The sequence below is a fragment of the Pipistrellus kuhlii genome, unplaced genomic scaffold (assembly GCF_014108245.1).
Source record: "Pipistrellus kuhlii isolate mPipKuh1 unplaced genomic scaffold, mPipKuh1.p scaffold_m20_p_7, whole genome shotgun sequence".
NCBI classification, from domain to species: domain Eukaryota; kingdom Metazoa; phylum Chordata; class Mammalia; order Chiroptera; family Vespertilionidae; genus Pipistrellus; species Pipistrellus kuhlii.
Window position 1 is genome coordinate 45,943,297 of NW_023425573.1, and position 215,787 is coordinate 46,159,083.

The 215,787-nt window shown below is 36.3% G+C and overlaps 3 protein-coding genes and 1 long non-coding RNA gene across 7 annotated transcripts; 3 read left to right on the forward strand and 1 right to left on the reverse strand.

The window, feature by feature from the left end:
- The first annotated feature begins 33,208 nt into the window (after positions 1–33,208).
- Positions 33,209–110,072, forward strand: LOC118709755 (potassium voltage-gated channel subfamily H member 7). The gene is made up of 11 exons (XM_045575493.1): positions 33,209–33,220; positions 41,992–42,417; positions 53,345–53,744; positions 59,788–59,987; positions 77,033–77,285; positions 79,956–80,161; positions 83,045–83,144; positions 91,588–91,851; positions 96,813–96,981; positions 106,991–107,183; positions 109,806–110,072. The coding sequence occupies exons 1-11, from the start codon at positions 33,209–33,211 to the stop codon at positions 110,070–110,072; spliced, it is 2,490 nt and encodes an 829-aa protein (XP_045431449.1).
- A 12,406-nt stretch (positions 110,073–122,478) lies between these two features.
- On the forward strand, positions 122,479–123,142 carry LOC123651634. The gene is made up of 2 exons (XR_006740478.1): positions 122,479–122,617; positions 122,827–123,142. It is a non-coding gene; the product is annotated as an uncharacterized LOC123651634 (long non-coding RNA).
- GCA (grancalcin) lies at positions 123,092–142,307 on the reverse strand. Of its 2 annotated transcripts, XM_036422021.2 has the most exons (8): positions 142,150–142,304; positions 136,225–136,371; positions 133,226–133,295; positions 129,707–129,750; positions 129,251–129,398; positions 124,485–124,598; positions 124,113–124,171; positions 123,092–123,489 (listed from the first exon to the last, which is right to left on the reverse strand). In XM_036422021.2, the coding sequence occupies exons 1-8, from the start codon at positions 142,174–142,176 to the stop codon at positions 123,463–123,465; spliced, it is 636 nt and encodes a 211-aa protein (XP_036277914.1). In that variant the 5' UTR covers positions 142,177–142,304; the 3' UTR covers positions 123,092–123,462. The 2 variants fall into 2 exon arrangements, with proteins under 2 accessions (XP_036277914.1, XP_036277915.1); XM_036422022.2 differs by lacking the exon at positions 124,113–124,171 and having other exon boundaries at positions 142,150–142,307.
- Positions 142,308–160,026: 17,719 nt separating this feature from the next.
- Positions 160,027–214,405, forward strand: IFIH1 (interferon induced with helicase C domain 1). 3 transcript variants are annotated; one of them, XM_036421678.2, is made up of 16 exons: positions 160,031–160,891; positions 168,322–168,481; positions 173,450–173,596; positions 187,956–188,060; positions 194,158–194,375; positions 198,959–199,169; positions 199,804–200,021; positions 201,444–201,560; positions 204,045–204,168; positions 204,706–204,978; positions 205,575–205,834; positions 208,195–208,344; positions 209,969–210,130; positions 213,053–213,243; positions 213,700–213,793; positions 213,895–214,405. In XM_036421678.2, the coding sequence occupies exons 1-16, from the start codon at positions 160,436–160,438 to the stop codon at positions 214,072–214,074; spliced, it is 3,066 nt and encodes a 1,021-aa protein (XP_036277571.1). In that variant the 5' UTR covers positions 160,031–160,435; the 3' UTR covers positions 214,075–214,405. The 3 variants fall into 3 exon arrangements, with proteins under 3 accessions (XP_036277573.1, XP_036277572.1, XP_036277571.1); XM_036421680.2 differs by lacking the exon at positions 209,969–210,130 and having other exon boundaries at positions 160,027–160,891; XM_036421679.2 differs by lacking the exon at positions 173,450–173,596 and having other exon boundaries at positions 160,030–160,891.
- The last annotated feature ends 1,382 nt before the right edge of the window (positions 214,406–215,787 follow it).

The window sequence follows — 215,787 nt, forward strand, 5'->3', positions numbered from 1 at the left end:
TCTTTCATCCCTACATTGCTAGGGCCTAGTAGGACAACTGGCAGAAAGGGTTCATGAAATATTGAAGGAAGGAAGGAAGGAAGGAAGGAAGGAAGGAAGGAAGGAAGGAAGGAAGGAAGGAAGGAAGGAAGGGAGGGAGGGAGGGAGGGAGGGAGGGAGGGAGGGAGGGAGGGAGGGAGGGAGGGAAGGAGGGAGGAAGGAAGGGAGGGAATGAAGGAGGGGAGAGAAGGAAGAAGGGATAGAGAAAGGAGGGGGGAAGGAAGTTGGCCAAGTGAATAAGGGAAGGGATGGTAATCACAGGTGTTCCAACTCAGTCTCAGGTGGGAATGTATGCACAGGTGACCAGGGTCCCTCAGCCAAAGGATTGGACTTATACAGGTTGCCCACACTATTTAACTAAAATTGACTGAGCATAAACTAAACACAGAAACAAGAGTTAGAATGCATGAATCTCAAGGTTTATTTACCAGAGTCCTGGTGGTTTCCAGAAGCCTAGGCAGGTCAGCTGGAGATCCGCGCTGACAGACACACACACTGGACAGGAACACGTTGCTGCAGCGTCTCGGTCAGGAATGAGGCCTCAGAGGTTCGGTTCACAGGCAGAGTGACAGTTCCCTCAGGCAGAGTCTCACGCAGTATTTCAAACAGGAAGAAGGGAGTGGAGAGAACACGTCAGGTGGAGGCCCCCTTCGTGGTCTCTGACCAGTGCCTCTAGGTCCCTTCTTTTATGGCCATTTCTGGGTATTCTCTTGTTCCTTCTGGGTGCAACCAATGGGTCTTCAGTTTGTCTTAATCGGGCGCTCTCCAGGTACTTTTTGCTTCGCTTTTTAACTTTCCAGATAAACACTTGTTAGGGCGTTCACACAGTTAGGTTCAAAGTCACTCTTAAGTTTTACAAAATGGATTCAATTTACACTAAATGGAGTTGCTTATACTAAGTCTTTAAACACATTTCAAATAATTTTTTTTCACTTAAAATAAAATCAGAATAAGATCAGAAATCCAATTTATACTTAAACTATAAATCACTCATAAAAGTAAATGCTGCCGAAGCCGGTTTGGCTCAGTGGTAGAGCGTCCATCTGCCAACTGAAAGGTCCCAGGTTCGATTCCGGTCAAGGGCATGTATGTTGGTTGTGGGCACATCCCCGGTAGGGGGTGTGCAAAAGGCAGCTGGTCAATGTTTATCTCTCATCGACGTTTCTAGCTCTCTATCTCTCTCCTTTCCTCTCTGTAAAAAATCAACAATACATATTTAAAAAAAAAAAAAAGTAAATGCTTTCACTTCTATTTTAAATCACACAAATAATTATTCTCACACTGTTTTAAGTCCTTAAAATATAAATCAAACATCACACTAATATAACAACAGGAAAACAGCAAGAACAAAGTTCTAGAGGCACAAAAGTCCATGTGTCTTATGAGAACAAGTGGTTTCCTGGGCCAGGGAGAGACTAGTCTGGAAAGGGGCTTGTCACACGCAGGTCAGGAAGCTGCTGAAACTGTCCCCTCTACATGGTTCTTGACCACCTTTTTCACATAAGTGCCTTGGGGGTCTGGGTAAAATACAGTAGATTCCACCACAAGCATTCTTTTACAGTCTCATACTTTCTTCTTAAGTCCATGTGACTTTTTACTTAGTTTCATGACATTTTAACATTTTAAAAACATGTTTTAAATGACATCGCTGAAGGAATCAGAGGCCCACAAAAAGACCCCACAGTTTTCCTACAGCTTCTCTTACTTCACCCAAATTGTGGAGTGCCCCTCTCCACAACCTCCAGATTATCCAGATTGGATAAGTATGACGTAGGCAAAAACAAAAAAACAAAAAACAACCTTTGAAGACACTGGAAGATTGGAATTGGATTTTGTTTTATAAAGGATCCCTTTCTTTTAACACTATGAAAGATACGGTGATAGCAAAGTGATTCTGGAGACAGATAGAACACTTAAGTGGCTGGCTATGTTCTGGCCAGAAATAATGAGGGACTGGAAAAAGGATGAGAAAAGAAACTAGAAAAAAAAAATGATCAATAGAAACATTCATCTTTTTCTTAGTGACCCCAGTAGCTCTTAACAATTGGAAGTAACAAAGCTTCCAATTGTCCACAGTCATACCCAACAAGATAGACATCAACTACTGAGAAATTCCTCCTGCAGACACAGCCTCTGGAAATGTCCTGTAAGCACTTGGAAGCAGGGTGATCCTATCACTGTTTTCTCATTTAGTGTTTGTGAAGATTCCTGATCATGACTCTCTCTGGAATTCCCATATTCACAACATCATTATCTCCTACTCACTAAAAATAACTTGTAATAACCCAAGACTTTATTATTTCCTTTGTTAGGCCTGTGTGGAAATTCTCCTTGCCTAGATATTCACAATGTATTTGCTATGGGCAGCTAGCAGTATTTTCTTTATCTAATGTTCTTATTTGTTTTATTTCCTTAGTGCATTTATGGTAATTAGTCAATGCTGTAACACAATGACAGTAATAGAGACCAACTGAAACCACCTTAAGCAAAAAATAAATGGAGGAGGTACAGTTTTTTGGATTATATAATCTAAATGCAGGGGCATATCTGCTTTGGGGCATGGCTATACTCTTTGTTTAAACAGCTGATGATATTCTTTCCCCCTACCTCCCACCCATGGTCTCCATCAGCCATGCTTTCTTCTGTGTTGACTTCACTAGCCCTCTGTTTGAAGCAAGGCCCTCAGACTCTCCTGTAAAAGATCAATAAAACATATTTTAAAAAATAGTACCAATAATCAATGGATTATAAAGGACTCGGAGAAACACCATGCAAAACATCTACACTAATAAAAGAGAAATATGCAAATTGACTATCATTTTGCAACCCACCAGCCAATCAGGAGTGAGTATATAAAGTAACCCAACAAAGTTGTCAGTGACCCCACCCCCCAGCCACTCCAGGCCTCTGGGCAGCATGCATGCAAACACAGAGCAGCTGAGCAGGGTGGGATGCCTGCTATGAGAGGGATGGTGGGAGGCGGAGGGAGCTACAGGAGCTGTGCTTCAGCTAAAGTGAAGAATGAAGGCTGGAGCAAAGACATGAGGTGGTGGCCAGAGCGTAGGCCTGGGTCCCGGGTGCCAGAGGAAAACTGGTGCTGGCAGGCAGGGGAACGAATCTTCATGCAATGGGCTTCTAATACATAACAATAGCATTTATAAGAGCTAATATAAAAATACTACAAATCATATTATAAAACTAAATGTAATTTGAGGTGTTTTTTTAAGGCTCTGTACTAGTCAAATTATGACCAAATAGTTCTATCTTTTTATTTATTTCTTAAAGAGAAATACCTGGAAATTTAAAAAGAAACCTATATCAGAATCATTAGAAAATAATATATCAAGGGACCTAAATGAACAGGAGATTTTAATCTGGAGGAGAGATGATGGGAATGAGATTTACCACAAGTATAGTTTTCCTATAACATCATAAAGGAGTGTACTCAACAAAATTAGTTTTGAGAGTAATCACAAAGAGACTTAGGTTATAAGAAAGAATCTTCTGAATGAATAAAAAGCCATAAAATCTTAAAATCTTTAAAGAACTTTAAGGCCAAAATAGATTTCCATTATTTTGTAATCATTTATGCATATTATTCTCATAAAAATAGAATTATAATAGATTTAATAATAGCTGACATTGATTGAGCATTTACTATGTGCCAGGCTCTATCCTAAGTTTGATAAATTATCAATTTTAATTCACATAACAGTCCTATGAGTTGGTACTATTATTATCATCTCCATTTTGCAGAAGGGGAATCTTGCTTAGAGAGAGGAAGCAACTTATTCAGGTTACCTAGTTAATGGTAGAGTAGCCTTCAAATAGGTTATCTGACTCCAAACATTAAGTTCTTAATCTCTAAAGGACACCCTCTCTGTGATTCAGTTGTTTCCCTATTTTTCCACTAAATATAATAAGCATGGCATTTGGGTATACCTGTAACATTTGACAGCATGGTAAAATGTCATAATCTGAAAGTTTAGGAGTAATTAATTAGAAAAGCAAGTCTACAGATAAATAGGAAGAGAATCTCCAACTCGCCAAAAAGCTAAATTTAGCCCTCCCTAAAGGGGGAGATTCATTTCAGCATTAGCTCTTGTTTAAGGGTATATGCCATTTTCCTATTGCTGATTTTAGATTAGGATGAAGAGCTTTTGTTTTTTATTGTGACATGTGACTCGGTAGCAAGAAAGGAAAAATTACACTGACTACTGGCATAAAGATGAGTTTAAAGATTATGGTTTCTTACTTCCCACTGATCTTTGACCATTGCAATATGCTCATGTAATTCAATGGCTCTCAAGTTATATTAATTTTGACAAAATTGCAGAACAATGTTTATAATTCAGTACTTTGTCAGAAACAGAGATGATTTATAATAGACAGCACTGTTTAAAATTATAAATGTTTGCAATTTTTGTATAGCAATTCTACCCCAATAAAGCTTTAAAAAAATGTATTAATTATTGTTACCAGACCACTTCTGCAACAGTGGCTAGCCCTGCCCGAGCATGGTCTGGGACTGTTGCATGTCCAATTTCTTAACTCATGCAGGTGAAAGTAAGAGTAAGTTTATTAAAGCTTGGAACAGTGATGCAAAGGAAGAGCCCCAGAGACAGATTAGGGGGTAAGTCCAGGATGAGCTGCTACTGCCCACTGCTCCCCTGGGTGCAAGCCTTGTTGGACCCTTAAAGCTTAGGCTAGAAGCACATTTCATGTGTCCGGAAAGGGGGCACAGGTGTGCCCAAAGAAGATCACATAATGGCATTCTTTGTTCTGAAAGGTTTATCTATTTTCTATAGGTGGAAATTTTAGGGGAGGTCCCAGGGTAGGATTTCAACAGACTATTCATTAGATCCCCAGGTGTGTTGTTTAATATGCCTCTGTATCAGAATGACTATATGGAGGGATCAAGACTCATTCTTTGGTTAGTTGCACCTCTATCTTGGATTAGTCTGGCTGTAATTGTATTTTTAATCTATCTCCCTGATTAAGGCAATTTAAACCACCTGCTGTTAGATATCTTTGTTTAAGGAGGATAGATTTAGAGGACTTGCTCTTAGGTATCTTTGGTTAGGGAGAACAGAGTCTTGAGATTTATCAGCGGACTGTTAATTGCAGAGCTGTTTGGCCCTTTGTTCAATCATTTGTCTCAGTTTCTTCATTCCACTTGCCAGGGATTATTGACCTGCATCACTATCTCAGGCATAATATTGAGAATAGTATAACATTTTTTAATGCTTTCTGTAGTTTCAAATTGGGTAAACTTCATCATAAATTGTCTTCAATGATATTGGTAAAAATTCCTTCCCGTTCTGCCACTGTTGTTCAGCGGTGAGAGTGTCTGCCTGTGCATCAAAGGATCAAGGATTTGATTCCCAGTTGAGGGCATATACATGGGCTGCAGGTTTGATCTCTGGCTCCAATGAGGGTGTGTGAGGAACGCAATCAATTCATTTCTCTCTCTCACACACATGGATGATTCTCTCTCTCTTCCTCTCTGTTCTTCTCTTCTGAATATCAATTAAAAAAACATATGGAAAAACAAATGTCTTCCAGATACAACTACAAATTAAAAGTGGTTTTATATAGAGCAATATTTTTCAACAATAATATCATTGTAACTCTGACTCCTATTCAGATTCTGATACCAACTGGATGTCCTACAACTGAATTCCAACACCGATTAAGGGTTCAGTCCCACAAGACTGCCCCCCACTTCAGACACCCATTGCAAGTCCAGGTGGTCACCTGAGCTGCTGGCCTGGTGTCTATAAGTTGGAGGTTGCCATGACCCCATCCTTGGGTTCAATTAATTTGCTAAAACAATTCACAACTCAGGAATCCTGTTTACTAACTAGATAGCCAATTTATTACAAAGGATAGTAATCAACAGCCAGATGAAGAGATTCCTTGCGCTTCTGTCTCCATGTTCAGGCCTGGAATGATAGCCTGTGAAAATGTTCTGGAAACTCTACCAATGCAGTCCTTTTGTTTGTTTGATTTTTCTTATGGTGGCTTCCTTACCTAGACATGATTGAGTAGCTCATTGTCCATTTTGATGTCTTTAACCTCCAACCCTTGTAGGTAAAAGAGTGGAACTGAAAATTGCAACCCTCTAATATCTTAGTTGGTTCCTCTGCTGACCAGCCCTAATCCTTTTATGATTTAGGGGTTTTGCAAAAGTTGCCTCATTAACATAACAAAAGACACTTTAATCTCTCACACAACTTAGAAATTTCAAAGATTTAAGTGTCCTGATTCTGTTTTGAAAAAAGGAAACTTAGACCAAATATATATTTCTTAAAATGAATCACATCAGTCATGAATTTAAAATTACACTTAATTAAAAAGTCTCTGTTTTTCAATGGTTAATTTTTATAAAATCTCATTGATTCTCACTCTTGAAATTACAAAATAACAAAATTCACAATACTACTCCAGTATGATTTAAATAAACTTTATTTGTTGTCTGAATTAGATATCAAGTAAACTTCAATGAACTATAAGATCATTTTGAACTTCCAAAAATAGCAGTAATTACAAAATTCCAAAATAAATTTGAAATGCAAAACAAATTCAAGGATGCCTCTAAACACTTTTAATTTAATATGGCTTCAGTTTTATATTCATTGTCTTACTGCTATTTACAGAATACCATAAAATTGGTTTAGCAAAACAGAAATCACTATCCAATGTTTTCCCTATATTCTGAATTTGGTCTATATCCATTCATAACATTCATACAAAGTGAAATGGAAAGCAATATAAATAGATGATGCAAGTACAAATAAAGCACATTCATCGAAATAATTACCAGTTCAATTTCAATGTGAGTATCAAGGTAAGAAACACTTAAACCTGTAGAGAATTTTTGTGAGTTAAACTGACCACAATTTCTGGCAAACAAAATCTCAAAAGATTGAGAAAATTTTCCAGAGAATGGCAGTTTTGCACCTTATTTTATACAGTGGAATCAAAGGAGGGAGGGTGGGGAGTGTAAGAAGTTACCTGAAATCCACTGGTGATAGATTAGGGAGGTGGGAGGAAGCAAAGTGGAAAAATCTCTGGGATTGGATAAAAAGTAAAAGGAATAGACACGTACTGCTTTTACATGGGTGGACACAGGATAGTTAACAATTAACAATTACTAGAATAACAAAAATAAGGTGTGATCTCCTGCTCTGGTGGGAGATTGTGCCCTAATAGGTCTCTGAAAGGAAATTACCTGTCATTCCAAAGGTATGTTGTCTTAGATGCAAAAAGCACAATAGACAGTCTTAGTTAAGGTAAAGACTGACCTCTTTTTAGAAAAGATACTAGCCTAGGACATGACTACCCACCATCAATCTCTTTTAGTTAGGAAGTTTTAATTTCAGACCATCCTATGTGGTTACTTACGTATCTGAGTTTGTAAGGCCAGCATTCAGGCCTTCCCTGAGCTTGTCAAGTTTAGTTTGTGGCCCCTCTTTTGTCCATATACTAAATATAAGTCAAAGTGTTGTCAATGTAAGAAACTTTGAAACCTGTAGAGAATTTTTATAACAGTTTAGTTGAGCCAAATTGACACAACATATGCTGGGAAGCAAGATCTCAAATGCTCCAGAGAATAACAGTTTTGCAGTTTCTTTTATACATTTTAAATTAATGAGGGACTGAAAGGAAAATTACATGGAGGGCAGAGGAAGCAACTTGAGGATGGAATTAAGGATAGATACAAATATGTGTTCTCTTGTTGAGTGGAAAGGGGCATTGCAAAGGTGTGCTAACCTAGAGGCACAGAAACAACAAACAGAGCTTACTAAAGAAGTTATATGCCTGGGGCTTGACTACCCACCAGTTAGGAATTTATGATCAGATCACCCTGTGAAGTTACTTTCTGTAGAACCCCAGTGTTATGTGCAATGGTGATGCAAAAATGTTTAAGACAAGGTTTTTGCCCTTCAAAGGGCCTTTGATTGAATACAAATCTTTGATCTTCAAGATTCTTTTTCTCTGGGTAAATAAATATATCCTATAATTTTTTCAATAATAAAGAATCCTATACAATAAAAGCCTACTATACAAATCGACCGAACTGTGGAACCACTGGTAGCTATGATGCTCACTGACCACCAGGGGGTAGACGCTCAATTCAGGAGCTGCCCCCTGGTGGTCAGTGTGTTCCCACAGGAGGAGTGCTGCTCAGCCAGAAGCTGGGCTCATAGCTGGTGAGCGCAGCAGCAATGGCAGGAGCCTCTCTGCCTCCACTACAGGACTGCAAGAGGGATGTCTGACCTTAGGTCTGATTCCCTGGGGCAATGGTTAGCAAACTGTGGCTCTTGAGCCACATGCGGCTCTTTGTCCCTTTGAGTGTGGCTCTTCCACAAAATACCACCTGTGGGCATGCACATACAGTGCGATTGAAATTTCATGGCCCATGCGCAGAAGTCAGTTTTCAGCTCTCAAAAGAAATTTCAATCGTTATACTGTTGATATTTGTCTCTGTTGACTAATGAGTTTGCAGACCACTGCCCTGGGAGAGCAAACCTAAGCCAGCAGGTAGACACCACCTAAGGGCTCCTAGATCTGCCTGAGGGACCCTCCCACCAGTGCACGAATCTCATGCCCTGGGACTCTAGTATATAGTAAGTAACTATAGACATTTAAGTATTAATTGTTTAATTCCAGAATGATGTATGCTATATACATATTAAATATAAAATAAGGATGTTCATTATTTTGAATAGGAAAGTAATTTAAAAAAGAAAGGAGTTATTTTCTATTTTATTAAATATTATATGCATATCAAAACTGTCACTTGTTGACATATATTCTAAATTAAAATAAAATTTTAATCAATTTAAAACACCTTAATTAGCTCACAAGTAATACTTATCTATTCTCTAGGTGATGAAAGTATCCATATGAATCTCTGATAGTCACTAAGAGCCATCACTTGTAGGTGAAGCATGTATGTGTAATTGCTTTTATAAAGAACCTGTTTAGTTTTGTACATTCATCACACATTTTTAAATAAAGGGAGGAAAAATATTGCCTCCTTTAAAAGTTCTGTCAGACAAAGAAACAAGTTGAAAATAGATGCTTGAAGTAAAATATGAGTGGTCAGACGAGATAGATAAAAATAATTTAGTTTAGCATACATTATAATTGTCTGGTTGCTATGGCACTGGCCTTACAGGAAGATTGCAGATCTGTGTTCTAAGATGATTCAGTTTTTATCTCCCCATTAGTATGAGCCTTGGGTAAAAGTCAGACTCAGGACCAGAAAGAACCTACTGGCGAGAGAGTTCCTTTGCTCATTTGCTCTCATGGCATAGGGGTTGGGACAAATGTAGTTCAATGTGGGTTGTCTAATGAGAGTGGGCAGTAGCAATAAATTTTCCATGATTGACAGGATGAAAAGTAGGTAAAAGATCTTTGTATCAGATGTGAAAATCCAGAGTGCACATGTCATTTTCACACACCCAAGTGGCACAAGATCTTGTAATGTTAAGTGACTGAACTATTCCTTGAACTGAATTCAATCATGGATATTATTTATAATGAAATCTATAAAACCCAATTGCTTTTTAAAAGTTTATTTAAAAGCAGTTAATCTTCATAGAATTTTAAAATTTCAAAGAAACTTTAAATATCATCCTCTCTCTTTCTCTCTTCTCTCTTCCTTCCTCCCTCCCTCCATTCCCTGGAAATTCAAATACGTTTCCATGGAAGAGCCTGAGAACTTTGAACTTTTAACAATCTCCGTTGCATTTGCAACCTTTCTTTCCACATTATTAATATCAGGCAAATTTGAGAAACATGGATGTTTTTATTCTGCAGCTAAAGAAGCTGAAAAGAGAACCCAGTAGAGACTGAGGCTTCACATTTCTTCCGTTGGTATTGTACATTGTATTGTTTTCTATAGATTTCTTAATGAGTTCATTGGTCCAGTTATATATTATTTTGATGTTTTAGTTATATTTTTGTTTTTAAAAAAGACATAGTTCTTGTTTATGCAAATCATACTGGATAACAGGCTCACCTTCATCAGGGAGCTACTGCCATATTGGATTCAAGAAGCAATCTCCCTCAGAGAAACAAGCTCCAATGAGGGGAGTGCGTAGGCTGGAGTGCTCTAGAATTGGCTTCTCATAAGTGTTTCCTAGAAGAAAAGTTTTCTTTGGCAAATAATGCCTACTCTCCCCAGAAATTAACATGGTGAATTAGCACCTTAAAAGTTCTGAGAAGTGCTAAATTAAACATATCTACAAAACAGCTTTACCCATTATTTCTCAAACATATTTTATGACAAAAACTGTTCTTAATTATGTGTTTATATTTAGTGCCCATTCTTATCCGGAGCAATTCATATTTGAGGGGAGATTATTTAGGTAATATTCTTTAGGGAATAATGTTTTTTCACAGGTGACTGTGAGTACTGAATATTCAATTCAAATATGGATGTGTGAGAAATTTTAAAACTTTTTGAAGAAAGAAGGTTGGGATAGGCATGAGGTATGATTGGTGAAAAGGGGGTGGTACTTAGTAATATAGGAGCTGAAAACTTTAACTTTCTTCATTGTTAAATGAAGTAAAATATGAGTGGTCAGACGAGATAGATAAAAATAATTTAGTTTAGCATACATTATAATTGTCTGGTTGCTATGGCACTGGCCTTACAGGAAGATTGCAGATCTGTGTTCTTTGGATGGTCTAATAATTAAAATGACATAAGACTGAATAACAGGCGAAAAACATAAGACTGAATAACAGGCGAAAAACAAAGATTGTGTATAGGAGCCCCAAATCATAAGATCCAAAGATAGTTAGGAAGTTGAGGCTTTTGTGTCATCCTGAATTAAGGAGAAGGAGTAGGTGTCTGCACTTAAAATCAGGAAAAAAAAGGGGGAAAAAAGTTCAAAGGAAGACACAGAGTAAATGGTAAGTAAATGTTTGCCTTGCTATGTAGATAAGCCATTCTAATGAAAAGTCATCTTTGGTACTATCTGTCTCCTGGCACGAGTTCTCTATCTAAATTGTTTTAGGCATTTAAGGGGAAGATAAAGAGCCCTTACTGAGTCTGTGAGAGCTTGATGGTCTTCAGCTCCAAATAATCCACATGCCAAAGTGATATATTTTGGAGTCACATATTCTGCTTTCCCTCAATGGGAAGTACATTTTTCCTTATTATTTTCATAAAGTCTAGTAGGGTTTATTTTCTAACTGTACCCCATATAGAACTGGCTCAGAGAAGGTGAAGAAAATACCATCTTACATTTCCTTTTTCTCTCTTTTAAATGCCATCTATATCTCCTTTTATGTTTCAAATATAGCTGTCACAAACACACCTGGTATTTAGAATAGAGCCTAGTCCTTTAGAATCACTTAGGAAAACATGTGGGATGCAGGGTCATGGAGAAGAGAATTAAAAAGTGTCTAAATCTCTCTTCTGAGAATACCATAGCTAAAGCTGCCTTTCTGTTGTATTTTAGTGGTTAAAGAGTTGAGAGTGGAGAACTCTTTTTCTGCCCTGGTCCCAATGTCCTGAGAACAGTGGTACTAGAAGGTGGGGACAGATGAGGAAGCATGCAGTGTGAGGCGAACCAGGTTACAAAGACATGCTGATTTTTATACTCTTGTGTCCTCTATTTCCTCTTGGTCTCTCAGTTTTCCTTTTCAGACGTGGCAGAAACTATGGAAAATGGTCTACAGCCAGCTCTAGTTCCTGGTGCCTGTTGATCTTTCTCACCTTTGAAGTGAAGTATCAAGCTGACAAATCCCCAAACCATTATTAGGAACACAGTCTTAATTTTCAGGTCATGGTGACAACACTGGGTGAAATTGATTGAAATCAAAAAGCGGGGGGAGAATGTAATAGAGAGATACATTCTAGTGCTGCTTTTTGTTTGACTGGCAGCAGTCAGTTGAGCTTAACAATCCTGTTTAAGGTGATAAGCTGTCATTTGTAAATTATGCCCATAGCTATATCCATTATTCATGGGTTGGGATCAGAAATTAGTGTGATTTCAGGCCCCTAAATTTTCCTACCTGCAGGCACCGGAATTACTTCCAAAACGGCCTACTCTACTGCCTCTCATTTATTTTCTACCATTGTTATATTCTACCACTCACTTAGTGTTTCGAGTGAAGAAAGACTTCTCTTTTCTCTTTCCTATATTTCCTTCCATAGAAATGAATGAATAAGTCCTAATGAAAGGGGTGCTTATAATTCTAGTAAATGGAAAAGTGCAAACATAAGATTTCTGTATAAAGTTAAAAATAAAGTATTTTCCAAGGAATAACTATCACTGCCTACTCTAGACAACCTATTACTTGAAAAGCTAAAGCATTCACCTCCTGGATATTAAAACAGAGAGGGATGATTATCATATTTTTACATTTTAGAATCACTTAATATTATCCTATATAATAAAAGGGTAATATGCAAATTGACCCTAATAGCATCAATAATTAAGATGACTCGTCTCTATGGCGTGCACTGACCACCAGGGGGCAGACACCCAACACAGGAGCTGCCCCCTCGTGGTCAGTGCACTCCCACAGGGGGAGCCCAGCCCAGCCACAAACCAGGCTGACACCTGCAAGTGCAGTGGCAGTGGCAGTGGCTGGAGCCTTTCCCACCTCCTAGGCAGTGCTAAGGATATCTGACTGTGGCTTAGACCCACTCCCCTCCATCAGTCAGACATCTCCCAAGGGCTTCCAGACTGCCAGAGGGATATCTGACTGTTTAGGCCCAGTCCCTGAAGAGTGGGCCTAAGCTGGCAGGTAGACATCCCCCGAGGACTCCCAGGATGCCAGAAAGATGTCTGACTGATAGCTTAGGCCCGATCCCCTGGGAGGTAGGCCTAAGCCAGCAGGTAGACATCCCTCAAGGGATCCTGGACTGCCAGAGGGCATAGGCCTGGTTGAGGGATCCCCCAAGTACTCGAATTTTTGTGCACTAAGCCTCTAATTTATATAATAAATAACCATAACCCCTCAACTTTGACTTCTGATTAGTCATATTAAGATCCTAAATATATTTCTTACACATTCCCTTCACATTTGCCTACAATTTGAAGCCGAACTCCTCCTTTAGAATCACAAAGGTGGAGCGGAGAAAACATCAGTGCAGAGTGAAGTTGAAGGAACCTCGCCTTGGAGGCAGTTTTGTTCCACCCTCAACCTTCAAGACATTCTCTTCTTTTTATTAGTTACTAAAAAACACACAACAGCCGAAACTGGTTTGGCTCAGTGGCTAGAGCGTCCACCTGCAGACTCAAGGGTCCCAGGTTTGATTCCGGTCAAGGGCATGTACATTGGTTGAGGGCACAACCCTAGTAGGGAGTGAGCAGAAGGCAGCTGGTCGATGTCTCTCTCTCATCGATGTTTCTAACTCTATATCTCTCTCCCTTCCTCTCTGTAAAAAAAATCAATAAAATATATTTCTTTTTAAAAAGTACACAACAGCTGAAACCGGTTTGGCTCAATGGATAGAGTGTTGGCTTGGGGACTGAAAGGTCCCGGGTTTGATTCCAGTCAAGGGCATGTACCTTGGTTGCTGGCATATCCCCAGTAGGGAGTGTGCAAGAGGCAGCTAATCGATGACTCTCTCTCATCGATGTTTCTAACTCTCTATCTCTCTCCCTTCCTTTCTGTACAAAATCAATAAAATATATTTTTTAAAAATAAAAAATAAAAATAAAAAGCACACAACAGAGATAAAGATTGTTTTAGTTCCCGTTTAATTTCCACATAGTTATCATCTCTGGCCTATCCAATGGACAAGAAAATAATTATCATATATTGTATGGCTAGATTAGTGTTCATCCTAATAGCAATAAATTTTTTAAATAATGTAAGTGAGAAATACTTTAATGTTATTTCAGAGAAAAACTCATTTATCAAATAAAAGAATATCTTAATGCAATTATTCCAATAGTTTTGAAATTTGAGCTCCTTAAACTACTAGGTGCTGATAAACAGGATGGGGCTTAAGAGGGTGGAGTATTGAGACTTACACACTACCCCCAGATTCAGTCAGACCAGCTACATTCTGAGTGGTTTAATTTATTGCCTTTTTCTTAAGTTTATGTGTGTGTGTGTGTGTGTGTGTGTGTGTGTGTGTATGTGGTATGTTCTGACAAACTTGAAAGAGTCGGGCACTCTAAATAAACAACTTTGGTCTAGTTCTGCTACTTATTTTGTGCTTTCATTTATGAAAACTGCTTGGATTTCATTGATTCTGGTAATCAAGTCTTTGTTTTTGTAGATACTTTGCAGTGAAGTGAACTATCCAAAATTCCATAAATTATTGACTGTACACCTACAACTAGAACTCTCATTTCTGAGTGTGGAGTCTAGGGCTCTTTCGGCTTGGCACTCCCACTTGGGAGCAGAGCCATTTTAATCCCTGTATCACCAGAAGTGAGTTTTCTTAACTAGTTACAACCAAGTAATCAAATAGGCTACTTTTTGAAGATGAATATTCTACAATCTGCCTCAAGAATAGGACAGACAATTAACTTCCTGGGGAAACAAACAATTATTTTTCTTATTACAGTCACAAAAATTTAGGTTATTTCTTATTTGTTCTGAGAAGATTCTCAGAAATAAGAATCTGATGCTACTTTTGTGCCAAGAGGTTTAAATGTAGAAGTGATATTAATTGTCAAGAAGAGACACAATATACAAGGACAAAGCAACAAAGAAAACAATGAACTTCTGTTCCTTAAGAAATTATTGCTCTTGGAAAAATAGGATTCCTAAATGTTCTCAAGAACAATAATTCCACATTGCAGATCCCTTTTTCATTGCAAGTAAATTTGAAATCCAAACAGCAAAATAAAAAATTACATGCCTAGGGGAATATCTGAAACTTACCTTGGCCAGCATAGCTCCTTGTCCATAATATTTAAAGAGGTTATATTATAAAATGTTTCACTTATTGGCTTTAAGGTAAGAGTTTTAAAAATATATTCTATGTATTTAACACTCATACATTTTTGTTTCCCATCCATATGTACTGCTAAATTAGAATTTTTAAATTTCAAGAATGAAATTTGAGAACTTATTAAAATCAGTAATATAATTTATTTTTTTTTCTGCTTTCTATTTTTATTTCCATAGCTTATGAAGAGTTAATTCCTTGATAATAGAAGTTCTTCCAGATCCTCAACCCTTGAGAATAAAGTCAGAACCCAATTACTGGTGCTAACAGTGCCAGGAATTTTTGGTTGCAACATGTGAAAATTAACCTGCTAATAATTGGGATATGATTATATTCAGTTGGCACTTGAAATTCACTTTGTGTTCCAGCAAACTTTAAGAACAGGCTTTAAAGGTTGCAGGGAAACATTTATTTTTAGAATAGTTATCCCACAGAGGAAGGAGAGATTCTTGATTAATCTATAGAGGTTAGGAGACCCTGCTTCTGCAACATTTGCTATTTCCCCAGCTTCTGTAGTTGCAAAGGCAGCAGACATTCTTTTCTCTTGCTTTGGCTCAATGCGTAACTTGGGCGAATTGCCACACCAGGGTTATGCTTCAACCAATGAGCCCCATATAGCTATTTAAAAGTATCAGCATTGTTTGAAATAGTTATTCCCAACCCTTTCTTACAGAGAAAACTGTGTTTTTTAATGGGCTAATTCCTTTCTTGTACTATCATCTACATACACTCACTTTAATATGTCCTTCAGAGTCAACTTTACCCATATTCCTGGAAAACAAATACACATACAAACACACTGCAGAAGACATTTGAGTATTTCCTCCCTCGACCCCTTCTTTCACTATGAGTGCTTTCCCCCTTCCTTGGCACTTGTATACTCACTCCTTGCCAGTTGTACTGTCTCTAACAGTCTCCTTAGAGCTCTACTTGTCCTGCTTATAACAAGACCTGAGGTTTGTTGTCTGTGATTCCTAGACTTACAGTAGTGCCATTCTTTTCTCTATATGTTGAACTCCCCCATTTCTGAAATCCATATTATCTCTAGTTAAATTTGTCAGGCATCCAAGCTTGCATTGGCCTCTTCCATGCTTAAACTCTCAGGCACTTAGTCTGTCTCCACACAGCTAAACAATTAATTTCTATGTTGTATCTCTTGTTAGATGGACATATGACAGGTAGGTAGGTCGTTTATGTAGTTAGGGACATAGACACATAATTAGATACATAGATGATAAATATTTCTGTGTATGTGTGGATGTATAATGAATTTTTTCATCTTCTTAACTAGAAAGCTTTGAGAAATAGGATTATAATATATTTGAAAAATATGCTCCAAGGAAACTAGCACAGTCCTCACTCATCAGATTGTAATTGGGCTAAAGAAAATGCCATTTTATCTGGTACATTCCTAGTACTCACAGGAGAAGATCCTAACTTCTTGTTATACTTTGATAGGAAGAAATAAGGCCCTCAATGACCCATTCATTTAAAGTTATTTCTAGGTGCCAGGTAGGTCAAATAAAACTCATGAAAATTCAGTATACTCTGCCTTTTATATATTCTGTTCTTGTTCTCTCTTCTTTTTTCTTTTCTTTTTTTTTTACCAATAAGGAAAGAGGCAAGAAGTGATGGGGGACATTGTAACAGATAGAGAAATTTAGGGAGGACCAGCCTATGCTCTGATACTATTTACTTCTAAATGGAGATCAGAGCATGTCACCTGGATTCTAATTTCAGGCCTTATCACTCAATACTGTCAATGTTCTTGTCTACATTGATTGAAGGATATGAGTAGGGACAATACCTTCCTTGTTGTAGGTACTCACAAAGTGTGTTAAGTATGAGGCAAAACAAATGATCCTCTCATTCTCCAAATATGTATAGAGTCCCAACTCTGAACAGGACACTGTGCTAGAAAAGCCTGTTGCAATAGTAACACATTGCTACCACCTGAGTGCACAAAGGCAGAAAGATTAACAGAACCCATAAAAAGATGTGATAAAAATTGTACTATCACTAGAGATCACTAAGGGTGATCTCTCAGCAGAGAAGAGGCATCTGACCCAGCCTGGAGGAAGCCGTGCCTATGTTGAAGCATGAAGGAAGAGAAATGGTAGAAAATGCTAACCAGCTAGAGACATAGGCAGTTGAGGATAGATGGCACACACAAACATTAACGCAGAGATTTTCAAGCCTAGTGAATAGGGAAGGCTAAGTTCCAGAGGTTACTGAGGGAAGACATCCAATAGACTAACCAAATGTTTAAAGTAATACACAAAAATGCAATTCGAGTCTGTTTAAAAAGACACTCCCTCCATTGTTCTCATTGCAATAAAGATCCAGGTTTTCTGAATGTTACTAGTTTAATGAGAGTTTCATATAAACCTGCTGGAATAAACTGGAATTTTTGTTCTCCTTGGGATGGAGAAACTCATTGCCTCAAGAGGATATTTTATTGATGAAACCATATTGGGAGGAAGAAAAGGGATAGCAGGTCTTTTTGTCCTCCAAAAACTTCCTGCCAGTTAACTTTCCTCAGGTACCACACAACTCCATTGTCATAATCCTCCTCCTCTCTTCATCTTTGGAGGGAGTTAGGGGATCAATAAAATAGACTCCTCTTTAAAAAAAAATTTTTTTTTATTGATTTTAGAGAGGATGGGAAAGGGAGAGAGAAGTATAGAAACATCTATGATTAAAGAGAATTACTGATTTGCTGCCTCCTTCATGCTCCCCTACTTGGGATTGATCCTGCAACCAAAGCACGTGCCCTTGACTGAAATAGAACATGGGACCTTTAGTCTACAGGCCGAGGCTCTATCCACTGAGCCAAATCAGCTAGAGCAAAATAGGCTCCTCTTGAAGAAAGCACATTGGTAGTGAGGTATATTTATGAATGTGTTGGGATTCCTGTGCTTACTGTAGATGGACCCACTTTCATTGTAGTGAAAAATAATGAAAATAAGAAAAATGCATCCACCACAGGTGTCTATTTAAAATAATAGCACTTCCACCAAGCCAGCATAGCTCAGTGGTTGAGCATCCACCTATGAACCAGCCAAGATGGTTTGATTCTCGGTTGGGTTGCAGGTTCGATCCCCAGTGTGGGACATTCAGGAGGTAGCCAATAAACGATTCCCTTTCATCATTGATGTTTCATTCTCTCTCTCCTTCTCTCTTTCTCTCTGAAATCAATAAAATATATTAAAAATAAAATAATACCGTTTCCATATCCCTACATTTTTAAACAACAGAATTCTTATATTAACTAATCAGAACTTTGTTTTTTCATGGCTTGATGTAACACCTGTCTTTAGAGATTTTCTTTTCTCTTGCAAGTTTGTGAAATAGCTTTATTAAATCCTTGGGAAATTATGGTCTCCTTGGCAAAATCATTCTTCATGGAATATCAGGTTTCATTTGCAGTGTCTTCAAATAAAATCTCAGATGACATTGTCATGAAGTGTAAATTAAAATAAATTCCATCCCTCTGTCTTGAGAATCAGCCTGCACTTATTTCTATTCTAAGAAAGACAGAAAGGCATTAGTAAGAATCCTATCAAGACCTCTCCGAAGGTATCCTCAGATAGTAAAAATATTTTCCTTCAGCTCTTCAGATCTTATTCTTGCCTATATTTCAGTAATCACAATGCATTCAGAGCTTCTTAATGTTGTATCTTGAGTTTAATGTAGATGGACCCACTTTCATTGTAGTGAAAAATAATGAAAATAAGAAATCTATAATCAGGAGGCATCATTTATGGTTTACCTATGACACAAAAGACCCTTTCTACTTGTCATGCATTGTACCATGCATGAGCATTGTACCATGAAGCTTTTTCTTGGATGTTTGGGATGACTAACATATTTTAAGTTACGTTATAATATATGACATAATTTAAAGTATACTAAAGTGCTATGTATAACGAATAACACACATGGGCCAGACGATATTTGCATTTAGAAATCAGGTAAAGGTATACTTGCATGGACAGGGGAAACTTCATGGGAGAGGACTTGTTCTGAGTCTTGAATGATGCAGAGCATTTAAGATAATGGAGAGGGTGCTGTAGACACAAGGATGAAACTGAGCCATGGCCCAGCAGTGAAACTGAGAAGGGAGTAACAAGAACAATGCTGCTAGTCTCATAAAAGTTGTCCTCAGGACCTCACATGTTTTCCATTCAATCCTTCTGAGTTTCCTTACGCGACTGCCCCTTGAGAGCTTATGTACCCTATGAGTAAATATGTTTCATTTCTAGTCTATAAATATTGAACAAGTAGCAAAATATGTATCATTGCTTGATTTACTCTTCAATTGTGAAAGCTAGTTGCTTATCCAGTTGAGTTCTGAGTTGTGCTTTGGGAACTGATTATTAGCTCTCATGAATAAAAACATATGCTTTTTCAAAATCTACAAAAATACATAAAGTTCATAAGTCTTCTGTTTTCTTTTCTTTCTTTTTTTTCATAAGCCTTCTGTTTTCACCAGAAAGCCAAACTCTGATAGTCTATAACATAAATTAAAACATTTGATTGATGATAAAGGTGTCCTTTTAGCTAATAAATAATTATTATTAGTTTTAAAAGATAAATATCTTATATTCAGTTTATCAATAATGATGAGATATAAACTCAATATAGTGAATGACCTTTTATATAATTTAAAAGAGGACGTTTAGATTTTCATGTTCCCCATTCCTGTTAGAGGAAGGCAACATTTTCCAGTAATTGAGCCTTTTCCACCTACCTAAATTTAGAATACAGTATCTCTCCTCCCTGGTGATTTCTGTGAGCAGATTTGAAGCTTTCAAAATAAAAATTCCCTACATGTTTTATTTGTATCGGTTCTGCTTCTTTCTCAAAAGCACCAGGAAAGCCCAGGGAGCTACAATGATTAATGACCTGTTCTAGAGTTTAACCTGCTCTATAAAATGGGCTGCATTCCAGAGCATAAAATAAACTCTAAGTAGGTCAGGCGCTTCAACTGCCAGAGGGCCTACCTTACACCAAAGGCAAGCAAGTTGGAAATTAAATTAGCACCAGAAATTGCTGGTACTCATGATTCTGTGGCTTCATATTGGACTGAAAGATGGGGAATTATACTGTGTAATGAAGCCTTGAAAACCTAATTCATCTAGACTTATGCAATTTTGAATGAACCAGAAGATGGCCTGGTTCAAAACAGTTTTGTGCATTCCCTAAAATAGTTTTTTTGTTTTGTTTTTTGGGTTTTTTTTTGTTTTTGTTTGTTTGTTTGTTTTTTGTTTTGTTTTTTGTGGGGTGGAGGAGAAATTTTGCAAAATGAAGTAAGGCAATATTTAGCCTATGACAGCAGAAACCAAAATATGCTCAAAAGTTACTTTAGAGACAGACCAAAGAGTCACAGAATGAATGTACCAATTACAAATACTTTTTATTAAACTTAAAAAGTTTGTAACAAATAAATAACTTAAATCTACAACACTCAGGTAATACATGATGTCCTGTGATCTTAAGGAGGTCACAGTTGCTTGTTCACAATCTGTTGGCCCGTGATTATCTCTAATAGTCTATAAACTTTAACCCACTTGGGAAAACTTCTGAAGCTCTCAAAGCTGTGAAGAACAACTAAGTGGGAAAACATGGGGTACTAATGGGAGATGATGATAGTTTTTAACAAGAAAAATCTGAATTCCTAGTTCTAGGGAAATACTTGGAGCCCCAAGGCAGTCACTCCAGGTGTGTGAGCCCTGCCTGTCTCTAGTCTCACCTCTGTGTGCTACCAGCATACCTAAACCACTTCAGCTTAAATTCCATTTCCTCAAGAATGCCTTCCTTAACCACCCGCAACACCATAGACTATGTTATATTCACCCAGTTTTACGCTCTCATAGTACCTTTCTTTTATATATACAAAATGACTGCAATTGTAATTACATTTTTATTTGTGTAGTCATTTGTGTTATGCTGGACTTCTCCCCTCTTGTAGGTAAACTCGTTAAAAACAGGAGTAGTGCCTTTTTTGTTTCTCATGATTTTCCTAGTGTCTGATTCATTGTTGATGCTCAGTAAATGTCAGATGGCCGGATGGATGGATGGATGGATGGATGGATGGACGGATGGGTGGATGGATGGGTGGATGGATGGATGGATGGATGGATATCTATTTTTCTTAGGAAAAATAGGCCTGCATTTGAGGAGGCACAATGGAGCTGAAATTGAACGAGCAATAAGAGAATCCATGCCCACTATATGCCTATGAGTTAAGAACTGACATTGGGCTTTGCAATGGGGAAAGATTTTCTATTTTATTATAAATGACACCACTCAGAATGAGAAACTAAGTGGTTTCAAAGCCAGAACTCCTTAACGGTTTACAGACAAGATGTTTTATAGGACAAAAATCATGAGTGATCATGACTAAGGGGTTTAAGGCCAGGGGGGCTGTGTTGGTCAGTTCTTATGCAAGCTTCCATAATCTGATTTTTTCATCTCCCGGTGGCATCCTGTCCAGGTCTATGTGACTATGGCCAGATGGCCTCAAACAGGAAGAAAGATCTGTAAGACATTTTAGGATTATGAGTCAGTGACATTTTCTTAAGAGCAAAAAGTAAAGAACAGAGCTATCCATTTTATGCTTAACTGGCTACATTCTTCTCTGACCTTATTAAGCAGAGTATACCTTTTGAAACTTGCTTATAGCAAGGCCTGCAGGCCCCATGTGGGACAGGACTACATTCTTCTCCTTAGCTGTGACAGTTAAGAAGGGATAATCTAATAATCTTAACTAAAAGCTAAATTTTAATAGGTCTAGACTGCTATGATTTGTTGTTGGTTTCAGAACCAGATTTTTAACAAGCCCTGTCCTAAATCTATTATGGTATTTGGCTTTTAAGAGCTGAACAATATATTATCCAATAATATAAAAAGACTGAAAATAAGGAAGCATGAACACAAAATGTTTTGTTGTAGAGTTTATAGTATTTTTGCTTCATATTTTCATCAGTATTATTCCCTGTGAAGACAAAAATGACAGACTGGTTTTTCTTTAGGGCCTGCCAACTGCAAAAAAATAAATAAATAACAGAATTAAAACTTTATCCATTTAAATTCTTTCTTCTCTAAAGCCTACAGGGAAGACTCATTGACTTTTTTTCTCTCACGTCTCTTTGTTGAGAAAGATAGAACTGGAAGTGGAAAAAGAGCCAAAGGTATAAAAACGTGATTGGTGTGTGACTGGTGCGGCTGCCAGCCCTCTGTCTTGCAAAGCTTCTGTTTTGTCTTTGCCTCTTGCTCACCCTGCTCCTTTACTCCCCAAAGGCACATTAACCTCTGAACACTCGTGGTGCCTGCAGGGTCTCAGTCTCCCACTGAGTGAGTCCAAGCGAGGAGGTGAGAGCTCCCAATCCCAAGAAATGTCATGGCAGGAAAAACTACAAAATGTCAGGAATGATCCTGAGCTTCTAAGCTTTCAAGACACTGCCCTTAATTGTTACCAAGGCCCGGGCAAGAAAGTCACATTCACCTTTCAATCTTCCTTTTCACTGCAGTTAGAAAATTGTTCTTTAAAAGTAGTTTTAATAGGTGCTAGTAAGTGACAAGGTTTAGGTGGCTAGCCTAAACCTTAGATGTCCTGTTTCTTAGCTCCCAAAGCAAATGAAACATTACATGATGCTCAGGGGTACATCTTCTGCTCCTGACCAATGGGCATTTTTATTGTTACCAATTGCAAATGTGGGACTTAATTATATGCATAATCTCTTTCAACATCTGAGAAGCTCTGTTTCTGCAAGAGGTAAGCACAGGCAAGTGTTTTTCTGAAGCTTCAATTTTGCAAATAGTCTCTGGAAAAGTATTCTTTCTTCAACTCATAAGCAATACAGGATGTTATCTACCATTATCATTTACTACAGGGAATGGATAGCTAACCCCTGTTTCATTGTTTATCTCAAGATTACTTAAAGATGATATGAAATGCATTAGTAAAATATACTAATGAACCTATAGTTTTAAAGAGACAGACCAAATGATATATAGCTTAGCGAAATGGAAGTAATTTAAAATGAAGTGTTAAGAAAACCGTTCATTAGTTTAAGATTCATAACCTTCATTTTAAATATATATTACATTAAAGACCAAAAAAATGCTATAAAAATCACATCATTTCAGCATCTGTCTTCATCACAAGGTTAATGATAGTTTCAAGATAATGAGTTTTTCTGAATTACTGAAAGTGTATTAAGGTGCTTTGAGGTGATCTTATTTGAGAGCAATCTGAGCAAATATTAATATTTAGATACAGCCTCTGGTATATAATGAATATGTTCTGTAATCTTTACACAACAGAAGTTTGGTCTGTGTGTAAATTTCCAGTGTAATTTTGACCAGAAACACTATTTCAGCAGGTTGCATTGAGAAAGCTAAGGCTTGACAGATTGAATTTCATTAATGGGCGCCAGACTCCTTTAATGAGATGCCAAGCTTCAGGGGCTTCATCCAAGTTCGTAATGTTCTGGCCCAGGCTCGACAATTTGCTTGCTGAAGGCAAGGCACACACTGCTTCCACAAGAGGGTCTTCTCCAGCAGCCGTTTTCTGGGTTAATGTATTCTAGACTGAATTCTCTCATGCCCTGGATGCTGCCCAGGGAATCTGAGTGTTCACACAAACTAACAAACATCCACCAGACAAACACCAGCAATGCCCAGCTGGCTCTTTGTCCCCCGCGGGAAATGTTCTCCGTCAGAGCCTGGTAATTGTTCTGTGCAGCTGCTGCAGTTTCAAGGCTGCCAGCTCATCTGAGCCTACTGTATGCACACAGCCCCTGACTCAGGAGCTGAGCAAGTACACCTCAGGGGTGGGGATGGGAGCCTTCTCCTTCTTTTAAATTTGCCTTCTCCTTTGTCAGCTATTTAGGGGAGAATACATAGTGAGAGGCAGATGTTTAAGCGTTGTAAATATCCCACATATGTGAAATTCAGCTATGGGTGTGCATCACAATCTCATCTGTGTCAAAAAGCATTCGCTGTATACTCAACAGTCACTTACTTGGCTATACTGTACGTGATGCAATAGCAACTCTGTGAAAACACATGTGGTTTCCTCTCTGCACCCAGTTGGTGGATAAAGAGCTGGCTCGATATCCAGAGTAAGGGGCAATCTGGGTGCAGACTGGGAATGTAAGTTCCGTTACCTTCCTCAGGCCACATTAGTGGCAATGAGGGTTCACTATCAGTCTTCCAAAATGATACTAAAGTTACCAAAAATATATTTTGTGAGAAACATGGCAAGAACAGATCATTATAAGGCAATTAGAATTTGTCAGGGCTTCCCTGTCAATTAGAGGTACTAATATCCTCCCAGAAAAAAAGCCTCCTATGTAGTGTTCTGCACACAAATGACATCATTAGACAGTGTCAACCTGCCACATATATGCCAAGCGTCTCCAGGGGTTTGTAATATATATGATGATTAGGGTGATAGTTCCTGACATGTTAGTTTTCTGTTGTTAAGTAAGAAATTACTCCAAATCTTAGTGACAGTAGACAACAAGCATTTCTCCTTTCACAGTTTCTGTGGGTCAGGAATCAAGGGGAGTCTTAGCTAGGTGGTTCCCCTTCAAGGTCTTTCTCAAGGCTGCAGTGAGGTGATGGCCATGGCTGCAGTCACCTCCAGGCGAGGTTAGGGAGGGATTAGCTTCCAAGTTCACTCAAGGGGCCGTGCTGGCTTCTGAGCCTCGGAGTGGCAGCAGTCCAAGGGAGAGGGAGGGTGCGCAAGCAAGACTGAAACCACAGTCTTTGTGTAACGGAAAACTGTGGGTGACTTCCCATCACATCTGCCATACTCTAGCCATTAGAAGCAAGTCAGTAAACCCACTCTACACTCAAGGGGGAGGGATTACACCGGAACACTGAACTCCAGGGACACTGAAATCCAGGAGGCAGAAACCACTGGGGGCCATAGCAGAGGCTGCCTTCCACAATCTTTGTTCAAACCTCAGTGTCTCTGAAAAATTATAGCAACCACCTCTAGTTAGTCTCAGAGCTTGATTTTGTCTTCTCCAATCAAACAACACTTGCTATGTCAAAGTGGTCTTTAAAAAATAAAAATCTGATTATTTTGTTTAACAACTGCTAGTTGACTTCAGGAGAACGTTTAAGCTTCTTAATATGACATACAAGACCCTTTACATATAGGGTATAAAGGCAATATTAAATGGTCTTTAAGGTCATGGGCTCTAAAGACAGGCTGCCTGGGTTCAAATCCTGGCTCCAAGATTTATTGGGTTTAAGCCGGAAAATTGTTAAATTGATGGGGAATTTATTAACCTCACAAAACTTCAGTTTCCTCATTGAAACTTGAAACAATAATAATTCCTACTTTATAGGATTGTTGTGATAATTAAAGGAGATAATCCTTGTACAGCTTGTGGCATGCTCTCTAGCACATGGTGAGACCTCAGTAAGGGGAGGTTGTTATTATAACTTCCTCAATTTCTCTGGAGCCATTTCACAACATATAGTGCAACTATTACAGTGCAAAGGCAATTTTGACCTCTTACAGGATGGTCTCCTTCACCTGAACAGCCTTTCCCTATTCATCTTTCTCTGAAGAACTTATATTTATGCTTAAATACTCAATTCAGAGAGTTTAGTTTTCATCCAAGAAATCTTCACACACACACACACACTCACACACACACACACACACACCCCACAATTCTGGGTCAGGTACCCTTATTATACTCCCCTAGCTCACACGCCTAACTCTATTATCAGACGTATTACACTGCTGTATTATCAGGGTCTATTTATTGCTCTATGGCCCTATTAAAGTGTGAGTGCCTCGAGAGAAAGATGAATGTGTTTCTGCATGTAGGGAGTCTTGCTCAGTGTCTGGCACATAGTAGGTGCCCCAAACAAGTGGGTAGGATGATTTAAAGAATGAATGATTTGATAGATTTCTGATGCAGTCTCTTTTCCTCTCCATTTCTTGATACTTCTCACCCTCATTACTGATCCCTTCACCCCAAGCTCCTGGTTTCGTAAGATTATTTTAAGTGTGGCTTTGAGGGGACTGCCACCCAGATAAGAGTTGTTTAGATCAATGAACATGCTTTTCTTCACTTGCCGTTCTTAAGATACAATTTAGATAAGAGTCAATCTTGCTTTCCCTGGCTTCCCATTATTTGGGATTTTTGAAGTTTACAACTTCTTAACAACTGTATTTCTTCATAAACCAAACTTCTCAGCCAGGCATTTAAAATTGCATACAAACTGCTCACCTCAGACCTCTTCATCCACACCCTCTCCACATATCCTGCTTCTTTTGCCCACTCTAAAAACCATACACACACAACAAACACATACGCACCTATTAAATGCACACACAAATACACACATCCACAGACACACAAGTATATACACAGGAGACTAACTGCTTTGAATTAAATTTAGATTCCCAAGGCTCCTCTGGACTCAGATGGTTGAGGGCAGAAATCAGCCTTTTGATAGTAGTTCTCATACATAAAAAAGCTTGAAGATCTTGTCCCTCAGGATGATCTTGATGAATGTTTCCATGCTTTACTAGTGTTGTGGACTCCCTGGAAAGCATCTTATTTCTAACTAGGGGGAGGAGGGGACCTCAGTTAATGGTTAAGATTTACTCAAACAACACTCTTGTCAAGCAATCCCACGCAGTAGTTGACGGATCCTGCTCACCTGACCCTTGACACATCATATGTAAATGATTAATTTATATGTTCATTCTCCAGGTCAGTTCAAAAGCAACTGAGTGTAAGGACCACCTCTGCAGCACTTCTGCTATTGGATCTAAGTTGGTCATTGCTCAGTCAGTGTTGCCTGAAATTTTAGCTATTACATTGAAATATGTTTTTGCTTTCATATGTGTTATCTTATATGAGTCAATAAGACTTGATTATTTTTCAATATAAAATAAAATACAGCAGTATTTAGTCATCACATGCCACCTTAATTTTTAAAATATAATAAAGAAAAAATATCTTGCCCAAGATATATAATAGTACAGGTAAATTAATAATCTTGCATAATTTGGAATAGCTAGCTGCAAACTATATAATAAATACATATTAATTGTGTTGGTTTAATAGCTTTATATTCCTTAACACAAAGGCATAAGGTCAGATTGTGTTGGTATTTTACATTTTGGTGTCCAATTATTTTAGTGCTTTAAGATTTCTGCTGATTTTTTTCCTCTAATTTAAATTTGGAGGGTATCTGCAGCCAGTAATCAGACTCTTCCAATTAAGATAAACAGGTGCTAAAATTCATAACCGAACACATTTAAATGGGGTCACTGCTGAGCCCACCACTGCCAGGTGGTTTACTCCAAGGTGGAGAGGACAAAGGGGTGTGAACAACAAAATACCTAAGTAACTAACAGAATTAGCTCCTGGCACTTAAATGTACAAGCTCACCAGCTGATCGAGCACGGTGTATTAGATATAGATATGATAACATATTGATTTCACAAGTTTTGGTGAAAGAATCACTTCCAACTTTTCTGTGACATGATGGCTTCTGCTGACTAACTTCTTCCCCGAAGACAGGCAACTTACCTAGCTTGCCAGCCCTCAGTCAGCTTGGGAGGCTTTTTTTTTCTTATTCTTTTTTAATATCTTGTGAATTCCCAGAAGAAAGCCTCCCACTGTCATAGAAAGGAACTAAAATCCATGCTGAAGTCAAACAGAATTACTTGAAAATGACATGCTGCTCAGGATAATTCACCTCCTTCTCTCAAGAGCAGACAGAAGCAAAGGTGATAAAATAATGCATCTCGTCATTTGTCAGCGATCATTTCTGCTTTCAAGATCATTCGCTATTACTCCGGATGACATTTAATATATTAAGACCACCTCTCCTCACAACGACTTATTTATAACATTAGCATCCAATTAACTTTTTCCAAAATTTACTGTTAATGCAATAGTCGAGCATTTTACCTGAATTACAAACACTTAAAGCCCATTATGAGTTCTCAAAATGAAGGAGGAACCCGACCTAGTTACAGTAAAGTACAATAATACCATTAAAGATGGCAGCCTGAATGCTGCTAGCTCACTAGAGAATTAGACATTCTTGATCTACAACATGTATAGTGAGTTATAGAAATGGTTTTTTTGTCTTCTGAGTTTCTTTCATGGTACAGTATAGTGTCTCTCTCTTGCCATTTTCAGTCTTCTAGCCAATATACCAACATAGATATTTGTGTGTGTATGTGTGTGTGTGTGAATACAGATATTCAGATATTATATTTATACACTCACTTGTATCACACTTATAAGCTTAACCTCTAATCATTGAGCTGATGGTGACAAGGATGTAGATGTAGTCAATTAAACAAAGACAAGATAGCACACTAATGAGATGTTAGGTTTGATTCTGTGCAATGCTGTGCTAATTCTGATTACCTTCAGAGGTTTAGTTCAAAGAAAACCTGTATAAAAAGAAAGTCTTAAAGATGGATTTGAAAAATAGTTGAATGGTAGACAATCATCTTGGAAAATAGGTGCCTCCTCTAGATCTACAGCTACTTAAAAATTCAAAGGGAAAAAGATAAAAATTGGATAAGGATATCCATGACTGCATGGCAGGATGCCCATTTACATGATACTTTGTGGATTTTTTAATAAATGTATAATATTAATACAAACAGTTAACTATGGTCAGGTCCAACTTATACTATTAACAAGAATGCAGTACATATTATTACTCAGCATGACTCACTGAATTCTTACTGTATAGAGTAGTATCCTTGTGACCAAAATGAATGAGGCAGAATTGACTCTAGAACAGTTGGACTACATACAAAATATACATGGGCAGAAATCTCAGTGCTCAGTGGTCTGCCACCATCAAGTCCTGCACTACCATGGCAAATGCCTATCACATGAGTATATAGGATACATCCTTATGCTTTAAAAAAAAATTAAATTTATATATTGGAAACTTTCCTTTTCACATTAGAGCTTGTTTATGATAACACCAATGTAATAACCATCCTTGACTAACAGAGTAATTTACAGTAAAAAAAAAAAAAAGTTCAGTAAAAATCAGAAATTTAGAGTATGTTAAGGCTGGGAGGGATTTTAGAGATAGCTTAACTCAACCTGTGTATTTTATAATTGAGATAATCAGTGTGGCAATATTTGAAAACCCTGGTCTTCAGAGCAGTGCTTGCTGATAACACAATTTGAACTGCCCACAACAAATTAAGAAAGGAGAAACAGCATAATAAGATTTCATAAAGTTGAACTTATTTAAAATGGCTGCTTTTTATTTTAAGAGTTTGCCTTTCTGATTTTTTATATTAACATACCTTTAGGAAATTGTTGGAGAGTGGGAAGTTTTGAGCATGCTTCCAGAGAGGCCATGGACTATGTCCCAGATAGAGTTGTCAGTGCTGACACCAGGCCAGGCCTTGAGATAGGGTCTCATGGCCCCTTCCCAGCACGTAGGCCTTCTTTCACAGAACACGATCAGCATTCTGAAGAACAGGATGACCCTGTGAACAATATGGTCGTCAATGGCATGACTCTGACGTTGCTTGGGAAAAACTGTTTTGTCTAGGGTTGCTTGCTCTGTAAGAACAGGATGTGGTTAATGTGCTTAAAAGTGGTCCTACACAAAGGGTCGCTACTGCGTGGAGAATGGCAGAGCAGTCGCCCGGATAGTTGCTCACCGGACCAGCTAATAAAGGCTCTTTGCTTATGCATTGGACTCTGCTCCCTGGTGATCCTTAAGGATCTTGAAATCTGGGCATAACAGAAATAATGGTGGTAGAGAAAGATGACTGCTTTTCATAACATTCCTAATGTGGGGAATACCGCAAAATATCCCGCTTCTTTTTAGTTTTACCAAACTCTAAAATCCAAGAGTTGGGAGACCACTGATTTAGAAACCAATAGAGAATGGATTTCAGTGGCTGCTCTATGTATGAAAGGCTTAAACAATGTGCCAATGAGGCAAATTAATAAGAAGGGTTAGTTATGAAATTAGTATGCTAGACAGTGTTTCTGTTTACCATGTAAAATTGGATGAAAAATCTGAAAGGAAATAATACATGTATTTTGCTATTTATATGTATCTCTGACAAGAGTAAATATAACAGTTTTTAACTGTTTTTTAAAAAATTTGCATATTTTTCTATCAATAAGATGTAAAAGATGCAAATATAAAGAAGTTAAGAAGATTGAAGTGTGGTCATAATCATATTATTACTCATTAATTAGGCTAGAGGTTTTCATGGGGAGGCATAAACTGGCTTGATTTTTATTTGTTCTGTGTCACTTGGATCATAGTTTTTGTTTCAGATAAGTGCTATTCATGTCCTCCCCCTGGGAAACATGAATAGGAATAAAAAATCTTAATTATTCCCCCCCCCAAAAAAAAAATTCTAATAAGATAAAAAACATAATGGAATGCAGGACAATTTAGAATTAAGAATAATTGCCTCCTAGGAAGTTACCCCTGAAAGGTGATGAGCAAAAATAGGAAGCTAATGAATCTTTGATACAAAATTATGTTTCTATATCAAGTCTTCTGAATAATTGAGAATGCCATATTTTTGTTCATTTACTTCAGATGATTCATATGCCCATTGTTTTAAAGTTACTTAAAAGAGCAAAGATGATTTTCTTCAATGCACTACTCAGATTTTTTCAGCATGACTAAAAGGTAGGCTGTGATTGATAGTTGGTTATCAAAGAAAGTTATCTCAGTGATACTTCTAGCCATTGTTTAGGTATAAATCTTTTTTGACTATGATGGAATCAGTGTCAGATTTAATTCCAAGACTCATCATGGGTTATAATAGAATATTTGGGTTGTTTTCTCTCTTAAAAGAATAGATAATAAATAATAATTAAAATTAATTTGTGAATATTTTCAGTAATTTTTAAATATAGAGTGTTTTTCTTAATATTTTATTGTTGCTGCTGTTTATTTTGATTTTATTATTTGAACATGAAAGAGACATATAGTTGTTTAGTAATCAACTTGCCCATGCCATACATAACGGTTATTTTTGAGTCGTAACAAGACATTTTTCTTAGGATCTTATGAATTTTTAAAAAACAATATAAATTATCATGTGATTAACCTCCTTCTTCTCATGGATTTTTGACTACTTGGGTGGCATGTTAGTTGTCCAATAGAAAATATATATTGAGTACTTATTCTGTGGGCAGCAACTGGACATGGCATGGTTTTAGGTGCAAAAATAGAGCAAACATGTTAAGACCACCAGGCAGTTTAGAATCTAGTGAACAACTCTGCACCCTAAGTTATAATTTCTCCTTGCAGAAGTTTAGTTCTGTTAAACATTTTTATTTTGGAAGAATGGGAAGAAGGAATGGAGGAAGGAGGGGGAAAAAGAAGGAAGAAAAGAGACAAAATAGGTTATTTAACACCTGACTCTATTGAAGACATCTTGTTTTACTTCTTATGGTTTTATTGAATTGACCGATAGACATCCTGGCAATTTTCTACTTATTGCTATTCTGGGTACCAAATGAAGCTTGACCGACCACCAAAAAGAACAAGTCCAGGAGGAAAAAGATGGCCTTCCAATGAAGTTTTTACTAAAGGAAATTACTTAAATGGGTTCCTACTATTAATATTACTATCAGATTTTACAGACTATTAACTGATCATTAATCCTAAAATATGGTCAAACCAAGACTCATAAACTACAAATTTGGTAAGAATGTCATACACTTTCTGATGCTACTTGTAAACTAAATGTACTCAAATAAAAGACATTTCTCAGTTTGAAATATAGCAGGAAAGAGAAACTGTTCTTAAAACCAAGTTATTTAAAAGCAAAGCACAGACTCAACTACTAGCACATCATTCGCCCTGTAAATACTCAGGAAGGAAAGTTTATCAGTAATGGAGAAGCAGTTCCTCTGTGCTTCAGTCAGTTAAGATGCCATCTCTGACTTTACTGTAACTTTGAGCACATTTCCAAAATGCCACCCCCATTACTTTATGCTTCATTCTCTCTCTAAATACCTCTTCTTCTTACTCTTTTGCATTTCTCTCTCTCTCTCTCTCTCTCTCTCTCTCTCTCTCTCTCTCTCTCTCTCTCTCTCTAATTATAAATGTGTTTGTGGTTCTAAGGGATTCAGAAAAATGTATACCCTAAGGCAAGGTTTTTACCTCATTGTAGGTCATAGGTGACTGAGAATCCATAACTGGCATGAACATATATTCTCTGACAAATAAATATAGTACACATCTTCAATTATTTTAGATGATTTCAAGAAGTTAATAAAAGCCCACCCATATATCCCAGAATAAAACACCATGGTAGATAATTATGTTTGCTCACATACATATACACACATTTACATTTCCCCATCATCCTGGAATTTTCATGGAGAGTGTTGCCTATGTCTGCCCTTAAGACACAATAATCCTTGATGTTTAGAAGATGCAAACATAGTAAAATCACACTAATTTATTGTAATCAAGCAAACAATGTGTGCTACATAAAATGATGAAATTGCATAACCTCAAATATCATATATATATAATTTAATTTCTACAGGATCCTTGGAAACTATACTCATATTTAAAAGTGGACAGGAACTCCATAAATACTTACTGAATTCATTTTGAAGAAATGCCATTTCATTACTTGCAGGAAAATTGAGAAATTCATGCATTCTCTGAAGATATTCAAAAGTAATTTCCTCCAACCACTCATCAGATTGACAGTTATTTTTTATGATAGCCATTCCGATCCAATTAACTAACTGTTCCCTAGTTCCAGGACCACATGCTTTGATGAATAAATACATTATTTTTTGCTTAAAGTGGGTCTTTGCAAAGTGTTGGAGAGCTTTTAAAAAAATGGTTGATTTCTTAAATCACTACTTGACAAATAACCCACGAGCCAACATAGCATAACTAAGATGTTCATAATCAAAGAAAAACTTTTATCTTACCAGCAAAACCAAGAGCCATAATTATGTCTTCTGCTATCTTTTCATTGTATGATTGACTTAATCCAAAGGTCACATCAGAGAAATGGGTTCCGTCAATAATTATAATTGACATTCAGTGTTATTTGTAATTTAATTTTGAGTTGGTGAAGTTAAATGTGTCTAAAATTATAATAGTAGTATTCACTTATGGAGTATTTAGGAAGACAGGGGTTCTCTATAAACTTTATACATGTGTGATCACACCTGCTACACGATGGCTTATGAGGTAGATATTGCTGTCCTCATGTTGCTGCTAAGGAGTCTGATGCTCAGGGAGATTTTTTTGAATGACTACGTCAGAGCTGGGATATGTAACAGGGCCATCTATGCCTACAGTCTAGCCTACACAGCGATATTTGACAGATTATGTATTTCTAATTAGTGGGAATGTTCTTTATTTTGGGCACCCATCATGGCCATCTAACATTTCTGTTTTGTTCTTCCTATGTCCTACATCTGTGTGTCCATCCCAACAAGTAGTATTGAGACTCTTGACAAGAAGTGATTTAAGTAGACGGGAAGAGTGGGGGTAGATTAATCTTGGAGAGATTAACCAGTGAACTCATATATATGTATTCATGACCCATAGACACAGATAATAGGGTGGTAAAGGCTTAATGGGGTGAGAGGAAGAGGGCAATGGAGGAAAAAAAGGGACATATGTAATTCTTTCAACAATAAAGATTTATAAGAAATGAAGTGATTCTGCATAATTCTCTTTATTCACTATTTTGACTTAAGTGATTAGAATTTTGTTAAAAATATTTTTATCACTGTGAAAGGTTTTACACAAAGACTTATAAAATGTATTATTTTTTGCCAAAGCCGGTTTGGCTCAGTGGATAGAGAGTCGGCCTGGGAACTGAAAGGTCCCAGGTTTCATTCCAGTCAAGGGCATGTACCTTGGTTGTGGGCACATCTCCAGTAGGAAGTGTGCATGAGGCAGCTGATCAATGTTTCTCTCTCATTGATGTTTCTAGCTTTCTATCCTTTTCCCTTCCTCTTTGCAAAAAGTCAATAAAATATATATTTTAAAATGTATTATTTTTCTGGAAATAACATGTGCAGTGAGAAAACGTAGGCTTTGTCCCCATAATGAAATGAATTGAAACTGAGAGGCTTAAAAAACAGAAGTTTATTCTCTCAACACTCTGGAGGATAAACGTGTGAAATCAAGCCATTAGTTGGGGCATATTTCTGTGAAGCTTATAGAGGAAAGCTGGTGTCCTGCCTTCCTCTGAGCTTCTGTGTGCTGGCAGTCTTGGTGTTCTTTGACTGACAGCACATCACTCCTACCTCTGTCTCCATTGTTATGTGGCCTTCTTCCTGTGTGTCTGTCTCTGTCTCTTCTGCTCTTTGTATAGGGCCTTCTTCAATCCATTGAGTATAACCTACCTCATCTTAAGTTGAGGTAGGTTACATCTGCAAAGATCTATTTTTCAAATAAGGTGACATTCACAGGTACTAGGAGTTAGAATAGAGCATAACTTTCGGCGGGGGACACAATTCAACCTACAGCTAGCACTTACATTGTAAACATGTAATATTTAAATGAGATAATGCCCATCAAGTCTTCAGTAAATAATAAGTATTCAATAAGGTTAGGGAATTTTACTTTGACCATACTATAGTTGTCTCTGAGACCTCAGGTAAATTACTTGTCCTCTCTGAGTCAGTTTCCTCATCTATAAAAATATAGATAATAATGATTATCTCAAAGAGCAGCTGAGAGAATTGAATGTCAGAATTTAACACTAGATCTGGTGACTAACATAAAGAGAGTCAGTATCACCAATCTTATTTCTCCAAGTTAAAGCATTGATGAGCTAAGAAGGCATGTGCCCTGACCAGGAATTGAACCATGACTTCTTGGTCCAATCATAACAAGAGTTTAATTTTCTAATATGTATGTATTTTAAGTAATTTGTAAATATTATAAATGTTTAAGATATGATCTAACCTATTTCTCTTATACTGAGTCACAGATATATTAAGAAAACAGCATTTTTAAATTAATATATATAACACATACAAAACACTAAACCTGACATTTAACTGGACCTGTTTGACTCATATATTTGCAAAATGAGCAATCATTCCAACTTATTAAACATCCATGCATACACAGATGTGCACACACACAAGTGATTAAGTATCTACTTTAATTGAAGCCTTAGAAAGTTATTGTAAAACAGAATGCTGCAGTGATTCTACAATCTAATTTTAAGATTTTATTTATTAAAAATCTTCCTATGTGACAGATTTGATTTATTATGTGAATACTTTTCATCTTTTAATTTAAATATCTGGGTAATCATCAGTGGGGCTGCCCGTTGCAATAATTGCTTAGGCTTTGCTATATTTCTCAAGTCATCTGCTGAAAAGCCAGGGGATTCTAAATTTGTCCAGATGCTATATATTTTACCTGATTCATTTTGTTACACACTGCTCTTCCCAATAGTTAACAGCTAGCTCAGTAGTCGGCAGACTCATTAGTCAACAGAGCCAAATATCAACAGTACAATGATTGAAATTTCTTTTCAGAGCCAAATGTTTTAAACTTAAACTTCTAACCCCCCTTCTTCAAAATAGACTCACCCAGGCCGTGGTATTTTGTGGAAGAGCAAAACTCAAGGGGTCAAAGAGCCCCATGTGGCTCGAGAGCTGCAGTTTGCCCATCACGGTGCTACCCTATTGGGTAACTGTGAGTCCTGAGTAAAGGATAAATAACAGATGAGCAGTCTACCAATACCTCAGAATGGCTTAACAGCTGCCAGAAGTACCATGTAATCTTTTGGAAGACTTAATCATTCCCTATTGCACTTTTCTGAAGAGAAGAGTAGTTATTAATACTGTTGTTCCCACAAAATTTTCACAGTAGATCTTTATTGAATAAATAGTGTTGTTTCATATATAGATTTTTATTGTATGTAACACTTAGCAGTTAGAGGTTAAACAAATAGCAGTGTGCTAGCAACTAGGAAAACTGTATTTGGTAAAGAGAACAATATTTTAGATTGTATTAAACTATATTTAATTGGTGGTTTCAGGAAAGAGAAAATATAAGTGTTTTTCTGGAGACCATAGAGTTCCCCCTTTTTTAATACAGTGAGGCTTTAAACCCTTTTCCTCCCTTCCTCCCTCTTTCCTTCCTTCCTTCCTTCCTTCCTTCCTTCCTTCCTTCCTTCCTTCCTTCCTTCCTTCCTTTCTTTCTCTTTCTTTCTTTCTTTCTTTCTTTCTTTCTTTCTTTCTTTCTTTCTTTCTTCCTTCCTTCCTTCCTTCCTTCCTTCCTTCCTTCCTTCCTTCCTTCCTTCCTTCCTCTCTCTCTCTCTCTCTCTCTCTCTCTCTCTCTCTCTCTCTCTCTCTCTCTTTCTTTCTTTCTTTCTTTCTTTCTTTTTTTCTTTCTTGAAAAGTCTTATTGCCCAGATAGTATGGCTCAGTGATTGAGTGTCAACCCATGAACCAAGAGGTCACTGGTTTAATTCCTGGTCAGGGCAAATGCCTAGGTTGTAGGCTCAAAGCCCAATAAGGGCCATACAGGGGACAGCTGAGCAATTAATGAGTCTTATAGATATTTCTATCCCTCTCCTTTCCTCTTTCTCTCTAAAAATCAATAAGACATATATTAAAAAAGAAAAGCCTTATCAAAGTTTAATTAATCATATTTTGTCTTTCTAAAGTATCTTATTTCCCAAATGTATAGAAGTTGGCTCTCTTAAGAAAAGTTAATAGACTGTGTAGCTTCCTTTTACTTTTTAATCATGGACCCCTTAAGATCTTACTCATGTTTTTAAAGCAAATATTTACTTATCTAATATTTCTAACAATACTCCAAAGTCTTTTTTGATTAATTTAAACTTACTTGGGACTTATGACTTATATATTTTTCCTTATTTCCAAAGAAGTATAAGTTGACATTATAAAATATATATTTATTTGGAACATTAAAATGGAAATAGAACTATTAAAACAACATAAAATAATTGTGCTAGAATTCCAAACTCATAGTTTTCTGCAAGAAAGCAAAAAGAAACTGCAATTAATGAAATAACTCTTTCATTACCAGTTTTTAAAATGAGAAAGATGAAAACTGATTCCTCAAGAGAACTCAATTACTTCTTAGAAATAAATAATAAAAATAATAGATAATGCAAATATTTACAAAAATGATATTACAATATATACATTGCATTCAGTTGTTTTATGGGGGAAATGCAAAAAACATACCTCCTATATCAAACTACAATGAAAGCTTCAAGTTTGAATATGAGAACACTGTTTCTCAATAAGAGGTCTAACCTTATGAGTTTCTGAAAAGTGTCTGTATTTTAACCTAACTTGATGAACAACATAGCCAAGTATTCTCGGAGGGATGAGCATCTGCAGGTTTAGCCTGTCCAATTACTTTCTTGTACTGTGATTTGCCCAACACGATGGAAATTTGAAGGCAAACATTTGGAGGGTGGGCAAAGTTGGGATTGTGTATAGTCTGTGTTGTTGAATAAGGTCAGCATCTTATGGATTAGATGTGCAGAGAGCAAAGTACCCGTTCTTCTGTATAAACAAAAATTCAAAGTTGCCTGATACAGAACCAACAATTCAATTTTGATAGATGCAAACTTCTATGATGTTTGTAGACCTATTTCTTTATTTTTCATTAAAAAAAATTACTTTCTCAAACATCTTAACACCTTTCTGGCTGAGATTCTAGTTTTTTTTAACTTCTTATTATGAAAATGTTTAAACATATAGTGTAACTAGAGATAACAATATATACCCATCACCCAGTTTCAATAAAATCAACATATAGTTGATATTGTTGCATACAAACAAACTCTCTCTCCCTGTTATCTTCCCCCATTCTGGGTGATAGTGAAGAAAGCCCCAATATTATATAATTTCATTAATAAGTATCTCCCTTGAACCCCTAAAAGGCAAGGACTATTTAAAAAAAAAAAAAAAACATGACCATGATATCATCATACCTAAGAACAATAATTGTCAATAATTCCTTTGGTAGCTTATCTCTAAGGTGGCCACAATTGAATTCTCTTTCCTATGTATGTCATTTCCTGTCAAGAGGTAAAGTCTATCCTCCCACGCTACTGAATCTTGGATAGCCTGTGACTACTTTGGCCAGTAAATTATGGCAGAAGTGATGCTGTGCCAATTCCAGAACTTGACCTTAAGAAGACTGGATATTTCCGCATGTCTCTCAGGAGTACTGAGCATCTACATAAGACATCATACTATCCTACTAAAGAGATCATATGGAGAGATTCTATTTGCCCCATATATTATGCAAAGAGAATATAGAACTTCTTTCTACTTCTGGAAAATCTTAAAAATTACTGAACGTTGGTGAAAAGCTAAAACAATATAATAATCTTCTGAATCAATAAGATAATCACTTAATAACAGAGTACTGCCATCTGACCTGGCTTCAGTGTCTAGGACTATTTTTGGTTTTACAATGAGGCTGCATGACACTAAACTTTAGTGACTAAAGCATGCTGTATAATTGGCTGGTAAAAGTCATGAAAGAATTGAATAATATATTGATATAAAAATGGCATGGCCTTTCAGATATCGGAAGAATTTGTACCTTAACTTTTAATACAAATAATTTTGCTACAATTGCATTTTCAAAACATGTTCCATTGTTGTATATGCCAAATTTCAATGGTTTTGTATTAATAGATACATTTGAATATTGCCAATGAACTTCTTTTCTGAACCTAGTTCCAAAAATAATCAAATTAGATAATTACTTAATGTAGAATCCAATAATGCTCCAAAACAAAATTAAACTTCAAATAAACAAAAAACTTTGGTACAGTATCAGATAACACCATTAAAATTGGCTTTGAACACCTATTAGAAATAAAATTTGAATTAAGAATTAGATTAGATTACCCTATAATGATAATACAATTTTTGAATTTTGTAATATTTTGATAACATGCTAATACAAAAAGGCATTGAGGGATAGAACAGAGAAAAATAGCCCACCTATTAGAACAAACCACACATAATAGTCAAGAAGCAATCAGGTATATCAAATGTTAAATTAGTGATGATAGTTTTGCAAATTTTTTTTATAATTTACTTGTTTATTTTTTGGTCATTGTATTCATTTTCTAGAGTTGCTCTAGTAAAATATCACAAAGTGGCTTAAAACAATGCAAGTTATTCTGAGGGCTGGGAGTCCAAAATCACAGTTCCTCTGGAGGCTCTGAGAAAGAATCTGTGCCATGTTTTTCTCGCAGGTTTTGACGGCTGCCGTCAGTCCTTGGTGGTCCTTGGCTCGCAGCTCTCTCTGCCTCCATTGTCACACGGCTGTGTCTCTGCAGCCACATTTCCCTCTTTGTGTGAGGACACCAGTTATTTCATCAAGTCCCACTCCAGTCCACCATGACTTTATATTACTTGATTACACCTCCAAAAACCATATTTTCAAGTAAAGTCACATTCACAGGTACCAGATATTAGGATTTCAGCATGTCTTTTGGGGATACACAATTCAATCCAAAACAGTCATATTAAGAGGTTTTAACCTAGTTTTATCTTGGTATATATTTACCTAACATTATCAATTCAAATATTATGCATCATCATTGGGGTTCTACAGTAAGTTTATTAATCTTAAAAGGATCTATATTTCATTCAAGTGTGAGAATCCCTGACCTAAATGAGAAAGTCCGAGATTACTACATGTCGCATTACATCTTCTACAGCCTGTCCCTGTCCCTATTCACTGCCCTCTCTACCACTATTTCCTCGCATTTTATTCATCAACATTATAAATCAGCTTAACCCACAACACATCATTTCATACCTACCTGCCTTCATTCTTTTAACACTCTACATGGAATATTATTTCCTTTCCAATTTTTGCATATGTACAATGGAAAGAGTTCCATCCACAGTTTTGCTTCTCATGGAAAGCTCTAAGGTTTTATATGTATGTAGTATAACTTCTGCTAAAACAAATATTTAGACTGCCCCCTATGGGAGGTTCCTATCACAAGCAGGTCACTAAAGCAAGGAGCAAGCTCAGACATATATTCCTATCTTTAAAAAATGACATTTTTTGGTTCTTTTTTAATAACTTGATACTTTTTTATGAGAGAAATTTGTTAATTTAGCAATTTGGGAAGATCTCAACAGCTGTCTTGCCAGAGGACACTGTGTGCATAGAGAAATCTAATGAGAGAAGGAACTGGGAAGACAGAATGGGTCCATATTTTAGATGACTTTGAGAGCCAAAATAAGGTTTTGAATTTTACTTTCTATATTCTGAGTAGTCCCTGATTTTTGAGAGAAAGACATTATATAATACCATAAGAGATGACCCATTCTTTCCAGACCAAATATCTTACACTGGTTTTCTGTACTAAGCATAACAGGATCATGTTCTATCAATCTGCACTTACGAATTGATAGATTAACCATCATTCCTATTTGGATTTTGGAAGTCAGATATCACTAGAACTATTGATATAGATTTAGATCTTGGATTCTGATGATTTTTAGTGTTTAATAAATAGTGAAATCACTTTATTTTACAGATTTCTCTTTTAGTAATAATTAATTCCTGTCACTTTTTACAATAGCTTAAATTAAGTCCCTGTTTCCTCCATATACAATTTTATTCTGGACTGAAAAAAAAATGGTTAAGTTCTTTATTATTTTTTTCAAAGCTAGTTAAATCACTTTAGCTATTATCTAAAGAGCTTTGCTTATTTTAACTGAAGTCTTTCTGTTATATTTAAAAGTCATGTTGTATCTCATGTGAGGTTGTTATTTAACTTCTCAAGTTTTTTTTTTTCATTTAAATAGAACAGTAACTTATATGTGGGTGGGGATGTAAGAAGTATGACAATAAAAATAAAATTGCAAGTTGCAATTTGTCTGAGATAGTTTATTATTATAGTTTAGTTAAAACCTACATGGATAGAATTACTAAGAACAAAGAAATAACACTCTCTGACTAATGGGATTTCCTGAGGCCCATGTTGCAAAGCTGATGATTTATTAGCTGTGTTTAGAAGAATCTAGTCTGAAAAATTTTAGTGAGATTCATTTTGAAATAAAGCTACTACACCTATGTGGGCTATCCATAAGGTAAAATTATAACCCACCACTCCTTTAAAAAATGACTCTATGTACCATTTGTGGATCCATCAAAATGTTAAATTCTTAAAAACCCATGTATTTATATTTTCTGAGTAATTAAGTAACTTTTTCTCTACCTTTGTTCCTCAATTTTGGGTTAAAATCACAAACACATGAACATTTCAACTGGGTAAAGTCATGAGTTTTAAGTTTAACTCATTTTTTTTCAGATAACCTAAAACTCTAAAAAAAAAAAAAAAAAAAAAAAAAAAAAAAAAAGGACTGTTTTAATCTACTCTGTGCCTGATTAGGTTGAATAAATCTTAGAGTTTGAGCACTGCCTGGGATGTAAGAATATTGCAACATTTCCAGGTTATTCATCTAATCATCTCCTTGCACAATTCTCTCTTCCCAATTCTCTAAATGTGATAAAGAAGTTCAGGTGTAAGTATATATGGACCCAAGTAGCCTGCTTCTATTCATTGCAGCCAATTCTTTCTTAGGTTTGAAAACTGAATTACTGACGTACCAAACTGATTTCATGATTTTCTAAAAAAAAAAAACAAAAAACAAAAAAACACACAGAAACCTATGTGTTTTTATTTCTGACTAGTAGTGCGTTCCAAAGGAATTGTAAGTAACCAGTACTTGTTATCTCATTATTTTTCAGTGAAAATAATATTTATCAAAATACCAATGAGGTTTCTGAAGTCAGGGATTTGCACTGGCTTCTTCAACTATGCACTTTACAATGTATGAATTCCATTACGGGAATCCTTTCTAATAGATTTTGCTGTTTAATTACTTAATATTTGCATAGGTTTGGAGGTTGAATAATGGCACTTTTATGTAGTGTCTGTTTTTCTTTTCTATATTCAGGTTCTTTCCTTAGGAGCAGACGTCCTGCCGGAATACAAACTGCAGACGCCGCGCATCAACAAGTTTACAATATTGCACTACAGTCCTTTCAAGGCCGTCTGGGACTGGCTGATCCTGCTGCTGGTCATATACACTGCAATATTCACCCCCTATTCGGCAGCCTTTCTCCTCAACGACAGGGAGGAGCAGAAACGGCGAGAATGTGGCTACTCTTGCAGCCCTTTGAACGTGGTAGACTTGATTGTGGATATTATGTTCATCATAGATATTCTAATAAACTTCAGAACTACATACGTAAATCAGAATGAAGAAGTGGTAAGTGATCCCGCCAAAATAGCCATCCACTACTTCAAAGGCTGGTTCCTGATCGACATGGTTGCAGCGATTCCTTTCGACTTGCTAATTTTTGGATCTGGCTCTGATGAGGTAAGAGCAGCTGAAGCATCTTATTTTTAGAAAGATTGCAAGGATAAAAATGAATCTATTTTTTAACTGCAAAAATAAAAAATAAAATAAAATGACTAGGTGCTTTACAATCTTCCCATATCTCACAGTTAAAATTCATTTTCAATTGAAAATGCTATAAAATGATATGGAACTATCTTGCCATTGCAAATAATTCAGAATTATTTCTATTTTTACTAAGAGATACTAAAGATTGTTTACTTTTAACCAAAAAAAATAAACAATAAAACAGTGTTTCATAGTACCTAGCACATTCCCAGGGTATAAAATCACTACATGTTAATCTATGGGTATAAAACTGTCACAGGTGAAGATGTCTCTTTCTTTGCTCAAAATTGTGGTTTGAGAGAGCAGAGGCTTACCTGTTTGTGTTCAAATTATGTGGAAGAGGCATCTTCTGAAATGTCTTGTTCCAAAGCTTCCTCTTTAATAATATCTAGGTTGGAAAATACTTCTTGTGTTCCCAATATCTTGGAAAGCTGGAAACTATATGGAAAACTGGCATGTGTATGTATAGTACATTTTCTGAATACAGAGTTCATAACTTTAGTCCGATTCTCAAGTAGGTTCATTCATTCTGTAAGCATCTACTGAGAACCTACTATGTGCCAAGTTTATAGGAAAGAGTGAGACAAGGACCACGCTGTCTGGGAGCTTGCAGTCTACAGCGGGAGAGCAGCAGATGAATTGAATAAGTACCATCTGAGAAATGCTTTTATAGTGCTGTGACCATGGAAAGGGGAGTTCCTGATTACTGATGGAAGTTTTACATGTAGAAAGGGTAGGAAGATCATGCTAGTTAGAGGAAAAGCCCATCAGAGGCATGGAGCTATAATTTATTGGTTCCCCAGCCATATCAGACCCAATATAATAAATATTTTTAATCCCCCCTTTTATTGTCCTTTACAATAAAAGGCTAATGTGCAAATTGACCAAGTGGTGGAATGACTGGTCACTATGATACACATTGACCACCAGGGGGTACACACTCAACACAGAGGCTGCCCCCTGGTGGCCAGTGTGCTCCCATAGGGGGAGCCCTGCTCAGCCAGAAGCGGGGCTTACAGCTGGCGAGTGCAGCAACAGTGGTGGGAGCCTTTCCTGCCTCCCCGCAGGCAGACATCCCCCGAGGAGCCCCAGACTGAGAGAGGGCGCAGGCCAGGCTGCGGGACCACCCCTCCCAGTGCACAAATGTTTGTACCAGGCCTCTAGTCATTAAATAAAAGTCACAGGTAATATAATTTTTAACATACAATTTTACAAATGTAATATATCATTTTTATCCTTAATAAAAAGGAGAAATAAAATAAATGTTTCTAATAAAATATCTAGTTAAATATATAAATGCTTCAGGCATGTCTATATTAAATGATGTAATGAAGTTACCAGATGCTGTAACCTCGTTATAATGAGGAAGTCCATATTTAAACAATAAATTTAATATCTTTATATTTGCATTTTAATATAAGGGTTGAATATGTGTGTGTGTGTTTATATATGTATATATATGTTCATTTTAACATTTATACACACCTAAAAATACTGTGACTGTGATAACTACAAATGTAGTTATATGTATACACTTATGCATATACTACAGGCCCAGTACACAAATTGTTGCATAGGTGGGGTCTGGCTGGCCTGCCCCAATTGGGGCTGATTGGGCCAGGCTGGCTGGGGGGCAGGGTTCAGGGCAGTTGGCAGGCCGGCCCTGCCCCTGGTCATACTCAGGTAAAATTCCCATTCAAGGGGACAATTTGCATATTACCCTTTTATTATATAGGATATATATTTATACTGATAAATATGTATAAATTAGTATAAATGTGTATCCTGATATAAACATGCTACATAGCACACAGAACACAAATACCACAAGACCTGTTGCAATTGAAGATATAATTTTCTAAAGCATTGAGCAACTCTTAGTAAAAGTCCAAACTAAACAAATTAATCACCTCTCAATTTACATGGTGGCTAAATTCCTGGAAAATGTAATGAATGTTAAAATGGGCAAAACTGAATTTATTTTTATATGTGAAACCTAGCTTCAAGGCTCAGTAGCTATAAAATTGTTTTTAGCTTATACAAATGACTATGGGCATTGAAAAGTTATGTAGAACACATTTTTGTTGTTATTGGAGACTGCTTTAGCCATTATAGGACTTTTGCCTACCTTACTCTACTGGAAGTAAAGGACAATTCAAGGTAAGAGTGTCAAATGCTGTAAATTCATAAAGCATGATGAGGACTGGAAAAAAGTCAATGATGAAAAGAATTATTGATTTTGTTGTGTTTTTACTCCTAAGATGTTTGTGAGATGACAAGAAAGAGCTATATGGTGCAGAATGACTTTGGTGAGGGGATAATTTGGATGGGAAGATTAGGAAAGACCTCTGAGAGAAAGTGCCATTTTAGTTGAGATTTAACAAGAAGCAGCAAGCTTCATGAAACCATATGCAGAGCATTTTAAGCAAAAGAAAACACTAGTGAAAATAGCCTCCCTGGGGAACAGTCTTGGCTGGAAGAAACCAGAAAGAAGGCAGTGGCAGCCAGGCTGGACCACAGTGAGAGGAGATGGGCTAAGATGTGAGGATTCAGAGACAGGGGCCACATCACATGCAACCTGGAGTCTGTGTTTATTCTGCCTGCAATGAAACCTTTGGCATGGGAATGACATGATCTACTGGATATTTTGAAACACCTCATGGCTAATGTATGCAGACAATTTAGTCCGAGTAGAAATAGGGAAGTCACTTTAGAAGTTTTGCAATAATTCAGGAGGAATAAACAACTATGGCTTGGACTATATGGTGGCAATACAGGTGGAGTGAAAAGTAGGTACATTTGGAATATATCATATTAGAGGAGAGCTTGTTGATGGATTAAATATTCTTGGAGGATTAGAGAAAAGCAGAATTGCCTGACTGGCCTGGCTCATTGGTTGAACAATGACCTAGGAACCAGGAGGTCATGATTTGATTCTCAGTCAGAGCACATATCTGGATTGTGAGCCCGATCCCCAGTATGGGGAGTGCAGGAGGGAGCCAATCAATGATTCTCTTCCTATTGATGTTTCTATTTCTTTCTCCTTCTCCCTTCCTCTTTGAAATCAAATATATATATTTGTTGTTTAAAAAAAGATAAAAGCATAATTAATGATCACTCAAAGATTTTGTTGTTCCTTCTTGTTTGAAAATGTTGGGGAGGGAACTTAAGCAACTTTTATAGATTGTTGCACATTTATCCAAATGGGAGAAATCTGGGGAGAAGAAGGTGGTTTATGGGGATAGAAATTTCATTCAGGCCATGCCTGTTAGTCATCCCGTACAGATTACAGGTAGGCAAGTCAGGCGAAAGATGAGTGAGTATAAGAAAAAGAAATGAGATTCATTAGATTATAAATCAGATGCAATCATGACAAAGGTTTGTTTGGATCAGAGCTTCTACAGCAGGACAGTGCACCAGTTTCTACATGAATCTTAGAGAAGTATGGAGATTCATATCTGGCTCGTCTGAAGCAAAGCCTTGCTGCTGGCATTTTAAAAAGTTGTAGGAATAATTCTGCTGCCAGATGTATGAGATCCAGAGGCCTATCTGGAATAAAGGGGAAGCCCAGGAAAGAGCTTTTGTGTGGTCACAGAATATTTCTACAAATAAAAAGATAAATAAACAAGTTAAAGTGATTTTCAACTAAATGTAAGAACATTCATGATTTCTTTTCTTCCTTAATATTTGTATTGATTTTTGGAGAGAGGAAGGAAGGAGAGAGAAATATCTATGTAAAAACAAAACTTTGATTGGCTAATTGGCTGCCTCCTGCATGCCCCTACTGGGGACTGAACCCACAACCCGGACATGTGGCCTAACTTGGAATTCAACCAGCAGCCATTCAATGCACAGCATGTCGCCCAACCAACTGAGCTACTCTGGCCAGGCCTATTTATGATTTCTTAATTGCTTAGTTTTAACTGAATTATTAATATGTTTCCATGAGTCACAGCATCATGAGTGATCTTAGAGAAAATAATTTTCTTAATGTCAATTGAACATGAAAGTCTTCCTTCTAATTTCCCAGCCCATACAGTTTTGCTCAGTGGTTGTGTCAACCAATGAACCAGGAAGTTTCAGTTCATTCCAGGCCAGGTCACGTGCCTGGTTTTTGGGCTCCATCCCCAGTAGGGGCATAAAGGAGACAGCTAACAGATGATTCTCTTCATTGATGTTTCTATTTCCCTCTCCCTCTCTCTTCTTCTCTTTGAAATAAACAACAAATTAATTAATTTATCTAAATTGTAAGTTACTGTTGCATTTAGTTTTATTTACACTCAACTCAGGAGAAGAAAAAATTATTTGAATTTTGGATTTATCTATATTTTATCTATAAAACATGTTAGCAATGGTAACATCTTTTATAGGTAAGCTTGGCATATACATACAAAGGATAGCTTTGCATATATATTTTTACTAAAATAGATGTATGAGCAGAATTATTTATTTTCTTCAAAATATCATATTAATTTTTTTTTTAGTTTAAGTAAATGCAAATGACCTATAAATAATTAGAGGATCTTCTATAATGTTAAAAAATAGGTTGTAGAAAATGATACCAGCAATAAGTAGGCCTATGTCATTAATATTTCCTGGATGTTAGTGTCATACAGACAGACCAAGGAAATGGTTCCTTATTTCTTAATATTTGCATCATCAAACATCATGCTATCCATAGCAAATTGCTTTCATATTATTGATGCAAAAGAGCAATATTATTGGATCAGCCTCCTGGCAGCCAACTTTTCATTATCTGCCTCAAATTTCCCCATATTTTGCTTAGCTGTGGCAAGTCTTACTTTCAGAACCTAGAGCGTTCTGTTTATATAAATGCTTCATTAACCTCTTCCACCCCTGAAATAGTATTCTTTTGATTAATTAGTTGCTTTGTTGGCCTCTTTACTTTCACATTTAACACTTACTCTTCATGAATTGTGAATGCAGGCAAGACCTTTAAAACCTAAGTTACTAAAGTGCTCTCTGAGGGAAAGTTGTAATCAGAAAGCGGAGCTTCTGCTCACATTGATGTGTTTACTTCATTAATCTGATAGATGAATCATGGAATGGATATAAAGAAAAACTTAGCAGGCATCTGATTATCTTGTCAGTATTCTATCTGAACTGACCTCACCATTAGTCCTCATTAGTTTGTTGAATGTGAATTTATAAAATATCAGCCATACTTGTGTTTAAATTTTAAAAAAACAAAGCACATTTTGGAAATGTGATTTCAAATATATGCCTATACATAAAGTTATTGTGTCTCTCTCTTTAGCTAGTTATTGGGGTGTTATAACAGAAGTTTCCCATGGCTTGTATGTGAAGCAAAAATTGTGACATGATAAGTAAGAGATGCAAAATTTCCAATGGAATAATTTTTGAACTAAGGAGATATAGGAACATCCCATAAAAAAGATTTTTTATTTTGCATTAAGTTAATCATCTAGTCATTATTTACGTGTGATCTACTGTGATCTATTGACTACAATTTGCTAGAGATAGCATAAAGGTACAATTTTTGGTAACATCTTTCTCAGACCAAGTAAAATTTCCATTTTAAAAATGTAACATCCATGATTGTTTATTTATTGTAACATTTACATAGAATTTAGAATCATTTGATGCCCAGTTTTCTGTGTTCCTATAACTAAAGAAAAAGTGAGTATAATTGCAGAAAAATAAAATGTTAATTATAAAACAAAATAAAAATAAAAGGTTTAAACAGTAAAGGTTGTACAATATTGGGACAAGTTTCCCAGGAAGGTTTAAGTTCATCTTCTCTTTAAAAGCCACAGTTGGTGGAGAAATGTGTGAGGTTTGGTATGAATTAAGAAAGGATAAGTTAGGTCAGTGGTAGGTTTGCCACTCTGTTGAATAATGAATTTGCTGAACACTGAGTTAGTTTATTCCTTCAATGTTTCTTGCACACTCAAAATGTAGCTCTTTGATTGTATTAGTGAGTGTGTTCTTAGAAATATTAAAATATTGTGACTCAAGATGAACAACAGACTAGAAACTAGTTTCAAAATTATTAAGTTATATTGGTAAGTAATTCATTAAATGCTGTTTACAAGTACAAGAGCTAAAAGGTAATTGAAATAAAATATAAAGCAAAAATGTAAGTGTACAGTTATGAAATTTATTTCTCACTCTTCTTATTCTTCCTCTTGTATCAAAATATTTCTTGACAAGCAAGACAGACTAATGGATTAAGTAGAAAGTTTCAGTGACAACTCAGTTTATCAACCCTATAGATGAAACCAAAGGTCACTTACTTATATTTCCTCACTTATAAAAGAATAATTCTTTCCACTTACCATAAACACTGGTTTTAGAGAGTAAACCTCTGAAATAAAGTATTTTAAATGTAAGAGTCTTAAAAATGTTTACTAAAAAGACAGTAGAACCATTTTTCAAAATAATTTTGAAAAACATTTGAGCATAAGATTTTCTCTTACAGTTCAGGTTTTCTCAGTTTAACTGTAGCCACATTTAATCTTGAGTGGATAGTTGTTGAATATTGATCAGAAATATCCTATTCTATTTCAGGCCTTGAAAATGAATTCCACTACATTAAGAGAGAATATTGCCTGATATATTGTAAAATGTCTAATAAAAGTAATCACATAATCTTCTTGAATCTAGGTCTAGTACCTAACATAATTGCAAGGATATAATTGTTTAGAGTATACTTTGTTAAAATAAAATTTAGTTGAGAAAGTCATACTTAATAAAGAAAACTAACTTCCAACTCAATATAATAAAGTATCTAGGACTTTAATAAATTATGAATATAGGTACATTTTTAAAAAATTGAAATTGGATTATATTTATCAGTGCCTCTCTCCTCTCCCCTTAAAATTTAAATAAGTGAATTTCCAGGGGAAGAGGCATTTTACATTTTAAAAAATATATATGAGAAAACACATTAAAATAAAATCCTTAAATAAATAGCCTTTTTTATTATTGCATTAAAAGGAAAAAGAATTTGAAATATCATTGAATCAGAGTAAAGGAGTTGAGTTCAGAGATGGCGTGGATATTGATGAGGTGGAGCCTTGACTTGCTGTAGTTCATGGGCAGGTCAGGAAACAGTACCTTGCTTCAATCCCCTGCAAAATGGCTCAGCTCTTTCTATAGCTTACTTATTATCATTATGTCTTTATATATTATAATAACAATACTTACCTCTGGTGAGCTTTAATGATTTTTTAATCTCTACCAAAAGTAACAATGAATGCAATATTTTTTATAATATCCAATGAAAAGCTCAAGAACTATCATCTAAGAGAAAGTCCATTATCTCTATAATTTTTGAAATTATTATAATTGATTTAAGGATGATTTCATGTCTATTTTTAAAAATTGAGAAAACCCACAAAGACAGCTTCCCATAATGTGTCTGAATAGTACATAAAATTAGATATGCTGTGATATAGCCATACATCCTGAAAACACTCCACTCAGCCAAATTCTGATGTCAACACAATTAAATTGTAAGATAGTTGTTGATCCCATTTTTCACTTGCAGGTAATACAAGGTAGTCCATTGTACTTTAGTCCAATGGAGGCAAACAATCTCCTACAAATCATCAAGAGGATTTTGACTATTATTTAGTCTATTCTCCCTGAGATTTTGATTCAATTACTTCTTTCTGTTGTGCAACCTGGGACAAAACTTCCCTTAAATCTATAAAGAGATATTTAAGCAACAAGAAGAAAGGAATTATTGCAATATTGTGTTATCTACAAGATGTGCTATCTACAATTGTAGCTAAGAAAGAATGCCCAGGTGTATTAGTGCATCTTGATAACAATAGAAAGAGGGTCAAGTCATTTGTCATGTTGTCAGACTAACATACAGTTATGCTTGGGTACATAGCTTTGACTCTGAAGCCAATATTCACTTATGAAATTGGGTTGAGACTCATTGTGTACCCTATTTCTTAAGCTTTTTTGTTCCCAAAAGATGTCTCTTGGATGTTATTATATAAGATATATTTATTTATCTGGTTAGAAAACGTACTGTCATTTAGGTTTTATGTCATTGTAATATAATTCTGGAAGAAACACCAGAGGTTTCTTTGGGAAGAGAACAAAAAGGAGGTGGGTGGCATGCCAACAGATTTCATTCCCTTTTTCCTCACCTCATAACATCATTTTCCCCTACTCTACCACCTTTGCAGCCTGAAGAGTCAGTTCTTGTTATCACATTATGATCTAGTTAAAACAGCTACTTTCTTTAGAAGTATCTCACTTCAGTAATCAAATATGCAGAGAATTTTCATTATATTTCATTTACTTTGGGGTTCAAAGAGAAATTTTGTTCTGAGGACAAGAAATTTTGAATAACAATCCTCAGATATTACTGATTTTTCAATAGAAGGAAATAGATAACTGGGCTAAGATAAAAAATAAACATGTAAACTTAAGCTGTGAAGTATAGGAATGGTGACACATTGAACCAGAGTGATTCATATTATCAGAGTCTGAGCAGACAGTGCAACTGGATGAAGTTCTTGTCTTTAAAATCCCTGCCATACCTTAGGTGGTTTGGCTCAGGGGATATAGCATTGGCCCTCGGATTGAAGGCTTCTGGGTTTGATTCCAGTAAAGGGCACAGACCTAGTACCCCAGTTGCAGGCTCAATCCCCAGAGCAGGTGGGGGCACAGGCAGAAGGCAATCAATCATTGTGTCTCTCACATATTGATGTTTCTCTCTGTGTGTCTCTCCCTCTCCCTACCACTCTCTCTAAAAATCAATGGAAATCAATCCTCAGCCAATGATTAACAAAAAATAAATATATAATATAATATAAGAATATAATATAATATAATATAATATAATATAATATAATATAATCTCCATCATTTCCTGGGGAACCTGCAAAGCCAATGTTAAAACACCTCCACTTAGGATTCCAGATATCTGGATAATGCATTTTGTAAGTGTATAAACTCTATCAACTCATTTTATAATAAAAGTTCCTGCTAACTGATGAGAACAAAATGCCTGACTGTTCAAATAAGAACACGAAGAGTTACCATTTATTGGGTATTTTCTACATTCCTATAAGATAGGCATTATTATGCCCATAACATTGAAAATTGATGCTTAGAGATTAAATAAGTAGCTTGTCCTAGGTGACAACACTGGTATAGAAACAGAATTCAAACAGTCTTAGCACATAAACGCTAAGCTAAAATGCTGATAATACAAATAGTAGAAAGTCGACTCTCCTCCAAAGGAACTATTTAATACTAACTTAAATTCTCTGTTTATTTACTGTGATGAGATATATTTTTAAATTTGTAAAAGACAAAAAAAAAAAAAAAAAAAAAAAAAAAAAACACAACTATTTTCTGTATTGCACCTGGAAAAAAAAAAAGAACCCACCATTGAAAACAGGGAAGACTCCCCTCTCCACACATTCCAAAATAAGCTAAGTCTGGAGTCCAAATGTCATCATCACATCTCAGCTACACAAGCTCCTCTCACCTGTAGAAGGTGTCAGCACTCAATTAAAGGAGGATAAGGACACATATATAATACCTTAATCAATAAAGAAATTTAAAAAAAGTTAAAAAAAGAATTCAGAGAAATCTCCCCTTCCCTTGTGACCATTATGACTAAGGGGGTTTGGGGGATAATTGCAACAATTATAGTATTTTAATGAAAACATTTCTTGATATTTAGTGCCCTTTTTCCATCAAGTCAATGTGAATAGATATAGGATGATACTTATGTCATGAACTATTTCTCTAATTAAAATATATGTTCTTAACTCAGTTGAATGCACTTCGTGAAATAAATACCAACAATGAACAGATAAAATGACTAAATAATTGATTGGTAAACACCATGTAGCTATGGAATAATTATATGCACTGTGAAATATGTAGTACTTATAGCTGACATTATTTAGGAAACCCAAAAAATAAACTTGTAATTTGTGTTCATCAGATTTCAAGTCCAAACAACCAGTTAAGTATCATGTTATTATATAGAAGTGTCCTATCATTAGATACGTGGTCAATAATAATCATGTCATTAGTTACACATATTACACCACAAAGCAAAATGCACAATATTGTTGGGAGATCAAGAAACAATTTACCAACTTAACATATTTAAGAAGGAAAAATGCATTTAAATCTAGTATCTAGTGCGTCATGCAATCATCCAAAAGGTTTCCCAGATTATCTGCTTTACTAGCTCCTTCTCTTTGTGCAGATCTTTCTTAATTCCAAGGAAAGCTCCTCGGAAAGGCCCTCTGTTATAAACTAGTCCCCATTCCAACCCAGGCCCCCAAACGACTTCTGTCATATCACTCTGTCTCGTTTTCATCATGGCACTTCTCATCTCTGAAATGATTTTACTGTTTATTTACATCCCCAATAGATAGTGAACTTGTCTCTCTTTATTAAAGAAGACATTGTGTCTGCCAAATAACTGTCTCTTCTTAGAAAAGTGACCATGTATGTTTTTTTGTGTGTTTTTTTCAATACTACACTTCCAGTGTGTGGCACCTGCTAGGCACACCAGTAACACCCTGGGATGTTTGTTGGTGAAGGAATGATTTACCCATGATGGTTAGAGCATAAAGTAAGATAGATAAATTATTGGTCCCAGAGTTTTTGCATGCCAAGATACTAAATTAGTGCAATGCATATTTTCAGAATATTTTACAACGTGGGTAAGAAAATATTTAATTCAAATATACAGTTATCGTTGATGCCACCATGTTGTTTTAACCTGTTCCTGCTACTTAGCTTCACAGGAACATACCTTGAACCTCTATCAACTGTTTCTGACCACACACATTTACCTCCACAGACAACAACACTGATTGGCCTTCTGAAGACAGCTCGACTCCTCCGTCTTGTGCGAGTGGCTCGGAAGCTTGACCGCTACTCAGAATACGGCGCTGCTGTTCTGATGCTCTTAATGTGCATATTTGCCCTGATTGCTCACTGGCTGGCTTGCATTTGGTATGCGATTGGGAACGTAGAAAGGCCCTACCTGACTGACAAAATCGGATGGTTGGACTCCTTAGGACAACAAATTGGAAAACGTTACAATGACAGTGACTCAAGTTCTGGGCCATCCATTAAAGACAAATACGTCACCGCACTTTATTTTACCTTCAGCAGTTTAACCAGTGTAGGATTCGGGAATGTGTCACCTAACACCAATTCGGAAAAAATCTTTTCAATTTGTGTCATGTTGATTGGCTGTAAGTAGACTTCTCTTTTGTTATCTATTAGGACAAAATAATATCACAAAATTGATATCACCAGAACATTTAGAGTAAGGCAAATATATATATATATATTTATCACCAGAACATTTAGAGTAAGGCAAATATATATATATATATATATATATATATATATATATATATATATATATATATATATATATAAATTGTAGAAGTAATGGGGTTGCATATTTAGGTATCATAGTGTATTTGTCTTTGAAGGGAAGCAACCAAAGGTTTTCAAGACTTCAGGAAAACATGAGCATAAAACTGAAGTCAAACGAGTCTTGGGATTCAGCAATTGAGACTTGCAGTTCACCTTTACTGCTGTAAAAGAGTGTCTGTTCCTAATTTATTACCAATAGTTATCTTCTGTTTCCAGCTGAGGCAGGTTTGAATTGGAAAGATGAGCTTACATTATATTACTAGATGTCCTAATTAGATATAGAAATATATATCACTAATTTACAAGTATATATGATCACTAATAATGCAAGTTAATCTCTTACATATGAATATGTACAAGTTAATCTCTTACATATGAATATATATATATATATATATATATATATATATATCCCCATTATTGCCTATAAATCCCTTTCCCTGTAACACTATGTCAAGGCCTAACTGATTGACCTTTACCTTGTAATTGAGTAATAACATGAGCATTACTTATAAGGAGCATTCTTTGGAATAAGAAGAAAAAAAGTTTGTATTGAACTAAAGATGTTTTAATAGTAGTATATATATTATTTAAATCTCACCTTGGAACCACTAAAGATAGCCTTGCTGATACCAGGAAGCAATTGGCAAATTGATGAATGTATAAACTTAAAAATAGCATCATCCGTAGATTGAATACAAATTTGAAAATTGACTCAAAGAGTTTATTTTTTACATTTTTAGGGGCTTGTACATGGAATTATAAATCTCTCTTAACAAGTAATCTTGTAGCTATGGCTGGTGTTGCTAAGTGATTAGAGTGTTGGCCCACACATTGAAGGGTCACGGGTTTGATTCCTGGTCAAGGCACGTACCTGGGTTGCAGATTCAATACCCAGTCTCAGTCGGGATGCTTGTGGGAGGCCACCAATCATTATTTCCAGAGAGTTTATTTTTAATTGTTCGATATTTACTAAGGAAATGCGTTTAGATAAAACTTAGGTATGAAATTTAATGATTCATCAGTTTATTGTCCATGTTATTTAAAATTTACTTCATATATATATATATACATATATATATACATATATATATGTGTATATATATATATATATATATGTCTTGCTGGGTTTTTTTTATAGTAACATTTGAATAAACAAAATCATTATATTTAAGTAACTTTTAAAATATTCTTCAAATTCAGACTCAATCATGGATGTAAACACAGAAGTAGCACTGTATCCAGAAGGAAATGGAAATGGGCCTACAGGAGAAAATAGAAAAATTCTCTTAGCGAAAACAGTCCCAATATGATTATAACTGCTAGCAAATATAATACTTTTAGTAGTTGTGAATTTTAGTGACATAGATAGCAAGCAAGCAAAAGAAAATGTGTTTTTTATTATTTAAAAACCTATGTAAAAAAAAAATATATATATATATATAAATTTAAACTTTTTAAAAAAGAAAACAAAATCTGTATCTTGAAACTTAGAATTTATAAGAAAGAATTTTATAAATGCACTGAAGTTTAACTTATTCACCACTTAGAAACCCTTACCACCTGTGAAAACAAGTGCAATGCATAGTACAGTTTATCAGTACTTTATTTCAAGTTTTTTTAAAAATCAACTTTTTACTTGCTCTATAGCTAATCTTTAATTCCTAAACCAGGGGATTTTTGGCAGTTTTAATTCTTTTTTATTTCCTTTCTGCTTTTCTTTTTTATTTCTTTACTCTTTCTTCTTTTTAAAATGTGACATTAGGTTATTTTATTGATTCTTTAGGAATGTGTCTCCTGCAAGTGAATTTATTATTTTTAAAAAAGAAAAAACATTATAGTTAATTGGGTAGAGTATGAGACATCCCACTTCCTACATGATATCCTTTATTTGGATAACAAATCAGTTTTGCAAATTTTAATCAAAATGAGATTATATAAAACTTAATGTCACACAGGAAAAATGTGTAAATATTCCTGAAGAACTTTATGACTTGTTAAGTCATAAATAAAGGAAAAAAATGAAATTAAGGCTTGAAACTTAACAATAGTAAAAATGTCACTGATATTTGCTAGCCACCAAATAAGTGTAAATGTAAGTTATGCTCATGTATTTACATATAGGTATGCTAATATACAAATTTACTCTTTATTCAACTATCATAAATACAATAAAAGACATTTAACTTTAAAACACATAAACCAGTAAACTAAGGCAAATGTGTATCATCTATGATCTATTTAACAAACATCTTGGAAGAATTCCTTGTGTTTATAGCATGGAAAACATGTCATTGGATTTCTTCTTTTAGCCATGGTGGAATAACTAGAATACCCCGATATCTTTTTTTAAAGGGCATAAAACAAAACAAAATATGCAGGTCAACTGTTTTTTATACATTGGCAATAAAATAGTAGGGGATCTGATCCCTCAAAGAAGGAAAACAAACAAGATGGGCCTCCTGTTATCCTCAGCTTTCAGTCTGGAGGCACTTTCTGCAGTGAAAGGTGCCTTACTGAGCTAAGAACACAGGATAAGAAGTTGTGGAGGCAGGTGCTAGTATTGCAAGACAGAAAAGAGCCAGCTATGGCATAGAAAATCTCCAGATAGGTCTGCCCTTGAGTCTACTGATGAATACAAAGTCAGAAATGCATGAAGTAAAATTCCTCCAATACTGACAAATAGATTTTAAAAGCCCTGTAAGCTGAACAATTCCCACCAGCAGAGTAGAAAACCCTAAATCTCAGAAAACTATTGCCATAGGACTAGAGCCTGTCTACCTAACAAAGCCTAAAATACTAGCCTCAAAAGGAGCAAGCTGATCTATGAGCAATTTCACTGCCTGCAAGAACAACATCCACCATTTCTAAAGATGGCAAAGAATATAAAGCAATGAACAGTGTTAAATTTGAAATGCCTATCATTCATTAAAAAATAAATAGATATGCTAAGAAATAAGAAATGTAACCCATAAGCAGGAGAAAAAAACATTTTTTTAAAAAACTATAGCTAGAGTTAACAGAGATGATAGGCATAGCAGACAATACCAAATCTTTGAACAAATGTTGGACTTCCAAAAAATGGACAGGAAGTCGAATTTTTTTTTTTTTTTTAGAAATGGCTGAGGTTTTTCTAAAATTGATTAAAAAAAAACCTATAAATCATAGCTCCAAGAAGTTCAGTAAATCCCAAACAGGTAAACACACACACACACACACACACACACACAATGCATTATAATAAAAATACTGAAAACTAATGATAAAGAGGTAAAAAAAAAAATCTTAAAAACAGAGGTGAAATTCTCATGCATTGCTGGAGGAAGTGTAACATAACAATTTTAGGAAATAGATTGGCCATTTCTTATAAAGTCAAACATGCCATGTAACTCAGCTATTCCATTTTTAGATTTTAAAAGGGAAATTAAAATGCTTACCCAAAGATTTGTATAAAAATGTTCATGGCACTTTCATTCATTATAACCAAAAAACTAGAAACAGTGAATTTTTTTTTAGCAACAGAGGAGAGAAACTGTGGTATAGCCATACAATACAAATCTGCTCAGTGATAAAAATAATAATAATAATAATAATTTATTGATACACTTGACACAAAATTAATTTCAAAGTCATAATGTTGAGCAAAAGAAGTCAGGCACAAATGAACATGTATATTTTGAGTCTATTTATATGAAATTCCAGAAAATGAAAACTAAAATTTAATGATACAAAGACCCTCAGTGGTTTTCTAGGGTCTGAAATGAGTAAGCAGATAGCTAAGGGACACAGGAAATATTTTGGGGTAGTAAAAATGTGTTATATATTGATTTTGTTTACAGGAGTGTGTACATTTGTCAAAACTAACTGAACGTTACATTTAAAACAGGTTCATTTTATTATATGTAAATTACACATCAATAAAATGTTTAAGTTACAATTTTTTAAGTTTGTGTAATTTGTAGAAAATCAAGTGTATTTGTTCTATCAACATGTTTCACTAATACCTAAATAGCCAACTAAATTCATTAGTGTGGTTAGCATATCTGATTTGGAGTATAGTATGCTGAAGAAATGTTTAAGATAAATGTATATTATCTATAATATCTAAACCTAAAGCAAATAATTTTGATGAAATAATATCTCCCTATTATGGAAAGCTAAATAAAATAGTGAGTTAGGAAAGAAATGCCTGAAAATATTACTTCAAGGTGCTTTTGACAAATATTTTATTGCCAGTTAAAGGGCATTACCTTAATAATGTATACATAATATAGTCAATTTGTGCTTCTCTCTTGTTGACAGTCTTTAGATTTATTTCCTTCCTTAAAAAAATAGTATGTCTCTATTACAATCTGAGAAGCCATCAATATAGAATATCTTAGGAACAATATAGGTCATTCATATATTCAATGTACTTATAATCTAGATTTTGCCATCTTGTCAAGGAGTGGAAATACCTGTTTATGACCCAAACTAATGTTTTGGTTCATTCTTGTGGCAATATAGATTTAAAACCACAGTATTTATTAAATACGAAATAAGAATGTTTGCCCTGGCTCTTAAGTAATTATGTGGTTCAGGTAAAATAACTAGCATTGATGATGTGCCCTTTGATTAAATCAAGTGAATTTAATTTGTACTATTTCCTGAGCACATGATAGGTACTATGGAGACATAACAGCATGCATAAATATTTCCAAAACTACAATTAGGAAGAGTAAAATATATTTTTCACATGAATCTCCTTGGATCACAGGAATCAGTTTCAGGCAAGTATTGTTAACTCCCTTCCTAATCAACTATTCATTTATTAAAGTTAGCCTCATGTATTTTTTTCTGTGGAAGATACAATCTGAACAGTTTGTCTGCCTTACTGAGACATACTGTCTTTCACACATCCCAATTCACTACAGATGGCCCCAACTTTCATCCTTTTAAATATATAAAAACAAAGGGTCACTGCTTTCTCTGGGACATTCTCTTAGTAGGGACACCTGTGGCAAACAGGGACCATATTCACCAAGAGACAAAGGTGGAAAAGAAAGCCAATTATTAAGGAAAGCCACTTTAAAACGCCTTGAACTTGGCCAAAATCTACTTTTAAAATGGTTACATGATTGATAGAGATAGTGTTCTATAAAAAGTGTTGTGGGGGGAGGGAAATGTGTTTATTGAATATAGTTGAATTAAACATTTTAAAAATGTTTATTTTTCTCACCTGCTTGGTATATTGTAGTTCCAAAGCCTTAAACATATGTAACCTTCTCTCTAAAGCTCTGACACATCCAAAGATAAAGGTAGAGACCATTTGTCATGATTTGATTTTCTGAGGAGTATGGAACTTTTTAGGATTATTAGAAACGGAATGACAATATAATGATAAAGAGAAGATGACTTAAAAGCCTCCTGTTACCTTGTAAAGATTTAGCTCAGGATGCACTGAAAAGGTTGTTCTACCTAAGTGCAATACTTAGAGTATCATAGCAGTTCACTTCTTCACTTAGACAAAAAACAGTGATTTAGTCTACTTTTCTCTACAAACAAAATATTTATTCTAAATGGATTTTATCTCTAATCAGCACTCCAGCTTACAGGTTGGTATTGTAAACAACCTGAGTTTTAACTTTAATTTAGAATCCATCAGGAATTTAGAGACTTTTCCTGTCCAGTATCATCAAAATTATAAAATTTGAAGCTGCATTGGCTTGACCATTTTTTTTCCTCCAAGGGCCAATGGAAAATCCTCATAACTGAATTGAGATAAATAAAAATTAACATACTTGAGACTCTGACAAGATATAATATTTCCAAAATCCAATCTTCCCCCATAACTTTATTTTTTATTCAATCCAGCACTAATGTATGCAAGCATTTTCGGGAATGTATCTGCAATTATCCAAAGACTATACTCGGGAACTGCCAGGTACCACATGCAGATGCTACGAGTAAAAGAGTTCATTCGCTTTCACCAAATTCCCAATCCTCTGAGGCAACGGCTTGAAGAATATTTCCAACATGCATGGACTTACACCAACGGCATTGACATGAATATGGTATGTATTTCTGTTTCCAAAACGAAAGAACCATAGGCATTTTAGCTACAGCCAAAATGGAAAAGCTAGTCTCACCAGCTTTGAACCTCTTGCTTTTGTTTTTCTCTCTCAGATGTTTATTTTCTCCCCTGGAGATAACCTCTCATTCTCAATTCATGGCATTGCATGGTGCTATATTCTAGTTATACTGTGTGGCAAAGGCATTATAACATGATGCAAACTGATATAACTATGTGTAGTAGAGTCTCCACTTCTGTTTAAAGAGAGCCTTGCTAAGCTTGGTCTTTCACCACATGGCCTACCTACCAGTACCCCCGAAAATAGTTGGACCCATTTGCATTAAGATTATATACAAGTAAACAGTAATAACTATGATGGCCCAAAACAGAAATTCAAGGTTAACACTCTTCCAAAAAAATTAGGTCATTTTGAGAATTGTGGAAGAGATTAGGAAGCTTAAGTATGTCTTAAACACTTTAGGATAGGAAATCTCATGTTTATGGTATGGGAATTTTTTTCTATATTTAAAAAAATTAACTATGTGCCCCTTTACTATATTTGATTTAATGCATATTTCCTTTCAAAGGGAAAGTATAAATTTCTTCATTACTTTTAAGCTAATTCAACATCAGCAATCACTTTTAACAATCATTTATTCCTCTGACAATGGCCCCAAATCAACACAATTAGTGTTAACATAATTGTGGTCCATCAAGCTCTTTTTCATATTAGGAAAATTGGGTACATTTATTTGACCTAGCTGTTTGGCTTATAGAAACTGATTCCTCAAAATTAATTATGTAACAGGTCCAAATTCGATAGCATATCATAGACCTATTTTTTAAAAGATTAAAAATATTGTGCATTTCATATAGCTACTCCTCCACTGGACAAGGACCTGCTTCTAAAAATATTCAGAAAATAAAACTCCTTACATATAATGACATCAACAGTATAATACAATTTTTGTATAATTGTACCTATATAATTTAGATTGATATCTTTTAATTTGACTTGTAAATATTCTAACAAAAAAAAAAGCGGATTCAAAATTACCAATCCAGATAGAGAAATTATTGCAAATATTGCCCAATTTGAAAGGCATATTTACACATGAATAAACTTATCTCAGTATGTGAGATTTATCTGACCGAGAAGTAAGGACATGCCATAATAAAAAGTTAATTTGAAGAGCCAATCAGTTAGCACATTTTGTGCAAAATCATAACCAAACTTCATTTCCAGGTATCTCAGTGTTCTTTGTGAAAATTTATTTGATAAATTGATCTTACTAGGGTAACACTTTAGTCTCACAAGAAAACACCTATAAATTGATCACTTTTATATATTATTATTTTACAAAGATATCATCATCTGGAACTATTGGGGTTTCTCTAACGCTGGGTTGGCTGAAGCAGTGCCAAGAATTTTTTTACCAACACACGTACCACTCAATTTTGTTGTTTTATATGCCAGATTATTTCAATAACAGTAATAAAACAGCTATTTATTGTACCTCCCCTCTCCATATAACTAGTTTTGTGGCCATATTTTGTGATAAAGTCTATTTTGTGACATCTTATTTACCTTTCATTGTTTGACTCTATTACCTATAAATATGGTTTATATACCACTTGCTTATTTACAATGTACTTATGAAAGATTTATCTCTTTCCTGTCTGCTTCACACCTTAATACATGGAATCACAACACCCACCGGTAAGAACAGGAGGTATTTATATCCAATTTAATTCTCGTGTAAACTGTGGAGAACACCCTTGCTATCTGTCAGGTTTAGAGCTTGTTAAGTGGTTTCCAGTGTTAGTTCTGATCTTTTTTTGCATGATGTAGCGGAGGATAGACAAAGCAAGCAATTGGGAAAGATAACCTGGGAGAGGCCAAGTGCAGAATAGAAACCCTTAATTTTAACAATGACTTGACCTCCAATGATATTTATATACACTTACCCCTTCTCCACAAAAAGCCACTTACCTGCCCCTTCCTCCACTCCGGTAAAGGTTATGGGTATACGGTTTGCATTAGTTAATTGTCATAAAGAAAATGTCATTCTTTTTTCATCATCCTCTATTTTCATAATGTAGGTATTTTTCTTCCCTCTCATCTGCATGCCTGTGTTACATGATCCTGAAGTGTGTGAGCTCTAAACCATGTGCTATTGAGTCTTGCATGTGGTTTTGAGAGCTTGACTTTGCACGAACTTCTTGTTTGTATAGAGTGTCTACATTTCTCATCGTGTGACTGAAAAGTGAGTAAAAAAAATCAAAGTGTAAGATAAGTGAAAACTCAGCAAATGGAAGATACTTGTTAATTAAGCAGGCTGTGCAAAACAAAGTTGATTAGAGAAAAATAACTGTAATCTTAGACTATTGTGAGGGAAAAAAAAAATATATACCTCCAAAAACACTGTTAAAATGCCTGTGTCTTGTCAGTTAATTATTTACTAAAGCATAATATAATAATTTAAAGTTATATAAACGTATGTATTGTGATACATAAAAGTACATCAAACTGTTGTATCCTTCACCAGCACTCCATCTTATTTCACTTAAGTATAACCTCAAATATAATTTCTCATGAAACATTTCAGGTCATTTTTGCTTTTCAGCTAAATGCGGTACAAGATGCCAAGTCATACTTGTATAAATTGACCTATTAAAGTTATTTTTCATAACCTAAAACATTTGACTCCTTAATAGATCACAAAAACATAGGAAAGAATTAACCTAAAGTGTGCAGTCACATTCTTATTTCCTGCATCTTTGTTTATTTTGGGAAACAGCAATTGCCAGAATGTTCCAGGTCCAAAAGCATTCAGGAGCACTTTCAAGCCCTTTTAGTTGAACCAAATGGTTCAGAGTGCAAAAGGAAGAGTGTCGGGCTAGTGAAACTGGTGAAAGGAAGGTGTTCTTTTGCATCTGATGTCAGGCTTAGGAATAGTAAAAATCACTTCCAAAATGTTTTTAGATCAATTCTGGAAAATCCTTTCCCTTTAACTCCCAGAAATGTGACTAATGAAGAAGGAGATATTTTCTTGGCATAAAACGAAAGGCATCTCAAGAAATTTCGCCAAATCAAGTAACTCAATCTGCAACTTTCTGGCATTATCTAACATAGCTTTTAGTTAATTACAAACAGCTAAAAATCACTTTCCATGTCAGAGTAGAATCAAGTTTCCTCATATCACACACAAGAACTGGAATGCCTATAGGAATGACCCTATCATGGTCTATACATCATTCTGGATTGTGAGAAATAATCAATTATGGCAGAAATTACTCCATAATTTAAAATTACATTGACATGAAAGAAAATCTTTGTGAATACTTAATGTCAAATTCTATTTTACCTAACAATGCCCCATCGATATGCCACTAATCTTGAACAAGTCACTTAATCTCTCTGCAATTTCATTAAACTTGTCATTTTCAAATATTTTTTAAAGCACCAGAACTCAAATATGCAAAATATACAAAAACAGTTATTTCAGCTTGAGGATGGAGATTCTAACCTATCTGCTGCCCCTCTCTCACTGCCTGTGGTGGACCTTAGTCTCCCTTACAGAACATCTGCTTCGTATTATTCAAAACCCCCTGGACTAAATGAGTGGTAGAATAGTTGATGGCAGAGCACCAAAGGGCGTCATTTCAGGTAAAGACAAGGTCAGAAATAAAAGCACATATGTGGGAGTGTTCAAGGTAGAATTAAGGGAAGTACTCCAGAAACAACTTTATTTTATGAAAAATAACAATTTAGTTGGGTTTTGCTCTTTCTTTTTGTTTGACCTTGATATTAATGGAGACAATTTTGAGCAACAGATGTACAAGGCGTTGGAATAAGAATCTAGGAAGAGAGATAAATTCTTCAGCAAGGCAGATAGGCAAGGCTTCTGAAAGGCTGGCAGGAGGAAAAGAGAAAGGGTGAAGGCCTTGGCTTTGAGAAGTAAAGGAGAAAACTCCAAGTCCCTTATACTACATGGCCCAGTCTTCTTGGTCTAGCAAAGATTAAACTAATTCCTCAAAAAAGTGGTGGTATATGATAGGGGCTAAGTTGTAGAAGGAAGGATATTTAGGAATTTTAGTCAACCAAGTTGACTAAAAATGGGTAGAACCACATATGAGAATGTAAGTGAGAAAGAATATACTTATCATGGGCCCAACAAAGCCAATCAAAATGGAAAAGAATATATTGAATAATTGCAGGTTGTTTCATATAAATCCTTATTTCTTTAAACTGATGTAATTTCTTAGGATCATGTTAATGAAATTTGATTTCCTTTCCAGCTCTCCTGTTATCTGTCAGATTAGCCTCTGCTAACTACTAACCTTAACTAATTACTGCTGACTACTACTACTACTTACTACCTACTACTAACTACTAGCTACTAACATCTTCTATCTGCATTCACATTCTAACCCTACAATTTCAAAAACTTCTCAATGTTTTTTTAAATGACTTCACCTGTGCCAGACTTTCCCATTCACTCACGGACTGTTTCAGTAGACCACAGTGAAATGTAATGACAAGTGTTTTCAGTTAGGTTCGATTCAGCAACTCAAAATCCCATCAAAAATATAAATCAAGATTTACCAAATAACATGGCTTATTTTCACCACATTGCTTTTAATTTCATGTTACCTTTTCTAATGATTCTTTATATCTTTAAGTTGATAAATATAGTCAATAAAAAAGCTTTAACTGACTAGTCATAGAGCTGTAAATAAAAAGACAAAAAATAGGGTATTCTCATATTTGACTACTCCACCACAGAGCCCTTTTGTAAGAATTCTTCAGAAAATAAAATCACTCACTTCTAAAGACATCAATAGCATAATAGAAGTTTGTTATAGGTAAGCCTGTACAATGTAATTGATACCTTTTGTTTAACCAGTAATATTCTAACAAAAAAGCATAGGTTCAAAATTAGCAGTCAAGTTGAAGAAAGCATTGCAAAATATTGCCTAAGTTGAAAGAAACATGCCTATTCCCTGCACTAAGGCCTAAATGGCCCAATAGGTAAATTCATTTAGAAAGGGGCATGGAGACTGTCGAAAACCTACATTTAAGTGATAAAGACCCTCAGTGACATGTTTTAATTAAAAAATAATAATACAGGTCTAGTTATCATTTAGGAGTTGAATTAAAATAATAATTGTCTACAATGCTTTAAAAGATGTTTCCATCTTCATGCTGATTAGGCAATGGGCATTGTCTAGCTCTGCAGAAATTGGATAGGTAGTAAAATTTTGCACCATCAAGATATCTGCTATTGACATACACACTTGCCTACTGTAGCCAGCCCGCGAACAGCAGGTGCTTAGGAAGGTCAAGCTCACACACTTTCTATTTTTCGCGGAGGCTGTTTGCCCTAAAGTCTCAAAAATACCGCAGAGAACCATACTTGCCATCTGGAGCCTCCTGACATGAACAACATCAAGCGTAAGACAGGCATCTGGTATTTTCAGGTCACATATGATATGTGTTCAGCCAAATGATGATGGTCACTTCATCCTGGTCTCTAGTCATTATCAAGAAAGACTTAATTACAGCTGGCACCATGCTGCTTCTTTAGAGGTTCCCAAGCTAAGGGAAGTAATGACAGCATGGCTGGAGTTTTAAACAAGGAAAACAGTCATTGCAGGAACACCAAGCTGAGGCAATGAACACACTTTTGAGCTTCAGTTTCTCCACTTAGTGTTCCTCTTAGGAAGGTGGAAATGATGTCTCAAAGCATAGTACTCTTTTATAACTTTCTAAAATAATGGTTCTATTTGATCAGGACTCTAGAGTGCAATTCCTTTTGCTGAAGAGTGTGACATGTTTTCAAACACTGTCTTTGTAGTGATAAGAACACAGGATGAATTTAAACTCAATTCAGCTTTAGAACACTCAATATTCAACACAGGTTTAGCCAATAAAAATGTAGAGAGGGAGACATCAGAGTTCAGTTTTAAATGAATCCTTGGAAATATTACTTTTAAGTCCATTTTAGTTCTATAATATTATAAGAATTCAATATTTATCAAAGCTTATGGAATCAAAGCATCTGCAATTTCTCTAAAATAAAACTTTAATATTTTCTTTCATGGGAGAATTGTCTGAGACATTCACAGTGGTCTTGGAATTTCCAACATGTCAGATTGTAAAATCATTTTTTAAGGGTAAAAATAAGCACAGTGGTTCATCTAATCCTATAGACCATATAGCCTTAGGCAAAGTACTCAAGAAAATACAGATATTTATTTGTTTCTCTTGGTTTAGATATTGCATTGCTATCCATGGGGATGAGTGTGGATGGAAAAAATATACAGTCATTGCCACTTTCATGTCAAATATTCCTAAATGACTTATTTTCATTTGTATCTTTGGCTCCTATTAGTCAGATGGCTCTTTCAGTTCACTAGATCCTCCTAAATAATTTTAAATGGTAATAGCTGATTTTTAAACATGTTTTTATTTATTTTAGAGAGAGAGAGGATGGGAGAAGGATAGAAAAATAGAAATCGTGCACACCCTTACTGGGGATCAATCCTGAAACCCCAGGCATGTGCCCTGCCCAGGAATCAAACTTGGTTCCCAGGTCAACGCTCAACCACTGAACCACACTGGCTGGTCAGTAATAGCTGATTTTAAAGCAAATAGCTTTACCATTAAGACTAATACTTATGAATATCATTGCTTTTCTACAATAAATATTATTTTTTCATATATTCTTGAAGCTTTGTTTATATTGACGAATAAATTATTTTATATTTTATTATTTGCACCTATTTTAAAATGATATTGATCTATCATTACATGCTCTTTAAATGTTAAAAACCATCTGTAAAACCATGTGGTATTGGTGATTTTACATCAGACTAGTGGTCCGGTGCATGAATTTGAGCACGGGTGGAGTCCCCGGGGGTTGTGGGGAGGCAGAACGCAATTGGCCCTCCAAGTGGGCGATGGGACACCCTTGCCAGCCCGGGATCTGGATCCTTCCTGCTGACATTCATGCTGGTTGCTGGGAGCCACCTGGCAGCCTCTTTCATATTGTTTCTTCCTTGCGGAGCATCTAGGGAGTGGAAGATGCCTCGGTGTTGATGCTGACTTCTAAGAGGCGGGCAGCACTGTCAGGATATGCTGGGGGTGCTGGTTCATTGGTGCCTGGCCCGTTCTTCTGAGATGAGATGTGCAGGGATATTGAGGGAGTGAGTGGCTGCCCCTGGGTTGATGGGCCACTGGGATGGGTTAGTTAGCTGAGCAGCACTCCCACTGTGGGAGCGCAATGACCACCAGGGAGCATCTCGTGCATTGAATGTCTGACCCCTGGTGGTCAGTGCACATCATAGTGATCTGTGGTTACTGTCCTTCGGGTCGTCATTTGATTACTTAGGCTTTTATATATATAGACTAGAGGCCCAATGCACAAAATTCTTGCAAGGGATTCAGCCCCTGGAGCCACTATCTCTGTCTTGAGCCCCACCATCACAACTTAGTCCAGAAGGTCATCCAGTAGGATGACCAGTCTAATTAGCATAGTATGATTTTATTATTATAGATAGCATGATTCCTATAATTTTGTTCTTTCTCAAGATTGCTATGGTTATTTGGGGTCTTTTGTGGTTCCATATACATTTTAGTGAATAGTTATTCTACTTTTATGAAATATGCTATTGGTATTTTGATAGGAATTGCATTGCATCTATAGATTGCTTTGGACATTTTCACAATGTTAAGTCTTCCTATCCATGAGCATAGTGTACACTTCCATTTGTTTAAATCTTTGTCAATTTCTTTCTTCAGAGCTTTACAATTTTTTGAGTATTAGTCTTTTACTTCCTTGGTTAAATCTATTCCTAGGTTTGTTTGTTTGTTTTTTATGCAGTTGTAAATGGTATTTTTTTCTTAGTTTCCTTTCACCCTGGTGGTTTTAATTTAGACCTTTAATTACCATTCCAATCCTAGTATGGTAATTATATATTCTATTCCTTCCTTAATAAACATTGACAATTTATATTTTGCCAATAATTCACCCATCTCATCTAGGCTTTCAAAGTTCTTATAAAATTGCATATAGAATTCTCTTGAAGCTCAATTTTTTCAATACTGCTTTCTCCTTCCCAAACTTGTACATTTTTGTTCTCTCTTCTTTCCTTTAGCAGATCTTTGAAATATTTCTGTATATTATTGTGTGTGGAGTTTTTTTTTTCAAGGAACTTGCTTTTGGATTAATTTATTACTATTCTTTTCATTTTTAGCATTTGCCTTCCTTAATCCCCTTTGTTTCTTTGGACTGTTCTATTATTTTTAACATCTATATTAAGATCTTCTCTTATTTTGGATTTTCTCTGTAATAATGAAGACATTAAAACTATACATTTTCTTTTCTAATGCAAGTTTTCTCAGGGTCCATGGTTTTTGATATAAAATATTCTCCTTTCATTGCTTTTAAATTATTTCTTATTTAATCCAAAGGCTATCATAGAATGTTATCCTTAAGTTTCATGTACTTCTAACTTTCTGGTCACTTTGAAATAATCTATTCTTATTTTTGGATTATAATCAGAGTTAATGGGCTATGTAACATTTCTACTCTTATAAATGTTTAGGCACCCACACCTAGTGAAGAAGCAAGCTGTGGTTGCATTTTAAAAAGTGATGACCATTATAAAGTTTTTCCAAAGCTTTATTTTCATGGCAGGAGGTGGAGGGATCTGCTATCTTTCTTTACCCATATTTTATTATTTTTTGCACAATAAAATTGAATTCTATAATTCCACTAACAAGTACAGCTGTCATAAATAGATTTTGAAACACACACAGCTGCTTTAAAACTGAGTTGGTAGAAGTAGAAATGGGAGGGGACACAACAGTGTCTGGAATGCTCAGAGTGCCGGGTAACGAGAAATAATACATTTTATACAGAAGGGAGATCTGATAGATGGAGGAAGAAAACTATTTTGAGAACTTCTGCTGTTTTGCAAAATGTTATATAATTGCTGATACAACCATAACATTCTCTAGAAAACAATTGCATTATAGACTAGGCCTAATCTTTTGGGGGAACAAATACTGTTACTGGTACAAAATGAAAATGGCATGTGTGGTACATTTCTATTCTTTGTTACTTATTAATAAAGCCAATAAATAAAATGAATGGGAAATAGTTTGCCTCTCATTCTACTGGGAGCAACTTTGGAAATCCAGTCTGATAGGCAGCTAAGGCACAATAGTGGAAGAAATCCTAGAATAAGTTAGGAGACTTAGTTCTTTCAGAAATAAAAACATTTCATGCATTTATATTTTAGCTTCCATATATGAAAAGGAGGCTACTTGCCACTCTGTAGTCTTTATATAAAGTTGATAAATGAATCAAAAGAGTTTATATATGAGCAATTTTTCTAAAACATAAAAGTAGATTCAAGTTTAAATTTGTGTATCAAGTACAAGGTGGTACTTAAATCATTTTATTCATTACTTTGCAAATGGCACCTCCCTGTTTTCTGTTCCTTAACTTTGGGAGCAAGCTTAGGTCATCCACAATTAATATATTTTAGAAGAAGCATTTGCAAAGCATCCCATAGACCCCACTATAATCATATCTGTTTTCATTTTCCCACACTTGCTCTCTCAAGCAATTAGAGGCTGAGGGGAAAGTCCTGAAATTGTTTCTCAAGATTCAGATCTCTCCTGTTACCTTTAGACATTCTAGTGGGTTTCAAGGGTTCCCCTGATACCACTTTTCAAAAAGTGTGGTGCACCTTCGTAATCAGGCTTTCCCTGAAATAGCAGAAGGGTACAGAGTCTGGGTAACAAGGATGTGTATGTATTAAAAGCAGTAAGCCCTCTCTCCCTACACATTCCAACTCATTCTTGGCCCTCACTTAATTTGGGTCAAGTTAAAGCTTACAAGTCCCTTTAAAAGCAAAGAAAAATCCCACAGTGATGCTGTTAAATGGGGGCGGGGGCAGGAGCTGTGGGAGAGATAAGGCGAAGAAGCAGGAGGGAGGACTCTTTCATTGTTTAGAAACCTTTAATTTGTACCAAAACTGGTTCAGGATTTATATTATTCTCGATGTACATATGGCAAGTTTTTCTTCTGATTATCTGTTTTCCCCCCTAACTCATGCAACTATATAATAAACATTGCAAACTTACATGAAAAAAAAAAACTAGTTAATTCCCTCAAGGCTTATAAATGTCCTCAGTCGTGGATTCCATAATTATCTGCTTTGCCAACAAGCTGGCCATTTATGAATTCTTCATACAAAAAAGCTTCTTTCTTTACATCAGTTCCAGGAAGATAAAATAAAAAAGTAGATGGCAAAAACAATTTGAGCCTTAGATCAGGGTTCTTTATATTTATATTTTTAAAACTACTAAAATAATCACCTAGCATCATCAGTGCTTAAACATGAAATATTAAACTTGTAATCACCAAGGAAATATGAAAGACATGTGTTTTCTATTCCTTAATAGTAAATCATAACCACAGAAATAATATGACCTGGGATGACCCCAAAATTATAGATCCCATTAAGGAAGGGCATTATCTTCTAGAAACAACAAAAATAATGGTTTAGTATTTTATAAGTTCTTAAGATTATTAAATGCTGAATGCCCACATAGTAGACAATGATTCCACAAGGATTAGAAAATACCATAAAATATTAAGGCTGTAGACTTCATATTTTATATGAAGAGACTGAGGAGTTAACATATTACTTCCAAAATCTATTTGACAATTATGCTTAAAGTTTAATGCTTCATAGGGAGTATTAATTTGTGTTCTGATTCATCTTTATTTGTCAGCATTTATGTGTATTTAATGGCCCAGAGAATTTTTCCAGAAAATTTTCTAATGTTAGTTATCACAATTATCAAAGCTGTTTATATGATTAATTTGCTGTTTGGAAGAACCATTTGCCACACTCAGATCATCTTTCTCAATATGCCTTCTCAGTCTGCCTTTAGAATGTTCCCCTGTATAGCTCCACTATGTAAAACAAATCCAAAGACACTCATTACTACATAGATTATCTTTCTAGCACTATCTGGATAAGAGATATCTATTAGGTAACTCTCAGAATATATATATATATATATATATATATATATATATATATATATATATATATATATAAAATACAATGTTTAAAATACTATGATAGGAGGCTAGAGAGAGTCTTGGCAAAAACTCAATTGTTGAATCTCTTCCAACAGGTCTTAGGAAGTATAAGCCCCATAGGGAGACTGCAGTCCTGGTGAAGAAACAGCCTTTATTGAATCCTGTGTTTTAAATTTGAGGCAGGAATAATAAAGATCATTGTCAATATACAGGGTTGATGAACAGAGATTTGCTAGTATTCACATAGAAAATAATACGATAATTAATAAGTAACAATATAAGAATAAACTCTGTTTTGCATAACCACAATTGTAAACTTATGTTTGCCTCACCCTGCATATATTTAAATTTAAGGACTTAATTATTAAAAAGCTAATAAGAGAGGAGACCGGTTTGGCTCAATGGATAGAGCGTCGGACTGCGGACTGAAGGGTCCTGGGTTCGATTCCGGTCAAGGGCATGTACCTTGGTTGCGGGCACATTCCCAGCAGGGGTGTGCAAGAGGCAACTGATCAATGATTCTTTCTCATTGATGATCCCTCTCTCTTCCTCTCTGTAAAAAATCAATAAAATATATATATTTTTAAAAGTTAATAAGACTAATGTCATGTTGATGAGCACACATATATCAGATTAGAAGGTGAAGGCTCACATTAACTTCAGCATCCATTCACTACTACATTGTATATTCATGCTAAGTTTAGAGAAAATTTTAATTCACATACTGCATAATAACAAATATTAACAATCTTGTATGCTTACTTCATTAGATGCATGTTACATATGTACATTTGAGGGAAGATTAACATACCTTAAATACTTCTGAATTCATGTTTGATCATGTTTGCTTCTTGCTTGTTATGGAATAGCTAATTACTTCCATTTTGGCTTTCTGTGTAATTTCTGTAAAGAATTTTATTTTGTTGTAATGTTATCTTGCTTTATAATTGTTGGGCAATTCTTATTTGGATGTTCTTAAACTTTGGGTCCTAAGCTATGGAGTTGATTTAACAATCACAGAAAACATTTTATACTCACTTAAAAGAAAAAAATGTATCACTAATCTTACATAATTTGAGTATCTAAAGAGTTTCATCTACATAAGTTTAAGTAAAGAGAAATTAACCTTGCATTTATAAAATATTAAAGTGACTTATAGCATAATAAAGATTTTTACCAAGCTGGAAAAAAAGTCTGAAACTCCAGGGAGTTTTAAAAATCTGCCCACATAACAGTTACCTTGAGGATTCATTTAAATACTCATTAGTATTAAACCTTGCATTATAAATATCTAAATTTAGCAGGAAAAGATGAGTGTAGGAACTTCTGGTTAAACCTATTAATTTTTTTTTTAATCTGGGAATTTAAAGAAAGGCTTGAGAGTAGGTATATTTTTAGGACATGTTTTATTTATTACTGTCTTCCATGTCTAGCATAGTGCCTGGTATCCTATCTAATAAAGAGAGAATATGCTAATTGACCCTCATGCCATCACAAAGATGGCAGCACCCACAGCCAATAAGGAGGGAATATGCTAACTGACTACTCCTCCCTCAAATATGGTGGCACCCACAGTCACAAGACAGCAGTGCTCAGTCCCCTCAGCCCCCCAGCTGCCCAGGGCCACCCAAAACACAAGACACAGATGACGGCTGCCCTGCTGCCTGAGGCTCAGGTAACCAGGACAGGGCCTAGGCTTGCACTGTCTTGCCAGCAATAGCAGCAGAGGTGTGATGGGGGCATCACCTTCCCCTGATCGCCAGGTCACCTCCCACCCCTGAGGGTTCCCAGACTGTGAGAGGGGGCAGGCAAGGCTCAGGGATCTCCCTCCAGTGCATGAATTTTCATGCACCGGGCCTCTAGTATAATAGATTATAAATATTTGCTAAAAGAATGAGAACTACATTTTTAAGTGTAGGCCATGAATATGGTTCTGGGTGATGCCCCAGGGTTTTTGAACTCACACTCAATTAATCAAACATTGCCTCTAGATGCACAATAAAAGGTGCTTTGTACCTGCAGAGTTTCAGAACCTGACAGACAAGAAGGTTGTGTACATGATTTTAACAGTCACTAAACCAGCTTGTGTCCTGGTTTGTCCTTGTTGTAGCTGTTTTTTGTTTTGTTTTATTTTATTTATTTATTTTTTTTAGCAGCCAGATCTGCTTGGCATGGTAATATGCTAATATCTGAGTGCTATTTTAGGAAAGTTCCCAGTCAGGTAATTCATCAGAGGAACTAAACCTCACAAAAAAAAAAAAAAAAAAAAAAAAAAAAAGTAGCATGAGTAGGAAGGAAGAAAGGTTGGGACCAAAAGAATGGGGTTCCGTAGAGAAATATATATGTAAAACTTCCCTTTTCTTCCAACTCTTTTTCAGTGTTCTTCTACCTCCATTCCATTCCATCTCCCTCTCCTCTAACTCTCCTTTATAAAAAATAAAAAATAAATAAAAAGAAAGAAAAGAAAAAAACACCTTTACTTAGCCCTGACCTGTGTGGCTCAGTTGGTTGGGCGTCATCCTGTGCACCAAAAGATTGCCACTTTGATTCAGTCAGAGCACATGCTTGTGTTGAGTGCAGTAGGCAGCCAATTGATGTTAAGCTCACATCTATGTTTCTCTTTCTATCCCTCTCCCTTCCCCCCCCCCTTTAAAAATCAATAATATAAAATGACTAAAAGTTGCCTTTTCTTAGGCATAACTCAGATTCCAAAGCAAGCTGCTGGCTTATTTAGGACATCCAATGTTCTGGGGTAGGAAGATTTTTAATTAAAGAATACTAACTTATATTGAGTTTTATTTGATCTATGTAACTGACTTAAGAAAATCAGGTAAGGGCTAGCTAATACCACAGAAAAATAACTTAATCTACACAAATCTTTCATGCCAAGATCTATGATCCTCTTCCCGTGCAAATAAAGGCTTCTCCATGGAATACTTGGAGATCATTCTTTCCAACCAGTCTCACTTCTAATAAGATGACTGTTATGAGATGGCAACATTTATAAAAGACAGTTGAGAAGAGAATGATGTTGAAAAACTTTCCCAAGTTCCCTTTAAGTATTTGTGAGTGATTATCAGAATACTGAAATTCCAAGATCACACTTGTAAATTGATTTTACTAACTTTCTACTTTGAAAAAGAAAGTAAGACAACTTGCAGTGAAAACTTAAGTGCAAGTAAGCCAAAATATTTAACACAATTCAGAAACAGGGAACAAAAGTTAGAGAAATGAGAGGACAAAGGATTCTTAAATTCTGTTGAGGAAAAGGAGCACAAAATTTAGTGGGGAATTTCTTATTTACCAGAGACCAAAGAAAATAATACAATGGGATCATATCTCTCAATTTTGAGCTAAAGAGAACATACCAGTTCTTCAGCAACAATAAATAGTTAAGACCAAAAAAGGGAGAAAAGAAGGGAGGAAGTAAGAAGTAAAGGCTCAGAAGTGAAATGTCTATTGAACATTTACAATACATAAAATTTACACACATTATTGCATTTAATTGTGAGCATAACTCTGTCAAGTAAATATTAATTTTATAGTAGGAAAAACCAATATCACAAATAGTAAGTGATGAAATTGGAACTTCATGTATCTGATTCTATAGCTCATAAAACACACTCGGAGAAATGAATATCCCCTACCTCTATCTCATCTGCACCTTCCAAATCAAAGCATGGGTGTATATGTATTCATGTACATAATTGTTTCTTCTATACCCAAGCTATATTCAGAAAGTATAACAGAAATTTCATGAAAATGCCAGAAATAGCAGCTACAGGTTCAGCATTCTCATTTCAACTACTATAATGGTAGTAATATCTCCCCTATTTACATGAAATATAAAACGCCTTGTTGTACTTTATTATAGCCAAATATTAAGAGGAAAATAGGCATATCTAATTTGTTACTTGCTGTACTGCTCTTTACAGTTTTATCTGTATGGGGGCATCTAAGAGTATGCCGAGGTCTCAACTTCAGGGAGGAAAGTAGTAACATCATATGCAGAGGCCAGTGAACTGGGTTGTTTTTTTGTTTGTTTTTTTGTGTTTTTTTTTCCTACTACAACACTCCCCAATAAAGTGGCCCATTTCAGAAAACAGTGTCTGAACCTATCTTCATTCCAGTCTAGCATCACTTGCCAAGGAATCCAATGTAATAGTTTCAACAGGTAGAGGGGATCGGCGACCTAGAAGGTTGAGAGGAGCTGGGCTGTTGGGTCCCAGTGGGAAAAGAGCCTCCAGCTCCAAAGGCAGGAATGGGCAAAAACTAGGCAAGTTCCATATAGAAATCCAAGTAGGAAACCTGTCAGGAGTCTACGTATGTAGACGAAGCCTGAAAGCTATAGGTAAGGGAAGCGGTTTCAAATGAAGAAGGCTCCGTTCTTTTTGGGTCTGAGCCAGGTAACACGGAAATTTCAGCATAAAAGACTGAGTTCCTACAGCTGTGCAGAGCGGAGTGAGCAGTGTCAGACAATGGGCACGCAGGACAATGTTCAATATATTCTTATTCTCTGGCAAAGAAGCACAGATGGATGAAGTGACTTGCACAAGCATCATCCTGTGGCAAAATCATGACCAGAACTCATATTCTCTGGGTTTTCTTTTAAAGAGCCCTGACCCATTTCTGTGGGGGACCTTACAGTAAAGGAGACAAGATTGGAAATAGTGGTTGTGTTTCAGATGTCTCATTGATTCTCTCTTTGATCTGTTTGCACCATAATCACAGCCAGTCTGACCATTTGCATCACACAGGGCTTTACTGAACCAGGGTCCCTGTGGCTGTTTTAATATTTAAAGTAATAATAATTGTATAATATAATCTAATTTGAAGTTCCTTCATGGGCCACATATATTTGAATTATCTATACAAATAATTCATGATTACTTTTAACTATATAGACAGCAATAGGTTAACCCAAAAAGGTAGGAAATTCTAAAATTGCATTATTGGGAACTATATGATGTCTTCTCCCTCTTACCCCCAAAACGTATATTAATGGATTTATTTTTACTGAAAGCCAACATTAGAATTAAAGTCTATATATGACACCCCAAATAGTTAAATACATGCAGAGAAGCAAACATTGAGTGCCTTTTCCCACTGGATACGGGGAATTCTATAAAATAGCATACAATTTTATTCCATTTAAATTGAGTAGCACTTGTCACAAACTATTATTTATGTTTTCTACAAGTTTTAAATTAGTCACTGAATAGGTTGTCAAAATAGTTGCACTGGTTTATGTATGCATTGTAAATTCTGGCACAATTTCCAATTCTAAAAACTAAACTAGACATTAAAAGTATAATTTCTGTTCTTGTTCTCTATTTTCAGTGCTTGCCACAATATTTAGTATTTAATAATGTGCATATGAAACAAAAATATTCTTAGTTCTGTTAACTAACAGCACTCTGGTATATGACCTTTGCAACTACAATGGCTATTTCAGAATTGTATTTTTACTAATTATAACTAAGACACATATGCCAGAGATAGCAATCCAAATTGACTTGAGATTCCTTCACAAAATTGTCTTTCTAATTGTACTGCCTTTCATTAATTATGTCTTATTGTCACATTGTATTATATCTGTGCACAGCATGATGTTAAAGAACAGAAGGCAGGGAATGAGAAGCAGTGTGAAACGTTGTAGGCATTACATTTTAACGAGATAACATTTGTGTTGAATCTGAATGCCTGCAGTTAATTCAGAGAACAAGTATTTTAGTTAAAATTTTAACATGTTTAGCAAACCAAGTATTCATTAAGGCAGGCGAGGTAGAAGGATTGTGAGAGGCCCTGTGTGACAATTATCAAGCCTGCGGTTCTGTGAGCAAGAAATATATTTTATTGCAGGTGGAGATGCCCTGTGTGCTGTGGTATGAAACTCTTTGCTTTTTCTCTTCAGGTCCTCAAGGGTTTTCCAGAATGTTTACAAGCTGACATTTGTCTACATCTCAACCAGACTTTGCTACAAAACTGCAAAGCCTTTCGGGGAGCAAGCAAAGGTTGCCTTCGAGCTTTGGCAATGAAGTTTAAGACCACCCATGCACCTCCGGGAGACACTCTGGTGCACTGTGGGGATGTCCTCACTGCACTTTATTTCTTATCCAGAGGCTCCATTGAAATCCTCAAAGATGACATTGTAGTAGCCATTCTGGGTGAGTGTTTGGAATTGGATGGGGACAAAGTCAGTTACAAGCTGGTGCTATGCGGAGTTTAAAATTACAGAAAAAAAGGACTGATTTTATTTATTCATGAGTATAACTTAAGACTGATGGGTAATTTTAAAGCTTCATTTCCACTCAATTCAAATCAAATTAACCTCTCTTGACTCTCACTTTTCCTCTGATGTGTAAACTGTCCCATGACGCTCTTGTCCTTGGCAGCTGAGTAAGCATTTGATGGCCAATATACAAAAGTAGTCAGTATTATTTTCATCTTAGAAGACTTGGATTTATGCTTGGTCCTTTTACCCCTTAAATAAAATGTACATATTGTAAGTATAGTGGCTAGAATGTGCCAGTGCCCTGTACAACTGGGTTTATGTTCTGATGTATTTCACCTATTTGCCATGCACTTGAACCTACTGTGTGTCATCCAATGGGATTACAAGAGCTATAACCTTGCAGTGAGGATATTATAATTAGCAATAAACTGGTTTGGGTGCTAAAGAGAGTCATCTATCCAATTGGTCTCTTAAAAAATATATTAAATCAGGGTGAACATAGCTAGGGTGTGCATGCTGACTGGCTTACTTTTTGCTCATTCACAGTAATTTAAGCTAATTGAAATACAAAGTCCAGGCTGGATTTAGTTGTGGGATTTTCTTTGATAATGCCTATACTTAAGTACCAAAACTGTAAAGAATCTGAAGATTCTCCTTTTCTGTCTCCAAATCCACCTGAAGTCTTCACAAGTTGTGATTGTTCATTCTATTTTTTAAAAGCTAAGATTACTTAAAGTTAATGTATTTGATCTAATGTCATTTTTTACTATAAAGATATGGGATCTGATTTTTCTCACTCAATTCACATTTAAGGTAAGAAGACTCCAGCATATTTTTAATATTTAGGACTTTATTGTTTCAACTTTATTGTTTTAATATTTAGGACTTTGATGGTTTCCATGGTTAGGTATATATGAACTTGTCTAACAAAAATGAAGTTAACAGCCCAGCTGCCATGGCTCAGTGGTTGAGCGTCGACCTATGAACCAGGAATTTACAGTTCATTCCCATCAGGGCACATGCCAGGTTGTGGCTTAATCCCCAGTGTGTGGTGTGCAGAAGGCGGCCAATCAATGATTCTCTCACATCACTTATGTTTTCATCTCTCCCTTTCCCTTCCTCTCTGAAATCAATACAATTATATTTAAGAAAAAAGGTTAACAGATCCAAGGAGGTTTTTATCTAATTATGAAAAGAAGCTTCAGGATATATGTAAGCAAGTACTATTTTACACTTCCTTTGATGGTCTTTAAAAGTCATGTAATCAATAACCTTTCAATGGTTACTTAGTACATATTTCTCAGGCACAATTTTTTAAGTGTCTTGACATTCAGAAACAGAAAAAACTGAGTGGCCACAGCATTCATGCAAAATATTGCAGGGAATTTAAACACAAGTGGTGTGTAAAGGTTTTGATTGGAGTCAGAATGCATGGATTTATTCATAGTTACTCTCTCCCTCCCTTTACCCATCTAAGTAGGTCACCTTGACCTAATCAATTGAATTCTATTTCTCTTTCCATATTCATAAAAGTTGGATAATAATTAGCAATTTCTTTTTTAAAATATATTTTATTGATTTTTTTAGAGAGAGGAAGAGAGAGGGATAGAGAGTTAGAAACATCGATGAGAGAGAAACATCGATCAGCTGCCTCCTGCACACTCCCTACTGGGGATGTGCCCGCAACCAGGGTACATGCCCTTGACCAGAATTGAACCGGGGACCTTTCAGTCTGCAGGCCAATGCTCTATCCACTGAGCCAAACCAGTTTTGTCAGCAATTTTTTATGAGGTTATTTGGGGTATTTATTTAAATAATACACCTAAACATTGACACAGTGCCTGGCACCTACTTAGTCTTCAGTGAACATTTGTTGCTGCTGTCATTATCAGCCTCACCATTGAGCAGGTGGCAAGGAAGGAGATGGGGAAGGCCCATTGGACGCCAGACACTAAATTAACTCCAGGTTTAGCAAGACTGCAAGGGCACACTTTTAGAATAAAGGCCATGTGGTAAGAAAGTATGTCTGTGTATGTTGAGAAAATGTAACTAGATTATTAAACAATGGGATAAATTCATTAAAGCCAAATCCAAAAGTGGTTACTAAAGGAAACAGGGTATGTTCAAATTGTACCCCTAGTCCTTTAAGTGGGAAAGTGTTCCACCATAACCCCATGCTTGGCATCTCCTGCAGAGACCACCCTCAGATAGAAAGTTCATGAGTCAGACTCACACAGCTGTACTCATATTTCTGCATTGACAAAATCAAACCACATCTATATGGCAAGGAGTTTTTTAGCAATGAGGGGATAGCAGACTAAGGCCATATTTGCTACTTCCTAGTTGTTTAGCCAAAGAATCAAAACAAGAAAGTAATTGGGTTTATACTAGGACCAATGCACTAAGAGGCAAATTCTACTCAGCAAACTAAGTAGTTACTATGAGGTGACTACCCAAGAGTCTGTTGGCCATGGGGTTTCATATTTGAAATCTTTAATTCAGAGATTAGTCCGTGGTTCTCTTCTACTTTTACAAACACAAACAAACAAAAAACATTAAATTCAGATTTCTTTAATTCATGTTTTTTTTTTCTTTTTTAAAGGGAAAAACGATATATTTGGAGAAATGGTTCATCTTTACGCCAAACCTGGAAAGTCTAACGCAGATGTAAGAGCTCTCACATACTGTGATTTGCATAAGATCCAGAGAGAAGACTTGTTAGAGGTTCTGGATATGTATCCTGAGTTTTCTGATCACTTTCTCACAAACCTAGAGTTGACCTTCAACCTAAGACATGAGAGTGCAAAGGTATATGTGAACTGTGTGCTTATTTCTTGTGCTTTTGACATTTCATTTTATTCTTGGACTGCTCAAATACCTCTGAAAGGTCAAGCAAAATATGTAACAAAACTTTACCAATTCTGAATATTTGGAAGGAAAAGCCAACTTAATACTGAATTTCTAAATTATAGGGAATGAATTTAGCCTAATTACTTTCAAATAGATTAAATAACTCTACGTAGGTCAATTAAATCTGACCTCTTAGGAACTCTTAGGTGACATACTTGATATAAAATAGCTTTGGCTTATATTGGACAACTATTTGTAAGAAATGGGTGATTCTAGAGTATTGAAAATTCTCTAACCAAATTTATCTTATATAGAGGTTAAATATTCTCTCAGCTATTATTTACAACAGGCATTGGTTAGTAATGTCTTTTTTATAAAAAGTAAACTTATTTTACTTTATATCCATATTTAACACAATTTCCAAATCACATAGGTAAAAATTAATCAGGTTTATACCTGCATCAAAATTAGTGCTTCAAATGAATAGCATATAGTGTAGTAAAAATATTTTAAATGATTTTACATAAAATCTTTTAAAATAAGTTTTATATCTCTCAGTCTCCTCCACTATGAACATATATCCTTATGATCTACCACTGTTTTAAAATATAGAATTTATATAGCAGCCCACAATTTATTATTAAGTTATTCCTCCATCCTCCTCCCCTCTCCAAAACAAAAACAAAAACAAACAAACAAAAAAACTCCTGTTCTAAATATTCTTTTTTTTTTTTGCCAGAAATAAAATGTTGGGCTTTGGAAACTTGCTAATGTATTTTAATGCTAACTAAATACTCTCTAGAAATAAAGATTCTCAAGTCAATAGTTCGGTAAAAGATGATAGACTTAATTCTTCCTGGAGTTTCAGTCCTTCCCATGTTCTGTGAGAGACCTAAAAATGTTTAAAGTACAGTTGACATTCAATATTATTTCATTTTTAGTTTCAGGTATACAGCATAATGTTTAGATAATTATACAATTTACAAAGTGATCCTCCTGATAATTCTAGTACCTACCTGGCACCATGCATAGTTATCACAATATCAATGACTATAATTCTTATACTGTACATTACATACCTTTTCCTTTTTCACTGTTTTGTACTTCTAGCTCCCTATACCTTTTCCATTGGAATACCCAACCCTCTTCTCATCTAGCAACCCTGTTTTTTCTCTATATCTGAGTCTGTTTGTGTTCTGTTTGTTTATTTTGTTCTTTAGATTCTACATATAGGTGAAAGTATAAGTCTTTCTCTGACTGGCTTATTTTACTTAGCATAATACCCTCTAAGTTCATCCATATTGTCCCAAATAGTAAGATTCTTTCTATGGCCTAGTATCATTCCATTGTACATATGTACCACCACTTTTTAAAAAATATATATATGTTTTTATTGATTTTAGAGAGAGAGGAAAGGAGGAGAGAGACAGAAACATCAGTGAGAGAAACATCAATGTTGATCTGATGCCTCCTGCACGCCCCCTACTGGGGATTGAGCCCGAAGCCTGGGCATGTGTCCTGACTGGGAATTGAACCAGTGACCTCCTAGTGCATAGGTAGATGCTCAACCATTGAGCCACACCATCCAGACCCACCACTTATTTATCCATTTGTCCATTAATGGGTACTTGGTTTGCTTCTATATCTTGACTATTGTGAATAACACTCCAATAAAAGTAGGGTGGTGTATATGTTTTCTAATTAGTGCTTTGGATTTCTTTGAACATATAACCCAGAAGCATAATTGGTGGGTCATAAGGTTATTTTATTTTTAGTCTTTTGAAAAACCCCTATACTGTTTCTATAGTTGCTACACCAATTTGCAATCCCACCAATAGTGCACAAGGGTTTCATTTTCTTCAATCCTTGTCAACATTTGTTGTTTATTGATTTATTGATGATAGCTATTCTGAAAAATGTGAGGTGATATCTCATTGTAGTTTTAATTTGCATTTCTCTGACAATTAGTAACACTGAGCATATTTTTATATAGTATATATATTGGTTATCAGTATGTCCTCTTTGTGGAATTATCTTTTCAGGTCCTCTGTCCATTTTATAATTGGATTGTTTGTTTTCTTGGGGTTAAGTTGTATAAGTTATTTATCAATTTTAGCTATTAACCCCTTATAGAATGTATTTTTGGTGAATATGTTCTCCTATTCAGTGTGTTTGTTGTTGTTTTTTTTTTCATTTTCTTGATGAATTTCTTTGCTATGCAAAAACTTTTTAGCTTGATTTTTAAGGTCACTATGGTACTAGATTTCACATATAAGTGAAATCAGATAGTACTTGTCTTTCTCTGACTGGTTTATTTTACTCCATGATATCAAAAAGGGTAAGATTTTCTTTTCTTTTTTTTTTGTGGCTGAGCAGTATTCCATTGTGTAACTATACCACCTTCTAATCATTACCATGCAATTTAAACAGCACAACTAATTAAAATTAGTTCATTCTTTGTTTTTTTCTGAAGTAATACACATTCTGCAAGGATTTTAAAAACTGTTGTTGTTTTATTTTAACTTTACCAAGTTATATAAAAGACATTTCACGTAAAGGAACATAGTCTCTAAATGTTGTCAGGATCATCCCCAAACATTTCTGATAAATTCTAAAACTATAATTTTGAATATGATGGAAATGGGAAGTGATTAAAATGATTCTGTCAGTTTACTTTATAATTTAAAGACAATCATTAAGCAAAGCATCATGGCTATTTGCCTACAGACTAATAATTAAGTCTCACAATGGTTGAAATCATATGAAATAGTGAACAGTTTACTGATAATAATTGTTTAAATTGAGTAATCTTCTATTTTATCTTATGCTCTATTAACAAAGACTGATCTCTTACTACGATCACAGTCCATGAATGACTCTGAAGGAGACAACTGTAAACTACGAAGAAGGAATTTATCATTTGATAGTGAAGGAGAGACAGGTAATTCATTCTATTTATAAAGTTCAACTGTAGAGCATGTGGTTATTAGCTCTTTTTACTTAATTGCTGATGTCAAGGGGAAACTTTTTTTTAGGTTTTAGAAAGGCAAATTCTTTGCTTTTATTCAGTAGCTAATGATATGGTTCCTGATTGACAGCTCTCAGCAATGTCATTCAACAAAGCCATCTGATACTAGTATCTACAAAAACATCACAAGTAGAGAAATAGAGTGTGTTTGTTTGTTTTTAAAGAAGCCAATTAATAACAGCTGAATAACTATGCCTCAGAATTCTGAACAGAGTGTTCTGGGGAGAAGACTCTTCTTACAGACTCAGTGTTTAGTCCCAACACATGCAGGACATGCAAGAAGATGGTATTCTCTGAGGTACTTGCCATTCTTTGTCCTGTCAAGAATTTTCTGTCCTTTCAACTACTCTTTACGTTTTACTCAAAAATACAACAAATATACATTTAACATTTCATATTTTTAAGGAGCTACTCCATCTCTGAGAAACAAATGGTGCAAAATAGCCCTTGTCCTCCAAAGAAAGATGATAAACCCTCTATTATTTCAAATATAAATATGAGGTGCTGTACCCAGAGTTCACAAACCTCAGTGGGAAGCCAAATGAGGATACTTGTATCTAATTGAGCCTGGGCAGATGGGAGAAGGCTTTTCTGATCCATCACACGTTCCAGTCTTCACCTTATTTGGCCGCTCGAAAGAATCACTGTGAACCAATTCCCTTCTTCTTCTTCTTATGTATTTCTCTCTTGGCATCTGTGACTCTGCACTCCTCCTGTTTTCCTCCTCCTCTCAGTAATTCTTTGAGAATTGTCACAAAATTGTTATATTTTAAACTCGTCCATTAGTTATTAGAGTTCCTCAAGGCATGGTCCTGGGCCCTCTTTTCTTCTAATTCTATTTTTATGCTTACAGTTTTATGATATTCTCACATAAGAAGTGTGCATATTTAATCCAGGACCATCTAAGCTTCAACTTCATATACCCAACTGCTTATTAAACCATCAACTTGAGAGCTCAAAGGCAGCTCAAACTCAAGATTTCCTAAACTGAACTCACAATGTCCCCCTGGAAACCTGTCTCTCCATCAGTTGCTATGTCTTTCAATGGCACTACCATTCAATCCACTGCACAGCCAAGTGGCCATCTATGCCCCTTCTCCCAACCTCTCCATAAGCTCTGGCAACAAGTCTAATTATTGCTACCTCCAATACATCTCCATTTAGTCATCGAACTAGGTCCTTTTTGGTTTACTTCTTTCCATCTTCATGGCCACAACTCCAATTCAAAATATCATAATCAGTCACCTGCAATACTAAAATGGCATCCCAATTTACCTTGATTCCCTCTGATTTATTCTCCACACTGGACAACTGGTAAACTTTTTTCTAAATGTAGTTAAGTTTATGTCACCCACTTATTTAAAGCCCTCTGAGGCCTTCACATTTCCTAAATTCTTAATAGGTGGTCTATGTCTACTTCTTCAGTCTTATCTGATACCACCCATTCTATCACTACTTAACCTGGCCTTCCACAATCAGCTCTTCTCTTTTGCAACATTTCAGTTGTACTTTGTTTATCTGCATTGTTATTTCATAGATATTGTGTGCCACTAGATCATAAGCCCCATGAAGGTGGTAAATACTTAATCACCTTTCAGTGCTTGCCACACAATAAGAGTTCAACAAATACTTGTTGAAAAAAATTAATGAATCAATAAAATTTATGCATCTTCCTTTTGATTCTCTTCCTCCTTTTGCTTTCTTAATCCAAGTTCTTTTCTTGGCCCTCTTTTCTCTGAATTCTCGCTCAAGGGGAGTTCATCTACTAGCATAAATTAGCTCTATATTTTAAGTGAACTAAACTGCCCTCTTGTCCATCTAAATTGTTTCTGTGTTTTTGCCTATATTATTATCTTAATTGGACTTTTCCTCCCTGTCCTCAAACACACACACCTGCAGCCACAACACACACTTTTTCATCTACTAACATTACATTTTTTTCAGTTGACCTCTAAAGACATATTCAACATAAATTCTTTCTTGATTTCCACAAATATATAATTATTCTTTCTCTTAAGAATTCCCAAGGCACTTGCCTCTTGTATATTGCTAAAAACTGCCCTGTACAGTAGTTATTGGTATATCTGTCCTCTTTCTCTACCCAGCTATAAGTTCTTTAGCAAAAAAGAATTGATAAATATTTGTTGAATTGAGATAATTGTTGGATCTTGTGGCTGATTACAGAATAATAAATCACTCACAAATAGGTGACAATTTATTTCTTCAATATCCTTCATTCTTCTCTTGTTGACTTTCTCTAAAATCAGAACCATTACTGTCAAGTTGCTCTTCTATAGACTTAATCTAAATTCTTTATCCTGAAGTTCATCTCTTGTTTTGATCTTGCTGGAAATGAAGAGCAGCTTGATAATGTTTTTCATATTATAATGAACCCCAAAGAGTTGAAAATTTATTAAACCTCCTCTTAATCTTGTTTTGATTCCATATTCTGAAAATTTGCACAATTTACACTGTGCGCATGCAACTAGACATTTCTGTTGATCCTAAAAACTTTTTTCCTAATCACAGACTTAGTCTATGACATTATTTTGTACAAAATGTAGATAGTAAGGGTTTTGCCTGGCTTCCAGTAGCTCTCTGACATTTCCTGATGTTTTAGTGAGTAAGCACAATTTGGCTAATATGAAAACATAGTGAATTTTACTTATCCAGAGCCTGAGAGCCTAGTCTAGTCTTCAGGATTCCATGCTACTGTAGACAAGTATAAAAGTTGCTGAAAGTAATTTAGTCCTTGTCACCCAATCTAATGCTTTGAAGGTGATCATCCATTCTACACTTCTTGATGTACAATCAATATCTAAGGTAAAACATACTATAAGTATATAAAACTTTCAGAAAATAATTGATGCTAAGTGATATGGGGCTACACAAATTGAAAGCTACCTATGAAAAGCATTGATTATTTTAGAGTTAGTTTACTGCCCATGTGAAACAATACCTTGAAAGCAGACATCAAAGAACACTGACTGAGTTGGTCAGGATAAGCATCAAAAACCAGAGGTAAGAACACATGTTGGGCATTGGAAACTGACAGAGAGTGAGTCCTGTACTACTTCACTACATACCTATCAACTAAGCACTGAAACTGTTTGGCCTTCAATCCTCAACTCTCTCCATCCCCATCCAATCTTGCTTAACACATAATGCTAAGGAGCTTACATAAAGTATATATATCAATATATATATCAATATATCTATATATATATATATATATATATATATATATATATATATTAATGAATAGGTATAAACAGAACCTCCAGCAAGTTGATTGAACAAATAGAAGCTTAGCATATTGAATCTCTTCTCTCTTAAAATGAATATGTTGATGAAAGTGGTTTGTCCTTATGAGCTTAACAATTTTTCTGGAAAAATAAAAGCATTTCCTGACAAGAAAAAAACCATAAGTTCAGTTCTAAATTTTAGGACCCCTTGTATATTTTTTAATCTTCACCTGAAGATTACGTTTTTTTAACATATTTTTATTGATTTGAGAGAGGAAGGGAGAGGGAGACAGATAGAACAATATAGAAATAAACATTGATGTGAAAAACATCAGTCAGTTGCCACCCATTTGTACCCTGTCCAGCAATTGAATGTGCAAACTTTGGTGTACAGAAGGATAATCTAACCAACTGAGCCACCTGGCCAGGGCAGACACTTTGTATTTTTTGAAGGTATCATCTAGTAGTTCTCCTTTTTTCCTAAATTCTGGCATGGAAGTGCCCAGGACCTCCCTAATTAGACTAGGGTCATTGTACCAGGAGGTGCTTTAGGTCTTGAGATAGAAATAAAAAGCTACTGTTACAGATAATGAATAATAAAAATAAATCTTCAAAGACCTATTGAGTGGACATGAGCATTGATAATATGGTTGAGTAGAATAGAAGTAAATGAGGTATACCAAATAAGAACATGTTGAAAATAGTCTCTAAGAAGTCTACAAAGTTAGAGTGGATTGTGCATACCTCAGTGTGCCAATATGACCCATTGGGTCACAGGGTATATTTATCTTAAAATTTTATATTGTTTACATTTTATAATATAGATAGTATATTAATACAATAGAATGTATGCTCTACCCTGTATAATGGCGCACACACACACACACACACACACACACACACACACACTTTTCACCAATAGCGTTTTTATAACCAAATATTTTAGTCTGCTCAGTAAATTTAATATCCAGGGACATAACATTTAGTATCAAAGTTGTTACTAGTGATTGATTTAGAGAATCAATAACCATTTGTCAGAGAATAAACAAATGAGAACAGAAATGTAACAGATCCAAGAAACGGGGAAATAATCAAAATACTGTTACCGATGTGCCCCTGCCAACCAAAGGAGTGGAAATTAAAGTAAAACAAAATGTTCATCATCCTCTTTCCACTGGACTGAGATGTTATCACACATCCCCTTGAAAACAGGAACCCATTTCAAGACATATTATGCACACATCATAACAGTAATGAAGAAAGGCTGCAGTTCTCTCATTTCCTTCCCCACATAATTTTTAATAAAAATGGCAGGCACTTCTCTATATATTACAGCTGAAAACATGTACTGTCCCAAAAAATGAGAGTGGAAATATCTTGAGCTCATCATATGAAATTCCTGGAATTTCATTTATTTAGGAATAATCTTTCTCTTTTTGTAATAGTGGCTTAATGATTTCACAGGGTCATTCAAAAGTCAGTATGCTTTGAAAGTGTTTCTCCAAAATAAAATAACATCTATGAAAATTATTGAAGTAAGGAATAAATATATACATTGTTAAACTTATTTTGGAGAATAAGCATTAGTATAATTATAATTTTATTAAATTAAGCATTTTAAAATATTGGTATTATACTTAGGCATCTCTCAAATATCTTCGCTAATAACAAATAGTTATTATCTCTCATCCATTTCAGCAATAGTAGTATATTTTATTTTAATTTTAAGATGTTTTTAAATTTTTCATCTTTTATTCGTATAGAAAAATGATACTAGTTTTCATTCTTTGAAACTAGAGAGAAACTAAGGTACTTGAAATCTAAGGAAACAATATACTTTAGAGGGCAATTTTCCAGTGCAATCAATTTTTAAAATGCATCTGCCTGGAAAAATGCTCAATTTTTCAAAATTGCTACCAATAAGAAATCTAAAATTTAGATGCTGAGAGAGTGCATTAAATGTCTCTCTTTGTCCAAAATTTGATCTACCTGTTAGGTCTGACATATAAAAATGGTAATTAATCTGAGAGAAAGATTTCATCTGGACACTTTTTTTGTGCTGTTCAAGTCATTCTGAACACGAGAGACACCACAGGACCAATCACAAAATGCTTTAAAATTGTGTTCTATGAGAAAGAGAAAGGAGATGAACTGTCAGCCTGCAGAAACAAGATTTTTTTTTTAAAGTTTTGAATCATCTAAATCAGAAAGCAACCTTGAGACTTAACTAAACAGGGAAGAAAATTCTTTGCAAAATGATGGTAACAAGTGATTAGACAATCTCATTGCTAGCAAAGGGGGAACACTTTCGATTAATGCCCTCAGAACAATATTTCTACGTGGTACCTAATACTATTTAATAGCCATACAAATAACCCACTTTACCTAAGAAAAGGCAGACATGAAATCAGCCATCAGAATCTAAAGGTACTGGAAGCTCATTAAAATGCATTTCAGCCCAATTTCATGTGTTCCATCAGCCAACCTCCAGCCTCAGCCTGAGCAGTTTCTATTTTTAACCCACAAGTAGATTGTCATTTCCACTTTCATTGTAAATGATAGAAGATGAAGCTGTGATTTATTTGGTAGCGAATAGAAAATTGTTGTTGCAGACAGGCTGCTTCAAAGAAACCGCTCAGATGGCCTGCGTTCCGGGAGGCAGCTGGGCTGACGGTCAGGTGGCAAGGAACGTGGAAATAAAAGTGGAGTAATTCTCCTTAAGTAGTGGAGCAATTCAAAGATGTCAAACGTTTCCTTCTTCTTTCATGATCCTGCTTTTACATGGAATTTTTTGCTAAAGGATTTAGATACCAAGAACATGAAGTAATCTCCATTTCACTATAGAACGAAATAATAATCCCTCATTCACGACATTTTGTGAATACTTATCCTGAGTGGAAACCAGCAAATTACAATTCAATTTAACAACATATGCTAACTGATGAATTTGCCCCTACGCTTCCAAAATTTAGACCCTAAGTTAGTAAAGACTGAGGTTCATGTAGCAAGTCCAACAAAGACATTTTACCGGTGATGTGTGAGGATTTAAAAGAGAGACCTTCCAAGACCTCTCAAGCCAAAGAGACAAAATGATTCAATATTTTTAAGCTACATTCAATACACATATTACTGTTAGCATTTTCATACTTAGATTAGAGCCAAATGAATGAATAGTTAAATCAGTTTGCATTTGATTATGCCAGAAAGATACCCTGACAGTGTTTAAAAGAAAAGCTAATTCTAAACCCCATGGTGGTCAAACTGCACAAAGGTTTACTTAGCAGCAGCAAACTGATGCAATTCACTTGGCAGATATGCGGATAATTTAGAAAAGTAAAGCTTTCCTTTAAAAAAAAACAACAAACATCTATCAACATAAAATTGGGAACTATTATTTCTTGAGGAATAAAATTATATATTCATAAAGTGGGGAATAGTTGATCCAGTTTTCGGGAGGGGAGAAGTTAACAAAGAAAACAGGAAGAAATGACAAGAATGAAGTTCAGAAGCTTGAAGAGGCTGTGTCAGTGTCTCCGGAGGAAAGAGGGTTTGTGTAGGAAGAGCTGATGGAAATACAATCAGATTAGTGGCTGAGTAGAGAAGCATAAGTGACACTGAGTGATCAATGATGTCTACAGTGCTTGAACTCCATAAGGTCTGTGATCTTCTCAGCAAAAATGAAGTTACTGTACCAGTGTGAATTCTCAGGACAATAAATTGGGCTATCCCCTTTTGTTATATTTAACTTTCATTGAAAGAACATTAACTTCTTAATAGCAGCTTACTTGAGGCTGACTTTTTAAAAAAATATATATTTTATTGATTTTTTACAGAGAGGAAGAGATAGAGATAGAGAGCTGGAAACATCGAGGAGAGAGAGTCACCGATCAGCTGCCTCTTGCACACCCCCCACTGGGGATATGCCCCAACCAAGGTACATGCCCTTGACCAGAATCGAACCTGAGACCCTTCAGTCTGCAGGCTGACGCTCTATCCACTGAGCCAAACCGGTTTCGGCGAGGCTAACTTTTTAACTCTATACATTTTTACACTGAGTTTCTTTCTGGCTTCTTATATTTTAAATTATGATTTTTTTAAATAAAGGGGAAAAATCTCTAATTTCTATGTCATATGGGAATTTTAAAAAACAATTGGAAGCTTCTCTGGAGTGGCCTTAAATCAGTTCCTTTGGCCTTCTATAACAAACAAAGCAAGCACACAAGTCAGAGCATAGATGGAGACACTGCCTCAACCATTTTTCTAGAAAGTGATATACCTTCTAGAGTATGTTGGTTAGTTATTAACAGTAACCAGATGGAGAATTATACTGTCTCCCCAGGAAATTAATGGAAACAACCTCTGGTATTTGTCTCTGAGTTTTTCTTGCTGACGAACGTTCTAACACAACCTTAAAGGCTGAAATTATCCTGGTATTTCTGCATAAAACAGTTAATAGGCACTACTGGCTATAATGTAATTGGTAAACTCACCTTAATTACTGTATTTTGCTTTATATTCTTTGCAACATGCTACACAAACAAACTATCCAGAATTCCAAGGCCATTATATTAATATATACAGTTGAAATTCAGCTTTCCAGGCTTTATCAGAATAACTTCCAGTTTGGACCTTTGCAATGTATGAAGGTCCTACAGATGCCAGGGCGTGACATTTTAAAACAAACAACAAGTTGCATAATGCTGGTATTTTAGAATTGGGACACATTTCTCCTCCCTTTTTATTTCCTTAAGAGATAATGCACCAGATTTCAAGAATACAAATAACTGTTGAGCTGGCATAAGACTGCAAGTTATCTTATAGTGTTATTTTTCTCTGAAATAAGACATTACTATCCAGCTAATCTTTTAATTTTAAAATGAAACATGTATTTCATTAGGATAATCTAATATTTCTTGAATTAAGAAAAAGTCTGCTTAATTAGCTACACATTTAACAGAAAAAAAAGAGAAAGAATAACTTTTCTGGTGATTTTATAGAAATTAAGTTATTCAAAGAACATCACTATTGAAAAGGTCATTGGTGTATCAGTGGTGTAATGTTCATAGAGTGTCATATTTAATTATCTTCTATAAAATAACTTTCCTCAATAGATTTTGGGAAAGGAAACAGTACAAATGATGCTGAAGATTCTGGAGACACCATAAGAAATTATCAAAGTTCCAAAAAACACACCGAAGAGAAAAAAAGCAGATCTTCATCTTTCATCTCCTCCATTGACGATGAACAAAAGCCTCTCTTCTCAGGAATAGTAGATTCCCCGCCAGGCATAGGGAAAGCAACGGGGCTCAATTTTAAAGAAATAGTGCCCACATCAGGAAGAATTCACATAGATAAAAGAAGTCATTCTTGCAAAGGTAACTGAGTTTCTCAAGAATCAGGTTGTCTGTCTTTGGTGCTCATCATAAAATGACGATTTTTCACAAATAACTGTACTAGCACATGTTTCTCTAATCTTTTGCTATTTCATAACATATTTGCGAAGAGTTCAAATCTCAGATCATCTACAAATCATTTGTACCATTCTGGACCCAAGCATGAGAGGGGTTTTTTTGTTTGTTTTGTTTTTTATGACCAGTCAGACTTAATGTAATGACATGTAGAACCCTGATAGCTTATAGCATGAAAGGCCAATGCAATAATACTACAGTGAGGGCCAAAAAATTCTATTTACTGGGAATTATGAGAAAATGAGTGAAATGCTTCTAAATAAAGTATGTTCTTGATCCAACTCATTTGAATATATTTATTTAACATCTCCACCAAAAGAAATCCCCAAATATATGGGTTTTGCTGCAGAAAATATGCATGAGAAGGGTAATAATAAATGCAAATCTGATGCTAAAGAATGGGAAATTCAGAGAAACTTGAGAACTATCACTTGGAAGAACAATTAGCTTAGAATAAGCAGAGCTAGGTTTACAGATCTTTTTAGATTTATCTATTAAGTGGGTGCAAAAATAGGTGTGGTTCAGATTACTTGGGTTCCATTCATAACTCTGTCACTTGTTCCCATTTAGACTTAGGATAAGTGACCGACAGACCCCACTAAAATTCAGTTTGCACATCTTTAAAGCAGGAATAATATATTTCCTAAGTAACTAATGGTTAACAAGATAACAAGCTTAAATTATCTATTCTGAAATATAATCCCCAATTAGGTTTAGTATTTTCTCACAGGTTTTATTTTTTCTAACCCTTTAATCGTTGAATATATCCCTATATATGTAAAAATATCAATCGCATAGCACAAAGTCAAAAGAATATAACAGAAATAAGGTAAAAATGGGATGTTCTCAGACTGGCAGAATAGCAAAATTATGGGACAAAGTAAATATTATCTATCAGTGTCACCATTATTTGCAGTGACTATATTTGACAATAAAAGTTTTATTTAGGCTTTACATTTTTCCACTGCTACTTTCCCTATCTTATCAAATCAGCTTTTGCCATGATCCCACATTGAAGAAAGCTAAGAATATGTTCTCTGGACACTTTAAAATCTTGATGAAGTGGATGAAAATAGTACTTCATTTATCACAATAGAAAAATGGAATATTAAATGTCATTACCAAATGCCTCATTTTAGTTATTTATGAAAATGAATTTTAGGAAGTGCTAAAAAGAGAAAAGGGTTGTATTGTGGAAGTCAAAAGTTCTGAAGAGCTTACTGAACCATCTCTACTATCCCCAAAAGTCAGCCTAATGTGGGCCTGACTTTTAAAAAAAAACACCCTGTGTTTTGATTTTTACCACTTGATTTTGAGCCTTAATTGACAAGTTGTTGAAGATATATTTGGGGGATTTTATTCAACTTTATAATAGCTCTGCTGACAGTGAATTCTCATGCCCTTCATCTTATGTTTTTCTTTGCTACTTCTTCCAGTTATTTTTAATTATTCTACATGCACAATAAGATAGTATTCCAACAAATAATTTTAATATCTGTAAGTTTTTAATTTTCAAAAATTTATAATGCAATCTTTATTCAAATAGTAAATAACTACTTTGAAAATGTCAATTGAATAAACACAATTGACATTGTATAACATCAGTGTGACACAGTTAACCTAGATAATTAATATGATTAACAAATAATTATTAAACCATTGCAAATTTCATTCCCTAATGATTATTTAAGGTGAAGTAATACGGGATGTTTGAGAATTTGAATAACATGTAGGGTGCACCTGTAACTGCTGCAATTTGAATCATTAACTCCCTACAATCTTTAGATTTTTCATTAGTAGGAAATTTTCCTCACTCACATTCCTGGCATTTGTCCTGCAAAGCACCTTTCAGGCAAAACTAAAATGAAACAAACAAGCAGAAAAAGAAACAGACTCTGATCATACTTAGATTGAGGTCAAAAGTTGAATCTAGGAAAAATGTGTATACAGAAAAAAGTGAAAATTTACTTTCTGTTTATCCATTTCCAGGAATGTGTCTTGCAACTATAGCAACATTTTCCAAGGCAACTGAGTGCAGATTTTTTTTAAGCTATATTTAGAAAGATGTTCATTTTTATTAAGACCCTAAGCAGGATTTCCCTCTTGAACTCCTTTTTTTAAAATATTGCTTCTAAAACAGGCATGCCATATATACATATTATTATTAAGGAAGTCTTTAAGTTTACATTTTATTTGTTTCTTCTAAGTGACATAATCAGTGTTTTGTTTTGTTTTTTTCTTTGAACATTGAAGAAAAATATAATACTGCATAACGTATTCCATGTGATCCACCATTATTCTTTAAATATAAATTTCTTATATATATGACTTAAGAATGAGAGACCTGTTAAGCATAGGCAGAAATTCTGTACACTTTCTCAGCACACAACTTTTAAGCAAAATTAGTAACTTCATTCTATCAGTTCTTATTATTTTTTAAAATAATTCCTAGGTTAAACAGCTAGCAAGCAGCCAGACAGAGATAAATATTCAGAACACAGACCATTAACATCTGTGTTCTGAATGTTTGTCTGACATTGCTACTCCAAAATTGAAAACTTAGTCCGTTGGACATTAGATTTTTGCTATTTTTATTTTAAGTAGTGACATACCTGTGAAAAATAAGGCATACTTTTCACTGAAAATCTGATATATTAGTTAAAACTCCAGGAATTTTGTATTTTTAAAATTATGTTTTTATTTATTTCAGAGAGGAAGGAAAAGAGAGAGTGAGAGAAACAGCAATGATGAAAGAGAATCATTGATCAGCTGCCTCCTGCACACCCCTTATTGGGGAACTAGCCTGCAGTTCAGGCATGTGCTCTGACCAGAAATCAAGCCATGACCTCCTGGTTCATAGGTTGATACTCAACCACTGAGCCATATCAGCGGGGCAGGAATTTTATATTTTTATGCTTATTTTCATTTTGTGGTGTTTAGTAAATTATATACTGTTACTTTTAAAAACAAAACAAAACACCAGGATTCCAGAGGCTAAAGAAGCCTTAATCATGAAAAACCATTCTGGAAATCACAGCATGCTCTCTGAGGTGTGCTACCTATTTCAATAGAACAGGCAACCCTAACCTGAGATTTTTCCAAAGCTGTTTTGAGTATACTAATCCCTTTGTTATAGCTTCAGCCAATTGAAGTGGAAATTGTAGGAAATTGTAGGCACCTTATTAGAGAAAGCTCTGTGTATTCAGTAATAAAAGGATAGTGATAGAAAAATCATGAAAAAAAGAATATAGGACTTTTGTCTGCTACTTGGAGAAAGGTAAGCTTTTGAACTATCTGACAGTATTTTGGAGAAACTGTAAGAAAGGAAGGGATTTTGCAAAGTCCTACACATTCTGTTCCCTATTTCTAAAATTATAGCTAATCTGTACCAAATCAGTTACTTTTCATCTATTTTTTAATCAGTCAAGGATATAAATTCCTTAACTTGACATAACTTATGCAGAGTTTAATCATAGTTCCCTGTCAAAAAAAAAAAGTCTATAAAACCAAAATTACGACCTCTAATTCAAATCTGTTGCAATGTGAAAATTAAAATCTGCTTTAGATCATCTTTCCCTCCTACTTTACCTGTAAAATGAACTCCCAATTCCACTAGTATTTTTTCATGAGCTTTATTTTCTACCTTTTTCTTAAATATATTTTTATTGATTTCAGATAGGAAGGGAGAGAGAGAAACATCAATGATGAGAGGAAACCATGGATCGGCTGCCTCCTGCACAGCCCCTACTGGGGATCGAGCCCACAGCCCAAGCATGTGCCCCTGACTGGAGTCGAACCTGGACCCATCAGTTCACAGGCTGACACTCTATCTATTGAGCCAAATGAGCTGAGCTATTTTCTAACATTTTAATCATTTTAAGCCTTCTCTAAGGTATGTAAAATGTAGAGGGTAAGAAATCATAGCAAAAGTCATCAAAAGCAAAAAATTAGGAAAAACTATATTTGTGCTTAGATATTGACAACTTTTAAGTACAGATTGTAGAAGAAACAATAAATTAAAAGAAGCTCAGAAAACAAATCTCTGTATGAAAAATGCCCAAAAGTTTGGTAAATTGGATTTCTCAGGATCAGGACCAATGTCTTCTTTAATCTTTGATTCCTCTACATTCAGCAGAATGGCACATAATATACACAGAACATTTGAAGAGGACATGAATAGATTGGTGATATGTGTTCAAGTTTAGTAACATAAAAATATTTTAAATACAAGAGACACAGAAAAACCTATTGGGAGTTGATGTGACTATTAAGGGACAGTGCAGAATGAGCCACAAGGAGACAGAGATTTAAAAGCGTGTTATGGGACTAGAGGACCTTTACTTAATGTTCTCATCATTTATGGCTCATTATTTCTTGGCTTGACATTGAGTTGGGCCGGTCTAAAGGAATTCCCTTGAATATCAACTCTATTGGGCCCACTCTGAATAGTGAAGTGCAAACTGTCCTGTGGTAAAGAGCCCTAAAATCTTAAACCCAAGTGTGAAGCACTACAAACAAATGGTGCTGCTTCTTCCCAAACATAAAAGCACAAAATCACTGCTCTCCAATCAGCTTTGGGTTGGCCATCCCTGTTTACTCTTAGTACAAACAGAAGGCAAAGTTGTATTTAAGATTAAAAACTGGCTACCTGTTTTTAATCATCTGGAAATGGATGAGAGGGGTGGCAAGCAGGGTCAGGGAGTGCTAGCAATTGGTTGTGGTCCCTGGAGAGGTCCCTGAGTCACTCTGGATCTCTGAATTTGGATTAAACTTTAAGATCCCTTCCTGCTTGTATTGTGGGTATCTCTATATTACCAATGCCAGTGGGCACATCAAGAAGTTGACATCTATCTTGCTATTTCCCACAGATATCTCTGCCACGAGAAGCTGGGAGCAAGAAAATGCCCAGACTCAGGCAGATGAGTCTAGTCACTCAGCACCTCAGCAAACTGCCTGGGGGATCTCTGAAACCGAAAGTGACCTCACTTATGGGGAAGTGGAGCAAAGATTGGATTTGCTTCAAGAACAACTCAACAGGTATAAGCAATGTCAGGGCAAAGAGGATATAAACCAAGCCCTTCGTTGGGTCTAGCTTTACTCCTTGTAAGTAACAAATTCCTTGTGCCACAATCTCATATTTTTCTTCTACATTTACTGACTTAAAATAAGACTAGAAGTTGACAGAATTATTAATCTGTGTTGCAAAGAGCATTTATTTAGAACACTTCAAACTTCGGGCAGAGTAAATCCTACTTTTTCATTACTTGCCATAAAGCTAGTATATCACCCACACCAGCTGCCTAAGGAAATATTTCATATTTCATATTTCACAAATACCCTTCCTCTTTTAATCCTTCTTTTATACTTGTTGGTTGTTTCCTATAACTTGATTATGTGTTATGATATGTTTTTAAAAGTATCAACAAAATTATTTAAACATTTACTTAGCCAACTTGTTTAAAATTGAAAATCTCACAGAGTTGAAGTCCATATCTTCTCCATTTTTTTTAATCTTGATCTATACTTTTTTTAAATGAGGAATTAATTTAGGTTTTGGGAAGGATGGAACTCTTTAACACAAGCTGGTTAATAAGACTCAGGAAAAAAATGAATGAATGAGTATGATATAGCTACTGTAGTTGTGATTCATGTGGGACTTTATACTGATTTATACATAGACTCCAAGTATATCACCAGGCAAGGCATTCTAGGAGTCACAAATGGAAAACTTCATGAGTGAAACACAGTGTTTTCAGGGAGACTAGGAGACCTTGTTTCTTGGCATCTTGAAGGAAAGATTTCAATCAAAAGACAAACTGTAGCAAAGTAAGAATTTATTGGCCACAGCAAAAATAAACTTAGGACAGTGAAACAAGCAAGGGCATAGAAGGAGTAACGGGAGAGAGTAGGCTGGGCTGCTTTGGCTCACTGAGAAGTCAGAGAAAAGAGGGCCTTGGAGACAGGCTGAGGGGGTTAGACCAGGACAAGTCACCACTGCCTATTGCTCCCCTGGTTGCAGGGGTGGCGATTGTCCTGCCCTTGGGAAGTATAAGGCTCATGAAATGATTTGGTTTGGCACCTACCAGGGCATTAGGAGTGAGTTATTTAAATGTTTGACCAAATATAGCAGGCTAATGTTTAAGTTGATAATTTTGTATGGCCCTGGAATGATGTTATAAATATCCAAATGGCTCTTGGTAGAAAAAAGTTTCCCCTTCCCTGCCTCAGAGGAAAGAGGGGGAAAGAGATGGCACAGGCATGCTTTTTTAGGGGAGAGCAAGCCCCAGGCCCTTTATCCTGAGCACATGTAACTCTTTTGCAGGTGGAAATTTTAAAAGAGGGTGGGGATAAGGGAGAGAGATCAACCAAAGGACTTCTAAGCATATGCATATAACCCTAACCAATGGACACAGACAACAGGGGTGAGGACATGAGTAGGAGGGATGGGGAGTAGGGAGAGCAGGTAAAGGACACATATGTAACACCTTAATCAATAAAGAAATAAAATAAAATAAAAACTCTTAAGGAAGGCCTCAGGGGAGGGTCTCAGTAAGCTATTCATTAGCTTTCTAGGTTTGCTTTTTCAGGGTCTCCACTGATTGGTTGGTGCCAAGGCAAGGGGTCATTAGGCAGTGTAGCTGGTCTTAAGGCAGCCAGGGCATCACTTGTCTGGTTTTGCTACTTTTCTGGGCCTGGAGCTGAAATACAACCGAGGCCTAGATGTTGTCTTTAGAGAGGAAGAAAACATGCTGGACTCTAAGTCTCATGACCAGTAATATACCAGGGAGGAAAGGTTATTCTGGAGACGAGATTCTTGTTTTCCAGTTTTGCCCCTTGCTAAGCATCTGGGGCTTTCTGCAGTGGTGAGTTTCTGCACCTGGCCCATCATCCTCACTCTGCTCATTTCTGTCTAACTGCCCATAGCAACAGGTTTTACTTAAGCAATTTAAAACACCCAATGAGAGATGAGAAGAGCCAGATGCAGTAACATATTTCTATGAAGTGCAAGCACAGTACCTGGATCCTGATTTACCCAATGTTCCCATCTGTAGCATCAGCCTTCCTGCTGATGGTGTGGTTACTCGGCCCAGAGTTGAAGTTTGCACTTGGGTTCCACAGAACAACAACAACAAAAATCCCCTGTGCCAATGGCACACACTTGCTCTATCACAGGGATATAAGCCCAGTGTCTTACATGTAATTAGCCTGCTGGCATAGCATATGTGAAGCCAGAATGAACCTATACTTTGCATCACCAATGGGTGATGCAATTTGGGGTTGGAAAGTGTCTCCCTAGAGATAACATGAAAATAATTTGTTCTTTCCATCTTTTTCTATGTATCAGCTACACTCTGCTTTGCTGCATCATATTTCTGTTCTATGTTTGGCATGTTTTACAGGTTACTTGTATACATATTTAATACATTTATGAATTCTGCCCATGTCTAATTGCTACTTAGTTATACATTAACTATATTTAAAACATCCTCTAAGTTTTGCCTCTGATATACATGTTATTTGCATACTTACTATCAGATTAGTATTTCTTATGTGCTTTATCCATTCTGTTCATTGTTTGCATTGCTTTTTAAAATTTTTATGCTAGCATCAGTTTCAAACAGTATAGTAAATACAATACATTAAATCATGTGTGCACACACATATACATTACCATAAAATTAAATTGATTTTAATCAGCTTAACAATAACCCACAACCTTCGGACCAACTTAAATTGATTTTAAAATAGCCTGGTGCTGAGGTCCATATCTCATTTCAAAGTGTCAAGTTAACTTTTGAGAAATTAAAACAGATGATCATTTACTTAGAGTCAGTAATTCCTAATTAAAGTGTAAGAACTTATCATAATAATTTTTATTGGATAGAGAAGTACATTTAGTTACTTAATACATTTATGTTTTTCTCTCCCTGCTATATATTGCCAAGCCACTTTGATATTTTATCTATAAAATATGTAAGACTATATACCATATACAGAATTGATGTGTGTGGCATGAACTTGAACATCTATTCTTGTGACTGAGAGAAAATAACAGCCCATTTATTTACTGCCAAGACATAAGTACATATTTAATTTGTTTAGTAAATAAAAATGTGAGTGAATGAAAGGATGAATCATAGAGCTAGCAGTGAGTTCTTTAGCACAATACTTGCAAAGTACTTGTAATTAAGTTATCCTAAAGTAATAATAACTCTTCTACTTAACTGCTTACAGGGTGACTGAATCAAGCCATTTAAATCTCTTCAGTTCCTTTGACTCTTATTTGCAATGCCATTGTAAAGACTAAGACAGTACATGTGCAAATTATATTTGTTATACAAAATAAAAGATGCAGGACTTGCTCTTAGGCAAAATTTGATTAACAATGGCCTTCAATTCTATTATTGCTATACATGTAATTCTGTGTTTCTTCATTTGACTTTTCTTCAGAACTGAAGTTGATAGGTCACCTTAGTTGCCTTACCATGTAAACCAATTGTTGTGGTTAACATTGTCAAAGATTATTAAAAACATTTGTTTTTAATATATCTCATGGCTGAAAGTATAAAATTTTAAGGATAAGATATCTAGGATCCACTGGATTTGCAACTGCCATCCTAGCTAATAAAAGAAAAACATGCAATTTGCCTGTACCTCCGCAATGCCCACAAGCCATGCCCACCAGCCAATCAGGAGTTACCATGCAAATTAACCTAACAAATATGGCAGCAGCCACAGAGCTGGAGCAAGCAGGAGGCTTGGGTTGCCCCAGCTATGGAGGTAGCCAAGTTTCCAGCCCACCCTGACCTGACCTGGCCTCCACTCAAGGCTACAAAATTTCAATTATAGAAGATAAATAAATCCCAGATAAATAAATCCACTTGGGTTGCCATGGGCATGACCAGTCTGAAAACCACCACAGGCCCCTCACCTAGGCCACCCCACACCCCAAGGGAACCTCCACCCTGATCCTGGACATCCTTCAGGGAAACCAGCCAGCCCCCACACATGTACCAGACCTCTATCCTATCTAATAAAAGAGTAATATGCTGACCATCACTTTAACACATGAGATGGTTGTCCCATGTTGTCAAAGATAGCTGCCTCCATGTGGACACAGATGGCCACCACAAGATGGCCAGCAGGAAAGGGCAGTTGGGGTGATCAAATCTCAGGGGAGGGAAGTTAAGGATGACCAGGCCAGCAGAGGAAGGAAGTTGGGGGCAACTGGGCCTCAGGGAAGGGCAGTTGGAGAGGACCCAGGCCTGCAGGGGAGAGCAGTTATGGGGGACCAAGCCTGCAGGTGAGGGCCATTGGGGGACCAGGCCTGCAGGGAAGGGCTGTTAGGGGCAATCAAGCTGGCAGGGAAGCAGTTAGGCATCAATCAGGCTGGTAGAGGAGTGGTTAGGTGGTGATCAGGCTGGTAGGAAGAAGCAGTTAGGGGCAATCAGGAATGCAGGCAGGCGAGCAGTTGGGAGCCAGCAGTCCTGGATTGTGAGAGAGATGTCTGACTGCCCAGAAGTATGGGACCTAAATGGGCACTCAGACATCCCTCAAGGGGTCCCAAATTGGAGAGGGTGCAGGCTGGGCTAAGGGACACACACCCCATGCATGAATTTCATGCACTGGGCTGCCTCTAGTTAGTAATAATCATTGTTATTTTCTTACACTATAATAATAATTATTACTATTACTACTATTATTGTTATTATTAGAAACTTTTCCACAGCCAAAAAACAATTAAATATTTTGACATATTCCTAGCACCTGCATGTCCTTAGACATATTTTTTTTCCTTTGACTAACTTCTTTCTATTTCTGAATATTTTCACAAATACTTTATTGCCTAACTCAGCTTAGCCCCTTTGAAACCTAAAACATAAAATCCAAAATATTACCTTTTTACTATACTGCTATCTCCAGCACCTCTTTTTTCCACTTTACTCTAGAAGGCAAAAGCAATTTTGCAGAGGGCAACCCAATTTGGTCTTTAACTTTCTAGAGTTGGATGTATCCCACTTACCTTCAGCATTCTGTTCAAATATAGAACCATGAATTTCTACCCCTATTTGTTCCATCCAAATGCACATATTACGAACATAATCAATGAAAGCAAACTTAAATGTTCTATCTTCAATTGTTTTTGCTGCTGTTGCTTTTCTGCTTTAATGGCCAATTAAACTACATTTGCGGTGAAGGTCCATATAAGAAATGTTCTTATATACTTATATATTATGCCTGTAGATAAGCTACATATTTAGGGAAATCATTAACACTTGATCTCAAAGCATTGCTTGTCAAACGTTAAGGTGCTTGTAAAACACCTGGGATCCTTTTGAAATGCAGATTCTAAGTCAATAGTTCTGGAAATTCACATTCTAACTAGCTCCCAGCTTTGTCCACACTTTGAGTGGGGAGGCCCCAGAGAGTAAAGCTTTTAATAATTATTTTATCCCTTGCAGAACACCCAGAGAAATTTATCTGTTGCCTTCATTATAGTATTGAGCACTTGTATCACCTACTGTTATGGCTTTTTATGCACTTCCTTCATTTTTCTACCCTGGATAGTCAGCTCCAGTAGGCGCCCCAGATCAGAGTCCTGTTCTTTTGTCATCATGTCCTTTCTACTCCTTCGTCCTTAACACAGTGCCTGATGCATTGTGAGTCTTTGAATAAGTGGATGAAAACATTCATTTTACACAGCAGTGCAGCTTTGCTGATGTAGGGAAATAAAAATAAATTTCCCTCTACTCTGAGTTCTTAGCAGAGACCCCTGTAATAAAAGACAAGTTAACAAGGGAGAAACAAACATATGTTTAGTAACATGTATACCTCATGTGTATTTGAGAAATATCCAGGAAAAATGAAGAACTTCCAAGGTGGCTTAGAATTTAAGATTAAATACCATTTTAAAATAGAGCAAGGGGGAGGGGGATGTAGGCCTCTTAGAGGAGAGTGAATGTTTTTTAGGAAAGATGAACAGACCAGAGGAAAGAGATGGGAGATATCTCTAGTTTGTGACAAAGCTTGCCTGGGAGTGGAACTTTTAGTCTCCTCTCCTGTGACAAGAGTCAGTCTTCCCTAGTAGGTAAAACTCCCAGGGAGGGGATTCGTGACAAGTGACTTTATTTGGGGGAAACTGCAGATAATGGGGGTTCAGAGAAAGCCTCTCCCTGTATTTGCTATTTTTCAAGTGCCTGCAGCTCAAAATAATCAATATGCCAAAGTGACATTTTGGGGTGACATATTATGATATCCCTCACTGACAAAAAAAAAAAAAAAAAAAGTTTTAAAACTGGATTGTTCTTTTCTGTTTTAAAGGCCAAGCTAGACTTTTAAAAATTGTTATACTTCCTGAGTAAAGCGGATTATTTTGTCTCAGTAGAAGAGTCTTTTCCAATGAAGCCAGTATACCCTAGACATAAGACATGAAAATATAATCCATGCATAGTAAAGAAATTCTTCACTAATGCTCCCCTTCATTGGATGTCTTAGTCTGTCCGGCTGATATAACAAAAATACCATGGAATGGTGGCTTAGCTACAGTAAATATTTATTTCTCACAATTCTGGAGGCTGGGAAGTCCAAGATCAAGGTGTCAGAAGATTCTGTTTCTAGTGAGAGCTAGGTTCCTGGTTCACAGATGATTGTCTTCTCCCTGTGGCCTCACATTTAGAAAAAAGGAAAGAAGCTCTTTGGATTTTTTAAAGGCATTAATCCCATTCATGAGGGCTCTACCCTTATGATGTAATCACCTCCCAAAGGCATTACATCTTAATACTATCACACTGGGGGTTGGAGCTTCAACATATGAATGGGGCCAGAGGGGGTGGGGGCAACATTTAACCATTGCATTGAACTACCCAAAATATCAGATGATCACCAGTTAATGAAACAAAACCAAGTATTAAAAATCACTTCAGGAAGGGACTACCATCTTGACAGAGCCTAAGTGATATCTCAGAAGGGGATTAGAAGTAGGATATTGATAGGATTTTAGAGTCTGGTCCTTTCAAGGTAGGGAACTGATTGGAGGTTTCACATGACTCAGAAGTGTTACCATATGAAGGTTTCACATGACTCAGAAATGTTACCATAATTTTTGACTATCAGGGCTTGAATCCTCCTTAATGGTGAGGTTTTTATTGTATGCTCCATTTCCAAATCCTTTTAAATTTAATGTAATAAACATGTGTAAGCCACTTGGTAAATATTAAATGTTGTTAGTGATAGGACAAATTTTTACAGAAATATTTACAATGAAGACTGAATGAAAACTTTTCTTTGGAGGCTCAGAAGAGAGAGAAATAAATTCTGAGTGAGTCAGATAAGGGAAGATTTTGGGTTGCAGATTAAAATTTGAGCTGGACGTTGAGGAGTGAAAACAAAATGATGTACAACAATAAAATAATAGTCTACCCAATTTAGTTGACACCAATAAAAAATTAAATCAATCCTATAGGTAACAAGTAGATAAATAAACTAGTTGATGGCCCAATTTTTCTTTTTTCAATGTGACCTTCTGTCATTCACAAGGCAGAATCATGAATAATTTATAACTATTGGTTTAGAAGATAATAAGCTATATTTTTTCTATATTTTGTACAGAATAATGTTTCTCAGAAGAAAGATTTGCAGTATCAATTAATATTGAGTTAAAAAGAAACAATATTTCCTCATGTTTTTCAGGTTTATTCTGTTCCCTTTCAAATCAAATGTTTAAGTTCTCTTCAATAATTATAGAATGTATATAATTGAGCAAAATTAGTTTTATGATTTTAAAATTTTTGTAAGACTTAGCTTTCCTTTGCATCTTTCATTTAGAGACAAGTCAGTAAAGAGTTAAGAGAACTGAGTTGTCTAAAGAGGCATATGGTCCAAATTTTATGTTCTTATGCCCACATAATTCCTTTTTTAAAAAGGTGTTAACACATGCAAAGGAGGGGAATCAGCCCTATTGTATTTTGTATTTTCCCTTGAATTTTAATTTAAAATGAGAACAAAATTAACAAGCCAGTTGGCTACTTTGAGCTCTGTGTAAAAAATGATCTTAATAGTATTTTGCAAGTCAGATGGATTACAGAAGCAAGTAAACTTTTACATTGATTTGTCTCATAAATGTCAAAGGCCTGAACTTAGACTGGAAAGGAATTTAACATTAACAGTACTTCGCATTACAGAAAGACTATATTAATGAATAATATACAACCCTTGATGGGAATAGGAGGTAGGCAAAGTAAAATAAAGGTAATATAAATTTGAAACAAACAAGAAATTATCCAGTTGTTGTCACTCTGAAAGAAATGTGCTAACCATGCTCTGGCCAGTGTGGCTCAGTTGGTTGGGCGTCCTCCCATGCACCAAAGGGTTGCCAGTTCCATTCCTGGTCAGGGCACATGCCTGGGCTGTAGACTCGATCCTCAGTAGGGGCATGTGGGAGGTAGCTGATTGGGATGTTATGCTCTCCCATGGATTTTTTTTTTCTATCTCTCTCTTTTCCTCTCCCTTCTTCTCTCTCTAAAAATCAATTTTAAAATATTTTTTAAAATAAAATAAAAAATGAAATGTGCTACCCAAATCTCTATTTTTATAGAGTAGATAGACTTTCACAAGAAACTGAGCAAAGCCTGATTAAAAAGAAAAGACAATTATTGATTAAAAATAGATTCTCAGTGTGTTTTACACTTTGAAAACAATACAGCTTTGTCGTGAAAATGTAATACAAAGAGCATTGTAGAAATATAGTCTATTCCATTCAGCTTTTTCCTGATAAGATCTTATTAAATAAGCAGGAAAGCAATGGTCTTTATCAGAACCATTAGTGAGACAGGAAGCTAGCAACAGCCAGGAGAGAATCTCCGTGCTCCCTCTCCTGTTCTTCTTGTTTAAAGCAGGCTCATAATTCTGTTTGTTGGTGGTTGTTTTGTTTGGGCGGCAAAATTATGCTCAGGGACTGATTTTGTCTTTGCCAGCAATTTATTTAATAAAGGTTTGCCTCGGGAATTATAATTTCACAAGAGAATAGCATACAAGATAATATCTCTTAATAAGCCAAATAAAGAACATATTCCACAGCAATGCTAGATTAATTGCATTAGTGTCCCAGGTAAAAAGGAGGAGGAATAAAAGAAATAAACTCCAAATATAGATGAGGAACCTTTGATACAAGTAGGCAGTTGGGAGAGGCACTTGGCCAACCAAGAGCTGACATCCACAGCTGCCAGCACAGAAGCAAGAGGCCCCTGTTGCTAGAGCACATTGCTAGGGAGCAAAGACACCAGTGCTGATGGACACTCAGAGCTGCTTCGGGAGTTATGACAGGGCCTCTGAATGGCTTTGACCCGCCCACAAGGAGTGCCTTCTCTTCCTGAGGCTGCTGCACTCTTGAGCTGCACTGCTGACCATCTCCTTGGCCACAGCAGGAGCAAATGCCTCAAGATCTTTGAGAGCTGTTTTGGCCAGCAAGGTGTCAGCTTGCCCAGACCAGAACACTGGGATTGTCCCCACAAACTCTCAGTATTTAGAGTTTACATATTCCCTTGCCATCATTGCTTCTCTACATGTCATCAATGACAACAGAAGAGATGGATCTTCCTCAAACAATTTCTTTTTTTATTTTTAAATACATTTTATTGATTTTTTTACAGAGAGGAAGAGAAAGATAAAGAGCTAGAAACGTCGATGAGAGAGAAACAACGACCAGCTGCCTCCTGCACACCCTCCACCGGGGACATGCCCGCAACCAATGTACATGCCCTTGACTAGAATTAAACCTGGGACATTTCAGTTCGCAGACCGAAGCTCTACCGCTGAGCCAAACCGGTTTCAGCTTCCTCACACAATTTCATTCTCATGTCAAAACAACTTAATTTTTACAACTTTGTCTTTGTTATAAACAGGTGGATCAAATTCACTTATGTCATTAAAAAGTGGATTTAAAATCATATTAAACCAATACACAGTAGTGGTGCTGAAATTTTCTCATTTTCTTTTTAATGATCAACTATTTAGGGACTGTCTTTCCCCCTTTCTGTCTGTCCTGCAGACTTGAATCCCAAATGACTGCAGACATCCAGACCATCTTACAATTGCTGCAGAAACAAACCACAGTGGTCCCCCCAGCTTACAGCATGGTGACTGCAGGAGCGGAGTATCAGAGACCCACCATCCACCTGATGAAAGCCAGTCATCTGAGAGCATCTATCAAGACGGATCGAAGTTTTAGTCCTTCCTCACAAGTGAGTGTGGATAGGGTAGAAAAGTGTGTTCTAGGGACCACCTGAATCAAAGCCACCTTGGATGCTGTGGAAAACGCAGGTTCTCATTTTACTCAGTTCTGGGAATGGACTCTGTATTCCACATTTTACACATCTCCATCCCTCCACCCTACCTCCCTTGCTATTCCCTGCTATTCTTAGGCCCATTTAAAGTTTGAGAACAATGGACCTAGAAGATTCATTTTATTTTTTTTTTTTTTTTTTTTTTTTTTTTTTTTTTTTTTTTTTCTTTTTTTTAAATACATTTTATTGATATTTCTCAGAGAGGAGGGAGAGAGATAGAGAGCTAGAAACGTCGATGAGAGAAATATCGACCAGCTGCCTCTTGCACACCCCCTACCGGGGATGTGCCCGCAACCAATGTACATGCCCTTGACCGGAATCGAACCTGGGACCTTCCAGTCCGCAGACCGACGCTCTACCACTGAGCCAAACCGGCTTCGGCAGAAGATTCATTTTAAAAAACCCTGGTCCTAAAAGCACTTCAGTGACCAGATGAATTATTGGACAGGGTCTCAGGAAGGAAGTGAAAGAAAAATAGCAGCTGGACACAGAAGACCTGAGGCTCAAGAGCAGCCAAATTAGTAATCGTAAATATCTGTACCCTACCATCACCAAAGATCTCTAAACCTTTTCTTCCCCTGGAGAATGGAAGAGGAGTCCCTCATCTTGCCTCTGAAGCCCTCCAAATTAGCCCCTCTGAATTATGTTAATTTGAAAGTCAAATTCCCTTGGAATTCTATTTTGGAAATCATTCTTAGTTAACTTAAGCACTATGGCCAAATTGCTTCTAAGAATAGTGATTTAAATAAGGGTGTACAGAACAATCGTGTAAACTTTCTTTAAAGTTTGGGAATTTAGTGCAAAATATTCTGGGAAATGAAATAATGACATAAGAAACATCCAACCCTATAGAGAATTTTTAAGAGTTTATTTTAGCCAAACTGACAACATATGTCAAGGAGCAAGATCTCAAATGCTCCAGGAATATCAGTTTTGCAGCTTCATTTGTGCATTTAAAATTAAGGAGGAAAGGTAGAAACATTCCATGGAGGCAGGAGAAAGCAAGGTCAGGTCGGGATTGGAGTACAGGATAGTTAACAACATAATGTGCTCTATTGAGGATGGTCATGTTTTATTTCAAAGGTAAGCTAACCTAGATGCACAGAAGTAATGGACAAGCCAAAGACAAACCTTTTACTAAAGACGTTATATGCCCAATTACCACAGGGTGAATTTAGAATCAGAATCAACCAATGAGATTATGCAACTGGACAATCAAGGGTCCATGCTCCCTGTCACTACTTGAGCCAATAAAGCAGAGACAGGGTTGAATCATATATGAGCGTTTATTCCATTAATGCTGGCAGTGTGGAGAGCAGCAAGTCATCCACAGAAATCTGCTCTGCACCCCACCATAAACCAGCTGCTAATAATGGATAGAAGGACAAAGATTACATGGGGAAGTAGGCAAAAGGCATGCTCAACGGGTCTGGTGATTTGCAAAGGCCTATGGGTATGCAAAGGCTGGGGGTCTTCAAAGGGCTGCTTCAAAGGGCTGGCCATTCTGGTTTCTGCAACATGGTGGTTCATCTTTCCATGATAATAGGCAGCTCCTGATGGAGAGGATGGACTGCATTTCCAGGTGAGCTTCAGCCAGGTTATAATGTCCCTTCTTCAATCAGAATAAAGCAATCACGGGTAACAGAGCATGATTAATATTTCTTACAATTAGAGTTGGTCCCCAGTATTCTATGTCTGCCCCTATCAGTTACCTTACATAGAAACCTCCCCCCACCTTTTCTTTTTTTTTTTTTTTTTTTTTAACAGAAACAAGATTAGTAACAGGAGGAAATGTGCAAATGGAAAATAATGCAGTCTTTCTAAAATATGGAAGTAGAAATTAATTTATCCCTAGTTGTGAATGATTAGGAAACACGCAAAACCACAAGCTTTGTTCTTTGCTTTCAGTGGATTTAGACAATATTTTCTGAGCAGGGATGGGCGATTTTTCTTCCTTTTTTCTTTTCTCTCCTCACAAATGACCCACATTTCCTATCCCAGTTCTGTCTTGAATTTTGAGTTAAAACTCAACTGAAAAACTCGTGTGGATCATTTGTGTAATGAAAAAATAAAAAATAAATAAATTCTCTTCTGACTTCAGAGTAAAACTAAAGTTCTTGGAATGATTGTTCAGGATTATCTAAACCCTTTGTTCAGCAAATTGCGGCTCTTTGGTCCCTTGAATATAGCTCTTCCACAAAGTACCAAGGCCTTGGCGAGTCTATTTTGAAGGTGGCATTAGAACAAGTTTAAGTTTAAAAAACTTGGCTCCCAAAAGAAATCTCAATCATTGTACTGTTGATATTTGGCTCTGTTGACTAATGAGTTTGCTGACCACTGACCTAATCTCACACCTAACTTGCAATGTCTTGACCCACCTTTGGGAGGGAAAGGTTGGCTAGTATTACTAATTAAATACAGATTGGGGGTAGGGAGGGAACATACTTAGATTTCATGAGTATAATTTTAGGATTCTGTCCAAATAAATTATAAAAATACGTTTTCTTTTCTTTCTATCAGTGCCCTGAATTTCTGGACCTTGACAAATCTAAACTCAAATCCAAAGAATCGCTCTCAAGTGGTGTGCATCTGAACACAGCTTCAGAAGACAACTTGCCTTCACGTTTAAAACAAGACAGTGAGCTCTCCCTAGAGCTTCCCTGGAGGCAAAGAAAAACCTACCTTCATCCAATTAGGCATCCTTCTTTAACAGAGTCCTCCCCCAGCACTGCAGCAATCTTGGGTCTTCATAGGCATGTTTCTGATCCTGGTCTTCCGGGGAAATAATCATTTTGTACTATTTATTCCACATACAATGTAAGTGCTTTTAATGGCTGTTTTCCTTTTTGTATTTAAATCCTCTCTACTTGACTCAGGGGCTCAAAGGTACCATTATATGCAAAAGTACTGTATATTTTCCTAAACTGAAGCTTGTGTGGTAAAATTGAGCAGTTAGGTTGTAAATATACATATGAACTCTTTTGTTCCAAATGTTAAAACTGCCAGCATCTCAAGGCACCTTATTTTTTATTTTTATTTTTATTTTTTAAATCATGTGCATGTTAGGAAACTCCATTTTCTCTTGCATGGAGACTCCTGTTTCCTGCTTTTACTAAATCAGTACTTTGTTATGAAAATGCCTTCAATTAGGAACCAACGGATAAAATTTGTTCACGGATGCAACTCAGATGATCCTCAACTCAAGGAAGTTCAAGGAGGAAAAAGGGAACTTAGTCACTTTTGAGAACTGATATTCGTAGTTAATTACATTCATTCCACCCCATACTAACAAAAAAAAAATTGCAGTTTTAGAGTTAGAGATCTCTGACTATATACTAGTACTAAATACACGAATATAGACAAGTATTAATGAGGACAAAAAGGCCTTTTTGTTTAAAATTCTGTCACTCACTGCATTTACAAATTACCTAAAATGCTTTCCACTGGCACATTTCCTTGAATGATTAGAAGCAGGTTTCTCTAATTTTCTACTTTTTGGGGGGTGGGAAGAGAGAACTATTAACGAGTAACTGACAAAAACTGATATCCACAGCTTTCTTCTAATATATATTTTAGAGCAATCTTGATCAAAAGAGTAAAGGCACATAGTTTTTTGTTGTTGTTTTTTTAAAGTGCAATTTTAATGCGTTTGCCTGGCAAAGCTAGTTTTCGTTGAGTATAAGTTATTCTCTGGCTTTCTAACCCCGGCTGTGGGAAAACAGTGTACATTTCCTTGCCGATGAAGGAAATGCACACCCACCAACAGTAAAATTCCAGTTTTATTGTACACACATTTGCTAATCAAAGATTAAATGAATATATATTGACCCTAGAATATTGGAATATCTGAATATATTCCATTTAATATTCCATCAGAATATTAAAATATATTCATAATGCAATGTCTTAATATTTTTAACTGTTAGATTTTCTTTTGTAGAGGGAGGCCTAAATCGCTTTTAAAATCAAGGCACAAAAAAAATGTGCAAGTTAATTTAGAACTCTGACTAGTCAAGTTCTAGTTAAGTTGCTTTATTTTTCAATTCGTTTGAGGACAAGTTTAAACATATTATGAGCTCAAGCATTATATTCATTTCTTCTGGACAAAAATTTGAAATTTCTTGAAGTTTTCTAAGTCCTTCACTAATTCTTATACTCATATAGTTTTAAAGAAATACTATACCTGTGCACATTATTTAATATAATATATTTCTATCCTATCTATGCTTGTCAAATACAAGCAATTTGTTTACATTAACAAAAACTATTGCTCTTCTTAAAATATGATTAAAGTAACCTTAAATGGTTCCCTATATATTTTTAAACGGTCACATAAATTGCTAACATATGTGGGAAACAATCTATAGGCATGAGCATGTTAATCCCTGCTTAATTTTTGAAACACCAAAACATTTATAATCAAGTACGGATGGCAATATGATCAATTCAGTAGAAGTATAAAAATTTTAGCCAGCTTTCCCAAACTATTTGGTGTTTTACACGTAGAAACTTAGGGACTAACTGCTGCTTTTATTTCCTCATTCAACGAACATTTGTGGGTGCCAAACAGGGGAGAGAGAAAAGGCTAACTCTAATTCAGAGGATGATTTAGGGATTTTATTTCCATATTTAGGCACATTTTTGCAGCTGCAACAAATTTCATAAGGATTGCCAGCTTGAGCTCCAGGGAAATTCAAAATAAATTCACCAGAGACTGTTCATTTGTAGGGAGAGAGAATTTGGCAGGTGAGGAAGTTAGATCTGATTGTTTGATTAGTGAATGCTTCAGCGGCAACATTTGTTATGGCATGCATAAAATCCACCCTTCCACATAAAGCCACTATGCTTCTCTATAAAAACTGAGCATGAAGGAATGGGAAGATGGGGGACAGCATGCAAGCATTCAACTTTTTTTTAAACTGTAGCATGATACAAACCTTTTTTGGTTAGCCTTTATAGAAATCAATTGCTTGATATTAAAATCTAAGTCAGAGAGTTAGGATTAGGAAAATCCCTTCCCACAAGGCATGAGTTTAAAAAGAGCCGAGCAACATAAAGATGCCATTACTCAGTCAAAATGTCAGAAGACTCAATGGTTAAAATGCCTTATAGATGACCAATGCAGTTATCTTAATTTACAAAATTCATCCCTTTGTCCCAGCCGAAGACCTAATGCCTAAAATCACTGTCACTTTCCTCATGGGACGTAGCAAAAACAGTCCGACCCCTCCATCATGGGACCCTACTGAAAGCAGGGTTTACCTGCTACAGCCAATGCTAAGGGCAGTATAGCAACTGCTCTCCCTTTGGGTAACTAAAAGCACTCACATAACACCTTTTGCTTTCCTCCTAAAGATATTGCTACCTGGTCCCCAGGCCTAAATAAAATGCCATCTAAAATCTAAACGTTATTTGGGTTAGATGTTTCCTACTGTTATTAATTGCTTAGCAGAGTGTTAATACTTAGACTTATAATTTTACCCTGCAGGGGAGACCCATGCTCTAATTAGTTAACAAGAAAACCAAGAGTGAAAAGTGTTGAAGCAATATTCTTGCATGGCTTTAAAATTAACAACCACTCATTCAACAAGCATAGGAAGGTAGAGGCACATTTGGGACAGAGTTTCTCAAGCCCATTATAATGGTTGGTCAGCACAGCTGACCTTCCAATTCTCCAAATGAGGGAATAAGAAATCCAGTCAGGGCAGAGTGGCATGTGGTGTTTCATTTAATATGCGTGTGTAACAGTTGCTTACAAGGTCCTTTGGGAATTTGATCTCTAGCAATGGTTCCATAATGCCCAGAAGAACAATGTCTTATCCAAATGTTATTTTAAAGCCCCATCATATATTGTGTAAGAAAACGTATCACCTCGTCACCATATCTAAAATAATAATTGACAATATCTTTTCTCCTGAACAATTTCCATGGTTAGAAAATTGAATGCAGTAAATCTAGTTGCTAAACGTAAATTACAACATTGACTAATTTAATATAGTGTAATCTTTAGATTGCTTATCTGTGGTTAAAATCAAAACTAGATCACTATATTTAACCAGGTTTCTTATTTCAGATAAAAACATTTATAAATTACTAAATAATTCAAATGTTATTAGTTTCCAATGACATTTTTGTGGTAAAACAAATGTGTCTATCAGGTGGGTTCAGAGTCACTAGGAAGACAAGATGAGATGACATTAAGTGTGGTCCTCAAATTAGGAGCACTAGCACCAACAACCTGGAAATTTAGAGACATGCACATTCTTGGGCCCCTCTCAGACCTACTAAATCAGACCCTCAGGTGGTGGGACCCAGCAATCTTTTTAAGAAGGCATTCCCCATAAAATCCAGATGCACATGAAAACTTTCAGAATGAACAATGAGAGTATGGGCTCTGCAGTCAGACCATCTTGGGAATCAGTGTGAGTTCTTTCATTCATAGCTGTGTAACCCTAAGCAAGTTAATTAATATCCTCAAATCTTTTCTCTAAATCTGTAAAATGAGATCATCGGACCTGCCTTGGGGAAGCTTGAGGAGGAAATTAGATACCATATATTAAAGTTTCTGGCACATAGTAGGTGCTCAAAAAATGTTAGATTCTTTGGTTCTCATCCAGGAACATGACATTTAAATCAGAAAAATAAATAATTTTTAATTTAGCTTTTGCACAGTGCTGTCTCCAACTAAACAGCTGTTACCAAGACTGAAGTTTTTGATTCAGAAAAACACAAATGTAGCTATTGTTTCATCTCTCTTAATTGTATTTTGTCCTGATTAGGTTTAGAGCTTTAAAGAAATATTTATTATGTACAATAATAGAGTATGATTTTCATGGTTACAAATGCATCTATGCTGAATCAGTAGCAAAGGCCCAGGGTGCAAAGGCCATCTGTCGAATTCATTGCTACCAGAATGGATTCTGTAGGCTGCTTCATTGTGGAAGCACCTCTTTACATTCATGGGATATAATTCCAAATGGATGTTTAAAAAAAACATTTTCAAAATACAATTTTGAAAGAAAATACACTTTCTATTTTTTTTTTCATAAAATAGATTTTTCAAGTTACAATTGTTTTTTTCAGGCAACCAGGCCTGCTCCCTCACTATACACAGCTGTATTAGACAGCCTAAGCTCTCATGTGAAATGGTGCCAATGGCAAGATTCAATATGATAAATCTGAATTCAAATGTGACCTTCTCCACTTACTCTCATGATAAACTCTCAAAGGCCCCAATATCCAAAACTATAAAAATGGAGGTAATATCCTAAATATCTTCAAGAGATGAATTAGGTGTCCCCCAAAATATATATACCCACCTTCAATAAGTGTTTATTCTAAAGGATTAAGTCTGAAAAAAACATTGGAATAATTACTAAAAGTGTGTATATATTTTTGGGGACACCATATATATTATGTGAAAATGTTTGGCAAACCAAAGCAGTAAAAAACTGGAGATCATCATGTGACTTGTCCACAATCAAGGAGATGGTGATATTATGGTGGAAGTGCAGTAGAATCAGACAGTCTTCTGAAAACCTTCCATTGCTTTCCCCTACTCAACACTGATCGCATTTACACCCTATGACAAAAATCTATGAAAGATATTAACCAATATTAACTGAACAAATTTTTAAAAAATCTACGAAAATATTCTCACACAAGCCAAGATCCATTTGCTCAGAGCAGGAGAACGCCAGTGTTAGGGACATTTCCTCTGCTACAACATCCCAATATTTGTCAAATATTGCCTTGTCCAACATTCATAAAATTCTACATTTATTTGTATTGCAATTGTTTTCTAGGTAGGCAGTAGCTCTACCCTTCACTTCTCAAGTATTCTCAATCAAAGCTGTTCTTTTTGTGTGCGTGTGTGTGTGTGTGTGTGTGTGTGTGTTTCTATTTAACTTATAATGAAGTGATATTAATATTTCAAAACTAAAAAGATTATTTTTTAAATACTTTATAAAGAATTAGGCATTGTGATTGACCAGTGCCCAGCTTAGACTAAATACTTGCTTTTATGGTACAAATTCACTTTGTTTTAAGAATATGCAACGTAGAAAATTCACAGGAAGACATGAATTATTAATAACTGGCTGCATGAAATGATCACAAAGCTTATTCATATAAATGATTACATGGGGGGTTGGAAGAGATTATTAACAGGAAGTTATTTAAAACTAACAAATTAGCCTTGCCAGTGTGGCTGGGTTGGAGCATTGCCCTGTGCACCAAAAGATGATGGGTTCAATTCTGGGCCAGGCCACATACCCAGATGTGGGTTCAATCCCAGGTCGGGGCATGTGTGGGAAGCAACAGATGGATGTTCCTTTCTCACATCGATGTTTCTCTTTCTCTCTCTTTCCCCCTTCTTCTCTCTGGACTCTATTAAAATATATAAATAAAAAATAAAATAAAATAAAACTAACAAGTTATCACTATGAATAGAATAAAACATCTAGATAAATATAGTTTTAAGAACACAGATGTTAAGAATACAATCAACTGACCAATTTAATTGTTCTACAATCATAATCAAACTTTTAAATGGGAATAGCAAGAATTATTATAGAAACGATCCCAATAAAATATTGTTATTTATATAAAGTGGCAATATTAACATGGTTATTCTTGAAAAGCTACTAGTAATGTCAAAACTTAAATTCCTATGGTAATCCATGGCATGTGTGACTTCCATTAGTTGTATTTTATATTTTGAGCAATACAAAATAATTTGGGACACCTATGATTTTATATATTTAATCTATATTCTTTGTACTTCCTGTTTTGTTTAAGTTGAAAATAATCACAACTGTTAACATTTAAACTATATATATTTTTTTTATGTTGACATTACATTGTTTGACTGTACAAAAAAAAATACTCCATACCATTCCTTCATCCTTATTTTATTTAGGAGTAAAATTCAAGGATCAGTAATCTTATAATGAACTCCTCCACAACTTCATCAAATTGCCCCCATAACTGCAAAAGCTTTAAAATGACAAGACACCCTTTTTCAAATATTAAGATAAAAATATTGAGGGATTCCTAGTTTTTATCTCCTAGGCACCTATTGATTTTAATTAGCTGAAATCTGTACTTCTAAAATTTTGATAGGAAATATGTAACAGAATGTTTGCCAGTTAAGGAATATATTTCAAGAAATAATGTATGATCTCATTGAAAATATCAATTACCTGTTATAAAGAAACTCAGTTGCATAGTTAAGTTCCTTGGAATGCTTTAAACATAATGAAACAATCTACCCAAACACATACTATTCCCTAGTCTTTATGCACATAATGTAGCATGAAATCATGATGCTTTTCAAATACTCTGTGCAGAAATATTTATTTTTTAACAAATATTTTCTTCAAAGATTGGTATGTGGTATTGACAATGTAATCTACTTGCACAACTAGTTTTGCAATAACCTTCTACAAATAACTGTAAATATAAAAATGTAAATTTCATGTAAAAATGATTGCAAATTTTTGGTAACTAAAAGTATACAAGTTGTATTGAAAATATAGCATATATACATAATTTAAGAATGAAGCATATAATTTCTCATCTATTTATACATGAAAACTCAAGAATTTGTAAAAACAAATTATTTTGGGGAAAAAGAAAGTAAATCTCAATAGCTAGTTAGGATACTTTTATTAGAGAAGCCAATTATTTCCAACATTTCACTAGGCACAGTACTAGGTATGGGCATGGTGGTGCTGATGTATTTCATGATATCACATAATTGCAGCAGTGCATCTACCAGTACAGTTTTATTGAGTTCCACTAGGACACTAGTAAGTTGGACTGAGTAGTTAAAAGCATTAAATCAAAATTAAAGAAACAAAAACATTTTCCTTTTATTACTGCTATCAAGAATAACATAGTTATTTACTAAAACATTTGATTACTTAAAACTTATGATGGCTAAAGAAATTAACTTACATGTGAAACGAAATTATTATAATGTATGCTTGATTCATTTTATTTTTGCATTAAGAAGAAAATATCCTGAGAATATTATTTTCATTTGCTTAAGTTTCATACATTCTTAATTCCCCTACCCCCATCCTGGAATCATTAATCTGTTATTTAAGAAAAACATCAAACTATCTTTAAGTAAAACTTTTAAATAAAATTTTTTGGTCATGATGTGGAAATTTTCTAAGCTAAGGATTGTTTAGTCTGTTTAGTGGTTTAGAATCCCTACCATTCATTTTTAAGGTTTAAAAATCCAAGAGAACATTTCTTATTTGATAAGTGAAAAAGATAAACCAAATATAGTTTATTTTTTTTAAACCAAATACAGTTTAGAAGAAAGCTGTATTGATAAGTGAGGCTGATTATAAAATAAGACTCAAAGTATGAAAGAGCTTAATATTTTAAAACTTAAAGTCTTTTGTTATAAGAACGAATTGGGGAGTCCTACATTTAGATAGCATTGGAAATATGCTATCTAAATGTAGGACTCCCCAAATATGCATCCAAAAGTTCAATTAATCCTAAAATCATTGTTTTAAATTTATTTTATTGTTTAAAGTATTACAAATAGTAGTACACATGTCTCCTTTTTTTCCCCTTCTGACTTTCCCCCAGCCTCCCATACCCTGGCACATGCCCTCATCGTCCGCCCAGTGTCTTAGGGGGGTGGTAAGAGATCAACCAAAAGACTTGCATGCATGCATCTAAGCATAAAGAATGGACCTAAAATCATTTTTTAAAAGGCCTATAATTTTTAAAAGAATATGGATCTTTAGTTATTAATAGTATGTTTCTAGAACAATCAAACTAGTACTGTTCAGGTTATCCTTTGAAATTTCAGTAATCATAGCAAGATAAAATGTAATTAAATATAGTCAACTAAAATGCAAGTGACTGTATGCATGCATCTGTAAAGTACATATTTATATGATTATGCTTAATAGAAAAAGTTGGGCACTCCCTTCTCCTCCCCCACAATGTCATCAGAAGGTACTTATTCCTGGCAAGCTATTACATGATGACATAAACCCAATCCTTCTCATTCCCTGTAAACTTTCCAAATTGCCACAATCTCATATTGCAAAAGGGGTATGTACACCTTAAAACAATAAGTAGCACACAGGCAAGGATCCCCCTCCTTCCCTAACTCTGCACTTCACAGTTATGTAGAAGTGCTGCCAAGGTCTACTTACTGTCTATTCAGATACATAGAAGCACAGCTGAGTTTTGAATGTTCGCAAATGTACAAAGCTACATATTACCAAGCAACTTGGGCAAAAGGAATGTTAAGTAATATAAGGCTCTAATTTTATATGCCAGTAAAATATGTTTTTAAAAATAAATAGAAAAAGATGGCAAGAAATCGTTAAAAGCACAAGATTTCCCATTATTCAGTAGTGAGCTGATAATGAGTTAGGCATAAATTTTTCATATGTTTTCTGGTGTTTTGCTGGAATTTTGTGCTCAGTATTCTAAATTACAAAATGATTATAATATATGTACATATGTGATATCATGACCTTATTCTAGACCACAAATATCTGAAAAGTATTCATTTAAGATCCTTTTTGCATTCATCACTGTAACAGTTCAAAATGGGTTTTGTTTTGTTTTTGCATCACCTATTATTATGAGGTCTAGACATACTCTTAGATACCTTAACATTGTTCATTTATTTCAAAGTGCTTAATTTATTGTGTACATGACCAAAAAACACCCATGGTTGCATTATAAAGTTTTTACTCAATAGATTTAATTTACCAGATTTTCCACAAATATATTGCTCTTAATCTCTCAGAAAACTGCTACAAATAGGAGAGTACATATCATCTATGAAGTTGTCAAACATAAAAGGAGAAAGAAAAGCACATTTCTGACAAACAGTATCTATTTTGTTTGTCCAGTTTAGTAATGCCCAAAGATTACAAGTGAACTTGATTTGTATATTTTATTTAAAGAAATAATCACAAGTTGATGTTTTTGTTACTTTTTTAATTGCACAGACTTTAAACTACATTCATAAATTCTACTCTCTTCCAGGGTAAATGTCTTTTCTGGAAATAAACATATCACTTGATATTTGTATGACTTTTTGTTTCTGAATGCATGCTGAAATAGATCCAATGAGCACAGTCCTTAAGATTACATTTACAGTGGACCAAATTAACATTCTAATAGTATTTATTTCCCTTTTATGTAACTTAAAACATGTAAACTGGCACTGAACACAGAAGTGGAATACCTGACATTTAATTATTTGTCAGTTTTTTAGGTATAGGTGAATTACTGCACTGTTATTTGAATCGAAGCATCTCATAATATATGTGTAACAGATTTTGTATGATACTAAAATTTACAGCAAGCTATTTGAATGTTTATTAAAAAAATTCTCAAATGACATGGAAACATGTGTACTGTATAAATAAAAGCACTTAGAATTAAGAGTGTACATTATTCAATAATTTATATCATAAGAAAACCGGGCATGAATTAACCAGTACAATCTATTATATTAATATGACATATTAATATTCCAGTCATGTTTATCACAAAACTATTTATTACTTTAGTGATGGATGTCGGTTTACATCAATTATCTTAAAACACTGAATTGAGTGAATTGTATTGCAGTGTAAAAATCCCAGTAAAATATTCTCTATGCCTAATGTTTTTAAAAGATTATCTATTTAATTAAAATGCAAAGGAGTTGCCTCACAATGAAGCTGGATTGGCTGGAAAGTTATTTTGCTAGGGAAAGAGGTTCTGTGTCCAAAAGAGTCTGGAATAAACTAGGTCAAATAAAATTAACCAGCTTTAATGTACCTTGGAATTTCTCAAGTTCCCTGAGAAGGATGAGAGTTTCTAAATTATGTCTGCCCATGGAAACTCATTCTTATAGACCCAGGAATACCTGTAGCAAATGATGAGTTAGAGCAGCAATTTTCAGTCGGTGTGTCACAAGAATTTTTAAAAACATGCCATACCTGACTGTCTAGTCAGGGGCACTGACCTCCTTCCCCTTAGACCCAGCGTGGAGAACCTTTTCTCGGCCAAGGGCCACTTGGATATTTATAACATCATCCTCAGACCTTAGAAAACTATCAACTTCAGAATTAGGCTGCTATATTTGGTCAAACATTTAATGAACTCACCCCTAATGCCTGGCAGAGCCAGACCAGATTTTGAACTTGGGGGTCTTATACGGCTCACTGGCTGGCCTTTCCCCTGCCTTAAAGTGTCAAAAAAAATTAAAAAAAAATAATGACAACAGCCAATATCGTCCAGTGTAAATGAATCAAAAGTATGCCTATTTTTATTGTCATATATGCAAAAAATATATATACTTTTTTTGGTGTGCCACAGAATTTGAATAGTTTGTATGTGCTATGAGTTGAAAATCACATTTAGGGGACTTTGTAAAGACTTCTAATACTAAATGTCATTTAGCAGAAATGTATATGAACATCACATGTCATTTTAAAAAGTTTTACCTCAGCTAGGAGACTCCAAGTAAGGAAAATTGTAATTGACCTCAGAAGAGCATTGTAGCTTGACCACCTGTAAGCAGGATATTAAGATTCTAGAATGCGGAGTCATATTATCATCTTTATTGTATGGGAATGATGTCCAGCGTGCTTACATTAGCTTTTACTACAATACTTCTATTTAAAATTCTGTGTTTTTTTAAAATTAACTTCAATTTATTTTATTAAAATTCTGTATTTTCTCTGGCTCAGAAATGCCCTCACATTATCAAATATATGCTCAAAAAAAAATTAACAGCTAGAGGATAAATTATGGGTTATTTATACATATATTTTTATAAAACTGACCAAATGAATTTGATAGCTAATTATGTAAAATTATCAATTAGATAATTAAATGACTGTAATTATGTCCTTTCCAGGATTTTTTAAATGAAAATTGATTTAGAATTCTATACGTTTATAAAATGTTGTGTATTTTTTTCACAATTCTACTTTTAATCCTCCATTTTTTAAGAAACATAGTTTTGGCCTGGCTGGTGTGGTTCAGTGGTTGCACATCGACCTATGAACCAGGAGGTCACTGTTTGATTTCCAGTCAGAGCACATGCCTGGGTGGTGGGCTTGATCCCCAGTAGGGGGCATGCAGAAGGCAGCTAATCGATGACTCTCTCTCATCATTGATGTTTCTATCTCTTCCTCTCTCTTCCTCTCTGAAATCATAAAGATATATTTTTTTTAAAGTTTTATAAAAACTATATATTAACTTGGTCACTTGCCATATTAAAATTAAGTCAATTTGTATAGTACTGCCCCCCGTATCCATGGTTTTAGTACCTGAAGTCAGGTATGGTCTGAAAATATAAAATAGAAAGTTCCAGAAATAAACAATTCATATGTTTTAAATTGCATCTGTTCTTAGTGTGAAGAAACCTCGAATCACCCCAGATCATCCCTCCTGGGACGTGCAGTACAGTAAGATATTTTAAGAGAGACAGAGACCACATTCACATAACTTTTAATACAGTATATTGCTATAATGTTCTATTTTATATTTACTGTTTAATCTTTTACTATGCTAAATTTATAAATGAAATTTAACACAAGTATGTGTGTATAGAAAAAATAGTATATTTAGATTTAGGTACTATCTGTGGTTTCAGGCTTCTCTGGGGATCTTGGGATGTATCACTCTGGATCAGGGGGTACTACTGTATTTACCTTTAAGCTAAGGAAGAGAATCAGTTAAAATATGTTTATGAAATCTTCATGGAGAAAGACTTAATGTGTTGCCAAAAAAAGGGGCTAGCTTCATTATAGCAACTTTTACCGGGGACTTTAAATGCTAAAAACCTGGTGACCCAACTTTGCAATTCCCATAGTAATACCACACAGAAATATCACTGTGTGTCTACCATGCTCTGTACCCCACATTACACAGATGTGCTCAAAAGACATATTGGTTTATGAACACCAAAACCAGCAGTTAAGGTTGTCAAGAAAGTCAAATTTATAATGTCTGAATATTTAAACAAAGTGAAAAATTATCTAATTTTTTAACTTTATATACAATTGGCATTATGTATAAACAATAATTTATTGTAGTTTAACGGAATAATTTAAATGTTGATATTTCATTAAAAATGTCATTTCCAGAAAAATCTAGATGTAGAAAAAGATGTCATTTGAGATTATCTATGTCTTTAGTAACAAAATAAAGCTCAGAGAGGAAAATTATTTATTAAGAACTTTTTTTTCCATAGAAAACAATAAAACATGTTGAAGAAAAATATATAATATAAAGAATAAAAAAAGAAAAATGATGCTTCCTGTAGTCTTATTTCACTGTAGGTTAGGGGTGTCGAACTCAATCAGAGAAGGGGCCAAAATCTAAAATCCAGCCTAAATCGCGGGCCGAATGGTTTACTGAACAGTCATAAACTGTCATTGTGATGGAAACGCAGTGGAGTGCAGTGATGACAGCGCGGTGCGGGCCACATTGCAAGGCCTGGCGGGACGGATTTGGCCCGTGGGCCTTGTGTTTGACACATGTGCTGTAGGTTATTTTATGCTTCACCTAAGGTGATTTAAGATAAAATTTTAGGAACTATAATTTTATTATTCACAGATAAAGACCTTTGAGTTTGTTCTCTGATAATGTGAATAAGAACAAACCCTATAACAAATATGGCACAAAATCCAGGACTGCCCCTCTAGCTTACCTTCAAACACCAACAACTACAAACAAAACCTGAAAGCAAAATCTGTAACCTTCAGATAAGTTTAAATCAGTGTTATCTAGGCTTTCATCATTTGGCTCCTTATATAATCTAATAAGTACATTCCTCCAAGTTTATATTGTTCAAATTAAGGCAAGAGATATACACATCAATTAATCATATACCAATATTTGATGACATTATAGATATCCATCAAGGGAAAACTTTTCTAAAAGCAAAAACATCTCAAATACAAAACCATCTCTTTTATTGCTTTGAATTGTTCATTAAAATAAAAACACATTTTACTAAATATATAATATATACATATGTGTGTGTGTATATATATTATAAAGGGAATATATTTAATAGATAGAAACATGAAAAGCCTCAAAAGCTTCAATTTAAAGTAGTCCAGTTCATTTCTTCCAAGCAGAAACATTCACAGTATTTCTTTAGTTTTCAAATTCTAGATATTCAAATTGTCATCGTGCCCTGCAAAAACTAATAAATAAGCAAAATCACCAGCTGGTAACAACAAAATGGCGTTTGTTTTTTTATTAATTATATTCCATAATAGTATTTTCACAAGATGAGAAACTTTGATTTTCCAAGATTTATAATTCAACCAGTATATGCTAGTAGGATAATGTTGACCCTATAACTTCCACATAAAAACAAAACAAAAACACTAAAACACTGGAACATTTGAAATATAACTTTTTTATAGTATCGATTTTTTAAAAAACTAGATTCAGGTTAATAGCAATTATTTGAAATGAGAAATGAATAGCTTTATAATTATATATGAAAATTTCCTATCTTTATTAGAACTAAGAAAGATTACCGCAAGTAAACTACTCTTCATAAAAATAATGGTAGTTTTACCCTTAAAAATGATTTGGAAGAAAAACTGCCAAAAACCCGTAATAAAATTTTAAAATATATCTTATGTTTACTATAAAGTCAAGTTGGTATTTGTACCAATATTTAATCTTATAAAAAAAGAACATGGCTTACAAAATATATTATCACAGTATTGGTACCAGTGATCACTTTACAATTTTTGATAATTATGAACACTTCTAGAATAGTGTAAATATTAAAAGTTTACACAAGATACTCACATCCTCATATATGAAATTCACAACCCCTTGTTGCAAATGGTCTCTTCTCCTAAAGAAATCTTTAAACAAACAAATTACTTTTTTGTTATAATTAAAAAATCTATAGTTTCAAATACTCGTGTCCCCATGTATTAAAATATTAATAATTTCATATTCAATTAAATCCTGATTATGCTTCTCAGACAAGAAAAAAAAACCTCTGATACTGAGCTATAACTATTTCTCACTACATATAATCCAAAAATTTTAAAGCCTTAACACTCTGATTAGATTTAATAGTGAATAAAGGGGAAATATTATATAAACTTGCTATAGAAAGCAACAGACATTACTTAAGAAAAATAATTGTACCCACTTTTAAATGGTCTATACCTGTCAAAGCCCGAAGCTTCACACAGCAGGCAACATAATCATCAAAGAAGATCCTTCCATGCCTGCTATAACGTTTAACAATAGCACTTAAGGTTTGAGGACTCAACCTATAACCTAAAAAAAAAAAAAGAGAGATTGATAAATTACACCTTCTAATACTAAACACATAAGACCACAACAAGCACTGCATTCTTGTTAATCGTCATAAATAAATTAACTTTCAAAATGCATTCCATAAAAAACATGTTAAAAACAAAGCACAATGTTAGAAACAAATCACATTCATACCGAAATTGATCAAAGCAACTGTTAATTGTTAATAGTGGTACAGTCCTAGCAGGTTTGACTTAGTGGATAGAGCATCGGCCTGGAGACTGAAGGGTCCCAGGTTCAATTCTGGTCAAAGGCACTTGCCTGGGTTGTGGCTCTATCCCCAGTAGAGGACATGCAGGAAGCAGCCAATCAATGTATATCTCTCATCATTGACTTTTCTGTCTCTCTCCCTCTCCCTTCCTCTCTAAAATCAATAAAGACATTTTTTTAAAAAAACAGTGATACATAAATATCACAAATCCAGCTTCCTAATAAAGTCAAAGCTAAAAAATTATTATTTGTCTTTTTAAAAATATATTTTGAACCTTTTCCAGTTTTGTTCACTGGATAGAGCCTCAGGCTGTGGACAGAAGAGTCTGGAATTTGATTCCAGTCAAGGGCACATATCTCAGTTGCAGGCTTGATCCCTGGCCCCAGTTAAGGTGCGTGCAGGAGGCAACCAATCGATGTGTCTCTCTCAGATGGATGTTTCTCTTTGTCTTTCCCCCTCCCTTCCACTCTAAAAATTAATGGAAAAAATATCCTTGGGTAAAGAATTAAAATATATATTCTATATATATATATAAAAGGCTAATATGCTAAGTGTCTGACAGTCTGACCAGTTGCTATGATGCTCACTGACCACCAAAGGCCAGACGCTCAATGCAGGAGCTGTGGAGACACGTACTGGCCATTTACAGAGAAAGGGCACCACAGACCTGGCATCCACAAAGCAACACTCGGCTTCCCCCAAGTGAGACACAGGCCCCACCACCACCCCAGAGCGATAGCCCACCAAATAGCAGCTAATGTTTCCGAGACGCTATAGCGCAAAATGTGGCCCTCATCCCTGCCGGGAAAAAGTGGTTGTGGGTGCCAGGTAATGATGTCACATAGCAATGCCCAGCTTTCTCTTCCTAGCAACTAGCCTTCTTGCAGTTTCTTCAGCCAGAAACACGACCTGCTTTGTAGCCAGGTGGAAACATTTTAACTAAACATCTGTGAAGCATTTTCCCATGCTTCACCTCATTTGATCCTCACAGAAGTTCTGGAGTAGGTTGATAGGAGACTTGGTGGAATCCTATTTTCTTTTCATTAACCGGAAAAACAGAGATTTAGAAAGCTTAGAAATTTGACCTGACTAAAAAGAAGTAAGAAATGGTGGACCTTAAAAATGACTTCAGTTTTTCTCATTGTGCAGAATATAGTCAACACTGCTGCAGTTAAATATTTTACCCTTTGTTCTCCCTGTGGGATCTACAATAATAATCTGCTTCATGTTGATATTTACTGCATGTTTCTGACAATTATCTGAAAAAGAAGTTGAGGTGCTAAACTTTGGGGCTGAAAAAGCTAAATCAGAAAGCAGATCTAATTAAGCAAGTTTACCTATATACTAGAGGCCCAGTGCATGAATTCATGTACCAGTGGGATCCCTCAGCCTGACCTGCAAGATTGGGCAGAAACTGGCTCTCCAACTTCCCCTGAAGGGTCCTGAATTATGAGAGGGTGCAGGCGAGGCTGAGGGACCCTACTGGTGATCAATCAGGCCAGGGAGGGTCATGGGAGGTTGGCCGGCTGGGGAGGGACCATAGGAGAGCCCCAGAGAGTATCCCGCCCATCTTGCTCAGTCTCAATTGGCTAGACCCCAGAAGCAAGCTAACCTACTGATCAGAGGGTCTGCCCTCTGGTGGTCAGTGCATGTCAGAGCAACTGCTCAACCAGTAGACTGTCTGTCCTCTGGTGGTCAGTGCACCTCATAGTGAGCAGTTGAGTGGCCTTAGCATATCATTAGCATATTACACTTTGATTGGTTGAATGGACAACAGGAGTATATTATATATACTATATAATAAAAGCCTAATATGCTTTTATTATATAGGATATATATATTAGGCTGCTATTATAATGCCAATCACACATATGTGTTTCAATCTGTCATTGTCAATCATGAATTTAATTGACACTTCCATTATAGAGAAAGGGTGAATAGTGATATTAAAATATTCTAATTAATTTCCTTTCAATGTGCATGAATTTGTGCACTGGCTTCTAGTGTGTATATATATATTTGATTTTGAAATAATGTCTAGGGTATTTCATAGATTTTAATGCTTCAATATTTCAAGCCTTTAATTTTATTTTATCTTTTTATCCTTCAGGTATCTTTCTATTTTTCATTTTATTTTTTATTAGGTATAATTGACAACATTATACTTCAGGACTACAATATAATGCTTTGATATTTGTATATATTGCAAAATGATCACCATAATAAGTCTAGTTAACATCTGTCACAACACATAACACAAATTAATTTTTCTTATAAGAACTTTTAAGATCTACTTTTTAATAACTTTCAAAAATGCAATTACAGTATTATTAACTAGAGTCACTATGCTGCATATTATAATGCCATGAGTTACTTTATAATTGGAAATGTGCACTTTTGACCACCTTCACCTAGCAATTCTGTGAATTATGGATCTTTAAAGAACATCAGAGCAAAATTTACACAGTGATCTTTGCTAGCATTCAAATCCTATAGTTCCCATTGAATGTTTTACTTACAAGTATCTTTTAAAGCCAGAGAAAATTTGAAGACAACGTGGTTATTCAGAGGGAAAAAATAGAAAATGTTACTCCCTTATGTTCCATAACTCTGAATCTATTTCTTCAGACTTTTATCACTACTTCCTTGGTATTTTTTTATATAGGTTTTTTATTGCATATTCCTATCAGTAAAAAGTTTTGGATCATTATATGTGTATTTAGTTGTAAATTCTATACATGTATTACTATTTGATTATTCACATTTTAAAATATACCTAAAACTAAAATTTAAAAAATAATTAGAAATATAAATCAATATATTATACTTTATGCATTTGTAGAGATGGTCTTAATGTATTTAATGAGATATGTGCACTTTATTGGGAAGAATGATAGCCTAGAAGTATTGTCTTTATTATTACTTGGGTTTAGTAGATTTCAACAAACTATACTAATTCATTCAAAGGGGAAATAAAAAATATAAATGCAATTGGAGAAAATTCTATGTGTAGCTATAATAAAATGCAGGAAACTTGCTTCAATAAAAGGTATAAATTAATAGAAGCAAATAAAACATGCAAACTAATTTAATTATATATAAATCCATTTTGAGCTTTCAATTGGAAAGTTATGATCTGAATGCGGTATTGATAAAATTCTTAAGATTTCCCATAACATTCTTTTTTTTAATATATAACATACTGTATTGATATTTTACAGAGAGGAAGAGAGAGGGATAGAGAGTTAGAAACATCAATGAGAGAGAATCATCCATCAGCTGCCTCTTGCACACCCCCTACTGGGGATGTGCCCACAACCAAGGTAACATGCCCTTGACCAGAATAGAACCTGGGACCTTTCAGTCCGCAGGCCAACGCTCTATCCACTGAGCGAAACCGGTTTCAGCTCCCATAACATTCTTGGCAAAATAAATTTAATATTTTAAATATATCTGAAGATCTTAAATTTGAATAATCCAGAATACCTCTTTGTTATATTCAAATGCATATGTAAATTGTTTGGCTATTTTCTTTTTTTGCAAAAGATTATATTAATGTTCCAACATTATGCTGAATTAAGGAACAAGTTTAATCCACTAATTATTAAGGTTCTATAGCACATGTTTCTATAGCCAGGATTGTCCCTAAAATTGCCATTTATTAAATTAAAATGTCCATTTTAAAACAAAGAAAATCACCAGTTTTTACTTATTTAAATTAGAATTTGAAATAATGTATATCAGGTTCAGATTTTAACTTTCAAGAAGTTAATTTGCTTACAAATGTATTTTGTTCAGAAATAAGTATAAATAAAATCATAAAGAGAAAAACACTTAAATCTACTGAAAACTGTCATTAGCTATAAGCAAGTTACACACCATTGTATATAATGACTTTTTGAAAGAAAGTAGACTTAGAACCTTAGCTTATCAAAGATTGATAAAAATAAAGTTAAATTATTTAAAAATATTCTAAAATGCATACTTCGAATTTGGAGGTATTTGGGGATCTAGTGTGTATTTTCTATTACTTAAGAAGAAAAAAAACATGGTGTTTACTGCTGAAAAACTAGATTATCAAACTGGAAGTCTTACCATGATACCAAATATTATGTGAGAATAATTAGAGAAATAAATTTAAATATACTCAACAGAGAAAATTTAGAAGTTATTTTATCATGAAGAATGTATGAAAGTTCATCTTTTGTAAAAATAATGAATAAAATTGTTTTTATTGTTGTTAAAGATAAATTCTTAGTCAGAATTTACCTATAACTTTGAAATCAATCTAGTTGAAATAATATATCCCCTTATTACTTAAAAAAATTAAAACAATTAAGATCCATCTGATCAAAGAACAAAGATAACCTGGATGGATGCTAAAGAATTTTAATATTCTTACCCATAGCAGCAATGGCTTGATTCAACTCATAATGTTCCACTGTGCCACTTCGGTCTTGATCAATAGCTATGAAATTTTGTTTCCAGGCAGTAAGAGCTGTCCAAAGTTCTTTGAATTCGTTAAATCCCATTTTTCCTGTGTAATCTCTCTGACAGTTTTATTAACAAAAATAAACTTGATACCAAAGAGAATTTACTTAACTCAAAACTCCAAATCATTCACACACACACACACACACACACACACACACACACAATGTTAGGGTGTTACTGAAAGAGTTAGCTAAATTCGGCATCTGAAAAGATTTCTATGTAAAACTGAAAAAGTATGGAATTTAAACAGAATCTTACCAAGCATTTTTAAACTCTGGCTTACTGTGGTGATTTCTAATCAACAATTGCCTTAATATGAAAAAGCAATTATTCAATAGTATTTTCTATTTTTATTCAAGGATACATCCAACATGGCAATCATAATTCGGCAGGTTTCCAAACTGAAGGCTATAAAACATATTTATTATTTGAATTAGAGTCTGCCCAATTTAATCTATGTAAGATTATGACAATTTCTATTGTCAAAACATTCAAAATTGCCTAAACTATACAATCATCCCAATCAGCAAACTTAGGATGTTAGCCATCCATAATAATAATAATAATAATAATAATAATAATAATAATAATAAAATGCTACCTTCAAACTAGTCATATCTAATAAGGGGATTTAGATAATTAAGTAAATAATTATAAAGTAACTGAAAATTGCTATCACAGGAGAGAAGGGCTTTAGTCTTCCTAATACAAATGACAATGCAGCCGAAGCCGGTTTGGCTCAGTGGTAGAATGTCGGTCTGCAGACTGAAAGGTCCCAGGTTCGATTCCGGTCACATCCCCGGTAGGGGGTGTGCAAGAGGCAGCTGGTCGATGTTTCTCTCTCATCGACATTTCTACCTCTCTATCTCTCCCTTCCTCTCTGTAAAAAATCAATAAAATATATTTTAAAAAAACAAAACAAAAAAAACACACAAATGACAGTGCAGTTTAAGTAGGCATTTGACATATACTAAAATCACAACACTTAAAGGAGTTGGCAATTTGGTTAAAGCTTGGGGTATATGTGAGGGAGTTGCAGATGATGACATCCGAAAGACAGGTGAGGGCTAGATCATGAAAGTCTTAAATGCCAACCTAAAGATTTAGACCAATCTAAGTCACTGAAGCATTTTAAGAAGCAGAGGGATAATTCTAAAATTTTCATTTCAGAAACATTAGTTTACCATGAACAGACTGTAAAGTGAGATGAAAATGGATGTAGGTAAGTCATTTGATAGTTTTATTGCAATTTGACTAAGTAAGAAAGGAGAAGTTTCTAAGCTGAAGCAAATGTCCCCCTGCCCCTTGGGGAGATGGAAGGGGGCGAATAAGAAAGAAGGGATATATAAAACTATCTTAAAATTGTGGTTTATTAGAAATATTAACACTTTTGTAATTACAGAACCATAACTGAGGACTCACTAAGTAGAATTTAATTTCTCAAATCCTTATTATCATTGCATTCAAATAGTATGTGATTTATCTCAAACTATATCATAGCCCTGCTAAAGCAAACCTATCAGCACAGTTAAGCTTACAAAGTTCTCATAGCTAATAGCTCATTCAAAGAAAAATAAATAAATATACTTAAAATTAACTTGGCTTATTTTATACTATTTGATATTTTTGAAATTCTATAAAGAAACAAGTGATTTCAGCTAAGTTTTAGATTCATTAAGAAAAAAACTATAAAACATCCCTCAAACTTTAATAGCTGATTTTCTTTAAATGTTTAATCAATGTTAGAATAGATGGTTACAGTATTTTCAGCCTGACAATTTCAACAGATACTCAATGAGCATTTACTATGAGCCAAATAGTCTGTGTTTTGTGATTTCACATACACATAAATATTTAATCAGATTAAATATTTTAACAAAAAATAAAGAGAGAATTTTCAGGAAAATTAACAAGAGTTCCTCTCTCCCTCACACCACATTCCATTAGAATAGAGAGTAAATTGATTTTTTTTTTAAAGTCATAAACCTTTAGAGAAAAGAGAACGAAAGAACCAAATTTTGCAAGTTGGATGTGAGTTAACTACATAACCTAGTTCTGAGAAAGTGTTTTTCCTGAACTTTGCAATAAGCACAGCTGAGAAGCAATCTATTTATCCTGGAAAAGACCCCAAAAGTTTAAGAATTAGCAATACTTCTTTAAGTGGGTGAAGATAAGATAAAAACAGGAGTGATTGAATGTCTACTTAAGGAGCATTTGGAGCTCTAAATCGCCGCCTGGCCTCAGTTCAGAGGAAGGCTTTGTCTGCTCCTACCTCAGCATAAGTCTGGGGTCTTATTCCCTGGAGAAATCTCTAGACTGCAAGATTCCAGAACAGGGCTACCTAACTGGCAATTAAATGACAATTTATAAAAGACTGAGAGCCCTCTGATTCTTTCCTCCTCCTTTCCACACAGAAGATCAGCTGGACAACCAGCCAAAAATGAAACCCTAAAGATATCAACACCTAACCATGATCTCACAGCCTCTAATCAGCCTTTTAGTTAAATATGAGCATCCCAGGATCACTAGACACCTGAGAAAAGCACCTAATATAAAAGACAAACAAACCGGGGACAAAAGGCGGGGCAGGCAGCAATCTGTTAGAAACAAAGGTTATGTAAAAAGATAGAAACTTTAAGTCTCAGAGAGATCATGGAAGATAACACATACATAAAGAAAAAAACACAGAAATGCTCTTGGATTTTAAGAAGATGGCAGTAAACAAGACTCAATAGAAAGTTGAGAAAATAAAGATATGGAAATGTCCTCTCAAAATACAGGAAAAGAAAAAGTAGGAGAAAATAAGCGATCCATTCCAAATGTCAGGCATTCTATAAAGAGAAAAAAAGAGAAAACATGGCTGAAGAAAATGTCCCAGAACTACAGCAAATGAGTCCCAGACTGGGGGTACTTACTGAGTTCCCTACACAACTAGGCACATCATGGTGAACCACCAGACTACAAACAAACATTTCACAGGCCTCAAGAGAGGACAATCAGATGACATATAGGCAGGAAACATAAAGACAGAGCAACAATGCAAGCTAGAAACAACGGTACCTTTAAGATTCTAAGTGAAAGCTATTTGTAACAGCATTCTACACCTGGCCATTCATTTAATTCTGAGGACAGAATGAAAGCATTTTCAGATGAAGCCTCAAAAAATGTACCTCCGATGTACTCCTTTAATAGGAAGCTAATGTTATACTTAATAGAATTTAAAAAGTTGACGAGCTGAGATAAAGGGAAGATCCAGCTCCAGAGAGAGAAAGACAGCTCCCGAGAACGATGGTGATGGAATGCCAGTGTGACAGCTCTGCAGAGTAGAGCACAACAGAAAGCTCCAAGATGATGATTAATTTCAGGAAATGAAAGTTACATAAAATGGAAATTTAATCAGACCTATCACAAGACACAAGAAGAGCATTTAGATAGTAACAAAAAGGCAAATGCTGATTATGGACCTAATGTGAATTATTATATAGCTGTGCTGAATGGATGAGAGGATGAGTAGGACTCCTGTGTGGAGGGCAGGGCCAAGGGTGAGTTAAAGGTGGAGAGTTAAATCCCCCTACTCCATAGGAGACCTCTACTGACAATCATTAAAACTGAAAAGCAGCAGTGATTTAAAAAGCATGCTATTTTGAGATCTGGAGGCAAATTTCAAAACAATCAGCTGAGAAAATTGAAAGATATTTCCTCTGTGAGTGGGTTAACACTGGGGAGATAGCAATGAACAATGAACAGTTATTTTCATAACAAGCTTTGAAGAATTATTTGACTCTTTAAACTAAACATTGTAAAGTACTACAAGTATGGGTGCAAAATGTTAGGATATAAATTTCCTATTCCAATGTCAACAGAGGTGGGGGAAAGATCTCACGAGAATAAGTTCCACTAATTCCAGACTGTGTCAAACATCTCTGAAGTTCTTCTGCATCCACTTCACCATCCTGTTAAAATAAGTATGACTTGATTTAATGTACAGCTGTATAAATGCATAGTAAAATGCTGTCAATCTAGACTAACCGATAAATATGCATTCTTCAAAATATTACTCTATTACCAACTACAAAATAACAGATGACTTTTAAGCAAAGGCATATGACAGAACATCATGAACTATAAGTAATTTTTCACAATCGAATTATAATCTATTAACTTTTCAAGCATCTCAAATATAATTTTTTTCTACTATTGGAAAACGGCATAATCATCCTATACAATAATAGCTCAAAGTAATACTTGGGAGAAACACTGGACCTCTACTTAAATTAGTTGGGGGGAAAAACCTACAATAGGATTTTTAAGAAAAGTCTCAAAACTCGCCTCTCATGCCTATTTTGGGGGGGAGATTATTTCTAATGAATATCAAAGGAGAAAATATATTTTCCCTCCAACATCATTACCCCAGCAACATTTTAGAGTTCCGTACATTTTGTTAGTAATCTTCTGATTATCGCCCAAACATTCTTGGTTTGAACTTATGGAAAATATGGTTTTTTTTTTATTTTGAAAGTGAAACAGGTTGAGAAGTCTCAGGTTTCAGTACCTTATCCTATTTTCTGTATTTTTAAAAATACAGAGGAGAATAATTTATTTGGAGGCATCAAATACATTGTCCAAATGCAAAATAATAGCTCTGAGAAAGGATCAAGGGGACAAATTTAAAATGTACTTTGTAAGAGACCAAAGAAACAACAACAACAAAAAAACTTTAAAAGGAAAAATATGACTAAGAATTATTACAAACACTCATATTCTGATCTTTAGATTAGATTTCCTTATAAGGAAATTTCTTCTCAATGAACCAACCATGTAATACTGTTTAGTACTACACAGCATCTAAGTGGATGTCTGTCTGTCATGCATGTTTTTATAATTTTGTTTACATAATTTTAAATGTATTGTAGAACTGTATACCTGAAATCTATAATTGTATTAACCAATGTAACCCAAAAAGTTCAATTAAAATACATTTTTAAAAATTTAAATTCTGTAGTTAGAAAATAGTTCTTGTAAAAAAATTAGCCATATTTTAAGTTGTGGACACAACTGAGGTGGGAACAATCACAAAACCACTACATAAGGAAGGATGACAAGGGGAAGGAAATGAAGTACATAGAAGGGGGACCAAAAGAAGAAGGGAAGAAATACACAAGAACTCCAAGAAAAATAAATTTATGAACCAAAAGTCGAAAGCATATGGAAAAATCTAATGGTCAAAAAGACAATCAACAAAAATGAACAATTTTAGAACAAATCCATACAAGATGAAATTAATTTTATAGAGCAATCATGAAATCAAGTATGTAGAGAAAATGAAGAAAAAATAACTAAACAAGTATCTTCCATTTAGAAAGAATAAGAAATTCATTTAACAAATATTTATTAAGCAACCTACTATGTACAAGCACCATGAATAGGACTAGTTATGTAACATTGTTCAAAACAAATTCCTCGCCATCAGACAGTTTACATGCTAGTGGTAGGAGAGAGACAATAAAGAAGAAATTAATTTGATGATATTAAGTGATAAGGGAAAAATACAGCAGAACAAAGGTAATGAGAAATGTGTGCATGGGCCCTGTGGAATACAAAAGATATCATGAGAATAAGTTCCACTAATTCCAGGCTGTGTCTAACATTTCTGAAGTTCTTCTGCATCCACTTCAGAAGTGGAAGCAGTGTGCGCACTAAAGTTACAGGTGTTTCTATTATTGAAAAGCATGATCTCTGTGTGTGTGTGTGTGTGTGTGTGTGTGTGTGTGTGTGTATGCATGTGTGTATGCTGTGTGTTTATAAAGGTAAAAACCAGAATTTCCTCAAATCAACTGATGAGTGAATTAACACTGTTCAGAAAGCATCATCCTATAAAAAAGAACACCGCAGAAACTTTAACTGGGCATTTCTTGTAGTAGAGCATCATAAATTACTATATGGCCTATTAAAAAAAGAATACAGCTATAGAGGGGAGTTCAGCAATTGGGTTGTAGAACCATAATATGTAAGTCTGATATTATATCTGATCCTAAAGCTAGGCAAAATTCAACATATAAAAGAATTGTCTAAATATCTGAACTAAAAAATTAAAAATTAAATAGTTTACATACCCATTCAACACATGTATATAATGACTAATATATTCCTAGTGTCAACTTGGTAAGGGGTAATATTGCAAGAGCATGTCTTCATGGAGTTTAACTACACACAAGCACAAGACTATGGAAAAATTGAGGCAATTATCAAACAATACAAACACAGAAAATCATTGTTGAAGACTGTTACACTGTAATAGTTCAGAAGTCAAATAAAAGTCTCTAAATATATATATATATATATATATGTCCAGTTCCTGTATTAAGTAGTAATTTTATAAAATGAATTTATTATATAATCAGTTATAGATAACATGTTTATTCTCAGTAATATCACTCAAAACTTCCTTGCAAATAAGAATGGCATAATGTAACAGGATTGCATTTAGCTGCAAACAATAAAAAATACTATTAAAGGGGCTTAAACAACTAAGGGTTTATTGTTTTATACAAGAAGTCTGGAGCAAGATAGAACTTGACGGTATGGCAACTTACTGATGTCACCAGTCTGTACTTGTAGATGTCTTTTTTCCAAATCCTCTCTGGCTCCCTGGTTCCACTTTTAGATAAAAGAACTATGTGTTAGGGATCATGCTAGCAGACTTTTTAAAATAAAATGACTACCCTTGTCTCTGATCTCAGGAAGAAAATTAGTCTAGAAAAGTTTAAAATACAAATTTGATATGCATTTCAAATGATACACTAAATAAATAAAAAAGTGGGTGTGTCTTTTAAACAGCAATCATTTTTATCTGGCATTTGTGCAGTGTATTTAGCATCTCACCGGTCCAGCAACAGCGGTAAAGTATGTCCACATGGGGCCTTCGGCTGAGGAGTAATTGTTCAAATAAGCTGGGTGTCCGGGGTAGCCCCCAGGGAGCACTGGCACTGGCTGTCCCATTCCTGGCATCTGACCAATAAAATTTCCAAACTAGAAGAGTAAAAATAGGAGAAAGGTATTATCACAAAATGCTACCTACTATTTACTAACATTGTTTTAAAAAGAAATATTTATGAGCAGTCCATTGCAGTACAGGAATAGAGTTACTGCAAGCTTCCAAATTCACTATCACAAAAGGTGTTAGCTCCAAAATGCTAGATGTTCTATAATTAGGCCTAATTCCATGCATTAACATGTTATCCAGAATTAAAAGAACCGTGAAAGAAAAAAAAAATCTCTAGCCACTAAGAACTTAATCTAACAGTTGGACATGACGCACAATTTGGAAAAAGTGTTTATCATAAGCAACACTAAAATAAACAAAAATAAAAACTGTAAGCAAACTCACCTACAGAAAAACTAACAAGTAGTATAACTCAAGACATATCCTTAAAAGAATACATGGTAAAATACAACGAAATTGTGAATAAATCAAGGGAAATAGCTTAGGAGTAAAAGACCCGCTCCATCAAAAAAAAAAAAAAAATTTGAAGGAAGAAATCAATGAACAGATCAATAAATTGATAATTCTAACCATGATCCTTTTCAAAACTAAGAATAACAACAAGAATATAATAATAATAATAATAATAATACACAGCAAATATTTTTGAGAGCTTTTTATATCCCAGGTACTACTGTTCTAAGTATTTTCCTTCTATTATGTGATTTGATTTTCCAACAACTCTATGAGGAATAAAAGTACTATGTCCTTTTTGCAATTGAGGACCTGAAACTTCAGGAGGGTTCCTGAATTGGTTAAGGTCAAAGAACTAGTAAGAAGTAGATCATGATTCAAAAATAGACAGTATGACCCCAGAGGCTACCTACAGTTTGTCTCCTGCTATATCTGTGGTTCCTCTTTTCTTTTCAATTGGAACTTGGTACACATTATTAATAACTTTTAAAAGATAACTTTACTCAGTATTTTTTTTTTTTTAGTGTGAAGGAGAAAGAAATATAAAGATTGTCCATTATTCCATTTTGAGTGTGTTTTTTTCCTTTTTATTGAACTTAGTGGGGTGACACTGGTTAACAAAATTATACAGGTTTCAGGTGCACAATTCTACAAAACATCATCTGTACACTGTATTTTGTATTTACCATCCCAAGAAAAGTTTCTGTCCTTTACAGCACACCCGCTCCATACCCTCCTCTACCTTCCTCCATCCCCCACCCCTAACCCCGGGGAATTACCACATTGTGGTCTGCTTCCAAGAGGTTTTTTTTCCACTTTCTTTTTTGCTCAGTCCCTCCACCCTCCTTCACACTTCCCTCCCTCCACCACAGCCCATCAGCCTGGTGTCTGTCTCTATTTTGCTTGTTAGTTCATTTTGTTCATTAGATTCCAGAATCATGTGTTACTTGAACAAAAATATTTTTCACTTATATTCTTTTTTTTTTCATATAGTGTTGCTTTGACATTTTTTTTAATTGCAGTTGACATTTAATATTATATTAGTTTCAGGTGTACAGTGTAGTGCTTAGGTATTTATATAACTTACGAAGTGATCTCTCAGGTAAGTCTACTATCCCGCAGACACCATATATAATTATTACAATATTAGTAACAAACGACAAGTGTTGGCGAGGTTGTGGAGAAAAAGGAACCCTCGTGCACTGCTGGTGGGAATGCAGACTGGTGCAACCACTGTGGAGAACAGTGTGGAGTTTCCTCAAAAAACTGAAAATGGAACTCCCATTTGACCCAGTAATCCCACTTCTAGGAATATATCCCAAGAAACTAGAAACACCAATCAGAAAGGATATATGCACCCCTATGTGCATAGCAGCACAATCTATTGTACAATAGCCAGAATTTGGAAACAGCCTAGGTGCCCATCAGCAGATGATTGGATCCAAAAACTATGGTATATCTACACAATGGAATACTATGCTGCCATAAAAAAAAGGAATTCTCATCATTTGCAGCAACCTGGATGGAATTGGAGAATATCATGCTGAGTTAAATAAGCCAATCAATGAAAGAGAAACACCACATGACCTTACTCATTTGTGGATAATAAAGAATATTATAAACTGATGAACCAAAATATAGATATAGAGACAGTAAATCAACAAGCAGACTGTCAAATTACAGTGGGGAGGGGAGGAAGATCTGGGGGAGATAATAGATCAACCGAAGGACTTTTATACATGCATATAAGTACAACCAATGGACATAAAACTCTGGGGAGGGAGGGGATACGTGGGAGGGAGGGAGGGGGGCAAAAAAAATCAATAAAATATATTAAAAAAACAAAAAAAACAAAAAACAATATTAGTGATAATATACCCTATGCTGAGCTTCCCATTCCCATGACTATTTTTCAACTGCTAGTTTGTAACTTCACTTGCATTCTTTAAGGGTCAGTAGAGATTGCCAGAGGCAAAAAAAAAAAAAATTAAAATAAAGGGCAAAGAAGATAAAGGTTAGAGACTATTTGCAGTGCTCTGAAAAGACCTGGGCAGGGATGTGGTAAGAGCAAAAATATGGAGGAAGTACTGGAGTTCCAAGAAATGTCCTCAGGAGGTGGTGAAAACATATATAGATTCTGAAGCAATGAAGTACAAGAAAGGAAACAGTAAAAAAAAAAAAAAAAAAAAAAAAAAAAAAAAAAAAAAGATGTAATTGCTTAAAAGTTGCTTCTTTAAAAATAAGAGGCAGAGGCGGACAGACCAGATTGAAAACTAGTAAAAGGGCCCTAGTAGGGCTAGCTCAGTGGAGAGAGCATTGGACTTTGCCCAGGTTGTGTAAGAAGCAGCCAATCAATGAGTCTCTCAACATTGAAGTTTCTATCTCGCCCTCTCCACTCATCTCTGAAATCAATAAAAATATATTTAAAATACAGGAGAGTATTTAACCACAAATATAATTTAAATTAAATATATATATATATATATATATATATATATATATATATATATATTAGCAATGCTATGAATACCTTTTTACCAATATATTTGAAAATGTAGATGAAATGGCTCTTCTTATAAATGTTGCAGTTATAAATGTTGACTAAAGGGAGAAAAAAATCTTCCTATTTCTAATAATGCAGATAGGATAATTTAATCAACCTTAATAATGAAAATAATAAAAATGTTGCAAAAATATTTTTAAGGAAATTTCCGGGCCAATATTTGAGGACAAGTGAACAGCTTAGTAAAATTCCTAAGGCTTTTGCTCTTCGGACATGTAGAAATAACAAACACCTAGGCATCGGCCAAGGCCTCCAAGGACAAGGACTGAAAACAAGTCTGAGGGCCTGGCCAGGAATGTAAGGCTTCCTGGAGACCCTTACCACTGTAAGATTCACATAAGGAAGAAAACTAAAAATATGTTATAAGAAATGAGGTCACACTAAATTAAGCATCTTAGTGAAAAGCTAATGTTGAGGTGATGCCTACAGATGACTATGAACACTTCACTATAGCATCTCCATCTGTTCCTTGAGAGGTGAACACATTTTTTTAATTTTTTTAAATATATTTTATTGATTTTTTACAGAGAGGCGGGGAGAGAGATACAGAGTAGAGAGTTAGAAACATGGATGAGAGTCATGGATCAGCCGCCTCCTGCACACCCCCCACTGGGGATGTGCCCGCAACCAAGGTACATGCCCCCGTCCAGAATCGAATCAGGGACCCTTCAGTCCGCAGACCGACACTCTATCCACTGAGTCAAACCGGTTTCGGCTGAACACATTTTTTTAAACTAAAGTCAGGCAAGCTATATTACATAAAGAATCTGACCTTATGAATAACCTTCCACCTCTCTTTCCTTCCTGACATGCAGCATTCACTCCCCCAAATCCAAAAACATGAGAGCTGGTAGTGGTCAGAATAAAGATGATTGAAAAGTATTTGCTTCTTTATTCTCAAGGGCATGAGGGACTATTATAGGTAATGGGAGTAACACAGATCTGGGGAAAATTATAATGACATTGTACAATATCACGTAAGGATATTCTTTGCTCTAGTCTATGGCAATTGCATTTCAAACTGGCTGTCAATTTCTTTTTGTACAGACAAGTAGGGGAGGTGGGTAAAAGGGGGAGAGATCAACCAAAGGACTTGTGTGCATGCATATAAGACTTACCAATGATCACAGACAACAGAGGGGTGGAGCCATATGTGGGGAGGGGTTTGGGATGGGAATGGGGGAATGAGGACAATTATGTGATACCATAATCAATCAATAAATTTAAAAAATTAAATTAAATTAAAAAGAAAATTATTTGCCGTCTTCCCTAGGCCAGGCAGACTTTCTCCATCCCCTTGAATCCAAACTGGGCCTGTGTCAGCTGTAACTGACAGAATACAGCAGAAATTGCACCAAGGTCCGTTCCAGGCTAAAGACTTCAAGAGGCAGTCTGTTTCACTCTTAAGAGTAAAGCCAGCATAAGGAAGCTCAAGACTCACATAGAAGGATCCACAGGGAGAACTAGAGCTCCTAGTCATTAAGGACAATCCATAAAAACAGTTTAAAAATTCGTATTTCAAGTTGTCTTCTCGGTAGTGTCAAATGAGCCAACGCTGACTATTACATGGTCAGAGTTATTATCTGGTAACATGACTGAAAAACAGCTTGGACTTAAAAGTGGTGGCAATGTCATTTTCACATTGTTTTGCACATTTTTGAATCCTTAATATTATCTTGGATTCCTAGTTTCTTCCCAGAAATTTTCAAACTACAGGTCCAGTTTGGGTCATTTTAATTCAACTCAATTATACAATATAATCTGCAACGCCAGAGAACTATGTAGGTATAAACTGTAATATATCACAATAAGCTGAGAGGAACAAACAAGTTGAGAAGCCAATGCCTCTGCTTCATCCCTCAGTTTATTCCCCGTATTTTATATCAGTGTGAACATTGTCAAAGCCCCACGGGTTTGTGTTCCCTTGAATAACTATTGACAAAGGCCTTGCCTTCCTTAGGCATTTAAAGTAGAAGAGGCCAGGAGGAACTTAGGCCAAGTTTTCAACACTGCCAAAACCTATAACAATATCAGTAAAGCTCAATTTCTCTTTCTGGGTAAAAAAAAAAAAAAAAAAAAAAAAAAAAGTAGTACCATTAAAGTTGGAATTATATTATTTTCTACCCACAGCCCAATGGATTGTCCCTCATGCACGTGTTCATACAAAGCGTGCTCCCCCACTTTGGAGATCCCTGACATAATAAATACGGAAGGTTGTGCTACTTTCTGAAAAGAAAAAAAAAAGCTGGCCATCTAGCCACCAGGATATTGCGATTATAATTTCCCACTCTCAACGGTGATGCAAAATAAAGAGTTATGAAAGAAAAGAGTAACACTCCCACTCTCCTCCCCCTCCACCCCCCCCCCCCAAAAAAAAGTCTAGAGGAACAGATTGCCCTTAGCAGAATAGTAAAGATTAGGAGACATGTAGCATATCTTAATTAATTCATAAGGACGGAAAATAAGTGGTCCAAAAACTTCAGAAAGAGGATGTCTAGCAAAACTGAGCCACACATTGGGGGCGGGGCACAAAGGATGAATGGAACAAGAAAAGAGTGCCTTTCCCCCACGCAGTTCCCGGAAAGGTATTTCTGAAAATACATCACACTCCTGGCTCCACAATAAAACGCCTCCGGGACCCGACCGCCGGGCTCCCAGCACCTCGGACCGCGGATCCAAGAGGCAAAATAAGAGGTGGAACATTCAGGGGCCGAAGGCGGACCGGGTGCCCCGGCGCCGCCAGCAGGGGCGCCACGCCCGGCAGGAGCGAGAAGAGGACTGGACTCACCCCTCCTCCGTATCCCGGATAGGCCATGACCAGAGGATCAAGTGTCACCCGTCACCCGTCACTCTTCGATCCGCGTGCGCCCGCCCTGCCGGCGACAACCGCAGGTGCAGGTGCAGGTGAGCCTGACAGAGTACCCGCTGCGCCCTTGCTTCCCGGAGACCGCCCACTGCCGGAACCCAGCCCCGCCCACTCGGCGCCGATTGGATGAGGCCCGCCCCTGGGGGCACGCCTCTTTTCGGGTTCTTAGTTCCACCCATCTTGTCTCTGATTGGCTTCACTCGCCCAGCTCTCTCCTGCTCGGCTCCTATTGGCTCGCCCAGCTGTCACGCTCTCCTCACGGACCCAAGTAGAAAACTGCCGCGGTGCATCTACCCTCTTTGGGAAAAGCTCTCCGGACCCAAGTGCTTCTTTAACCACCGTTTTAAGCCGGACTTCAGATGCATCTATGAATCTAAAAACCTCGTAGAGTTGCTCCCATTTATTTCTGCATAGCGTGGATGTCACAATAAAAATGTTGAAACCTTTACCTCTGCGCCAAAAGGGAGGAGTGCTTCGAGCTAATACCCACTTGATGTCAGATTTTACCAGAATATTATTTGTAGTTTGTGAACAGTAACTAGAGTTGCCAGATTTAGGAAATAAAAACATAGGAAATCCAGTTAAATGTCCTTTTCCTTGTGAACAAGGAATTGTTATAAATGCCTCAAATGTTACATGAAAGGTATTCACTCCGGCAAAAATTAAATGCTCCATTACTTGTTTTATTAAGTAATAGTAGTTGACAGTTATGCTTTTCTCTGGAATTCAAATTTATTTTGTAGCCCCAGCTTTAAAAGGACAAGACACACACAGTACAAGGACAGCTGTAGCTTTTGCTTAAAAAAAAAAAAATCAGGATGACGATATTTTGAGTTATTTCTGAATAAAACAACCACAAAAAAAAAGATTTTAAAAATACTTTTTGGGAGGAAGTGTTAATTATTAACAGAGGAAATAAACCTTGCAAAGCTGAGTAACTATTGCTAAGCTAACACTACAGAGAAGGAACTCGTTGAACCTTGTGAAACCTAATTTTATCAGGAAGAGGCAGAGAGAAAGGAAGATTGCCACTCTTAAGAAAGTATGTGTTACTTCTTCTAACACACACACACAAAAAATACCTTAGCCGATAAGATTAAATTATCGGCACAAATAAGTATAGAGGGGTGTGGTAAAACTTACATGATAAGAGGAAAGAACACATGATTTATAAAAGTATTAAGTGATAAAGCAGTACTAAGGAAAACAAATTGTTGTAACATTTTATTCTAATTGATTAATTGTATATTCAAAGTCAGAAAGCACCAAGGGTTTTATATTTACTATGTTAGTCTAAATCTCTAGTCAGAATTTTTGTGCATCTTCTCTTCAGTACAATAGCCTTACAGATGCGTTATATTTGTGTTATGATGGGAGTCAAATCCCCATGGTCCTCTTGCATTTTTACAAGTTCTAGTTTCCAGCATAGGGATAGTATTTCCTTCAAGGGCAGAGAGATTATTGGAAGATAGCAGATCATCTCTCCCTCCATGTTAATGTTTGGGTAAGTTTGCTAGCAGGACTTTCCTAAGCGTGAAATTCCTCCATTCCAATATACACCCAATGCTTGTGCAGCACCTGCCTAGCAGCTCCAATTTGCCTCCTAGAATTTGGGAGCCACAGGAATCTAAGAGAGTCTGAAGTTCACACTCCCTATTGTGCTGTGAGCAATCAAGTCCTTCGTCTCCTACAGAGGAATCTCATGCCTTCTGTCAACTTCTAGGAAACTGTAGCAGGCTACTTAGTAGCTTGCAAGTAGGATAAAATATCAGATCCTTCGTAGTTCTTAGCAATTTATCTCTTAGACAAAGAGCTACCCAGAGTTTTTATTAAAGGATCACAGAATATGCCACTCCCCAATATGTCACTTTCACATAACTTTTTTTTTAATTGAAGGCAATTGAAAAGAAATAATAAAAACTCTCTACTCTCCTGCTTATTTGCCTAAAAGCAGGACCTAAGTTTCTAAAAGTGTCCCTCATATTGTAAGACACCATTAGAAATGGAGAAAGTAGAGACTTAAATCAACATAACAAATCTTGCACTTATTTATTCTGCTTTTTCTATAGTCTTTCCCATACTTTTTCTTTTCTCTTTAGCTGAAGATGGTATTTAAGATGAAGTTCTAATTCACCTCTGAGAGTTATTCATTTTTCCCTGAGTATCTCCAATGCATGCATGAGGATACATGTCAATAAACTTCTGAGCTATTTCTCTTGTTAATCTATTTTTTTTATTAGAGATTGATCTCAACCCATAACTTAAAAGAGTAAAGGGAAAATTATTTTACCTCCAGTACACTACCATATGAGATACAGACAGGCTTTTTAAAACTCCAGTCTGCAGTATCTCTCTCTCTAAACCTAAGCACCCTACCTGTGCATTAATTTCGTGCACCAGGCCTCTAGTTTACATTATAACAGGAAAGGGTTTAAAGAGTAGAAAATGGCACGTCAATAAGTAGAGAAATAGAAAAATGCATGCTTTTTTTATTAATATTTGCCATATTTTGTTTAATTATTTCTCTTACACAGGATCCATGCTTTCTGATAACTACAAAGTTTTTGTGATTATATCTACTTGTGGTATTTTTTCCAATTCTTGGTGGTCTTTGGTCTTATTATAAGTTTAGATATTTGCTTATCCATTACATTTATCAGTACAATATAATCACTGATGTAAGTACTGTCTCCTTTTCTATTTGTTGCCACCTCATTATCTTTTTCCCTCTATGTGAATATTTTCTCTTTGTTTTAATATATTTTATTGATCTTTTACAGAGGAAGTGAGAGGGATAGAGAGCTAGAAACATCGATGAGAGAGAAACATTGATCAGCTGCCTCCTGCACATTCCCCTACTGGGGATGTACTCACAACCAAGGTACATGCCCTTGACCAGAATCGAACCTGGGACTCTTCAGTTCGCAGGCTGATGCTCTATCCACTGAGCCAAACCTCTCTTTTAAGGCAATGTGGTTATTTTCTTTCTCCCTCTCTTTACAGGTGGGGAAACAGGGCCATGAGAGACAAGAATAAAATGTACTGCTCCTCAGTAAACTTCAGCATCAGAGTCAGAGCCTAACTATGTCTTAGAAATAATTTCTATGTTCCATGCCAAATACTGTAACAAGACATATAGCCATACCCAGCTAATGCAAAACAACATTCATGGAGCTTATTTTATATCACTAAGAAAGTTTACTTAGGTCAAGTTATTTATTTATTCAACAAATATCTATTGAACATCCACAATGTAAAACTACTAGTTTAGTGAAGAAAAAATCCATCAGTGGGGTTGGGGAGATGCTCATGCCCTGGTGGAGCTTATAGTCTAACAGGAAGAACAGACAATAGTAAGTAAAGATAATGAGAACATTATATAGTATGTTAGAAGATGATAAAAACTATGGGACAAAAGGAAAATAAAAACAGGGGTAGGGTTAGAGAGGTGACAGAGTAAGTTGCAGTACTAAACAGGATGCTGAAAGTAACCTCTTTAGGAAGGTATGGTTTGAGCAAAGACTTAAAGGACACAAATGAGTTACAGATGTAGTTATTGGACCTACAGGAAGAATATTCCAGCCAGAACCAGAGTTATGGTCCTAAGGCAGAAGGCTGTTAAGAATCAGGAATGAGGTCGGTGCATTTGGTGAGGAATGAGGTAGAGTGGAAGGCATAAGAATGGTTACAGTGCAGGAATATTGGGGCAGACCAGTAGAGCCTTCATGGGTCATTGTAAGGACTTGACTTTATATTCTGGTGAGATAAGAAGACACTTAAAGGTTGGGGCCTTAGTGAGATATGGTATCACTTAGTTTTAAAGGATCACTCAACTCTGTTGCCAGTAGACTGAAGGGATTAGTGTAGAGGCAAGAGGATGTCTTAGCCATCTGTTGGTGATTCAGAAATGTTGGTAGTCACCAGGGTGCTGCAGTTAACATGGTAAGAAGTGGTGAGATTATTTTCTATTTTTAAGATAGACCCTCATGGATTACTGTTTGTTTTGGATTTGCCCTTGACATGGTGACAAAGATTCCCTCCTTGACCAAACTTTAATCAGGTTTTTCTGAGCTCTCTTCTTGATTAGGCCTTAATCCTTGCCTATAAAGGCTTCGACGAGCACTGACATGGTTTCTGACACCTCAAAGGTGCATCTCCAGGACGGCCCTCGCTTCCTAAAAATGCCTACTCGACAAAACTCAAGGCTTCCGAAAGACTTTACTGTTTGGTTCAGCCAATATCTGAAGACAGGGTCCTGACTCCAGGTTTTTGTGAGAGGGTAGAAGCCTCACTGCAATGAGCACCAGTTAGGAAACCCAGATGAGTTTCCTAGGACTAAGCCCCTCTTCCTGCTTTTTTGTGGTTTTTCACTTCCCTCACTCTACAGAGCTCCAACTTGCCTTTCTCTATTCCTGTTTCTCCCTTTCAAATACCTCATTTCCTCTATACAAATCGAAATTCAGTTCAGTTCACACTGGACTCTTTTTATTGGTATTATTAATTTCCTATTACTTATAGTACATTACTGATTAAACTCATCCTTATCACTTTAACTAAGGTCTTTGTTTATCTTTGTCAATGGTGAAGAATGGAGTTTGGGATGGCCAAATAAAAAATCAATATGGGACATGTTAGATTTGAGACATCTGTGATACTTGGTGACAATGTCAGGTAGGTTGTTGATCTAAGAGGCTAGCTAGAGTAAATAGTTTAGCTAGTAAGGGTGCCTACCAACCATCCGGCATCTACATTTTGATGAACCTTGTTATTCTCCACTTGGTACATATGCAGCACCTGTAGAGAAGCAGTGGAGAACTTAGTAGAAGGTATTGTTCCAAAGTAGACCTAAAATGAAAATTAATTACTAATGCTGATGATGAAAGTGAAAGTGACCAAAGAAATCATTGCCTCTTTGACATCGTTGTTCATAAAAAAAGTAATGAGTAGTAGAAGTAGCTTTATGACATTAAAAGTGTAACTTGTTATATTTGCAAATGGTTCTGGCAATTTTTAAATTCATGTAGCTTGAGAAACTATATACGATGCCTTAGCCGGCTTGCTTCCATAACAAAATACCAGAGATTGGGTGGCTTACACTACAGAAATTTATTTATTTATGTAGAGACTGAAAAAACCTGAGATCAAGGTTTCAAAAAGGTTATTATCTGGAGAGAACACTCTTTGTGTTGCAAATGAACTAAATGGAAGGGAGCCTGGAAAAGGAATACTAGAACCTCACTTTCATTCCTGCCTCTGATGTCCTGCCAGTGTTTCCATTGTCTGATCTCAGAAGCCAGAGGAAAAAGGAGTTTATGGATTACATCCGTAAAGGAACAGGAGAAAGTAGAGGAGAATAGAGCATGGATCTTCAGAGGCTAGTGGAAAATATCAATACAATGAAGAAACAATCATACATTCATAATCCTGCCGAAATGTAACAGCTGTTCAATTAGAGAGTCAACTTACGTAATTTTTCTGTATGGCAAAAATCCACATCCATTGTATAAAGTAAATACAGAATAATTTTACTGAATGGTGACTCTGTTTAATTAAATTTCAATAATTGCTTGAGCAACTAACTAGGTTATGTAGACAAAAGAGAATGAGAGAGAACCTAGATTTTTATTCAGCCACCTTCATTTCAATACAGATTTGAACTGAAGTATGGTAGCAATTATCTCAGGTAGAAACTGCAGTTTTTAATCTTAATTTAACCTGCTATTTGGCTTCTATATTCATTTGCTTGCTAAAATAATAGAAGAGTTATTTTGATTTTCTGAACTTACGTATAATTGAATACTCCCTTGATGGCAGTTTAAATATTCCATTGATTGTGTCTCACTGGTCATGGAAGCACATTCTTCTGGGATTTAGGACAGCTCAATTATCCCAAATTGTCTCAGTAGCTACAGATAACTGAGTTTCGGTTGACTCAGTGGTCTCGGAATCAGAACAGCTCAATTATCCTAAATTGCCTCAGAAGCTACAGGTAGTGCATTCCTGTTGACTCAGTGATCCCAGAATCTGGACAGCACAATTATTCTAAATTGCCCAGTGGTCCCAGATAATGCGTTTCTGTTGATTCAGTGATTCGTAGAAACTTCAGATAAAGTTGCTCAATTTCGCTTCTGCAAAAAAATTCTTTTTTCTCAAAACAGGTTCTTCATTCCAGACCCAAAGATGTAATCAATACTTTTGCGATATTCTGCCAATATAAGCCTGATGTGGCGAGCTGTTCAGGACTGTGAGGTCTGGAGCGCTTTTGCCCCTCACCAGCTGCCGGCTTTTAATAAATGACTCTACAACTCGACTTTTTTTGAGACGTCCTTTGTGAGATTCGGGGTACACTACAACAGAGCCACCCATTACAAGAGGCACTATGGCAACCAGCCCAGGGAAAAGGAATGGGAAGGTGGGAGGAAGGAGGATGTAACCTAGCAACAGAATCTTTAGGATACCGTTTGCTCATAAATTGCAGAAATGGTAGTTAGTGATATCAGAAAACATAATTAAATGAAGAAAAAGTACCAAAAATGGATTAGTAGGGGCATAGAAAATATCTGAGCATGTGGGTAATAAAAATCAAATATTTAAATTTCAGTTCCTGTGTAAAATGTCTTTCTATACATTATTTTTAATAAATGTGCACATAAAGTGAAAACTGTTTATAAGGAACCAAAACTGACTTCTATTAGAAAACCATGTGCCTAAAATATAGCCTTTTCAATATAATGTTGAAAATTAAATGATAATGATCTTAATTTGAAAGGATTAAGTAAGTAGAACCTGTATCTTCAAGCTTAAAACCTATCATAGTTTTTAGATTGCCTTTGATATTTCTTCCTGACTGCTATTTGGGAAACATTCATGTAGAAAACTGTCAGTTAACTATATCATGCAGATAGTAAAGTAATACCAATATCAGAGTTAGGACAATTTCTTTTTATTAACTCCACTGATTTCATTCATTCACATATGTTCCCTATTTAAAAAAAAAAAGTATGTTAACTGGTGTATTCATTATATTTTCTTTTTTTCTGTGTTCTTGATGTTCTAGCATCTGGGGCCTGGCTGACTGGAAAGTTACTGCCCACCTTAGCCTGGTAGCTCAGTTGGTTAGAGCATCATCCTGATAAGCCAAGGTTATGGGTTCAAACCCTGGTTAGGGCACATACAAGAATCAACCAATGAACTAATGCATAAATAAGTGGGACAACAAGTCAATGTTTCTGTCTTTCTCAAATTAATAAAAATTTAGATAAATAAATAAATAAATAAATAAATAAGAAAGCTGCCTAAAAAAAGAGAGAGAGAGAGAGACGCCCCCTCCCATGATTAGCCAATTCTTGGAGAGCAAACGAATCACAGGGAGTGTGCTCTTGTACAGATAAACTAACCAATCCAGAGCCCATACCCTGAACTATCTCTCTTCATTTTGGCTCTTACACTCCAAGAGGCAGTATTCCTCTACACTACTCTCCCCAGAGGCAGAGACCAGGCAACTGTGGAGAGCCTGTACGCCCCAGAGCCTGCTGAACTTATGCAAACTAGCCAATTCTAACCCCCTTTTACCTTGCTGTTCCCATGGAAACTAAAATTAAGGCTCTGGCCCAGCTTCCTCTTGATTCTTCTGCCTCTTCACTGACTCTGGTGCTCTCCCTTGTGGCCATACCTGATTTGGTGCGCCCCCTCGTCTTGGACCCAACAACAAACTGTTTTTTCAATGGCAGTCATCTCCTGAGCTATTGCCCGCATCACACTGGAATAATAAAATCTATATTTTAAAACAATTGGTTCTTCATTATTGTCTATACTAACTCAAAGAAACTATGCAATAAATATTTTAGAGGTCGATGCTTGACTCCAAGTTAGTTCATCTGTTGACTGTGTGACATTGGGCAACATAATGCAACTTCTATGAATTTTGGTTCTTCCTTTGCACAATGGGGATATTCCTACTAGAAAATCAATTAGTCCTCCTTATGATGTTTTCTGCTTTTATAAAATAGAATAGTTTAAGTTTATACTTAATTATACCCATGGTTTTTTCTTCCCATTGAGTTATACAGATTGACTCTTTTTTCTGTTACCTGCAAAAAAAATAATATATATATATTATTACAACTATATATTATATACAACTATATATTATATACAACTATATATTATATACAACTAATTATGTACAACTATATATATATATATATATATATATATATATATATATATATATATATATAGTTGTACATAATTACAATTTTATTTCTTTGAAACCAACCCAACCAGTTTGACATAGTTAAGATTTAACAGTAAAACTCCACAAGGTGGCGGCAGAGGCAACACCATCACCAGCAGGCCGCTGCAGCAGAGAAGAGCCTGAGGAAGAAAGCGAGGGGAGGCTTCCTCTCTGAGCTCCTTTCTGAGAAGGGAGTGAATACAGCGGAATGTCTGAAACCGCCCAGGGCTGCTTTCTGTCTGAGGGCTCGCCAGAGGAGACGCTGTCCTTAAGGTTTCAGGAAATACAAAGAGCCACAGACAGAGCTTGCCCACCCCTCCCAGAGAAGCAGGTCTAGCTTTCAGAATTCATTTTGTGATGAAGCTCAGGTGTTCTCTATAATTCACTGTGGTGTTCCACAAATATTAAATATTATTTTTAATTCCTAATTAACAACATGCTGCATATGTACGTATACATAGGAAGTCTATTCCTGAAAAACAAAACATTTCTGAATGTATAAAATCAGATTTCACTCAGCCCATGCTTATAAAGCCTTACTTACATTAATCAAACTATAAAAACCATCATCAGTCATCTTGAAGTATTTTAATTGGAACATTTATAGTAAGAAAGTAATTTAGACTCCGCTATAATTTTTTAAAAATCTATCTCATGGGAAAATATGTCCTCTTAATGTTTTTATTGCATTTGAGGGAGAATCAATGAAATGGCCATTTGCACTAAAGTTCTAAAATTTTGTACCAGTTCTATCTAAGGGGTAGGAAGAACTATGCAGCTCCCCAGGAGCTGTTAAATCTATGCACTCTCAACACGAATCTACATACAGATGTGAAAATGCAACACAGATATACACACACATTCTAATTAGAAATTCAGAGGGGGGGACAAATTAGTTCTTTAGGCATAATCGAGATGCATTTTTGTAAAATATTTTAAAGTGTTTTGAAGTATAACATTTAAATTTATTTAATTTTAATGATAAATTTAAATTATACATTTTAATATAATATTTTATATAATGTGATATAATTTGGAACCTCAATAAATCAGTCTGTCATCTTTTCATTCCTTTGCTGATTTTACTCATGCATTCTTTCACTTATAACATTTATAGCACATAATATAATTAAAGTCTCTTTCCATCCCTCAACAATATGGTATACTGGTCCTAGAACTTGCCCAGCTTCTCTCACAGTTATTTGGCTCTATGGAAAATTGATGGGTGAAGGCAGCTGATTACCCAGAACTCATATTGCTAGTGGTTGGGCCTATATAAGTGTGAGGCAGTTTGAGAAGGCTCTGATTTTGTAAGGCTGGAGTGGCTCAGTGGGTTGAGCATTATTCTGTGCACCAGAAGATTGCTGGTTTGATTTCTGTCAAGGCACATACGTGGGTTGTGGGTTTGATCCCAAGTTTTTCTTTCTCTCCCTTTTCCTCTCTCTAAGCATATCCTCAGGTGGGGATTAAAAAAAAAAATCTTCACACATGAATGATGTTATAATCTCCTAGCACAGAAGTTTTCAAACATCTTCCCCAAAATATGGAACTCCAAAATATATAGCCAATAAAACTCTGCTTTCTTTGAAGCTGAATTCAGGCCCAAAGCCTCCTAGTCCATTTAGCCTCTCCATCACCTTCTATAGTATCACTATGTTACATTAAGTTTCCTCAAAGTCGTTAGAATATTGGTCACCTAGAGCATAATAAACTTGCAATAACAGTGGCTGTGTAGTTGAGCTTAATGTTGCGTGGAATATGAATTTCCTGATAATCTTTCTTACTTCCCTCTTTATGGTTGATAAAGTATGAGAAATTTCATTTATTTACTGTAAGCAAGACAGTATTCGTGATATAGGGCTTCCCCTTCTGTTCCTCTTTCTCTTTGCTAAACTGTAAGTTGGAGAATTATCAAGGACCTGGGTAACAGTGAGGCATGAGATAAGTAAAAATTTTTCCAGTCACTCAGAGTCAGATTTCCTTGTTACTTTCTCTTTTTACAGACATTAGGTGACCTTTTTAGTTGAATTCATATGTGGTCAAATTTTTCCAAACATAAGTTAGAGATTTGCAATCTGAAGTGTCCATGCTGTTACGGCCATGAAGGTCTATATTTTGTATGATGCGTAATAGATTTCATTTGTTCTTAGCAAATATCTGACAATGCCTAGGTCAATGGATTTGGCAGATAAGTGTTCCAAGCTACAGCATCATTTTTAATAAATAGTTGAAAATCTATGTTCATTTATATTATAGCTTTAGCTAAACTGAGCTAGTATGAATGATTCAGGAATGTGTCTAAAAAGCACAATTGAATTTCCTAAAGCTTCCTGGTTAGACCAAGAAACTATCAACCTATTGGCTAAAATTTATTTTCTAACCCCCAAATCATTGGTTTTGATGCTTTTACAGTCATTGGTGGGTATGTGCAGAGCAGTGAAATTTGAATTGTCTGATGTGCATTTTCCAGCTAAGATTGAACAAGGAGATACTCAGACTTTTAATTTCAGTTCTAATACTATAAACATGTGTCCTTTTCATGGTATATTTGCTGCCAATTTTTTGCATTTTTGTTGGTGGTTTATGTCTTTAAAAATGAATAGTTCTAAGAATTATCTAGTGTTTCTAAGCACAGGAAAACACTAGACAACTCTTCAGAGAGAATGTCACAGAGAAAATGTCAGATAAGCTTCATTCAGGTATGTTACAGTGTTGCTAACCGTGAATTCAATGTTAATGCATCAACATATATTAAATAAGATGCTGTAGAGGGCCCCCTGGGAAGGCACATGGGCATTCTTTAAATTATTATCAGCTGAATTCAAGGCGACATGCAAAGCCACACCCTGGGAACATGCATTGCCAAAAAGGCTAGAGTGTTATCAGCTTGGCCTTCATTTCAGCCCTGCTGTCAGGGATGTAACTTTGATATGTAAATCTAGTTAAGCACCAGGTACGCTAGGGCCTACTCGAGAATGCAAATAAACTCCTTTGATCCTAAGTTCTGGTGAAACCCCCTGGTACTGGGGGTATAAAATAAACTTGCTGTGTTGGCTCTGGGCCCTGTCCCTCCATCAGAAAGAACAGCAGTCCCACACAGCTCCCAGCTTTTTCTTTCTATCTTGTTGTCTGGTCTCTTTCTTTTATTTCTCAATCCCCAGCTCCTCTACTCAGGAACTGGATCTGCTCTTTTTCCATGCTGGACACAGAAAGAGAGAAACACCTACAGGTGTCTTTAAACAGAAACACCCATATGAAAGCAGGGTTATATATGAATTGATTTAATAAATGTTGTGACCAGAAGCTTGTAGGAATCTAATTCTGGATTTCTCCAGGAGCCATGGTGCAGTATTCTCTAATTCAGTGCTCCCTATAACTTTATAGAATATAACCGTTGTGAGTAAGGAGACTCCACTGTACTCTGAGTTGGCCCTAATTTCTAGTTCTCAGCTCTAGCTGAAGGGTGGAATCACAAGTGGAATTGACAGGAAAAATAACTGACATTAAAGTTCCAGTTACGGAGATTCTGACACAATGAATAGGTGTGTGCGTCTTTCCATGTGAATCTAATATGGAGCTAGGCTTGCAATCATTTCCTAGCTTACTTTGCTGCCATAAGAAAATTGAATGACTGCTTTGGTTCTTCCTTTTGGGGATAACCTTCAGGGTAATGAGTGTGCTCAAATAGGGAAACTACCTGAAGAACAAATTTTCTAGCCATCTTTATATTATCTTTATATTTTAATATATAACAATAAAAGTGTAATATGCTGATTCGACCAGACATCCTTCCAGATGACCTTCTGGATGAAGCCAGGGCACAAGGGAAGCCTGGGTCCTGGGTGCCAGAGGGAAGCTGATCCCAGCAGCCGGGGAAAGGAAGGCCTTCTCTTGCACAAATTTCATGCATCGGGCCTCTAGTATTTAAATAAAATGGCTGGACAAACACTGCTTTATTATTACAAATTAGATATTTTACATGCTTTGAGTAAGTAGCACTTTATTTTAGGGGATGTGGGCACAGCCCAGTCCCAGCCAATGAGATATACAATAAATTCAGCTGGGGGACTCCTGGGATATTTTTCCACATCCATGTTGGGAGGAGGTAAGTGGGAGCATAGCAACCAAGCAACTTTTAACTGAAGTTGGAGGAAGAAATGAGGTTTGGAGTGGTTGTGGCCATTTTGCAACCCTGAGAGAAAAAAACCAATAAAATTACAGAACGTTATCCGAGTTCTGACCTCAATGAATCACAGGTTCATCTTAGGAGAGAAAAATCAATCCCTCTGGTTGAGCCACATTGAGTCAGCCATGCTTTGCCTTGCAACCAAAAGCACATCTACTGAGAGGGCCCTTTCCATCCCACAGAGCATGGAGGTCTGGCTCAGTTCCTCACAGGTTAGAAGATCCCTGGAGGATTATGCTCTCCTTGTCTCCCTTGGATGAAATTCTTAATCCAAACTTCTTGCCTCACTTGCTTCAGATTCACTTTCTTTCTATGCAGCTCTGCTGCACAGCACAGGGCCACCACCTCCCTCTCCTCCTTTATTAACCAAACCACCACAACACAAGTCTCTTATATTAGCAGACTCTTATGAGAGATCTGGAACTGAGGAAGGTCAGTACAAGTGCACTACAGGAATAAACTTGTTATTTAATGTTAGGAATTGCTGCCCAAATATCCTGGCCATCCCTGCACAGGAAGCTCTCACAGGTTCTTCCTCCTCTTGGCCTGTTAACACCATCCTCCTACAGAGAACTCTTCCTTCGAGATCTCTTCTCCACAGTTGAGACTATCTCAGTTTACTCTCTGTTGAATAAATGCGGAGGGTATGCATGCATGCACACACATAATAAGGTGGGAAATACACTTAAAATATTATAAATGCCCATCTCTGGATAATGAAATTATTAGTAATTCATAAATCTCCAATATTATTTGATATCCTGCCTGAAATGTCTACAGGATAAACTATTTTTTAAATAAAGAATTTAAAATATTCAATTCAAGAACATGTCTGGACACCATGTCTTGACAATAGGAAATAAAATATATTCAGGTTCCATGTGTTGACTTACTGTCATTTGTCATAAAGCAATAATATCACCAGAGTCTTGGCATGCTCTAGTACTTCCAAGATCTAAGTGCTGAATTACCCATCCCTTTCCAGAATTCTGAGCTCAGAGTCTCTATGTTTCATCACAAATCTATATGGCTAGGCTAACTTGAAATTCCACCTACATATCTTCCTCCTCCAGCCTTCATAACCTTACTCTTTAAACTCATCACAATCTCCAGCCTTTTTGAGGTTCTCTACAGTGTGATCTTCAAGTTCTTTGTTCTTGATCCCTATCAGTAAAAATCTTTGAACATGAACCTTAGTAAATATTTGCCTCTTTATTTAGAAAATCTTTGCATGTACAACTATAATAACAACATAAAATACAAATAAACATTAAAAACTAAGGAATCAGATGAAGATGAAAGATTTTTAAATGTAATTGATATGATTGAGTGTATTAATCATAAAAATATTATAATTGATAGTGCTTTGTTGTTGTTTTTTTAATTTTAGTTCCAGCCTTTGTGATTTAGCAATTCAAACGTTTGGTTTGATTTACCCCAATATTTGATTCCAATAACTCATTCCACAGCACTCCTACTCCTACTTCAAAACCTTGCCAGTTATAACATTTCAGAGGTTAAATTCAATATTTAATTAAGATAATTAAATATTTAAGAGTATTTAATTAATTCTATAGGGTGGGTACTAAGAAGTAGAACAGGCACCCCCTCAATTCCAATGGTTGCGGGCTGAGAGAGCTCACTCCAAATTGTCTACCAGCTCAATGTCAACCTGGGTTTCAAGGAAAAGACAATGGCACTCTAATTACACTTTACTATAGTTTGCTCTTAAGCCCTTATTTTAAATCAAGTAAAGGAAGTACCTTTGAGGCCAGGCAGTGCCTTTGAGGTAAAGATACTTTTCACACACACACACACACACACACACACAAGTGCAAATAAATGTTTTTGAAAAGACAACTTATGGAGGAAGCATTTGGAAAAAATTTCTACTGATTCCTGATTTTTTGTGGGGTAGGGGTGGAGGTGGGGGTGACACACTTTGTCATATAGAAAAGCTTTTAAAACCAGACTTTATTACTGAGTTGGAGAAAGCAATTAAATGTGTATCACGGTCTGGTAAACATTGTCAAAATTTCTCTTTCTGTTTTGGGCCTACTTTTGTTTTTGAGACATAAAGCTAGGGCAGTATCTTTTGATAAACTTTTCTGCTAAATCAGCATATCAACTTCTGTTTTTTTCAAAAAGGGATACTGTCTAGAAATTTAATTACATGGCTAGTTGTTAAAGTGTATATTCTTTGGGGGATAGTACTATCTCTTATCCATTGTTTGTGTAAGAATGCTGACAGTCACTTACAGAGCAAATATAATATTCCTGGCTTGATGTTAAGTACTTACAATCCATCCTTTTAACAACCGTATGACGGGGTACTAGTATCATTCTCATTTTACAACTGAGAAATTTGAGGTGATTTTCTCAAGATCACTCAGCAATTATAGACAGTGCTGAGATGTGAATTCTGGCTTCCTGAGTTCAGAGTCTTTATGCTTCACCATAAATCTATATTGCTAGGCTAACTTGAAATTAGAATAGGCTCTTCACTGATACAATTAGTAAGCTAATGAAGGAAAATAATAATAATTCTTTAAAAGATTCCCTTATTAAATTGAATTTGTTGTCATTTTCTTTGGAAAATGCATTCCTGCTATGTATGGCCATTAAGTTGTATCTCTGGCTTGTCAAAAAAAAAGTGCAGCTATGATGTTTACTATTTTTTAATTGTAGAAACCTCAAATGAAAAGTTGGACAACAGTAGTAATCTAGTATATTCCTGGCATATTACTTAAAGAACAAAATGCTACAGGGGGGCTTTTTAAACTGATGGAGACTGAAGTGTGTCTTTTGAGTCTAGGAAAAAGAAAAAGAGATCAGCAGGATTTTCCACCTCAAAGGAGAAAGGAAACAGAAACTTACATTTAGAAAACAAAAGGAAAGATGAAAATGATAGCTGTTAGAAGAAACTAACAAGTATTCGAACAAAAGGCCAAAAATAAAGTAAATCACGATGCAAAAATATAGGTAAAGAGAAAAGATACATTCGAGATGTTGTGGTTTGGCTTTTGTCTCTTCAACATTCTTCCTCCAGAAGAGGTGCAATGAAGATTATGGTAGAGCCCTGGCTGGTGTGGCTCAGTTGGTTGAGTGTTGTCCTGTGCACTGAAAAGTTATCAGATCGATTCCTGATCTGGACACTTGCCCAGGAAGGGAACGAGGGAGGCTTGCAGGAGGCACCTTATTACTCTCTCTCACACATAAATCTTTTTCTCTCTCTCTCTCTCCCTCTCCCTTCCTCTTTCTTTAAAAAGTTAGTTAAAAAAAACAACAACACCTAAAGATAAAAAATAAAGTTGTGATAGATTTCACCCTGGTTAGGTAGCTCAGTTGGTTAGAGTGTCATACCCATACCCCAAGGTGGTGATAGGTTGCTTGGTCTGGGCACATATGTGAATCAACCAATGAATGCATAACTCTCTCTCTCTCTCTCTCTCTCTCTCTCTCTCTCTCTCTCTCTTTCTCTGAAAATCAATAAATAAAAATGACATAATTGCAAGTGTCCACCTTTTCTCTCCATTTGTCTACCACTACTCTCCACCTTCCTTGGCCTTCACCAAACTATTGTTCCTGTCCGTGGGGTATGCATATATGTTCTTTTGGTAATCCATTCACCTTCTTTATCCAGTCACACACACCCCTCCCCACTTCAAGCACTGGCCAGTCTGTTCCATGTTTCCTTGCTTCCAATTCCATTTTGTTCATCGATTTATTTTGTTCTTTAGATTCCACATATTAGTGAGATCATATGATATTTGTCTTTCTCTGATTTCTTTCACTGAGCCTACTATTCTCCAGGTCCATCCATGCTGTCTCAGAGGATAAGAGTTCTTTTATAGCCGAGTAGTATTCCATGGTATAGATGCACCGTGGCTTTTTTATCCACTCATCTGTCGATGGGCACTTGGGCTGTTTCTAGATCTTGGTTATTGTAAATAAAGCTGTATAAACACACACACACACACACACACACACACACACACACATATATATATATATATATATATATATATATATATATATATATTTTTTTTTTTTTTTTTTTTTTTCTGATTGGAGTTTCCATATTCTTAGGCTATAGTCCCAGAAGTGAGATCACTGAGTCAAAAGACAGTTCCGTTTTTAATTTTTTGAGGAAACTCCATACTGTTTTCCACTGTAGCTGCAGTAGTTTGCATTCCCACCAACAGTGCACAGGGGTACCCTTTTCACCCTACTGTATTTCCTTTATACAGGCGAAAGCATGGCCTAGACAAGCGTCACTGAATGAGCTTGCTAACAAATTATTTTTCCTAAATACATCTTTTTCATAGCTTAAATGACCCCTCCTCCAACCTCCGCATAATTCTTAACCATGGGATTCTCCTTAGGAAGCATATATACTGCCACCTGCAGTCACCAGGGGTGGCAGAATGCCTGAGCCGCAACCCCAAGGGCTCATGTTTATATGGCTTCCGCACTAAAATGAAGCTGCCATTTTTCAGTGTGGGTGTCTTTTTTTTTCCTCTCCCCGTCATGACATAGACAAATGTTGATGTTTACTACAAGTTGGTACATTAGTTGCTAATTAAGTTCCTAGCTGCCTCAGCCAAAACTTGCTGTATTGAGTCCAAGAAAAGAATGGCAGCTATGTCAAAAATAAGTTGCTGGGGATTTTGTTTTGTTTTATTAAAGGAAAGTTGTATATTAAAGAAAATGGTGGGAATGTCCCTGCTGGAATAGGAAACCTTCAATCTTGGCTCCCTCCTAGATTGAGTTGGTGGTTAAAGTCCCTCTCTGTCTATCCCCAGGCCCTGGTCAAAGCAGAAAATAAATACTGCAATCTACAAACGAGGGACTAAAGTTTACCTTTATCGTGACTCACTCTTTTTTGTACCCACTCAGAAATTCCCAGAGGACAACTTTCCTTCTCGGGGACCCGCAGGACATGGGGTTCATATCCAGAAAGGGTGCAGACATCCCTTCATCTTGGGGTTCTGGGGTTACACCTCTCTGGAAACTTCCTCTCTCCACCTGCCCCTGGCGGTCTCACCACGCTGGCTGGCGGGGCAGAACCTGCCTGCACTCCCCCACCAACGCGGACTCCTTCCTGATGGCACCAGTTTCTCTTCACCTTCAGACAGGCTGGAAAGTCCCGAGTCAGGAGCTTTCACAGCTGACAGGGGGTGGTGCAGAGGGCTGAGGGGAAGTCTGATGGACGAGGCGGAATCCTGCAGGGGAGACGGGATCCCAGCAGGGAGGGCATTGCTGGGCGCGCTTGCCTCACCCCGGGGGGAGTTCGCTTTCCTTTCCTGCGCCCGGGCCAAAGCGCTGGGCTGGCCAAAGGGTGTCCCAGATCCGGCCAAAGGGTGTCCCTCCCGGACCCGGCAGCCACTCCCCGCCCGGCGCCTTGACGTTTGGAAACTGACGGAGCGGGGAATCGAAACAGAAACCAGATGAGAAACTGGGTTTAAAGCTCCCACTGGAATGCGCAGGGGAGCTGGCTGGTTGGGCCCGCGGCGAGCACTGCAGAGGCCAAGAGGCCGCTCCGCTCAGTGAATCTGCAGCTGGGTTCCCACCCCCTCTGCCACCTGCCCTCCTGCCCACCTGCCCTCCTGCCAGGGGCGCCCTCCCCGCGGGACCATCGGGGGCTCTGCGGCAGCCCGGTCGCTGCCAGGCACCTGCTGCACAGCCTGCTGCTCCGAGGCGCGGGGCGCACAGCACCTGTTGAGCAGAGAAGAGCAACCCGTCTACCTGGGAGAACCTCTCTCTCCCTCCTCTGAGAAGGAAGGATGACGACGAACGGGCATTCTGCAGACAAGAACTTCCATTACCTCCTCGCGTGCTTCCGGGCCAGGGTGAGGATGTACATCCAGGTGGAGCCTGTGCTGGACTACCTGACCTTCCTGCCCGCGGAGCTGAAGGAGCAGATCCAGGCCAAGGCCACCACCCACGGGAACATCGGCGCCGCGGAGCTGCTCCTGAGCACCTTGGAGAAGGGGGGCTGGCCCCCGGGCTGGACCCGCGTGTTCGTGGAGGCCCTCCGCAGGGCAGGCAACCCGCTGGCCGCCCGCTACATGGACCCCGAGCTCACCGACCTGCCCTCTCCGTCCAGCGAGAACGCCAACGACGAGTGTTTCCAACTGCTGAGCCTCCTCCAGCCCACCCTGGTGGAGAAGCTCCTGGTCAGGGATGTCCTGGACAGGTGTGTGGCAGTGGAGCTGCTGACGGTTGAAGACAGAAGCCGGGTAGGTGTCGGTTCAGGTGGGGCTGGCCTGTGAGGCAGATTCTGCAACCTGTGGCAGGTCCATTGATTTGCCCCATTCCAAACGTTCCTGGACATCTCTGGGTGAATCTGGATCCCTCCTTCCTCTGGAAGAGACGATCTAGTCACATAAAACATAACTTTAAACATCTAAACACATTAAAAGGCTTTTTTTCTTCTTCTAATCCTTGCGTTAAAAGTAGCTACAGAGTTAATTCTAGAAAAACAATGTGTGCTAATAGAGAATATGTAATGAACACTTGCTATGTGCAGTTAGTCTATTTTTCAAAAATGTATTATCAGAATTCATGTTCAGAATAATCCACTGAGGTGTATAATGTTATTTACTCTGTTTTACAGATGGGAAAACTGAGGCAGGTTAAATAACTTGCCCAAGTTTTTTTAGGAAGATTGTGGCAGAGCTAGTGATTTAGGGCCTGACGGTGTGGAATTTTATGTCTTATTTAATGTACTTCCATACAACAGAGATCAGAAAATATGACCCATGGGCTAAATCCAGACTGCTACTGTGTTTTGTTTTGTTTTGTTTTGTTTTGTTTTGCCAAGACCCAAACCTAAGAATGATTTTTAGATTTATACTGGTAAGTGCTCAGTGTTTATAAAGCTTTATTAGAACACAGTCATGCTCATCTATTTATATATTATGACTGCTTTTGCAGTTCAAGAGCATTTGGACAGAGACCATATAGCCCACATAGCCTACATATTTATTATCTGGCCTTTAGAGAAAATATTTGCCAATCTCTGGCTAATATTACACATTATGCCAATTAGTCCTGTTCCAAATAGGGAAATTACATATAATACACATGTTTTTTTTTTTTTTCTTTCTGAAGTTTCAACATTCTCTGAGAATCATAATTAGAGATAATTTATTGAGAAAATATGTTTCTAGTTGTAATTTTTCATATTACTGAAGGAGTAGTGAGTTTTCTAGGTATTTTGACAGGTGAATTTCTCAAGTGACTTTACACTTAATGTAATGTTCTATTGCTCATTGTTATTTCAGCGAGTAAGAATGTTCTACAGGAAGTGTAGAAATGATGACCCATTTAAATCAGACATTCAGGGTCAATCATAGGTCAAAGTCTTATTTTGAAAAGCAAGCAGCGAAATGGCAGACTAAAAATCAAAAGCTTCGTCTACAATGCTATGAATTTGACATTTTCTTTCATTCACTCTTTCTCTTTGATTTATTACTTGTTTCTATCCTCATTACAAAGTTTTGGGCCTTGGACTCATATCAGCCTCTGATGTGACTTAGTCTTTGAAGTTAATACTCCTCTGCAGACTTGACAGCCATGCGGCCTGTCCAAAGACCTAAGCACGCGTCTCATTTTGATGGCTGGTTTTCCCAACAAGCAAATTACTTTACACTGTTGTCTGTAGCGTTTACGTAGTGTTGTGTATTGAGAACCAGCTAGAACGCATTATCGTAGTCCAGCTGGATGTGACAAATGTGTACATCACTGTGGCAGAATCTTAATTTGGAAGACAGTATGCAGCCTTCCAGCCAGCTGGAGATGGAAGATGGCATTTCCAGCCACAGTAGCTGTTAGGAAGTCCAGAAGCAACAGAGTCCAGTAACACCACAAAGCTGTTTGTGTTTGGTGGGGATGGCGTCCGGATTGCCAGCGAGACAGCACTTCTCCTTATTTACTCTAAATACTTCTGCCTATCAGCGTCACTTTTGTCTTGCCTGGGTTGAATTTCCTCCAGCTAGATTCTATCCAAGTTCTTGATTCTGGCAAGCTTGGAGGCAGCTAGCAGTAATGCAAGGGAGTTGACACAAAGAAAATATAGAGTAAGAGGACATTTGTGTACTGATAACGGTTAAGGCCAAAGCAATCCAAACTCTTCCCCCAGGTTCATAATTCAAAGGAGGCCCAGAAAGACAAAGGAGCTATGCATCCGACGCTCTCTAAGGAGAAATACTGTCTCTGTGAGATTCTGGAATTTTTTTTGTAAACATAATTTCAATTGTATCATCAGAATAAAAAATAAGCTATGGTGGATGATGGGAAGGGCACTCTCGGTTTAGAAGAATCTATTGGCATCAAGGTCATTAATGAATGCTTATCTTAAACCAGAGGCCTGATGCACAAAATTCATGTATGGGTAAGGTCCCTAGGCCTGGTCCACAATAAGGGTCAATTCGTGGGGTGACCAGCTGGGTGATCAAGGGGCCCTGGCTGGTACCCACCTTGGCTGGCCTGTGGCCTGAGGGCTGGGGGTAGCTCCTGCATTGAGCATCTGCTGTCTGGTGGTCAGTGCGTGTCAGGGTGAACAGTTGTTCCACTGGTCGTTCCATTGTTTGGTCAATTTGCATATTAGGCTTTTATTACATAGAATGGCAAAGTGCAATGAGAAAAGCATGGGAATTTGGAATTTTAAGTTCCCTGATCCTAAGATTACCCATGAGAATTAATATAGTAATAATTTCTCCTCTAACTCATTATATTAGTGAACCCAAAATCATGTTTATGAAAAAGTTGTATAAATAGTAAAAATCTGATGATGATGATGATGACTTTTTTATCATTCATTTGATTATGTTTCCTTGTGAATTTAGAGAAATTAGAGAATTTAGGTAAATCTCCCATGTTGAAATTGAGATCTGATTCTTAAAGTCCCTGGATTAAACTGTGATTTGAAGAAGAAACTATAACTTTGATATTTAAGCTCCCAGAACCTAGACAAGATGAGGTATAGGGTCGGTACTTAATAAATAGTGATAGATTAATATTTAAGTGATTGATCATTTATTTCCAAAGAGTTGTCTTGAATGAGTGATACAAACATATGATATGATGAACCATATCGGGCATTGGGGAATAGATGGATAATAAACATAAGAATTCAAAATTTGATTTTTGAACAGCATAAAGTAGCATTCAACTAAGTAGTTGTTAAAACTTTAAAAATCATATTTTCTTTTATTTCTTTTTCTGTTTTCCAGTAGGCATATTTTACTTGGCCTTTTAGTTACCTCTCTTCAGACTGATATTAAGACATTAAGGAAAAGTTTATGTGATCCCTTCTTTTCCAGAGTTCATTGCTGTCTTAGTCAATGAATGGGCCAAAATGTCCAATAAGCATCCTAAAACAGAAGCATATCAGTACAGGGGAATTCCCTACAGTTAGCTATCATCCTATATAATAGAGTTAACATGCAAATGGTTGTCACACCCTCACACCTTCACACTGTAATAGCTCAGACACTCAACACAGGGAGAGAGGAATGTGGACCAGCCAGGCACAAATGTGCTTGTGAGAGAGGAATGGGGACCAGCCAGGTTGACGCCTGGGAGAGGAACAAGCTGCCCACCTTGAGGTCCCAGGCACTAGCAGTTACACTTACGTCTGTGGACCAGCTTGGGAAAGGGACAAGCCACACACCCTGCAGTCCTGAGCACCTGTGGCTGCGGCCTGCAGGGCAAAGCTGGCCCAGGTCCTGGGTGCCAGTGGCCAGCCAACAGAAAGGAAGCCCAGGTACCCAGTGTCTGTGACCAGTTAGAGGAGGGAATACTGGGTCCCAGGTGTGGGATGAGGCAGATGTGGTTAGGGGCGATCAGGCAGGTAGGCAGAGGGATTGGGGCAATCAGGCAGGCAGGCAGGCGAGCGATTAAGATAAGGTGACCAAACGTCCCACTTTTGGTGGGACAGTCCCGATTTTTAACAATTTGTCCTGTGTCCTGCGGCGTTTTAAAAAAGTCCGATTTTTGGAAAGAATCTTTTAAATCTTTTGGACTTTTATAAAATTCCGCAAGACGCAAGACAAATTGTTAAAAATTGGGACTGTTCCACCAAAACTGGGATGTCTGGTCACCTTAGATTAGGAACCAGTGGTCTAGGATTGCGAGAGGAAGTTGGACATCCCCCAAAAGATCCAAGATTGGAGAGGGTGCAGGCCAGGTTGAGGGACTCCCTTTTCTGTGCACACATTTTGTACACTGGGCCTCTAGTTCTATTATAATGATCCATAAAGAGACTCTTGTACTTATTGCTTAGTCACCAATATTCACAGCAGTATTTAGTATAAGCTAGACACTTTTTCTCTATTTGTTGGAAGAATGAACACTTATCAACACTGCAACATAAGCTCCCTGAACTTTATTAGTCTCCAAACTTTTCACTACTTTTCTGCCAATCTATAAATTCAAACTAAATTGATGAATAAGTAAATCAATTACATAAGTTTCTTTGGGTAATCATGGGACACAAAGTTAAACCTTGGACCATTTTCACAAGCTGTGATATATGGGTAGAGGGGACTAGTGTATGGAGAATGGAATCCCCTTGCAGCTTCAAAGCTAAATATTTACCTCCCAAGAATTTCAGCAATCATATGTTTGAATCTAATATCTTTACTGTGTTTTAGGAGAACAGAATCAGTTAAAAGGAATGGGTGGTTGCTTCAAAGGGTATTGATGTTTTTTTCTAGCACTCCAAAGGAGGATATTCCTTAAAAACTCAGAATCTTGATGAAGCTGACAAAATTGTACAGGTATTATATGTACCTCTACATTCAAATAATAAAAATACATATAGGAAATAATGGCATAAGGATCCTTAAATGCCTGAACTCAGTAAGCGCAAAGCAAGTTTGATAAATATAATTTTATTGTACAATAAAACTCATTAAGAGTTAAAGAAAATTTAGTGGATATAAAATGCTTAGATTTTTAATCAAAGTATTTATTACAGTGTCTGACTAGTTTTTAGAGAAATTCTTTGTGATTAAATTACTTGATAATAATAAGGAGATTACAAACACCATCAAAGACAAAGACTTTTTAGTAGGAGATGAATGAAGTTAGAGAAAAAGGTAAGAAATAAGCAATAATCTGCTTAGTAAATGCTGTGGGAGAGATGAATTGAAATCACATACAATTTATGAAATTAAAGTAGGCATTTTAAACCTTCTTGCCAGGAAATGAATTTAAAATTAGAGACAACTATTGCCTATAATTATAGTACAGGAAGATAGCATTGAAGTCAATTGCTTGGATCCACTTCTACCTCTACCATTTACTTAGCTGTGTGTCCCTGGGGAGGTAACTGGACTTCTCTGCACCTTGAACTTTTTTTTAATCTGTAAAATGGGTTCATATTGTTACATTCTTTAGGGTTGCTAGGTTAATATATACAAAGCCTTTATAAGAGGTCCAGTGCAGGAATTTGTGCACAGATGTTGGTGATTGAGGCATCTCACCCAGTCCTGGTGCTGATGGAGAATGGCAAGCCAGGGAGGAACCTCGGGAGGGCTCTAGGGCATGTCCTGCCCATCTCGCCCAGTGCCAATCAGCAGGACCCCAGCAGCAAGCTAATCTACCAGTCAAAGCATCTGCACCCTGGTGGTCAGTATGCATCATATCATAGTGAGTGGTCAAGTGGTCCACCAGCCAGTCAACCGATTGGTCAGACACTTAGCATGTTAGACTTTTACACACACACACACACACACACACACACACACACACATATATATATATATATATATATATATATATATATATATAATTAACTATTAGCTAATAAGACTAAAATATCCTCAGAAACTATTCTGTACTAAGTAGTGTTCACTGGTGAAATGTTTGTAAAGGTAGGTACAGTTATTTTTCCTGGTCATCCATAACAATAGCTGAATCTGTGCCAGACATTGTTCCAAGAGTACAAATCCCTGACTTTAAAAGTTTATTCATATATTTATAGGGACTAGGAAATACATAAATCTTGTAGAAAACCTAATCTAGCTAAACAATCCAAATTACACATGTACTAGCAGAAGACGAGCAAATGTTGAAAAGGACCTTTGAGAGTAACTAGGTCAGTATTTCTTATCTAAGATGCTGATTAGAATTACTAAGTGCTTTTTAAAAAAATATATGTTTATTGATTTCAGAGAGGAAGGGAAATGGAGAGAAACATCAATGATGAGAGAGAATCATTGATCGGCTGCCTCCTGCACACCCCACACTGGGGGTTGAGCCCGCAACTCAAGCATGTGCCCTTGACCGGAATCAAACCTAGGAACCTTCAGGATGCAGGTCAACGCTCTACCCACAGAGCCAAATCAGCTTTTTAAAAAATTTCCTAGCCTTAATCAGTTTGGTTGAGTGGATAGAGTCCTGGCCTGAGGATTGAAGGGGCCTGGGTTCCAATGCGGACTGAAAGGTCCCAAATTTGATTCTGGTAAAAGGCATGCAGGCTCCTCTTCAGCCCTGACCCTGGTCAGGGCATGTGTAGGAGGCAACCAATGGAGTGTTTCTCTCACATTGATATTTCTTTCTGTCTTTCCCTCTCTATTTCATTCTCTCTAAAAAGCAATGAAAAAATATCCTCAGGTGAGGATTAATATTTTTTTCTAGTTTCCCAGAATAGACAAAAATAAATCAGACTTTTGGGGAGTAGATCCCAGACATCAGGTAATTCCAAGCTCCCCAGGTGATTCTAGTGCAGCAAGGATGGAAAATGCCTGACATTTCTTCTTCTTTTTTTTTTTTAATATATTTTATTGATTTTTTTTTTACAAAGAGGAAGGGAGAGGGATAGAGATTTAGAAACATCGATGAGAGAGAAACATCCATCAGCTGGCTCCAACACAACTCCTACTGGGGATGTGCCTGCAACCAAGGTACATGCGCTTGACCAGAATTGAATCGGAAATGCTTCAGTCTGTAGGCTGGCACTCTATCCACTGAGCCAAACCAGTTAGGGCCTGACATTTCTTTTCAGTTGCTTTAGCTGGCACATGTAGAAACTGAGGCCCAGAGAGATAGAGTAGCCTGCCTAATGGCACAGAAGCTGATGATGTCGGGTCTGATTGCTTTTCTGGTTTAAATGTGGCTTGTATCACTCTTTTCTCCAAATGTTTGGTGTTATATTACTAATTGGGGAGATGCACTATGATAATCATTTCATAAATGACCCACATGTAGAAAGATTTGCTTAGATTAATCTGAAATGGAAATTTAATGAAAGGTAAGGTTTGTAACAAATAGATGTAGAAATAATTCTGATCCTTACTTAGAAAAAGGAATCTATATAGAAATAAAATGTTCTCATGATATGAAATAAATACCATGATTTATTTTCCATTTGCAGACTCTGAGAGTTAAAAGGAAAAATCAGGTCCTAGGAATACAGACAGAGATTGATGCAAACAGACGTAAAATGGCTAGACATGAAAGGCCCTTTCTTTTGAACCCCTTATTCAGAACGACTGCGTAAAATATCTCCTGCTGCAAGTGGCCCTGCTGGTTTAGCGTTTGAAATAAGTCTTTATTTATTCTTGTGCTTAATTGCTCAATTTTTCTAAAGGCTAGTTCCTTTTTAAATTCCTTCAGAGGATGTGTGATCTTTTTTAATTCTGCTTTTCTCTTATCACAGGTTTCCGCTGCAGAAAAGAATGGGAATGAGGCGGGTGTGAGAGAGCTGCTGAGAAGGATTGTGCAGAAAGAAAACTGGTTTTCTGCGTTTGTGACTGTTCTAAGGGAGACAGAGAACGAAGCACTAGCCCAGGAGCTAACAGGCGCGGACAGCAGTGCAGGTACATTTCGCTCTCCGGGGGAAGGGTTTGCACGTTTTGCCTGGTGATAGAGTTTAATGAAGCTCATAGACACAAGACGGAACAGTAAGAAACTTAGAATCAAAATTTCAAAATGGAAGGGGATTTGAGGGATCATCTCGTCTATCCTCTTTACGAATGAGGAAAAGGTTAACTTACAGAAACCACAAAATCAGTAAAAATGGTTGATAGTATTGGCAGCTGACTCCCAGTCCAACAAACACTCTTTCCACCAGCCATCTATCTTATTTTAGAAATGAGGCAATTGCCTGAAGGTTTTTTTTTTTTTTTAATATATTTTATTGAGTTTTTACAGAGAGTGAGAAAGAGGGATAGAGAGTTAGAAACAACGATGAGAGAGAAACATCCATCTGCTACCTCCTGCACACCCCCCACTGGGGATGTGCCCACAACCAAGGTACATGCCCTTGACAGGAATCAAACCTGGGTCCTTTCAGTCTGCAGGCCGACACTCTATCCACTGAGCCAAACCCGTTTCGGCTGCCTGAAGTTTTTATCGAGTCATTTTAAACATTGAACATATACACATAAATGGGAAGAAACTGTAATGGTATTACAACTCTGCTGCACAGTCTCCTGGGTATTTGTATACATTTTAAAGGAATTTATTAAATACTTGATAAATGGCCTATAATATCTAACATATTTCAATATCACTTCATGTGAGTTTTTAAAAATTATCCAATTACAATAACAAAAGTTAACATTTGATAGCATTTCATATGTATTATTTGTAACACTTAAACTGCCATATTTTTTTCAGAGTTCATATCCTCTGTTTTCAAAAAAAAATGTAAGACAAATTGAAAATTAATTGGTATAAATGACTTAGAACCACTTCAAGCTCATGTCAACTCTTTTAGTCATTCAGTCAGCCATTCAACTAATACTTCATGAGTGCCAAGGATGAGCCAGACACTGTGGTAGGAGCTAGAACATGACTTCAAAGAAACACACAAATTCCCTACCCCCATATACCACACTTTCTAATGGAATAAGATACCCAGTGAACTATTTTCTAAGTTATCTATGCAAAATGAAAGTATAGTTACTAAATTATTAATAGTATGTTATATGTTTATATTATACTAGAGGCCCGGTGAACAAAAATTCATGCACCGGAGTGGGGTCCCTCAGCCAAGTCCCTCTCACAGTCTGGGATTCCTCAAGTGTTGGAGGTGACCTGGTGATCAGGGGAAAGTGATGCTCCCATCACACCTCTGCTGCTGCCACTGCCAGCAGCACAAACCTTGGCCGGCCCTGGTTACCTGAGCCTCAGGCGGCCCTGGGCAGCTGGGTAGCCATCATCTGAGGCTTGCCTGCACCTTGGGCTGGCCCTGGGTAGGTAGGGGGCTGAGGGGACTGGGCACTGCCATCTTGTGGTTGTGGGGGTTGCCATCTTTGAGGGCAGGGCAGTCAGCATATTCCCTCCTTATTGGCTGTGGGCGCCGCCATCTTTGCAACAGCTTGAGGGTCAATTAGCAAATTCCTTCTTTATTAGATAGGATGAAGTAAATAGCTTAATACTGCCCAATGGTTTGAAATATACATACAGATATACATATACAAAAAGAAGTATATATATCTATATCTATTTATCTACATATATAATGAGAGACAGAGAAAAAGAAAATAACAATATTTTTATTATGAGGTATTAAAAAGCTCTAAAAATTTGTGGTAGAGTTCTTTTATCTTCACCCTAATGCTTTGCAGTGTCATATGTTCAAGACCACCACAAAATGAAAATCTCCAGAGATCTTGAAGCTATCCTTCTATTATGAATGATTGAAGGAATAAGTGGTGGGGAGGGTGCTTGCTCAGTCAAACTTAGTCAATCCAGCTTTCAAAATCCAAAAAGTAACTCCATGATCTGTCTACAAGCAGGATCCAGGGTTTCTACTGCCATTGCTTCTGTTTCCACAACAAGGCTTAACTGTATAAAAAGTTCTTTTCAGCCCTGGATGGTATGTCTCGGTTAGTTGAGCAGTCTCTGTGCACCAAAGGGTTGCTGGTTTGATTCCAGATTGGGGCACATGACCAGGTTTCAGGCTTGATCCCTAGTATGGGGTGGGTAGGAGGCAGCCCATGGATGTTTCTCTCTCACATCAATGTTTCTCTTTCTCTGCCTCTCCCTTCTCTCTCTAAAATCAATGGAAGCATATTTGAAAAAAAAAAATGGAAAGAGTCTAGAAGTGGGATTACTGGGTCAAATGGAAGTTCCATTTTTAGTTTTTTTGAGGAAACTTCATACTGTTCTCCACAGTGGCTGCTCCAGTCTGCATTCCCACCAGCAGTGCACAGGGGTTCCTTTTTCTCCTCATCCTCTCCAGCACTTGCTGTTTGTTGATTTGTTGATGATAGCCATTCTGACAGGTGTGAGATGGTACTACATTGTCATTTTGATTTGCGTCTCTCGGATGATTAGTGACTTTGAGCATGTTTTCATATGTCTCTTGGCCTTCTGTATGTCCTTTTTTGAAAAGTATCTATTTAGGTCCTTTGCTCTTTTCTTTTCTTTTTTTTTATTGGATTGTTTATCTTCCTTTTGTTAAGTTGTATGAGTTCCTTATAAATTTTGGAGATTAAATCCTTATCAGAGATAACATTCGTAAAAATGTTCTCTCATGCAGTGGGCTGTCTTGTTGCTTTGTTGATGGTTTCTTTTGCTGTGCAGAAGCTTTTTATTTTGAAGTAGTCCCATTTGTTTATTTTCTCCTTAGTTTTCATTGCCCTAGGAGCTGTATCGGTAAAAATGTCTACTATTTTGTTGCCTGTGGCTTCTTCTAGGATTTTTATTGTTTCCCATCTTACGTTTAAGTCCTTTATTTAAAAAACAGAAAAACCAATCAGATAGGATATATGTTTATAGCAGCACAACTTACAATAGCTAACATTTGGAAACAGCCTAAGTGCATATCAGCAGATGAGTAGGTTAGAAAACTGTGGTACATATACACAATGGAATACTACACTGCTATAAAAAATATGAATTCCTACCATTTGCAACAGCATGGATGGAATTGGAGAACATTATATTAAGTGAAATAAGCCAGTCAGAGAAAGGTAAATATCACATGATCTCACTCATCTGTGGAATATAATGAACAACATAAACTGACGAACAAAGATAGCTACAGAGACAAAGAAGCATCAAATAGACTGTCAAACTTCATCAGGAAGGCAGGAGAGGGTTGGGGAATAGTGGTAAGTGATCAACCAAAGGACTTGTATGCGTGCATATAAGCATAACCCATGGACACAGACACTAGAGGGGTGAGGGCATGTGCCCGGGGATTGGGGAGACCAGAGGAGGTGAATGGGGAGAAAAGGAGCCATATGTACTACTATTTGTAATACTTTAAACAATAAAAAAAAAAAGCTCTTTAGTAGACAGTAAAAAAGAGAGAGAGAGAGAGAGAGAGAGAGAGAGAGAGAGAGAGAGAGAGAGAGAAATGTCTGTGATCTGGTATAGTAAATTGGTCAGGATTGGAAAACTATAACCCATGAACCAAATCTCTCTCTCTCTCTCTCCCACCCCCGTCGCTTCCCTCCCTCCCCCCCATGTGATGGCATAGTAAGAAAGTGACCTTTTGTAACCTATGTAAAGAGCAAGAGCTCTCACCAGACACCAACTTTGCTAGCACATTGATCTTGGACTTCCAGTCTCCAGAACAGTGAGAAAATGAAATTCCATTGCTCAAGCCACTCAATCTATAACATTTTGTTATAGTGGCCTAGGCTCTGAATCCTTATGCTTATTGAGTTCTTGCTCCTTTATGTCCCTGAATGTGTGACTTTGGCCAGCTACTTGCCCTCTCTGTGCCTCAGTTTACTTCTCTGTGAAATGGGGATAATAATGTTACTTATTTATTAGGGTTATTTTGAGGATTAAATTATTTAACCTATGCAAAGTGCTTATATAGTAAGCCTAAAACAATTGACTGTTATGATTATAAACTACAAACATACTTAATATGTAGCTGCATACATTGTCAAGCTGTCTGGCCAAAGACAAAGTCCAAAGACAGAACAGTTTTTCAGAACATTCTTTATACGCATGACTCATTTGCCCCTTATTTTGTAAGGTGACCTAATCCAAAATGATACTTAATTTTTTTTTCTTTATGGGCTCAGTCTTCTCTGACAGATTGCAGCTTCAGAAGGACAGAAAATCTTGTTTTTATTTGAAAACAAGATTGAGAAAATGCTCAATCTATGTTGGCTGAAGGAAGCAAGGCCAGACATTGGAAATAAATGAAAGAAGAAAGGATGTAGAATATTTTATTGAACTTTTAAAGATCTCCAGAAATTCAGAATACATGCGTTTAGGCTGACATTAAAGCATATGTACATCTCCCGTAAAGCACACAGCGAGGGAACAAAATGGCAAGAGCACGCGCTAAAGAAAACCACCACCCCATTTGCATTTTCATTAATTCAGCCCTAAATGTGGCTTTGCATCCCTGAACAAGTGGCTTACTTCTTAAAGGTGATGATCAGATAGGAAATCGTCACACACTTTTCCTGTGAGTAGTATAATATTATGTAGTCTTTTTAGACAAAATTTGACCATTGCTAAGAATTACTCATTATGTCCATATTAATAATAAAAATACTGTGTCAGAACAAAATAAAACACATATCCCGAGCCTTTCAAATGTGAAAGTCCTGAAGTACATTTGGGCAGATCTCTAAGAGAAACACCCACTTGGTTTTAAGAGTAACAATAACATTTCTATTGTATAAAAGCTTGCCATTGCAATACAATTTACATTCTGATTAGAATTCCAAGGTATTGAAGCATATTCAAGCTAATCTCTATTAGGAACCCACATTTCATTTTCAAAATAAAAGTAATGGTCTTATGTACACGGCATAAAAACTTGCATTGTGCTATGTTTTACATTCTAATGCTTTTATTCCTAGAAAATGAGAATTTATCACAAGAAGATGGTCCTGAAGATAAAGAGCCACCTCTTTTAGCCATAGATCAGTCAAGTCCAGAGAAAGATGCCTGGGACATATACAACCACTCAGTGGAATTATCTTTTACGGATTCTTCTGTAGTTTCAGGTACTTGGAACACATATGTATTTTTTTGTACACTAACTACTACATCACAAAAAAATCAGTTGGGGGGCATTGATGACATTGGGGTCTTTTAAGCAGAGAGATAAAATTTGGGCTTTTGGGGACTTGTGAACATTTTTTATTAAAATAATATTTTTAGAAGAGATTAAATTAGAATAATTCCTCTTGGTGGTTAAAAATGTTTTCAAAACTAATGCAATATTAATATGTTATGAATATGAACACATTTGGTTCTAATTTTACTTTAAAAGACATCTGTGGGCCTTTTAATGAGATAAATATCATAAGCATGTCCCACATTTTCATGGTTTTCAAAGTTCCTTCAAATAAATTAGAGCCATGTGCCACATAAGGACATTTTGGTCAATGACAGACCACCCATATGACAGTGGTCTCACTATATCATAATGGACCTGAAAAGCTCCTATTGCCTAGTGACGTCTTAGTCCTCACTGTTGTAAGGTGGTAGTGCAATGCGCTGCTTAGGTGTTTGTGATGATGCTCTTGGAAGCAAAAAGCTACCAGTCACCTGAAGGTGTAACATATACAATTACGTACAGTACATAACACGTTAAAAAAATGACTATGTGTCCTAGCCGGTTAGGCTCAGTGGATAGAGTGTTGGCCTATGGACTGAAGCATCCTAGGTTTGAATGTAGTCAAGGGCACATTCCTGGTTGCAGTCTCGACCCCTGGCCCTGGTCTAGCTGACCCTGATCAGGATGCATGCGGGAGGCAACCAGTGGATGTGTCTCTCATATCTTCACATTGATGTTTCTCTCTCTCTACCTCTCGCCATTCCTTCCCACTCTCTCTAAAGAATCAATGGGGAAAATATCCTTAGGGGAGGATTAAAAAAAGCAAAAAACACAAAAATGATTATGTTACTGTTTTACATATTTACTGTACTATACTTTTTATCATTATTTTAGAGTGTACGCTTTCTACTTGGAAATAAAACAGTTTACTTTGAAACAGTATGCTGCGTTATCCTGGCAGTAGCCTCATACATCTCATTTTCCTGCACCCCTAGTTTGCATCATTTTCCCTTGTGCTTGACTTAGTCTTCTGTTTTTGTACAGTAGCATGCTATACAGGCTTGTAGTCTGGTAGCAATAGCCTACACCATACAGCCTAGGTGTGTAGTAAGCTATCCCATCCAGACTGTGTAAGTGAACGCTATAATGTTCACACAACAACAAAATCACCTACAGCCATTTCTCAGAGCATTTGTTGAGCAGCTTGTTTCATGCAAAGCTCTGATAATTAAGTAAGGTCATTACATTTTTCCCTACTTTACAGACAGGGATGTCTCCGAGTAGTTCAGCTGCATTGTAGCATAAAAGCAAGGCTGTAGGAAGGAAGATGAGCAGGTGCCAAACTGGTGCTGGCTTGAATTGCAGTATCTAATTGGTGTGAGAACTGATACCACCATATCCACCTTCCTGTTTTATTTCTTTTAAATTTTGTTATTTTATTTTTATACTATTAATAAAGAAATCCTTATCCCCCAATTGTCCCCTCATCCCTCCAGTCGTGCCCTCACCCTCACCCTCACTCTCACCCTCACCCTCATGCTCAACCACTATTGTCTGTGTCCATCACTTAGGCTTATATGCATGCATACATGTCCTTTGGTTGATCTCTCCCACTTCCCTCTGAGGTTTGAGCATCAGATTGATCACCTTTTTTTAATTTATTTTTTATTTTGAGAGTATGTTTATTAAAGCTGGGGACGGTGTAACAAGGAAGGGCTTAGGAGTGAGCCTAGGCTGTGCTGCTTTGGCTCATTGAAATCTCAGAGAAAAGAAGGCCTTGGAGGTAGGTTCAAGGGGTTAGTGTCGGGTGAGCTGCCGCTGCCCTCTGCTCCCCTGGTTGCAAGTCTCCTGGGCTTAAGAGAGAGAAGAAAAGATGCAGGCCTCTGAGGGAGGAAAGGCGTAGGTATGCTCTCAGGGAGAGAGAACATTCATGGGCACCTTTTTATATGAAACAATCCTGGAAGGATCAAACCAATTTAATTTTGTTCCTCTCCCTAATTCTCTCATGATAGGATTCTTCTCTCCTTCCCTACCTCCTCAAAAGGGCCACGTTCTATTTTCTCAAGATGTGCTGACAAATTTTTAACAAGTAGCTCTCTGGGGGGGGGGGGGGGGGGGCTCCCCCCTGATTGGCAGTGTATACCAATGTCCCTGGTGTAAATGCTCTCACTAAGGCTGATTTTAAGCCTCCATGATAATGTCACTGAGTACAAAGTTGAGGAGAGATGTACAGCAGCACACCATTATGTAAAATGATCAGGAAATGGTGGGTTTTAAGTATCTATTGCCTTAGTTTTGGTGTATTTTATTTAATGGTAAGTTTATGTAATTTAATTTTTTGAAGTGCTGTGCTTAATAGCTGGCTCACAAAATTTCTCAAAATTTAACAGCTGGCTATTGTGAGCTGGTATTAAGCTGACTCCAATGTACCACTAGTACAGTTTACTATTTTTGACTCAGAAAAATAACATGGCTGCATTGCAGCAAACTTGAAAACATAGAAACATACAAAGAAAGTGGCCCATTCTCCTTTAATATAGGTCACTCTTAACAATTGGATGTGTAGCCATCTGGTTGGTTTACATACCTGGATGCTTACATATAAGGACATTTCTCCTGTGTTCATTTGATGTTATTCTACAGAATGACTTATAAAAACAGAATAATAATTGCATCTACTGGATGCATTAAAATAGATTATTTAATTATTGAATATTTAAGGTGCTCCCCAATTTCTACATTGTGAATAATGCTACAATAACTGTATTTAAGTCTCAGTTTGATTCTTATCAACATATGGTATAATTGAAATTCTGGATCAAATGATTTCTATAATTTTAAGAATTTAATGATGTCAAATTTTACACCAGGAATCAGTATCAATTTATATGTTCTCCAACAATATAAGAGAGTACCTATTGCCCTGAAATATCTTCCACAAGAGTGGGTAATATTTTCAAATATTTTATTACTTGAATTTGAATTTTTAAATTCCTAATGGAAAATATGTTTATAAGTTCATTCTTTTTTGTTGCTGTTTTTTTAATCACCTATCTGTTTTTCTAAGAGGTTCTTTATTATCTTGCTGGCTTATGTGAACTATCTCTAGCTATCCTTTGTCATGAATAATGCCAATGTTTTCTCTAGTTTGTCTGCTATTTAGGCTTGTACATGGTGCTTGCTTTTTCATGCAAGGCACCTGAAGTTTGAATGTCCACATGAGTCCGCTGAAGAAGGGGTCTTGTTGAAATGCAGATTCTGATTCAGCAGGTCCTATGTGGGACCTGGGATTCTGCCTTTCTCACTGGCTCCCAGCCAATGCTACTCGGCTGGTCCTGGACCACAACTAGATTTAATGTGTAGAATAACAAAGCTTTCAAACCTGCGCCCTAGAAGATTTTTCCTTTTTCATTTGAACAGTTGCGCTTTCCTTCCAAAATCTTGGTTCTGTAGGAAGGCCAATATCCACTATCTGACTTCAGGGTTTTCACCTTTTATTACATTTCCTTGGTAGACTGCCTGATATCTCGGTGGCTACTTTTTAATTTCACACTGGAAAGAATTGAAGACAGCATAGAGACTCGGAAATGATCCTGCATCTCAAATAAGGGTTTTTCCTCCAAGGTTGCCTAGTGCATCTCATCAGAGCGTGCCTTGTGTATGGAGGGGTCTGAGTCTCTAAGTGGACAAAGTTAAAAGCAACACTTTTTAAAATTTCTATTTTCTTAGAATTTAAAGCTACATCTTGTGTGTGTGGGGGGGAAGATCTTCATAATGACCATAGGGAACAGAATGGGTTCCTCCTCCTCTTCCTCCTCCTCCTCCTCCTCCTCCTCTCCTTTCCTCCTGCTTCTTCCTTCTTCTCTTCTCTTCTTCTTTTCTTCTTCTTCTCTTCTTTTCTTCTTCTTCTTTCTTCTTCTCTTCTTCTTCTCTCTTCTCTTCCTCCTCCTCCTCTCTCCTCCTCCTCCTCCTCCTCCTCCTCCTCCTCCTCTCCTCCTTCTTCTTCTTCTTCTTCTTCTTCTCTTCTTCTTCTTGTGTTTCCTCCCTTCCTCTATTCCTTTCACTTGTTTCATTAACAAATACTGATCATGTGCCAGGAATGTAAATCCAGTGGGAGAATAACAGAAATTGGTTCTGCCCCGTGGTGCTTTCAACAGATGGGTGTGTCCGGCAAACATTAGTTACTGTATTAGCTGCATAGTAAGGGCTATGCAATACTACTATAGTAAGTGCTGTGAAAGAAAAGTACAGACAACTAGCATATATAATAGTCATCCAGCAGGCATGGCTCAGTGGTTGAGCACCGACCTATGAACCAGGAGGTCACAGTTTCATTCCTGATCAGGTTGCAGGCTTGATCCCCAGTGTGAGGTGTGCAGGAGGCAGCTGATCAGTGATTCTCTCATCATTAATGTTTCTATCTCTCTCTCCCCCTCCTTTCTTCTCTAAAGTCAATTAAAATATATTTTATGTCATTTGAAAGCACCACGGGGTGGTATATATATATATATATATGCCTGAGAACATGTAAGAATACAGTTAAGATATACAGAAATCTGAGGACTCCATCCAATACATATACTTTAACAATCTTCTAGTCTAGAAGATCTTTGTGATGTAGATTTGGGAGCAGATTTGTACAATTCCTTATCTATGAAAATAGTGTGCCTTTGCTGTAGGGCATAGACAATGCTGCTGTGGATTAATCCAAGTGTCTGTTCATTTTCTTGTTGCTCTACAGAACTAAAAGTACTGATACAAATTACTTGTAAAATACCAGTAACCCAAGAAGTTATTGGAATTCTGTTGCTTGGATTTTATGTTGCAAAATTTACTATGAAAGGATTTTTGCCTACATTGGCATTCTTTGACAGAATTAACAATCAAAAAGTACATGAAAGCATTCCATAGTCTCTAATATGCATTTGCATAATTGTGTTTTGTGTATCTTATTGATACTGATGATGTATAATCTTTATTTTTAATTCTAATATATTGTGTTAAGGTTTCAAATTCGGTTACCAAAATGGCATTGAAAGAATCTTTTTACTTAAGGTGCACATAATCTGTACATATGAATTTTCATATGCAGAAAGAAAAAAAAATGACTTGAATTATTTCCAAGTTCATATGAAGACTTCTGTAATTTTATTCCTGAACCAGTTTCTAAAAATATTTGTATAGTGCATACAAATGTTAATTTTGTATAATTTTAATGCAAAGATACTTCATATATTTTTTCGGTGGCTCCTTTTACCCCTTAATACGTTTGATGGGTGAGACAGATTGCCATTAATAACAGTGGCCTGTTCCGAAATCAATTTTAATCACCTCTCCCCTTCATGCTAGGAGCGGTATGTCAGAATTCCCAGGGTAGCTCTGCAGGGTGATTTCACGTTGGGGGCTGGCAGGTCTTCCTTCCTCCTTCCAACTGCTTCCCATTAAAAAGGTGGTCAGTAGAAGTCCTTTCTTTTTCCAAGTGATCACAATAATTTCAAAAAAATATTTGAATAATTCTCAGACTATTTTAATGCTGGGTGTTGTAGTCTGCTATCTGAAGTCACTGGTTATCTTGTAACAAAAAAATATTGGAAAACTTTGATATTTCTTTAAACCATACATCCCTAGAAAACATCAGAGGGGCATAAAGCCTACATTCTTTTTTTCTATTGAAACTATTTTATTTAGAGCAAGCACATGCTTATCTGGATTTTTAAAATTCTCTAAGGGTACAATCAAAGCAATCATACAATCAGTTTTAGTTGTCTGATACTGTTGCTTTGTTGCAAGGGAGTAATTATTTTGCATCGATGTTTTTATTATGCTATTTTAGAAATTAATGCCCCATAATAAAATAAAAGTGAATTAAATGAGATTCACAACTAAAAAAAAAGTATTGTATTTGAAATAAGCTTACTGTCAGGCAGAATTTCACAGAAACTATATGTTGAATCTTCCTGTTGTCAAACTAGAAAATGCAAGTACCCCGGATTGGCCAGCAGAGGGCGCTTTTGCATTTATAACGAGACTGGAATTTCACTGTTCTAGTATAAGGTAACGGTGCCATGTGTGAATATACGGTGCGCATGACTATGAATGCGTGTGTATATTTTGATTTACATATTCGTTCACGTGAGGATTTTAAAATTCCACCCCAGCTAATGAGCTTACCAACCTGCTTGTTTTCAGACTTTAATACCTTCTTTTTCATATTCCCCCATATGTTCCACTCCTTAGGTTTATCCGGTGACATTATGCTTTGGAATATATTGTGGATATATTTTGCATAGATCATGTTCTGTAGGAGGGGTTTAAAAATTGACCTTTATAAAACAGCCTCCTTCTCCCTGGCCCAATCTGTTCCAGCACTTTTGTTGTTGTTGTTTTGTTTTGCCTTTTTATAGACTAAAGTCCAATCTTAGATTTGGTCTAAACTATTTTCTGTTAAAATGCCACAAAATTTATCCTTGCACTTGAGGACAGGAATAATGTTCTATAGCACTAACCTCTAGAAATTTAGAAATTCTTAGAATCTCTACAAATAAATACCATATAGCAGTTGGGATCTTAGTGGGAACGAAAAGGATGTAGCAATATTGTGTCAGAATTACCTATCCTATTGCAGCATTGGTTTGAATTAAGATAGCTCTCCTTTATGCTTATATTTTTCTAATTTTAGTTACATTAATTATTATACTATTGAGGCAATCCAAAAGGCAGATAAGAATTTGAGCTGAGAGAGAGATGCTGGTGTTGATATTTGTGTTTTATTAGTATAGGTATAATAAGTATTTTTTGTTTATTAGCACATTTTAACAGAGACGATGATTCTAATATTAATTTGACTATTAGACCTTACCTTCTCTATTGTGGTGTGTGAATGAGGACTAGAAACTGGGGCAGTGGAAATAAAGGAGCTAGTTGGTCAGGAACCAAGCACTGAGGTATTGGTTTCACGCTCAAAGTGTTTATAATTCAGTTTGAGAAAACAAGTTACAGGGTCCCACAGAAACATAGTAATGTATCTAGAGCCAAATAGAAAGTATTAAAGGATGAGGAGAAGAGACTTGCAAAAAAAAAAAAAAGGGGGGGGGGGAGGGAGATAGAGAAAGCTTATCAGAGGAGGAATATGAGACATTTCGGCTGAGCCGTGAAGCTCCTGTGTTAGGTTTGTGACCAGAAGTGGCAGAAGCATTTTAAGTGGCACAAACGCCATGAACAAAAGTGCAGGTATAGCAGAGTGCAAAATGTGTTCGGTGTAGGAGATGTGGATAACAGGGGAGGCTATGCCTATGGGGGGGGGCAGGGAGTAGATGAATTAATACAGTTACATAATATATTATATACAATGAGCATCGTTCTCCAGCTGTAATAAACACAGAAAAATGCTATAACAAAATGTGTGCAGGGGGACAGCTTGGTTAGAGGGGAGGGTTTACGGAGGAGGGAAGGCAGAGAAGATTTCATCACTGAGAATTCAGGGGTTTCTCTCTGATTTTTTACAAATGCTTTTCTAAGGCAAAAGAAGACGCTTTTATTTCTCCTGGTTATTGAATTTATTGGGGGTGACATTGGTTAATACAAAATCTATAACACATCATCTGTATACTATATTGTGTGTTCATCACTCCAAGTCAAGTCTTCTTCCATCATCATTTGTCCCCCCATACTCCCTCTCTCCCCCCCACCCTTTCCCCCTCTGATAATCACCATACTGTTGCCTGTGTCTATTTGTTTTCTTAATCCCTTCACCTTTTTCACCCAGCCTCACAACCCCGGCCCCTCTGACAGCTATCAGTCTGTTCTCTGTATAGGAGGCTGTTTCTGTTTGGTTTGTTAGTTTATTTCGTTTATATTAGAGTCCACATGTGAGTGAAATGATATGGCATTTGTCTTTTTCTGCCTGGCTTATTTTACTTAGCATAATGCTCTCCAGGTCCATGCATGCTACCGGGTAAGATTTCGTTCTTTTTTATGGCCGAGGAGTATCCCATTATGTAAATGTACCACAACTTAAACACTCACCCACAACACACACACACACACACACACACACACACACACACAAAACAAACAAACAAAAACAACACTGTGAAAAGGTTGTCATTCATGCTCTGGTTGGGGGACTCGGTTGGTCGGAGCATCCTCACAAGGGCACCTAGTAGTCACCGGTTCCATTCCCGGTCAGAGCACATCCCCGGTCAGAGAGACGTTGACATTGCTCTCTCTCACTTCCTCTCTCTCAAAAATCGGTTTAAAAAAAGTTTATCATTCACCCCTTGAACAATGACCTAGCACCAGCATAAAGCACATGTGATGATCTCAGATGACGTTTGTAGGAAAGCCCATAACGAGAGGCACATATCTTCCTTGGGGTGCGGGAAGGGGCTGTGTCAGACCGGCTTGTAGGAGCCAGACGGGCACGCGACTCCCTGCGTCCACACAGTGGCATCACACCGTGGCTGGAAATGAGCCACGGTGGGGATATTTACACTGGACCTTGGCTAACATTTTTACAATGTGGCTTCTCCCCTCCTGAAATACGAGCCCGAATTCTGAACACTCACCAGGACACCCATGACTGTGTCTCTCCTCATACTTTCCTCGGGAGTCTGTTTGTGTCTGCTTCACTCGCACAGCTTCTCTTGAAGGCTTCCTACCAGCTAAAGAACTTTGCAATTCACCTCCTGCCTTGCCACCCCTAACCCTTGTTGTTGCCAAGACTTGCTTTCATGTGGTCGTCCGACTCATCACTCATAATGGACTCTGCCCTAGGACCTTATGCCTGTGTCTCGCCTGGCAGTGAATAGTTGTTCTAGTGGGTATGTTATCCTCACCACCCCGTACTTAAATGACTACCTTTCTATCTGAGACCCAACTCTAAAGGCTAAAGGGCATAGAGATACAATGTACGCCAATGTCCTTACACACAACTCAAATTTAATTCTGACAAGAACATTTCAGCATCTAAATTTTATAATTCTATAAACGGGAGCAAGGAGCTCCTTGGAATAGCCATGTGGGCTAAGGTAATGGGAGACTTTTTTGTATGTGTGTTTTTCTCTCTCTTTCTCTTTGGGAAACTCATTTCCTAGAAGCTTGGATCCAGGAGAGAATATGCAAGGTGGGTGGAGGTGGCTTCTCTCCATTCTGTGGGAACACATGTTCCCTGGCATGGAGAGCAGAATCTGACAGACCAAAATGTGAGCGTGTGCGTCTGTGTGTGTGTGTGTGTGTGTGTGTGTGTGTGTGTGTGTGCGCGCGCGCGTGCGCACACACACTCACGCACACATCCATATACATGGAGCTAGCTGAAAATAAAAGTCATCTATCTCCTCTCAAAAAAGATTATGTCAAAAGAAAAGGAATTATGCATTATTAGTAGCGAGAACGTCAAGCACACTCCAGAAGTCCAGGCTGGCTCTGTGCGAGTGCCCCTGTGTGACATGTGGGAAGCCTTAGGGGTGGCCTTGGACAGGCTGGGCTGCGGGGGTAGGCAACTGGAGGGAGGGAGGAATGGCGAAGGACCTGAAGCTCACGTGCATCAGGAGGTCAGAACCAGGATAAATAGAAAGTGGCCGTGACAGTGGAACTAGACTATTTGCAGACCCTGGCAGCGCTCCTCTCAGGAGGACGGGGTCTGTTGGTGACCTTCTTCCTCAGTGGGCACAAGGCCCCTTGCATCGTTTCCTGCTGTGATGCAAAACCACATCCCAAATGCAGGAGGCCTAGGCCAGCGGTAGGAAAGGTGGACGCAGAGGTGCATCAAGGCTGAAAATAGGAGGGGCATTACCTGTAGGAGCAGAAGTGAGAAGTAATTTGTGTCTTACCTAATGAGACTTAGGTCTTAGGTTGAAAACACAATGTTCCTTATCAACAAATTGTCATAATGGCATTTTCCAGCAGAGGGCAGACTTTACATTAAAATAGATCTAGAAAGGCCATCAATCAAGAGCTCTTCAATAGAATGTTTTTAACTTTCAGAATTTAAACATAAATTTCCAAATGGGTTTTAAATGTTTTTAAAGTAGTTAAGGTCCAGAGGATGTTAAATATGAAGTTTATTAGATTCCAGTTAATATTTCTGCCTTATTAGTAATTAAAATGTTCAGGTTTTGCTTGCAGAGAAGCAGTTTTTCTTGTGGCTTTTGGACTGGTTGTAGACACTATCGCCGTAAGCAAAGCTATTCTTTATTGTGTTGTTTACTGTATTGTTTGTATTGTATTATTTTCTACAAACATGAAATAATATTCTTCTTCATTTTCATACAGTTTGATATGAATAACTGCTATTCTTTAACAGAAATAACCAGCATTTTCTTATCTGTTTCATAACTAGCTTTGGTATTTTTCCTAGAAGAAATAAGACCTATATAAAAGTTAACTAAATGTATTATGTAATAAAACTCCAATATTCAAAGCCTCTTTAAGCTTCAACTTCACAAGAATTTCAGATGTTTCTCCTCATGATTTATTTCTTGCTAAATTCTCACAATAAATGAGAAAGTAGAAACTACTATTTGTATTGCAAATTGTTAAAAAGTTAAATCACTTGTGAGCAGTGGCTGAGAGTAGATCTGGAGACCTACCTGTCTGACTCCATAGCATGTACTCTCTTCCTGTCAGCCCTCAGTCTCCAATTGGCTCGATTTTATCTAATCTGTTTTAAAATCATAGGCCCGTGACTTTATCCATTAGGACATCAGTTCAGATTGACACACCGTGAAAAGCACAGAGTGAAACAAGATATTTCTATAGAGTCCATTGCAGAAATCCTTGGCTTTTAAACTCAATAGCTTGGTTTACTTTTGGTACCACTTGAGAACTTTCTCAATCTGGCTGTGTGTGTGTGTGTGTGTGTGTGTGTGTGTGTGTGTGTGTGATGTAACTTTTAAAAATGAATTCAGGAAGAAAATCTCTGGGCAGATATTCTCAATGTTATAGGAGATATAATATACTTTCTTCTATTATTAAAGTTATTTCCTAGAGTACTTATATTTCTAAAAAATAAAAATATGTCAAATGCTTAAGCATTTGCAGTCTAGGAAACAAACTTATTTTTGTACTGAGAAACTGGAAACATATATCTTTAAAATGAGAAACAAATAGACCTCTGCTATTCCTTTTCACTTTCATAATGATCTCTAGCAGAAATATTGCAATTAATTTTATCAACTGGATGCAAGTATTCTTCATTTATTTGTGTGCAGAAAATAGTTTCAGCACAAATGTGGATATTTCAATGTAAAGTAAACAAAAGTCTATGGATGAAATCAGAAATATTAACAAAATAAAACAATCTAACTTTTCTTGCAAAGACAAACTGTTTCAAGACTGATTGAAAATTTGACATCACAGTGAAAATTTGACATCACAGTGAAAATGTTGAGATGCTTAAAAAAAACTGACAACTTTATTTCACTTAGAAATATGGCTACAGGGTTGTCTGCCTGTTTACAAAGCGTTGCACAGATTATCAGCCATGCCCAGTGTTGGGTAAAGGCACTGGGATACTGGACATAGAATCAGATAATATGGGCTTCCTCCTCTGCCTATTCCAGCTGTGTGGTCTGAATCAGAGACTGAGCCTCTCTGAGCTATGGTTTCCCACCTATAAAATGGAGGTGATAATGGGCATGTACCACACAGAACGTTGAGGGTTTAAAATGTATTTTATATGACATCTGTGAAAGCACAAAGCTCAGGGACACATTGCAGATTTATTGACTAGATGAAGTTAATCCAAATCACAAACTTAATTAATCATACCCTATTTTTTTTGGTAGAAGCTGTCTTTAATACTCACTAATTATTTGCATGCATTGCATTAAATAGGTTCCCCCAATCACATGCATGTTAGAACAAAGCCTGGGGGGAAATCTTGACTATACACTAACATGGAGCAGGTTTAAGTTTATGGTATAATTGTTAGCAATTAGAAAACAAAATAGAAATCAAATGTAATTTCCATTTGGATTACACTTAGTTGGAAACTTTATGGTGTTAGATTTTAGATAATATTTATTAGTGTTTATCCATATTTTTGGCATTGTTTTTAGGTCTCAGTATCACATTTAATACAGCATATGAAAAGCATGTCAAAATTATTTTTTTTTTGTCTCTAATATCTTGGTCTATATATCTAAGATTGGGAGTTATCCTTGCAATGGTATTTTCCCCATCTCATTTTACACCTTGCCTTTTTCTTACAAATCACATTCTCTTTTCATCAGTACATCTGCCCAAAACACTGTTCTCCTTGACAGCTCTATCCCACACTCGCCTCCGAGCTCCTAACAAGGAATACCTCTGGGGATTGCAAAGTGCCACATTTAAAATCTCTCAGCGAGATGTACAGGTTTCCCGTGTAATCATAAGGGATTCCTCAAATCCGAGTTTTAGAGCTCATCTACAACAACTGATAAGCACAGCATTTTCACATTAGTATATTTATGTTGTGCTAATGTACTTAAACAGTATGTGCGTCCATTGAGAATTTTCCTACAAATTTCTTAATAGCATTCTCTTAACTTTGAAGACAGATACCTCTGATTGCCATTGGCTGTAACTCCATTCTTTCCTAAGCTAACTGGGCTTACCCAGGTTGCAAGGGGGAGGTCATAGATGTCACAGATGCTCGATGGAATACTAGTCGGCGATAAAAAGGCACGCTTTGCTGGTAGAAAGAACAACATGGGTGCATCTCGAACTGCCTACGCTAAGTTAAAGCCAAACATAAAGGCTACACATTCCATAGACTTATTTACATGACATTTTGGAAAGACAAATGTATAGGGACAGAAACCAAGCCAGTGACTGCCAGGGGACAGCAGGAGGGAGCTGACTATAAGTGGGGGAGGATTCTTTATAGATGATGGAAAAATTTTGTCTGTGATGGTGGTGACAAACTGTATACATTTGTCAAACTATATGCCTACAAAGAGTCACTTTCAGTGTGTAAGTATAATTGAAGACACCTAGCTTTAAAAATATAAATGGCTAATGTAGGAGAAGGTACCTGTAGTTTTAGAGAGTTGTATATTGTCTCCTTCCAGAAAAATTTTGTCGATAACATCCTATGTGTATGTTTTCCATCCACTTCTATTTCCAGCCCAAATGTGTGACACCCAGACTCCTTTCAATGGATAAAGACTACATTAACATACGTAATTTATTTAGTGCATTTAGCAGCTTTAGCATGAAATAATAGTTATCTAGCAATTATAAGTATTATGAAATGTTATTAATTATAAGACATTATTAACTGAAACTCTCGCCCTAGTAGTACAACAAGTGCTTAAATTTTATTTCATTTGCTAATCATCAGAATTAAGGGAAAGTGCTCAGAGCTAACTGCACCGACATGAGAAAATGTCTATCCAGCCCGATGGGGGAAATTGTACTAGCCTCATTTTAAATGCAGGAAGTCAGGCACAGAGCAACTGCAACAGCAAATGTCACAGGTCCTCCGGATTCCAAAGCCAACATTTGCAACCATCTTTCATGTATTGCAACCAGTTTAGCAATAGCTCTGATCCTTGAGGACTGGACTGCAAACATCCTTGGAAATAAACAGCGAGGAGGGAAGTCTTCCCTTGGAAAGATTTCCAAATAGAACTGATACTGAGAACTGAAAACAGAACATTGGGATTAACACATGAATGGTGTGCCCTTGCCACTCACATTAACTGCAACCCATTGACAGAAGCATAGTTTAATTACAGTAAAAAAAAAAAATGTATTTGCAACCTCACATAAGCTACAACTGCAGTGCCAGGCTTTCATGATATTCTTCCCGAGCCAATTGTTGTTAATATCTTACAGTTACGTTTGTTACTGAACTGTTGTTTTCATAACTAACGAGTAAATCCACGTTCTTTATTAATCTCTTTGCTTTATTCATTACCTACCATTTTATGCGAAAATAACTCAATGGTTTCTATAAAACATATTTTTGTGTAAATGACATTGTCAAGCCTAGATCTTTTCTTGGACAAAATTTACATGAAGGGGGGGCTGACAAAAATCACAAACCCTTACCCATTTGCATTAGCTCCTCTCGTATTGGATGTATGCTACTTTAAGTAGATATATGTACTCGATTCACTACCCGCGGCTTCTCATCCACAGTGGAGTGTTTAAATGTAGCTTGCCAGAAACTCTTACCTTTGTGCATAATTATCTGGGTGTGCCTTCCTTACTCGCACTGAACTGTATGTACTGTGTGCTGTAGAGGTGTGTAGTTAAAATATGTTTATTCTCAGAAATATTTTTAAAATATTTTAAAATGTTTTCCTTTGCAGAATCAGACACAAGTTTGGCAGAAGGAAGTGTCAACTGCTTAGATGAAAGTCTTGGACATAACAGCAACATGGGCAGTGATTCAGGCACCATGGGAAGTGATTCAGGTACTGCCTCACTGTTGTGTAAACCTTAACAAGTGTGAAATAAGACACCATATAGTGGAAAGCATGGGGGCTGTTCATACCCTCCCTAATGTATTTATGCAATTAAAGCAATTCTTTTCTCCAGTGGAAGGAGGTTTGGAACTTTGCCATTCACATCCTTTCAAAGTACAACCTACAAAAGTCTTAGAATCAAGCTCTCTAATTTTGATCTAGTTCATAGCTTTTTGGTCTGGCATATGCCACATTCCATAGGATCATGTTATCTGGTTTATTTATGAAATCTGTTTCAATTAATTTGACTATTTTAAATCCTGTATGCAATTTGGTACATTTATTCCCAAACCCTATTTTTTTTAAATTAGAATACATTTTAAATAAAAACTTTAAGAGTTCTTCTTTAAATGAAGAAATAGAAATTACATATGTGGCTAAAGAGTTCCAATTTATATGAATACCTCTTGCATTGAGCAGAGTTTGCAAATGTTCTTGTCACTAAGTGAGAATTTTATTAGGTGTCTCCCAAATCGCCCTCCGCGTTAGTTGAATGTCCCACCAACAATAAATAAGTGAAGCAGCAACGTGAGCAACACTTTCTGTTGTCAGATTTCCTAACTTTTGTCCATCTGATCAATTCCAAATCTCTGTTCTTTGAATGTGTGTTTCCATTATTATTACTGAGCTAATAGTAACATCTTTTCAAAATGGGTGATGGGCCCTCATGTCTGTCACCCACCTTTCTATATTTTTCTATATGTTTACAAGATATCATCACTAAAACTAACAAATCCTTAAAAATGCTTTGCAATGTGGCCAGCTAAGAAGCAGTAGAGAAATGGCAAATTAAGAAACATATAATACCTTAATAAAAAAATGAAAGAAAAAAAAAGAAACAAATTACTTTAGTTTTTATTTGTTTTGTGGTTGAGTTGTAGTAAATACTTAGAAAATACTGTGTACTTCAGATTGTCCTGCATTCTCAGAAGAATTATAGAAATTTAGATCCACAATAGGTCTAAAAGGGTCAAAATAATTTACATAAGGATGCTCAGCTGCCCTAAAAGCTTTCCAAATTGAAGTGTATCACTTCTCTCAATAAGACTTCTATAATAAATCTCTTGTCACAGACAAGTTGGTTTGAGGAAACCCAACCCATCAAATGTCAGTCCTAACATTAATTTTAACTAAAAAGTGTTGATTCATTTTCTATTCAATTCAGTCAGTGTTTATGAAGTTCTTGTCATGTGCTTATTTCTGTGGATTAAATTTAGTTTTTTGTATGCCTATTGCCCAATAGTTTAATTATGATTTTAAAATTAAATGCTATTGATTCTAGAACTCAAAGTATAATCTAGCTAATATGTATCATTTTATGGGTAGTTTTAAACTTCTGGAACTAGTCCTAATTTTTGTTTGTCTATGTAAGGGCTTTTCAAGAGCATTCATTCATTCAATAAACATTTCATGGCCATCCTCTCTGTGCAGGGCATTTTGTCTAGTTCGAGCTGTTAGCAATGTAACTGTTTACTGATTTTCAGTGCTCAGTGTGGCATGCAAGACGTGATAAAGCAATCTAAATGCAACCTACTTTTAAAAAGCAAATACATTTTCAAAGGCAAATACACGTGAAGACAAACACATTTCCAAAGGCTATCCATTGATGCTTTAGATGGGGTCAGTGCTTAGGACAGAGAATTGCTTTGCACCATGGGTAGTAGAATTCTGAAATTATAAAATTATGAAAATATTTTCCCTTAAGTACATCGTATAGGATGAAATAGAAATAATTTTTTAAAGGTTTGGATGAATTGCTAGTTGTTAAACACATATGGAATCACTGAAAAGCATTAATTACAATGTTTGGGATTCTGTTTTCACCTTGGAGGCTGACATCAAAGGGATGTTCTTTCACTTGTCCTTTGTCCATTTTCCAAGGTTACATAATGGGCCATAAGATCATAGACATGGCCCACTATCAAAACATGTTTCTCTCTGAAGTATTATGCCATAGCAAAATATAATTAGTGATGATTTTTAAGTTTTAATATACTAATTCTACCGTGGGAGGCATTTTGTTTTCCTGTGTCTCATTTTCAGAGAGATATACTGCTTAACACAAAGTAGCAAATTTTTTTTGGAATACACATTGGTCTGATGATATGTAGAAAGTGTTTCCTTACTATTTCAAGGTAATACCTATTAATATTTGTCCAGCTGGAATGGCATGTTTTTGTGGTGATATACTATAGGTAAAGGAGTATTTTTTCAATTTCAAACACATGCAGTGACAGACCTTTTCTCTCCAAGAATAACTCAGCTGTCAAAATCAATGTGAGAATGAAATTTGCCACATGGTGTAGTTCCAATAGAATGTTATTATTTAAGCCCTATTTCGTTTCATTTTTTTTGACCATTTATATGAATAGTATAATTTTAAGGTCCTTAATCAGTATTTGTTTTAGAGGAAGGGTGCAAAGTAATTCAAAACCTGTGCATATTTTAAATACCATTTTTATTATTGCATTTAATGGATTTTTTCTTTTCAAAGAGAGCCAAAAAGAAACCAACAACAAACAAACAAAACCCAAACATCTTTTTTTTTATGAAGGAAATTGGCTCCTGGCTCATTGACATGAGTCCAGTTCTCTCCTTCTGGTGACAGAAAAGAGAAAAATCTCTTTTTATTGCTTATATTGTTTATGTGAGTACATTCTTCTATCCCTATGTCAGAGGATGTGATAAGGCAAGAATCAGGTTGAATATTTAGCACTCACCCAGCCCTTTTTCTTTGGACGCTATTCTCACAGTGAATCCAACTCTAATTTTTCCCATATTCACTCTATACTTCTCTGTTAAACTTGAGGACACCCATCAAGTTTCTTAGACTTGACTAAAAAATGTGGAAGATAATTAAACTACCTATCTAATACCCAGATATTTTTTGTGGCCGCAGTATAGTACCCTAGACACTGGATTCTTTGAGGACAAGGACTGTATTCTTGAGAGCACATGAGTATGTATAAGAGGCACCCAGTAAATAATTGCTGCAAAATGAATTAATGGTACATGGCTAGTTATATAGCAGTGCAATGTCATACTTTAATTCAAGACTTAAATTTGAACATACCGGCCCTTTCTGTTGTCTAAGCCTTCTTAAATTTATTAATACAATATTAATATGCATAAGAGATATTGATGTTCTATGCACTTGATTTAGTTTTAGATTCCTCAGATAGAGACTCTGGAAATTTTTCTAATTTTTCTTTTAAATGTTTGTTACCCAAGATTTTACAAGTAAGCATGAAAAACAAAAGGGGGAAATAATGATTTTAAAAAGTACTTGCAGCTATTAAGAGGAAAGCAGAATTTTATTATTATTTTTCAAATTTATGCAGAAGTGTACCTAGAGTGAAATTGAAAACAGGGAATTTGCTAATATCATTTGACAAACTTTCTAGATCAAAAAGCAATTTAGCAAAAGTAAATTTTTGGATGGTGGTGTTAAACATAATTTAAAATACATCTTCCTTTGCAAATATCGTGGCTCTTTTAGAAAAGTTATGTGATAAATGCTTGTAATATAGATGGAATATTAATATTTTGAGAATCTATAAAAGTCATTTAGGAGAAGTAATGATATCCTTAAATAAATTTGAGCCTTTCATAAATATAATAGAAGATGAAATACTATAATTGATGCAGAGTTCAAAAGTAGGATGGGGAGAAAACTTGCATATCAATATTTTTAAATGTTGCTGATTTTGAAAGATTTTTTCTGGAAATCATATTAGATGAATCAGCAGCTGATCCAATGATATCTTAAATATATTGCACCTGTGTTTACTCAACCATACAGAAGGCAAATTTCCTGCCAGGTTAGTAGATGACTCTTGCTAAGTGGTGTTTGGTGTGAATTTTCCTACCTGTTCAGATGGTACTATCACAACAAGTTAAAACGCAGTTAAGTGGAATCGTCCCTTTGCCGAAATGGAACCATCAGCAACCTTTTTGAAGTTAATGGGATTATGTTAGCTTAGTTTTATTGCGATCATCGATAAGAGAAAGATCACTTACTTCATGTGTCATGAAATACTGATAATTGCTGTCATGTCATTTTTTTTCTCATGCTTACATAAAGCATAAGTTAGGTTTTTAAATTGATATAATATTTACTTTCCTGCATTCCACCTGATAAGTTATACATGTTTAGATCTTTTTCCCCTTGGCTAATATGGGTAAATATGGTCACTTCTAAACAAAACATATTTAAACCAAGATATGCTATAATAATTTTATCTAAATGTTTATAAAACCCATGTGCGTTAGTACTTTATCAGTATTTTAAATTTAGAAATGTTAATTAGAGTTTTTTAAAATTTATCGTGCTTTGAGTTTCAGAAGAATAGGAATATATAGAAACATACACAATAAAGAACAATAAAGATCACAATTCAAAACTAAATGTTACAGTGCAGTTTAAACTAACAAAAAAAAATGTTTGTCATTCAATGAAAATCTATAAATTAAAGGCAAGTATGGGAGGAGTTTTTCCCTTTCTGCATAAATATTGTTTCAGTTTAATCTGGTTGGTTCAAATGCCCCAAATTTGATTTTTTTTGCCATTTTAATTTAATTAAATTAATTTATTTACATATTTTTAAAATATATATTTTATTGATTTCAGAAAAGAAGGGAAAGGGAGAGGGATATAGAAACATCAATGATGAGGAAGAATTAGTGATCTGCTATCTCCTGCATGCCCCACATTGAGCCCGAAACCTGGGCATGTGCCCTGACCGGGAATTGAACTGTGACCTCCTGGTTCATAGGTTGACACTCAACCATTGAGCCATGCCAGTTAGGCCACCATTTTTAGATATTTAAGATAGGTAAGTGGATAGATCAATGTGCAGGCTTTTGAGTGTTTGCTTGTCAAAATAAGTTTTTCAAATGAAGGAAAGTAGCTTCAGCTATAATATATTTTTGCAGTAAAAATCAAGGGGGATACAGAATAAGTAGGACTGATGGTTCCCACTTACCCAGTCCTCTTGATTTGTAAGTGGAAGACCAAATAGAGAAACATGTAAGAAATAATGGCCTAACAAAAAGATGGAAAATGTGATGCATTAAGAACCATAACTCTACAAAACCGGTTTGGCTCAGTGGATAGAGCATCGGCCTGCAGACTAAAAGGTCCCGGGTTTGATTCTGTTCAAGGACATGTACCTTGGTTGCAGGCACATCCCCAGTGGGGGGGGTGCAAGAGGCAGCTGATCAATGTCTCTCTCTCATCGATGTTTCTAACTCTCTATCCCTCTCTCTTCCTCTCTGTAAAAAATCAATAAAATATATATTAAAAAAGAAAAGAACCATAACTGCCAATATTGCACCTTTCTGTACTTGCCCTTGACTCCTACATGCTGCCCCCTTCCAGTCCTCTACCCTATCACTTCACTCCCTCTGCACCCCAGGGCCTGAGCTGAATCCTGCAAATACAAACAGAGCTATGCCCATTTGGTACAGAAATTAGAAAATAAATTGGTTTGGAACATACATGAAAAGCAATTTAAACACAGAGATCTATGTTCAGTGTGAGGGATTCTTAGCCTTAGTCATTTTGTTGCCCATTTCTTTACTTATTTACTAGAGGCCCTGTGCACGAATTTATGCACTAGTGGGGTCCCTTAGCCTAGCCTGTGGGATCAGGCTGAAACCAGCTCTCTGACATTCCCTGAGGGGTTCTGGATTGTGAGAGGGCACAGACCAGGTGGAGGGACTCCACCAGTGCATGATTGGGGGCAGGGAGGAACCTGGGAGATTGGCCAGCTGAAGAGGGACTGCAGGAGGGCTCCAGGGCATGTCCAGCCCATCTTGCCCAGTCCTGATCGGCTGGACCAGAGCAGCAAGCTAATCTACCTGTCGGAGCATCTGCCCCCTAGTGGTCAGTGCATTCCATAGTGAGTAGTTGAGCGACTTTAGCATATTATTAGCATATTATGCTTTTATTGGTTGAATGGATGACAGACGATTGGACACTTAGAATATTAGGTTTTTATTATATAGGATTTTCCTTATTTTTCTTTCTTTTCACCTCCTTCAGATGAAGAGAAAAGGGCAGAAAGAGCATCCCCTGAGCCAGAACTGAATCTCAGGCCATACCAAATGGAAGTTGCCCAGCCTGCTTTGGAGGGAAAGAATATCATTATATGCCTCCCTACAGGGAGTGGGAAAACCAGGGTGGCCGTTTACATTGCCAAGGATCACTTGGACAAGAAAACAGCATCTGAACTGAGAAAAGTTATCGTCCTTGTCAACAAGGTATTCAAGTGGCATATAAAATAAAATTCTCTGTTTTCATTTTATTATTTTGAAATGTTTGCATAGTGACAATTGTAACCATAGACCACACAGATTTAGTTTTATTAGAGAAAAATGTCAAGTTATTTTATCTTAAATCTTTGCTTTTCAAGTTATAAGGAAAATTTTAGTTATTAGCCATTAAAATATAATTTTCTATAAAATTGTCAATTCGTTATAACTTACGTATAAAAATATATTTACCCACATATTCTTTAAGATTGCATGTGAACATAAATGACCCCAAAATATATATAATTTTTAGAGAAAGAGAAAATTAATATTTGACTGATTTATAATATATAAAGTTAGTTTTCAAATATTTAATATATATGTATTAAATATATATATTATTAAATGCAACACAGGTCTTTAATAATTTATATCTTGGGGCATTCAAAAGCCATCTTTATAAACAGTTATAAGTCTCATTTTAAACCAGTGTAGTTATTGAGCTTTATTCAATGATAGTTTATTAATTTATAAACTTATAAATTGTGGATAGTAATCTTTACCATTTTATGGAGTAAAATTGAGAATATTTTTCCATTCAGAAAGTCTTTTATTCCATTAGTTATAACTAGATTTTCAATTATTTCTTTATAGAAAATGTAGCAATAGGCTATGCAAATTTACTGTATCTTTTGTAATTCTATTATGATAACAGGTTTAGATACAACCTGCTTTTCAGTACTAAAGAAGCATACTCAGAATCCAAGGTCTGAATGATTTTCATTATGTCATTCCAAATGCATTTTATATGCATATGTGCTATGCCCAAAGACCTCTCCTTTATACTTATATGCACATAATTAGAACAGTTAAGATTTCTTTTGTGATAATGGGGATACATTAAAATTTTCATATAGCTTTTCATATATTCCCTTTATTATGGCTATTGTCTTATGGAATACAATAAATTTAGTGTTTGATCTTGGACAAATTACTAATTTCTCTTACTTTAGTTTTCTCATCTATAAAAGGAACAAAATAACACTACCCTGTATAGATGTTCAGAAGTTTAAATTTGATGATCTATCTAAAGCCTAGAAATAACTTAGTGAATATTAGATCTTTCTCCTCTCCTTCTTCTTCACCTTCATAATGAATGAAATGAAATTTCATATTCTTTAACCAGTGAGTAGTGTCAGGCCCAGAAAAACGAAACAAAACAAAAAAAGATAACTGAATAAAAAAACACTTCAGTTGATGTTCTTAATATCATTTGAACTTTACCACTTACTTTAGTCCCATCTACCCTTCCAAAGAGCTCTTCTACTCTGCTTATCTGTTATACCACCTCCTTCAAAACTTATAGCCTCAAAAGTTAGGAGTTATTTTTTATTAATCTGCTTCCTTCACTTCCCTTATCAGGCACAGTGTCATAGACTACTGTACTAGAGTTGAAGGAGGACTTTCAAATCCAGCTTTCATCCATTGCCTCTGATTCCCTCACCTCTGCTGAGTAACTTCTAACATCAAGGATGTCTTCCTCCTAATAAAATATCACCATATATTCTTTGAACAGTTGAAACTGTTCCCTACTTTTTTCCTTAAGAATTACTAGAAATTCCTTCATTAGTTCTTTCATCTATGTCACAATGTTTTCCTTTATTATTCCATTTCTTTGAATTTTAATGTAATATAAATTTAATTCTTTCTTATTGAGTTAGGAAATCTGTGGCCCAACAAGTCAACCTAACCTCCATTCTGTATTTGGCCCAAGAACAAGGTATTATAGCCCTTGATCTAGAAAGGAAAAATCCTGTTCCCTAATACCATTTACTTTCATCTTCCTTTCTCCATCCTTTCCAAAGTTATCGCCTTCAAATGCAGGGAGAAATGAAAACACCACCTGTGTTTCCAGACTTTCTATTTCCTATCTAGGGCTTCCACATCATGAGAGATAAATCCCAGGTTCCTTCAGATGCTGTGATGCAGCCCATATGATTCAGCAGAAGTGGGGAGCAGTTGGGTTTGATTAGTCTTGGCAGGCACTCTGTCACTTCTCAGGAACAGGCTCCAAAAGGACCACACATCTCCCAATTAGCCATGTCAGACTTGCATCTGGCTTTCTCTTGTCCTTCAACAGGAAGTCATTGCCAACCAGTGAATCTCAGGATTTCCAACACCTGCTTCCTCCTGTGACAGCTTCTTTTTGTTCTGTAGAGGAGAAGATGCTGATTATTTGACTCACCTTTTATGGACAGAATCTCAGTTCTCTATGTCATTTCATGGAATAAAGAATCTTAAATTTCTTGGTAGCATGAGGGTATTTAAAGACAAATGAGCCCAGCTGGTGTGGCTTCATGATTTAAGCAACAAACTATGAACCAGCAGGTCATGGTTCAATTCCCGGTCAGGGGGTATGCTGGGGTTGTGGGTTCAATCCCCGGTTGGGGCATGCAGGAGGCAGCTGATCAATGATTCTCTTTCATCACTGATGTCTCCCTCTCCATTTCTCTCTGAAATCAATAAAAATCTATTTTGAAAAATAAAAACAAATGAAATACAGATCATGCCTCCAAGGAATCTACAGTCTAGGAAATTATTTATATATTATCTCATTAAAACCACCTGGCTATTTTTTGAAGTAACTGTAATATCCCCTTTTTACGCATCAGAAGACTGAGTCTCAGATGCTTTAATTAGTTCCAGGGGTCATCCAGCCAATTATCACCAGATCTGAGACTTGAACCTTTTTCTTCTGAAGTCAATTGGTCTCTTTGTACCAACCACACTCACTGCTACAACAAAAAGAAAGTTTTTTTTCTTCAGTACCAGCAACGTGTCAGCTGTTATTTAATTTTTCACAGTGACCTCACCACTGGTTAATATTACCCCCACTTTATTAGTGTGGAAATTGAGATGATTAAGTAACGTGTCGAAGATCACAGAATAAGCAAGTAGCTACGGTAGCTGTTTTCAGAGCTGATTTTCTTTGCTATGGATTGCACTCTCTTTTCATTCAATTTAATTCACAGTCTCTTCCTCAGAATACTTTCTTCTTAGATTATCACCCCTGTCTGCATTAGTGGAATGAAGAAAAAAAAATACAGTTGACTTTTGAAGAATATGAGGTTGAACTGCCTGAGTCCACTTATACACAGATTTTTTTTTCTTTTTTTTTAAATATACTTTATTGATTTTTACAGAGAGGAGGGGAGAGAGACAGAGAGCTAGAAACGTCGGTGAGAGAGAAACATTGACCAGCTGCCTCTTGCACACCCCCCTACTGGGGATGTGCCCGCAACCAACGTACATGCCCCTGACCGGAATGGAACCCGGGACCTTTCAGTCTGCAGACGGACGTTCTACCACTGAGCCAAACTGTTTCGGCCACAGATTTTTTTCAATAAATACTATAAATCTATTTCTCTTTCTTATGATTTTCATATTAATATTTTCTTTCGCTTACTTTATTGTAAGAACACAGCCACTCCTCAGACAGAGGCGCAAGGGCAGGGTTGACCCTGGAGGCTGCAGTTTAAGGAGTGACACCATCTTCCAGCAGCTGGCCTACAAAGATGAGCTCTGTTGGCCAGGCCGGGGATGCCTTCTTCATCCTGGTGCTGGTCCTCAAGTTATCCATGGCATCAGTGGGTTCCATGTTGATGGCCTTGCAGCACGAGGCCTTCAGAGGATTTGCCTGTCAGTGAAGGAGAAGATACTGTCAACCACCAACCAGGTCAAGTCACCTCAAAGCCAACACACTCTCACTAGACAATGCCAGCTGTCTCTGAAAGAGATGCACCTTTTATCTCAAACCTCTTTGTTGTTTTGTTCTTTCTTAGCTACCAAAGCTATTCCAGCAGCTATTCACTTCACATCCACTCTCCTGGGCAATGCCTTACCTTCTCACTTTCCCTCCCTGATCCAATTCTTCAGGCATGTTGCCGCTGCTTGATCCCCAAACAACTGTAATAAATCAACCCTAAGTGTAACACAACTCACAAAGGTTCTGCAAACTGTTACACTAAATTTAAAATACTCTGCTTGGTGTTCACAGCCCTTTTTAGCCTGGTCCTTCTTCCTCGATTCAAAATTTATTTCTTATCCAGCTTCAGTTTTGATTTATCTCTTCACTGACCCATGACCTACAAGATTAAAATTCCATCTAAGCCCTTCTTTTGAGCAGTCGATTACTTCTTTCTCATTGCTGTCACTTGGAATGTGTTTCCATCAGAGAATTATTTCATGGTGTATTTATTTGTTTCATTTTCAGTCTTGGTCTGTGCAGCTAGATTGAGTTCCTAAAAGTTGTGACTATATCTTAAAAATTGTTGTGTCCCAGATACAATGTCTACACCTAATAGGCATTCAATAAGTGCTTATTATCAGATAAATGAATGGAATGATGAATAGGTTGTTATGTCTAATTAGCTGATTATGTAAACACCTTTATTAATGCTTAAGGCATAGTAGGCCTTTGATCAATACTCTGACGAATCTCTCTCTCTCTCTCTCTCTCTCTCTCTCTCTCTCTCTCTCTCTCTCTCTCTCTCTCTCTCTCTTTCTTTCTTTTACTTTTGGCATTTTTAAAGGTACCACTAGTTGAACAGCTCTTCCGTAAAGAGTTTCAAAAATTTTTGAAGAAATGGTATCGCATTACAAGATTAAGTGGTGATACCCAAATGAAAATATCATTTCCAAAATTTGTCAAATCCTATGACATTATTATCAGTACAGCTCAAATCCTTGAAAACTCCCTTTTAAACTCAGAAAAAGGAGAAGATGATGGTGTCCAGTTGTCAGGTTGGTTGAAATTTATTTTTTTAAATCAATTAATATTAACTAGTATTAATATTAATGGTAGTAATAGAGGCTGTGTAAATGTTGATTTAAAAAGAGTAAGTTTGGTTTATTCTTTAAGTTTTTATTAAAACCCTTTTACTTCTTTGTGGAAACAAAAAATTTGAAAAGTTTTTAATTACTGTAGATCACTGTTCTGCATAAGAATATCATTATTACATCAAATAACCACTAGACTTTCCATTTACTTCTTTATTCTAGGTTCTGACAAGTCCTTTTTATATGCTAGTGTACCCTGTTAGATCTGCCTTCTGCTCCTAGAACAAATATATAATCTTTTCTTTTTTTTGGTGAGGAATTAGAAGAGGAGGTGAGAGAGGAAGGGAAATAAGTACAAATAATCACAATTATTAAATGCAATGTTAAAACCTGCCCAAAACTTCACTCTTTGAATAGTGTAGTTTTAATTTGACATAATAAATGCAAAACTTGCCTACTTAAAATTAAACATTATATTAAAGAACAAAAGCATAATCTTGAGAATTTTGGACAATAAACTTAGTGGGAGTTTTTGTTTGTTTTTCTTTACCGTACCTTTTTGGTATGGACAAATGAACCATTTGTATTTTCTTTTAAGACTTTTCTCTCATAATCATTGATGAATGCCATCACACCAACAAAGAAGCAGTCTACAATAACATCATGAGGCGTTATTTGAAACAGAAGTTGAAAAACAATAAGCTCAGGAAAGAAAACAAACCAGTGATTCCTCTACCTCAGATCCTGGGACTTACAGCCTCACCAGGTGTTGGAGGGGCCACCAAGCAAGCTAAGGCTGAAGAACACATTTTAAAAGTAAGTTATTAACTTTATGTATAAACAAAAAAAACAAAATTTTAAAAAATACCAGTACTTCTTGGGCTTTATTATTTTAATGTGTGTGTTTTAATTGATTTCAGAGAGAGGAAGGGAAAGGGAGAGAGAGAGAAACATAAGTGATGAGAGAGAATCATAGATCAGCTCCCTTCTGCAAGCCCCATGCTAGGGATCCAGCCCCCAACCTGGACATATGTCCTTCTTGTTCATGTGTTGATGAGTATCTTCATACTGTAGAAGAGGGTGGTAATATGATCCACGGATGTCAAAATGACCTACTGAGCCACACCAGCTGGGCTTTCTTGTTTTGTTTGTTTGTTTTGTTTTTTAAGTAAGTTCAGGTTCAGGTGCATTAAAAGAGGTATTCCAGAATCATCAATTAAATAAAATCTATTTGCTTTAGTTAAAGTAAGTATATTCAATTTTCTACAAAACAATAATATGTCTTAATAAACAATTATGACAGAACAAATCTCAAAGATTATGGAAAGCTAATATAATTAATGAAATGTGGCAGCAAATTGAGTACCTTCTTTTAAATACCTCCTCCTAGTATAAAAGTTAATGATGTATTTGATATTGAAATAAAAATAAAGCTATAAATGTTTCTTATTTTCATACTCAATGAATTTCAAATTATGTCTTGCTGTTAACTTTTTTATTCTATGTATTTCTCAGATTCTGGGTAATCCAAATTAAATGGGAAAATGGGGACATGCAGATCTGTAATTAAAAATGTATTATTCATCTGCTGTCCCCAGATAGTAACAACACATAAAGTACTCTTGTTGATCTCAAATGTTAAATGAATTCAAAATAACCCAAGACGTGTGTTGGCATCAAGGTCAATTGCAGTTGTATTTTTAAGTCCCTATTTTAAGTTGCATATAGCAAAAATCATGTAGAATAGACAGAGGTACAGTTAGTGGCTCCGAGATACATTTTATTGCTGGGGTTAAGGACAGATTCTAATCTAGATCCGGGCACATGGGCTTCAGCTGCTCCTAGCTTCATACTGTAGAAGAGGTTGGTAACATGATCCACGGATGTCAAAATGACCTTTAAAATGCCTCATGCAATATGGTTTTCTCATTAACATTCTCTGCTAATCTTCTGTAAGTTTCTACACTCCTTCCATGTCAGTTTTTCCAGCTACAAAATAGAATGTAAAGAATGAAAATAAACACGCTTTTCTGGTATTACCCACCAACTTGATTTTAGAAGCTCCTTTTTACTTTATCAGGACAAATGTTATTGATTATTGGTTAATCAGATCCACAGTAAGGCAATACTAAAATGCTATACACATACACACAAAACAACAACAACAACAAAATACATTGAGTCAATTGTGAGAGAGAAAACTAATTATTTACATATTGAAAAATGTTTCTTTTTCAGATATGTGCCAATCTTGATGCATTTACTATTAAAACAGTGAAGGAAAACATCTGTCAACTTAAAGAACAAATAAAAGAGCCATGCAAAAAGTTTGTCATTGCAGATGACACCAGAGAAGTATGTGTTTAAATTGTCATTTTAACTGATTGCCGATATCATACTCAATTAAAAGATGCAAAGATGGATGTATATTGGCCGCCAAAATAATATTGTTTTAAATTTTTAGCAAAGTTACAGTTTTGTATTTTTTTTATTGAGGTTAGGCCATAAAGCACCGCTGTGAATTTTTCATTCTTTTAGTTTTCCAGTTTACAGAGACAAGCTCAGTAATATAAGCCATGGGGGATGGGTGGGAGGGAGGAGGGAGGGAAAAAAGGTGACATAGGTAAATTAGATGGATCATACCATAGTTTGTTTTAACTTTTTTTTTTTTTTTTTTTTTTTTTTTTTTTACTTTCTTAGTGAATTCTAGGATTGGTTTTCTGAGATTCCACAGAGCCATTTTGTTGCTACCAGATTACAGTTGGCAATGATCATGGAAATCCTATCTAATTTGTATATTTACTTTCTCAGGAAAACACTGACATGGCAAAGAAGTGAAATACTTTGTGCTTTTTAGATGACTATGACCAGTGCATATGTCAATACTTTCATAAAATTTATGAAGCATGATAAATTTTACCTATATGTACTTGATAATAAGTGTAATTATTTAAAATATGCTTCATAAGGATATTAGGATTAAGTGATATGAAATATGAGTAATAAACAATATTGTGTTTGAAAGGTAGTAGTCACTAAACTAATTAGTGACCACTGTCCATTAATCAGTTCTGTGATTTGTTGTGTGTGTGTGTGTGTGTGTGTGTGTGTGTGTGTGTGTGTGTGTTTTAATTCTGGAAGAGTACTTATCTATTCCAGCAGAACTAGCACATTTGATATACTTTATTTCTCTTCACTTTTTTATTATGACTTTTTTCTTTATTGTCTAAAGTTTTACATATGTCTCCTTTTCTTCCAGTTGACCCCTCCCCCAGCCATTCCCACCCTGAGCTAGCCCCCACTGCCCAGTGTCTGTGTCCTTTTCCCCTTTCTTTTTGTTATTCAGTTTTACTTGATAAGTTTAATGCACTTTTCTACTGTCTTAGGACATCTTTATTTTGTTTTATTTTATTTTTCAGGGAAATGGGCTGGGATTAAATTGCTGGATGTCACTTAGGATATATATATATTTAAAAATTTGCCACCTAATTTTTAACTTTTAGTATACTTTTTATTGAAATATAACACACATAAAAAATACAAATTTTAAGTGTCTAATATAGACCACTGAATTTTCATAAACAGAACACACTTGTATAACCAAAATCCAGATTAAGACACAGAACAGTGTCAGCACCCCAGAAACTCGTCATTTCCCCTTCCAGTCACTATAACCCAACGATTAACTACTATCCTGACTTTTAACCCTAAAGATGGATTTTGGCTGATTTTGAACTTTATATGAATGAAATCATACAGTAAGCAATTTCTGTGTCTATCTTTTTCTAAAACTCTCTTCACTTTTAATTCTGATATAATGCTAAAACCAGTTCTTCCAAGAGAAATGTTTCTTAAATTGGATTGTAGGCTTTCTAAATTAAGTGTGGCATTATATTACAATGTTTTAAAAATTATTATTAGCATCCAATATTATCACTCGTTAATTTTTCTTTTGTGAAATTTTTAAAAATATTGATTTCAGAAGGAAGGGAGAGAGAGATATAGAAACATCAATAATGAGAGAGAATGATTGATTGGCTGCCTCTTGCATGCCCCTCACTGGGGATTGAGCCCACAACCCGAGCATGTGCTCATGACAGGAACTGAATCAAGGACCCTTCAGTCTGCAGGCCAGTGCTCTATCCACTGAGCAAAACCAGCTAGAGCTTTTTAATACAATTTTTAAATTGGCAATTCCAGAAGTGTTACAGAGTGTTGGTGTGGATATGTCTTAAGATAGAGACTCTTAAAAGAAAAACCAATAAAAAAATAAATGTACAAAGATGTGATCAGAGATTAACTTACTACTTTGCCTAGACAAATAATCTGAATCAACTTTATTATAACACTAGAGGCCCAGTGCACGAATTCATGCATATGTGGGGTCCATAAGCCTGGCCGGCAATCAGGGCCTGCTGGCTTGAGGGAGGGATGGAAGAGGGACTGTGGGCCTATTGGGGCCTGCCGCCAGGGGTGGGGGAGGAGGGATGAAGCATGGAGGTTGGCTGCCAGCCCCAAGGAGGAAGTTGGCCCTCAGCCCCACTGGGAAAGGAGCCACCCACCCCTGGTTTCCCATTCTAGCCCTGGGCCTAAGGCCCTGGCGGGGTCAGGAGAGGAGGCAACAGTCACAGAGCCAAGCATGGAAAGAAGGGATGCTGATGCTGCTGGCCAACCACAGGAAATTGGCTGTGGGGGTGCACTGACCACCAGGGGCCAGCTTCTGCATTGAGTTTCTGTCCCCTGGTGCTTATATATATATATAGGAATTATTTTTACAAAGATAATATTATTCCTTTAACAATATAAACATGTAAGAATAAGTGTATAACTTATTTTTAGGATCCATTTAAAGACAAACTTCTGGAAATAATGACAAAGATTCAAACCTTTTGCCAAGTGAGCCCAATGTCAGATTTTGGAACTCAACCCTATGAACAATGGGCCATTCAAATGGAAAAAAAAGGTAACTGGGGTTTTGACATAACATTCGATTTATCCCATGGTTATGCCAAGATTTCAGATGACTATGTCACATATTCCCAAGCAAACTGAAAGCAAATGGAATTTCTTTGTTCTAAGTAGGATGAGGATAAATGTCTTAGTTCCTTATCTAAAGAAGGAGGCATCAATTCATCCAGCTTATTTTTATCGCCAGTTTTTTGCTTATTGTATATTTAAAATATTAAGATAAATACTAACAACTCTGTCTCCAGTTGCAAACTCAACTAATATGTTTTTTTTAATGCAATTCCTCTGACTCAACTTGGGCCAGGTATGTGTTCTTACTGATGTATTACGATAGAACTCAAACAGCAAGTGTAGGAGTTGGAAAACTTGCCCCCTTTTTAAGCTCTCGGCACATTTTGAGTCTTGTTTTCTTATTTCAGAAATAAGGTGAAACCTATTTTAGAGTTGCATTGAAACATATTTTAGTCCTCAGCACAGCATTAAGGCGTGTGTTTGATCATTATTTCACTCAACATAATGTATTCTTTCATAGCTGCAAGAGAAGGAAATCGCAAAGACCGTCTCTGTACAGAGCATTTGAGGAAATACAATGAGGCCCTGCAAATTAATGACACGATCCGAATGATTGACGCCTATAATCACCTTGAAACTTTCTATAAAGATGAGCGAGAAAAGAAGTTTGCAGTCCTAGAGGATAGTGATGAGAGTGGTGATAGTAGCGATGATGGTGATGAAGATGAGAATGATGGAAAGAAACCTTTGAAAATGGATGCCACAGATACATTTCTCATGGATTTATTTTTTGGTAAGAATCAATGTGACATTTATCGCATGGTCTCATGCATCTTACCTCTTTGATGTGAATTGTTGCTTTTTAAGAGCTCTCCAAAAGGCCCTCTTCACATATTTTCATTTTGAAAGAAGAACTCCCACTCATATTGGAGCTATTCCTAATTGATATGACCAGAATAGCCATGAGTTGTATGATCACAATCAATAATATGATCATGTGAATTTTGGTCAAGATGATTGCAATACATTTGTTTATTTTAAATATATTTTTATTGATTTCAGAGAAGAATAGAGAGAGGGAGAGAGAGAGATACAAACATTGTGATGAAAGAGAATCATTGATAGGCTGCCTTCTGCATGCCCCCTACTGAGGATTGAGCCAGAAATCTGGGCATGGGCCCTGATTGGGAATTAAACCATGACCTCCTGGTTCATATTTCAATGCTCAACCACTGAGCAATACTGGCTAGGCACATTTATTTATTAAGTAGCTTGATTACTAGATATAGATAAAAGATTAGCCATAGTTTAACTCAGTTCATCACTACATAAAATCTTCAACTGTAACTACTCATATATTTTACTAATTTAAACTAATTATTTTTAAAGATAACAAGGAAATGTTGAAGAAACTGGCTGAAAACCCAGAATATGAAAATGAAAAGCTGACCAAATTAAGAAATACCATAATGGAACAATATACAAGGACTGCGGGGACAGCAAGAGGAATAATTTTCACAAAAACACGACAGAGTGCATATGCCCTTTCCCAGTGGATTACTGAAAATGAAAAATTTGCAGAAGTAGGAGTCAAAGCCCACCATCTGATTGGAGCTGGACACAGCAGTGAGTTTAAGCCCATGACCCAGGTATAAACATCTTTTTGGACTGCTAATCTTATACTGTCATTACTCTTCACAAACTGCATGTTGTCCTTTTTCTCATCCATTTTCTCACTACCCACAAATAATATTATGGAATGAAGCATTTGCGCTTGAAGTAAAATGTGAGTTCCATAGCAATCTAACCTGTGGTATTCAACAGGCTAAGCATTGTCCTAGGAGTCATTTTTATCCACATGCTTGAAGGAACTTTCTCAAGTGAGTTTCCTGTGCAAAAATGATTGACACTTAAACTTAGAAAGAAGATAGAAAAAAAATGGTTGCAATATAATTATCAAGTGGAAAAATCCAGTCTCCTCAAACATATGTGCATTATAATTAGAACTATGTAAAATATGTTTGCATAGGATGAGATCTGTAAGGGAACTTGGAAAATTTTAAGACATTTGATGTGTTAGAGATTTGGGATTATGAGAGCTTTTTTTTCCTTTTTAATTTTTTTGTTTTGTTTTGTTGTCATTTCATTATACTGCTTATCATGTGCACAGTAAAAAAAAAAAAAACACTTGGGAATGGAAAAGGCACTTGTAGACGTTACACGCATGTGGCTTGTTAGATTAAAATGTTCTCCTAAAGTCATATGAATCCTGAATCTTGCTGGACAACAGGGCACTTCGATTCTGATATGCTCAATGGAGCAAAGTAAATTTGTTTCAGCCTTTGCTGAAAAGTTCTTGAAATTGTCCACTATAACTTTTAATATACTCTCTACATGGACTGGACTCATGTTAAAATTGCCTCTCAAATTAATTCCAGGGAAAGCATTGGTTTTCATGGGTAAGGAGCTTGCTTCTTATTGATGAGAGCTAGTTTAGTTAATATGGTTCTCTTTTTGCCCTAGATTCTAGGAATCCTTACAGAAAAAACTGAAGTTTAGTCTCACAGCCTCTGTATTAATTCTTACAAGTAATACATCTACAGTTGGCCGCTTTTGGTCCTGTTTTTATTTTTCTGTTATATTAGTTTGAGTGCGATGACTTTGTATATGGCCTCAGTTCCTCTTTGGAAAAAAAAAAAGGGTGAAGTACAATTGGAAAATATATTTTCAAGCTACTTTTTGCTACTTATTCATTTAGGACTTGGGGCAACATGCGAATATAGCACACACCCCTTTCCTCACTCCCCACAACCTCCTCTTGTAAACTGAGCTGAGCTTACTGGGAGAGAAGTTGCCTAACTCTTGATTTTATTTTTTTTTTCCGGATGGGGGAAGGTGTCTCACACTGTGCCTGAAATTCTTCTTATTAAAGTTACTCCTTTGAATTAAGGCACAGACATCTTCTGTTAAAGGACATGTACGTTGTTGTTTTTTTTATCATAGACATATGTGCAAGAGGGAGGAATTATCGAAGACTAAGTAGGGAGCTTTTGCAGATTTTACAGCAGTTAAGAGTCAGATGAAGGCACATGCTGCCTCTGAGAAGAAAGGAAGGGATGGGAGAACACTGTCAGTCTGACATGTTTATTTTTGCTTGCAGTATGGGGGCAAGAGATGGTGTGAATGTGCACCATAGGCAAACTGGACCAACAGCTTTGATGAGAGTGATTATGAAAATAAAACTATGCTAGCCATATGGGGCGAGGTTTATGCTCCCCCATTCCTCTGATGCAAGGGCCAGAAAGCATAATTAATTTCTGTATTTATGTTAACTTTCAGAATTCCAGCTTCTTAAATTGAAATGTAATTGCTTTAATTGTGTTTTGATAACTTATTCTTTCATTTTTATCTGTGTCACCCCTTTGAACAGATATTTACTTCTTTGAAAATTAATATGGCACAGGGCCCATCACGGTCCTCCAGTTTTCTAGCTCTCTCTTTTGCAGGCAATCCAGTGTTTTCAGTTTCTCACGTGTCCATCCTGGAATATTCCACACATTTCTGGCTTGAATGCCTCTTAGTGTGACCAATTGTGTACAGGGTGCATTTCTTGATCACTCAAGACACAACCATTTTTAGAAGTGTCACTGCATGCTATGCTTTGAATATTAGAGATTCCGAAAAGCAAAGCACTTTTAAGTTCCTCATCTCTTCCTTTCTTCCTCCCAAATTGCCCATCAATTGATTTCCTTGGCATCAATGATCTTCCCACCTCCAGACTGGGAGACGGAAATATTTTTGTTATTGTGAGATAATCCCAGATTGGGAATCAAATGTTGTCTCACCATCAGGTCTTTGTTCAATGACAAAAACAGATGGCATCAAATCCGTGTCTGATCTAATCCTTTGATTTACACTGACCAGTTGCAATTTATTATTTCTTCTCCTAATTAGATGATTTTAATGTGGTTAGCATCACAAAATTTAATTTATTAAAATGTTTCTACAGAATGAACAAAGAGAAGTCATTAGTAAATTTCGCACAGGAAAAATAAATCTGCTTATCGCAACCACTGTAGCTGAAGAAGGTCTGGATATTGAAGAATGCAATATCATTATCCGTTATGGTCTCGTCACTAATGAAATAGCCATGGTCCAGGTACATTCAAATACCTCTACTCTATTAATTTTTAAACTTTGTTTTCTATTCATTTTAAAATTGTGTGTTCTTATTTTATTTTAGTTGTTCTATTTAGTAAAACAGCACACGTAGTGTTTTTTTTTTAAATATAGCTGTTTTCCTCTGAAAAGAGAAATTATTTCATAATGTATACAAATATCAAATCATTATGTTGCACACCTAAAAGTAATGCATGTCAATTAAACCTCAATTAAACAAAAAGAGAGAAATCTTGAAGGGCTGTGCACTACTGCCTTTTGTTTAATTCCTATCACAGCCAGAAAGCTGTTGTCTTTTTAAACAGAAACTCTTCTTTGGTTGTTATTTCTGTGTCCTAAGACTTTTTAGGAACATGGAGCTAGCCCCATCTGTAAGAATCAAAGTAGGCCTTCTCATTTCCAGGATATCTGTGAGCTCCCAGCTGGGCCAGGAGTCTAAAGCACAGCAGCCCACAAATGTCCAACAAAGTGACACGTGAAACCTCAGGGAGCTCTGCTGTTTCTGCATTTTCCTTTTTTATGCTTTCAACTTCTGTATGTTTAAATTTTTTCATAATAAAATGGTGATGGGTGGGAGGCAGACATATATATAGATGCAAAGAAAGAGAAAAAAGTGAAATGTTCAGTTTTCATTCAATTTTACTTTATCTTTTGTCCACATTATGTTAACAATACAATTGTTACCTTTTGTTGAGAAAGCATAGGGGTTGTGCTTCATATTCTTCCCATAAAAGTAATAAAAGGGTTGTTTTATACTTTAAGTTGCATCTTGAATGGAAGACAAGTCCTGGGGGACTAAGATCTCTCAGCAGGCACCAAATCAGGACATAATTATATGGCAGGAGTTGACTTGTTAGTTGTTTGTAACTCAGAATGCATTTTTCATGAGTATAGCATGAGAGCTGATATGTTTCTGGGCCAGGCCACACAATTTTCTATTACTCAAAATGTATTTGAATAGTACTTTATAAAGAGGGCTATGGAAGTTTATCACCATGTTGAGTGTGTTTTCATGGGGAAATGTGTTCAAAATCCAATGGAAGGTGCTAGAACAGAGCTGCACGCTCCAGGGCCCTGGTGTCAAGGTCAGAGAGGCCCCTTCTGCTCATCCATCCATCCTCACTGGTGGGAGGGAGTGGGCTCCCCTAGTCCACATCACTGCTGCTGGTTCCTAGAGTTTGAGAGAGGGACCCCAGGGTACCAAAAGGCTGGACAGGACTGTATCGTGTTATTGAGGCTTTTGAGAGTTGTGGGGACCTAATTATCATCATTCAAGAACATTGTTTCTGCATTCAAGTGCATTTTGAGTTTTGAATGATTGTCTTATAAACATTACTAACAATTAAGAGAGCATTGGAAGGCTGGGACACTGAGCAGTGAATATCATTCCAGGACAAAAAAGGGGGAGATCTCAGCAAGGCAGAGCCTTTCTTTTTTTTAATTTTAATTTCCTTATTGATTAAGGTATTACATATGAGTCCTCATCCCTCAATTAACCCTCCAACCACCACCCCCATTCATGTCCTCCCCCCGCTGGTGTTCATGTTCGTTGGTTAGGCGTTGATCCAGAGCCTTTCTTTTACATGACTTCCCTCTGTCCTCAGGCCCGCGGTCGAGCCAGAGCCGATGAGAGCACCTACGTCCTGGTTGCCCACAGCGGCTCGGGAGTTGTTGAACGTGAGACCGTTAATGACTTCCGAGAGCAAATGATGTATAAAGCTATAGACCGTGTTCAAAATATGAAGCCAGAGGAGTATGCTCATAAGGTACTGTTTGGGTGCCTCTCTGAGTTTAAAATGGCTGCATGCGGTTGACCATCGATTTCTTTGTGGCCGAGTCTCCAGACAGAAAAAGTGACAAAGTATGAGTTCCAGTTTGATGAGCTATGCTTAGACCAGATTCACATACAAAGAACCAGGATCCATATTGGGCAGGAATTGTCAGGGAGCCATTCCAGTGGAACCAGCCATAAACTTTGGTAATATAAATTTAAGCTGCCCTTGATCCAGAAGGACTAGTATAACTCGTCCATTTAACCCAACCTGATAATTCTGGCTTGGTTCAATATGGTTACACAGGCATGTTGTTTTTTTTCATTCCAGTAATATTTATAAAATGTCTCCTGTGTGCCGGGGAACGTTCTAGAAATAGAAAACAGATAGACAACGAAGATAGGCCCCTGCAGCATGAAGCTTATATTCTAATGTATACATGTTGAGACTTGAGGATTTGATGAGGAGAAATAATAAACAGAAATGAAGCAAGAACTATACCATGTAGAAACAAGTGCTGGAAAATTAGGAAGGGATGACGTGGAAAAGGTCACTAGATAGGTACTTTAGACGGAATAGCTGGGAAAGGCCTCTTAGAGGGAGTGAGTCTAGGCTACACCTCAATAAAAAGAAAATGCATACTATATCATCGAGCAGCATCTCAGTTTACTAACATAGAGTTATTTGGGTGGTGAGAAGAATGCCGCGAAAGAAGAAAGTATTTCTGCAATATTTCAGGAAATCCCCCATACCACTGAATTAAAGACTGTAAGTACTATAATAGCAAACAATCCATTTAGAAGAAAATTCACACCCTTGCATATGGGTGTGAATGTTAGTTTCTTAACATTGGAATCGGCTCTACCCTAAATAGAGTTTCACGAAAGGGTTGCTTTCACATTGGTGTGCATTGCTATAACCAACTCCAAGGCTTCCTGGCCAGGTTTCTACACACAACGTGTATTTTAAAACCCTTTCAAAACACAAGGCAAACCAAACATGCTGCAGTGTCAAATCAAGCATTTGTGGCCAAATAATGTCACTGGAAAGTCATTGCCTTACATTTATGGTCCTAAATGAGTGAGATCAAGTGGCTGTTTTCAAAAATTGATATTTGGAGACTAGTTGTATTGGGTAAACTCTAGAACAGTCTCTAAAGTTTGAGTCAATTTTGTCCAGACAATATCTAGAATAAGACACAGTCCCTTTTGGAACTCCAGAATAGACTATCTTTTTAGGTCTCTTGACTAAGTGATCCGCCCTCCTAAAACTACTTCAGGTGGACAAACTCAGAGCAGGGATGGCAAATGATGAGAGGCACCTGCCACCACTCTCTGTTCAAAGCCCGTAGTAGATGTTACTAGTAGATCACAGCTCTCCTTTCCTCCAATTTGAGAACCCTCCGATTTACTTAGTGCTGGGTAGCTGAAAATTAATGGTAAGAGCTGACGCATAAGTGAGTTTCCATGTCTGATGCAGAGTTTATACATAACTGAAAGCTTCTAAAAATAGAGATGTTAAACTTTCCCTGGCATTGACCCAACAACTTTTACTACAGTATTACAATTTATTTGGACTTTTTTCTTTTTTTTAATCTTTATTGTTAAAAGGATTCCATAATTCCTCCTCCTCCCCCATTGACTTCTCCTAGCCCTCCAGGCCTTCACCACTCTATTTTCTGGGTCCATGGATTATGCATATCTGCATACAAGTTCATTGGTGGATCTCTTCTCACCCACACTCCCCTGCCTTCCCTCTGCGGTTCAACAGACAGTCTTTTGTAGCTGTGCTTGTCATATATTTATCATAATTTTCTCCCTCTAATTACTTTACATGCTTTACTATTTTAGGGCCAATCTTTTAGTTTCTGGTGTCCTGGTTACATATCCATACATTGATCTTGGTTTTACTTTTATTTTTCTCATTGAACTCATAGGTGTGTCGTAATTGCCCACATGTATGTGATCCTATGCCAAATCATCATTTAATCAGCTCACTAAACCAGATGGTATATGTGATGAAATAAGTTTGGCCTCTAGTCACAGAGCCTGGAATGTATGGCCTAAGGGCTTATTCTCTCAAATCAAGAATCTGGACAATCTAAAGTCAGTTGGTAGCTTCATGATGGTAGGAGGACCTCAGGCCTCTTCTCCACCCTTGAGTACTTGGCTTCCATTCCCAGGGTCAAAAATAGCTTTTAGAATTTTAGCTGCCACATGCTTATTCTATGCAGGAAGGAGAAAAAAATGGAAAAGGCAAAAGTACACATACATAGGAGAAACACCACTTAACATTTTCTTGCGTCTCATTGACCACTGGCTTGGAAATATAGTCATTTAGCTAGCATATTTCCACCCAGAATAAAATTATGGTTCTGTTCCTAGGAAAAATGACTACTAGATTGTAAACTGGTAGTTTCTGTTACAAAAGTGAAGAGAAGTCGCTAAGGAGATTTGCTAAGATAACGAAGGGTCTAGAAGTTAAATGAGAAACAACGAAAGAAACGGGGGTGGGGATTGTCATAGTTAAGAGAAGACTATGGGTGATGTAGTAACAATGTTTAGTTCTTAAAGAGATTCATATGGAAGAAAGTTTAGATTTAATGAGACAATTAAAACTAAAGAGGTGGGAAGATGGGGAGGTTTTTCTTGTTGTTGTTGTTTGCCAAATATTGCTAAGGACTTTCTCACAATAGAACTTTTAAAAAAATAGAAGGTCTACTTTTTAGGGTCCCACATTTTAATTATTACATGAAGGTCTATATACTAAGTTGTATGTGGGCCATTGCCTAATTATTTCAACTTCTAGGACATAAACTAAGAGAATGTTTTCACAACAATCTAAGGTCTCTGAATTCAAAGCTCTTCAGTGAGACAATGAATAAAAAACCCACAGAATATTCTTTTCTCGATGCAGATTTTGGAATTGCAGATGCAAAGTATAATGGAAAAGAAAATGAAAATCAAGAGAAGTATTGCAAAGCATTGCAAGGCAAACCCATCGGTAATAAGTTTCCTCTGCAAAAACTGCAGTGTGGTCGCCTGCACTGGAGACCATATCCATGTGATTGAGAAAATGCACCATGTCAATATGACACCAGAATTCAAGTAAGTTCAAGGAGAGTCCATTTAAGTTTCCTTATGGGATGTGAAGCAGGTTGTATTGTAAATGTTCTTCCAAAACAGTACAAATATTATTTATTATTTTTCAGAACTTTTTTCTTTTAACTTCCCCAAATTGTATATTTCAAATGTCTGGTTTTCAAATATGCTGCACTGGGGAGGGAGGAAGAAGTGTAATATGTACTTCAAGCTATTTTGATCAAAGGCATGTCAGTGTGTATATATTTATATTTGTTCTCAAAATTTTGAACAACTCAAGTCAAGTTAAAATAATTAATAGATGGAAAGAAGCCACAAAAGGCAACATGCCCCTGGAAAGGTGGATGTGGAAAGGGGCATCTGACTGAGGATGAGTGCCAAGTTCAACAACATGTACTTGTGGGCTGCATAGTGGTCATTTGCAAATGCTCAGGGATGTTTCTTACGCCTTGGTAATTTTAGGGAACTCTACATTATGAGAGAAAACAAAGCACTGAAAAAGAAGTTTGCAGACTATCAAACAAATGGTGAGATTATCTGCAAAACATGTGGCCAGGTGAGTATATAGCTGCGGGTTCATTTCTGCTTTGGCCAAAAGGAATTCTTAATTTAATGTAAATTTTTTTCTTTCTTTTTGTTCTCTCTTTTGTTTTCCAGGCTTGGGGAACGATGATGGTGCACAAAGGCTTAGATTTGCCTTGTCTCAAAATAAAAAACTTTGTAGTGTGTTTCAAAAATAATGCAACAAAGAAGCAATACAAAAAATGGGTAGAATTACCTATCACATTTCCTGATCTTGACTATTCAGAATATTGTTTGTTTAGTGATGAAGATTGACATCTGGTTGAAGATTCTTTTAAAACTTGTCAACTTGAAACTTAATATGATTTTGATTAATGCTTTTTATTATACTAAAGAACTGATGTGAAAATTTAATAAAATAATTGTACTTTGAGATGAGCGGTATGAAGCAAAAAAATATGTCAGACTTTTTATTATTTATCTTATTTATGGGCAGGGGTAAAGAAATTCTATCAATAATATTCATTAGTGTGGAGCAGTAGGGTGGGGAGTACTATGGAAAAAAAATGCCAGAGTATAAATGAGGGTCTAAGGTACCAATTTCAGTCCTGTCACTAATTTTCAAAATAAAATTAAGCAAACCAGTCATCTTTCTGAACAAGTCTTCTTATTGGTGAAATGGTTGTAACATTGTCTGTCTTTGCTTTTATTAGTTTTCTATTGTTGCATAAAAATATGACCACAAGCTTAGTGGCTTAAAACAATGCCCATTTATTAGTGCAGGTGTTGTGTAGCTCAGGGATCAGAGCAGGGTCTTCTGCTCAGGGTCTCACGAGGAGTCAGCCAGATGATGTTCTCATCTGAACACTGTCAGGATCACTTCCAAGCTCTTTCAAGTTGTTGGCTGTTTCTTGCTTGCAGCTGTAGAGTGGGATTCCTGTTTCCTTACTAACTGTCCACTGGGAGCACTCTGAGCGAGGGCCTCCCTCACCACGTGGCCCTTTTACAGCACAGCTATTGCTTCTTCAAGGCCAGCAGAGGAATATCTCTCTCTCTCTCTCTCTCTCTCTCTCTCTCTCTCTCTCTCTCTCTCTCTCTCTCTCTCTCTCTCTCTCTCTCTCTCTCCCTCTCTGCCTCTCTTGCTCTCTTCTCTCTCTCCTCTCCCCCCACCCTCATCTGCTAAGATGAAGTCTTAACTGTAATCACGGGGCTTACTATCTCATCGCATCCACAAGTCCTGCCCACACTTGAGGTGAGAGGATTGTCCAAGGCATATGTAGCAATAGGCAGAAATCTTGGAGGTCATCCCACACCGCTTGCCCAGTTCTATATATAATATCTATAAAAGGCAAGATATTATCAAGATGTGGCATCAGGCCCTAACTGGTTTGGCTCAGTGGATGGAGGATCGGCCTGTGGACTTTGATTCTGATCAAAGGCATGTACCTTGGTTTCGGGCACATCCCCAGTACGAGGTGTGCAGGAGGCAGCTGAATCAATGTTTCTCTCTCATCGATGTTCTTGACTCTATATCCCTCTCCCTTCCTCTCTGTAAAAAAAATCAATAAAATATATATATTTTTAAAATGATGTGGCATCAGGTGGCTTAAGACTTGCTTCCTCAGTTTTCCCTCCATGAACATGACACTATGCTCACAGGAATTGTGGCTAAATGCAGACTAGTTATTAAGACCTGAAAGATCACCTGTGTCAGTGGAGATGTCCCAGATTCACAAAGGATTTAGCAAGGAGGAGATGCTGGATGTTATTAGGGAATAAAGTAAAAATGTCTACTTTCGTCACCCTACCCCTACCCCAAGACAGAAGAGTAAACTCTTGGTTCTGTGACATTTTCAGTGTTTCTGAATGAAGTATGCCCATTTGTTGATGAATGAAAGGTCTAGCACTCTAGAATGTTCTCCTAGTAGACAAGCAGTAGCCTCTTTAGGCATAGAAGAGCTACATGATTGAGACAAAGCCACAACTGACCATTTCAACCACACTTAATCCAGTTTCACCAGTGTTCTG

What these genes read in the sequence shown, in the direction of transcription:
- LOC118709755 (XM_045575493.1), top strand. An exon ending in TTGGATCTGGCTCTGATGAG is followed by an intron (nt 42,418 to 53,344) that starts GTAAGAGCAGCT and finishes TTACCTCCACAG; the next exon opens with ACAACAACACTGATTGGCCT. An exon ending in CTTCAAGAACAACTCAACAG is followed by an intron (nt 96,982 to 106,990) that starts GTATAAGCAATG and finishes TCTGTCCTGCAG; the next exon opens with ACTTGAATCCCAAATGACTG.
- GCA (XM_036422021.2), bottom strand. Translation starts at nt 142,176, where the DNA reads ATGGCCTATCCGGGATACGGAGGAGGG. An exon ending in AATTAGTGGAACTTATTCTC is followed by an intron (nt 129,751 to 133,225) that starts GTGAGATCTTTC and finishes TATGTTTTATAG; the next exon opens with CCTTCAGTTTGGAAACCTGC. An exon ending in TCAAGCCATTGCTGCTATGG is followed by an intron (nt 124,599 to 129,250) that starts GTAAGAATATTA and finishes TTTTTTTTTTAG; the next exon opens with GTTATAGGTTGAGTCCTCAA.
- IFIH1 (XM_036421678.2), top strand. Translation starts at nt 160,436, where the DNA reads ATGACGACGAACGGGCATTCTGCAGACAAGAACTTCCATTACCTCCTC. An exon ending in CACCATGGGAAGTGATTCAG is followed by an intron (nt 188,061 to 194,157) that starts GTACTGCCTCAC and finishes CACCTCCTTCAG; the next exon opens with ATGAAGAGAAAAGGGCAGAA. An exon ending in AGTTTAAGCCCATGACCCAG is followed by an intron (nt 205,835 to 208,194) that starts GTATAAACATCT and finishes ATGTTTCTACAG; the next exon opens with AATGAACAAAGAGAAGTCAT.